At 39.3% G+C, this 288,358-nt stretch overlaps 3 protein-coding genes across 5 annotated transcripts; 1 reads left to right on the top strand and 2 right to left on the bottom strand.

Moving 5' to 3' along the window:
- Positions 1–29,855: 29,855 nt before the first annotated feature.
- On the bottom strand, positions 29,856–39,367 carry LOC135986864 (cytochrome c oxidase subunit 7A-related protein, mitochondrial). 2 transcript variants are annotated; one of them, XM_065631358.1, is made up of 3 exons: positions 39,175–39,367; positions 31,067–31,201; positions 29,856–30,192 (listed from the first exon to the last, which is right to left on the bottom strand). In XM_065631358.1, exons 1-3 carry the CDS (start codon positions 39,244–39,246, stop codon positions 30,049–30,051), a joined length of 351 nt encoding a protein of 116 aa, XP_065487430.1. In that variant the 5' UTR covers positions 39,247–39,367; the 3' UTR covers positions 29,856–30,048. The 2 variants fall into 2 exon arrangements, with proteins under 2 accessions (XP_065487430.1, XP_065487431.1); XM_065631359.1 differs by lacking the exon at positions 31,067–31,201 and having other exon boundaries at positions 39,175–39,343.
- Positions 39,368–58,812: 19,445 nt separating this feature from the next.
- KCNG3 (potassium voltage-gated channel modifier subfamily G member 3) lies at positions 58,813–69,000 on the bottom strand. 2 transcript variants are annotated; one of them, XM_065632559.1, is made up of 2 exons: positions 68,345–69,000; positions 58,813–59,458 (listed from the first exon to the last, which is right to left on the bottom strand). In XM_065632559.1, exons 1-2 carry the CDS (start codon positions 68,998–69,000, stop codon positions 58,813–58,815), a joined length of 1,302 nt encoding a protein of 433 aa, XP_065488631.1. The 2 variants fall into 2 exon arrangements, with proteins under 2 accessions (XP_065488631.1, XP_065488633.1); XM_065632561.1 differs by having other exon boundaries at positions 68,378–69,000.
- Positions 69,001–89,547: 20,547 nt separating this feature from the next.
- Positions 89,548–220,381, top strand: MTA3 (metastasis associated 1 family member 3). Its single transcript, XM_065630934.1, has 19 exons — positions 89,548–89,638; positions 91,857–91,924; positions 93,843–93,936; positions 113,254–113,380; positions 125,667–125,730; positions 126,914–127,031; positions 143,126–143,228; positions 152,438–152,537; positions 154,096–154,284; positions 159,697–159,771; positions 165,042–165,100; positions 167,037–167,161; positions 167,734–167,885; positions 168,398–168,620; positions 177,311–177,397; positions 183,067–183,213; positions 193,697–193,728; positions 201,365–201,519; positions 220,246–220,381. Exons 1-19 carry the CDS (start codon positions 89,611–89,613, stop codon positions 220,379–220,381), a joined length of 2,082 nt encoding a protein of 693 aa, XP_065487006.1. The 5' UTR covers positions 89,548–89,610.
- Positions 220,382–288,358: the final 67,977 nt, after the last annotated feature.

The following is a 288,358-nucleotide window of genomic DNA, read 5'->3' as shown; positions in this document are numbered from 1 at the left end:
AAGAAATACAAGGGGTACTCATCCAGTACCTGGATGCTACCTTCGATGGTATGACTGTAGATGACGAGTGACTTTTGTCTTTTACTGTAAGAGCTTTAAGCAGTACGTATCACTAATACCACAATACGTATGCTTAAGCTTTTTCTGTTACTCTTCCATTCTCTTCTTAGGTTGTGATCCTAAATATTTTTGATCTGACAGAGAGAGAAGTAATTGTTTGGTATTTAAATTAAGTGGAAAATATTCAAAATTAAGCCATATAAATCTTGAAAGATAGACCCTCATATAACAGGTTTCACTAAGGTACAAAGATTGCATAAAGCTACTTATGAAAGCCCATGGCTGATGGTATGGACCAACCACAGCTCCACTGTAGTACAGGCTAGCGCCATGGGACAGAAACACATGGGGCACAGCGAGGTTGCATTGTAAGGATTATTGGTATGAAATTATTAGTTGTAGTTACAATATGTGTTTTGTTTTCCAAGAAGAACAGTGAAGATGAAATCCTGGCTGCAGAGAATGCCAGAGCAAATTCCCGCAGACTCCATTCCATGGTGTTTCCACACTAAACTTTTTTTCTCGGTACTTCTCTCCGTGAATTTTCTCGTACCCCACTTTTCTGAAGGGTTGTGGTGATGGGCTAAAAATTTTGTTCACTAGCAGGGCTGTGCATTTCTTTCTGCATAACGTTACAAGTCTTAACGGGGTCCACAGCTCCAGGTTTGACCCTGAAGCTCCCCTGCACCCAGACCAGCTCTGACTGAAGCTGGCCAGCAGCCTCTGCCTAGGAAAAGCTTTCACATGCTTCCTACCACTTGCAGAGAGAGACTCAGACACTGAAGACAAATCTCTAGGGAAGCACCCTTGTTCATCAGGGTTCACACCCAAAAATCTCCTTGTCAGGATGCAGCGGGGACTGACAGCTCCCTGAGGCCAGTAGCACTGATGGGTCCCCAGGGTGGCAGGACAGGGCCCGGCAGCCAGAGCCTCTCCTGTGTTCCACTATCCCAGCCAGTAGCAGGGCAGCCGAGGGCACTGGGGCAGCCCTGGGCATTGGGCACCTCCCTGGGGATGGGCACAGGCCGAGGCTGAGCTGGGTCATGGGCCCATGGCTGGGCCCAGCTTGTGATGGCCCATGGCTGAGCAGGGCAGGGCTGTGAGGAGCTGGAGACCAGCCCTGCTGCAGCATCGCTGGGGCAGGGGCTGACATGGGGTCCTGGGCTGTGGGCAGGTGAGGGGAGAATTGTCAGAGGAGATGACAAAACCAAAATAAGGGCAGGACAGGAGGGACAAATTGGAGAACTGGGCAATCACCAATTGCATGAAGTTCAATGCAAGCAAGTGCTGGATTTTGCACCTGGACACGGCAATCCTGGCTGTACATACAGACTGGGGGATGAGATGCTGGAAAGCAGCTCTGCAGAGAGGGATCTGGAGGTTCTGGTCAACGGCAAGTTGAACATGAGCCAACAGTGTCCCTGGCAGCCAAGAGGGATGTGTGTCCTGGGTGCACCCAGCGCAGCATGGCCAGCCGGGCAGGGGGGGGATTGTCCCGCTCTGCTGTCCACTGGTGCGGCCTCACCTGGAGCACTGGGTGCAGCTCTGGGGACACAGGATTAAAAAAATTTTAAGCTACTGGAGAGTGTCCAGAAGAGGGCTACAAAGTTGGTGAAGGGCTTCGAAGGGAAGCCATATGAGCAATGGCTAAAGTCACTTGGTTTGTTCAGCCTCTAGAAGAAGAGACTAAGGGGAGAACTCATGGTGACTACAGCTTCCTCGCAAGGGGAGGAGGAAGGATAGGTGCCAAACTCTTCTTTTTAGTGACCAATGACAGAACTCAAGGGAATGGCAGGAAGATGTGCCAGGGAAGGTTTAGGTTGGACATGAGGAAAAGGTTCTTCCCCCAGAGGGTGCTGGACACTGGACCAGGGTCCCCAGGGAGGTGTCACGGCCCCAAGCCTGACAGTGTTCAAGAAGAGACTGGACAAGCCCTCAGACACATGGTGTGAACTGAGAGGTTGTCACATGCAGGGACAGGAGTCGGACTCGATGATCCTTGTGGGTCCCTTCCAACTCAGGACATTCTGTGATTTTATGACTCTTCACAGCCTCTGCTGACAGTGCTGCGGCTGCGCAATGGCTGTGCCAGGGGAGGAGGAGGATGGCAGGGGGGCAAGGGCTGCTGGCAGCTGTGGAGTCTGTACAGAGCAGGGACCACCGGGGAGAAGGGGCGGCCAGGCTGATTTTGTCTCATGCTGCTTGAGGTGTCTCTCCTGCAAACTTGTGATCAAGGTCACGAGTGAGGCAACTGTTCTTACACAGAGAGATTTCAAGTCATTTCAATGTAATCCTGAAGATATTTTGTATAAAATAGAGAACAATCAAAATTTTAGAGTAAGTACTCATCTTTCCATTGGCTTCAAAGGGCTATGAATCACACAGACTAATTTTTGTTAAAATGTTTCTGTCAATAAAGCAATATCCCTGAAATGGTCATACATTTACAGTTATTCTTTCAGAGGTGATTTTCCCACTTCTTCAGATAATTTTTCTGTGGCTGTGTTAGGTTTGCAATGGCTTAGGAAATCACTAATGATCCAAATGAACAGAAAGTGACATTTTATTCTGTCTTATAGTTGCTCATTGTAAAAACTCTTAAAGATAAAAAGTTTATTTCATTAAATATTTTATGGCAACAACAGTAGCTGAAGATTATGGTAAATTAATATTTAATCTTTAAAAAAAATTGTTAGACAAATCCTGCTAAAATTACAACAAATTCTTTCTTTTTCTTCATCCCAGGTGGCTTGATCAAGGCAACCCACTGAGCACTTTATTCTACATAAAGTAAAATTCAAAACACGGCTGTTTTTTGACTGTATTTATTCTGAAACAGCAACATGACAATCTAACCACCGAGTTGAAAGAGTGAAGTAGTGTGATATTGGTTTCGCTTTTACTAGAGAGGATCCCAGGACCCGACTGAGGAGATGAGAAAAATTAATCCTGGTAGCTGGTTAGAGACACCCTCAGGCAAATTTAAATTTACTGAGTAGTATGTGCTAGACAGAGACTGAGGAGACATCATTCAGCCTCAGTACTTGCAGGGGCTAAAGTAAGGCCTTATTCAGGGTGCATAATGGAGACTAGAGATTTCCAGACATCTGTGCAATACAATGCACCATTGGATAGAGAGACGGTTCAGGGTTTAAAGTGGCATTGCTATGTCTGCCTGTGCCTGAGTTTGTACACCTCACCCTCTCCCTAGCCCTTGCTGGCTCGAATGCTTTGCCCCACACTCCAGTGCACAGCCTAGCTATGCCTTTTGCAAAATACAGAAAGGAGAGGAAGAACTGCAGGTTTCTCTGCTTTTGTTTTGATATGACTTGGTACGGCATAGCTGCTTTTCCTCAAATGATTCTAAGCAATGTCCTCCTCCTGTTAGGAGCTGTGCTGCTCCCTGGGAAGATATAAAAACAATGAGATTCTTGTTGCTGTAGCTCGTGCAGCAGTATGGACTCTCATCTATTCCAACAGCATCTTCTGGGGGTGATGCATACTGTATATTATGTGGTATAGGCCTCTTGCGTAAATGATGTTCACTGGAATGAGGTATATACACCTGTCCTATGTCTTTTGACACATATATTTGTTGGTGTGTGCAAACTATGTCACTTGTCACTGTCATCTGCTTGCAGTCATCTGAATATATAAGCCATGTATATTATTAACATGGATCTAAAAATGTAATGCAAACACAATTAAACATGTCAATGTTTTCGCCTTGGCAGGAATTGCCCTTTTCTTCTGAAAGCTTCCAAGATGGGTCCTCTGCATGACTTTCACTGAGACAAGCACACAGCATACATTTAGACTTTGATAGATGCTTTGCTCAAAAGGTGGAGAAACAAAAAAAGCAAGAGATCAAAGCAGCACATAGAATCTTATAAGTTTTAATTAAGCATAAGCAGCTGCATCCTGTCTTCTCAGAGAAGTCCCATCATTTGAGCTATGTAACATTAATGCTCACTGAATTGTAAAGCTCAGGGGAACTCCAGGCACAATTTGCAAGAGACAAACATTTGTTTTTCAGAAACAGATTCATTATCGTTTGAAGTACTGGTTTAATCTAACCGGAGATCTTATGGGAATATCTTTGAAGAGCTCTGTCTCTGCAAATCAATTTAGTTTGTAAGAAAAGGAAACAAAATTACCAAAAAGGACCAGATTAGTATTGCAAAGAGAACATTGATGATATCTCTTCAAGGAGACAATGACATTTTACCTTTCAGAAAATCATCAGGAAAAAAATGTACCCTAAAAAGAATTTCAAAAAACGGATTATTTTCTACCTCATGGAGTGCTGAAAAACATGACAACGAAGATGATGCTGGCCACAGTCTCCCCAAGGGGGATTTGAACTTTTGTCTTTTCAACAAAACAATCTCAAAGTGGCTTAGAGCAGTACTAATAACAGCCAGATATTTCTCTAGAGACTCTGGGAACAAAAGCACAGCCTCAGTGTAGCTCTAGTAATTCAAGTGTGGCTTTGGAGTACATGCCCATACCCAGCCTCTGCTTGCACTTGCAAGAGATTTTTGATGGAGTCTGTGCCTCCAGATGTGTTATAAAGAGTTGGGTTTTTTACACAAAACTAATCACATAGGACTGAATAACTCAAATGTTTATCAGACTGCTTGGGTCTGATTGATTTCTGAATTGTACTTGATACCAGAAATAAACCTGATTAAGATGCCTTAACATAAAGGGCTTGTACCATTGAAAAACCTCACCAGGGCTGAAACTTTCTAGAAACACAAACTAGAGCCAGCTCACTGTCTTCAGTCAGTCTTCAAATATAGCTGTTCCTATAGTACTTCCATTTTTCATTTTCATTGTACACATTTAATCATTTTCAGTTTAGTCAAAGGAAATTGCAAGAGATTCATGTTTGTTAGCACCTGCCTACACAGCACCAACACTTCAGGAGAGCAATGTGGCCACACAGCAGCGCAGGATAACAAAGAAATGGATTTTGCCCGCTGAGTCTGTCAGTCATTACTTGTATTTGAAATGTTGTGTGATGTTATTATTGATCATTAATTCTTGTTAACATGTTTGGCTGAGAAAAGGAAGGTGTAGAGTACAGCACCTCAAAGAGGACACAGCCTGAGCTGTCTGGAACTGTTCAGTGTGTTTTTCAGAGGTTCATGTTAGATACATGCTGAATGGTTAGCACTCAGGCAAATCCCTGTTAGACTTCCCAGCTGGAAGTGGTTATTGGAGAGTATCAAACAAATTCAGATACTATGACCAGCAATTAAACTGTCTATAATATTCCTCAAAGCTGTAAGCCTGTGCCTGAAGATATTTCTCACACCACAGTATGACAGCTCTGAAGATCTTCCATTTCTTCATGAAACTGCCCTAATGATCCCTATAAAAAAAGAAAATACTTTTTCTTTAATGTAATGAAAATATTAGTGTGACTGGTGAACAAACCTTTAACCTAATATTATCCCCTTTTCGATGTCAATGTAGCTGACAAAGGTGTGAGCATGCCTACAGCTAATTGACAAACTAATTGTTGTCACTAGGCAGAATTGGATAAAGGCAAAATTACCTACCTGTATAGGCACAGAAAGGCAGAAAGAGCAGCTGAAACTGGGTGTAAAACCATGATGACAACTTCTTTGCAAACCGTCTTTGAATAAGAACTTAAAAATGTGGTGCATTTCCATAAATACGATTTTAAAATGGCAAACGAATATAAAAGATACTAGAATAAGAAAATCCTTGAAGAAAAAAATGGACTCTGAATATGGGGATTTTTAATGTTATAAAAAGATAAATGCTTGGAGAGGAGTTTGCACTTGTTTTGTTTTTTTTTTTTTTTTTTTAAACCATGATCACTCTATCTCGCTAATGCAATTATAAGGGTACCTAAGGAGGTCAAACATTTTCTGCAGAAGTCTTCATTTGGACTAATAGTTAGTTCTTTAACTAGAATAAAAGATGGAAAATTATCAAATATAATAGCTGATTTTCTCTACAGATCCCTAAGCAGAAAAGAAAATCTTCTTCTGAGAGAAAGGAAAAAAAAATCTATTTGAAATAAACCTAAAACTCAAGCTATGGGATGAGTGTGAGTCAGTTGCAGGCCTGGCTGCTCATTTGTTTCTAACTTCACATGAAATTAAGATGGTGATTTTTCTTTAGGTTTTGTTTGTTTTCTCACTTGAAAAAATGTAAAGATCTATTAAATCTCTTGATCCAATAATCAGACACAACAGCATGCCCTTTAACATGTGTGCTTTACTTTTTCATAACGAAACATTTTAACAGTTTTCTTTTATAAGGGAAGATTACTAAGCACAAATGATTGTCTCAGCCCTCAAAAGGAAAACTAGGCTTACTTAACTTGTCCTTGCAAACACAGGTGTGTTGCATCCCAAGTCATCTTCCAGATTGCTCTCAACAACATTGGCAATTCTCATACCCAAAACTGAACTGTGAAGTCTAGATTTTCACAGGATGTCTGCTGGGTAAAAAAAATCAGTCTCTAAACCAGCTTACACCTCTAGGCAAGTTCTTTTGTTTCCTAATGTTCAGGTTTCTGTCTAATGGTTATTTTCGCAATATTTCTGAATGTTCGCCTTTTATTCTTACAATGATGGAATTAGGGACCAGACAGAAACAAAGCTCATGTATGCTAAAGATTTTGATAAAACGAAGCATCTAGAAATTCTCATTCTTCAAAAGAGTGAAGGCTTGAAATGGGAAGAATAGAAAATGATACATAAGGTGTACGGAAAGCAACCAGTGGGACTGCAGCAGTGGTAAGCTTGTTCTTCTGATGACTGCTTCTCTTTTCACTTCCCTTGAAATAGGAGGATTTCACTGTGCTTTCAGAGGGTTTTTTCCTAATTTTTAGTGTAAGACTTTAAGGATTTTCTACCAGAGAGGAAAAAGAGTAGAAGGGCAAGTAGAGCAATACTGAGATGAATGAATTGCACCAGAAGGAGCCAGTTAGCAAGGTAATAAATGCCCAGTCAGCAGAGGGTGGAGAGTATCATCTGGGTCTTGCTCTCACTAGTTGCTTGGGGGTTGTTCTTGCTGCTGTTGCTCCTCTCCTTGCTCCTGCAGGAAATTTTCCCTGGTTTGATTCCCTGCTATGAGTCCTTCCTCAGCTCAGGAACAGCAGTGCTGGAGGAGCTCAGCTGTTCTCAGAGGTAAGTGAAGACCTTCTGAGTGGAGTTTGGTAGTTTCCATGAGGGAATGGTGGTAACCAGCTACACCTCAGAGGCTGGAAGCACAAGAGGAGGCCCTCAGGTGGACATGAGTGTAGTATGAGATCCCAGGACCTGGGTCTGCCAGTGCTCACCCAGAAAGGAGAGTTTAAAACTAAATGTAACTCTGTCAAGGTAGGGCAGGATATGTCTGTAGGATCAGATCTAAACAATTTTGAAAGCATCACAGTTGAAAATATGCTGTATGTTAGTCACTTGAAACTAGACTTGGAGAACTGAAAACTGAATTTTGTCTGGACACTGAGCATAGGGAGGGATTTTTGGATGAGCCAAAGTGAATTTTCGTATCTCTATGAATAAAGGTATTAAACTTGTATTAGCTTTAAGATATTCATACTGTGCAATATAGTGCTCCTGGAAAAAATGTTAATTGCTGACAGTTGTTCGGAGTGCACGAGTTAATTAAAATGACAGCTAATTGGGGTGCTTCTTGAATTTAGCATTTATTTTCGCTAGAAGAAAAAGGCTGTTGAGCTCATTCTGAAAGAAAGTATCGTAGTGTATTTTGATATTGCCTGTGTAAGTCCAAAAATCTTGTGAAAACTCTGGATGCTTAATTTTGATAGGGTAGGAGTCTGGTAATCTTGTGCTGTTGAAGTGTATGTTATTTTCTTTAGTAAAACACATGGTGATGGAGGCCTTCTGTTACTGCAATTGTCAGTCACTGCAATTAAGGTTAGTTTAATTGTTTCCAAGTAAACTTTGCAACCGTGGCCAGGGAGACTGCTGTGGTACAGCAGATTTCTCTCCAGCAGAAGAGAATTTAGTTTCTTTAACATCTCTTTATACCTCCTGGAAAGCAAGTGGGGAGGGAGGAATGAAAATACTTTTTGTCTAAAATCTTGAGGGACTCATATCGTCATATTTCCTTGACTTCACATGGGGTTCTCCCCTTCATAGTTTCTGGATTCAAATTACCTGTAACGGACTCTGCATAGTTGTTGATTATTTTGTTGCACTATTTTAAAGGCAAGAATAAAACTTGGTACTCTACTCACAAAATATTTTGAGGTATAATACCTCTGTGAGCTGGATTTCCTGGCTTAGAGGAGAAAGAGTAGACACTGCTAAAGAGTTCTCGGATCCTCTTCATGAAGTAACAGTTCCTGCAATGTGAGGTTTTTGGAGGGTTTGTTTGTCTGCTTGCTTGTTCTTTGTTGTTTTGTTGTGGTAGTGGGTTTTCATGTTTATTTATATTATTATTATGTTGGTTGGCTAGAACATGAAGACTTCCTTCAGTACTGACAACTTACAGAAAGACTTATCAAGACTTCTCTTTCCAAGCTGTAAGTAATTTGGTCTAGGTGTCTCACTGAATAATTACTCATCCCTTCTGGCATTTCATGAAGCTATTTAATCTCTTATTCCTTCAAACAGCAAAAGTTCCATAGTTGGCAGGTATCATTTTTAGCTTCTTTCATAGTGCAGAGATAACATTCACTTTGGGGCATGGTAATACCACCCTGCTCACTCATTAACTTCCCACTTATGTTCTCACACACTCCTTCGAAGTCATCATCTGGTTGTTTGTACTGAAGAAATTAATCTACTAAAAAAAGAAAGTGTTTAATACTTATTTCAGATATTTCTTTGAATCTTTCAGGCTGTAGCTGCATTTCATGCTGTGACCTCAGGTGTCAGCTATTTCTCTGGCAGTGATGTCCTAAGGCTGTAACAGAGACTAGTGTCCTGCACACTTATACCTGCATGTTGGGTGAGACAGCCCTTTTTCTGAAGAACATGGAATAAATGTTGTGTGGGATCTGCAGAGATCTGGAGGGAGGTGGCTCTTGCTTTCTCATGAGCTCCTTTTGGAAATATATGATGCAGCAGAAGCCACAAGCTTGCAGAATCTCCTTTATTGCCCTGCATGTACTGTTGTTTGTACTTGGCTTGATAAGCAAGACAGAAACACATAAGTCTGTGACCTTCTGTCTCTCCTTAGAAGTGGCCCTGAGGCAGAAGCATTTAGGTACAAGCAATTGCTATTCCTATGTGGCATTTTCTCATAGATGTAGAAATGGTGGCCTCTTTGCATTAGTCATAGCTTTTTCCATTTGGGTACAGAAGTAAGTTATTATTTATGGTGAGTTTCTAAGTGACAAATAATCCAAGTATTCTTCTTCGTGCCATTAATGAAGTTTAAAAGTAATTACCAGTGTTGTCTTGGTGTTTCATTGGCTTGGAGCCACACAAGTGAAATGACCAGTGTGTACTCTGCAGCTGTGAAAACAAGTTTTGGCTTCATAAGAATGACTAAGAGAAAGACAAGGAAGGGAGGGAGTTGTTGTTCTTGACTTTTTTTTTTCACTTTAAAGGGAGACTGTAGTGTGTGTGTGAATGTGCACCATTCAAATCAAATAATTTTGATAACTCATCACTAAAAACAAAGGAAAGGGGACAACACAATCTCTTTCCCTCCAACCTATTACATAGCACAGTGAAGTAGTTGAGTATTTACCTAGGAGAGGTTGAAGACCAAACCAGAGAGTGAGAACATGATGTGCCATTTGGTAGTGAGAGCACTCACCTAGGACAAGTTAGACCTCAGTCACGGCTACTGCTGTGTAGTCTGTGCAAGTGCATCAAGAAATCAGAAGCAAGCCACTGAGTACCCTCTGGCAGATACTTGAAGCATTTCTTTGGAACATGAGAGGATAAGGTGAGTTTGTAGGCAGGAAAGGTTTGATCCTGAACTGCTGTGAGTGTAGCCCTTCATCAATATGTGAGCACGCGCTCTTATTGAGAAGGACTTGATATGTTTATTTATATATATCTTTATAAGGACTTGATCAATATTTATAAATATCTCAAGGGTGGATGTCAAGAGGATGGGACCAGACTCCTTTCAGTGGTGCCCAATGATACGATGAGGGGCAATGGGTACAGACTGAAGCACAGGAGGTTCCATCTGAATATGAGGAGAAACTTCTTTACTTTGAGGGTGCCAGAGCCCTGGAACAGGCTGCCCAGAGAGGTTGTGGAGTCTCCTTCTCTGGAGACATTCAAGACCCTCCCGGACACATTCCTGTGTGATCTACTCTGGGTGAACCTGCTTTAGCAGGTGGGTTAGACTAGATGATTTCCAGAAGTCCCTTCCAACCCCAGCCACTCTGTGATTCTGTGATATTGTCTGTAGTGAAAAAAAACAAAGACTGGGTGGCAAGGCAGGAGAAAGATCTAAGGAAAAAGTAAGCTGGACAGAACTGAGTAAGGTGAAGACTGGAATTAGAGTCATAGAAAACTGTAGGTTGGACGGGACCTCTGGAGATCATGTGATCTAGCTTCATTCTCCAAGCAGGGCTCACTTCAATGTTCAGTAAGGTTGCTTCATCTAAGTGTCCCGTCTGGTATAATTGGACTCCCTCTAATCTGCTCTCTTTTACAAAACAAAACAAAATCTTAGAAAGTGTTGGAAAAAAGTATCTCCTGCGTTTACGTTACATCGGTCTAGTTCAATAAAGCATCATATGCGAGTTGTAAATACGACACTGAGGGAAGGTGTTTCAAGCAATGCTAAGGAGTAATAATGAACCGCAAAACTAATCTAAGATTTGAAGACACAAATGATACATGATGAACCAATAGAAGAAGGTTAAGAAAGGGAGCACAACTCAAAGAAAACATCAGAGCAGAAAAGCTGAGCTGCTTAATAATTTTGCAAAGTGAGTTAGCAACAGCTAACATGGAACAGGAGGCACAGAACAGCTTTGCAAATCTATGTTGTGGTTTTTTTTTTTTTAATTAAAGATCAGGAGATTATGGTGTTGGAAAGGGAAGGATTAGGACATCCAGAGATTGCTCCTGAAGTGGTTAATGCAAAGATAAAAACTATAAGGGGTTACATAGTTCAGAGTATAAGGACTGGAAAATTTTAGTATGAAAACTGGAAGAAGCATTTTAAGGCAGTTAAAATAATGGTATTTCACTGGAAGCGCAAACAAGTGTTCAATTTGAAGTCTATGAAGATGGAAGGAAAGAGTATTTAAAACTGTCAGCCTGAAGAAACCTCAAAGTGTTACAGTGCCTGTTCTCAGTGTTATTTAGCTTTCAGAAAGAAAAATTATACCTTCATAAAGGGGTTTTGGTGCCTTTGAGAATGGTACATGGACAAAGAGTGTTTTCCTGCTTGCTCTCATCGTCTTCTGGTAAGGGGAAATTAAATTATTGCAGCCTGAAAGGGCTCAGTTGATTTCCTCTTGCAGGTGGCTGGATGCCCTGGTCCAGGGCGTAGTTGGGCAAAGAACACAGCGGGGACCCATTCTCTGTTTTATTGAGTAACGTCCTAAGAAAACTGCAGATGATAGGGCTTTGCTGAACACTAGATCTGGATACAAAATTTGGATCTTAAACTGGGTAGGACGGTGAGAAAAATGCTTGGTGAGGCAAGGTGAAGCCACAATCACCTATTAACTGGAAGAATCACTGGGGTATCTGTGCAGCTCGTGCTGCATTTCATCAATGCATTTGGATTTTTGTACGCTCTTGCTGTTTATGTAACAAGGGTAATATGGAGAAGCCACAAGGCGAAGATGTGTCCGAAAACAATGTAGTTGCTGGGCATGAGAGGTGTGGCTGTGCCCATGCACCTCTGCTCGCACAGGGCTCTGGCACAGAAACACAAGTGGAGGCGCCAGGAGGGGAGTCCCAGCTGCTCACCAAGGGGGTGTGCAAGGTGTGTGCCCAAGCAGAAAGAAAAGTAGACTAAGAAGGAAGCCAGGCTGACCGCAGGTCTGGATTCTGTTGATCTCGGATATGAATGTGTTTCTTATGTTTTGGGGTAGAGTTTCTTTAAATTTCATAAATTAGAACTCATTTTGTTCGCATAGCTAAGAGGTTTGCTGTGCTGGGTGTCTTTCTCTGACTCTATTCAGATTCCAAAGTACATATCGTATTTCATATTGTAATATCTTTGGACTTTGTTCAGGTTTTTTTTGTTTTGGTGGGGTTTCTTTGGTCATTTCAATATTCTCTTGTTAGGAGAAGGTATATTTTCTTCCTTTGTCTTTAGTTTTTGTCTTAACCATCTAGTGCTCATGTTTCTTAAATGCAGCCTCAGATAGAAATTTGTCACGTTCCAGCTCAAAAAATAAGGATGAGTAAGTAATTAAAAACTGAAATTAGACTGAAAATGTTTGTACAATCCTCTCTGCAGATGTTCTTACATAGTGGTACCCAATAGTTTTATGAACAGGACTCAGCTTTACAAACAGATGTGAACATAAAAGTGCCTATTTTACTGATATCGAAGACTAGAAATACAGGAGTTGAGTTGTTTAGCTGAAGTTGTTTGTGTCAATAGTCAGCAACAACCCAGTGCTGTGAAGCTGGAATAACAACACTAAGGAAGAAAATTAATGAGCAGTAACGTAGTCAGATGAGGAAGGATTTAGAACACGCTAGTACCTGGCCTGATTACAGATGGGAAGAGGTCTGTTTAATTTGTAGATAAATTTAGAATAATGAGTCTTAGAGTGTAGACTACAGTGAAAGAGTAGCTGCTAATTGGAAAGTTGCTCCTGAATGCTGAATAGGAGGATGACTGGCGAGCTAATTTAGAAATAACCCTAGAAGATTTCTGATTAAGGCTCAATGGCAGAAAGGAAAGGACATGAGGATGAGACAGGCATTGAGGGTGAGCCAGAACCTTCTTCTTCACGTCTTGCAAACACAGGATTAGCTTGAATTGCACTGAGACCACCTCCTTGTCCTGGCCTTAGGAAATCCCCTGGTCCCAGTGGACAGCCACCCTCCATTTGCAGGGGAATTTATAATCCTGTAGATTATGTTGAGGGATTGACAGTGAATTCGAGCCTCTGAAAGAAAACTGCAAAACCAAAGATATCTCTACTCAGTGAATACTTTCACTGCCTCAAGAAGATAAAATGCAAGTGTTAAATGTCAGGAGTGGAGAGGAAGGCTTGGCATTGAGAAATGCTGTGGTTTGGACTGATAAGATTCTGAACATCTCTGTATGCAAGCAAATACCATCGGTACCATTTGGTGAAATTCTATTGGCAGGGAGGGATCTGGCAGCACTGTGGTGCAGTATTTCAGCTACTTGACCCATGCCAACAAGTGGGAGTTTGTATGAATTTACGAGCCTGGCTATAAACCAGTCTGCCAGCTACTGTCCCGCCTTGTCACTGGGACAGAGCCATGCCCAGGGGGTGGGATGGCGGGACTGAGACTCATCATGCACTCCATGATCTCTCAAGGCAAAACAGTTCCCACATGGGGTGAGTTGAGGTTACCTCCTCTGCCTACCCGATCTGAGACCAGGAGGTGCCCTTATTTGCCTCATGGTCCTGTTCAGAGTTCCGGGAGGAAGCCACAGTGCTCTCTTTTGAAGGCTGATTGACAGGAGGGGGAGTGACACAAGGCCTTTGCAGTCTCAATTCCCATTCCCTCCACATTCACTGAAAAAGAGAAATATTCAGTAGGATTCACAATCCTGCCATTAGATGGAATGAACTGGGAGTTGTGTATATTGTCTATAACTGGAATTAGAAGAAGGTCAGATTGCAGGCTCGCCTTCCGCTTCAGGGTGAGCATTGAAAACAGTCCGGGCTCAGTTTAGTAGCAGATGTTTTGCGTGTTAAAGAGAAGTGCTAATTGCATGGCTTCTGAACATCAGCATCCTCGCTGTCAGGAAATGGCCCTTGTCCTGCTTCTTTCATTACTTTTTGTTTAAAAAGTGATTCAGTGGTCTCTGTTGAGGTGCAAGCTAGCAACCCTATGGTGGGGGAAAGGACATCTGGTGGGCACCAAGGTTGAAAGTAATGCTGCACAAGTAGAGCTGTGTCACTCAGCATCTTGAAAGGAGAAATTTCGGATATCCTCTATGTCTGAATCTGTGACTCGAAGGAAAGAGGCCTCCTTGCTTCATCCCGTGCTGTGTGTGGCAGCCATACCAGTCAAGAGAGTCCTCTGAGAACAAGTTTTGAAGGGCAGGAAAGGCAATTTCTCAGTAAAAATAGTTCATCCCAAACCTGAACCCCTGTAAATTGATTCAGAAGTACTTTGCATAAGAGCAGAAACAGACTAATATGGAGGGTGAAGAACAAAACAAGATGAAGTAGAAGTTTCATCTAGGAGGAGGCACCTGGCTTGTAGGTGACTCAAGAAAACGTAGGGCACAACAATGCTGAAGGTCTTCCCTTACCCTAATTTCCTTGTGGAGCAGATGGTTGCAGTCCTCAACTGTGTTTCCAGGGACTGGAGGATTGTACTTTACAGTAATATTTTTACTGTTTTTAATACAATTCATGAACTTCCAAAATCTTCCTAGTGGACATGTGGGTCCCATGTGCAAATACCAGCCCAACAAAAAGCATTTCTGAGAATAAGGCGGAGGGACTACTGTGCTAGGGGAAATAGGGGAAAAACCACTTCACTGTGCTGGGTGCTCAGAGCCTGGTGGTTAAAGCTAAAACTTACAGCAACCTGCCTGCCTTCCCCCGGCAACTGCTCAAAGCCAGTTTCAGCACACAGCCCACTTCTATTGCTTAGACCTTCATTTTCATAGGATTTGTTTCTCCCTTGGGGGAAAAGCCCAGTGTGTACAGCTCTTCCTTTTTACCCTTTCCCCAGAAAAGGCTTTAACATTAACCTGAAAGCACTCTGAGAAGCTATAGGAAACTGGCCTTTTTTTTTTTTTTTTTTTTTTTTAAGGGCAATATGCAACAGGCTTTGTGGATTCTACTCGTATACAGAATTAGTGTAATGATTTTTAATGAGACGACATATTATGCTTAAAACACCAGCTGGTGAATGAGAGCAATAAAAGTATTAGAGGTTTTTATTTTCTGAGTATTGTGGGCTCATAGCTCACTAATAACCTTGGGACTTAGATTGCTAATAATAATGCTTCATGTTGCTAGGGAATGGTGATGCATGATACATGGTGAACGCTGTGTGGAGAGGATATGCCTAAGGCACGATGGCAACTTGCTGAATCTTTTTATTATTTTATGGAACACAAATACTGTTTGATGACCCACAAAATTGGATGTGGTTTACAGTGTTAGTTGATGTTGCTTGTCCTGATTAAGTGATTAGTTAAACAGCATTTTACTGCACACTCATGTTTTCAATATTGGTTGCTGGTGACTACTCTAGATGTAGCAGCATGCAGTGAGCAGGGTTCTCCAATGCTCTGGCTGTTGTCTGCCACTGAACTGCTGCATGCCTCAGTGAATTGTACCAGCTTGTACCTTTGTCTACAAAGAGGAGGCTCACCAGCAAGTATTTTAGGGCAAAGACCATTTCTTGCTCCCTTTTTATACTGTGCGATTCCCATATTTAGGTGGGGCAAATACTAATTTTCAGGTTTTTGTTTTTTCATCCAGATATTTAACTAACATTGTTATCAGAAATGCATATTTACACTGCGGTATAGAATTGCATATTGACTTCAATGCTTCATTTTAAAAAAAAAAAAAAAGTAGACCTTGCAGTGCCATTGTGCCTGGCAGAAGATGCAGCTGAATCACAGTACTCTGACAGATGGGGCAGGGATGCAGTACCTCTGACATTATGCAGTCAGAACACCCCAAAGAGGACAGTCATGCTTGCAAAACAACTTGGACACATTGTTTGGGTCCAATGGGCCATCATAAGCTACATCAGCTACCACTCTCACTCCTACAGAGCATTAGTGTCTTGATGCACTGTCACCTTTCCTAGTGTCTTGATGCACTGTCACCTTTCCTCTTTGCTTTGGCCAAAGGGCTCATTTGCAGCTCTGTCTTCTCTATCAAGGAACAAGGTTTATTGCGATGTAGCGAGTCAGTTACACAATACGTGATTTAATCTACTGTCCATCTATCAGTCCCCCACTGACAATGATTTAAACCTATTTGTTGATCTCCTTCAAATTACAGAAAATTAAATTCTTGGAAACATCTTAAAATTGATGCCTTGACAGAGTAGAAAGCTGAGAGATTTGTGCTCCCAGTGTCAGGAAAAGCGGCACAATTCAGCTGTTGCTTGTGATTTGTTGGGGCTAATTTGCCAGCTGCAATCTTGTCTGTCAGACTGTCAGTAGCTCCAGATTATCTGCATGTTGCCTATTACCTGATCAAAATATTAAAGAGGACTTAGGATAAGTGTTACCTTGAAGGGAAGGAAGCAAGTTTGAGAGAGAAAGCGGGACTAAAACAGAAGATCAGGTGTTAATAGCTCTGGTGCACACAGAGCAGCTTGTCTTTAGTTTCACTTACATCCTTCCATGCTGCCCCGTGAACATGGTGTGCCCTTTCAGCTTTGCCTGGAAATATCCTCTCCTAAGTGGTTAGTTAATACAGATTTGTTCAAATACATCACATGAATGAGGTTTTGACACAAGAAGAACCTCCAGGAAAAAAAAAAATGCTGGGCACAGTGGGACCACAAGGCAGATAGGCATCATCTGTACAACTGTGTATTGAAACACATCAGTTCTTAGAGTCTGAAGATGAAAGCCTTATTGTTCACATGTTTCTGCTCCTAACTTTGATGTTCTGCCTGTTCAAAACAGGTCCTGAGCCCTGCCCCTGTCCCCTCAAGTTTTTCAAACAAGATAAATTTCTGAGGTCAGTCTTGAGCAAAGTCATCATGTAATGCTGTCAAGTGCTGAATGCTTACTGTTTCCTTCATGAAGCTGAACTGCAGGTGTTTGATAATCTAAAAGAAGCCATGGTCCTCCCTGGGATGAAGGACCAAGTCAGCATTGGGTAGGGACATTGATAGGGCTCATCACAAAATATTGCAGATTTTCAGTAAAGTTCCTATCACAATAATGAAAATATTTGAATGGAAGAAAACCAAAGAGAATATTTCATTTTGCCAGCCTTTTGTGTTTCCCTTTCATAAGACTTTCATTTCTGTTTGGTCTTAATGCCTCATGTCCCTTTTAGGTGCTGAGAAATGTTCTTCTGAAGCCTTGTGTTCCTTTCAAAGTGGCAGTTTGTCTTGGCACAATCTTTCGTTGCACTAGTATTGGATTCAAAATATTTCAAAGATATGGAAGACTTAATAAAGTAATCATATTTTTGGAGAAGGACAGGTCATCAACAAGGAAGAGACAAGCATTTACAAGTAATGCTGCAACATTAACATTCCACAGCTAGGATAAGACACAGAGGTCAATGAATCAGAAATTATTTCTAAATCATCCTAGCTAGAAGCAGCAGTATAGTCACTTTAATTAATAACTGAGTCTTAAGCACCAGACAGAAAACACTGCTTTATGTTGTGTTGTTAAAGTTGAGTGTTCTGCATCATCAAAGTTCCACTAAATAGTAGAAATCAAATCATTTTAAAGTGTTCATCCACAGACCTCATCATCTCGAGGTCTATGGTCTCAGCATATGTTCATCTGAGAAACATTTCTAAACAAATACCCCTCTTAACCGAGACGTCTAAACACTTTTGTTGCTCATGCAGAACTCTTAATGGTCTGTAATGGAAGGTCTGCCTTCTGCCATCCACTCCTAGACCAATGTCTACATTGTAAATTTAATTATTTGTATTAGCCCTAATAGAACAGCAAGAAGTAAAACTATTTGGATTATGACTTTGCATAATAGCTTGGACATTCTAGGGAAACATTGCAGGGAAATTCGGTGTCGTAATTGATATAATTTCTGTTATTTGGATGTTGCTTTCAGTTTTGTCTTTATGAAGCAGAGTGTGGGTTTCAGCTCATACATGAGTCTAGTTTTATTAAAACCTGTAATAGTTTACTGTAAAACCTCACTCCGGTTTTTTTCTCCGTACTTTTTTCTTACAGTCTTCATTATGCTAAATTAGCCTTAAAAATTCTAGTGCGTGCACTCTAGTACTTTAGCCCTGTGAAGTATAAATGCACTTGTTAGAACATCATCAAGCCACTTACACTAGAGCCAGATGAATTTTATTCTGTTTTATTAAAAACCTTCTGTTCAGGGAGTCAGTTTCTGTGGAAGCTAAATGATGCTCAAACTTGGGTTAAATTCAGTGAATAGTTTCATCTGCACAAAGAGGAAAAAAACAGTAAGAAATAGTGTATGTGTTTCTGTGGAATGGTCTTATTCCAAAAGTTCTAGTGTTTCATGGGGTTTCTTTGCCATTTAAAGCTTCAGAAATAGTACGTACTTTCTTTTCTTTTAAAGTTAACAACATCTGAAGGTTAGATTACCTGAGATCAGAACATCTTGTTTCAAATTGAATGGACTGCTTTAAGATCAACTTGAAATAGAAATGCCCTAGAATTATTCTTAACCCTAGCTGGCCTCTAAGCTCAAACATCATTATCCTAAACTTACTTTGAATGGATGTAACAATTGCAGCACATAAGTGAGAACCAGGCCTCTTCTTTCTTTTTTTCCCCTCAAATTCCTCTTGTGCAAGCTATGAAATACATCTCAAGCTTTTTATTTCTGCATTGAAATAAATATCCTGCATAGTTACTTTCTAACAAAATGCTATTAATCAAGGATTAAGAGAGTAAATCACATTTGATTTGTAACCAAAATGATACAAATAGCTAGAAATAGAGGATCATTTTGCACCTGTCTTTTCTAAAAATTGAGCTATTGCAATTAATATTAGAACTTGTCTTAAATTCTACAAAACCAAAAATTTATAGTGACAAGATGATGCTCTATGGCTGTTCAGGTTGCCAGATCTGATGGTCTTGTCTGGCTCACAGAATGCAACTGCTCATCGCAAACACAGCTGTGAAGTTGCTTATAATTTTTGGTGCCACCACTATTTAAAAATGCTGCTGTATCATATAACAGACTTTGTATGAGATAAAGGTGGTTTCCGAGTAAACCTAAGAAATTAAATCTACTTTGGATTTATTCTAGTATGTCTGATCCTAAATAGTTCTTTGTTGCAAAAATTATAGAAAATATGCAATTATTTCTATAACAGATTCTGCAACTCTCATATACCACTCAGGTGAAACTCCAGCCAAAATTCACACAGACTGTAACATTTGGCTTCAGTGACACCGTTGGGTGCATTGTAATGAGTGCTATCAGTAAATCAAGAGAACTTTGATCAAAATCAAAAATTATAAATTGTCTTATATACAAAATATAATGCAAAGCTTCAAGGAGCCTTGTATCTACAGAAATATGTTATGAAATAACTGTGAAAAACTTTTAATCTTAATTGTACAAAACTAGTTCTTGCTCCTCCTGCATGCTTAAGCAATGGTAGATTTTTTTACACATTACTCTTGCACTCCTGATTTTCCCTGTTGGAGTAAAAAATAAAGTCTGAAAAATAAAACAAATTAAAACAAGGCTGTAGTGCCAGGATCAGACAGAGCATGTTCGTCCTTGTAGGTGGAGTCAAATCAGCACCCTAGGTTTATAAATTATTTGCTACTCAGTGCAGAGAAAAAAACAGAACACACAACAACAACAAAACTTGGTGATAGCTGTTAACAGTGTTTGGTAAATGGTAGACTCTGAGTCTACCATATGCAGTGCTTTTATTAAATGCTCTGGTCTCATCACAGAAAACAGGGGGTAGATCTAAAACCCAGCAATGTCACCCATCTTGCAGCCTCTAGGTCATATTGTCTCTGCAGATGGGACAATCAGAACTGTATTTGTTTCACCAGGCAGGTATGACAGTGCAGATCTCTATGGGATACCTTGGATGGCAAAATGACCATTTTAGTATAATTGCTCTATAGTTTGATCTATACGTTGTGTCCTGTAAACTTTTCAGTCCCAAAAGAGCATCAAATTGGGTCACATATACTGTCACAAATTCACAGTTAGCACTTCCATTGACATCAGCATGAGTCCTGTGTTTGGAGTTGCAGAGATGTGGCTTATTACAAACTGCTTCAGAAGAAAGAAATTGCTCTCTGCTATTTGATTCTTCTGATTGGGAGAGATGAAATGTGAAAGGAATCTCAAGAGGAGAAAAATCTGTAGGGATTTCCTGTCATAACCTGTAGAAATGCACAGAAATTCTCCCAGGTCTTTTGGTTTTCATTTGTTGTCTGTTTTGTTTTGTTTTTCCTAATGCCTCTTGCCCTAACCTTAAATGTTTGTGTAACAGACCATTGTGGCAGGAACATAAAGGACTTTCTTCTTTCACATGTGCCATTTCCACTTTTGCCTGGATTTCGCCAGCAGGAATTAAACTTGGAGAGGTTGCTATGCAAACCTGAATCAACATAAATTCTGCTGACAAAAAAGTGAAGAGTATAGAAATACAGCCTGAAAATGGGTTTATGCTTTGCCAGAAACAAGACTTACTCCGATTCAGATCTAGGACAGACAACTCATTCGATATATGGCAACCAGGCAGGGCTCTTCTACTTCTGGCCTGCCACTCTGCGTACTAGCAAAGCTGACTCTAAAAATGACACCATATAGGAGCCTTGCAAATTTTCACACAAAAACACATGACTAGAAAACCACTCATTTGAAATCTTTCACAAGCTGTGGGTGATCTATAGGCAAGCATCCAGTGGAGGCCGGCTTGGAGTTGGAGACCATCACGTCTCCAGCGTTCACAGCTCTAGGAAGGCAGTCATGCATTTCCCCACAGGGTAAAACTGAAACGATTATTTAATGAGGAAAAAGGGGTAATAGTACATTTTTGCCTAATGTATGTTAAAATCCAAATGTAGGCAGTGCGGTAACAGTTAAACTCTAAATTGTCTGGAGTGGGTTTCAACAGGTTAAATATGTTATTTTTTTAAACTTCTCCTTTGCCTTGTGAGGACAGGTTTTGCTGGGTCTTGCATAGTTTAATTTCTTCAAGCCAGTGGTGTAAACCAGGCGAAAATTTTTGTTACAGGTTCTGGATTTTGTTTGTTTGTTGCCACTCCTGGAAATATATTCTTCCTGAAATGAAGCTGAAAAACAGAATTAAACCTGCAGGCCTTATGTATGCATATGTGCATGTTAATTCTGAGAAATAAAGGTCATAATTGCTCATTCATGCACTGAGTTCGGCAATTTTCAGGCTCAGTTATTAGGAGCAGAACCGTTCATACAAGATAAGGTACTATATAGCTCTGTCCAGCAAACATGTAGTAGAAATACCTAATAAAAGCAATAGAAGTTAAAAGAGCAGTTCGGGCTTGATCTAGCATTTGAAGACTCTTATGCAGCCAGTTGAAATTTAGAGAGACAAAAAGATAAACACAGACCAGTTATCCTGATGAGATGTGTTGCAGCAACAAGAGCGATTCATACAGAGACGCACAGGCACAGAGTTCTTGTTAGCAGCGAGAGCAGAGCCAGGCAGGGCTGAGCCAGGCTGAGCTCACTTTTACTAACAGTTCTCAGTTTATAGGTTTACAGCTATAGGGCTGGACCAAGAGGTTAGACAGTTTTTTCAAAAAATGTTATTCTAAACACACCACACTCATCTTGTGACTGTTTTCTGTCACGTTCCCATGCATACCTTGTGGGCAGCGTTCGGACCCACCCATTCACACACCCAGGCCCAACATTCACATATCACACATATAGGGGCAGTTTTTCAACCCGAGATATCATTCTTGCTGGCCTGGGTTATCACTCCTTACATGCATGAAAAACATACTTCTGTATAATCTGTCCAAGGCCCTTTAGCTGGAACTGCGCATCCTGCTGTTCCCACAATGTGTGTATCAAATGATCTTTGGAGTTTGCAGTATGTAAAAACAAAAGGGCATATGCAGGTGTTCACACAACAGATTGATATATAGCTGGTGAAAGTTGCTGAATTTTGAAAATATGGAACCCAAAGCTTATAGCTGAAATAATGTATGCACATATCTTTTTATACATATGGAATAACCATCTGACACATGGTCACAAGTGGTGTTTCTCATGGACCTGCTGGCATTCAATGGTGCTCTTCACAGGTGATCTTCATGGAGTCCTGATGGTTTTGTTTCCAGAGACAGTATCACTTTCCATTTTCTCTTGCTGCTGGTACCCAAGTGGCAGCTTGGCCTCCTGCTGCTGCCCAGCCAGAGTATTCATGAAGACATTCCCTTCCTTAGGCCAGTCAGGCATGTGAGGTGCTACAGCTTCTGAGAAAACTGTGGAGTCCAGCTGTTTGTTTGTACCCACAAAGAAAGGCAATGGATGTCATGGAAACAAGCTGGTTACTCTATGGCCACCCAACCTCCCTTGTTCTCCTGGTGAGACCTCATCTGGAATATTGTGTCCAGTTCTGGGCCCCTCAGTTCCAGAAGGACAGGGAACTGCTGGAGAGAGTCCAGCGCAGGGCAGTGAAGATGATGAAGGGAGTGGAGCCTCTCCCGTATGAGGAAAGGCTGAGGGAGCTGGGGCTTTTTAGCTTGGAGAAGAGGAGACTGAGGGGTGTCCTCATCAATGTTTATAAATATGTAAAGGGTGAGTGTCACGAGGATGGAGCCAGGCTCTTCTCGGTGACAACCAATGGTAAGACAAGGGGTAATGGGTTCAAGCTGGAACACAAGAGGTTCCACTTAAATTTGAGAAGAAACTTCTTCTCAGTGAGGGTGACAGAGCCTGGAACAGGCTGCCCAGGGAGGTTGTGGAGTCTCCTTCTCTAGAGACATTCAAAACCCACCTGGACGCCTTCCTGTGTAACCTCATCTGGGTGTTCCTGCTCTGGCGGGGGGATTGGACTGGGTGATCTTTTGAGGTCCCTTCCAATCCCTGACATTCTGTGATTCTGTGAACAGGGGTGTCAAACTCATTTTCACCAGGGGCCACATCAGCCTTGCAGTTGCCTTCAAGGGGCCGAATGTAATTTTAGGACTGTATAAATGTAACTACTTCTACAATGAGTTGGACACCCCTGTTCTAGAAGCAAGAAAAATCATCCTGTGAATAGGTGCATGGTTGCTTCTTGCTTCCTGCTCCCAGAAAAAGCAGCAGGAAAAGCCCAGGCACTGACATCTGCTCCTGCCAAGGAGGGGCAGCAACACAGGGAGAAGGGATTACTCTAGTTAATATACTACTACTATTAACAGATTTGTCTGTTTTCACTCAGTCCGGTTTATCCCACACAATTTTAATAAACCCATGCAATACAAATTTCCTGGATTACAGACTCAAATCCCACATATTTAAATGGGACTTTATGAGGTTTTACTTTTAGTTGAGTTTGGGGGTTTTTTGAGCATTTTGGGTGGTTCTGAGGATCCTAAAGCTGCTTCATTGTTTAAATTATTAATTGTTTAAATAATTTAAATAATTGTTTAAATAATTGTGTAAATTATTGTATTTAAAGCAGGGAGGGGCATTTTGTTGCTTTTTGAGGGGATTTTGGGACTGAATTAACTTTATTAAAAGTACCTGAACTTCTGGGTCCCAGATCTGGTGCTGATTTGCGCCCACAAAAACCCCCTAACTCTAACCCTAACCCTAATGACCCTAACCCCAACCTCTAACCCCTAACCCTAACCCCACCCACTAACCCTAATCCCTAACCCTAAACCCTAACCCTGACTGTAACCCTAACCCTAACGACCCTAACCCTAATGACCCTAATCCTAACCCTAACCCCTAAACCCTAAACCTAACCGTAACCATAACCCTAACCCCTAAACCCTACACACTAACCCTAACCTTAACCCCTAACCCTAAACTTAAACCCAACCCCAGCCCCAACCCTAACCCCTAACCCCTAAATCTTAACCCTAATCCCTAACCCTAATCCTAATGACCCTAACCCTAACCCATCCTAACTCCAACCCCTAACCCTAACTCTAACCCTAACCTTAACCCTAAATCCTAACGCTAATGACCCTAACCCTAAACCCTAACCATAACCCTAAACTTAAACCCTAATCCCTAACGCCTAACCGTAACCCTAACCCTAACCCCAACCCCTAGCCTTAAACCCTAACTCTAACCTTAAACCCTAACCCTAACCATAAGCCTAACACTTACCCCTAACCCTAACCTTAAACCCTGAACCCTGATGCTAACCCTAAACCCTAACCCTAAACCCTGACTCTAACCCTTGACCCCTGACCCTGTCCTCTGAACCTGACCCTAAACCTAACCCTACCCTAACCCGTAACCCCTAATCCTAACCCTATCGTGACTAACCCTAGTGGCTCTAACCCTAACCATGACCCTAAAAGCCTAACCCTAACCCAGCAGCCCCATTGACCCCAAATGCTCCCATGGCTCTCCCCACCCACCCTACAGACCCTTGTGACCCTGTTTTGGGCAGTGGAGACATGGTCAGGAGGGAAGGGTGGTCAGAGGTGTGGGGTTCTGTGGGGCAGCAATGTGGATCTATGGGGCCGAATGCAGAAGCTATGGGGTGCTATGTATCTATGGGGCAGAGTGGAGGAGCTATAGGGTGCTGTGGGGCAGCATTGTGGGTCTATGGGGCAGAGTGCAGGAGCTATTGGATGCTGTGGAGCAGTGCTCTGGATCTATAGGGCAGACAGGAGGACATGTGAGGTGCTGTCCAGCAGTGCTGTGGGTCTATAGGGCAGGGTGCAGGAGCTATGGGGTGCTGTGGGGCAGCACAGCCGGCCCATGAGGCAGAGTGAAGGAACTATGGGGTTCTGGGGGACAGTGCTGTGGATCTATCGGGCAGAGGAGCTATGGGGTGCTGTGGGGTTTCACTGTGTCTATGGGGCAGAGTGAAGGATCTATGGGGTGCTGTGGGACAGCACTATAGGTCTATGGGGCAGAGTGGAGGAGCTATAGATCTGCTACAGTTGCTGTCAGCTGTCTCTGCTCTATGCCTCAGGTCAAAGTTTTGTAATGGATGCACATTACAACTAATGCTTAAATTTCTGATTTTGGGTGCTCAGTGATGAAATCAGAAAGGGCATCTAAGATGTTTGAGGTAGCACCACACCACAAGCAATTATTAGCCAGATTGATGCATGTGGCTGAATTGCAAGGAAGATATAAAAAGGATATAATACATATTTGAGATAACATGACTTGAAGTGTAAGACTGTTGCAAGGAAGAAGTATTTCCTGTATTTCTTTGAAATACAGTTGGGTGCTTGCAAGCAGCAAGTCTTTTGATGCCCCCACTTTTACACACCTGTATAAAAGCTTCTTCAAGTACCTGCCCCTGTAGTAAGGGGTTCACCCGTGTCCCTGGAGCAGATGTGAGTTGCTGAGTTGACAGGATCATATACTGCACAAAGGAGACTTTCAGGGTTTGTTCCAACTTGCAGAACAGTAATACGTTACAAACGAATACTTTCTGATATGAATATTTTAGAAGTTCTCTTGAAGCACTTAGAAACAATTTCATTTCTTTTGTGACACAGATTATTTTTAAAATGTTGTGGAAAAAAAAGTGAAGCAAACCAGAAAACTTTTCATGGTCTTCAACAGAAATGTGGGAGTGAGGGAGAAAAGTGACGGTGGTATGCAGCTGATGTGAAGTGAGGCTAAATACTTCTCCTCCCCTCCGACCCCCTTAGTTTTGCAGCACTGGATCCACTGGGAAGTCATGTAGAAAAATGCTTTAGGATGGGGTATCATCCCTCTTCGAAACCAAAGGACAATGAATGCCTTCTTGTAGGCCAGATACAGGATGCCTGCAGCGCACTGGGACGGGGGGAGTGGAAACTCTTGAATTTAACTTTCTTGTATTTTGGGATATACAAATAAATTGGTTCCTCCTGTCTAGGACCACACTCAAAAGCAGGCTGGGATCATAGAAGAAGCACCAGGAGATAAGATCTGGTGCCAGTGAGATGCCATACTGATACTTGATAGTGCAGACCCTATTTTCTGATCCATAGGCATGCTTGCACCCATTTCAGAGCAAATACGCTTCTGCTTCTTAGCAATCTGTGCATCACTTGCACTGTAGCTAACTGGAGCTGATTCAAATTAATAAAATAATCTTTAATAAGCTAAGATGCAATTAGTACTGAATACGTAAAATACTTAAAAGGTTGTTTTTCATGCCTATTGCTAAAATTAATGCTTAGATTACAGAAAAGTTCTTCCCAATTTCCATTTTAAAATACAGATCAAACCTTGGTTTCCTGTGAAACTTTTGACTGAGGTTAAGGGCTGGCGAGGGAAAAAAAGTTAGTATACTATATCATAAAACACAAGTAGCTTGTAACTCTTTTTTTTTTTTTTTTAGAACAGTTTAGCATGATTTCTACATGTAGCTTACCCAATACACGCGCTTCTTTCTAGTTGTGTAAAAGCATTTGGATTTCTCCAATTTTAAGATGTGGAGGTTAAGGGTTTGTGATAGGAGTGGAAAAAGCTGATCTGTGACTCTTCTGAAGCTTCTTGGAAGGCTTAAATTTGGAGGAAGGAGGGTAAAGAGAGAGCAAGTGCTATGTTTGTATGTGTGAGGAAAAAGCTCTTAAAACATTCTCTTCAGCTTTTTGATGTCTGCAAGATTAGACTCTCATTTTCCTAGTTTCTCTTGCTTTTATTCCTTACACTACCTTTTAATTTGACAAGTTTTACTTCAAGGCAAGATCAATCGATTAAGGTCTTAGTATTGAAATAATCCCTATTGACAATCTAAAATGTTAAGGCAAAAGCCTGTTGAGATGATATGGTCATACTGACATACTGTGGAGGAATCCTCTCCTTAACATTTATTTTTAAAGCAGCTGAAAGACATACACGCACACTACCAACATCTTTTCAAGCGCATCTACTCTCCTACTCCCACACAGAAAGCAGGGAGGGAGATCTTATTTTAAAACCACTACAAAGATGTAACTATTGAATTCAGATTGCCAGAGAGATCATTTAAGAAGGAAAATCACCGTCTCTCGACAATAAGATAATGCCATGGGGGATGGATGATGAGATAATTTTGTTCCCAAGTATTGTAAATCTCAGCCGCTTTCCCTTCCAAACCAGGCACCTTGGGGTATGAGAGCTTATTATAATTTATTTTCTACTGTGCATTCAAGCCAAAACACTAGAGTATGCAAGCTATCACTGAAAAATGCATCTTCTTTTCTCAGTTTTTGGTACTGGTAGGTGGCATAATTTCTAGGACAAAACTGAGAGGGTCTTTAAAAAAAAAAAGGCAGAACATAACACACATATAATGAAGTTGTAGTACTCAAGTCAGATTCTTACTTCTGGGAATGACAACTCAAAATATTGAGTAGCCTTTTCAACACTGCGATTCACTCCTGGTTCTCCTTACTTAAGACCATATTTAACATCAGGCCAGGGCCAGACTACTCCTTTTAAAGGTAAGGATGTCCTTGAAGGCTTAAAAATAAGAAGATTAGGTCTCTATATCACAAACAATAATTCAAAACACTGGAACTCTCTTCAATCCTCATAGAAGTCTAGCATCAGAAATATTTTAAAATAGATATTTAACAGAGCTTTTTTCCTGGGAAGAAAAAGCATTTACCATGGTGTAATTTCTTTATGATGCTCTCAAAGCTAATTGAGAAAAGGGGCAAGATTTTGCTGCCGCAGCCTAACCTGGTTACAGCTTGCAAGCTTTGCTGTTCTTCAGAGCACTTACTGTGAGAATATAGAAATGTGGTCTCCTCTTTTGCTCACGACTGGAGCCCTGCCCAATGGCTGCAGATGGGCAATGTCTTTTTGTTCTGTAACCTCCAACTGAACCAGGGATGTGAATCTGACAAGCCGAAGCAGCATTCTCATCCTGTTTCAACTAGGTCAGTTTTTCTGAGAAAGGCAAAGTGAAAACAGTCGTTCAAAATCCAAACACTGCAAAAGCAAAGGATTATCTAGTATCTGGGTTTTTTTGCAAAATTCGGTGGTGTTTTCCCTTTGGCATGGGTTTTCAACTGCTGACAAAGAGCTGGAAAAAGCTAGACCCAGGGCAATTGGAAGACAATTCTGATACTCGATGCTCCACCCATGACATCTACAGCAATACATGAACCCAATCTCCTATTTGAGTTCCCTTTAAGCAAGCTGGACCTGACTGATAGGTTTGTGGTTGTTCTTTCCCCAAGTACTCAGAAGAGTATTTCCACTGGTTAATGAGCTAAAGTTTAAAGTTTAGTTACTTTATCCACACCTGCCTTAGCAATAAGCAAAGTCGTTATACTCTATGTAAACTCTAAAATAGTTGTTCAAAAAACAGAAAAAAAACCCCTAAGAGCATAGAAATTCTCTGAGCAAAACGCATCCTCATGAAAATCTACCTGTCAACTTTGCGTGCAAAGTATCCTTTATTAGAAGATTCTTGTAGGCAGTGCTTAATATATGATATGCAGGGAAGACAGAAAGTAAGCAACCATGCTGCTTTCTCTTTCTCTCTTATTTCCTTTTTAAAAGCCTACGGCACAAAATTCTTAGTGCCACAGAAGCATGGGCTACTGAGGATAAAATATTTTATCAGTAGAGGCAACAGAGCTTTCAGTTCCTGGATAACTTAATAATTCTCTGCTATTCTTTGAGTCTTGCTGTCCTTACAATTTTATTTTGCAGCGACTTAATCTCTCCCATCCTGAAATACCAACATTGACTGAAACCCAAGATAACAGGACAAGCAGCTATTTTCTTTCCTATGGAACAGTAATAATGCTTTGACTTAACTTGACTGGAAAGAAATCAGAATGTTTTTAGTAAAAGATTGAAGAAATGGGAGTTTTAGGTTCCTTTATCAACTGTTTTCCTTATTCATGTGGAATATGATTTCTGCACGGTTCTGGGAGAGATGGGTCTTTACAAAGGGCAGTGAATTCATGCTTAGCCTGGGTGACTAAGAGTGAATACTTGATGTTCACAGAGGAGGATCTATCAAAATAGAAGATGGTTTTTGTGAAGACTTGAGTGAAACTTGCAGTTCAAGGCTATGATATTACAAAGGGAAGAGGGTGAATAAGCGTTTTTATTGGCTTCTCTCTCTTCCACACAAACAGCAAAGGAAATGTGTATGTGTGTACATAGATATGTGCATACACTGAAAATAACACACAGCTGCGCTATGACAGGGACCTCTGAGAGAGGGTTTTAAGAGGATAAACATCTCAAAAATATTACAGTAAGGTAGCAGAATCAATTGTCTGGTTTGAGATCCAGAAATTGAACCTGAACAGAAGTGTACCAATATGTTCTTTTCACTACCAAGCCAGCTGAAGTGGTCTGAAACTTTTGAGAGTTGCCTGATTTATTATTCATGTAGTTATCTTTATTGCACAATAAGATAGTTTGACAAATGAAAGTCCAAAAATTGCTGTAACTGCTGCTACAATACTGGTGCACTCTGCTGCATACAGTGATGCTACATTATGGAATAAATCCACTTTGAATACTCCAAGGAGATAAGCCCTTTGTCCTACCACCAGAAGTACAAATACTTAATAACATATCAGCATTTGGAAAAGTTCCACTGCCACCTGCTTATGTAAAATGAACTGTAAGACAGAAGAAGGTTCCTAGTATGTTATAATAATTACAGAATTTGCTTCTACTGTTTTGGAAACCAGCAGCATCCTTCCACTAAGGAATGTGGAGCATAGCCCACAAAGTATTTGTCCAGTCCTATCTGTAGCATTCTTTAAGTTGGGGGAGGGAAAAAAGGAAAAGCTTAATTTTCTCCGATTGCTCATACACTCCTGCAAGACAAAAAATGCAAAGCTACAACCATATGTTAGGATGAAGTCTTTAAGTCTGTTTATATTGATTTCTAGATCACATAAGTCAACCAATTTAAAAACATTTTCTCCAAGAAATTTGATCTGAATAATGAATGCTACATGATCGCGGAATTAAAGCAAGTGCAGAACGATACATGCAGGAGGTCCTCCAGAGAAGTGTCCTGAGTCCCATGAGTTGTGGTTCATTTACTTTTGGTTTCTTGGTTGTGAGGCCATGTACAGTGCTATTAGACAGTAGATAGTCCCGCCTATAGTTAGAGCCATAGTGGTCCGATAAAGCAGCTTATCTGGAACTCCTCTCTTCAGGTGTACTGGCAGTCCATCTGCTTTCTGTGAAAGGGTTTAAAAAGAAAAGAACACAAAAAAATTAACACCCACACCAAGGCCACAAGGAACAAGCTATCTCAGGTAAATGAAGAGACTTCCATGAAGGAAACCTCCTGACAAATAGGCTATCTACAATCAAGTGTATTACGTGTTTTTCATTTAGCAAGACAAATGCAAAAGCAAGTTAATTTTGTTAGTCAAGGTTGTTAAGTGCAGGCAGAAAGAACATATCTTGAAATATTTCTAAAGAGGACCTGGACGGGAAAAGTGTCACTAACAAAAGAATGTGAAAAGATATGTATAAAAAGTTATTCACCAAGTCAGACTGACACATTCCAAATGCAAGTGGCATGTAAGAGAGGAAAGGGTACATTTATATAAGGTACATTCTTGATGGTTTTTTTTTTTTAAAAATGCTTAATTTATTTGTTTTATGACAAGTCCTAGTACACTTAGAAATTGCATAGCTAACAAAATGTATTTGAAAACTTTACTGTGCTCTTTTTATGCTGCATTATAAACAGCTTCAGTAATATTCAAATTACTATACACAAACCAGAAATGATCTGCTTTAAGACAGAGGCTTGGATTCCCAGAAAGAAATTGCTTCCAATACTCAAATACTACAACAAGCATCTTCTGAAGCCAGCAAAAAGACAATGTTACTGGACTTTCCATTTCTGTACCTATCTCCTATACAAGGCATATATACCTGGTAGTATAGTACAAGTATACAGGTTATACTGTACTTAGCACTTTCTTAACAAGACTTTACAAAATTTTGGTATTGTAGAATGACAAAACTAGTTAACCACATTAAAATAAAGGAAAGATATGTCCCACTCTCACTTTAAGGTACGCTCAAAGTTGTCATTACCTGAAAAAGTTTCTGTAGGTCTGGCACCTTGTTTTTACCCAAGAAAGAATCAGTTGCTGGTAAATCTGAAGCAAGCTTAGTTGTTGTCCCAAAAATCAGAGCTGGGGATTCAGTGGAAACTATTGGTTTGAGTCCCTGCATAAATAAAGATTAAAATATCAAGGTATATAACACTTGCAAATGTACCAATTGTCACATTAGGCAGGCACACTGCCGGTCATTACAAGGACACATTACGAAGATTATTTATCTGGTATGAAGACCTGTGACAATGAGGTAAAGAGACATTGTTGGCTCACTCATTTCTCAGCTACAACTTCAGGTCAGGGCTTGGCAAGAAGAATAGAAGCCTTGATTTTTTTTCATGACATAAATCTGTATCGTCAATTTTTTCTGTGCTGGTACTTGGTCCAAATTGTTGCTTGTTTTTCACACATAGCCTATCGAGGGCTCTATCCAAGTAATAGGTTTAGAAGCAGGGGATCCCTGATGCTTGGGTCAAGCAGAGTGAGGAGACTACACTGAACTCTTCCTCCTGAATGATTTATAGCTACTGCTTGCACAACTGGGCATTAAATAATTTGGATGTATAGTTTGAAGAGGGGAAAAAAAAAAGGGTTCGGACCACTTGTTTCATACAAAAGTAGTAAGTGGTGCTCAAGGACACTCCAGCAGCCCTGACATGGTGGATATTTTATGCAGCTGTGATTGCACCCTATAATTCACATGCTGCTGCAACTTTTTACCCCTCAATGTACTCCCCATGAGCAGCATAATTTCATTTCCTTTCACTTCAGGTGGTTGTACTCTACATTTGCCATAATTAAAAAAGTACATAATCCAGTTCTATGGATAAGATTAAGTGCACAAAGTCACAGCCATCATGAAGTGGTATCCTTGCTTTTATTATTATAGTTAGATTTAACAGTTATGCCTGGGCACAAGGCAGTGATGTTTTACATTATGGCTCCTGAAACAGCTGTATTTTTTTCTAACTTGCCACGGAAATTAAAAGTGCTGTAAAAGTAGGTTAACGCAAAAGGTTTTCATTACAAACAGAAGCAGTAATTCTCTCTATGGGTCAAGGCTGCACCGAAATTCTAGTTTCTGTTCAAGGGACTAGTTGATGCATTTTGTATTTAGAAGAACTGCCTGAACAACATTTGGAGCTGGAAGCAGACTGGCACTCTTCTTCTCTTATGCTTGCCATAGACCAGACATGTTTTTTCCACATGTAAATTCTCTCAATTCTCTGACACAATAGACACCTTCAGCAGAAAGGCTGGATTTCTCTGCATCCCAAAATAGCCTACAAGGCTCCATCCTGAAGACATAGGCCCAGCTTCCCACTTCTCTAGTGCCTGAATGAATTAGGAATCCTTTCATGACCTTCTTGGTTATGTTTTGAAAGACAGCAGTCAAAACTGGATTCTCTGACACATTCCATAACTAGTGCCTTCCTACTGAACAGGCTTGCGCAGAAGAAAAGTACTGAATTATTTAAGACTAAGCAGTTCTGGTCACACCAGTAAGAAGGAAGCATCTAAGAAAATAATATTAGCCAGGGGAAGTCCCTGGCTATATATTCAAAGCTAAGTACCAGCTATGTCAAAATACTTGAAGAAAGCCATTTTGGATGTGTATTTTTGTCTACAAGAACTTTCAGTACTTTATTAGATTCGTCTTAATAGGTTGGCAACTTGACAGACAGAACTATAGAACAGATGTTTATACCAAATGTGCAGATCACTTTTCCTCCAAAACTTTTCTTGCATTCTTGATTGTTAGCATTGCAGTAACATGCATCTTTCATCTTCCTTTAAGTTTCCATGTCTGAATCTCACTTTTGCCTTCCTGAGGGCCAACTTTTTCGGAAGCAGTCTTTGAGATCACTTCAACAGTTACTAGATCATGTCAATTCCTACTTGTTGTGATCAGGGCTACTTTATTTCATGAGCTATCTGTAGTGTATAAAAACTGTAAATACTGAGAACTGGAGTAAGTTGCAAACTACTTCAAACAGTTCCATGATAAAGATACTTCTTTCATCAGTCCTAAATTCACAGATAGGGAGCTTAAAAATGTGATTAGCAACCCCCACCATTTCTTCTAAGTGCTAAAACTCCTGCCTCTACAGGATACCATGTAGATGCGAGACACACTCTATGAATTACTGTGAGAACAGTGAAATCAGTTGTGTTAACAACTGTAAGTTATTGCATACTTTTTCAGGCTTTAGAAATACATTCCTGTTCAGATAGTTATAAGATCCTCTTCTGCTGGAGCAATAGGAGATTCAAACCTGTCTCAGGTCACTAACTTCATCATGAAATCAAATGAAACCATTTCAGAAAGCTCACATAATCATCAGTGTACTCTCGTAAATTACTTCCAAAGCAGCATAGCACCAGTTTAGAATATCAAATAGCAAATTAAATAAAAATAATTGATATGGTTCATTGGCATCAGGAAAGATTACAATAAAACACATGCTGCAGAACACAGATGGTTGAGTTTGCCTAACACTGACATTGCATTACTCAGGGTCCCTCGCCCCAACATAAAATCCCACTCGAATTTTATCCAAGAATTTTGAATCTTGTGGTCAGCTCCAACCAAGCTCAGCTAAACTATAAGTGTGTGGCTGTTCCAAGTAGGTGCTTGTTGTGTTTATTGAGAGAAAGTGGCAAGTGCTTTATCTCACAGCCAGCTTCTTGCTAAGCTTAGTGTGCCTGAAGAGAAATCCTCAGTACTCCACATAAGAATTTCAATACAGATCATTTTAAAGCAAGTCCTTAAGACACCTTAAACGACCCTGAATTGTCACTTGTATTTAACATGACTAAAACTGCAGGTTTACTTAATCACATCAGTGCCCCACTACGCTCAAGATGGTACTGAGGAATGAATGGCTCTACACATTTGACCTATGCTTCATAGGAAAATGTTTCACATCGATAATTCCTCTTCTGATATCAAGGTGTTAAACTTTTATTCCTAATCACATTAACAGGAATTTGTTCCAATTCTTGAACAAAGTACAACAGATCTACTGGTACAGAAGAGTCAACATCAGCTGACTACATCAGCATGCTTACAGCAATGACTTCGTCAAATGAAGTCCTCCATGAAAGGTCAGGACAGGTAGCTAATCCAAAACAACACAATTCTCTGCCTAATCCCTCTGTAAACTTTGTTTGCTTTCCTGTCAAAGGTCTGAAGGTCTTTGAAGGCAATCTATCTGTTGCTTGGCCAACATACTCAAAGGTAAAACAATTTTATGCCTTGCTAGGATGAATTCCCAAGCTAGATTGATGTTTTACTGACAGCACAAAACAGCTGAAGATTTGGAGCACAATTTAATGGAGATAGCACCACACTTAAGTTTTTATATGTTAGGGGAATTGCTCAAACAGATCAGAGAATGAGAAAGTAGGAAAACTGAGGTAAGGACCAAAATGAAAAGGGGAAACAGGAAAGTTAAGCTGAGAATTATTATTTCAGAACATGCGTCAAAGTAACTTTCATGAACTTGCTGAACCTAGACACTTCTAACCTAAATACCAGAACCTTCATAGAAGAACACACCTCATTGTGTGAGGTTAAATATATTTGTTATTTCTAACACAAGAATGCTTTCAGCTAGGATTACTAGAGGCTTTGTTTGTACTGGGATGACACATATAAGTAAAAGTGATTTTGTATATATTTTAAGTATCATCTACAGCATAAAAGGTTAACCATTATAGTTTCTCAATGAACTCCAAGAAATTTGTAACAGCTAAAATCAAAAGATCTGTGGAGGTTTTAATTAGGTACAAGCAAAATAAGTTGTATCAAGTGAAGATATGGTAGTATGGCTTGAATTCCTCCTAGGATCATGGTCAGCCTTCAAAGAACTAGGGAAAAGTTCATATAGTCATCCTTACCTGACAGCATTTTAAATTGGTTCCACTATTTGTACTTTAAACGTAAGCCAACTATTTGAATTAATAGTTTTTATTGCATTTGTAATGGTTATGGCAGCCATTATCCTCCTAAATACAAGCAGTAATTTTTAATCTGACTTCTCACCTGTATGAACTGAGAAGGTTCCCATTTATTCAAACAGGCTGAATTGTTCATACTACTTTACGTAACTTTGTTAAATGAAAAATTAAGTCGTCTAAGAATGCTAAGACTGAGATGGAAAGAACAACACAGATTTCAAACTAAGCAATTTTTTTTGTTAGTATAAGCTGTTAGTTATGCTACTGTCAGCAAAATAATTTCTGAAATACGTTTTGACCGATATTTTGCAAGCCCACAATAAGCTTAAATCTGCAACACTCCATTGGGAAGCATCAGAATGCAACAGTACAGAATAGAGTGAATTATGACACTGCATATTTTATCATGCAAAATTTGAACACCAGGATGTCATCATTTTGCCAGAAACATCAAGATAAATAGAAGCATAAAAAGCAAACCATTTTACATGCTGAGCTATGTTTTTATTAAATATATCAATGAAATCAATAGGAAAAAAATTTCTTTGAACTTAACACCTACTTACATGATAGTCCTTTCATATTTTAATCTCTAGTTATTTTTCCTTTTGTATTTTAATCTCTATTGCAAACAGTTTTACCAGACTGATGCATCTGAATGTGTCATCTGGGAGTAGAGTCAAACTACTACTACTACTACTACTACAAAAAAAAATCTACCAAAAAGCTGGCTTAAGAATATTCTAAAAGGGGACTGAATGTACCTTTTAAAAATGCAGCTGTTTTATTGCACAGCATGTTTGCATGCCACAGTTGAGGACTAAGCTGTGTGAATGGTCAGCCAGATATGAAAGATAGCGTTTCTTTCATCAATATGAAAAAAAATTTATAAACCAAGACAATATTCATAAGATTGCTGTGAAATGCTCCTGCTTGAATACAATCTCATCTTCTCAATTACATTCTCTCAAAAGTTAGGTTTTAACATTTCGGTGATGACACTGAAATGAAATAAAATGCCCAATGATGACCTAGCGAGAAATCACTACAATGTTCTAGAATAAAAGTATTTCTGTTCCTTGGACATTCTCTTTCCTGCCTTGCAGAGGACAGAGGTGAGATCTATTTTTTTTTTACCTATCTGCAATGACACCTCTATGTGAACCCAGTTTTTCGTAGAACCTTTACAAACCGATTTTGATATATGACACTACAGCATTTTAATCTACATGATGTCTAGAATTCATAATGTATCATGTCTATCTGTATATAATGCAATGATATTCATACACACCTAACATCCATTAACAGAGAATTCTGTAATCCCCTCTTATCTTGCTTCTGCCTTTTTAATCCCTAAAATATAAAGATGTACTTAAAACAGGGTGATTGTTATAACGTAATGGACCCTGCTGAACAGAAAGATAGCAGTATTCCACAACCTGGGCTCCAGCAGCCCAGAGTGTTGTCTTTAGGACAACTTTACTCCAGGCGGTTATCAGAGCTTTCTGTATTCCTGTGTTAGGGCTTTTCTCTTAGGATCCTAAAAAGGATGCATCTTTTGCATAAAAATAGTCACAATGACCTAGAGACTAACACATAATGTTCTAAGTTATACTTTTCCAGAAAGGAGGCACTTCACTGCTCGGGCTTGAAGCCCTCCCTGCTCCATCCCCGCAATGGTAACCCCAGCCTTTGTTTTCCTCTACACAAATGAAGTGTCAATTAATTTTTATTCTTTTAATATAACTTTGTGTAGAAGAGGTAAGAAGTGCCCCAAACACTGCAATAGTGGCAAGAGTGTTTTCTAGCACAGGTGCCTGTTGGACATAATCTTAATGAACAGACATACTTTTAGACTAGAACATATCATTTATTCCACTGTCTTCCCTGTGCCCTGCACCCCCACTCCTCAGTAGCCACCCAGGAAGCATTGCAAAGAGTGATGGGGAATGAGGAGGACAAAAATCTTGGGATAGAAATTGCCATATCAGAAAGTCACTGGTACCTCAGTGTTTACTCAAGAATCAAAGGTTAAGTGAGGATGGAAGGGCCCTCAAGCGCTCTTCAGTCCAAACTGACGTGAAACCAGGTTGCTATGGGTTTTGTCCGGTCCAGCCTTGAAAGTGTCCAAGGATGAAGTCTGTGCAGTCTCCCTGGACACCCGCTCTGCTGCCTGACTGTCCTCACCATGAAAATGTCTTTCCTTAGATCTAGTTTGAACTTCTCTTGTTGCAGCTTATGCCTGCTGTCTTTTGCCCTCCCACCATTCACTGTTGTGCAGAGCCTGCCTCCATTATCTTGATAACCTCCATGTAGGTGCTGGCTAGTCTTAGGTCCTCCCTACGCCTTCTCTTCTCCAGGCAGAACAAGCCCCATTTCCTCATCCTCTCCTCACAGGGCAAGTGCTTTGCCCTCCCAACCCCCCCGACCATCCTGGTGACCTCTGCTGAACTTGCTCCAGTTGATCGAGAAAATTGCCATACTGGGGGGCCCACAACTGGCTGCAGTACCTGGATGTGATATGTGATATAATGAGCAACTTTTATTTCATTTCTGTGTGCATACATTTCTACTTTTTTTTTTTCTTAAAGACCTCACATCATATGAGGTATGTTTGCTCTCTGGAGGCAGCTCTTTGGAAGGCTGACTTTTTTAAAAAAAAAAAAAAAATCACTCTTCCAATCCTTAATCTCCATGTTGTGTTTTTTGTTGTTGTTTTGTTTGGGTTTTAATTACTAAACTGTCAAAACTTAAGTTTTTCAAAGTTTACTCAAACGTGAACATGGTACACCACTCATGCTGCATTCGTCCTGTGACAGAATCACTTTACAAATCTTCCTAGTGTTACATAGGAATCTGCACTAATGTACATAAAAGAAAACAAGTTCTGTGATTCTTTTTTTTTTCCAATACTATGCAAGTCTTCAACGTCTTGAAATACCCAATGTAATCAGGATCCATCATCCGCTCCCAAAGAATTAACCTTGTATTTTAAAGGTTGTATGTATGTATTCCATAAAGTATGGAAGTATAAGCCTGTCTAATGAAGCCTTTAACCTGTATACAATTGGCAAATAAATCAGCATCATACAGAGGAAAGGCTGTTTTTCATTTTGCTTTAGAGACTCACAGGAGGTCCTGAGTTGGAAGGGACCCACAAGGCTCATCAAGTCCAACTCCTGTCCCTGCATGTGACAACCACACAGTTCACACCTGCATGTGACGACCCCACAGTTGTCCGGTCTCTTCTTAAACACTATCAGGCTTGGGGCCATGACACCTCCCTGGGGAGCCTGGTCCAGTGTCCAGCACGCTCTGGGTGAAGAACCTTTTCCTCATGTTCAACCTAAACCTCCCCTGGCACATCTTCCTGCCATTCCCTCAGGTTCTGTCATTGGTCCCTAAAAAGAAGGGTTTGGCACCTGCCCCTCATCCTGCCCTTGTGAGGAAGCCATAGGCCATGATAAAGTCTCCCCTCAGTCTCCTCCAAAGAGACTTCTGTGGATGTGTGTCCTCTCTAATAAGGTTCTTAATGCTTTCAGTAATTAGTCCTTCGGCATGCACAAGCAAGACAGGAGGACTTGCTGCAGCGCTGCAATTTTAAAACACCACCAGCCCCCGTTCTAGCTCAGGGACGGTCCTTCATGATGAAAGCGCGTTCATTCCTGCTGGAGCACCCACTGTGTTTCAAAACTGAACCAAGAGCCGCCCCGCAGCACAAAGCGCCTCGCCCAAGGTCACACGGCGGGCCCGGCTCGCCGAGCGCAGCGCGGGTGTGCGCGGGGTGAGCGGGAAGATCCCTCCCCCGCGGAATCGTCGCCGCCGGGTCCCGAACCGCCGCCGGGGAGCCCTGAGCCGCCAGCGGGGCCGTGGCCAGAGCAGCAGCCAAGCGCCCTCCGCCCGGGAACGCGCATCCGCCCGGCGACTGCAGCTCCCCGCGGCCCCTCCGCCACCGCGCGGGGCTCGGCCCCAGCCCCGGCCCCGCCGCCTCGCCCGGCGGCCGGAGCCGCTCGACGCGAAGGGAGCGGCGGGCCCGGCTCGGTTCAGCGGACTCTGAGGAGAGGACGGCGAAGGTCACGGCCGCGTGGGCGCCCAGCGCGGTGGCGGCGCCGTTACCTGCGGGTTGTAGGCGGCGGAGGCCGCGGCCCCGACCAGCCGCTGCGTGACGCCGTTGAACTTGTAGTACATGGCGGGGGCCCCGGCGCGCCCGCTCCCCACGGCCCACCGGTTGCGACGCCCCTCGCGGAAGGACCCCCAGCCGGATTTTTTTTTTTTTTTTTTTTTTCCGACGGCTGAACGTGCAAGGGCCCGCCGGCTCGCGGAGACCCCCACGAACGCCTGCGGGCGGTGAACGAGGGAAGCCCTTAAAGGAGCGGCGCAAAAAAAAAAAAATCCGGCGAAACACGCGAGTCGTTACTAAAGCGGTGGGACTGCCTCTCTCCCTCGAATGCCTGCCGCTCTCACAGTGAGGCCAGCGGCAATTTTCAGTCAGGCAGTAGGCTGGGCCCCTAACAGGCTGGGCCCCTAACAGGCTGAGCTATAGTGCGCGTGCGCACCACTGCCCCCCGAAGGACAAGCGCAGCGGCATGCGCGCTGGCGGCGGGTGCTCTGGAGGGGTGGAGTTGCCGTCAGCCAATCAACGCAAAGCGGGGACGAGACCCCGCCCCGCAAGGGGCGTGGCCAGGGGGGCAGTGGGAGGTGCCGCTCCTGCCGGGTTTTAGGCCCGGGGTCCGAGGGGGTGGTTTGGCTAGAGCCGGGATCCTGTGTGGGGTGCTCTGGCTCGCCTTGCCCGTCTCCTCCTGAGGGCTGGCGGCTGCGGCCCCCTTAGGCCGCCGCTGGGGTGGTGACGGGCGTCCGGCCTGGGCGGCTGCAGCCGCTGGGCCCCGGGGGCTGGGAACTTGTGGCAGCACTGGCGGCTTGTTCTGGTGTGCTTGTGTTTTGGAGCACAGGTCTGACGAGGAGCGGCTGAGGGAACTGGGGCTGTTTAGCCTGGAGAACAGGAGCTGAGGGGAGACCTTATCGCTGTCTACAGCTGCCTGAAAGGAGGTTGTAGTGTGGGGGGTGTTGGGCTCTTCTCCCAAGTAGCAGTGATAGGACAAAAGGAAATGGCCTCAATTTGCACCAGGGGAGGTTCAGATTGGATATTAGGAAAAAATTATTCACAGAAAGGGTTGTCAGGCACTGGAACAGGCTGCCCAGGGAAGTGGTGGAGTCACCATCCCTGGAGGTGTTTAAAAGGCGTTCAGACGAGGTTCTTAGGGACACGGTTTAGTGCTAGAGTTAGGTTATGGTTGGACTCGATGATGCCGAGCGTCTCTTCCAACTGAAATGATTCTGTGTTTCTATGATAGACATTAAGGCGGGACAGCAGCGGTTTTGTGTTCCAGAACTTAATCTTTGTGTCTCTGCTTTATCAAATGATTTCCTTCTGTCCCACCATCTTGTGGAAACATCTGAAATCTACAATTTGTCTCATGAGAAGTCTGGCAGCCTGAAGGCTGAAGGTACAATGTGGCAGGGTTTTGCTGTGCTTACAGCTTGGCCTGTGGGCAGTGACTGCTAATTTGGCTTCTGTGCGCACCTTGGGTCACAGGTGGTTGCAAACTGAGAGTTTCTTGTTGGTAATCCAGAGCATCCTGCTGTTGTCAGGGTCCGACAGTGCGAATGCATAATTTGAGTTCACCCTGTGAAATGCCTGCTGTTCGTTAAGGTTAAACATAAGGATTGTGTGTTGGTACTGCTTAATCATTAATCATCCGCACCAGTTAGGAGTCCCACATACAGTTTTGCAGATATGCTTGCTATAAAAATGTCTGTGGTCATGCAGTAAGTGAAAACTATTAAAATATACTTTGCTTATAAACTGGGGGAAGATCTAATCATAGGGGATGTTTCAGAAAGTAAAACACCCATATGAAAATATATATGATATGGTTTCTTTACCCACACATGTAATGCCTTCTACTTAGTTTTTAGAATTTGAGTTTGGTGGCAGCAAAATGGAGCCTTGAGTCTCCTTGGGTTTATTCCCTTCTGAACAGACATGTCCTACACAGGATAACCACTGCTTGGTAACGAGGAAAGCCCCTGCAAGCCCTGTGCATCCATTTACTCGTGAGAGCAGGGCTATGAACCAGAAGTGTAGGTCCTTGCTGCACCAGTTCTCTTCTGTGCTTGTTGCCCTGCAGGCAGGTTTTCTTCTTGGTGAGACTTCAGTTCCACAAGCGCCGTCTCTGCTGTCCTCTCATCAAGAGAAGCAGCTGGATGCTTCATACGTGATACCCTGAGTTGATGTTCTGACTCTGTGTTAGGAACATTAAGTGGTGAGGTTATGTTATTTGCTTAGTAAGTAGGAAATGTATGGAAATATTTTGTAAATGTTACAGGAAGAATTGTGAAATCCCTGTAGCTTTCAAGACTAGGCAGCATTAATGAACTGGAACATGTGCTGTGTAATTTATGGTAGAAAAGAATTTGCTGATCAGGTTTCTATTTAGTTCTGAGAAAGCTAAACTGGAAGTTATGTTTTATTACAAATCTGCCTGTAATGGAGCAGAAGACCCTGAAGATGGGATGTACATATTCTTTTAGAGTGGAATGCTGTGAATCATGACTAGGTTTGTGTGAAGGGAGTCCTGACCTATTGAAATCTGTGGGATCTGGCTGGTATTATAACTACTCTGGAACCTTCCCTGTGCATATCTATATGCAGATGTGCTATAGCTCCTCTTGTCCAGGTACTTCAGCATTTTCCAGAAGAAATAGGTATGCCTGGCAAGCTCATCTACTAAGATATTTTGTATCTTGCTCTTATGGCTTTTTTTCCCAATATTAATACATGCTACAATCCCAGAGGAGCACTGTTTTTGTGACAGGTCATGCATGGAGGTAACACCATTGTATAACAATCAAGTTTTTGAAAAGTCATTCAATATTGGCTGAAAGCCACAGAAATGAAAGGTTCGCGCCCTGGAGCTCTGAGGTGGCTGTGAAAAATGTACAAATTTAGCCCCTTTTTCAGTTAATCAATTTAAGTCATGATGCTTAAAGATAAGCGGTGAAACTTTGCTGCTGCAAGCCATTGGAACAAAACCTAGGTGCTGTCTCTCTCCTGTTTTAGCTCACAAAATCGAAGATGGAGTATTGTTTACCTTTTGAGAGAGATGCACAGGAGGATGACATTAATAAAATTGCAGTTACAAATGAAGCTTTTGCTGTTTTTCTTGTAACACAGGAGCCTGGGGACATTCCGTGAAAAGGGAAGTAAAATCAGAATAGCATAAGGCCTTTCCTTTAAAGGAAGAAACTTGTTTGTGCCTTAGGCTTTTGGTCCATCTTTTGCTTTAGTCTCTAGACTTTTGCCAAGACTGCTTTGCTTATCGGTCTTTCTGACATAATGGGTAGTTCAACTGTACAATTTACTGCCATAGGAAGCAACTGCAGCAAAATGAGGCCGCTCACCCTAGCAGGGTTCAAAGAAAGACTGGGAATTTTATGGGCCACAAAACTATGTGCAGTTAATGCAAACAAAGTGTCCCAGAAGGAAAAGACTTCCTGCACTGGACTTTAAGCTGATCTCTGACTTTTAGAGACGAGATGAATAATTCATGGGGACTGGCAGTTCTACATCTGGTCTGTTAGGGATTTATATCTTCATCTGCAGTGTGGTATTGGCAGCAGCTAAAGGCAATACTATCCTATAGGCTACACTGTAGTTTATTCATTTTTTTCCAGATTTTTAAGGTAACTGAGATCATACATGCAAGCTTGTTTATGATGGCTTGTTACTGGATTAGCACTAGGGTTATGCTTCAAGATGAATAGATTCCTGGAAGTGAATGAAAAAAACAGAATACCTTGAGCTTATTCTGCTTTTTTTTTTTTTTTGGTCATTGTTGTGAATTTTGTGTATTTATTTTCTTTTTGAGGATAAAATAAATAAAAAAACAAGACCTTATTCTGTTGCTTAATGAACAAAACCTTCATATGCTGATCATTATTTCAGCACAGATGTCTGTAACTCAAACTCCGTGAATCTGCCCATGCAGCTCTGTTTTTGAATTGCTGAGAACAACTGTGTGGGTGGATTTAGAACATGGAAATTGCTGTATGCACTTATGTTTTGTTTATGCAGTACTCATTTTTAAGAGTACTAGACTGGATTTGCTTAATATTTGCTTTGTGTGTCTCTGTGTGTGTATACATAATATATACAAACCCCCTAACTAGAAGATGATCACTAAGCATGAGCTCTATTAATGCAAGAGACTGTGATGCTGTAAACATGTTGCATTTGAATCATGTTATCAACTGAAAGAAATAAAGTCAGTCTGTGCACAGAATAATGTGGTAGTTACTTCTAAAACCTGTGCCTGAATTTATTGGTGCTTTGTTGCCCCTGTGTACTGATACAGCACAGGTGACTCTTGGAAATAGACTGCTATTGTCCACTAAGAGATTTCTCTTTGATAGACTTAACAATACTGAAAATTAATAGTTTTTCATTATAAAACTATTCATACAGTTACAATATTAATATAAATTTAAACAAAGTTTTTACTATATATCTTTCTCATAACAAAATTGTTGCCTTTTTTTCTGAGGGAGATGGAATTGAAGAGGCAGCCATTTATATCTTCTTTATGAATTTAGAAATAATGCCACATTTCACTTCTGTTGCATGGGCACTTTGTCTTGACATAAGGCTTTTACATGTGAAATACTTGATAGCAATAGTTACTTAATAGCAATAGCAATTTTGGCAATAAGGGTGTTGTGTTGACTGAGTATGATGGGCACCAGGAATCTTTTTGAAGGTGTTGATTTTTATTTGGGGCTATCTACCTCTTGTATAGTTTTCTTTCCAGGTTCTCAGGCAGAACTTGTCTGAGAAAGTAAATTAAGGAATAGAAAACCCGACAATCTAATTACTATAAAGCCTAATGATTGCATAATACTTCTGGGACAATAAGTTTTGCTTCTTATAGACAGTTTCTCTGCAGTTACATGTTACCTGTATAAAAGCAGAATGGAAACTGTGAAAGCAACAGTTTATTCTAGGTTAGCAGTTAAGTATACTTTTATCCTCCAATCTCCAGATGTAGAAAGCATTATAAGAGCCTACAGTAAATATTATTTTCACTGTGTTTCAGCTTTATTGTCTTTGCTTTTTTTCCTGCTTTTATTTTTCACAATTGCAGAAGTGAAGGTAAATTTTTCATCTAATTGAGACATCAATGTTGGCTGTCAATAAAATAATTACATAAAAGCCCTGTATATTCTACTTCTGAGAAAGTAATCTTGAAATCCCCAGGCGCTATCTCTATGGCTTCTAAACTTCCCACTTTTGAAATACCGTACTGGAAGGCTGGATACTTTGCCTCTTACTGTCGACTTTGGCAGGGTCAACCACAGCTCGAAGTCTATCTGTGTGCTTTCTGCTGTGACATATTTTTTTTCCTCACAATGGCAGTACCTTATTCCTCCTGAACTTTTCCTTTAAGCATTATACAGCTAGTGAAATAGATTTCCAAATAAAGTGAGCATTATCTTTGGACATCTAGAGGTAAAATGTGTCTGCGAGGTGGTCTGTTTCACACTGCTACCAGTCTTCCTTCACCTCCTCCTTCTCCCTCTCTAGGCTGTAAGTGTAACATTTATTTCATTTATTTTTCTCAGATCTATCGTAGCTACTGGGAGGATGATGCATTGTCCTTCTATTTCATTTCTTCTTGGCAGCCTTTTCATATGCAAATCCATGGTCTGGAGTCCAGAGGCAACCACATTCGCAGTCCAGTGTTGTAACAAACTTCCCTGAATAAGGCAAGATTTATAGACAGAAAACCCCCTCCCTTGCACATGTGTTAGAGGAAATGTTATGTACATTTGTATAGTGTGAAGCAGAGAGTATTGTGATGGGGTGAGGCAAGATCCCCTGCCCGGTTTCTCACTATTAACAGCTAAAATACAGTTGTCTTGGAAATGCATGGGGCAATTTATGCAGGTGGCTTGACTTGAATATCTAATTCTTTTGCTTACTTTGTCCAACGCCCACTTGTTAGTCATTCATACTTAATTTTAGTTATTTTCAGTTACATTTCAGAACTTAGGCTTAATTTACCCTTTCCCAACAGTGACACTGCCCCGCATTTACTCTAACTGCTCCTTGGCAAAGGCAATAATCAATGAACATGCAGGATTGCCAACACCAGCTGTTCAAAAATCATGAGCTTGGCTTTAATAATTGGTCAGTTTATTCATGTTTCAGCACTTGATCATGTTTTACCACTTCTCTCTCATGCTTCAGGGATATAAGGAACGTGAATAGATGAAAACCTTGTTTCACATGATGAGTTTTTGTAACGACTATCATAGGTAATAAATTTCAAAAGTTGTCAACTTCTGGGTCGTGATTTCCTGAAGAAGATATAAAGTATTGAGGGTGGAGCTCTAACAAAAATAGTGCAGAGTGACCTACAGCTGCATGCTGAGGTGATCCTCTGTGACAGAGTGCATTGAATCCACGCTGTTCAGGACGAAGAAACAAGAATAACAGCAATTCTTCCACCAGGATCACTGTTTGCTAACAATTCTGAAGGTGGTGCCATCAAGTAGCAGTACTTTACATCTAGGCATCCTTGTGACACGACTAGACATGTCTTGTAAAATCTTTTGTTTCGGTTTTTAGCTAAGGATATGTCTAGGAAGCAGAGCCAGAGTCATCTCCTGGTTTGCTCCTGGACACAGTCTTCCATGGGTAGGAAACTACTGCAACCTTTGAGTCTCTAGACGGAGCGTGTCGGAAACCAGGACCGTGCAGTGCACCATGGCTGCTCAGCCAAGGCGTAACCTAGGAAAAGCCTGGACCTGCTGCAACTCCAGTGACATGTCTGCAGTTCTGTGGATCCACAAAGGTTCAAAACAACAGATCTCCAGTATGTCACAGAGGAGAAACTAAAGTACAAAGAGCAAAAAGAATTTTCCTCTAGATGTACTCAACTAAGAAGCTTTTAATCAGAAATATGCTTTTGAAGTGAACCTCCAAGTTCTACCTGTGCTTTAGTTGGTATCACTGAGCAGGCTTGGAGCTCACAGGTGTGATATCTTTTTGGATGAAGCTGGACTTCCTGGTCAACTGTAAGATGCGCTTAAAAAACAAACCTAATATGCTCCAGTTGCTAACGAGTGTTCAGACAATAGGACCAGACTAGAACTAGTCTGAAGTATCCCTCCCTGAAATGTGTATGGTGTGGATGTACAGTCCTCGGTGTCAGCTGTTTCATTCTGCATATCGCTCCTCTTGTCTCTGCTGCTTCCCACAGTAGGCACAACCTGGTAATTTGTGGAAGACTGGATGTGAGGATGGATTTTCTAGATCCTAATGCCTGCCTAGAATCGCATTCACAGCTACTGCCTCTAAGCCCCTCTTCCAGGTACTGCCATGGGAAAAAGCCATTCAGAGCTAACTGAACTATCTCCATACTCAGGCAGAAGGTCCAGCTTTGCCCAGATTTTGTCATCAGGCTGTACTCTAAGGGGTTTCTATTTGACTGATTTTTTAAAAAAAATTTTTTTTTTTTAGAGATACACTTAAATATAGTAATACTAATGTCAATGGTCTGGTTACTAGAAAATCATTTAGCACATCAGAGGTAACATAATAAAAATGGATTGCTGCTGTGAAAACAGTGTCTCCTGCATTGAAAATAATGCATAGTTTTTACTATATTTATTTTTGAGGATCATGTTCAGCCAGCAGCAGGAACCATTACCCTGTGGTACCTTTACAACTGACAGTTTCCTAATTATCTTTCCTGCAGCATCCTATAGGCTCACTGGCATTCTATAAGCATGTAACTATTATGGTTTAGTCTCTTCGTATGGTAGGGTGTCACAATCCATTCGGTGATGGACTTGTGATGGTTTGTTTACCTTGATCCTGAAGTGCAAAATTAAGGCAATCAAAATGCCAAGGCATCAGCACGTGATAGAGAAAGTGGAGGAAAAAAAAAGGAAAGGGGGGAAAAAGGGTTGGCTACCACCACGAGTTCCAAAGGTGTCCCTATGGTCTCAGGTCCCGTACAGCATCCTGCCAGTCCTCCATTGTGATCCTTTGATGGGGAGATCTCAGTAATGTCCAGTTGGGAATTGTCTTTTATGCCTCTTCACCCTGCCTTGCTCCCATGGATTGAGGTCAATCACCACCTTTGTTTTGCAATCCAGGCTTAACTGCGCAGGCCCGAAGAGTCCCCACTTCGCTTGTGAGAACCCGTCTGTGCCTGTGTCACTTCGGTTCAGGGGTCTCATGCTGGTTCGTTGGGTGACCTCAAGACCTTTGGCAAGCTTCTACGCATGCTCTTCTTCGTTGGCCTTGGTAGCAGGGAGGAGGTGGGAGCAAGTTTGGCTGAGTCAGCAGGTGAAATCCATCTTCTGGACAGCAGCTATTGTCCCCAGGTCGGAGAGACCTGTACAACACAATTCTTTTCCTCAGGCCTCTCTCCAAGTCATTGTGCAATTCTCTCTGTCAGGGCATCTGTTCTCCAAGTCCCTGATGGCAATGTTCAGGCAAATACTGCTCTTCAGACCGACTCTTACATAGGGTAGCTTAGATCTGTTTCAGAAAGTCTTGCAGGTTTTTTGATGCATTTCCCTTTTGTCTTGCCACATTATAAATGACAGGGTTTTTTTTTTTTTCTTTTTTAAAATACTCTGTCAGCTCTTGTATACCAGTCTGTGCTTTCCTACTGCCATCAGAATAGGGACACTGTAAAACTGGGAGTACAAGCAGATTAAAGAACTTACCTACTTCCTTATCACAGCATTTCCCTGCACAGGAGAAAGAAGTTCAGAAGATTTGGTGACAGTGTGGGAAGATACTGATGAAGCCCAGAGGGAGGGGGAGAGGGAAGCTCAGTAGCGGCTCTACAGAAAAAAAGGACTGAGGTGTGCTGGATGTGAGTAGAGTAACAGCAGGGAAAGCTGATGGGAACTGCTTCTGCGCCAAGTCAGTCCACACATGGAAGGGGGGGATAGATGGAGAAGTAGGGAGCCCTCCAAGGCAGTGCTGCCTGCAACATCTGCCTCTGCGCTGGGCAGGAGCCTGACAGAGCCCAGGGTTAGATCAGGGCTCTTCATGCTGCGCTTTGCGTCTCTGTTTATAGAGGTGACCTGTGTGAGTGCAGGGATGTGTACGTGGATGGAAGCAGAGTGATTCTGTTGCTGACTACACTTAACATCTGAGCAAAAATCGTTGTTGAAAACATGTCTTTTGACAGTATTCTACCTCCTAAACATTTTTCGCAGTAAATTTTGCTGAACTGGATCTGGCTCCCTTGTCAGGTTCTCTGATGCCAATTTTAACTGAGAGTTTCATTTGGCTCAATATAGAGGAGCCTGGGCTTTTTAATGGGAAAATCTGAGTTCTGTTTTCCGAGGGAGTATCAGAGTTTGCAGTACCATTGGTGGTGCAAGCATGTTCATTTAAGAGTGCTATATCCGATTCTGCAGCCTGAGGGGTCTGAAAAAGGGTGGTGAGGAGGTGTAGAAATTGAGATTTGGCACCAAGATTTTACTTGCTTTTTACTTTGCATACTCTTGATTGTTTCCTCTCCCCAATATAGTTCTCTTTTTAGATTCTGCAGTGTGGCGCTGATGTGATTATGGCTTCCTGAACGATTTTCCTCTAGACTACAGTATTGGTTGTTCACTGTTCAAAGGCAGAATGGAAACTTGCTTCTATGCATCCTCAGAATTGCTGGAGGCATGGCTTTGACCCCATTAAATTGCTTGTCCTAGATCCAGTCGCCACCAAACAGATGGTATTAGATTAATATAATTTGAACCCACAAACTCAAGCTTCTTAGCAGCAGCTAAACACTTGCGTTATAGTGTAGAGATTACACTAAAATAATGGGAACCAAATTACTCCAAGTTCTTTCTTTGCTTTGACTAGGTTATTGAATTATATCATCATGTTTATAGTGCTTCAGGGAGAAATGAATTAGGAGTGAGATCTACACGCTTGCTTTACAGGAAAGTTTTATGGGTAGAGACAAGGGAAGCATTCTCCAAATGCTATTAAAAAGATTTTACCTAAGATCCCATATATTTTCAGTGTAATCTAAGAGCTTACTTTGATTCACACATAAACCAATTTGAACTTTGGAATAATACCTATGTGTGTTCCCTTTTGTTCCTTTTTGGGTGATTGCAGTCTTAAAGCTTAAAAAACTTTCTTAAAGCTAGTTAAAAAAATCATAAAATATGATTTGCACATTTGATAGATGAGGAGGAAATAAAAGACCTAGTAGAGAATGTATGGATTCTTTATGACTACTGGTAAATAACTGCAGGTTTCTACAATGGACTTACCCAATTTTCCCTCTGAACTGTGACATTCAAGCTGAACATCTTTTGATTCAGGAGACCTGTATCTCTCCTCTGAAAAGTGAAAATGCCTAATCAAGTACTGTAGTGAAATTCTTCTTGCTCTAGTCTCCAAGACAATGTGTGGTGATTTAGCTGAACTTTTGTTTCATGCTCTTTTTAAAAGCAAAGCAGTACATATTGTTTGTAGTATGTCCTGCTTTAAAGCAGTAGGAGCAAATGGATAAAGACGTTGCTTGAGAGCCCAAGTTCTGGAGCTGGAGGCAGCAACATTTGCTGCATGTGTTGTCATTAGCCTGAGAACACCAGGAGTTGGCTGACATGGTGCTGACCCCAACTTTAGCCTCTGTAAGCAGCAAAAGGTTGTGCTTAGTGTAGCAGCCATCATGATTAAAGGCGAGCTGAGGGACCTTCTATGCCAAGCTGGTACAATCCCATGGAAATTTCAAGTGGTCATCTCTGAAAGGAAAGGATGTAACTTTTGGGGAGGTTTTAAGTCAAAGCCCTCTGTTTGCTTTTGTGCGTATTTGGTGTTGTAGCCTGGAGAATCCAGTCCCTGGGTCCCCTTGGTGTGGATGCCTTGTGCTTTTTGGTCATCATTAGCGCTCAACAGAAAAGGAAGTGACTACTGAATAGCATGAGGTGGTGCCAGATTGTCTTTTATTCTCCTGACCTGAGAGACTGCATCTGTAAGCAGACACATTCCGAAAACATTTAGAGGGAAGTAGTAAATCACAGATGTTGGCAATACAAGTTGTTATCACAATGTGTAACCCAAACAAGTGGGTGAAAGTTTTTAGCAAAGTGGGCAGGTATCAGTTGGGATCGGTGGACTGGGGAACTGCTTTTTAGCACAGTTCCTTGAGGGGCAGGATGCTCAATTCGTATAAGCATGTGCCTATAAAAATGACAGTAGGACAGAAAAGAATGGGCAGAATGGGATGGCAGACAGTGGACTGCTACTGCAGTTTCAGAAATACTTGGTGCCAGTGCAGAAACCTGCCAGTGTGGCTAGCAGCAGAAAGAAAATGGGGCAGCTAGGAAAATGGTACAAACTGAGGAGGAAAGGAGTTGGATGACCCAAGTCTGGCAAAGAAAGACAGCAGAGTATGGCAGGACAGCAGCAGTGATAGAGAAGAGGGCTGAAAAGCACAGCAAAGTCCTGTTGTGTCCAGTGTCAGAGTCATCTGCATTGCATGTTCTTAGCTTTTGATGAGTCACTTAGCAAGGACTTCATTACTAGCTCAGAGCCTTTTGCATTGTTGGATTTACTGTTTTTAACCTCCCCCTATGCCTCTACCTCATTTCCTTTTTTCATTAATTAGTCTTCCACCTGCTTTCTGGAGTGTTCTTTCAGTTCGCATGACAGTCCTGGACTCTGAGTAGGGATAAATCCCCAAAGCAGGGAACATAAAAGTAGTAACTCCCCTTATGGATCTTAAACTGGGATCTTTAATACTAGAGTGAAAGCCTACCAGTTTCTGAGGCTGTTGGTTGCTTCTAGCATGACTCTTATTACATGCTGGTGGAAGTGGACCAGCCAGTGGAAATGTACTGTCCAAGCTGGTCCAGTTTGCTTTACAGTTTCTTGGTAGAAACAGCAATTTAGAGTAATCAACCGATAAGTGAAGAAGTACAAGTCTGTATCTCCAACATCCCATTGGTGATTCAGCTATTAGGTCCACTCATGTTGGCAGGAGTAGGTGGCCAAAGGTAGATGGGTGATCTCTACTGCAGAGTTGTGAGTGGATTTGAATGGTGCCAGAGTAAGGCTGTAGATGAAGGGTGGGATGTGGATGATTTAGGCTATTTTGTATTGCTTTGTAAAAGCTTAGCTTTTCATGACTGTTTCTTCCCAAAATATATGACATTTATTGTGGGGGAAGAGAGAACTTCTTATCCTACACCGAGACAGAGAAATGTATTGATATTTGTTCTTAGTTATCTAATCTGGAGTTGAACGGCATTTCAAATGTGAATGGGACAGTCTATATGAAGAGAAGGTAAAGGTAATAGCAGCCTCAGTTCCTTGAGTGAGGATCAGGTGAAAGGAGAAAGGTCTAAGAAAACAAGATAGAGATGCTGAAGATGGAGTCTGCTATAAAGAGGGAAGCAGATGAGCTTCATGGTTGCTGGTCCTGTGTTGAGGGTAACATGGCATTTACATCCAAGACTTGGTCTTCCATGAGCCAGATGACAAACAGATTTTCTAAAACAAAGCAAAATTCATCTTAGCTGGCTTTTATTCACTTCTGGTTGCCTGACTCCCTTGAAGAAGATTTCTGGAGACCAAACAGCTGCTGTGATCTATAGGCTTAGTTTGTATCAAATGACCCAACAGGTACAGCCTAAAGACACTGCACCCAAAGGCGGGGGTACTCAAGGAATCCATATAAATTTGAGGGCTATAAGCAAGAATCTCTGACAGGAATCCACACTTCTAGATTTGTCTTTATTTATTTTTTAATTTAAATAATTTTGTTACTGATGCTTTTCAGTGGGCCTCTGCATGACTATACTTAGTGTATACATTGCTGGGATTGTTTTTCTCTTTTATTCTTATATGGCATCTATGTAATAGCATCCTTATATAGCGTCAAGAATTCAAGATGCTATTCTAATAAATGGGTCCAATTTTACTCATTCATAGCATCCCATCAAGTTCAAATATTAAACCCTAACAACAAACGTCATGGTTAGAGGCTATGCTGTCTTGGTGCAGCCAGTACAGCCGACAAGGCCTTTAGCAATGTAGGAAGGCTGTCTTCTAAGTGCTGCATTCTCTGGAAGCCTCTCTAAATTGAAAAGAAAAAAAATATGTATTTGAACACTTAGTACTTAAAAGTACCTCAGACTCAATAGATAAGCTACACTCATGCTACAGAGAAATGTCATGTTGTTTGATTGTACTGTTGTCTGCATACAGCTTTTGATTTGTGTATCAGTCTTGGATCATATGGTTTTGGGGAGGAGCACTGTAATTTTGATTCGTGGCTGTGGAGCACTTAGTACAACAGAAGCCTGGTCCTCACTGTGGTTCCTAGTTGCTACTTCAATACTGGTAGAAGAGCAGTGAAAACGGGGTACAAGGGAAATAATTCCAGCTTTGAACTTCTAGGTTACCTAGATTTTAATGAACCTCTTTACTGTTTTCTTTTTTAAATTCTTGTGACAAAAAAAGAAGTATAAAATGTTCCTGAAGACAGCAAGAATCGACCTTATTTTGGGGGAATTCTATGTATTTACAGTTGCCATTTCAGATAGCTAGGAAGTGCAAGCGGTGAGCATATCTGTAAAATAATAAGTGTTAAAACATTAAAAACCTTTCTGTTTCCAAAATATTTCAGAAGTTCTTTTAGAAAAACACTTATAAAATGTACTTATATGACTATGTGGACACCTGCTTCATTTCTTCACTGACTGATTTTATGTAAAGCTTTTAGAAATAGCAAAATATGAGAAGTAGAAATGTCCATGACTTCTAAATGATGAGTCAGTTCACTTTTATAATAATGCTTTGGGCTGGTGCCAGAATAGTTCATAATTCAGCGATCTCTTAAAATATTCAAACTTTTTCTTAAAAAAAAACATTAATTGTGATTATTTTTGGAAGTACTTCTGAAATGGCTGCATTTAAAGAATCACCAGAGTGTCTCGCATCCATTCATAATAATACAAGCATTGCACTGGTGAAATTTCTGGTTGTTTTGAAATTCCAGAATGAACACCATGGTGATGTGTTGGGTTTTGGTTTTAATATAAATACATTTCAGTGAACTTGAAGTCGAATTCAATCCATTTTCCCAGATTTATTCTTATAATCCCTGAGGAAAAATCTATATGTTACACGTTGCTTTTTCATTTTGTTTTGACAGTTCTGTTGTCCATAATTAAAACAGATATTAAGCTGCTGAAGAATAACCCTGTGTAGGTTTAACTTTTTTTTTTCCCCTCAGATTAATTTCTGGATCAAATATTCAAATTTCTTATTGAGTAAAACTCTCATGTTCTAAATATCAGACTTCTCAGCAGCCAAAAATTGCTAAAGGAAAAAAAATTTTGCTGAGGTACAATACCAATATGAATAGCCACAGAATTCATTTGTTAAAAAGAACACATTTTATAAACATTTGTGTTTTTACCAGTAGTCCATGAAATATAGCAACAAGACCAGCAAATTTTATTATGTGATTTTATGCATCTAATTCTGCATTCACATCAAAACCCAACATTTATTACCTTTTCAAATTATAGTATACATTTTTCTTTACAGAAAAGCAAACAATATATAAAATTAATGTTCTATAAAATTATAAACCTTTGCGCTTGTAAAGAATAAAGGAGTCTAAAATGTGTAGTTGCAAACATTCACATGGTATTAATTCAACCAAATATTTACATTATTCTTCTTCTGTGGCTCTTAAAATCTCTTGTCAAGCAGGTTGGCAGTCTTGGTTGCTCACTGTGCGGCCTTCTTGATGCTCAACCTCTCCTGTCGTCTGCAAAAGATACTCCCTGCTTTGTGTTGCACTTCACAGGCCACACATCGTATTAGTTTTTCACTATGGAACCAGCAATTCTTGATTCTTCCATATGGGCTGGGGCAGCTCTTCAGCCAGTGTAAACTGCTACAGCTCTAGCAAAGCTGGAAGACCTTTCTCACTAAGTCTATTTATTTTAAACAGGGATCTGTTTTATGTAGCAAATTTAGCTAGCATCACACATACCTGTATGCTTGCTTTTACAAACAACTAACAGAAAACGAGAATCAATTTCCTTTTTTACAATTATAGTGAAAAAATTTTTATAAAGCAATATAATTTTTTTTTTGCTATGCAGAGCTTATTTAACCTTCCAGCAAATGCCTCCTCAGAAGCTCATTTGAAAGGATAATTCTAAAATTTTCAAGGTAATTCAAATGATCAAACTTTAATCAGTAGTTTTATCCTGAACCTCTTAGGTGGGAGAAAATTGAGAGCCCAGCAGCCCTTGTTCGTTGTGCGGATTCCCAGGAAACTGGCTGGTTTGGCTGCTGAGTTCAGCTGGCTGCTGTGTGCGTACGGCCACGGCCTGGCAGACATTCAGATCTGGTAAGATTTTTATAGTTGTTACCCAGAGGGGAAGAGGCAAGTGGTTTGAACCCATAAGGACTTCCGTTTTATTTTGGAAATGAGAGGGTTGAACACTACAAAAACTGAAGACTGATTCCTTTACGGGTAAAAATTGGCTTATACAGTAGGAAAATCCAGTACCTTTTCCTTTAAATACATGGGTAGCAAGATGTGAATCTTACATCTACAGGATTGTTATCTTCCTCAAATTTGCTGCTATGTACACCAGGATAAGCCATTGTACAGTAAGAATGAACATCACATATTTAAATGGCTGATCTCTTGTGCTGATAAAACTGTTTAAAATCATCAGTCAATCCAATTAATCATTTTGTGTGTGTTTGTGTGTGTGTATTCATCAAGACAATATCGTTTCCCAGTCTTGCATCAAGGGAAATGATAATCCTCCATTCTTTATGATTTTGGGGATGGTGCTTCATGTAGAACTGTAGAAGGAAAATGCACCCTAGACAGCTTTCCATTCCAGTGATTTAATTAATGATCAAATGCTTTTAAGTGGCACACAGTACCTGGAAGGACTGCAGCCAATATATGGTTCCCAATAGGTCAGTCCTAAGGATTGAACCTACCATGTAATGTATGATTAACCTTTGTTGCCATCAAAACATACAACGGCAGTTCCAAACTCCTTGGCATTGGTTTTAGTTTTAGATGAACAGAAAAGCTGGATCACAATTATATAAGCTGTCTTCATTTATCCCCAGTTTTATTATATTTATATTTCACCTAATTTATTCCAACTGTGAGTATTTCAAATACTGGAAGAGGTACTGCTGATGAAATACTTTGCTGTATAGGGTTCAAACTGGCACTGATTAGGGATGAGCCAGCCTGTCTTCACTTGGCTTTGAAATGCTGTATTTCGAAATAGAGCACTGCACCCCATGTCTTCATAAAACATGGTCTCAAGTAAACTTCTAGTAAAACAGTTGCATCTGTTTAAAAGTATGCTTATTTTTGACTACACATATAACTCAGTTTTTTTTAAAGCTTCACTAAAAAAAACCACTGGTCCATTGCAAATAAGATGACATCTGTTATTAGAAGTCAGGAACCCTATTTACTTAATATAAAATTATGTTTTAAGGCTACTGTTGAGATCACGCTACTTCAACTTGGTTTCTAAGAAAACTAAAGTCTACATGCTGACAACCATACAACAATAAAAAAGACAACAAATAAACAAACAAAAACCAAACAACAAACAAACAAAACCACCAAGAAACCAAACAAACAAAAACCCCAAAACAAAACAAAAAAACAACCAACGAACTAAGCCCCAAAACCAAACAACAAAAACCAAAACAACAAACCACCCCAGTATCTCTCCCTAGTGGGCTTATATAGAGAGCAGTTTCAAAATAATATTTTATTGTAACTCAAATTGAAAAATACATTGGTTATTCTGTTCACATTTTGCCATATAAAAAGTGAACATAAACTGTTAATAAAAAAAAAGTACAACTTAAGATCATCTCCACAGACTTATTCCTTTATACAATTATTTTCATTACATAATTTTTTTACACTGGGAAAGGATTCTTTAGCTGGAAAACGCTTTATAAAGGAACAAACATTTTGTTTGTATACCACATATACCCTAAATCTTTGAAAACTTCCTGACCGTAGTTGCTTATACAAAATGATTCATGGTACAAATTGCTATTCATAAGTTATTATGTGCCTTCATTTCTATTTTTTCCTTTGTATGGGCATCTAAAAATTAGATTTATAGGTAGTGCTGAAATGCTTTTTATTTTGTCTTGAAATCAAGACTGAAACATACTCTAAAGTATATTCACATTCTGTATGGATTTCAAACTATTGTCATTGTGATGACGGTTTGGGCGTCTTGAGGGAAGAGGGTTGTATCTTGGAGCATTGGTTTGGTTAAATGCAGAACATGGACAAAAGACAAAGTAAGTTTCCCAAGCGTTAAAAACAGCATAAGAAAATCTGTAGGGCTAGTTCTTATGTGTTGGTTGGGGCGGGGCGTTGTTTGGTTGTGGTTTTTTACCTATTTTTAATAGGAAAAAAAAAAGGGGGTGTTTTTCTCCTAAAAAACGATTTTGATTCTGTCAACATGAACTTTTCATTAGAATATGAAAATGTCATTTTCTTCAACAGCAGTGTTTGGATTTAAGTCTGAAATTTCAGTTTAGTCAAGGAGGAAATTTTTTGTGAGAAGAAAAAAAAATTTTGTCTGACTATAATATATAATATATGCAGGATATATATAGGTACACATGCAGGAATACAGAGCCAGCATCTCCACTGGTGTGAAGTCACAACTTAGCTAACTAACATCAGCTGTGAATCTCACCTTTGACAGAAATTTTTGCTTATCTCATTTTCACCTCTCTGTGGAATGCTGGAGCCAGTTTCTGAGTGACATGATTCTGATATAAAAGGAATAAATACAGTAGTACAGGGAACTACAGAGGAGCTAACCTGAACACCAGGATGTATCAGTGGCAAGAAACAGAGGTACAGCTGTAACGTCACTTAATGATGTAGTCTTGAAAAACTACTGAAGGTAAAGTCAAGCTTGTCTACAAGAAGGCTACTTAAATTCTTTTAGGTCTTCAGAAAAAAACTGCATTTGCAATGTAATTCTTTAAGGCTATGACCACTTAAAATGATAATGAATTTTTCAGGTCTCAGGGTAGAGACTTCAATGTACTGGTTACTGACCAATGTGGTACTTTCATTTGAGTGAGCAACTCCAGAGGTGTGTTTTCTAGGTGGTACTCATTTCACTTCTAAAGCTTTTAACAAATACGTTTATAAAATATGCTTCTACAGCACAGTAATAATAAATGCAGTATTTTCAGGCAAGCATACCAAATTCAACTATGCTGATGACTCTGAACCTTCCTGTTAAAAAGAAAGCTCCCTGTTCATGTTTATTGGTAGCCTGATTTGCAAAGCTGCACCTTAATGTGTTTTAGTATCTAACCGCACATTTCTACGTAGCAGCCTTTCAGAATTATACTGAATGATGCTATTAAGCAGTACTACACAAGAAATGTAGTGAACAATATTTCAGAACCCTACTTGATTCATTTTAATTTTCTAGTTACATTGGAGAATATACCATTTTGCCAAGTACAACTCACACTTCTATATTTTACTTTCTTTGGTATGCTCTGGGCTTTTTACAGTTGTTTTTAAAACTTCTATTAAAGTATAGTGTATCCTTCTGTAAGGATTGCAGAATTTAAAGGTGATGAAGAGTCTCATCTGACAGGGAACAGCTACTCCTGTTTCCCAGTGCTTTCTGTAGACTATTTCAAGTGATGGAGTATTATAATTTATGATATTCGTGTTTAATTAAATGAGGGGGAAAAATACCTGTGCTTATGAGTATGTAACTTCAGGTGGATGGACTTGAACTGACTGTATGTAAAATTTGGATAGTTCCCCCACTAGACTACCAGAAAATGTATTTATCAATGCCTGATTTTTTTATGCTGATCTTTATAAAGTACACCACTTGCATCTACTAACGATTTGGTTCCAGAAAAGAAATTAATTGTGGCTAAGGGAGTCCTTGCTACAACATTCAGAGGTGTACTGCTTTGAATCATCAAAATCAGAGCAACGCCACCGACTTCACTGGTTTTCCTGAAGATTTGTGTGCTTCATCAAAGATCAGAATCAGGCCGCAAGACTTTTTGTCCTACAGACCTATATTCCTCATCTTTCCTGAGTTACAGAACCAGCTCTAGTGTGTTGAGAAGCTCAAAAGTAGCAGTGATTCTCCTTCAGTATCTAATTTGGTTATCTGAGTTAAAAGTGGAGACAGTTCAGGCAAGGAGTTATCAATGCCTCTGTGGAGCACTTAGATTTTGAAATCTCTGAAAAACTTCTGCTACACATTGCTTAGAATGGTATAGGATGTCATTATGGGAATGACAGCTCTCAGCGTTAAGCCCACTTTTTGTTCTGCTTTTGTATGGAAAGGGAATCCAAAGACCAAACTAGTCTGATTGAGGACTTCTGAATCCTCTTTTGTTAATTTTGTCTCTCAAATTTGAAACATCATTCCCTCTCCCTGCAAGGTGCCTAAGGCAGATGGCCATCCTTCCTGTCTGAATGGTGATGGGCTTTCTCCAGGCTGGCAAGAGTGTTGTTCCATAGGACCATCCAGTCAAGGAGGACACGTGAAGGGACCTTCCACCATTCTCGTCTAAGACAAAGCTTAGCAAGTAACTACAACAGAATGCAATTTTGGTCAATTTAAGAATTCAGCAGAAAGGCTTCTACTGTACCTAGCGGATCGAAACTTGAGCTCATGGTAACATTGCACAAAGCTGTGATAAATGAAAGTGATCGGCAAGGCTAATAAAACGATGCCACTAACCACACAAATTCCTCCAAGAATCCTTCCTGGTACAGTGATGGGACACATGTCACCATAACCAACCGTGGTCATCGAGATGATCACCCACCAACAAGCAGCAGGAATGCTGGCATAATCCTTATTCTTTGTTCCCAAGTCCAGCCCATTTTCAAGAAGCTGGGAAAGTGCACTGAAAATTGCCATAGCAACACAGATAAAGACAAGTAGCATCACCATCTCTCTGTAACAACGCTTCAGAGTCAGACCAAGTGTTTGAAGGCCAATGAAATGACGAGCCAGTTTAATCACCCAAAAAATCCTCATCATTCTTAAGACCCTCAAGGTGACTCCAGCCCTCTGAAGCTGTGAATTTTCCCCTGTGAAAACTGTCATTAGAACAGAGATGTAGTAAGGAGTAATTGCCAGTAAATCAATGATGTTGAGAGGTCTTCTGACAAACTCACACTTGTTTTTGGAGACGATGAACCTCACAATGCATTCTGCAGTGAACCAGCCTATGCAGATAGCTTCAATTATCCTGTCAAAAGAAACAAAGTACAGCATTCATGTTCCGTGCAAAAGTTTTAGTGGATGTGTGGTTTGTTCACAGATATTACCAAATTGACACTGAGACCTTCACAAGTGACAAACAGAAAGACACGCTATTCTTACCCTGCGCATGTGGCACCAGATTTCAGCAATCAACCTGAGGATCTAGTGAGGAGTTTGAACTGATCATTGCCAAGAACTCACTCACTGATCATTTTCTTTGAATTATAGATTAATACTGGTCCTAACACTGGGAAAACGTGCCTACAAAAACTGGAACCGTACAGGAAAGGGTATGCTGCCTGTGCCAATGGGTAATGTTACCTAGAACGCTTTTTTTTTAAGTTGGTTGGATTTGGGGAGATTTTGTTCATTTTTTGGTTTCTTTTAAATCTATGAGGCCTGATCCACTTGGGAACACCAAGGACTGTGGATCAGTGAACTGGCCAGTTAGGAACAGCAAGGGATTGAACCAGACTGCTAAACTAAAATGGCAGTGAAGATCGAGTAGGCAGAAATCAGCTTTTGCATTGGATAATTCATGCAAATTGGCTCTTCAGGAACCAAACTAAACCAGTCTGCCTGATTTGCATCCCAAACAGGGGCTTACTTAGAACTATTTTCAGAACTTTATAGGTATTGCCACTAAATACAGATGGTATTTTATTTTTCATCATTGGGTACACAAAGTAAAAAGCTTCTGCCCTTCCATTTACCACTACGCTCTGCATTACTGATTTTTTTTTCTTTTGTTTTAAATGTAACTCCACCTACACTGTGTTGCAGCAAAAATGTCAAGATACCCAAAGCAATAGGCAAGATCATCTTGCCAAATACAAGTATGGCCTTAAGAAAAGAAATCCTGGAAGGTGATTTCAGTATGTTGTAAGTATTTTCAAGTCCCAGTGCAGAGAATGAGACTTGAGAATATCTCAACTTGAAACCAGTGGAAGGTAGAAACAGAAGATGAAAATGTTCCTCTAAGATTATTTAATAACTAAAGTGCATGTAGTCTGAAATCTCCCATCTGAAAATAACCCTTTTCTTAAGAATTCAGGCTGTGCTTGCTTGCTTAATAGAGGATGGGAACGGGAGCTAATCTTTTCCTCTTTCCTTTGTTTATCCTTTTTCACCAACAGTTTGAGCAAAGAAAAAGCCAGTTGCCGATGCCTTCCCAATACCAACAGGTCTGAAACCCAACTGATGTGAGACTGGGGATTTGAAAATACTACATACAACCAGACCTTTTTTGCTACTGCAGGAATCCTGACAAGGTAATGTCTGTAGAAACGTAATGATTTGCAAGTAATAATCCCACCGTCATTTCAAACCTAAGATTTTGTTTCCCTAGCACATCTGCATAATTTTTTTACCAGTTACAAAATCTATTGTTATTATTAAGACAACTGCCTGTTAGAAAGACAATTTTCTTCTGTAACTTCTGTAATTATACTAATCGCTATAAGCTAACTTTCATAAAAGTTTCATACACTGAAGTTTTACTTATCTGATATTAATTTAATTTTATTTGTTCATTCACTTTAGTTTTACACTAAAAAATGGAGGAAACAGTAACAGTCAGTTGATGTAAGGTCATAAGGTACACTGTGACTCCAGCCACAGCAAATTTAAATGAACATAAATTAATTACTTAACGAAAGAGTTATTCACACAAAGACAGACCTTGTTTTTCCTTGTTTCATGAATAACAATGAAAATTCTGTAAGCAAGTGGCCTTTCTTCATAAAAGGTTTATAAAACACTTGTTCCTGTTAGCACCTTTTGATGGAAAGACCGATGGATTTCAAAAATAGCTTGCTGTTAAGTATTATGTGTTGTCTTAAAAATCAAGCTTTTTTTGGAAAATACTAGTGCTTCTTTTAATAATGACAGTGAGTACCAACTACCTCAGAAGTGGATTTAATTTATTTTAAAAAATTCTCAGATCATGATGTCTTCCAAACAGAAGTCATGTACAGGATATACAAAAGTTATTGTATGAATGTGGATTATGTTTCTTTATGTTGAAAACATAAAGAAAAAATGTTAATGGGTAATTTTTTACACATTATGAGGAAATATCTAAGACTTTCCCTAGTAAAATCAGGCGAACAGCAAGACCAAGGTAATGGACACACTGATAAAGTCTGAATGTACTTATATGTTGGCTAGTTGAGATCTCATGTAATGATTAAAAGAGAAATTGTATCCAAATAGAAAGTTGCAGCCAGGAATATTCAACAATTTCAACAAACTCAATTTCATTACATTTTGTGAGATTTCTCTATTAGCGTTGCCTGTATCCTATAACATTGAACATTTAAATGAAAAAGCAATTCGCAGTTATACAATTTAAAGCTTTTTCACTCTGCATTTCTTCCTGATGCCCTGATAATGTCGGAAATGTGATTCCTTGATTTTGTCACAAATAAGGCAGGTCACCTCTGGGTCGAGCTTTAAGGAGGTTTGGTCCTGATCATTGTGGTTCAGTAGAAGACTTCTTTATGAATCAATGCTGATTCAGTGGTCCAGTATAACTTTGGGGAATAGTTGTGCAAGTGAAAACCCATGAAATGTGATCGATCCATTGTTTTAGTCTGGCAGTTCCTAGCACAAGAGCTACTGTAAATCAGTCATACTTCAATGGGAAGGCCTGAAGAAGACTTGTAGTGTAGAACAGACTTGAAGTTAAGGAACATCACTGATGCAAAAATGACCAAGCAAGATCAAGACAGTGGGAGATGCATTACTGCCACTGCATTACATATTGCACTTCCATTTCTCCATTTGTTACATCTATCCTTTCTAATCAATTACGTGCTTCCTGGCTAGGGAGAAGATAATGAATAAGGGTGTCCCTTTTTTTAAATTTTTCCTTACTTCTAAGCCACCGGTGAAACATTTTTCATTTTTTCTCTCTTGCCACTCCTTTTTGCCTGTGTAGATGGATTTTGGCAGACCTGGCAAATCACGTAAAAGTGCTTCAGTGAGAAGAACTAGAAATCTCTGGCCTGTTTGGAAATCTGGAGTACTACATACTATGTTTCCACTTTCCCTCTCCTTGTAGTGACTTATCTTTATAGCTAACCTTGTTAATGGATAAATAGCATCTAATAAGGAAAGCAAATTTAACAGCTAGTCCTCAAGAGAACTCAGAACCGAGTATGAAGCTAAAGCCAAATAAAATGCATGCACTCAGAAGACTAAAATTACTGTATCTTCTGTAATCAATTCTTCAAATATTTGCTGCGTATTCACAGGACGGACTGCCTTTTATTGCCTATTCCTGGAATAATGCTGTATTAAAACCTATAACTATATAATTAAGTCATAAGCTTTATATGGTAAAATGCAGTACCTATCTTATAAACTTCCATCACAGTTTTTGGTGTTGTTTTCTTCCCCCACCCCATCACTTCAGCTTTAAATTGTCTGGTATTGAAAAAGGAGAGGGGAAATTAAAAACAAACTCATGAAGTGTTTACTTAAGATTCCCCACAAAATCTATAACTAATCAGTGAAAACACTAAGTCCTAATTTTTATTCAGTTACAGGTTATTTCTGCTCAAAGTTAGTGTATATTGTCCCAGACCTAAGCACATGAAAGAGGGTTTTTCTCCTAAAATTTTAAGCCTCTTGGTACTTAACAGTCTGTCAAGATTGCTCTAATGAGTCTTTTGTCCATAAATGGAAGATCAAGCCTTTGTGAGCCTCATTTCTACTGTAATCTCACCACTATTCATTTTCTGTTCCATCTGATAACTTCCTTTCAGAATAAGCTATATTATATGTAATGAGTTAAACTGCTTCAGAAATTTTTTCATTCACTAACAAGACTAGTTTTTTATTACTAAAAAAAATAATATTCTGAATATCTTAGAGTATTTCAACTTAGCATTATTCTTTGGCCCAGTATGCCAATTTGGATACTTTCAATATCCCCTGGTGAGCTGGCTGAAATCTAGCCAAAATATTTGTTAGTGACACTATTATCTATTAAGCTTGTAAATAAAACATGCACATCAACAGGACACATGAGGAAAACAGATGATATGATTAAAGACAGTATGTGACAGGATTAAAGTCTGTCAGCACTGATTTGTTAAATTGTTGCTAAAGCCTATTTCCATGTAAAGCACATTAAACCTGAAAAATGTCCAGCCAGTAGCCAGAATGATCAAATTCCTGCTCAGGAGGACTCCTAGTCATTTCAGCAAATGTCTTCTTTTTTTTTTTTTTTAATCCTTTTGAAATCAACAGGGTTTCTGTCTCGCTATAAACTGCAGAGTAAGGGCCACGAAACAGCTCGTTTCCCTGCATTAAAAACCTTGCTGGCTTTTTTCCGTTCTGTCGCTGCTTGGATAGCAATAATGTGTTTCGATGTGTTAAACTCCAGTTTCCTATGTGGGAGGCTGTAATGACCCAGCAGTCTCCAGGGAAGGGGCAAATGCCTTTCACAGCTCTCTGGGGACACCTGGATATGAACATCTTAAGCCCTGGTGTCCTCAGCGTCTTTGCCATATACTTGGAACACGAGTGGCACCCAGCGCTGGTGAGCTCGCTAAGGTTCTCCCGTGGCCAGGCAGCGATACACGTCCGTTCTTTGTCTCATCTCTATTTCTCAAAAAGCTCGTAAATTCATTAGAAGAATCCACATCCATGTTTTTAACTTAGGTCTGTAGTTCCATTCTTTACCCTCAGCCTACTATTTTACTGTTTTAACTTAGCAAAGATGTGGTGTTCAGGTTAGATCTTACCCAGGAAAAAAGTTCTTTTTTTTTTTTTTGAACAGATGTTGGATGTGAGCATTCAGGTGTTCTGAAATCTCACCACCATAAAGGAATAATGATTTTCGTGGGCCTAAAATTGAAATGCAACTTCTTAAGCTGATGTTTTGCAGAGATGAAAAAAAGCCCACTGGCAACAGCTGAGAGATGCTGAAATTCCTGTGTTTATTTGCTTTTGCTAAAGAACACAGCAATCATATGGGCTTGATAACCGAGTGATTCTTCCAATACAAATTTAATCATGATTAGTAAGTGCAAAAGGGGCAACAGTCCCTCCCCAAGCTACTCGTATTTAGCATTAGAAAAATAGTTTAATGGGAGGTAGATAGAACTGTGCTGGCAGTAAGTCAGGCATCTTCAAATGACTTCCTATGACAAGCTTGAGAAGCTCTGCCCAAAAGATAATGCTTTTGATCAGTTTGTGGACCGGTCCCTGATCAGAGACTCGCCGTATGCAACTGTTGGCAGTGTTCAGAGGAGAGCAAAGATGACTTGAAATTGCCAGAAGCAGCAGAAGGGCATACAGGTGTCCCTGCTGTCTGCTCCTAAACTGTGCAAATCTGATGCAAATCTTTAGCTCTGAAGAGTGAAACATGCCGAGGCAGGGAAGAGAGCAAAGATCTTAAAATGTAAAAAATTTAATAACTCATCCTTCTTCCTAAGAATGGACCTGGAGAAGGCAATCCCTCTGCAAATCAGGGAATTATATTGTCAATGTCTGTGAGGTTTGCGAAATTCGGAGGTCAGATTCCCCATCCCTCTCTCCTTAAAAAGGCTTACTCATGGAGTTCTCCGTTGCCCTCTAAAGGGTGTTACTCCAACAGCCGTAGGCTGTTCACCCTTAGAGAGTGTGGTCAGCATGAAAAGTCATAACAATGTAATGGTTTCTGAGAAAGGTTTGGTGGACTCAATTCCTCTTCTGCTGAAGAGGTGTTCATACAAGAAAAATAAACACAGCTGGTATTAGCTGGCAGCCACAGTAACCCTCACTGCAAACCTCATTAAAGAGGCTGATTTTTGAACGTCACAGCGTTAGTGACCCACTCCCTCACATCTAGAGATGATATTCAGGTCAGCTGGAGACACAGGGCTAGAGCTGTTTTCACTACAGCTGCCCAGAACGGACTTGGGGACAGTGACCACAGTTCAGCCACAGAACTTATCCATGTGGCACCTTTCTGAGCTGTAACATAACATTGAGGGAAGGACAGGGGTTTTTATTAAAAAGCATGTGAGAGACTAAAAATATCAAAGTTGCTGAATTTCATGAGGTAGTTCTTGCCTCTTCTAAGTAGTGGCTTATGCTGATCTGGATAGTCGGTTACATCCAAAATCTACAGCCTAAGGACTTCTAGATAAGCCCATTCCATTTTCATTTCTAAAGCTTTTCAAAATATGATTTTAGAACAATGTAGAGTCTTCATACTAGTAATTACAGTGCCATGTGAATCAAAACTCACTTGCATACAGCATTAATGTCACAATTTCTCTTGACCAAAAAAAAAAATCTTTTATTATCATGCTTGATAGAATTTCTTTATTTCGGTGAGGACTCTTGGTTAAACAAAAGACAGGATTTGGCTTCAAACTGTATCAGAAACTAGTGGCCAGATTTATTAAAAGCCTTCTCACCTAAGATGGACAGTATTGCCAGAATACACAATCCCAGAGACTCCTGTGTGATTTCTGTGGTCAGACTTCCAAACAAGCCACTTAGCTACTTAGGTTTTGAAAACCTAACTCATTTTAAATGCAATAACTACAAACAAAAGAAACTATAAACAAATAAAAGGAAAAAAAGTCAGATGACAACTGGGCATGTTAGGCCAAATCTTATGGCATGTGTAAGTAGTTGTAACTAAACTGGATCACTCAGTTAAAGGCAACAGTAGCTCACCCCTTTTTTTCCAGGCTTTTTAGTCATGATGCAGCACACTCAATAAAGAAAGGAGTGGTTCCCGTAAGAGAACTAGGCCACCTTGGCAGGTGACCAGCTGTGGACAGAAAAGAACACATCGGTATCTATTTTCCCTGTGCAGTGAGAGCACATGAAATCAGCTAGCATGTATTGGTGTTTAGGTGTGGCAGATTTTTGCAAGAAGATGGTTAGAAACTCTTTGGTCACAACTTTTACAGTTATTTCTCTTTTTTTGTTGCAACTCCATGGAGTACTATAACCAGTACTGAAGAAACTCACCCTACTGTTGATAGTGGTCCTTCTAGTTTGAAAAGCAGCCTTCGCTGCCTTGTGAAGCGTTTGGCCACACTGTGCCTTACAAGTATTTATGACCTTATCCTTCAAACACTAGCTATATAATATGCAATTGTTCAGAAGAGTAAAATTATGCGTGTATATAATACACACATGTTCTCGAAGACAGAGAAAGAAAAATTACACATCATACGCCTTGTTCCTCTGCAAGTTAAACTCTTTCAGGAAGAGAAAAATTGTTGTTGACTCCCACACCATGCAGATGTGAACAAAGATACAGCCAATGTGGCTAATGCTGTGTTACTGTTGCATCTATTTTTCCCATGTCTATTGAGGATATCTAAGCAATTTGCTGCCTTACAAAAAGCTCACCCAGAGCATCCATCCTTTGAAATAATCTTGCAAAGCTTAAGTAAGTCTTTTTAACTGGAAGAACCTCTAAGGACAACTTTTCACATATCTGAATCTAAGCAGGAATCAACAGCTTCTCAATCTATATCTGCTTTCTTTTTGTTCATACAATTAATTCTTTGACTCAGCCAGAATGAGAAATACAGAAATACAATTCCATTAAGCTAATGGAAACTATGAAAATACTTTCCAAGGAATTAATTTGGCTACTAAGAGATAATATATCACATTCCGATTAACTCTATGGTAAAAGAGAGTGATTTCATAATGACATGGTTGTGATTTCACTGTAAGGCCCCTTTAGCAGAGCAGAAGCTGAAAACTTTTTATTGAATATCATGTCTGTTTTAAAAGAAGGGAGAAGCTAGGAAATACAAGCAGCATTTACTTCTGTCTTTATATGTCAGCCTTATTTATGGGAGAAATCCTACCAGAGTGGTCTTGATTCTGTTCTCTAGGGAACAGGAGAGAGAGAGAAAGAGAGTGAGCCAGCGCAATGATAGTGAAGTCAGCAGAGTTGCATCAATGTAACCCAAAGCTGAGGTCACAAAGAAGATGAAAAAGGGGTTGTTCTTAGTAATAAGTCTTGCGATTGACCCTTATACCCCAGATCCTGGTTTCTGCAACTGTTTTGCAATTTTTAGTGCACTTACACACATTTTATCTAAAGGAAATGTAAACATCTTTTACATTCATACAATGGGGCGCTTATACGATGCATTTGAAAAAGCATAATACACAGTCTGATCATCTCCTCTCTTCCCCACATAGAGAATCTGAGATGGAAAGAGGAACGAAGAGAAGGCTGCTCCCACATACAGGATTTTACAAGATGAGAACTGTAACAGGCACTGGATCTGCTCCAGTAGAAGGACCTGTACGAATACATGCAGAGTACGTACAGGACTGTGTTCTTCCCAAAGGAAAAGAGAAGGGAATTGTATTCTTTTCCTTTAGGGTTTTAATTCCCCTTTTCCCACAATCGCAAGGCTTAATGTGATTTTCCGAGTGCTTGAACTTCTCTATGTGGGTAAGGAGTCCCGTGGCTCCTAAAAGGGGAGAAATAAGAGCTCCAAGATCCTGCAGAGGAGGAGGCACCCTCACACAGAAGAGGAGCCGTATTCCGATGGCACCTGCCCCGCCGCCAGCCTGCCCGACCCCCCAGCCTGCCCCCGGCTGCTCCCCGCGCCCCCAGCCCTGCCCGCCGCTCCGCGCCCGTCCCCGGCGCTCGGAGCCAGCAGGCGCCCGGCAGAGCCCGGTGGAAGCCGGAGCTGCAGAGCAGCGCCCGCTCCCCCGAGACACCCCCGTATCCCTCCCAGCTCCCCAGTTCAGGGCCAGGGGTTTAAGGCGTGCAGGCGATCTCCGCCGGCGGCGTCTACAGCTATGGACCGTCAGGACAAGGGGCAGGACAGACTGGACGGGACACACGGGGACCGGACAGCGGGAAAATAAAGGATCCTCCTACCCTGAGGGCTCCCTCACTGACTCTGCTGTGTACCTGCTCTGCTCCTCCATGCTGCGGTTCTCCGGCGCCCGCCACTCGGGCAGGGTGCTGGCGCACAGCACCACCATGGACACGATGACGAAGAGGATGGAGACGGTGGCCAGGACCTGTGCGGCCACGGAAGACGTGGGCTCCTCGAAAGTCCTCCTCATCCTCTCCAGCCACTTCCCGCCCTCGGCTCCCGGCGGCCGCCGGCCCTTGCCCTCGGGGCCGCTGGCCGCCTCCCCGGGCGGCTCCTCTGCCGAGTAGTAGGTGCACGTCTCGGACATGCGGTCGTCGAGGCGGCGCTGGCAGCAGTAGTCGAGGTGGGAGCCCTCCAGCCCCCAGTAGATCATCTCGTTGTAGAAGGAGAGCTCGCACATGTGCGGCACGAAGCGCAGGTGGCCGTGCCGCACGTACAGCATGATGAAGCCGAAAGCCTCCGAGTGCCGGTCGAAGAAGTATTCGTTCCGCTCCCGGTCGTAGTCGTCGCACACCTCCAGCACGTCCTGCTCCGAGAGGCAGCCGTGCAGGCGGCTCACCCGCCGCAGCGGGAAATCCTTCAGCACCTCCCGGGAAAAGGAGTACCGGGTGCCCCCGACGTTCAACACCACCGAGGGGCCGCGGCCAAAGTTCATGGCTTGGGCGGGACGGAGGAGGGGAAGGGTGGGCAGGGCGGCGAGACGAGGGGCAGCGCGGGCGGGCGAAGGCTGCCCCGGCCCCGGCCCCGGCTCCGGCTCCGCTCGCACCGCTGGCGGCTCCCGCTTGGCGACGGGGCGGGCGGAGAGGCGCAGCTGCGGGCGCCCCAGCGGCCGCGCAGCAGACGGGGCGCGGCAGAGGCTGCGCGCCCCCCCGGCAAAGCCGCTCGCAGGTGCGGCCGCGGCCTCAGCGCCGGAGAACGGGCGGCTCCGCGGGGCCCCGCCGGGGCGGGGGCACGGCCGCGGGCATGGCGGGGCTGGGGAGCTCCGCGCCCGGCGCCGCTCCCCTCCGCCGGTGCCGGCTGGCAGGCGAGCGGGAGGCGGTGCGGCGGGGCGGGGACATGCCTCTGCTCCCGCCCGCGCACATGGCGGGGCGCGGCGCAGCGCGGGGGGCTGCTGCGGAGCGCCCGCCCAGGGCCCGGCCCCGGCCCTCCGGGGACCCCTCCGGGCAGAGGGCTTCGGCTGCAGCGGGGCAGAGCCCCTCCTCGCCCGCCCCGCCAGGCGGCACTTGGGCGAAGTTGTTCACCAAACCCAAGTAACACTTTGGGGGCGTTCCCCTGCCGCCACAAATAAAAAACAAAGGTGAAAGTGAAGCGTTTGAGCTCGACACCACTCGCTTCTTGTTCAAGACAGCCGGCTGCCAGCGCCTGTCGCTCCCGTCCCATTTGTTTAACACGGCCCTTCGTGCCGGGGCGGCGGGCGGCGGGCAGCTCCCGGGCCCCGGCACGGCTGCGCGGCGGGGGGCAGCCGCCGGCCGCAGCGGCCGGGCTTTCCTGCAAAACGCGGGTTTCTTTTCAAATCGCTCCCCCCCCATGTACATCTGGCGAGGGCGACACTTCTCTTTTTCCTCCTCACGTAGTGTATGGGCAGCAGGAAGAGTCAGGTACCTTAGGTTGAGCCTTCTTCCCTCCTGCTGCCCACCTCAGTGTCACGTCTGCGCTCCTGCAGCTCCCTACGTTCATGTGTCCTACACCATCAAACCACTCGTGAGCTGGTACGACCCTGTCTGCTCTCTAAAGTTTTGATTTCATTTGGTTGCATTATGTACAAGGGGTTCCTCATTTCCACTACTGACTTTGTTTAATTCATTTTTTTACCCGAATATGACAGTTGTCCAGGCTGGGGTATTTTTCTAGGCTTGTTAACATCTGGAGAATCGTGGGGTAAAATCAGCCAAGATACAGCTCTCTCCTTCAGTGAGGTGCTTCCAGTCACAAATGTGCCTCCAGTAGTCAGGAAAAAGGGCAGGTGAGTATATCCTTTCAAAACCAATGCCAAAGATTTGTCACTCAAGTGCTGTGTCTGTAAAAGGACATCCAGGTTAAGGCAGTGTTTTACCATCCCCGTTATTTGTCGCTCTAGATATATGTATTTGTCTTTATGGGTTGGGTTTGGGTTTTTTGTTGTTCTTGTTGCTGCCACGTTACTTTTTCAGCTGAGATCTGTAAGGCACGTTTCAGTGTATCAAAATAAATGGATAGTCATCTAATCGTGTAGTAAAAATTGTTGGTTTAAAGGAGAATGCGATCAAGCGCTACTATTTTTAACCCTATTTGTCATCTTATAAAAAATACTTCGAGAGAGATTCGAATAAATGTCCACGTTACGACGGAGAGAGTCCTGCAAGCTCTGCTGTGGCTGTTATCCCCTGTATCCACTAGAGGTCACGGTTAGTCATGGTTCTCTGTTGATTTACGGAGATGACGAGAAACCCACCCAAACTCCAATTACAAAATGTAGTAAAGCATAGACGGCAGCGTATTGTTCCACAGTAAGGTCATTTTTGATCTCTGTTCAGTCATGCTGGTGTCTGTTTTCACACGGCTGGAAAGGTTTTTCCTCCAGCAGCTGCATTCAGTTAATGTCTCTTGGCTGCCTGTTAATTTTATAAGCAACATGCACTGTTTTAAACCTCTTCACCTTTCTTTGATGTGTATGCTTCTGTATTTCATTCTTTCAGGAACAATTACTAGAAGACCTGTTTAAAAAAAAAAAAAAAAAGTAGCAACACCTGACTGGAACTCTAACAGTGATTATGAGTTATCCAGGTGCTTCTGGCTTTGCAATTTGACATGCTTCCTGCTCCATACATTTTAACCTCCTTCATTCATGTCAGGGTGCTTACAGGAGAAGAGAGTGCAGATAACGTGGCCTGAAGACATGCATTTACTAGCTGTATAGAAATATGGGTTGGAGTTGTATGTTCTGGAAATCACTTCAAGATGAACAAAGATTTAAGTGTTGTGTTGTGAAGCTGGCGGAACAGGCAAAGTGCTGGGCTGACAACACTTTTAAAGTGCATCACTTGATGAAGCATTGCAGCTTGATTTGATGCCTGTTTCTATTTCTGGTTTTCAGCTTCTTTTAAATGTAGAATACAATGATTTCCTCCTTCAAAATAACATTGTCAGCCATTCTATGTAAGCAAGGCTAATCTGACAACGGTGATGATTTCTTTTCCTCTGTAGTCTGGCATGTTCAAGTTTAGTTTTTTTAGTTGTAATTACTGACATTCAATTGAGGAGATTTGTTCTGGTGAGCTGGTGTCAATAGCTGTAAACAATGCATTCTCACACCAGGAGCAGCAATTTACCGGGAACAAAACCTCAGATTTCAGACAGGATTTGTAATTTTCCAGTAGATGTTCTGATTTTTGGCACTTTGAGATTGGCCACCCCATTGCAGTCATGAAACACCTGGTTCGTAGTACATTTGTGGTAATTCAGGTTGTTTCTTGGGTATTACTCAGAATTTACAAGTGTCAGTTCAGTGGTTGTTGTGGTATATGTGTCTCATTTTCCAGGAAACTTCAGTGAGTGTAACCTTCTTTTGTTGCTGTTGAATTTTGAGACTGAAATTAAGAAATTCGAAAAGTAGGATGGAGAGCCTGAAAAAGAAAAAACAAGACTTTGTGTGGCTGTAAGCAAAACACTTGGTAATATATTAATAAAAAGACCTTTCTAAAGGCTACTGCGGAAATAAAGTGTGTTTGAAAGTTCCAGCTGTCCTGATTTGAAAGATGGTACCTAATTAGTAAAAAATAAGTGAGCCAATAAATCCATTTAACTAGGTCAACATAGAAATTAGTAAAGAATATTCAACCTCTTGTTAAATGGTAAATAATAAGGCATAAACTAAATCTTTAGAAGGACTGAGCTGGTAATAAAAATATTATAAAAACCTCTTTCAAGTAGTTAGTTGAGTTCAGGTGGTTGGAGGGTTGGTTTGGTTTTCTTTTGGGTTTTTATGATCTGGAGATAAATGCTGGAAAGTCAAATCAAAGCAATTACTTTTTTCCTGGTGTTATTAGTTGTTATCATTTGCTGCCCAGGAGGAACTTCACAATTAATAGTCATTATGTAAAAATAGCTTTCTTTGTATCAACATTTATTTTCATGGCTTGTACTGTGCTATTGCATCCTAGGGGTATTTAATGAACTTGAAATATTTTCTAGAGTTTCCAAATCTTTCTGGCCCCGTGCTGAGACCATTGCTCCCTGTTTTGAGTGCAGCTCTATGTTTACTTTTAGAAAAGAGATTCTTTAGTTGCTTTTTGTACGTGAACAAAGTGGTACAGTTTGATGACAGGCGTTTTTCATAACTTGGAATGAGTTTCTGTTCCTACTGAGGTAGCTACTGAGTGCTGTCGACTTCAGTGTAGGTAAAATTGGCTTTTGGTGGGGTGTCTTCTGTCAGGAATCTTGGTTATTTTTATGACCACAACACGTAGCTGTGGAGCAGGTTGCCTTGATGGTAGACTTGTACATGCAGAACAAAAAGATCTTCCTGCCCAGGGAGTATACTGTATGTAACATGTAAAATTTTGGAGGGAAAACCCCAATGTTGTTTGGTATTAAACATACTGCATTTAGCAATATCGATCTTAATTATTTGAGAAGCCAACACATAAAGAATAGAACAAATGCTTGAAAAGGTTCTGCATGCGCAGATGGACTATGGTTTGCATTGATCCTTAATTTAGATCTTGGGGGGGAAAAATGATTTCCAATAGATGTTTTTTCTTCAATCAAACTTCTCTGCACCAAAGCCCCTCTATTGCATCGTGATTTGTGGGCTGCATAGAAAACCTTCCAGAAGATGAACCACATATAATTACCAAACAAACAGTCTAGTGACAGATGCAGTCTGGATTGTCAGTGGCACCTGACATAAGAGTACAAGCTCCCTTGTCACTAAAGCACTTATAAAAATCTGAATAATTTTGAATATGAATGTTTCTAAAAGTGGATGAATGACATTTAGTAGGGAACTGGGTATTCACATATATATACATGTGCACAGAATACAATCTGTAGTTGACATTTATGATAAGACTAACTTATTTCATGAAGTGTGCTAACAATTTGGGAAATTTGGCAGTGAACAATTAAGATCTGACACTGGAGACCCAATGTATTTGTAGGTCAGGCTGCAAGCTGCTTTTAAATGTGAGAGAAAACTGCATTCTCTGTTGTCTTTCACCTCCGTGTTGAGAAAAGCCCAGCAAAACTTCTTGTACCTGATGCAGGGTTAACTAGTTATTACAGGTTATTAAATTTCAGTGATCATTGAATCAAATGAAGCCCTTTTGGACAGAGATTGTTATGAGCTGGGGTAAACCAGTTTTTTACATCTGAACTCCAGGCAGGCAGATACAAAGCTCGGAGAGAAGGACATTGCTTGCCTGCGGAAGGTGATTAGAAGAGTTGCTAATGGGGAATTCAAAGGCACAAACCTATTGTCACAGGAGAGAACACCACAGGAATGTGTTTTCATACCAGTGAGATCCTTTTCTAAGTGCCTACCAAGGGGATGAGAAACTGCAGAGAAGAGAGAGGGAAATACTGAGATTTGAAGACGATGTGTGTGGGTGAATCCAAAGTATGCTCTCAAAACAGGAAGAAAACCAGGCCAGATAAATGCATATAAACATTATTTTGTCATGATTGTTTTTTCATTAGCTAACAGAAAGAGTTGCTGTTCTGCTTTTTTGAAGGTATGTGTTTTTCCCCTTGCATCCGCAGCAAAGCTGAGAGTTCACTTGCCTAAGCCTACATGAGTTAGTGGCACTTGAGATGTCCTCCACTTTCCTTGTTGTCCACCTGCTGCTCCAATAGTGCCCAAACTTTCTGTGTCCTGTCCACCAGCCCCCGTGGATGTCCTGGATGCCATACAGGCAACACTTCATACCTGTGTTTAGGTAACTGAATTGAGCCCTAGACATTGATAAAGAACAAGATTGTGGAAACTTAGAAGGTGCATTGGCTGGGACTTGGAGCAGACACATGCCTGAGTGTCCAGTGAGTCACCTGTGGTCTTTGGGAAGGAAAATCAGACAGCTGGGACTCTGAAATCCCACTGCTGGGGACTTCTGCAGAGATATCAAAGGCAGCACACGGAGCCCTGTCTGCTCATTTAGAGGAGATGATAAGCCTGGAGGTCTAATTGGGTGAGACTTGACCACATAATGAGGTAGTGTCCCATGGGTAGTGGTTTTACTGGTTTTGTGGGGGAAAAATATTCTAAAGAGAAGGTTCTGGAAATACTGGTTCATTTATTTTATTCCTTAGTGAGAAACAGTGTACTTTTCCCATTTTATGTATCTAAGCTCTCAGGAGAAGGAGAGTTAGAAACTGTCTTGCTATTACACTGCTCTAAGCTTCACACTTCAAAGGAAATACAGTTAAAGCATTTTTGAAAACCTTTTCACTTGTTTGCTGATGAATAGGGGAAATATTACCCTCTCAAATGCTGAGTTGTTAACAACTGACTACTCCATTGTACCAAACTACAACAATTGATGCAGAATCAGGTCTTGTATAACACTTGAGCATGAACAGTTCAGTCACTTTGACCCCTTACATACAGATTTTTATTTTAAAAAAGAACTATTTCTCTTGGACTTCTGGAAGAACTTGTAGGATTAGTCTAAGAAACTCTTCCTGTTGACTATACTGGTTTATGAAAATGATGGAGCTTGCTAACATAGATGAATTTTAAAATAGTTATGCAAATGCTAAAGATGATGCTCAGGTTCTTAAAATACTAAATCTGAAATCAAATGCTCATGCAGTTAAAATTAATAAACCAGTAGTGTCTTGTGTTCTGATCCTTAGTGAAAATAAGATCAGCCCTCTCTGTAAAAAAATCTGCTTTTTCTGAGCCTCTCGCAGCACCAGAGAGTGCGGTGTGCTCATACCTGGTTCTGCAGCTCAACGAGGTGTTAAAAACTTTGCATTATCGGAGCTTCAGGAACAACTGGAGCATAGCTCCATTACCGTTACAGGGAAGCCAATAAAGCCGCTCCAGCCTGGGTTCATCATGTAGGATGTTAAATGGCAGCTTGCCTTTCGTGGCTCTGCAGAAATAAGCTAAAGATCCCTCAGTATTTCCTGTAACTTATCTGCAATATATTGGAGAGGACTCTGGCTTCTGGCAAAAAGGTTCCATGTGAGCAGTTCCATACAGGTCTCCCCAGGTGCCTACATAATCACTGTCAACATCTGAGCAAATTACGTAGATGTTCCCTGAGTTCATTGCTGTACCACTGGCACCAGTCGGTATTTGCTTCCAGGAGCAGTAACTTCTCACCCCTTACATCAAACTGTTCCTTCGGAAATCACGCAAGAGACCAGGTTATGTCCTGGAATTGGAAGTGAAAGCGATTATACCATTATCTCCATTACACAGCTGGAAATGTCTCTTGGAGACAGAGCGAGTCTGTCTTTCTCTGCCTTCATTTTATGAAGGTATAATATTCCTCATGATGGTATTTTTCAACTATGATTTCAAGATGTAATCACTGATGCTCTGGACCAGGTACAAATACTCGCAACAAAATCCACCAGAATGATCCAGCAGATTGATCACCTCTTAGCAAATATCTGAGAATCTGGTTCTTGAGATTAAAGAACTGCATGAGAAAACATTTTTCTTTCTTTCACACTATAAAAATATACATTTTCACACTATGAAAATATACATTTGTGTACTGTGCTGTATTGTTCCCTAGTAGAACTTACTCTAGCTTCATTTTGTGCAATTGCCGACTTCATTTTTTTAACACTTTTTGGGGTTTTTGTGTGTTGGGGTTTTTTTTGTGTTTCAACATGCTTTTGTTTCTCTGCTGACAACTGCAGATCCTACCTACATGCAGACCTGCCCCCACATTTTAAGTCAGATGTCACTAAAGTTGCAGTTCCTGCGTCATTTTATTGGAAAGCTGCAATATGTTCAGTAATTGTTCGTCTCCCGCTAATTACAGGAGGGGAAGGTGGACTCCCCACACTCCTCTTGGGGAGGGAGGAGTGGGATTCAGAGGAGGAGCTGCTTGCCAGTGGTATTCCTCTGTAATATGTGTCAAATCCATCATGAAATTGCAGTTGAAAAAGATTTATTCCTTTGCCGTCGTGGGGTGTATTACAAAGTGCTGCCAGTGGGACTTTGCAGCGCTTGGGAACAGTTGTGTCATGCTGAAATGCAAAGGGCAAGAGGGCCACCCACATTGCTGTGGTGGCCACCACTTCTCTGACCCAGCTGCTGGGGCACCTGCAGGAGGTAAAGCTCATCAACGGAGGCTGGCAATTTAGACATGCCCTCGTTTCCCTGCTTCTCGTTGTGATGAACCGTGGAACTGAACTGCGGAACTGAACTGCTGAGGCTGGAGTGACTTTGGCACAACTTTGCCATCAAGTTCGGACTGACTTGAGCCCAGATATAGCAGAAAAACAAAATGTCACAATCTTGGTGACAAACCGGATCTTTCCCAGAAATTCTGTCTTAGAAACAAGTTATTAACGCTGTCTGCAGAGCTATGCAAATTTATTGTGATAAAGATCTTTGCTAAATTTTCAGTATGACTGGGTTTTTGCATGTTCAGCTCCCCATGCAGGTTTATAGATGCACCTGTCAATTGTAAGAGACAGAATAAAATAGATGGCTCATTTCAGATTCTAAATCACGTTTTCCTTTGATCCACGGGAGTTTGTTTGTATTTTTGTTTGTGGGATTGGTGTGGGGTTTTTTTTGTTTGTTTGGTGGTTTGGGTTTTTTTGGTGTTTGTTTTTTGTTTGTTTTTGTGGGTTTTTTGTTTTGTTTTGGTTTTTTTTTACTATCGCATAAACAAGGCAGGAGACATCAGTAATCTTGAAATGGTAGTAATAAGAAATTTATATGTGTCATTTTAGAGAACCTTAACATCATTTAATGAGACACACCGCATTGTGTCGCACCTCAATTAATATGATATTACCCTGTTTCTCAAAGGTGGGCAAATTCTAGTAAAACCACAGAAGTTTACTTCAGAAGGCACCTACCCTTATGTCAAGGTTTGATTGTGGGGTGACAATAAACCATGGCAGATGTATTGTTAACCCCTTATCCCCCGTTTGCCCCTCCCTCTCTCCCCTTCCCTCTCAGGACAGGTGATTGGGAGGGGAAGAAGGACAGAGAGAAGAGAGCTGGAAAAATTAAAAATGTTTTACTAATGCTAGTGACAAAAATAGAGAAAATAATACAAAATATAGAAAACCAATCTTGAAAGTCCTGGCAACTGCTCCAGCAGATGTAGGGCCGGCACCCGAAGTCCTGGACTGGACTCTGCAGCCAACGGGAACTGGATTCAGTCTGTCACTGGGCCTCAGTTCGCAGGGACGACTCGCAACGTCCTCTCCCAATGTCGGCCATAAGGAAAAGGGACGAGATCCTCATGATCCCCCACTTTTATATGAAGTATCACGTGAATGGGATGGAATACTTAGTTGGTCAGTTTCTGGTCACCTGTTTCAGTTCACTGCTCTCGCGAGATGTGCACCCATCCTTATCAACGACCTTGCATTCCATTGCTATGTCTACCAAAACATGTATCTAGCTTTCAGAAAAGTGAAGTTAGCAAGAAGACTTTAGCTGACAGGAAAATTCACTAAAAACTTGCTTTCAACAAAACCAGGACACCTGAGCAGAAAGTCCCTGTCCATAGTCTGCAGCATTCTGGTATGCCACAGAGGCTGCAGGAGTGTCTTTCTGTTTGGGGCCTTTGCAGTCATTGGGGTTTTTTTGGTTTGTTTTGTTTTTTGTTTTTTTAAAATTTTGTGTTCTAGTCTTATGCTGAAGACTGCAAAACATGACCTTAAGATCATGTTGCTTCCTTAATTTTCTGAAGGGTATTGTTATCAGATCATCAACACATTTTTTCCTTAGCAGGTTTAAATGTGACTCTCTTTTTTTCTCTCTTTTTTAGAAATTTCATCTGTTAAAACATTTGTGCTGGCAAACAGGCTTCAAACTGGGAACAGACATTTCATGTTTGCAGTGCCTTGTTTATTTGATTTCTTTCCTCTTGTAGTTATAGCTTTAATTCTGAGATCTGTCTTTAATGCACCAATTTATATGCCTGATTTTCTGTGTCTTCTACCTAACACTTCTTGTAATTCAAATGTTAAAAATTATTTCTTCTTTATTCTTCAAAAGAGAAGAAAAATGGGGAAAAGGAGTACTAAAAAGCCTCAAAAATTAACCAAAAAGCCCCACAAACCTCCAAACTCCAAGTACTGATGAAAACATAGATTGAAATCCTGTGCTTCTGTTTTTGAGGAGCTGTATTGGGAGCCCTACTTTTGAGTGTCCTACTCAAGAAGTCATATGTTCATCCTCTATTCTTAGCCTCAAGCATCTTGTGCCTCTTTCTAAAAAGAGGATGCTGAGGAGGTCCCCACTCAGCTTATAGAGTATTTTGGAGGGCTATGGTCACCTATCTGAAGAGGCAGACAGTTGCCATGGCCTGGGTCCCAGCAGAAATTAGGGATGTGCCAGAGCCTGGTGCTCTCTCTTATTATTTCCAGAGTTTATTTTGAAAATATTTCTTACACTCTCCTCATCTCTCAAGTTCAATGTTTCAGTGACTTCACAGAACATGAAAAATATTCCCCCTTTGCAAAATACATAAGCAGTTTGTCTAGTCATACAGCTGATTTTTACAGTCTCTTAGATTTCTGCTACCCTTGGTATCAATGGAGTTATTCTGAATTTATGGTGATGTGAGTGAGAGTTAATTATGGCCCTGTATTTCTGAGTCTCTGTAGGCAAATAAAATAATCTATTTTTGTCGATAATGATGGTCCGTCTAGTATTCCAATATTCCCTGTATTTAAGGACTTTAGACAATAAATTTCATTGAAAGGAATCTGCGTTGCACAGATTGTGACCATTTAGGTCAACTGGCTTGAGAGACTGATATCGTAAGAGAAAAATTATTTCTTATAGACAAATCACTTGGTATAACTGTTTACAGGCAGTAGATTCTTTGCCTGTTTTGTTGACATAAAAGGAATCGTCCCTGTCTCTTACAACCAGAGAAATAATTCCGTAGTAAAAAAGAAAATAACTTGTAGGTTCCTTAAACCACACAGAGCAAATTTCAGCCTAGCATGAACATTTACTGCCAAGTTATAAAACTTGGGACAGAGGCTGGTAATGGAAATAGTGATGGAGAAAATTTTACAGTTATGAATGGTGACATGATGGATTCTCTGTGCCTTGAAGTTTTGCACTTGGAGAGGACTGCAAGACTGGTGTGTCTGAAATACCTTTTGCTGTTCAGAACAGCAGACTCCAACAAAAAGTGAATACTTCAATTTTAATACACAATTCCAGAAAGATTATGAAGAGCTGTAGTTACTTTTGTCCTCTCTGGTGGGGAAATAATTTTGATGAAAGTGTGATGGGGTTTTCCAGTGTTTGTAGGAAAGAGCTCATCCCCAAATAATGAAGTTTTTGAACTGTACACTGCATTCAGAAATATACTTGAATTTGTTAAGAACTAATACAGCAGAAGATATTGTTTTCGGTCCTTGTGATGCTTCCATTGTAGAAATCTGTAGGTGAATAAGAAAGCTGCTCAGCAGCACAGTTTGTCCCATAAAAAAGAGGCTTAAACTACAAGTTGATATTTTCATTTTTACATGAGGAAAACTGTAAAAGGCCTTTAAAAATGACTGTTCACCTTTAAGTCACGATTGCTATTAAGCAGTCTACATCTTCAAGTTTTAAAAGTATAACTAACATAAACTTAACATGCTTTATAGATGGTATTAAGCTTGCTAAAGAGCTAAGGTAAAACATCAGATGAAGTTGTGTAAGCTCCATGATGTCCAAATTCCACCCTATAGAAGGCAACACCACGCTCCTACCCAAGCACCTTCTCCTGCTGTTTCTCCCATCACAACAGATCACCATGTTATACTCAATGGTTCATTATTCTCTTTTCTAAGCAGGAAATGTTGATAACCAAATACACAATGACTCATGTTGAGAAGAAAATATTCATCAATTGTAAATAACATTCCTCATCCCAAAATGTTGGGCAGCTACCAAAGAGGAACCAAATCAAAATATGAAATCTTAAAATATTCATTAAAAAGTGTCATATTCTGAAAGGCTTGACAGTCACTATGGCTAGGATACTTTTATTGCAATTTCCCCTTCCCTGGCACAGGGTACTATTTTCAGCTGTTTTAATGAGAAGTCTGTAGGGAACTGATGTTATGAATAATTATTACAAGAACTTACACAGTATTCTCTGGCATTGCAAAGGTGGAGGGCCTTCTACCTGTACTGCACATCACGTGTCTTCCAGTTGATGTTCATGAAAGCAGGTAGCATTCAGCACCTGAGAATCACCAAACAGCGATGGGTTTGGATGTTGACCACTGCTTATTCACAGACCCAGCCAGTCCTCAAAGGGATATGAGTCTTCACTTGGGAAGAAGATGAGAACTTCTGGAAGAGTAGATCTGAGAAATATGCATCAGCAGGCTTCTTCTGCCTCAGAGTAAATGTGATTTAGCAGCATAAGCTGTGTTTATTTTCTCTCTGATGTCTTCTGGGCACAGTAACATACACAGATGTTTGTACTTTGATCTGGCTGCTGATTGTTATTCTGGTGAAATTCAGGAACTGGCTTCAGTGAAAAGAGTCCTGAAAAACTTGCTGCCTAGTTTGGGGGTTTTTTGGTTGTGTGTTGGGATTTGGTTTTGTTTTGTAGAATTTTTTCTTTTGGGCGGGGTGGGTCTTTTATTCCTTCCTATTGCTGTTGACACACATTAGTTAAACTTTTACAGATCACTAAAGGGAAGTTAGCTGTAACATTATGAAAGGGGTTATTCCGGTATAGCTTATTCTTGTATTTAGAAGAATAGGAAAACAAGCACATTGTATGCGTGTGAGCCCAAGCCTCATTCCTTCTTTCTGTGGACCATTAAATATTTTCTGAGTTGTATGGCAGAGCCACTGAATCAAGGAATCTGGTTTATTTCAAAGAGCATATTGTAAAAGATGCTTCTTTGGTCATATTATTCCTGCAGAGCAAGAATTTGTGTTCTTCCCTAGCAGTTCTCCTCATTGCCAATTCCCTAGTTCAGAGTAGTGGCTTGAATAGCTTTGAGGAAGACAGGGGAATGGAAACGTTCCATTTTGGCTCTGTGTGTTTGTTTGTCTTGGCTATATGCTGTACTCTTGCCTACCATTGGAGCTTCATGAGGAGAAGAGGGTTGGTGCACCCTGCATTTTTTTTCATATTGAAATATAAATGATAAGAATAACTTGTTTGTAAGCACATAAAATATTCCTTGGTATTCTAGACAATATTGTAGAATGTTACAATTCAGATACTTGCGGACTGCTAATCTCAGGTATCCAGATTTTACGGTTTTTTATCCCTAGTTGTAACCAAGACCTAAACCACAAAAGGGTCTAGTTGCAAAGGTTAAAGAATAGCTAGAGGCTCTTCTGATATATGAGCCTGAAGAGCGTAGAGTCAAAAATCTTCACTTTGAAAGGGAGAAGAGTGAAACTTGGCAGACTGAGCGTGGACATATAGACCTATCAGACAGTAAAACTGGCATCTGTCTTCCCTATAAAGTAGAGAGACTGAACAGCAATAGTGGAGAGGTTTTTACTGAATATGTATGTAATATGGAGGTAATACGTTGAGGTTTTTCATTTGTGCCTATTTGGTACAAGTAGCCAAATTTGGCACAAATTTGCCTGGTTTTGTGTCTATTTTGGCACTCTGTTAGTGCCATTATTAAGGAACTCGCTGGATGTGTCAGTTTGCATGACATCCAAAGTTAGGCTCCTTGCTATAGTTCTGTTTAGGAACCATGTAAAATCTCTTGTTCCCTTGCACGCAGGGGTAGTACTCAGGGTATTCTGAGTGCACAAGTGTTCTCTGTCAGTCTGTTGTGTGCTATGGGGAAAGGAGGTTTTCAAATTTTTAATTTCTTTGTGCCAGGCACAAGGCATAGCTTATTTTAATTAAAGAAATAATTTAAAAAATCCAAACAACAACAAAAACACATGCTAGCTTTGCAACCAGGGAGCTCTCATTCTTAGAATATTTCTTGTGTCATCCTCTATTGCTTGGTGTGGTGACTCTACCTATCTGCAGTAATCTGGCTACCTAAAGTACGTTACTTGTTCTTTCCCCTCATCCTGAGAAAATACTTCATACACTTCACTGACTTTAGTGATTGTCTCTAGGTAAAAGACTTGCTTAAAAGTGACTGCCAACACTTTCCAAAATAACAGTATTACTACCATTCTGTGGAGTGCTGCTCTTCTTGCTCACTGGCACCCAGGATAATTTTGGGAGCAAGTCGTCTGTTATTCAGGCAAACTGACCTCCTCAGTGCTACCGCCTGGTGTTAGAAATAAAGGTCACTTGAATGCAAAGTTAAATTCTCTGTGTGTAAGCAGGCATGGTTCCCCAGATTTAAGAGAAGAGTGTGTGTGTGTTTATGATACCACTGATAAATGTATCCCTGAAATTCACCCATCCATTGCAGAAATTAAGTTCCTCCTACTCACGCAACAACGAGCAATTGTTGCTGCACTGACATGGAGACTTGCTACCTGCATAAAGAAATTGTTCTCATTTTCAAAGGTACAAGTGAATGCAGTACTTGAGAATTTCAAGTCAAATGTGTAATGGAAGAACAAGGCAGTGTTTAGAGGCAGGCTAAGGCACTGAGGGTACATATGATCAATGAGTTGCGCTTTGGTGTTGCTTGCCTGTAATCATTCAATCCCCAGAAAAACTGAACTGAACAGATGCCGAGTCCTCGACTTAAATTAATTCTGCTCAGATGAATGTACTGTACTCTACTTAAATATGTGTCATTAAGCACCTTTGGCAGCTTTTTAGCAGGTGTTTAGCACGGAAAATAGATCAGTTGAGAGAAAGAGAAAGCTAAAGAGTAAATCCAATCTGGTGTGTTCAATGTCTGTCTGCTATTACTGTGTTCAAGCCCCAAACAGCTTCATTTAGGAGCGCTGCAGATCTATGCAACGTTCCAGCACGCTTCCAGCTACTCTGATTTGCAACCTCGCTTACGTCAAAGATAACAAAGGTATCTAATGATCTCATTTGAGTCCTACCAGAGTCAACCACAAAATGCATGTTGACTTCAACAGAAGCAAGATGTGAACCTCCGTCTTCTCTAAAACTGGCAAACAGAATGGAGTACAACACCAAATCCTAGAGCCGTGGGCTCTTTCTCCATTAGGATGGGAACTACAAAATAAATTGGTAGCTATAAAAAAAGCTCTAGATGGGAAAATATTATCTTTTTAAAAAATCCAATAGAAAACAAGATCTTTACTCTGTTACTGAGATTATTACAAAAAACTGTGAGAGTTACGTCTGTGGGGTGGAAGAAATGCATTTCTTGCATATCCGGTCTTTAGCAGTAGATTAATAATAAATCCTGCTTTACCATCCCTCCCTCCCTCCCTTTCTCCATCCAACCTGTATTCTTATTTCCATTTGCAACAGAAAAGTTTTCATTAAAGCAAATTCAGTCAGAACAAGGAGACAGGTATATACAGATCTGATTTATTTTGCACAAAAAAAGGTCCTTAATTAAATTGTATAATTTATGGGAAATGAAAATATGTGTGGTGTCAACACAGTGCCATATGGTAGGCTATAGCATCTATCTATACAATAGTATTATTGAAAAACCATTACCAAATATCTCTTTTTCACTACCCACTCGAATAATAACTTGTTTCCAGCCATAAGCACTATTTTTCTCTTCATGTTGATTTAGTAGCATTCTTACAACTTTAAGATTTGGATTGAACATCTAAATCTGCAGACTACTGATAATTTAGCAATTAACTTTAAGCTATTACTTAAATCAAATTTTATGAAAATAGTGACATATTTAACTAAGAGTCTCTTGAGAGATCTGACTCAGATTCAATAAAAAGCCAACATTATTTCTGATGCCAAGAGAAAACGATTTTCTCTTGTGAGAGGGTTGGGATATTTTTTCTGATTTATAAAGAAGTTGATATGGAAGCATCTATTACAGATTGCACCTAGCTTCTGCTTCAGTAGAGCCAGATAAATTTTTTTATTGCTTATGATAATGAATAATAATTAATAATTGAATTTCATATATTAAATTTAAAAAACCTTATGCAATGTCTGATACAAAATGGAAGTTATCTAAGGCTTCTATAAATATAAAAATTAGTATTGACATGGAAAAATGTTTTTCTTTGGTGACTAATTAAGTGATAGCAACATGAATTCTGTTGCTGCTACAAATTCATTAATGAGGTTTTGCAAGCTGTGGTGTGTCTTTGCATTAGTCAAAAAAAAAAGTGCCTGTACTTTTAGCTGCCTGTACGCCAATCCGATCAATGTGCAGCTGTATTAGTTGGCATGTTTGTCCACGCTAGATGAAAGTGACTTTGTACAGACTATATATTATTTTTGAACCTCAGGACAAGCCCGTCAACTACTGAAGTTCTCTGTGGTGGTGAATTACTCTCAGTGTAAGTAGGAGTTTTGGCTGATAAGAAATTATCATTTGTAAAGTCTTTTGTGTTGTGTTTGGGTTTTTGTTGGTTGGTTGGTTGGTTTTTTTAACTCTTTGCATGGGTTATAGGTGTGCAGCCTGTTTATTTGTTGTAGCAAAGTTTTACTAGCAAGGGAGCCATGTTGCCTTGATGTGAACTCAGAAACTTGAACTGCTTAACGTTTCCTTGTGCTTCCAGATCACTCATGCCAAAAAGAAACTCTAGGCTGTATACCTGTAGGAGTAGTTACATTTACACAGTCCTAAAATTACCACTGGCCCTTCGAAGGCAACCACGAGGCTGATGTGGCCTCCCATGAAAATGAGTTTGATAGCCTTGCTCTAGGCTCAGCCACTCTGAGTTAGGCAGGTCCTGTAAATATGGCCCAAGGACGGGAAAGTCTAAATGCCTTTTCCCTTGTGTTGCATCAGCACGAGGGTGAGTCTCCGTGAAAGCTCTACAAGGAGCTGAGAACCTTTTATTATGGTTCAAGCAACTCTCTGCTCCAATGCTTTTGTTCATTTCAATATGATGTTTCTACCTGTAAGATCCCAAAGTATTCCGTTCTTAAAGACACTTCTATCAATATATTTTACTTTAGACCTCTGAACTGTTGGTTTAATACTTAAGTAATTTAGGAAGAAGATGTCTTTTTAGTACTGGTGTCTTTTGGGAGCAACTTTGTGAGGTTTTATTGTTGTTGTTAGATTCAGGCTTTTATTATCTACAGAAGATGCTGGGCTGGAAGTTTTGAAATTAAGTTCTCTGGACACAAAACAGGATGCTGCGTGACAGCTGCAAGGGAGGTTTATTCTGCCACTTTCTGGGGTAATAGGTTGTCAGAGCTTTTTGAAACTTTCATCTTGGCTCTGCAATAGTGGGAAAAAGGCATTGGTGGTGAGGAGTTGTTATGTCTGCAAGAATCCTTGAGGATTTGTCCTAAAACCTCTGAACTAATGTGAACAGCCAGAGTTCTGCAACATGACAGTTGGTCTCTGAAAAGATAGAGAATTAAAAATGAAAATTCAGGAATAAAATTCTCTGATAGCACATTGTCATTCCCTTTGTTCAACTGATTCCACACATGAGAAATAAGCCTTAAATTGCCTACAAAGAAAAAGTGAAATTTTTGTATTATCACTACTGAAAAAACCCTGTATTTTATCATTGCATTTTTAAAAAAATACAGTAAGAAAATTGTATAGCTCAAGTCAGCTTAATGGGTATTTAATATACACACTTCAGATGCATCTGATGATGCTGAAGTGGAAAAGACAATAAAGAGGGTGCAGCCTGGGCAAGTCAATAGGCACTGTATTGTTAATAGCATGGAAGCTCCCCAGGCAGCCCTGCTCTCAGTGTCTCATCTCCATCGCCTTCAGTACTGCTGATGTAGGTCACGTGGGGGCAGAGGGCGAGCCTGGACCTGAACTGCTCTGTGCTTTACAATTATCCTTTACACTCTGTTCTTTCCTTCTTGGCTGTTTTTTGGAGGAGTATGATGAGAAATGGTGGACTCTTTGGGATGGCACAACAAAAAAAAGTTGTGAAATTATGTTCTCAGGTAATCTGTGTCTCTAACAGGAATAATCTATTTTGCAACTTCAAGTTGGTAAAGAAATGTGGTTTATTTCAAACAACACAAGGAATCTCAGTCTGTAGCTGAATACAGTTCATTTACCAGGTTAAGACAAAGCTCTTCTCTGTTTTTTTTTTTATTATTATTATTTTTTTTCCTCCCTCAACAATGCTGTGGTTGAAACTAGAGTTTTCCATTATATTTAATCTAGAAAATTGAAGATGTTTACATAACTTTAATTTTTTCCATTCTGTGCACTGAGATGGCACAGAAAATCAACTGTATCCAAGCTTTTGTATACATTACACAAAAGTAAACTGTACTGCCAGTCCTGCAAGTTGGTACTCAACTGAGTTGGGTAGTTGTGCCCACTACCTCCTTCAGCTTGCTGCAGCAGTGACTTAAAATTATGCAAATACACAGAATCACAGAATCACAGAATGTTAGGGATTGGAAGGGACCTCGAAAGATCATCTAGTCCAATCCCCCTGCCAGGGCAGGAACACCTAGGTGAGATTACACAGGAAGGCGTCCAGGCGGGTTTTGAATATCTCCAGAGAAGGAGACTCCACAACCTCCCTGGGCAGCCTGTTCCAGTGTTCCATCACCCTGACTGAGAAGAAGTTTCTTCTCAAACTTAAGTGGAACCTCTTGTGTTCCAGCTTGAATACATTACCCCTTGTCTTACTGTTGGTTGTCACCGAGAAGAGCCTGGCTCCATCCTCGTGACGCCCACCCTTTATATATTTATAAACATTGATGAGGTCACCCCTCAGTCTCCTCTTCTCCAAGCTAAAGAGACCCAGCTCCCTCAGCCTTTCCCCATAAGGGAGATGCTCCACTCCCTTCATCATCTTTGTGGCCCTGCGCTGGACTCTCTCCAGCAGTTCCCTGTCCTTCTGGAACTGAGGGGCCCCGAACTGGACACAATATTCCAGATGAGGTCTCACCAGGGCAGAGTAGAGGGGAATACAGCAGCATGACACCGTACAGTATCAGGTTGTGCTGTCTGTGGCTATACGAACTGTGTTAGTGTGAATAGTAAGGGCCAGTGATTCAGTACTAAGGTATATAAATGTCATTCTTTATTTATCTGCTTTGTGATGTGTGCCTTAGATGGGCAACTATAAATTAAGTTGGGGTTTCTTTTACTATATTCAGGATGTCAACCCGAACGGGCAGGCTGGGACCACAGGCTTTCCCAGGCTGCTCTCTCACGTTTTTGAGAGGTTAATTCTGTATCATTGGGAGCTGCCTTCCTTTTTCCACAGGCCATGCCTTCAGACAATGGAAGCAAGAGTCTGTTTCTACTGAAATTCATTCCTTGCTGGATGAGGGTACCTTGTAAGCTTCAAAGTGTGGGAAATTCCTCTAATGTGGAAGTGCAGACTTAAGCCTTGGAGGCATTTCATTTCATTGATAATGACTGTGACAAGCCAACTGTTTGAATTAACTGTTCTCTTACCTTGAAAGTTTAACCTGCTTCACTTACCAAACACTAAACCACAAGAGTAAAAATAACACTCCATTTAACTTGGAGCTATTTGTATTTTAGGTCTCTGCTAAGGCAGTGGTATTGTGCCTCTAGAAATAACCAGCTGGATAGAGCTGCTACTTCCCAAGGAGTATCTGCAGACTTTCTTTTCAGTTCCCACAGATGTTCTTGTTGGGATGCAAAATAGAAGAAGATTTCTGATTTTTCCTTTTGATGCACAAATGTGGTGCTGTTTATTGAAGAAGGCTAAATCGCTGAGTATCATATGCCAGCTTCACATATTTCAGGAATGTGGTACTCAGTTGCCTGCTTGACACAAAGTAGTCATTCAGGAAATTAAAAGTGCCCTACAAGTGGAAGAAATTTAACCTAATAGTCCCAGATTCACTTAAAAGGGGAAAGGGAAGAGAGCATACTGTCATTTGAAACACCAGGGAAGCTCATCCTCCTTCTAATCAACATGTTTCCCTGCAGCTCAGGATGAAGTCAAATGTTAGCTCGGTGATGCTTAAGCTGCAAGCACAAAAATCCAGGACACGAAACAAATAATGTATCATCACCTTCCTTGCAAGAAAATGATAAAGAGCATTTCTCTCCCAAGGAAGTATTCCACGCCAGGATCCATTTGTTTGTAAAGTGTCCAGATTGTTTGCTATGGTGTGAACTTTGTATAAACACGGGGAAATGGCTTCGTGTTACATCAATATTGATGGTTCTTGAAGCGCCCTTCTCATCAGGTGATTTGTAAGCATCCCCTTCAACGCTTCCTGACTCCGAGATGAGCTGCTAGATTTATCTCTACCCCGCCGTGGATGCTTTCTGCTGCCTGTTGCGAGCAAGCTGGCTTCTCCGGGGAGCTCCGGTACCCGGGGTGCCCCGGGGCCGGGCTGCTTCCCCCCGGCCGCGTCCTGCGAACAAAGGAGCCGCCAAATCGATCATCAACAGGTGCTGCGCACACGTGTGAGAAACTTTCTCTGTGTTATTACCAGGAGTTACCTAGGCGGGGAGATGCCTCGGCTGCAGCGGACAAAGCGGCGCCTGGGGGGAGGCAACCATTAGAAAGAAAAAAAACAAAAAATCCAGCGGGGCCCGGAGAGGAGATGGGAAGAAGGGGGTGACTGCCGCTCCCGGCAGCGCGGCGCCCCCGAGTTTTGGGACAAAGCAGCGGGAGCCCGCAAAACGTGTCGGCGTTGGCGGCCGGCCCTGGCTCTGAGGTAAGGCACGGCGCTCTTGCCCCCGCCGGGAGCGGGGCCGGGGGGGGCCGCGCACCCCAACCCCCGCCGGGACCGCCCGCCCGCGGCCCCGGCCGCAGTCCGTGCTGGAGCCGCCCCACCTGCGGCCGGGCCTCCGACCCGCCCCGGGGCCGGTGCGCGGGGGGGAGGGGGCAAGCGGCGGGGGGCGGTTGTTTAACCCTTTCCCCGCCGGGCGGCTCCGGAAGCGGCCGAGGCGGCGGCGGCCCCGTGAGGCGCGGTGCCGTGTCCTGTGCCCGGGCGGGGAGGGGTGGCGCAGGGTGGGGGCGAGCGCGGGGCGGGGGGGCCGCGGGAGCCGCTCCCTCCTTGCCCGGCCCGGCGGAGACGGCGGGAGGAGGAGGAGGGTGCAGAGCGCAGACATGGCGGCCAACATGTACCGAGTGGGAGGTATGTGGGGACGGGGCAGCGCTCGCCTGGTGTCGGGGGACCCTGCGCCCGGCAGCGGGGACGGGGCCCGGCCGGGGCCGCCGCCGAGCAGCGGGCTGCGCGCGCCGTGCCGGGACCTGTGCGCACCGCGCCGGGGTGAAGAGAGGCGCACCGGCCCCCGCGCCTGCCGCGGCCCGCGCCATGGCCCCGAGCGGGGCGGCCAGGCCCGGGCAGGCGGCAGAAGGCGGCAGCCGGCCCCGGTAAAGGGGCCGCCGGGCCCTCCGCGGAGCGGAGAGGGAGGACGAGGACGCAGGTTCCTTCCCCGCCAGCCCTGTGTGCCGGGTGGGAGGCCGGCCCCCACCGCCGAGGAGGAGAAGGGCAGCGCCGCCCTCCGCGGGGACGGGGGGAGCGGCGCCGCCGGCTTCCTGCCCCCTCACGGCGGCGCGGGCTGGGCATGGCCTCTCTTCGCGCGTCGGCGAAGGGGCCGCCCGGCGGACCCCCGGCCCCGCCAGCCGCCCAGCCGGCGCAGCGGGCTGCTCCGCTTGCGAGGCGAACGAGGGGCGATCTACCGGGGCCGTGCGTCCCCGGCCCGGGGGCCTGCCTCGGCCCGGCCCCGCCGGCGCCGCGGCCTGGTGGGCCCGGGCGGCGTGGTGCGGGCAGCCGGCGCCCGCCCCGAGGGGCGCCCGGCGGCGCTTCCCTCCGAGCCGCTCCCCGACCCCCGCGCCTTTCCTTGGTCGGCGGAGTGTCTCCGCGTCTTCCTTCATCTCCCGGGGATAAATTATAAATCCGGCTGTGTAACCGGGGGATTTCTGCCAGCTTTCCTGCTGACCGACGTGACCCCAGAGGAGTGCGCGGATACGTGACTGCTTGGCACAGGGAGGCACTCGGGCGGTAAAAAGCACGGCGAGGGTTCCTCTCCAAACCCCTCAGCCTGTCGAAATAGACACCGATAAGTTCGCACTGCCCTCCCTCACGGCATGGGCACGGCTGTGCACCTAGTGCTGTGGCTCAGGTGCACCGCTCAAAGTTGGGTTTTCCGTACTTGGTGCTCAAAAATAGCTTGTGTCCTCCTTCTCTTTCCTCGGCAGCCTGAGGTGAGAGGTAAGATGCGAGGGAATGAGGGGTGATAGTATTAGTTACAATCTGTTTCTGGTTTGGGATATATCCACACATCGTCCATCTGCATACTCCTTCATTAGGTGGTGTAGGTTGTGATCCCGTCAGCCTGTACTCGTGAAACTAAACCTTCTCTGAGCAGCACTGTTGAAATCTGGGTAGGGTTTGCTTCTTCGGTCATCACTTCTCTTTTTTTGTTGTTGTAATTTTAATAAGTAATTTTGAACAATGTTTAAAGATCATATTCTTTCTGTAGAGCCCAGCGAGCTCCCTGTTTCTCTTATTTCACTCTAGCCTAGTGTCAAAGCACTGCAGAAGAGTTTTGTACCTCATTATGGTCCCCCCACCCAATTTTTTTAAATAAAGTTCGTGTGGCACAGAGTCATATACCAAACACAAAGTGTGGTTTTCATTCGGTGGACACTTCTTCATTTGACAAAAACAAGTTTTGAGAAAACTTGAGGAAATGTGCCGCATGTCAATTTTTTGTATGTTACATGGGAGTAGCTTTCAGGATGTGAGTAAACTTCCATATGCTCTATGAAAATATTTTTATATTCGTCATGCTACAAGAGATTTTGTCCTGGAAGAACCTCACTAACCTCATGATTGTTACTGCTTAATATAGTCTGCATGTTGCTGGACAGAGAGAGACAACAACAAAAGCAAGTGTCATAAAATGTACATTACTCATTTGGACAACCATACTATCCCAGCACCTGGTAATAAATGTGAGGTAGCATATTTTGCAGAAATACTTATCTCCATAAGAATTGAGCGCTTTAGTGAGTTTCGATATTAAATCTTCCCTCATCAATTGTGAGAAACTACAGCTTTTATATCAAGATTTATGAAGTGTGTGGATTGCTGAATTACAATGTAAGCTCCAACACAAGGTGTTCATTTCAGCATGATTGTTAAAGCTTGTGTAGTGCGGTTATAACCAGAATTTAGGAACAAATTATGTTAAATCTCAGTATTGAAAGAATTCACTGTTTGAACATTTACTAAACAATATCGGCTTTTTATCAACTTCTAGGTTTAGAAGAAAATTTTTGCACTAATAATGATATGCTTTTATGTAGTATTTGATATTTCAATATCTTTCCTTTTTTCATTGCAGATTATGTTTATTTTGAAAATTCTTCCAGCAATCCATATCTCATTAGGAGAATTGAAGAACTTAACAAGGTACACAAGTATCTAAGATTCTTGATTAACCTTTGACAACAGTCAGTGCACTTTTCAAAAACTGAGAATGATTTTAATCCCATGAGACTTCTATTTGGGTAGAATTTTCTGGTGTTTTTATTTTGGATTTTGTTTTGTTTTGTTTTCGAGATTAGCTCTGTATTTTTTGTATGTTTCAGTTACTGAAATCTTGCTATGTGATTGATATCCTGTAATTTTGCCTTGTTATCTAAGGAAACAGCCAGTTGACGATTCCTGGTAAACAGGAGTACTCTGCTGTAAAAAAAAAAAATCCAATCCAGTCCTATGAATCCTTGAGGAAATGAATGAATTTAGTGCTGTATATGGTGATGGCACAGTTGAATCCATGTGGAATGATGTGATCATGCAATGTGTCTGCTTCTGGATGTACGTGTAAAGAGCTAGTAGGTGTCACTGAGACTTTGTAGTGATCAAATAACAGCATACGGGGCTTCTGTGGCTGGTTATTGCTTTGCTTATTGGCAGCTGTGAATGAAGGATGGGCTTTTGCATAGAAACAGAGACAGCATTCTCTGTCTTTATTCTTGAGTGTGTTTTTGTAAAGAATGGAGACTTTTTAGTGTGTCATTTTGGGGAAAGCACAATTGTTTTCTTTTGTTCTTGTACTACCAAGAGTGGTGTGGGATTGTGTTGTGTTTTTTTTTTTTTTCTTTAGTGTGACATATTTTTATTACTCCATCAAGTAGTATTAAAACTTACTGATACATTATGTCAAAAGTTAATGATCAAAATGCCTATCGTGATGTAAATAGTGATAAAGGTGTTGTATGGTGTGTGTGTTTGGTGTTTTTTTTTTTTTTCCTGTGGCTAGGAAGTAAATTAAAAAATTGGTGACCTGCAAACAGTTTTCTTCTTATTAACGGAACATAACACAACTCCATAGCAGACATCAACCACATTACCTGTTAGTGCTGTTCAACACAACATCCACCGAGCTTCTGCATGGCAAATCATTTTGGACTTTTATTGGAGAAGAATATTTTTTATTTACTGTAATTGAAGTGATTCCAATCATGTTCTGAATGTAACGTTTATTATTTTTAAACTGCATTGCTATAATTTAATCTTGCTTGTGGATGTTAGAGCAATGAAGTATTGACTTTTTTTTTTTTTTTTTCCCAAAGAGAGTTTCAGGGATATAGTCCAGATATTGTAATTGTGAATTATGTGCTTTCATGTGTTAAAGGCGTTCAGCAAAAATGGAGATGTTATGCAAACGTAATGAAATGCTTTGGTTATCATTTTACTGCAGATAAGATGCTTTCTTTTTTGGTAAGAAACTTAATTAAAACATGATACTTGTCAGTGCCATGTCTTGAATTTTAAATAGGTAACTCGAAGTAATTAACTAATTTTGTACTTTATGTAACAAGAGGGGACAGTTCTTCAAATATTAGTGGATTCTTTATGTTATCAAGCTGAAGAGTGTCATCCCTGTAATGAGTCATGAAAACAACTCTGAACTAAAGAGCTCTTTTATGAGCTGCAGAGAGATTTCAAATCATGTTATATTAAATATAATTCTGAAAAAAAATGCCATACATTTCTTTGCAACCCAGCTTTAGACAGAAATCTTCACAAGTTTCTAATATTTGTTAAGGATTCTTATGTTAACATGATACTGGTATTACATTTCTAACCAGCTGAATAATATATAAATTCTTAGGACTATATAATAAATTATTTTATTGGATCAGAAATTGATATTGGCCTGTGTCAGGAAGTTTTGACTTATTTGAGTAATTCTCTTGATTTCAGCCTGACTGATCATGTGAGAACTACTAATGTAAGGGAAAATTGGAAACAGAAGGCATTTAATTTGTATTGCTCAGCTGAGAAAGGATACATTCTGACTTGATTCATCTTTCTTTTGTAGACTGCCAATGGAAACGTGGAAGCAAAAGTGGTGTGTTTTTACAGGCGAAGAGACATTTCCAACAGCCTTATAATGCTTGCAGATAAGCATGCTAGTAAGTAGATTGTATAGGGTGTTTTTTCTTGCTATCACAGCCTGTTCAGTTTCTGCAGCTGCTTAAAATCGCATTTCTTTGGCATGAGGGATATTTATTTATACTAGGTATTAATTAATATCCAGTTAGATGCTTAACATTATCTGATACTGGCCATGCTCCTAGTAGTTGCTTCCAGGACTTAAGTTAAGCTGTGTTAAAGTGATTGAAATCTCCATTCGGAGGAAAAAAAAAAAAAAACGAAGGACTTTTTAAAGCTATGTTTCTTTTTTATATCAAAAGTAAACCTTCAGTGTAAGTCAATTTAAGCTTAACAGCTTTTGTGAAGATTTGATTTGACTTCTTTTGAGTTAGGCACAAACACGTATTGCTTATTGTAAAGAGTGAAATGTGTAATTGGAGACTGCAAATCATGGGAGATTGTAAAATAGCTGTTATGTCAATTTATGATAATTGTAGATATTAATCAGTAAAATATTGTAAGTATCATCTCATTAGTTTTTCAGAAGAGCAACAAGTGGTAATAGGGAAAAAGTCCCATTTTCGTCACGAACGTAACTTTTTCTGGTAGCTGCCATTCCGTCTACAACTGAAATACCTTTTTGTTTCATAACTTGATAATTAAAAGGGTAATTCTGAAGATAAAATCAGAACCTAAAAAACTGAGGTGTTTGAGAAAATAGTTATTTGCAGAACACTTCACTCATGTTGGTAAATAACTGAAGTGTTAAAAAGTCAACGTCTGGTAAATTTCTTGCCCTATACTATTAAATAACATTTTGATTATAAATGATACTTGAGTTTTCAAAATTAATGTGAATAACTGATGTATGGATTATAAGCCTCAGTTCTGTAATTTATCAGGATGAATTTCTTTAAAGACATTACCCAATGCCATATTTTGTGTGCAGGTATATGATGGAGTAATGTAAAATTCTGGTAATTTAACTCATGCAAGTACTGTTAGTGAAGAGAAATAACTACCTTTTGGCTTTTTATTCTTTCATTGGTCCTAGAGAAGTGGAGATGCTTTGAGTATGTAGTGTGAAGTACTAGCTTGGATTTTAAAGAAAAAAGATAAATCTTGCTTATGTTCTAAGGGGATGATTTATTTAAATGTTTTTCTAACATAAGGTACACTTTATGATTATTGGTGATCTAATTTATGGTAGTCTGCCCCCACAATTATTATAGTCTTTTGAGTTCTTCCCTATGAAATGTATAGAAACAAACTTCTTGTGAGCTTCACTAAGCTTTCCAGAACTTTTTTTTGGTTTGTTTTTCTTTTCTAATGGAGGGGGCAGAGAATGATGAAAAGGATAACAGCCTGCTGGAAATAGAGTTGTTTGAGGTTTTTTTGTGTTGGTTTGGGTTTTTTTTGTTCTTTTGTTTTTTTTTTTTAATTTGATTTTTAAAACAAGAATACTTGTAATTTTTTTGGGGGGGTTGGCTTATTTTTCAGAAAAGGGTGAGTTAGTTTTGTGGGCATCATTTGACATGGAAAAGTGAATAAGATTTTTCTGTTTCTTTTGTGAGTTTTCGATTGCCATTTGGTCAGCACTTTGGTATAAAGGACTTGTTGACGGTCTGTTGCTCTTCCACTATAGCATGCTAGGGGTTTGTTGGTGTCAGTAGAAGTACTGTGGAATCTTCCACCACATTTTTTCTATTTGGATTCTCCTGCTGTTTTCTAGCAAGCAAATAGAAGTGTAATTTCTAGCTGATTCAGCAAGCATCTTTAGGATGCCTCTGTCTCACAGGTCATAAGTCTTCTAACTCGTTCTTCTTATGAATTAGGTTTCTCTGTGGATGTTTTCTTTGTACATAATATTTTCTTTCTGACCAATCTGTAGAATCTGTACAGCTGAGTTATTTTACGAGACATATTATAGTTATAGGGGACAGCACGTAGTGAAGGATTGCTTGCCTGGATCTTCATATGGCTCATACAGCAGATGTAGTTAAATGTCAAATCAATTTAAATGTTTTGATTCTGGAATACCACAGTGTTCTGTTTAAAAATATGATGTATGTAAACAAAATATTTGTATATTTATGAATTGAATGTTTGGGGAATGTTTTATATAGCTAAAGATGTTGATGCTTCAACACTTCTACCTAGTTTATAATAAAATAAATGCTAAAAGAAGTGAGTTTCTTATGGAATGGAAATTCTAGTTCAGTCACTGTTTACTCCAGCATACATGTCTAGAGAAGTCTTTTAAGTATAAGATCTGCTTGAACTTTTCTAACAATGTTTTGTATTGCTAGCAATTATTTTTTTAATTTCTGATAGAGAAAACTGTCCTGGGTAATGCACTTTTGAAGATTTTGGCTGCTGGGGATTAGGATGTTTTGGGTAACACTTCAGTTTCTGAAGGTTGCATTTTGTGACATAGTTATGGTCCCATTAATAAGAGAAGAAAATAGCTTTGTAAGAAAATACTTTGCAACTTTAAGAACAAATTTTCAATAACTTGAAAAAGTTTCAAAACAGTTTTAAAGAATAATGGAATTAAGTACATCTGTGACATTATCACTGGCAAAGAGTCAATATACTTTTTTTGAGGGGGAGTGTTGTTTTGTTTGTGTGTTGTGTTGTTTTTTTGAGATGCCTTCAGAAAAGTTTCAAGATATAAAATGGGGAGAAAAAAAATCAAGTTTTCCTTAGGCCGTTTTAAAATACTCAGGTACAGAGTAGTTCCTTTGATTTCAAAGCATCTGACAGTAATCTGTGAAGAAGCAACATTTCCTCCATTTTTTTCCCTGGTGTTTCTGGTGGAAGTTAATTAACAAGCATTTTTATTTATCTACAAGCACCATGTGTGGTGTGAGTCTAGATCTGGGAGTAGTTCTATTAGTTAACTGAAGCCACTGAAATCCAGGGGTTTTGAATGTTTTATGGGCCCTTGACGACATTATTTTTTTTCTCCCCTTAATCTCTGTGAGTATAAACCAGAGTGTGTAAGGCCAACTTGAAAGTCAAAGCAAAATACTGGCCAAGATAGCTGCTTGATAGTGTGCAGCCTCCAGTACTGAGTAGGGGATTTTTCTTGGACTGTAACACCCACCAACTCTTAGGTTGTAGCTATTACCATAGGTCACTGCAAGAGGATCTTTCTTTTCTTTGTGCTGCAAAATAAGGCTTATTTTAAGGGGGAAAGGAGGAAAAGGGTGGAATAAAAGACAACAGGCAGTATGAAAGCTATTGCAACAGATGACTGAAGTACACAAGGAAATGAACTTGGAGAAATGGGACAAAACCACACAGCTTGTTAAAATGGGTGAAGCAAACATAAAGGGGTGGCGCAGAGATGTTCTCTAACCAAATGGTGTGACTGAAAGAGAAACTGCCATCTGTAGCTGTATCTATAGAATTTAGAGGATCCTTTACCTAAAGTGGAGTTGATGTTAATATTTTAAGACAAGGTTTTAATAGCAGGAGAGGGGGGACTGTACTAGTTCTGCACCAGCACTGGGTTTGGGTTACAGTGAAGGGCTCAACTTCTGTATTTCCTTCTTTCGTAGTAGTTTTATGCACTATTACTTTCTTGAAGCTGAGTAAGGCAGCCTGAGTGCGTGATACCATTTTTTACAGTTTTAAAATCTTTATCTGGTTGTGTGCTCTCATGTAATAATATGTCTGAAAGTCATTCTCTTATTGCAACTCCTCAAACAGCTTTTGCCTAGTCAACCAGCAGGGGAGGAGATAAAAAAAAATCCTGTTGTCAGAGGCCTCTATCTTCTAATTTATTAAGAGAACTTGCTTTTGACTTAGGCATGCTGAGCACCTGACCAAATGCTCAGAATTTTTCTGGGCCTATAATAAAGCACATGTACTACGTATTGTTTTCTCATTAACAAAATTGATGCCCTTGTGAATGAGACAGGAGTCAACGTAAAAAAAAAACAAACAAAAAAACCCAAAAAAACCCAAACCAACAAAACTAAGGCATGTTGTTTCAGTGACTGAGAGATCAAAGGTAAAACTGAGTTCTTCTACATTATAGAAGCTGTAGTCAAAATCTTCTTTTTTCAATCTCAGTTGCTCTTTGTAGGGATCATGGGCTTCTCATAGTCACACTTTTTTAGGACTTCTCTTAGCCTTCAGCTCTTGAACACTCATGTTTCATGTCACAGTGCTTTGCAAAATCGTGTCTCTGCTACAGATTTTTTGTACTCAGTAGATTTATACGAACAAAGGAAGAGTCTCACTAGTGATCTAGCGATTCCTGTTGAACAGTTGGGAGTCCATGCTCTGTTCTGACCTTGGTATGGCACTGATGGATTGTGATCAGAAACCAAGAATTCTCTCTGTTGCTTTATCTGTAAAGTGATGCTCTTATTAAAAGTTCTTGTCAAAGTTGGTAAAGGCTATTTAATATATCAATACATATTTATTTACAGGTCCTACTAAATATCTCAAAGCACCTTACAAATAAAAACGAAGAGTTTATTTTGTATATTAATATCAAGAGTGTTTGAACAGTCCTGGAAATGGTTTGATCTTACACAGCAGTTTTGCTGCTCTTGAGCTCTTTTATGTAGAGATGCTTTGTATTTGTGGGGAAAAAAACAAACAAAACAAAAAAACACCAAACAAAAACCAACCAAAAAAACTCCAAACCACCACCAACAACAAAAAAACCCCACCACAAACCAAGAGAATTATTTTGCATATTGTCAGCCTACATTAACATTATAATACTCGCCAGATGCATCCAAGAGAATGAAGCTGTGCATCTTCCATCTGATTTTTGGGAAGTGTTTTGTTCCAGTAGAGCAGCAGGTAGTGTAGAAGATAGCAAGAAAATGATATTAACTGGAGAAATACTGTTTAATATATTTAATAGTAATGCAGATTACTCATTCCCAGAGGTAGACAAAAATGAAATGTGACTTCTTATCATATATCATCAGATTTTTTTAATATTTGGTTGCCATTGCATAGTGGCATTCTTAATACTCAATTCCAGGAAAACCACACGAGAGTTTTTCCTTTCATCTTCAACAATTGAAGAAATACAACTTAGTTCTATTTTTCAGTATTTTTCTCAAGTGTACATAGAACTAAAACAAGAACAAGGCAATTCAGATATTCAGTGTATAAGAAAAAAATTATGTCTGTGTAGAGATTAAATAGAGAACTCTAGAGTAAACCACCTAAATGTTTTGTGTTCAGTTTTCTTTTCTCTTATTCACATATTTAACTGAGGATAATTCAAAACGTTTAGAATTACTGGGTTATTTTTGTCCAATCAGATGGTAACACAACCAAAAACTTGGTGTTGTGTTTGTTGTGGTTCTTTCTCATCATAGTAGTTCTTGTACATCAAACTAAAAGGCTGTTATTCAGAAAGGATATAATGTTTATTTAATCAGTCTTTTCTGAAAACTCACTTTAAGATGAGAGACTTTTTCTGTTACTTTTTATGCCAAGACATTATATGATTTAAGTATCTTTGGACTGGAGATTTTATTTGAAACCTTAAATCGGCTTTTTTTTTAGTTGCATTAGTTCCCTTGAGTGCCTCTTGACTCCACAGCCTGTGTTTAGTTAGTAGCACCTTTGGTCAAATGAGAGGTGTTAATTCCTCCCTTGTATATGATCTGTTTTCTCCACCTTCTTAATTTTAAAGGTTGAAATATATATTTTTTTTTTAACATGGTGAATGCTTATATTGTTATATCCTACATGTAACTTCCAGGGAATGAATTAAGACAGTTTGTTCGCTTTACTGGTAGTGCTAGGAGAGATTGACATCCATTCCTACAGGAAAGGATGTTCAGAGGCACATAGAGTTCTTAGTTCCTCTTTCAAGGGAATTGAAGTTAAAAGAGCTGCCTGTTAGCAGGTGATCCTTTGAATGAGAACATCATTGTAGAATTGCATTCGTCTTGATACAAATAAAAGAGAAACAAAAGCTTTTGGGTCTGTCTTATGGTCATGTGTGCGCAAAAAAGAAAGAAGTCGTTGGAGCTCAAGAGTTCAATTTGTTTGCTCCCCTTGCAGTAGTGTGTAAGTGGCTCTTCTATGGAATTTAGTGGCTTTCTGAAGGTTTTCTGTTAGATTGCCATTCGTTTTTTAATTGTACTAGGTGAGGCAGCCTCTTTCCTGCTTGCTGTTAAGAAAACTGATCTGTTGATACCACCCTGTGACAAAGGATACCATTTTGCTGGATGTTAAACAGGAGGGAAAGGAGCTAAGGAGTGGGAAGGCAGAGCTGGGAATCAAAGACAGGAGAATCTCATGGAGCATTTATAACGAAGAAGGCGGCTGGGTTGCTAGGTATGCCAGAGGGGTGAGTGAGCAGACTGGTGTAACTGGTTCGGTGAGATGCTATGTTCTTAATCTCAAGGCTTCTGTAAATATAAACTAGTGTTTGTCTGCAGCTCAGCGTCACTGGCCCTGTCATCTGTGTCCGCTTGCCCTCCGCACCGTCCCACTGTGTGCCCAAGAATTAGGAGAAAAATTATTTTTGTCCTCTTATTTGCCCTCTTTTCTTTGAGGAAAAGACAAGTCTTTCAGAAGTCCGTGTCTGTGAGCAAGCCATCAGAATACTCCTGGGTTTGCTTTGAAGATGGGGTGGTGAACAGAGACAAAACCACATGTAGTAAGCCAGGAATGTTTAGGAGAATGAGTTTGCTTGAGACAGGAATTTTACACGTTAGACTTATTTACAGTCAACTAATAGAGACATATAAACTAAGCAGTAGTAGATTCAAATATGTTATGTTGCTTCTGGGGATCCTGAAGTCTCTGATGTGGGTGAGACGTACCTTAGGAAGACCATTTAAGGATGATACAGATAACAAATTCTTTAGGCAGTGGCAGAGTAGTTTTTATGCTAAGGTATTTTTATATTAGTGTAACTATCACTTTCATTGAAAATGAGCTGTAGGAGTAGGGGATTTTTGTGAGGAAGATGTGACCTTTTTGATCTCCTGAGACAAGGGAACATGAAGTTTTCCTTCATTTGCCCAAGAGAATACTTTCAGTTGTACTTTATTTGTAGAGGGGGAAAAAATTCATAACTTCCTGAAATAGAGCAAGCCTTGTCCAAAATTACATCCTTTTCACCAAGGAGAAACTTGTCTCAAGGCTGTCAATTATCCTTTCCAAGGGCACTTAGAGTAGTCTCATAAATTGTGTTTTGTTCATTTGATTTTTGTGCAAGAACTGCAAACTTGTGAATTTTTTTCCCCTTCAACAGTAGAAGCAATAAAGAAGCAGTAATGAGGAGCTTCTTGCTTCTGACAATATCAGAGTCGTCTTTTAGTGAATGACATTTTAGAATTAGTAGTTAACTGTAGTGTGTATTGTCTCATTAACAAGTTTACTGTCAGCTCTAACTATCTTGTGGAGTTATTAACTGCTGTGGCCGTTCAGACTCTTTCTTTGGTGCAGAATGTCGTGTTAGATTGTGAATGTTAATGATCTTCTCTTAATGGAGTGAATGAATTTCCAACTGAGTTCATAATTTTTCAGTGCTTAGCTCTGATAGAAAACTTGCATAAATGTATCTTTTTCACCCGTGTATATGTGATCTGTGTTTGGGTATGTAGGGTTCTGCACATATAAAAATATTGTCCACTCTACGCAGTTAGTTTGTATAGCTGCGTGAACTAGTACTTCATCTTTTGACCTCTTAAGAATGAATTTATAATTCTGGGCCTTCATACCTAGACCTCTTTTTTTAAAGTTCAAAAATCTTATTTTCTGAACACAGAATTTAAAAGGCTCGAACACATTGCTGCCCATCTCTGTGAATGTAAAAACAAACAACCAAAAATCTGGATTAACACTGTGAGTTTGCTGTAGAGTGCAATGCTGCAAAATATCTGTTTGTATTTGTGCTTAAAGCTGTTTAATAGATACCTTAAATTCAGATTTTGTTTTTATTACTCAAATTACTGAAATTATTTATTTAGCATGTTTCCTCGGTAGAGAAAGTGGGGTACATAAGAAGGTGGCACTTTTTTGAGCTCTACTCACAAAATAAATTCTTCACATTTGAGTTGTTGAAAGGAGACAGCATTTACGGAAACCTGCCCAGGCGTTGTGTGTTCTCTGTTTCCCTGTGTTCCTTAGGATTCATTTCCCCATGGTCAAGATTAAACGTGTGCATTGGTATTGCCATACTTCTTCTGGGCTTCTTTTGATTTGTGGAAAGCACATAAGTGTTGTCTCTTAGCTGTTAACTTTTTTTTGCCTCTTTAATGTTTGTTAATTGTGTGGGCCAATGAACCTACACTGTTTTCCTGATGAGCTGCAAAATACTAGAGACGTTTAAATTGATATTATTGATCATAATTTTTTGTCTCATGAAGACAAATAGGATGTTTCACACCTCCAAGATTTCTATAAGCTCAATCCTATTTTTTTTTTTCTTGGCTCGTAAATTTAAGTGACTCTTCCCACTTTCTCCCCAGTGTACCCACACTGCACCAAAGCACCTGAGGCATAAATTTTAGTGTACAAAAACATTGCTAGATTATCTCTATCTGTAAAGCTCCAATAAAAGATGCATTTTACATCTTCAAAGAATTCTCTGATAGTCTAATTGAATTAGTGGTTTGTATCATTTACAAATCTGAATGATGTAAATTCACTGTTAGTATAGAATGACTTTTTTTCCCATCGTGCAGCGGCAGTTAAATGTGTGAATTTGGGATCAGGCCTGATGGTTTAAAAGCTTACCGGCGATAATTCTTGAATGTCTGTATCATGCAGTGGAATGAAGTCTGCAATAGTTGTCCTCAGTAACCCTCATGCGTGCCTGCAACTTCACACATGATGACAGAGATGGATCTTACTCACTTTGGCTCGAAAGTGCTGTGATCATAATGCTTCCTACCCAAGCTGATTCATGCACTGCTGAGGATATATATGGCGTGAGGCATTATGGAAAAAGTAGAAGTAGCAGATAAGATTAATATGTATAGTACTTCTGTGGTTTGTCTGTAAACTCTTTCTCTGTTAAATATACCCTGCATAAATAACAGGATATGGGTTCTAAGTTACCATATATATTGAGTTTGACATGCCATGAACTACATGGAGTATCAGAGTGGGTGGCTGGAATGGCTCTGCTGTTTGGAGATGTGATTTGTCTGTTTGAACAATACTTTGTTTTTCCCCTCAGCTACTGTTTGAAACCCTATCTGAGCAAGGGAAGATTTGTAGTGTGAACCTGGTTTTTATTCTGACTTTGATGTGCCACATAAGTGCTTCTGCAAGGATCCTTGCAGAGAAGTGTTTCATGCTAACGCAGAATACATCACTCCTATGAGCAAAACAAGTCTGAGTAGTAAAAAATGCAATTTTTTTTTTTCAGTGAAAGCCTGTTCTACAATACCTAATTCCTAAAAGGCTTTGAGGAGCCTAAGTAGTTCGTTTTGACTGTTACCCACTGTCTGAATCCAGAACTTGTTTGCAGGTTTATCACAATACGTAAGATGACTTCCCTGTGCAGATTGCGTAGTTGCTGGGCTATGCATAGAGCACTATATATGCACACATCCAGAGGTTATGTAAGTACGTGTGTGTTTTCTGCTTGTACTACAGGTTAAGCATGTATCAAGAAACAGCAAAGCTAAATTAGTAATTTTCCCATTTTTGATATGCTGAGTGACAGACTTAGATTTTCATTTGTCTGTTCTTGTTTCTGTGAGAGATTGTGACAGTGATATGCAATGCTGAAGAGACTTATGTTTCAGTTTCCTGTATCGAAAGTGCAGCTTTGTTTTGGCTTAAGCCAGTGCAGAAATTGTCAGTGTTGGCAGGGTCAGTGACCTGTAACCTAGTCCTACAGGGTACTGTGGCCCTTTGCTATGTGACAGTTCCTTTAGGCCAGACCCTTTGAGTGATGCTGCTGTCAGGAGTGAAGTTCTGATGCTGTTATTCTTGATAGGTCCTCAAGGGGCCAAGGACTCAGTTGCCAAGTATCATACAAGAAAAAGGGCTTTGATATACAGGCAGCTTTTATGTTTATATTTGCCTTCAAAGGGTGACTAGCCTGATATACTTTCATAATGCTCTTCCCTCTTTTTTTGTTTTTAATTTTTTTCTTGATAAGAGATCAGAATAGTGAACATTCAACATGTATGAAGTGAATAAACAATGATTTTTGGTATTTTATTTGACACCGTAGCAAATGTGTTATTTGAATGTGTTGTCTACAAAGCACTGAGAGTAGAAGAAAAGCTTCTTTGGTTTACTTGACCTTTATTTCCATTTAGTCAAAAAAAAATGACAAAGATGGCATATGTATTAAAGATTTGACTAGTTAATACAATAAGATTTTTATTCTTATGCTGGTTGGTTTGTTTGTTTTTCCCACTGGCATAGGAATTGATAAACAAAACAGTGTTAATAATTTTAAATTGATACATATATTCATATCTCTTTATACTTTTCTCAGTTCGTATGTATAGTTCCACTTAATTAGAATCTTAAGATCCTTTTACATGCATCAAGAAAATAATATATCCTGGAAGATAAATCTCTAGTATAGCTGAGGATGGAAAATAGGAATTTTTAAGTCTTACATGGACTATCAGAGTGAATGAACTCCTCTTCCTGCTTGTCTCGTCAGGTCTATGAACAGAAAAGCTTCTTAAGGTGCTGGCATTGAGCAGACATTATCTTGGATAACATTCTTCTCATTTTACAATCCTGCATATAGAGCTTTAATGTAGTTTGGTTAAATTTACTCAAGAACAGGATATACAAATATTTTTCTTTTTTTCCTAGTACTTCTTTCCTCCCTGGGGAAAAAAAAATCAAACAAAATTCAGCCCTTCTGGAAGGAGATACTGTACAAGATAAAGAAGTTGTATTTTATAAGCAGAATCATATGCCATTCTGAGTAGGGGTAGGAAAGTGCTTGTACAATCTGTGCCTTTTTGTCTCTGCCAACAAACTTTGAAATGCTGTTTACCTGCTATGGAGGATGTGAATTGTATGTTAGAAAAGCAGTTCAGATCTCTGAAGCTATGTGTTTATCATTGTCACACAGTGAAAGAAAATCATAGAATCATAGAATTGTTTTGGTCATAAAAGACCTTTAATATCATGAAGTCCAACCGCTAACCTAACACTGTCAAGTCCACCATTAAATCATGTCCCTAAGCACCACATCTACGTGACTTAAACTCCTCGAGGGATGGCGACTCCACCACTTCTCTGGGCAGCCTGTTCCAATGCCTGACAACCCTTTCACCCTTACCTCTAATGCCAGTGTAGGTCTTAAATGTGGATTCAGAGTTCTTACAGAAAACTAAAGAGATTTTGTGTGTGTGTGTTCTTAGTTCTCTACATGCCCCCCCTTTTGTTAATATTTACATTGCCTTTTCTTAAAGATAGGCCACTATATAACTTGTTAGCTAGATCAGGCATACTTGCTGCCTCTTCTAAAGGAAAGACCATGATGTTTTAACAAGATATTATGAGCAGGAGCTCTGTATGGAAACAGTGAATATCCAAGTGATGGGAAATGTTAATGGCACCAGTCTCATGCAAATGGGAGAGGCAAATCTCCCTTTTCTCAAACGCAGGTCTTGAAATTATTCATGCAGGCATTGTTGCAGGTAGCCTTTGTATTTCTTGAGTCAGATGATAGATTTTAAAAAATGATTTATCGGGCAGTATCAGACTTGCAGTGTGCGCTTCTGCTCTGTGGGTTGGTCAACCAGCCTGGATTTCAGGGTAGAACTAGAACTTTCCACTTTCCCACCACAGCTCTAAACATATTTATGCTTTGGAAAAATTATTAATTGGCTTCTGATTCAGCTGATGAGCTTGATACCAGTAATTGGACATTGAAAATATTCATCATATTTTAAATAGCTGTGTCGGTGGCACAATTTTGAGTCTGCTGCTTGCGGCTACTAACGAGCTGCTTAAAGAAACACTGCGCCAGGACTGTTGCCCCATGCGTGCTGCAACAGGTTGCCACAGTTTGTACAGGTGTACACGTGACTAAACACATTTTGAGCCCTCCAACAGGATATTTTCTTATTTGGAAGAGTTTGCATTTGAATAGGTGAGACAGAAAGTGAATAAAAGGGAGAGAGGGGAAAAATATAGTTTAGATTTATAGTACAGAATTGCCTGCTCCTTCACCATTGCCTTCATGTTACTGTTTTCATGCTTCTGTGGGACTCTTCTGTAGTGTTGTTGCAAACTAGTTTGCAGTTCTGAATCACAGGGTTAAAAACTAGTGTGCTTACTCTTGTGTTTATTCATGCCACATTTAATTTATTAGGATTTATTTATTAATGTAGCACATCATTACTCATACTACTTATGGAGGTAATCCTTCCCTGCCTTCCACCCACAAACCTCCTTGCTCTCAAAAATCTCCATAACCAGTTACCCAGAAAACCCATCCATCAAGTTTTGGAAGGTGGAGTTTTCCGGTGATGCAAACTGTGACAGTTTTCATTAAATATTTTTGCTATAGGCCTATGATAAACATGAGAGAGTTACCTGGTTGCCTATTAACTTACTGTCTCAAAAAAACCCTTTTGTATGATTTTAGAAATAATTTTTATTATTGGAAAGAAGGTGTGGCATATTAGCTCTTAACGGTTGTGCAGAGTAATTATTTCTTTGTTTTATGACCTCCTTTAGAAAAATAATGATGAGGTAGTGTAGGAGGATCACCTGGATAATTGTGTAAGAAAACTGCGTAACCTCTTGGAGACCACGTGTATATCTGTGCTGTCCAATAGAAATTAAAAGTACACCTGTTCTCTGCAAGCACAACTGATCAGTCTTTTTTTTTTCTACCTGCAGAATTGCTCAGATTCACACTTTAGATAGTAATGTGCTATCTATCATAAATGACTTGTAATCCATGCAAACAGTGCTTTAGATTTCTAATCCTATCTGACAGTAATGGCAGATATCAAATTGATGTTAGATGTTTTAACAGCCATCTCAACATTGTACCAACAGACGGGGTATAAGTAAAGCTAATTAATTCAGCTTTGGTAAACACTTTCTCAGTCAAATTGACAGTATAACCACGCATGGTCTAGCTCACAAAGTTGATTAAACTGCTTTACTACAGCACTAGGGTGTTTAAATATCACAACTAAGTACAACATGCGTGGCAAGAAGCCTCATGCAGATCAGCAAATCGGCCAACTGCTCACCTAAGAGAGCGCTTCATTCACGGTCCGAATAAAGTTGTTCAGATGGTAGAACTTAATGTTTATCTTTTGTACTCATTTTGGCAGTAAATAGATTTACTCTCTCTCCCCCAAAATCTATGTTTATAATTCTTACTGCTGTACCACCTCGCTGCCAAATGCGCTTGATGTTTTTGCCACAGCAAGCTAAGCTTAAGAGAGACTTACACGCAGCCATCTTTCCTTTGATGTGTGTGGTAAACTTGCTGCTCTTCAGCATTCTCAGCTTTTTATCTCTAGGTTTTAAAATATGTTGGTGATTCCTATGATGTGTATGGTTTTTGGGCAGAATGTAAAAGAAAAAGTCCTGCAGCAAAGGAAGAAAGTTCAGAAACTCTTCTGAAAGTAAGTCTTAGAGATGTTCTTCGAACTGAAATTTACACTGATCTAATATAACTTTAAAGGTGTTTTAACAAACTTAGTGAAACTGCTGTAACTTCACAAATCGTGATAGTGATTTAAATCTCTCCATCTAAGCTTGCATAAACCAGATGCAGCTAGGCCGAGATATGGTTTTAAAATTAGAAGCAATGAAGTTTAAGAGATAGGAGGTTAATGCACCTCAGTTTTTGGTTACACTGCTGATTTAATTTAGCATTGGTCCGTGCTGCTGTTCGAGGAACTGGTCTTGTTTTTTCTCATGTCTTCCCAGTTTAGGTCTCTTACTCCTGCTTTTTTCTTTTGTGCCATCACTAGCATTTTTGGTGGGCACACCAGGCCAAGGAATTGGAATCGATCTGTGTTAGGGGACAACTAGGTGTATAAAAAAACTAATTGCATGGTCTGAGTCAGAGCGTGGTGATTAAGGGTTCATACTGAGTGCAGAGTCCCACAGGGATCTATATGGGGACTTGCCTTTATCAGTGACAGGAGCAGGAAATGTGGTGCAACCTTATCACGTTTGCAGGTGCCACCATGCTGGGGGAATGACCAGGTGATATGCTTAAGGGAAGGGCTGGTAGTTGAGGATTCCTAGAAAGCAGGAGGAATTTGAATATTGAGAACCTGAGGACGCTCTGCAGGGACAAATTCCAAGTCTTGCACCTGGGAAAGAAGAGCCTCTGGCAGGGGTACAGGCTGAGGACAGAGGGGTTGGGGGAGCAGCTCTGCAGGAAAGGCCCTGGGGCTGCTGGCGCACAGCACCTCCCTGGCAACCAAGTTGGCCAACAGCATCCTGGACTGTATCACCAGGCACGTAGCCAGTAGGTTGAGGCGAGTGACTATCTGCCCTGATTGTTCAGCACTGCTTGTATCACATCTAAGTACTGCACCCAGTTTTAGGCCCCTGATACAGAAAAGTTGCTGATAACTTGGAGGAAGTTCAGCAGAGGCCACCATGATGGGCACTTGCCCTGCTAGGAGAGGCTGCGGGAATTGAGCCTGTTCAGCTTGGAGAAGTGGACTCTGCGTGCTTGTGGGGAAGTTGGAGAGATGATGGAGTCAGACTCTTTGCAGTGACTAAATTGAAGCAGGAGTGATTCAGATTAGATATAAGATTTCACCATGGTTGGGTTGCTGGAGAGGTTATGTGGTGTCTGTTCTCAGATGTGTTCAAGATCCAGCTGAATAAAATGTTAAGTAACCCAGGCTGACCTCACAGCTGAGCCTACTTTGAGGAGGAATTTGTACTAGAGACTCCTGAGGCCCCCTCCAGCCTGAATTACTCTCTGTTTCCATGATTCTGTGATCCAGCGAACATCTAGCCGAAAATAACACTGTCAGCAGTTTGGTGGCAATAGAGGGACAGCTTTCTTTTTCCTTCAAAGATTTATTCCTCTTCCCTGAAGGTAGCCTTCAGTATTTTAACTAATCTCTCTTTCTGTTGCAGTAGACAAGGGCAGCACATATAAAGGGTGAGTGTCACGAGGATGGAGCCAGGCTCTTCTCGGTGACTACCAATGGTAGGACAAGGGGCAGTAGGTGCAAACTGGAACACAAGAGGTTCCACTTAAATATGAGAAGAAACTTCTTCTCAGTCAGGGTGATGGAACACTGGAACAGGCCGCCCAGGGAGGTTGTGGAGTCTCCTTCTCTGGAGACATTCAAAACCCGCCTGGACGCCTTCCCGTGTAACCTCATCTGGGTGTTCCTGCTCCGGTGCGGGGATTGGACTGGATGATCTTTTGAGGTCCCTTCCAATCCCTGACATTCTGTGATTCTGTGATGGTGAGTTATTTTGACTTAGTTAAGGAAGAGTAATATGTTAGAAAAATTTAACTTGTTTACCAGCTGATGGTTAACTATAAAGTGGTTTGAGTTGCATTTAAGCCTTTAAGTGTCTTTCAGGATTTTTATTTTTAGTTATTTTAAAACCATTTTATATTAAATGGGTGCATTGTGTTTCTAAAGGCTTGCCCTCAGTTTAGTTTGATTTTACTTGTAAAAACAAACAGTTCTTCCGAGTGGTGAGTTTGAGTCATCACATTGTTTAACTATAAACAAAGACACTGTACACAGAGTTTTGGTGGCACGGACAATTGCATCTTCTTCTCACAGTCACTAACACACCTTTCTCTAACAGTGAATCCCACAAATTAAATGGAAGAGGGGGAAAAAGAGAGTTCAGCACGTTTTTAAGGTGGTGGTGCATATGTAAAATGAGTGAGGGTTACTGTTTATTCCCAGTATTGTTTGCTTGATTGAGTCAGTTAAGTCTTACTTACGTCAGAGGGAAAAAGGGAGAGGGTTGGCCTGCAGCACTGCCACTGAAAGTAGCACCAGATCACTCTGGTTTTCAGGATCAAAGTAAGCATTTACAGTTGCTGGTTAGAAAGCCCATGTATAATAAATAGACTTACAGCTTTAAAAGCTCACTGAAGATGCCTGCTTTTGCTCTCCAGGATTTTTGTTTTAAATAATGAAATACTTCTTGTAAACCAGGAAAAATACTACCAAACAGCATTATCTTAAACCTCACCCAAGGCCTAAAGGGGACTGTGTCATTTTCAAAAACTGATTGTATTCATCTTTGTAGTCATAATTAAGACTTTCAAAATATTTTTAAGCTGAACAATTTGAAATTGCATTTTGTTTTCTCCTTAATCTTGGAACAGTGAGGCCGATGTGTGTCATCACCATATTGCTCCATTAAAATGTTTGCTCACTCTGAGCCATTGCTTTGTTTCTTTTCCTGAGTGCTGAACATGTCCTTAGCTTAGTGCTTTTTTGTGATTTCGTGTAGATACCTTCCATTTCACTCCTTTTGACAGGAATATTCTCTCCTTGGAAAGTTAAATTTCCCATGTGCTGCAAATCTGAGTCAAGAAGGTGAAGAGACCACTGAAAGTACTGAAAGTTCTTCACCACTTTTCTTCTCATAGGTGTTAAGGCCTGATCTGTGCAAAAACCTGGTTTGAAAGCAGCTATCTAAAGGTTTGTTCAGATGCAGAATTTGTTGTATTGCCATAAAGCAAATCATTTTTGTATTTGCCATCAAGCAAACTTAGTTTTCTCACTTCTTTATGCTATCCAGTGTTTCCTTCCATGCTACAGGTTTGTGTAACTACCGGGGAAAACTGTTACTTAATACTAATCCTACTGTTAGCATTTTTTTATATATATATATATATATATATATATATATATATATATATATATAATAAAATTACCCTGATGATAAATTACATTGTGTTAAGAGTGGAACTCTTCTGTGTCTGGCCATGGTTTGTTCTACTTACTGAACCTGTCAGATCACTGTGAGTAAAACATACATGTTTTATTTCTAAAACTACAGAAAAAGTTACATTGTTTCATGTTTAGGTTTGGAGTGTTTCCAGAGATGTGTGTAGGAGACACTTAATTTCAGCTTCAGACTCTTAGATGAACAGTTTCTCAGTTTACGTAAGATTAACACAATATATATATGATTAAAGTTGTGGGGTTTTTGTAGAATTAATTTGAATTCTTAGTCTGGAGGAGCTTTTAAGATACTTGAGCATAGGTGTCTAAAGCCATTTTAAACTCTGGAATATAATCTCTGGCTACCTGCAGCCACTTTAAAATGGCACACGTTTTCCTGTGTTTTGTGCCATATCTGCAGTCAGATGTTTTGGATATGTGAATCTGAAATGGCCCCAGACACCTGTGTTTGGATGCTTAAATTTTTTTTCTAATGGACTGCTTTTTGTCAGCTGTTTTCAGATGGTTATAACACAATCTTGCTTTGATATTTTTTCAGGAAGGAGAGAGGAAATAAATAGGCAACTGAGAACTTTGGACCTGTAGAATACTGCAAGCAGTAACTTTAAAAAAAAAAAAAAACAAAACACCAAAACAACACACAAACCCAAAACAATAAAGCAACCACTGGCATGTCTTGGTATTTTAGGAAGAAATATGAATGCTTGAACATTGAAATACAATTATAGCTTGTAAGGGTAATTTACTGTAATGGATAATAGCTATTAATTGCTTTAAACATAAGCCCTTTTAACATTAATTTCTATTTTTTAATTTCTTTAATTACTTAAAACTGCTTTGCCTTTGCACAGATTTTTTTTTAAGCTTTATTTATCGTTAGTATGATAGATGCCAGAATAATTCTGAACTGAGTTGTGGTCTGACTTGAACCTGTACATGTGTCAGGTGAGGCTGGGGCAGGTGTCTTGTTTACATTTTTGTTTTTCTTATTGTGTCTCCCCACAAAACATGTTAAAACAGGGAAGGTGACTGGAGAGTCTACAGCAAGCTAGACTTAAAGTGTATGGAATTGGGTTCGAAGAAGTTCGTTATATCAGAGTGTATTGCTTTATCACTTTTGTGGAAAGAACTATTAGAAGTGGAATCAGCTGCACACAGGCATGATTTAAAAAAAGAAAGAAAATGAAGCATTGTATTTGGAGAGAACTGTGGTTGCCATGAGGATACAGGCAGGCTTCGTTTTGAGAAAGTGTCTGTAGGTTGTTTGTAAAAATCGTTATGGTTGCAGGAGTGGATGACATGATCTCTTGTAGATAGCTATGTGAAATTCCACCTAGTGCTGAGGTTTCATTTTTTAATTTCTGAGACATATTTTGTAAAGTACGCTTGGTTTTGCAGCCAATGGATAATGTAGCAGTTAGAAAATTGCCAAATGTAGGAGGAGTTTTAGTGTCTGTATTTTTTCATACAGTGTTCACGGAGACTTTTTGTCTTTTCTGGGAAGCTTGGGGAGGTGTAGATTCAAGTTCTGCATGTCCCAAGAATCCACTAGGAAGGTAGATTTCAGCCATGGAGATCCCAGGGTAGTCATTATGCAGAGCCTGTCATCTTGCGGCATGTTAGGAACTGCTGTGAACTTTGCTCTTTAACTCTGTATGTGACACTTTCTAGTATCTGCTTTTATTTCTTCCTTTATGTTCTCAGTTTACAGTTGGTTTAAATCTTTAAAAGGGAATGATTTCCTTTGTTTTATTGTACACGAGGTAATACGAGAGAATTTCAGATTAGAGTAGCTATAAAAGAGAGTTTTCAATAGAAAAGATCCTTCAGAAAGAACTGTATAATTTACAACTTGCTGTTATAGGTGCTATCTTCTGGATTAAATAGTGCCGTCTTGCTTAAAATAAAAATAAATTCAAATATTATTTAAATATGTAAGTAAACTGTGGTGTCAGTATCTAATAAGGTCAACATAATGGAAGGCTTTTTCAGTGTTCTTAGACTCCGATTTGGCAGTCTTAAATTGCAATTGTTTCAGTACATTTTTGTTCATAGAGAGTATGCTTTTCCCTGGGACTTCGGTAAAAGTTTTAGTAATACCAATATCAGCAACAGAAATTGTAGGGCAGAACTGACCAGGAAGCAAGAGGCACCTCCAGAGGGGGAAAAAAAAATAGATGAAAGAAGATGAAAAAGAGGAATGAGTAATGTTCTCAGGATTGTTCTTAGAGCTGTGTGAAAGACATCGGTGCATAGTACAGTAGGAGAGGAACATAATCTTTTAGCGAGTTTCAGTAGAATGTATACAATTCAAAATACTTAATATTCTGTCAAGTTGTGTGAACTGTAGTCTTGTTAAACTCATCTTTTTGAAATACAAAGGGAGGTTGCTAAGGAGTGGGGGGGATGTCAAGTGAAATGGCTGCAACGATGTTATGCAACAGAGTTAATTTCAACCTACGCTCTGCTTCTCTGCAGAAGAAGTTGAAGAAGAGTCTGAAACTACGATTGAGGTTGATTTGACGGATAAACAGAAACATCAGTTGAAGCACAGAGAGCTCTTCCTTTCTCGCCAGTATGAGTCCCTTCCAGCAACGCATATCAGGTAAGAAGTAGTAAATATCATTTATATGTGTATTCTGTTGGGGTGGGTTGCCTGCCAGTAGCCCACCTGCTTGAACACTTCAGCCTTTATCTTGCAAAAAGAGGTGATTGATCACAGCTGAGTTGTGCCAGGTTGTCCCACGAACTGCTGTGGAACTGCCTTAAGTTTTTCCTCTGTTACTTCATGTCTGAGCCTTGGAAGAGACAAGAGTCTGAGAGCTCTGGCTTGCCAATTAGAGCATCAGTTGATAGCGTGGTATAAAGTCAGTCTGTCCCTACTTTGGAAGAGTTGTTTTATTAATTCTTCTTCTGCTGGCCAGAGGAACTTTGACTGTTTTGTCTGCACAGGGAAACCACAGATGGGTTTGGAAAGGAGACAGTGACTCAGTGGTCAGATCTGCAATTTAGGGCTGCACGCATTTAAAAATAAAATTACTCCAACTTTAGTAAATTTGAAGAAGTCATGATTGACTTTGAGTGTTGCAAAAGCATTTTTAAGTATTGTTTGAAATTGCCTTAATGCTAATGTAGGAAGAGGCTTGCTAAACCTTAAAAAGGGTTTGTTGATTTCTTTCTGTAAATGATGCAAGCGCTCATGTCATTTATTTAAGCAAATTCTTTTTGGGTGGGGGGGTGGATGATGTACCTAGAAATGGAAAAGAGAGCACAGTGCCAGGAGGGAGTGTAGTAAGTGTAAAACAAGGGCTCTTACATTGCATTCTGAAGGAATTTTGTTTTCTCATTACAGCCTGCTCCTCTCAGTCATTTCAGACCACAAATGACTCGAAGCTACCAAAACAAAGTGTATATGCTCCAATAGGAGAAACACTTTGTGTATATTTCTCTCTCATTGGCAAATGTGTGGCTTCTCTTTCTCACTTCCAACATAAAAACTGGAAGTTGGAAATTTTTGTATTAATTTCCTGTGCTTGATTCAGCTACTTGTTCTCTGACTTTGAGAAAGTAATTTAACTGTCAAACCTCTGCTTCTCCAAGTATAGCATAGAGATAATAATCCTGAGCAGTTTCTTTTACTTACTTTGACATTTAGATATCGAAATAAGGTGTTCTTTTCGTAGAGGGAAGATTACGTGGAAGTATTGTAAATGTCTTCTCACCTCACAACTCAGGGAGCAAATACAATAGAGGTTCTCCAGTGCGCACTTCACAAAGAAGCCAGAAAAACATGTGAATTCGTAGTTCCTGCAGCGCTGTACAGCAGACAAATGCAGAGTGATGACTTGCATCTTCTTTTCAGAACAGAGGAATGCTGTAGGGCTGTGCTATCACGTGTTACTAGGGCCTCTACCAGACGAATTCTGGAACAAACTGTATGTAGTCTAGTGACATTTTAACAATCATAACTATTTTAACAAGACGGAAAATACACTGCAAAGTATTATTTATTTAGCCTTTTATTCTAACTTATTATTGTTCCGATTCTGTGATTCTCAGTAGTTTTCATAACTGTTATTAATTAGCTTGTCCTGTAAAAGGGGATAGAAATTTTGCGAAGGTGTTACTCCTCCAACTTTCTCCCATCAGTACTACAGAATATCCAAGGATGTAGATTCCATAGCCTCTCTGAGTGTTTGTTTCAGTGTTTGACCACCATAATGGTGAATTTTTTTTTCCTGTCATCTAACTGGGATTTCCCTCGTTGAAGCTTACTGTTCACTGCCTCCTGACCTATTGCTGTGCTTCTCTGAAAGAAGCTCAGCTCCGTCTTATTTATACATGTTTTCATTAAGTAATGGAAGACAGCAGTAGGATATCTCCCTGTAGTTGTCACACCTTAAGAGTGAACAAATCCAATTTAGTATCATATGCAGATTTGCTGAGTGTGTATTCAGTTGACTTGTTCATGTTGTTAATAAAGATGTTGGCTGAAGTATCAGCACATGGGGGATGCCCTCAGTAACCAACTGGGACTTTGCACCACTCGCTACAACCTTTCCAGCCTGGTGGTCCAGCTATTTTTTTTTTCCAGCCTTATTATCTACTCACCTCATCCATATGTTACCAGTCTGGTTAAAGGACACTATGGGACACTCTTCAGACTTAGGTAAAGTTAGGGTAGATAACATTCATGGCTGTCACTGGTCTACCAAGCCATTCATGTTCATATAGAAAGCCAGCAGATAGGCACGCATGTGCCAATGTATGAGCAGCTTCATTCTGTGGACCTTTGCTCTTTACCACCTGCAGCTTTAGTCCCTAGATAGGAGCACTTGGATTTACAGGAGAAAACAAATGGTGCAGTGGAATAGAGTGGAAAATGGAGTTAAATTCTCTCAAGAGTGAGAATACAAAAGCAAAGTCCCTTTGGAAGGAAGAGGAGAAAGCTAAAAGTGATTTTAAGAGAAGAGGCTGAACCATCTATAGTTGGTTTTGGCAGCTACAGATCTTTTACTGGCATCTTCAGACAAGAAAAGAAACTGAGTTTCCTTGCCTTTGTGCTTGTAAGTTAAGGGAATAAAATAATTTTACCATTTGTGGTATGTTTTTATTTAATTTTTAATAATTTACTGCCTTTGTCTTATTTTCTTAACTTTACTCCTTTTGTGTTTTTTAAACATAAAATTACAACCCCCTTCCTGCCTGAAAAACCCTATGACTGAGATTACTTTTATTCTAATTTACAGCTACAAATACTGTAATGTCTCATGTATACACCTGGTGCCACTATTTTATGGTTGAGAGGCCTTGAAGTTGTTGTAGCAGGTTAGATTTGTTTGATGTGCAAGTCTAATTCTGAAGCTCTTTGATCTGTATTGTTGAGTTTCAAATAATTCTGATGTAATTTGTTGGCTTTTGAATTACTGAAATACAGTTTCATTCCTTATTCTCATACTTTTTATTTTGCTATATACATTACATGTAACTCTCTTGAGCTAGAATTTGTTTTGTTATAAATATTGGGTGTGTTTGTTCTTTTTTTTTAGACTGCATTCTGTTTCCCCTTTATATTAGGTGTCGCTATGCCATTTTAGTAGCTTCAGGAAGTGGTTTAAGTTTTGGCACCAAAAAACCTGCTAGATTTAGCGAAAAATTAGAAGCGAGTAGTGTAGTAGTAATTAAGCACGTCAGCAGTGCCTTGTGGGTGCAGTGTTCCTGCAGTGGGATGTGTTTGGGAAGGTGAAATTGCCCAGCTCCGTGGAGCATCATTCTGCAGAGCTGGCTTGTGGTACAGTGCAAGCCAAGCTACTAGTCTGGGTCTCCAAGACTTTCGTTACCTTGGTGCCTACTTGTCAAGTTACAAGTGAAACAGTTCCCTCCTCTGTCTGCTCAGATGTGTAAGGGTAGTAGCACCCCTCCAGTGGATTATCTCCTTCCTTCCTAATCCCTGGATGGCGCAGACACGGTTTTGCCAGGCACTGTAACAGCTGCGCTGCCAGCCAGATGCCTTGAACGCTCTCCTGCGTTAACGTCCCGCGGTAAATGCACCCGGAATTCATGCACGTGGCTCTTGTAAGCAATGCCAGTCCCCAAGAGGGGCTGAGTTGAAGCACCGTGTATTTTAATTGGGTTTTCAGAGATTTGGGCGTTACCAAATAGAACATTTTGGAAAGGCATGAGAACGCACGGGGCAAAAAAAAAAAAAAAAAAAAAGTTGAAAGCTGTCTTAAAGGTGAATTTGTTTTGCCAGTGTTGTAAAATTCACCAAAAAACTTGGCACATGGTAAAATGGGTCCCTTGCATAAAAATCTACAGGTGGTTGTCTTGTTGGAGCGATGCTCTGGGTTCTCTGACTTGGGTTTGAAATTTATTTTTCATTCTTAAGCTCTCAAGAGTTCATAGGTGATAAACATATTTAGATTGCTGTAGAAGATTACATTAGCTTCTAAGATAATTTGTAATTACTTTTAAATTTAATACTTCATATGAGTTGTGGAGAAGAATTTATTTATCCATCAGGGTTCATCTTGCCATTTCATTATCTTTGCTTAGTTCTTGTTTGCTAATAACAGTGTTTCAGTCTTGGGGTTGTGGTTTTTGTGTTGGATTACTATTATTTTTTTAAGTGTCTGGAAAGCATACATAAGCCAAGCATTCTCTGATGTTGTAATAAAAGCAGGTATGAATCTTTCGGGCTGCTCTGTACTGCAATAAAACCACTCCTTAAAAGAAAAAAAAGCTGAAACTCACTTATGCAGAGTAAAAAGAGGCTTGTATACAGACTATTTAAATTCAAAACAACTTGAGAACGGAGAAGAGTTTCAAAGAGTGGTGAACAATTGTGAAGGTAAAGAGAATTTCAAATATATATATTTGGTTGCTGTTATGTTGGCGATTTAGTTGGTTGATACCGTTGTGTGAGTTTCTGTTAAGTTTAAAGTACTACTTTGTCAAAATTCTTTCTTAGTTACAGCAGGGTGACAAATATTTATCTTGAGTAAATAAAGTGAAATTTGCTAAATTACTTCTCTTCGACAGTCTTTTTGGTGAGTTAGAGTTTAAATACAAGTTTTTAAGGATCCATTCCTACACAGAAAGGACTTCATGAGCCTTTTAAAGATTAGGATTGCATACGATCAGTTTATTAAAAGCTGATTAATGTGATTGAGGAGAAGGTAAATATTTTTGCCAAATGCCTGCACTTGTGTGGCATTAAAGAGCTCTCAAGTAGTCTGAACATGAGAAGAGTGATTTAATTTTTGATAAAAAACTTGGAGTGTCTGCATATTTTTACATGTAAGCATACAAAAATTTGTACTTAAACTTCTAAAGTATCGAAGCTGTAAGAATCTTTGTTTCCCTCAGTTCTGAAATTGTTCCTTGTATTAGTTTAAAACATTTTTTACTATCTTCCCTCCCCCCGCCCCCATCTTCTGACATCATTCTGATCACTAATGCAGTCCAGAACACTATTTTTTTTTAGTGTTTGGTTGTTTGGGGGTTTTTGTGTTTGTTTGGTTTTGTATGGTTTTTTGTTTTGCTTTGTTTGTTGGTGTGTGTTTGGCTTTTAAATTATCCCCTAGCTCCTGGGCAAACTGAAGTAACTTTGGTTGGTACCACTTTGTAGACATATTGGAAAAAGTAGCATAAGTATGTGTGGTTTATAAAAAATTTGTAGAGCTTACAAACTGCCCGTAAGAGTGTGATGTTTTTAAGATGCATAATAAATGGCTCAGTTTTATCATACAGCTTTCTTTATGCTGTGCTTGCTCCTCCATGATCTCATTGAGACTCACTAATATTGCTACTTCAAATAACTAAGGCATAGAGAGAGATTATTTTTAGATTATTTTTTATTTTTTATTTTATTTCTAATTTTATTTTTCCTGAATGTGGGATGCCTTCATTTAAAACACATTAAATGATCTGGCAGGTCATTTTCTAGAAGAAATGTTGTGACTTTTTAAGGCATGGAACCTTAGGATTTAGTGGTATTACCTCAGGATTTTGAGTTTTGTCATTCTTGGCAAACTAGAAGTTTCTGGCATATGGGGGTGTGTGTGTATGTATATGAGATAGAAATTAGCTAAAATTTGTAAAAGCTTACTGTGAGCCTTATAAACCTGATTTGTTTTCTGGCATAAATCAGGCTGGATAAGGAGTGCATCTACTTTGCATAGACATGTGCTTACTGATGATTTGGATCATTAAGAGAGGAATGCTTCCTTTCTGGATTGAGTTTATATAGAGCAAAAGGACTTTCAAAGCATGTTGTCGTCTTTTTTTTTTTTTTTTTTCTCCCAGTAGAATTCAGAGAATTCTGACAGGAATTAAGACGAAAATTCAGTCTAGGCCAGAATCTTGTTTTCAGGTTTGGTCAATAGCCAGTACTAGTAACTGTATAAGAAAAACTGTATTTATCAGTAGAAGCACAGAGTGATGTACATTACTTTTGAGTTGGGCAGCCTTGTAATGTCACACTGAAAAATCGTTCCTAACCAGCCTCCTGTGTTTTTTGTTTGATACACATGCATTGTTGCTGCTGTGCTAAAAGGTAACAATCTTTTTTTTTTTTTTTTACTTTTTAGCATGAATTAATCCCCAGAGGAAAAATATCCATGACTTGAATTTCTTGACAATAGTTTATAGCAAATATATATACAGTTATGCTTATTTTGAGATATCAAAACATGTAGTTTTACTGTGCCCAGACCAAGAAAAGATTTAACTCTCTCCATGGCACTCAGTGGAGTTTTCTTTCTACTCAGTTTTCTTGCAGACTCTCTTCAGCTACAGAACACAAGATTTAGTCAGTAATATAGACTGGAACAGTATTAGTGCAGATCCATTTTTAAGTGATAATGTGTTAAAGCTTGGTTCAGATGTGTGTATGTTCATTGATCCATACATTTACCTCTTAACATTTTCTACCACGATTAAGGTAAGATCTTCTGATAGAGTTGTTGAATGCTTTGGCTCTTCAGCTAAACATGGTAGTCCAAACATAAACTCTGTAAATTGTTACTGAACTGTCATTTGTAAGTTTGTTTCTTATTGAGAATGCTTTGTCCTGTTTAGATAGAGAACAGTGGTGAGAACTGTATAAAAGCTGGAACCTTAATATGCAAAAAAATTTGAATGTTATCTACAACCTGCTTTTAAATCCATGTCAGTTGTGCATGATTGCTCCAAGAGACTGCCTTTAAATCTTACCAATTTGGAGCTCTCAAAATCAGCATTCCAGCTCTAATTAAGATTAAAACTCTAAATTTTTCAACTGAAAGCCACATGCAGCATAAAAAACCTGGGCCATCCATATGATCTGTGCATATGTTACGTGCCAGGCATGTACTTGTTCATTTAGATGCACGTAAATCAATTTGTTGTGCATTCTGTTTTTAATTTTATTTGATCAAGAGTGTGTTAATGAGGTAATGCCAATTTTATTGATCTATCTTTTGGCCACAGATACACAATCTCGTACTGTTTAGGAGGTTGGTATCGTTTTGTCGGAGGCACAGATCCCAGTAGTATTCACCTATCAAGTGTTTTTTGTTTGTTGTGCGTGTTTTTTTTTTTTCTTCTTCTCCCTGGTGTTTGAGATGGCTCTGTAAATGAGCAGAGGCAATCTCAAGCCAGTTAAGTATGAATCAATACAATGCACATCTTTCTTCTGTCAATTATAGGTATCGATTGAATATTTTAAAAGTCGGACTCCAGTTAGGGGTTTGCTGCAGAGTTAAATCTCTATGATGATGCTTTTATTTTCTTGTTTTTAGTGTTGCACAATAGTTTGCTTCCAAGTTGTAAATATCTTTGCAATCTGGAGAACTTGGAAGTTGCTCTAAAGGCTTTTATATGTGTCAGTCAGCATCATTCTGGGCCCCTTAAACTGTGCTTAAAAGTAAAATGCAGAAGTACTCTTAGTACTGGCTTCCCATAACTGGGGAATCAATTTCACATAATTAGCAGAAGCTCTTTGGGCTCCGCAGTGTGGGGTTCGGTGATCATCATTGCAATTTAGGCTGCTTGTAAGGGATCAAGACTTGGCTCAAAGTGGTTGTTTGATTGGAAATCTTCAAAACACTTTCCCCTTTAAAACCAGGAAAAACCTTTTTTATTTAAGGCAGCTCTCTCTTCCTCTACTTAATATCTGCACCTTTGTCCTCCCCTTCCCCACCCCCCCTTTCCCTTTATGCCAAAACCGGAAAGATTAGTTTTGAGTTCTGCACCCGCATAAAACCTTTCTAACCCTCTTTATTATGCACCGTCTTTTTAGTTTAATCTCTGGTTGTCCTTGAGTAACAGCATCTACTAAAATCAAATCAGATTTTCCTCACAAGCGTAATATTTCCTAATATTCTCTCCTGTTACTTTATTCTCAGGCTGTCTAGCTAGTGACTCACACTAGCTAGAGTTCCAGCTCTCTACTGAGAGACCAACATTTCTTGATGAAGATCAGCAAGAGACAATTGATATATCTGTACAGAATTACCCAATATCATTCTGTAATATTCAGGAGGGCAATGAATAATTGTTAATAACAGAATTTCAAAGTATGTGGAGCCATGCCTGCATGTATTATTTTCTTTCTTCAACCTGTATCTGAATGACCAATGCATATCAAGTTTCGTTGACTTGGTGGGAACCCAGAGCAGTTCGTTCTGAGTTCTGCTTCCACTACATCAACCTCACGCAGGTTGCATCCACTTTACAATAGGAGACGTACATGGCACAGTACCAGACCCATGAGGTTGCCTTTTCCACTCCTGTGGTTCCTCCTGGTTAACAGATTTGCATTTTGAGGGCTGTCTTACTCATCTGGCGAAAACGTGAAGAAATAGCCTTAATAGCAGAATAGCAATTGTAGAGCTGGTTTAAAAGTAGGGGCTGTGCCAAAACAAACAAGGACTTTAAAAGATCAAAGCAGTTACTGTTAATTTCGAATCATCTTGGTAGTTCTAAAAGATCAGTGTTCGAATCAGTGTTTTGAATTTTGGTAAAGATTTGAAACTATATTTTTGATTAAGAGAAAATTTATCAAAGGACAATTACCCAGACAGTGCAAATATTTTTCCCCCCCCTGCCACCCTAGATATGCATTAAGTATATTTTCTGGAGAATTTGATGTTTTGCTCTAGCATGTTTAACCAGGCTATATTGTAATCTCTTAATAGCATTGTCTTGTGTAGTAGTCTTGGTACCGCTTTTTTCGCACAGCTTAAATTCTTGAGCTGGTTACCATTATCTTGTGACTTCATTGGAATAAGTTAGTAAGAGAAGTCTTCTTGTACTTATCTGTTCTAAATATTGATTATTGTCATGGTCTTATCTGAGTTGTATCCACACATGTTTTTCATTCCTCCACTGGGTCTCGCTCAAAGGTGACGCTTTTTCCTCTTCAGTTTTCAAGGCCTGTTAGGTTGTATGTCTGCTTACTCTCTGTCAGGACTCTCGTACTGACATCTCCTATAGAGTGTTAATTTTCATTAGCTCCTTATTGAATTGTCCAAGACATTCTAATCTGTGAGTGTGTCACAAAGCTGCTATTTATTTTCAAGTTTTCTTTTTAGTTTCCTTTCCTTTGTTCCACAGTAAAAAGAAAAAAGCAAAAAGTGTTTTTTCAAAAGTACTATTTTAGAGTATTTTTGTGGAAAGTGTTTGAGTCTCATTTCTGCGTTGTAACAACAGGACTTCACTGAAGTATGGAAGTAGATTGTAGGGGTGGAGAAATAGGTTGTTAGGTGTCCCTTAGCTGAGGGGTGTAAACTATCAGGAATTGTCAACCTGCTGGTGGAGTCACCTGAAAGACAAAAAAAAATTTACAAGCAGACAAGAGCTTTTAATGAATGGGAACGAAGAAGGATGTGAAAACAGCTTTCACATGGTTAATGCTTTAAAGAAGGAAAAAAGGTATGAGTTGTAGCTCTGGTTCCTGGGACAGGGGAAGCAATTGAGTCCTGAGTGGTTTATATGACAGAGTCTGGTAGTACCATGAGTGTATATATAGGCAAGCTTTGTTGTCTCCTTTTACTGCAATACCTCTAAATTACTTTTTACTGCTGGCTGATGTAGTGCTATAACAAGTTTTGTTGGTATTGTTGTCACCTCAACGGAAGAACTTTTTATTTGTGACGGGTTTAAATACAAAGTACATTTAGGAGCAGAAAGGATTTTGAAGGGATAATTTTGTCTCATCAGAATTAAATGGTAAGTGAAGACATTATAACTAACATTTTTTTTGTTTGCGGTTATTTGTACATTGCTGAGATATCTGCAGTGTATTAGGCAAAATTTATCTGTATGTATCTAATTCTATAGGAAGTAAAAATAATTTTTCTGAATATTTTTAATTTGAAAAAAAGATCAAAGCCAGATATGTAATCTTAACATTGTTGAGCCCTTCTGATGCTATTTACTAGTAATTCACCCTGTTGATGTCAGTTAAGAATGCTGCTTGGTGGAGGAATGTAGCTTAAATCAGACTTGTGTAAGAGGAAGGTTTCATATCTGAATAATTTTTTTTTTCCCCCACTTTATGAAAGCCGGGTCATTATTTTTAATTTTTAGCTTGGTTTGCTTATTTTTTGTGACGTATTTCAGATAGGAAGCTCCACCAATAGAACAATGGAAATATGGCATTGTACTTTATGAGTCTAAATAATACTCAAAACTTTCAGAAATCCTAGTGTTTTTGCAAAGAGAACATAACTTTATTTTGATGTGTAACTGATCTTACAAGCTGGTGCATATTCTTTCACTTGTCTCTGTAGGTAGCTAGCTCACCCTTTTTCTCCTCTGAGTTAGATTAGTCAGATTTTTTCTTGTTACATTCATTCTTTGTTTGATATAGCTCCGTCTGTCCCAATTATCTGAAATTGTTTAAAAACATTAATGAACGAAGTTCCAGAACACTGTGAGGGGGAGAAAATTATGTTCAAATCTGTAGAAGACCTGGGTTTTCAGATACATTCCTCAGAACTCCAGGTCTTATCATAATGTGGTTTAAACCACATCAACTTTCTCTCCAGGACATTTCGAATATTAGTTTGGAAGAAAGGGTGAAAAGTGCAATGGTGGTTGGAGAATATTTAGGGACATATCACTGAAAACTGTGTTTACTTAAGTTATTTCCTAGGCATCCATGACTGAGAGATGCCAGAGAATATAACCCAGTAGACCATTTACAATAGGCTGAGAGGATTTTCCTCTGTTGGGGAAAAAAGAGGAGCTGTCTAAATGGTAGGATTTTATGTGTTTGGTAAAGATTCTAAATAATTTGTAGTAAGTATTTCAGGTTTCTAGATTATAGAAACTGGTAACCATAATACAGATAACTTTTTCTAATTTTGACTGTATGTAATTTACCTGTTGTCAAATGCCCTTTTTTTTTCCCCCCCTCATTTTAGCATGGTATCTACTACTCTATGCCTAGTATTGTCTTTTTTTGAGACTGTAGTCCATGCATATGAGATATATAAGCTTCAGAAAACTTTCAAAGACATGGTTGGGTGTAGAGAAGGTTTCCTAGTTCTCTGCTGCAGGAGTCTTTTGCCCGCTGTTTTTATTGTGCTCAACTTTCTCACCCTCATCTTCCCACTATTTCTCTTTGTTGGTGTGGTTCTCCTGAAAATCCATAGTTTAAGAGAAATTCAGGAGGTTATATACTGCAGATTTAGTGAGTAGTTTAATCCCATTTCCTATGATGTGCAGTGGTAATGAATAAGACATGAGCTGAGTACCTTTGCTTAATGATGAGCCGTTAACAATCGGCATCTAATCCTGTGTGTTAACAGTCAACATTCATTGAAATGAAGGATGCTTTTTTCAGTAACATCTTTGTGTTATCTTAAAATCAAGGAGGTCTTATCTTATCTGTATTTGTGTGCTGGTGTGTTCCTGAGAAGAAGGGTGTTTTGGACAGGGATCCTGTAGCCATAAGGCCACTGGAACCTCCTGGTAGCTGCTGACTAAATTGATATAACCTGAATAAAACTTAGGTGCATGAAATACAAGGTAATGTATTTAAGGGGCAATAAATAAGTATTATTATAAAACGGTAGTTCAATTGAAAAGGATAGCTTCAAAATGCCAGCTGCTAGCAAGATGATTCAGCACACTTAACATTTTTCATCTACATCTATGTGTGTTTCTTTAAAATACCATGTGTTAAAAATAGTTCTGCAGATTATTTGCAGAAAAGTCAGAGGCAGAGGAATTTGAGGCCAAAGGAGTGTTGGGGGAGAAGGGGATGGGAGAGAGGGGAGAGAAAGGCTTGGGGCAGAGGGGTCAAACTCGTATGGCATTATCTATGTGTGTTGTATGTGGGCAGATCTTTACCGCTGCTGGAGAATGGGATGCTTTCTGCTGACCGTGGCCATTGTAGCTTGGCCATAGAAGAAATGAATACAATTCCATGATTAATGATTATAAATAATTTCATTCAAAAAGAAAAAGTACTTCTACAGGCCATTGGTAAAACCTTACACTGTTTGTAGTTTGGATTATTTGTTTTCAAATTAGGCACTGAACTTACTGGAAGCGAGTCACTTGGAGGTGATGTTTCATTCACTCAGGCCTTTTTATTAATTGTATGTGTATTTATCGTTTGCCGTAGTATCTCTTGTTCCTTCACTGCTTCACCGTTTCTGAAACTGTTTCCCAGTTTTGCAGAATTCTTATGTATTTGAGTGCTTGGGTCAGTACAGGCATTCATTTTGTGCTTTAATATTAGTGTTGGTACCTTAAAATATGGCAAAGTACATTTCACTAGATTTTTGATGTAAAAGTTTAAAGTATGTCTAGATTGTTTTCTTGCAAATAACTTTTTGATTTAAAAAAAATTAGAACTTTATATGAAGTAACAGTTCTCCCTTATGTTTGTGTAGGGGAAAATGCAGTGTCGCACTTCTGAATGAGACAGAATCTGTGCTGTCGTATCTGGAGAAAGAGGTAATATGTGACTTCTACTTGGCTAAATAGCAAGATGAGTTTATGTTTTCTTACAACTTTATTTTTAATAAATGGGCAAACAGTGCTTTGAAAATATTTTCTTACATGTTAAGTTAAAAAAACTATTTTTACAAACACGGATTTTAAAAGTGTTATTGGATAAAAACTTAACTGGTGCTCTTAAATAATGGTTTTGTTATGAATATGGTTGTATTTAGAAAATAATTAATTTGAAGTAATTCATATGATATCTTAGAAAAATATACAGGCTTTTTTCTGTAGCAGATATTTAAGAGGGAATTCATGTGGCTGCTTTTTTTTTCCCTTTATTGTTCTCCTTTTTTTAATTTTTTTTCCTAGAGGTGTTGTAGAAAAAAAGAATGTTCTGTTATCAGTGGACAGGGAGAGGAAGAGAGACTCCTGTAGAGGGCAACTTAGCGTAGGAGTTTAATTTAAGGGCTCTGAATTCCTGTATTGAAAGTGTCTCCTGACCTTCAATTTCCTGTAGAAGGAACTGAGGGTGCTTAGCCCTACCAGAGGGGAAGAACATTCCTCAATAATTTGGAATATAATTGCATTGCAATATACCTTTCAAAATAAATGTATTTTTCTTTGGAATGTCTTAATATAACATCAGGCAGACAGAGTGTTTTAGTTGAAATTAGCATATCTTTATTTTTTCAATTTCTACACCCAAACCACTGATAATCGATAAAAATGTTTCTGAAAACAGGACTTGCTCTGTACTTCAGGTGACTGTACCAGACAACGGCAGCAATATTTTTGTGTAAGCCCTTTTCAGACACCGATAGTGTTTTATAATTTTTGAGACTAATTTATAATGCAGTATCAGTATGGTAGAGATATTTAGGAGAGGAAATGTATTCAGTTCAGAAAGCAGTTAACATCAATGCTTTTCAAATCCATTATACTTTTGCGTGTGAATCTTTTTGCTATTGCTCTGTTCTGAAATAACTCCTAGTAATGAGAGAAGCTTCAGTTAGCCATTTAAAATTACTCATGAAACATCTGCATTATTTAAGAATTAATGTACCAAACCTATGCCTTGTAAAAGTGTGCAAGGGGGGCGTTACTTTAATTATTTCCAAATGGAAGATGATACAGACTTACGAACCCAATTTTAAAAATCATTATGCTGTTGCAAATGTGTGTTCTTTTTTAGGATACTTTTTTTTATTCATTGGTGTATGATCCGTCACTGAAAACGCTTTTAGCAGACAAGGGAGAAATCAGAGTGGGCCCTAGATATCAAGCAGATGTGCCAGACATGCTTGTGGAAGGTAAATATATGATCTTTGATTAGTCAAAAAAAAATCCTCATCTTGCATTATTATTTATGGCTGACTTTCTGAACTAAGCTAATCAGCATAGAGACAGAGAAAGTAAAATAGTAGGTCTTAGGAAATTGATAGCAGTAGATATTATGAAGAAAAAAAGAATACGTGAGTAGCTGTTAAAAGACATTGTTTCAAGTTTGTGCATAACACAATTTAGGCATTCAGTGTTTTTGTTTGTCCTCAACATCTTTCCATGAAGGTTAAACCTATTTTGTAGAATAATAACACTGTAACAAAATAATTGAAAAATGTCTTCTTTCTCTTTTCCCTTTTAAAACAGGCTCTGTGTAGAGGATGTGTGTCTTTGTGTCTTATTTTAAAATATCGGCTTCTGTCAAAGCACCTTTATCTATTTTGTAGCAGGACTGAAACAAGTATTTCAAGCCTTTGCATATCTTTAAAATCACTGGTATTTTAAAACTGTAATATTTATAATCTAGCACAACTACCTGTGCCTTAGTCTTTTGTTACATAGAAACTTTATTATTTTAAACAAAATTTCAAGTACAGTATTTATTTAGTGTTTGGATGTTATTTAAGAGGCATGAGCAGCTGTGTCTTATGTTTGCAATTATATTTACTTAGTAAATTTTAAAATGAGCTGGTTTTTCAGTGAAATGTGCACTCTACATTGAGTGGTAACAAAAGTTGCCTGAATCATATCTAGACATACTATTTTCAAGAATCTTGGTGTTTATTCCTTATGAAGAAAAGATTATGTGACAGGAATGTCACTTGCACTAAGTCAAAGGAGTTCTGAATGCCACAAAGTGTATATTTGTAACATTAAATGATGTGTTTTCCCTTCATCATGGTCTCTTTTTTTTTTCTATATTTTTTCTTTCATACAAAACAAGTAGTATTTCTACAAAGCTTATTTAATAAACCGCATAAAACAAGAATGATTAGATTTCTGGAAGTGGCAGATTATTTTGCAGTGGATGACATTTAGTAGCTCACCTGCATTATTATTCTGACTTTTCTTAACCAGAAATAAACTATAGGAAGTCTTCTCCAGATTTGTTTATAAGGTGTACATGCTTGTTTCAGAGCAAGTTTATGACTAGAATATGATACACTGCCAGCCTTGCTGTCATGGGGAAACAAATAACGATGTAAACGTTCGTATGCTCAAGAGGAAAGCTTCCCAGAGGATTAAGAGAAAATGACTGTCTCAATGTGTGTATCAAGTAGCCAGGAAGTATTGATGTGCTTCCAAAGGAGCTGGTTGAATTGTTGGGTTTTCTGGGCGAGCTGGGGTTTTCTGCCAGGCAGAAAGTCTTTTCCAACCAAATTCTGCTACTTAAATTACCTAAGAGAGAGCCTAATTATGGAATAGTGAATACTAGATATAAAGTAAACGTGTTTTCCCATGGAAATTTTACTTATTTAATTTTTGTTCTACCATTAAATTCCATATTTATTAAAAATTAAATTACTAAGTTCTTCTGCAGTTTAACTTTCTGAGTTAAATCCCTGAGCGGATGATCTTTCCCTTACATCCTGAACACAGGATTTTATTGTGTGTTTACTGTCTTGTTTTTCTCACTCCCCAGTAGTCCCCAAAGTGCAGCGAGTGATGCAGTATTCTTGCTGTCTTTAATAGGCAGTAATAGTCCATCAGTTATTAAGGTTCAGAAATACCAAGTTGCCCACAAATCAGAGATCTGGTGGTATACAGAGAACTTCTTCAGCAATTTAGTTGGATTAATCTGCGCTTATTTCCAGAGGCTGGTGGAAAAAAATAATTTGGTTTTAGGAGGATTAAAATATCTGAATTATTGTGGTTTCAACTGATTTTTATCTAAATGTTTCCGTAGCCTTTTGACCTTCAAGAAAAATAAAAAGGTGATTAAGTTGTTCCTGTGTCTTTATATAAGCTGATGGCCTCAAAGTTAATCCATTTGCTGTCAAGCCTTTCCATTCATTAAAAGAAATCTAAACAGTGTTTAAAATTAATAAACTAAAATGGGTATATTTGGAAAATATGAGATTGCGTGGAGATTTCTGCATCTCGGAATAAATTTTTCAGCCTATATTCTTAAAAGTGGCTAATGATCTGTGTGTCCAAATTACTGTGCCATAATGCATGACTATGCCTTAAGCCTAGAGCAATCACCTTAAATTAAAAGAAAGAATTTAGACAACTTCGAGTCAGTTAGGCATCATTTGAGGAAAGCTAGGTTTTGTGTCATCTGATAATAGTATTGTATAATTAAATAGAAAGCATTGCAAACTATTCACATGTGAAATTTTTGACACCAATTTTAATGTGAAGGAAGTGTACCTCTTTGAAAGTTGTTGGTAGGCATATTTTATGTTTACAGAAAATCCCCAAACTATTTTTTTTAAAAAAGGTTTAAAAAAAATGGAATATTCACACACTATCAGGTACTTTATTTTAAAAGTTACTGGCGTATAAATCCAATTCAAGTGACTGAAAACATGCCAGTTCGGATTAGATTTCAGAAGACCGGTCACAAAATGACTGAAAAACGAAAAAGTTCTTTGAACTGTGAAAACCCTTCCACATTTTCTATAAACATTAAATTATTTTGATGTAAACACACTGACATGTTCTAGTAGATGAAAAATTCAAAATGCTTGCATTTTCTATATAGTGTGATAAATTATGTTCTATCTGAATGGACTATTGTGTGGTTTGGGTTTTTTTTAGTGTTTGGAGAGCTGCGTGCATTTTTTGGTGGGAATAGGCGTGTGTTTGTGTTTTGGGATTTTGTTTTTGCACTGATTTATCCATTTTTCCTTGAATAAAATATACTCCAAAATCTGGTGCTTAGTTCAAACTTTGAGTAATACAGCATGCTTTCTTCACCCCACCTTGCCCCATGGGTAAATTGGATAACTTTATATTCCTCTTCAATTTTTGAAATTAAAAGAATGTTTTCTTTTTAAAAGACTAAAAGTTTTATTAAAATCAAGAGACTCGATGATCCTGAGGGTCTCTTCCGTCCGAAATGATTCTATGATGCTTCTATTGTAGATCAACTTTTTTCCACTTTGAGATATAGTGAATCATAAATTCTTTACACAGAGTAAACAAATATAGACAAAGTTTATATCTGGTTGAAAATGCCTAAGCTTTGTTTATCTAGGCTGGTTTTGTTTGTAGTGGTTTAACTAAATCGCTTGGATTATGCAGTTAGTGAAGACAGTAACTTCGGAAAAAGACCAGACTAGATTTCTTTCGGCAGCCTCTTATGACTTTTGTTTTGAGCATCTTTGGCAGTAAAACTCTGATCCAGGTTGTCAGATTCAAATGATACTATGGTTGTGTTAAACCCTTTCTTCTCCCTCCAGTGCCAAGTGCTCCTGTTTTTCTAGACTGTAGTTCAAAGATTTTGAGAATCTTTTTAGTTGCTCTTATTACACTGGAGAACAGGAGATTATATTCTACAATATTGCCTTATCTTCTGTCTAGTATGATGCCAAAGAAGGTAGTTTTATCCTGCTTTTAACAACGTGTTCTCCAGTGCCTTATTCTGTGAGCACAGCAGTTTATTTTCCAAGTTTGTTTCCAGTGTGGGGTAACATTCTGCTCCTCTATACAAAGCAAGAATAAAAAGGTTTATCTTGGAGAACCAAACCATGTATTTGGACAAAGAGTGTCTGGTTTCAGGTGTCCTTACTCTGCAGTCCAGGAGCAAGGTACCTGCTTCTCTGCATGTGGGGGCCAGAAGCTGTCGTCTTCTTCATCCATGTACTGTATTTGATCAGCAATTTATAAAACATGTGACTAGTAAGTTTAAAAAAAAAAAAAAAAGAAAACAAAGCAAAAACAAACAACAAAAACCCCCAATACACTTTTGCTTTGGGCAAGTCATTGTCATCATTGTTATTTGGTTAAAAGGCATACTTTTATAAATTGTTCTGAAGAAGATCAGATTGCTATCACGTTTAACTAATAGATTTCATTTGGTCCTGTTTTGTGTACAGGGGAGTGTAAGTATGAGGAAGGTCAGGGAAATTGCTCTGAAGCAAATCAGTTTAGATACTTGGTAGACTTTTATGGAACGTTGATCCTTCTTTATCTCACGACTTGATCTATTTAAAACCAAATGTTTTTAAATTCTGGAATTTCAACCAGTATTTCTCAGCAGTGGAACAACGGATGCAGTGACAAGTTGTGTTACATGGTTGGCTGGAAAGCAGAGAATGAGGGAGAGAAAAGTACCAGTGTGGTGTTAGGAATGTAGTTCATGAAGTAGAATAATGCTTAAGAATGGGAGTAACTGGGATTTTTTTTTTTTCTCTACAGGATTTCTTGTAATGCATTAAAAAAAATTGTTTCCCTCAGAGGCCTGCACTAGCCTTTCTGCCTCATGCCTAGTACTGGACATATAATTGTATTTGTCACACAGTAAAATGCATGACAGCTAAGCTAAACAAATACAGTCAAAGTGTTGTTATAGATAGGGCAGCCAAGTGTCCAAAATAACCTCACTGGCCAAATCAGTCATTTCTTAAGTAATGGCTTACTTTTATTTATTCATAGGATTGTGAATCAGGTGGAAAGACTGGGACAAAGCTAACAAAGGTCAATAATTGTTCCCGTCTGTTAAAGCTTCTGAAGCAAAGGGTATTTTCTAAATAAACCTAATAAAGAACTTCATCATTACTGTGTTCTGGTTGTGATATGTGAGTCTAGTGAAACTACTGGGAGTAATTCTTTGACTGAAAAAAACCCCACAACCAAACAAAAAATACTAAATTGTATTTTCAAGAAAATGAATAAAATTTGGAATAACACTCTCCTGTGATAGTAAAGGAAATTAGAGAATAAGTATAATTTGTTTAAATCCATTTTCTGATGTTAGAGTTGCTTTGTCAAGCAATAATGTATGTACATTTTGTGTACCAGGATTTGGCAGAAGAGTGGGCAATGTAAAACGTTTCCATGTTGAAATCGGCATTTTCAAGAAAACTTAGCCCACCAGTGTAAGAATGATCATGTGAATCAGACCATCAGCTGTTTATCCATGTAGGTCTCATGTGGTTTCCTGTTTTTCTTAAAACTTATTTAAAGCCTATTAGGAATCCAGCTTCCTTATCTCTAATCTCTTTGCAGAACTTCAGTAAGTATGTATTCTTAATAAAAGGTGTGCTGGCCTATCTCCAGTGTATCTTTGTTGCAATTTCTGCTAATTTGGTTAATATAGCTGTGAGCCTTGACAGTGCTTAGTTGTCCACATTCTCCCTTTAGCCCATATACCCTCATTCACAGCCTAGGTAACACGAATGGATTTGCATTTGCATGTCAGTAGTAATAGCTATTGTATCCTTGGCTTCCTTGAGAAGATGCTTGACCAAACTCCAATAACTCGTTAATCTTAATTTTGTACAGTTGTTCTGTACCCTGTCCTACAGATGCTTCATTATGAGGTAGATCTTTAAGTGTCTCATGAATCATGTGAACCTCTTGAGTTTTGTCCAGTGATCACAAACACAGAGAATTAATTAGATTTCTCTGCTAAAGTTAACTTGAATTTCTCTTATTCATTCCCTTTTCAAACAGGTCATCTTGTCAAGGTCTTAGACCCTTAGGTAGTTCAGAGACCTTTTGACTCTCTCGATTATCTGAGAAAACTTCAGTCATTTGAATACCTTCTGAAATTTGGACAATGTTGTAGCAAATAGCATGAAAGAAGAGTGATAAGACTGAAAAAATACGTCTGGTAGTGTTTCTCAGTCACAAGGACAGATTTCTTCCTCTGTGGCTTGAGATTTGACTTGAATTTCATTCTAGCTGAAAGGAGAACCGTAGCTTATGAAGGCACTCCAATTTCTTTGTTTCATAAATGCATGAAATTTATTGAGGGACAAAGGGGCTGGGGGGAACAACTCTGTGGGAAATGCCCTGGGGCACATCCAGATCTAGGTCCTCCAATATGGGAGAGATACTAATAAACTGAAGTAAGTTCAGTGGAGGCCATCACGCTTTTGGGGCTAGAGCACTTGCCCTGCAAGGACGAGCTGAGGGAATTGAGTTTGTTCAAGCTGGAGAAGAGGTGGCTTCGAGTGGGGGACCAACAGCAGCCTCCCAGTGACTGGGGGGAGGTTGTTGAGAAGGCAGAATGGTTCTTGACAGTGGTGTATAGTGGGAAGATGAAATGAAAAAGATGTAGCTAGAAATGAGACGTTCAGAATGGCCATGAGCAGAATTTTTTTTCCTTTGGGGATGATCAGGTAGTGGAGCAGTACTCAGAGAGGTTGTGTCATCTCTGTCCTTAGAGGTTTTTGAGACCAAAGTGATAAAGCCAGAGTCTGACCTCACAGCTGAGCCCTGCTTTGAGAAGGAGGTTGGGCTGGAAACCTCCTGAGATCCCTCCCAACTTGAACTGATCCTGCTGTGATGCTCCAGCTTAACAACCTGCTGACAAAATTTAGTCCACAGTCATCTGCCTTTTATCTTGGGGAAGTGCTGCTTTATCAGGAGAGATGTAGTTGGGACTGGAAGTTTACCTCTTATTAAACAAGCATGTGAGTGACAGTCATTTAATCAAAACGCCTATGCTTCAAAGGTGAGCTTAGGCCACATCTTTTACTGTGCTTATATACAATCATTTTGCATTAAGAGAAGCTGCAAGAGAAACCTCAAACTGCTACTTAGTCACCTTCCCTCCAGTGATGATGCTGGGTAGTAGACAAGTTCTTTGCATGTATTCAGTTTTTGCTATTAGCATGCTCAGTTTGAGATGACTTTTCCATAAAGGCTTGAGACAATATGTTGAGCTTTTAGCAAATCTCAGTCTAAAAATAAAAGGAACACCTGAAGATTAGGAAGCGCAAACACTAATGTTAAGCTAACAGCATTAGTACCTACCAAAAAGTCTTGAGTATAATTAGATTATAGTACTTCAGTAGAAGAAAAGGTATATAATGTAGGCATAGTATGATTCAGTTAACAGAGCAACTACTAACCTTTAAAAATGTTGTTTCTCTGTTGTAGAAAACATGGGGTAATTTCTGAGATTTGGCACAAAACCACCAGCTAGAAAGTAGATTGTAGAGGGGTTTAACTCCGAAGTTTCTCTACCTGTCTTTAATGCAAATGGTCGAAGGGTGTCCTTGGGCACACAAGGATTCCCAGTGTGTATTATACCTGGGCACCATCACAGCGGCAGCTGATTGCAACTCTCAGTGTGCACCTGAACAGTGGGAAGTGCCTGGTAAGAATGTTTTACTGTGAATTAATTGCCTGTGAGTAGCAGCAGCTTCTGTCAGCTCATCGGTTCTGCTCATTGTGCTCGCTCTAAGGATGCTGAGTGCAGAGCAAGAACTGGCTGCTGTTACAAAGTATCACACAGAATCACAGAATGTTAGAGATTGGAAGGAACCTCGAAAGCTCATCCAGTCCAGTCCCCCCGCCGGAGCAGGAACACCCAGATGAGGTTACACAGGAAGGCATCCAGGTGGGTTTTGAATGTCTCCAGAGAAGGAGACTCCACAACCTCCCTGGGCAGCCTGTTCCAGGCTCTGTCACCCTCACTGAGAAGAAGTTTCTTCTCATATTTAAGTGGAACCTCTTGTGTTCCAGTTTGCACCCATTGCCCCTTGTCCTATCATTGGTTGTCACCGAGAAGAGCCTGGCTCCATCCTCGTGGCACTCACCTTTTATATATTTATAAACATTAATGAAGTCACCCCTCAGTCTCCTCCAAGCTAAAGAGACCCAGACTGGTAGTCCTGATTGAGTACTGCCACCAGCAATGGCAAACTGTTTGCAAATTGCTGTTTTAATTAGCCTGGAGGACTGATCTTAATTAGAGTCACTGTTAAGGTGATACCTGTGTACTGCTGCATGGAATTTTTCTCATGCTAATGGTCCCATCCCAGCTGCAGTCCTGTTCCTAGCCCAGTGCTGCTCATTTCTTCTTTCTTGGTTTAAAAGGAGACTGCTGTGTTCTGCTCCATAAAGAATTCCCCAAGAATCTCACAATTAGGTACTCTCTGGCCATTTAAAGCAGTACAAAGAGTTTGGAGTTGGCAGGGAAGAGAACTACCCTCTAACTAAGACATAGAGAGGAAGAGGAATTAGTGTCTCTGAAATGGAGGAAGAAGTAGCCTGTAGTAAAGACATTCTGTTCAAAGCTTTTTTTTTTTTTTTAGTACATAAAATTATAAATTATATTCAAAGTATCTGTATAAAAGCCCAGAGTCCCTCTTGCACATCTGAAAATAACCAGAAAGCACTTAGAAGCAGCACTTGCTGTGCAGTTGGTTCCATTTCTTGAAGGCAAGACATTTTAGAATTAATGGAGTTCAAGTAGCTGAGTGCTTAATAGGAAGAAGGGGAGCAGTTGGGGAAATTTAAGCTGTAAATTTTCAGTGACGTTCAGAGAACTCATATCCAAGACTTCCAAACTTTTTCTCTGTTTTGAAAAAGAACTAAATGATTCCTTTAGAAGTATTTCCTAATGTCTTCTCTGTTGTTTTGCTTCTTGCTGCAACTCAGCTGTAAAAACACATCATTTTTAGCAGATCAGACACATCAGATAGAAACTATTAAACTCAAGAGTTCAAGCCTATTTATGAATATTGGAATTCCAGAATTTTAAGTTTAAAAATTAGTACAACTAAAGACATAAATAAGAAACTCATCTACTCACTGGTTGGATTTTTAACACTGGGAAACTACTTAGTGTATTGTATTTTCTGGTTCTTTAATTGCTTCCCATATACACTAAAGTTTTGTTTTCATTTAATAAATGAAAAATACGTTTTAGAATAGTGGAACCCAGCTGTGATCTCACAGGGAGGGATCTGTTCTGTTGTTTCATAGTATATAATACTCCTATTTATTGGAAGAACCACTGAAAATCACCCTCACTTGCCAGAGATGCCGTTTGAGTGGCAGTTATTGGGGTTGTTCTGCTTGGGGATTGTTGGTCTTTTTTTTCCCCCTGTCTTTGCCTCAAATCATAACAGCAGGTCTGTATTTCTCAAGTTTGCTTTATACTGGAAGAGAAGTCAGCTGGAGTTTTGGTCTCCATAACAAGAGTTCTGTGATTTCTTGTCTTTAGCTTCTTGAGGAGACTGAGGCATCTGTTCTCATTCTTTTCTTATGTTTGTTATGAACCTCCTATTTTTCAACAACTTTAAGGAAAAGGTTAAAGTAGCCGCCTTCTCTTTTGCCTTCTGGTTGCAGAGCAACACAAATGGTTTGTGCTGTGTTGTCAGTGTGGAAGGTTGTGTATAATTGTTGTCAGAAAAAATTTCTTTACTAATAATAGCTGTGGAGCCTTGGCTGAGGTTGTTCAAATACTAAATGAGTTCTGTCTGGTAGTCAGTCTTAGCAAAGATACAGTTATTTATTGTGTACTGTGTATGTGCTTATTATCCCAAATAATGTATCGCATTGAGTGCTCAAATTGCCTTTCAAGCAGTGACATCTTAGGGTTTAATTGGCTTTGCTTTTTTTTTTTCTACCTCAGTAACTTTGCCTAAATGGACTTATTGTAAGTTCACGTTTTTGTTTCCTTTGCTGTTTTACTGTAAGTCTGATTTGCTTTTAAGTTTATTCTGTAGAAGGTGAAAAATACCAGATGAAGATGAAATGTGTTTTTTACACTTGAATAAGTCAAATATATTTAATCCTAAAGAAAATGTTATTCTCTAAATTATACATTTCATTTAAATTTATGCAAATGAACAGCCTATTTATCTTCAGAATGCTATAGTCAAGGGGAATTTGCACATTCGTAACATTAAGTTTATGTGAAAAAAATTGCAGGACTAGACATTTCATTTGAATTTAGTGGGCTTTTTTTGAAGAATGCAATGCCTTTGCATTATGGTATCTCTCTTTCCAAAAGAAGTATTTTAAATATTGTTAATATTCATATGCATTATGGTATTGTTATTTTTTTAATACACAGGATCATTTTCACTATGCTTTCCTGAAAACTTAATTTACCTCATATGTTGTTATTTCAGGAATTCAGAAAACCTGCTGCAATCTTTCTGTATTCAGATTGGAATAGGTCCTAGACCACTCCAGAGTGTCTACCGACCAAAAGAATGATGTAAAATGGGGACAAGGGGCAGGGAATCCTGGTGCAAGTCAGCTTGTACAGGTTTATTCACAGATATGAAAAGGAGTACAAGAAACTAATTCTAAAATAAAAGTGGATTTCAGGTATCTTTTCATCAGTTGAATATTTGTTCTTGCCTTTGAACTGAAGGTGACCTTGTAGTTTTATGCAATATATTAATTTAGGTCATTGCCTTTAGAATTACTATAAAAAACTGAAATGAAAGGGCTGACTTTTTATTCGATTTCTGTAACAGCGGGGTTTCTACCTAAATGTGATTTAACGTAAAGACTATAAAGTGAGGAATGGTCTGTTCTTAGGAAATGATGTCTCCATGTTCTGTGATCCGTGCAAGCTCCTTTCTTCATACTGTTCTGCAGGGTTTTGAGAAAGAGGCAACCTAATTTCTTCCTTTCTTCCACCACTGGACATTCCCGCAACCCAGCCGTTCTTGATGCAGCATTGAGGAGAAGTTGGTCGTTACTGTGTGGTTACAGTTGAGTTTATTCTGAGGCCAACTGTAATTCTTTCTGTTTATTTCTAGGAATTTAGAACATGGTTAATTAAAGCTCTTTTGAGTGGTTCGTGAGGTCTTGTCTTTTGATCATCAGTGGTTGATTTATCAGCACTGCAAGACTGATGAGCACTGAGAGAGCTCTAAGGTCGTTGGAGCTGGAGGCAGTTTTAATTCCAAAGGGATTTTTTAAGTGAAGAATAACTGAATTTTTTTTTATAGACTAGAGCTCTAGAGGATAGGAAGGTGATGGGACTATGCATATTTTATTACTTTAGAAAACGCTCAGTAGCAGTTTAAATTGCTGTAGAAAAGTAATGGGATTGTATCACCTGATATCTTTCATTTGTAGTCTCTACATGGAGTCTGTGTAGTCTGCTTTTCTTTTCTAGTCTTCACACATGCATTATGTTCATAAATTGAGTTTTACCATAAGATTTGTGTAAATATACAACTAGTTATCTGAATGACTAATTGAAATCTTAAATATACATGTCGGGCAAGCTGAGAGTGGGGAGATCGGATTGTTCTGCAGTTGAATGGTAAACAGATAATTTTCCTTTTGCTTACAATTCTAAAATAATCTAAGCTTTCTCATGTTGCTTTAATCAGAGCAGTTATTTGCACGTAATTCAGTTTTATTGTTTTGCAGAGTTGAGTGTAAGTTTTTGAACTTTTTTTCTGGGTAATTTTTGATTATCAGTACTGACAAATCATAAAAAATCAAAAATGAGTAATAAGCATTCAACGTCTGCAGAGCTTTTATAGTGAGAAGGGTTGGAATTTCTGTTAAGACCAACAGTCAGCTGACTGTTTACAGCGAATTCAGTTTATGCAGTTGAACTTAGTAAGTGTCACTAGATGAAGTTTGTACAGCCATCTGAAAGATGTTTTTCCTCCTGTACTTCATGTAAAACTACTTTTCCTAGTGGCAATTACTTCGACATTTTGTAACCAGCTTTCTCAGTTAAGCTGTACATCCCCCCCACCCACCAGTTTTTTGCCAAAAGCTGTCTGGTGTTTTCTCATAATTAACCTCTGTGTATGAATGTATAATTCATATTATACAGAGTGAATATGCTGACTGTTTTGGAAAGGAACTAATGAGCTTTTTGTTGAAGGAGAAAACTCAGATTTTACTTCAGACAGACTCAGTGTCTGGAACTTTGTTCATACCTAAACAGTATGAGAAAATCCAATGTGATGTTATTTTTCTCATCTGTAACTTTGAGAAAAAGTTTCCAGACAAGCAGTCTAAATAGCAGTATGAGAAGTTGGTCCATGAATTGAAACCTCATTTTCAGTGATTAGTTGCTTATTTTTACAATGCTGTATAGCACATGAAACTATGTTCAAAAAGACATTTAGGATTATCTGCAGTTAGTATACTGCCAAAGAGTTCTGGCAAAAATCTGGTAAACGCTCTGTCTTCTAAATCTGACCCCGTGTTTCAATAACAGAGTTGTCATTCTGTTGGATGCTGGATTGGATTAAGGGAGGATAAAAACTGATATGTATCTCTCTTCCACATCTGTGCGATGTAGCTAAGATATATTGCTGGTTTACAGGTATAAAACTGAAACACAAAGATGAAGACACTGAATTTACTTCTTAGATACATGCTAAGCATTAAGGATATGAGCATCTACAAAGGGCCTTCATGTTTATGTGCTTAGGTATCTAGTGGTCTGGGTAATTAATGCATGAGTCAAAACTCCTGGCTGATTTCAAGTGATTGTATCAAGGCCTGAATTAATTTCCACAGTAGGAGGAACTCTGCAACACAAACTGTTGGTCTGGTGTCCAGCTGCTGTCCATGGATGTGTCTGCCTTCTTACTATGACCAAAAAATTGCAACTACTGATTTTCTGTCCGATGTGATTAAGGATCCAGCAGCTGGTACCTCTGTTTTGCATATTGTGAAAGATGGGTTCACTCAGAAAGCCGAGCACTGCAGGAGTTCAGTTTATATGTTTGGATTGAAGTGACTGCTAAATTACTTCTTTAAAAGGAGAATCAAAAGATTATATTGAAAAATAGTGAAAATTATGTAAAATACAAAACCAAGAAATTTTACCTGACAAGTAGAGTCACTAAAAACTGTCCTCCTGGCTATTTTTCAATCAACTGCCTCATCAGCTGTTTCTCATTAAAAGCAGAATTTGCATTATTTCCCTGAAAACAATTTTAAAAAAATCTAAGTTCTATAAATTTCATATTTCAGTTTCTTAAAAGGATACACTATTGCAGCATTGTTAGATATGTGTGAAATTAAAAGAATTGCACTCTAGGAAAACGATGCAATTTATTTTCTTTTAGTTGGATATAAGAATCATGCTAAATGTAATGTACTAATTACCCTGGGGGTGTTTATCTGCAGGAAGTAAAGTCTAAAAGACTAAGTAGATCTTTAATTTCTTGTAGTTCATCTTAATTGCATTCTGTTAAAAGTTGCATTTGGTTTACTTTTGTTTTGTAAAATTATCTTACAGCTGTTTTCTGGGGGATAGATCATGCTTTCCTTTGTTTAAAATGACTGAGATCTAGAACTTTTATAAGAAAAAACCCAAACATTTTCCTTTTAGTAAAAAGCGAACCATGAGAAGTGAGGCATTGAATGATTGATGAGGAGAAAACCAGGCATATTTCTGGCCATGTACTAATGTTTTCCAGTAAAATTAATATTCAGGATTAGATTGACTACAATAAAATTATAAGCAGTGCTCAAAATGAATTGGATACATTGGTATGTCATAGCAGCCATTCAAAAAATAGCTTAGCACCTCTGAGAAGCTGTAATTGGTATGTTGGTGGTGGTGAGGGAAGGTAACACGTAAATAACAGAACCTGAGAACCTTCTCAGATGCAACAGTGAAAATGTGCAAAGGAAAACTCCCTGATTCGTTTGGGTGCTGGAGTCTGCAGTATAAGGAATAAATCCTGTGGTAACTTTGATACCTGTTCAGTTTGAATGTGTTGTAGTTACGTGTCAAATTCAACAATATAAAATACAAGTGTAGAGCTGATAACAGAAATTCCATTGTAGTTTCAAAAGAGTCTGCCATGTTAGAAGTCCTATGGTATAAGGTACAGGCATAATTAACTAAGAATATACAGCTGAAGGAAAACAGAGGGGTTTTTAGAGTTACTATTTTGAAAGAAGACCTTTCATCTTACGTGATCCTCCTGTACTGATTCTTTCAGCACATTCGAAGGAAGTAAACCAAATTTTTATTCCTGAAATCAATTTTTCAAAGATTCCTACAGCCGTTGACTGCCTCTATGGTTTGATCTGTTTAGGTTACTTTTCTGCCGTTTAAGTGGAAAATCAGGAATGAGCCATTTTTTTGTAAGTGCAGTTTGGCAGATATCACCTATCTTCTGAAAACCTCTCTGTCCACCATTGTTGCAGTAATATATAATATTGCAAATATTATATGTGTTTAGATTATTTTGGTGTGGATATTCCATTGCCTATGTTCTGTTTATGTCTACTGCCATTATAAAATATTGTTTGGCAATATTTCAGATTTTTCTTTATCAGAGTTAAACCAACATTTTGTAGTAGCAATTCTTCAATTACCTCTAATTGAAGTAAGGCATGTAGTATTGCAATTTTTTTTCTCTTCTTGTGAACTCGATTCAGGAGAGTGACGTGTTTTGGTTGGATACTTGTGCTGTGTTTGTTTGATGTCTCTTTGTGAGAAGTATGCCCTGCCTGAGTATTGTTATTATCGTCAGGACGTGATGTCCTGAAACAGTTAACTAACATGACAGATACTTAAAAACCACATATTAACAGATTGAAATGAAGTGCTCAGAGATTATTTATAAAATGTGGAACATCACCCACAATGTGTCTGTCGCAGATGGAAAAGATGAATGTATTGACAAGTGTAGTCCATTGAATAAGTTTGTAGACCTAAAATCCTATCGAGATTGCCAGAAATTAAGTTTGTCTCCAGTACTAGATGTGAATTAGCTAAAACAGAAGCAGAAGTCCTGTTAGGCAGGCAATTCTTTATTGCCTGCATATCAGGAGAAAGTAACTTAATTTGTTTTCCTGAGAATGTGACTATGAAATTTGCTCCTGAAACATCAGCCAGCCAGCATGGTGCAGTTCTAATATGTGCATTTGGTAGGGATAAATATATACCACGTGTTCATTTCCTTCCAGAATGAATGTGAGGGAGAAATATGCCATATATGATCAGATTTCAGAAGAGCCAGTGTGTGGTTTGCGGGCTATTTCCAGACTCTTAAGCGTACAGGTTATTTCATGTCCTGATGATACCATGCATGTTTAGACTGGCTGTTTTCCTTAAGCCGGAAGAAATAGTGCAGACTAAAGTCGTCTTCAGAGAGGTACCTACACCGCCCAGATTTTCCAAGGAAATGCAATAGCTGTATTTGAGAACAGGTTTTTATTCTTGTAGTAGCTCATAAAAGAGACAAGTACTGGCAGCCAGCTAAACATTGGAGTTTTTCACATGTTCACCTAAGGAGGAACATGCTTGTATTCTAGAATACCAAGTAAAGACAATGTTTTTGACTTTGCTCTTGCCAACAGTTGTGGCCACAAATGTGGTGGCCACATCCCACAGGTAAATTTTCTCATCCTAGTAGAATATGTGATGCCTACTTAATCAGACTCTGCAATGATTGGTGTAGTAGTCAAGCCAAGACTTAGGCTTCCATATGAACATGAATCATTGCAGCGTCTTCACACTTGACTGTTCTTCCAAGCAGTACAAATACCATACTCTTTTAGTAATGAATAGATGGCAAATTAAATTTCAGAAACTGTCACCGTTGTTTCAGCCACGTGCATGTATGCAAATTGCTCTGTTCAGACAAATGGAGTTGGGAAATGATGATGGAGTACGTAGTCACTTTCTCGTGCTGTAGCCTTATATATTATTTTATAAAAGGATATAACTAGTCAACAAACACAGCAGTTTTAATAGTACATTTGTGTTAACATTACAGATAATGTAGTGGCTGAGAGCAATAAGTGAAAAAATAATTAAATGTAGTAGACAGCATTTTTTCCATAATGATTTTTATTTTGGAGCCATAGAATACAAATGAAATAGAATTTAATTACTAAAACTGGTTAAGTGTAAAGTTAATTTTAATATGGCTTAAGTGAAACAGTAACTTTAACACAGTTGAGAAGCACTTTAAAGAAACCACTGGTTGCTTAAATTATGTTTTAAAGTTTATAATCACATTTTATTAACGTTCTTTGATACTATGCTTCCTTAAATTGAAATTCTCATATTAAGGGAAGATACTTATTTTACTGATGCTGCATTATAGAATTTGAATGGATAATTGCCGATTGTTAAATACTGTGTGTGTGTGTGTTTAAAAATGTACAATGTCTCTTTTAAACATGGTACAAGAAATACACAGAGAAAAACATTGTAAGTAATAAGTGTTTTGTCCCATCTACCTTTTGACAGGAGAATTAGATGACAGAGAACAGGCAAAGCTGGAAGTTAAAGTATGGGATCCAGATAGCCCCCTTACTGACCGTCAGATTGACCAGTTTTTAGTTGTAGCACGGTAAGATTAAAATCCTCTAATAAAAAAAATTTCATTTCCTACTGACTATTTATTCCCCTATATCATGTTACTCAACTTGTTTGCCATTTTGTGAGCCCTTGTCTTTCCCACAGTTAGCTAAAAGAAAATCAGACCATAACATTCTGCGTATTTATTGAAGCTACCAATACAGAAGAGAGGAAAAGAGAGTGAGTTTTGGAATAATGCTACACTCTCTGTATTTCAGGTTACAGTAGAATTTGATACTTCAAATGTAGACATCAGTCTGTTTTCCCCTCAGAGTAAATAAAACATTATTTCAGTGCTAATATTTCAGTCTTATACTATAGTTCTTGGAATTTCATAGTGTAAAATAAAAATGAAGAGTAGAAATAAAGAAAATGTTAACAAAGAATGGATGCAAAACTTGCACAATTTGCATATAAACTGAATAATGTGCAATGCAGTTATTTTGGGTGAATGTTGAAATAAAAGTTTTGAAGTGGTATATTTCAGTAGCGAAAAAAATCTGGCCAGTTCAATTTTATAAATTGACATGATAAAGCACATTTATGAAAGGAACATCAAAGCTCTTGGAATTCATAAAAACATTTAAAAATAATTTCTCAATTAAAAAAAAAAAGACACTTTCTATACTCTGTAGACTTATCACTGAATAACAACTCTACACTCGTAAGATACAGCATGTTTTGCCTGTCCGCTAATTCATACTTATAAATATAGTACAAAGGTGCTGTTCTAATGATGGCAAAGAACTTCTAATCACAGCTAATGTAGGAATTTCATCCTGAAGCACTTAATCTCCTGTATTCTCTGTAACCTGGTTGCAGAGCTTAGTCTCAAATCTTCTTGGGCAAATAATCCTTTTACGTTCTTTCCAGTTTTTGTTCTTTATTCTTTCTCTCTTTTGAACAAAGCATTTCAGGAAGGAAATAGAGAGAAGTTGCTTTATATTTTCTAGCTTTTGTGTGTGGTGAAATGGGTTGCTATCTATTGTTTTACAGTTCAGATGCTGATCCACCTGGGTTTCTTCTTTCTCCCCCACTTTGTACTGCTGTATCCTTTCTATACAGTAGTAAAAAAATGAGTGTCCCTGTTGAACTTACAAGCGAGCCAGGGGGTTATAGGTGTGAACACTTGTCTGTTCAGAAGATCACAATACCTGGTAGATGCTCCGTAGAACAGAACCCATAAAATGGAGCAACTTCTATCACCAGCAGTATAATACCTGGACATGTGTGTGCAGACCGTTATGGGGTGCCCTAAAAATACCATCTGCATGAAGATTATGTGCATTTTTGGAGAGTTCATTCATTGCCTTTGCATCCCTCCACTCCCCATTTTGCAGCCACTCTGAGAAGCTGAGGTAGTACACTGTGAAGCTGAAAGTGTCCCCAGAGGGGTGTACCAGTAAGCAGTCTGCTGGGAAGTGACAGAGAATAAATGACATTTTTAGGGAAAAGCACTCTTCTCTCTACTTATTTAAGTCATCTGGTGCAATGCTGTGCCCTGGCTAAGACTGTGTTTGTTCAGAAGTTGATAAATGTCCGTAAATAAGGTTTCTGTTATGCTGGGAATGGATCTTGGTCATCGCTGCCTAGTTACAGCTGTCCAAGATCTTGTGGTAGGCAATCTGTAATCAGATGTTACTCGGATGCCACTTTATTGATGTTCTTCCACAAAACTCTGTTCATCTTTGTATGCTGCTTTTAAACTGACAAACTATTTCCAGGCTCCTCTACACTTGTACTCACAGGCTGTAAGGTCAAATTCTGTTGCACTAAGTGCTTCTGAGACAGATTTTCACCAATTCCTGGAGGAACAGTTCTCCGATGATGATTGGGGCAGCTTTAAATTCAGTATGCTGTGTGCTTGTAGGTAAATACTTGCATTATACTGGACCATTAAAAGCTGTCTGAGTTCCCATGGAGTTGGTGTTATGATCCAGTAAACTGTGCTCACACACTCAGGAGATCTCTCTCTGCTGCGGCCTAACTGCAGTTCCCTGGGCGTTGACTGTGCCTACTGGCTTTGCAGTGAGAATGGCATTTCTCTGCTTCCTGGAAGTTACGTTTAGTTACGCCAGTTTGAAATTCTGGCAATAAGAACTTTTTCCTAAATGCTTTCCTGTACGTGATTTTGATTAAGTGCGTGTATGCTATCTGTATATGAAACTTTAAAAGCATTTTCATATGACTGTTTTTACATGCTGCATCGAAGGCATTGAGTCTTTCTTCTCAGTTTCTGCAGTCTGCTCTGGCTGAAGGAAAAGTTGCTTTTGTCCTTATAGGCTTTAGCTTTTTCAGTCACACAAGCATGCTTTGTTGGTTCTTTAGAATGTGTTCAAATGCTCTCATTTTCTCCTTGTGTTGCCCATTTTCAAGAATATTTATATATGGCCTCAGGCACGTAGCTTTCCCAGTCTTAGAAGGTTTGTTTACTGTTTCAGGAATGAGATGCCTTTTTTCTAGGTTTATATGCTGGGTCAGTCTGGGCCTGTCACTAAGCCCTAGTGTGCAATAATTTGCTGGTTATGATGGTGGGAGAATATGCCTGTCCTGTCCAGAAACTGGAGGTAGCAGTGCCAGAAAAATCAGTGTAAGAGTACTTGAGTGGAAAGATCCTTAACCTGGAGCTCCCTAAGTAGTCTTGTTTGACTCTGTGGGTTTACAAATCTTGAAAGTACTTTATTGCTACTATGGAAGCATAATTTGTGCAAGGGCTCTTGCTTAACCTACCAAAAGCATCTCTTAGGAGGGGCTTGAGGCATCAGACTAATGTATTCTGGTTTTGAGTTGTTTTTTGGGTAACATGCTGTCATTTATACTCTGGCAATGAGAATTCCAACACCGTTTTCTACTCCGTTCAAATAAGATACGGCTTCATCAACTGATTTTTGTTCTGTCATACATATTAGCAGCAGTTGTTCTGTGTCTACTGGCTTCCAAGAACAGGGCTCTGAGAAGCTGCACCAGCAGTTCAGATCTGTCCACATTGGCAAATAGTACAGTACAGGAGAAGTAGACTTGTAGAGTTGAAATGTTTGGTGCTGAAGACCTACCATCCACACTCTGCACATTTTGAGCAGTTTTATTTTTAGGCTAACTCTAATCTGATCCTGTGGACTAAATAACTGTGAGTATGTAGAACGTAACAGAAATCCAGTTTGTGTGCTACAGTCATCAGTGTTTGTCATTCCTAATATACCAGGAATACTTCATTCTCTTGTGAGATCTCATGTTCTTGTTCTAACTCTGGTCCAAGTTGCATAGTATTAGGAAATAGAAACTTTCCTATTGTGTGTATAATGTAATAGTCCTGCCTATTTTTTTTGGTTTTAAATGTGTCAAGGAGCCAAAAATGGTCCTGACCAGACTCAAATGTGGTAGGACTTCTGCACTCCAGTCTGGACAGATGCTAAGAGCCGTAGATGTGACCCATTTTTTTTTCATTTTCTTTCTGTCTACTAATTTGGTCTAGAATTAATTACGTGCTAAGTTTTTAGTACATTCTAGTTCCGTTTATGTACTTTATGATGCAGTGAAATAGTTAAGAACTTAGTTAATTTATTCTGCTTCATCTAACTAGACTATCAACATAGTCTTCTGGAAGGGCTATATCTCTAAATCAAACTATTTTCCAGATATTTGTGGTCCCAGATTATTTCCAACTAAAACAGAGTTTTGAAGACTAATTAAAATAGCCTTTAAGAATTGCATCTCTACCTTAAAATTTTGTTCCGTGATTTCTTTGAAATTAAAATGGCATTGCAATACCTCTGGCTATCATAGCATATTTCTCTTAATTTGAATGCCTGCTCAGAGAAGAATGGAAAGTTATATGTTAGTCATTTTGAATTAGAGCTTGATCCTTGCTTTGTTATTTCCACTTTTCTGTTTTCTCCAGGATGGTGATTATATTAATTTTCTGTTGTTTACTATTGATTTGGTTAGAAGTGCTCAAGGTATATGGAGGTGTATTTGTTACATGAATTTACCTTACAGTGAGGAAGGGAACACAATGCAGCTTCAACTAGCAGTGTATCTTTCATCATATTGAAGAAAAGAATACACTCGACAACTGAGAACAATGTGTAAAAACATCGTAAAATGTACTCAATAATCTGTTCTTGCAAGATAATTCGGTGTAGTCAGTGGCAATAGACAAGATTCTCAAAGCTCATCAATAAAAATAAATACATGAAAGTCACTAGTTCAAAAGCTTCGATATTAGTGTGCCTCTGGATTCTCTTTAGGTGGTGAGAAGTAAGAGGAGTTGGAGTTCATTAGAGGTAATGAAATTTAATGACAGAATTTCAACGTAAAATTATGCGGTAAAGATGGTGAAAAATCTTGATGCCAATGCTGCACTAGCAAAACTAGCTGTTCACTAACAAGGTGAATTGCAGCATCTAATGGTAAGCAGATGGTTTGGAAATAAAAAGGAAAAATACTTTCACATGAAGTTTACTAGGAGTGTGAAAAATGCTGCATTTCTGCGTATCTGTCATGATTGGCAAATACACATTTATTCCTTTGTACATTTTGTGTTACTGTATTTCTTCTTGACCAAATTAATTTGGAAACAACTAATTCAGACTTCGAGCTGAATTTTTTTTTTTTTTGATTGCTTAATGAATTCTGTTGCATTATATAGAAAAAAGTTCTGCCGCAGCGTTTTCATGGACCTTCTTTTTAGGGGCTGTAATTCTCCTCTGTGACTGTGAAATTGCAGGATGGGAGTACAGATGATCACTTAAATCATACCCTGTGAATTAAACTACTTGTATGTATCAGATTCTTTTTTTGTTGCATAATAAAGATTTTATGTATGTTCCATTTCTGTTCATTTAGTAATGAAATTGAAGGTTACTTGTGGTGTGTAGGGGACATAACATGTAATGCCACCCCTCACCCCTAACTTGGAGAGTCTTTCAGAGAAAGAATAGCTGCAGGTGACTTCTCATGCTTGTCATGTCATCTCCCTTTGCACTCTAAATATCTGAAGTGATAATAATGAAGCATAGCACCGTACAGACAGTTGCTTAGAAATGCAAGGAAAATTTGTCTTGTGGAACTCACTTTGCCATGAATATGTTCTTCATGTCAGACTTTTACGTTATCCAGTAGTAAAAATCTCAGGGGGATTTCTCAAGCTTTAATTAATATTATGCTGGTGACATGTGTCTCCACTGAAGTAGTATTTTTTTTTTCTTCTTTCCAGGATTTTAAGTATCATGAGACTCTCTTAAGGAGCAATCAGATATTAATTGACTGTTTGTAAAATGCAGTTATTGATAGCAGTTTAAGAGGTCATCTTTTAGGACAGGTTCCAACTCACAGTGAAGAGGAACATTGGCGTAATAATAAGGAAAACAAAAAGCCTTCCTAATATGTAGGATACCACCGAAGATCCATTCAGTTGTTTTCCTCACAAATGTTAACTCTGAGGTGAGACATAGGTCTCATTCATTAGTTTGCAATATGCAGGAAAAATTGTGAGTTTGCAGATTCCTGTATGCACAGAGGTGCTTCACTTTCAACAGATTTATCCAGAGTGTTACCCACTACTCATCTGGTATCACTGAAACAGAGGAACAAGGTATACAAGTGAACGATTTTTAAAATAAACATCCTTGGGTTAAAAATGATATCTATCTTAGCTGGATAAAATTTTGAGAATACAAGGTAGAAGAAAACAGTTACTGGCCTGAATCCAGAAACTTCTGGATGTGATTTGGTGCTGGCCCATTGTTGCTACTGGGGAGACGAGTGACTGTTTTTATCCTGATGTGTAATTGCAGTGGTTCCAGATTTTCTTTGGTAAATAATGGCCCTTTTCAGAACTAGATACTGATGAGCAATTAAATCTTTAGAAATGTGTTATGACAGTCTCTTGTGTTTATTGCTTCATGATTTCATTGGCTACCAATACTAAGCTTATGCAAAAAAAATGAATAATTACTTCCTTTAATGTCTTAGACTTGAGTTATAAGAAATGTGGAACAACGTATTTTCTGTGTTCAATGCCAAATCTGACATTTTGCCTGAATGTAGGGCACACTGGCACAACAAAATGATGATGAGCTACTCCACCCCTACAGAGTTCATTCTCAGGTTTTTTGGGGCACAGATATTGCTGAGTTTTGCTGAATTAGTGGATTTATTCCATCATCTTAGATCCTGGCAGCGGATTATCGTGATTTGTTTTATGTTTGTACGGCTGTCAGCTGCAATCTCTAAGTCCTTGAGAGAACGTTCTTGGTTCTGGTCTTTGAGATAATTGAAACAAGGAAAACCTAATTAGGTAATTTGGTCTAGCCCTTAAAGCTCTTATACCTGCTTGCTGATACAGCCGGTGCAGGGTGGTCTCTCTGCCTATATCACCAATGGTTTATCATTCTTGTCCATCTCTCTGCCACCTGTGTAATTCACTGTCCACCTGCCTTGTGGCCGTGACGTATCTGAGGAGGCATGAGGAGTGTTGGTTTCTGTTTGAAATCTCAATAATTACTCATTGAATAACTAATTTGTGACTAGCTGGCTACATGAGTTTACTGCTGTTATTACGGAATTAAATATAGATTCAATTAAAAATTTACAGTTATTCTTTGGATTCTACCAACTTAATGGAACATTTATGTTAAAGAGTCTGCTTAAAAGAAAAAAATAGTAGTTAGGCTCTGACTGTTCAGCCTGCAGTGGTTTAGTACTGAGTTTTATTTTGGTAGCAGGTGGATGAAGACAATAGTGTGTCTTCTGGGAATACATCTTGGTTAGTTTGATTTTTCATTTTAACATTTTAAAAATAATTATTTAGTATTATTAGAAAAAAAATCATACCAAAAAAAGACAAAGGAAATGTTTGACCTTTTAATTAATGTGTTCCTTGTACCTTTATTCGAATTGGATGAACACAAAAGTTAAGGTATTTTAATGATTTCTAAAATAAATATTGAATTTGGATTTGGACTGCACAGCTTGATTATCCAGAGCACTGCATATCACTGTTAAGTTTTGAGACTAGTTACTATTCAACAGCCAAATGCTCTAGCATTCCTACACTTACTTGGATTGTCTGAAAAATTCCCTGTTTTTCACAAGTTTCCAGGGAAAGGTGAAATGTAAGTTATGTTGATTTCAAGATATAGCCACTGACAGGCACACTCCTGTCCCCCCATTTTGTGGTGGTTCTTATTTCTTGTGCACTCATGTACCCCATGCTCCAACACATTCCTCTCCTACTCAGTACAGCGCTGGAAGCCATGTCAACTAGTGCATCAATTCTTACCTCTTTGCCACTTACTCCAAATAAATCTAGTTTTATATTGTGTCTTAATTTTAACTTCACATATTGTGAATATAATTCACATATGGTTGGGCTCTGAAGTCAGCCTAAAAAGTTTGAAGGCAGCTTAATGTGTCAGAGTGCTGTAATTTCCATAGCATACTCTGATTTTATTGGAGAAGCATGGCCAAAAGAAAATAGTGTTAATTATGCAAAAGGAAGATAAGAAGCTAGTAGGTAGCAGCAGAAGGGATATGCAGTCACGCCACATGCTGCTTTCCTGGTTTGAACAGTAGTGACAGAAGGATTCCAGGAAAGACACTCTAGCTACAGCCCTTACCAATGCCAACATGTTTAAAGGGCTTGACTGACTATCAGGAAATGTGTTCACAATAGAGCCCTTTTCTTGGGAGTGATTTGTGGACTGGTACTGTTTTATGTACTGCCAGACTTTAAAAAAGAAAATAGAACATGTATTTCTGTGTTATTCTCACATCTTTGTTGTCCCTGCAAAGAGGGAGTAAAGGTTGTGGAACAACATTTGAATATACCTTATTTGTTCTGATCTGGAAATTTAAGCAGTTAATATCTGGAGTGTGTGATCACTGCTGTTGAGTCTTAACTGTGTCTTACAAGTTTTTGGCAGAGAGTACTGAAACGTGCATTCAGTATTAAATGTTTTGAGAGTCAAGATAAAATTGCAATAGCAGATGTTATTACCAGTTTCTCCATGACCAATGATATACCTTAGTGACTTAAAATCTTGGTGCACATCATGTTATTGTTGAATATTGGGTTTAGAGTACACAGTAACGTGGCACATTCAGTGTGTTGATCTCTGTCAATGGCATTCCTCATTTGTGTAATTCTACACTTAGAACTTGTATGGAATGCTGAATAAGGCTCCAGTCTTTTAGTCCAGAGGCTTACACTGTATTAAAAATATTAGATGAGTAATTGGATCTTTGAATTTAGAAGGACTTATGTTGTAACTGCAACAAATAATTTTTTCTGATATCATAGTGACGTGATGCGCCTCAAGAGTCATGATGCAACTCAGGGTGCAGCAGCAGCTTCTGTCCTAATAATTAATAATCTTTCTCATGTGTCACTGACTCTTTTCTTATTTCCTCTATGATAGGCAGAGCCTAGTCGAATTCTCTTAGGCATCTTTCCCTTCACCATGTGTGCTATATCGTAGGTGTGCTTCCAAGAAAAGTTTGTGGTTTAGAACAGTCACTGTCACGCTAATTCTTCATCTCTATTTCTTATCTTTTGTTGCTCCGTTGATTCTAATAAATGCCTTGTACAATACATCAATAAAGGTGCAAGAAAAAGGTAAAAGTTTGGAAAAAAATGTGTCCAGTTCAATAATGCCGTGTTTTTCATTATTACATAAAACCTGTGACAAAAATATAGTTCTAGAGGTACCTAATAGTAAACAAATATGCTCTCTTTGTCTTATTAATGGAAGTAGTGGACCTACATTACTGAAGTGACTAAAATGTTATTTATTTCCTCATGGGAACACAGTGAACCCCCTTTCTAATTGTATTTTTAGCTTTTCAGTTTTAAAAATAATAGTCACAGTTGCAAAGCCCAAACTGGGTAAAGTCTTTGGCTTCAGAATTAATATAAAATTGATGCATCAGAATTCTCTTGAATATCTTTTGTTTCCATGCTGTTTTTCTTATATGTAGGTGGTTACTTCTGGGGGCAGAAGGTCGGAATTTTTACTGCAGTGCTTGGTGATTTGTCCTTATCAAATTGTCCTTTATTAGCAAAGATCTGAAATCTTAAGAGTAACAGTATGTGATTTGTATTTTTAAAACAATGCTTTTATAGATATGATGTACAGTATGGTACTAAAGAAGAGGTTTAATCTTTCTGTGCATTTACTGTCTGCTGTTTCTCTTTCGTAGTGCGGTTGGCACGTTTGCTCGAGCACTGGACTGCAGTAGTTCCGTCAGGCAACCGAGCTTACACATGAGTGCAGCTGCTGCTTCCCGAGACATCACACTGGTAGGTGGCTTCTTAGAAACCCGACAGCTTTTTTTACATCTGTGAATTCAGCAATACCTATTACTCCAGATTCCCTGTCCTCTGGATATCTGTTTTCCTTTAGATACCTGTGTGCAAGGTGCCTGTGTGTATTGTGGATAATCCTGTGTATTTTCTGAGTGTTGATGTTGCCTTTGTGCAATAGATAAATTTACAAAGGCATCAGCAGGAGTTGCTTATTATTTTAAGTATTTGTATACAGAATCGTGAAGATGATAGTTAATGCTAAAGTAGATCTGCTACTCATCAGATACTTGAGGACACTCGATGGAGCTAACAGATCAGTTTAGAATAGTTAGGGTACTGCCTTATATCTCTAGAGCTCCTGCAATTTAGTTACACAAAATTTTGTGAGAATGGACAATATCAGCAAGTTAAATAAGAGGTTAGAAAAGTTATGCATCATGGGTCCGTAAGGGGGTACTAAGGAGTCTAGGGAGAGGTGTACTGCCTAACATTCCTAATTCCCAAGATCTGTAGATGCTAGTGAACGAAATGGGAATTTACCTCAGACCGTGGTTAGACTTGCATATTTTCTCTAAGTAACATCCCTGGGTGCTGCTGTCAGAGACAGAATACTTGGCCAGATGGATGACTGGTCTGATTCAGTAGGACAGTTCTTATATTCCAGATAAAACATATTTAGTAGTACTATGAGAAATATTTAACTTCTTAAATTTTGTGATGTACTCAAAGGCTATTAAACAGGAAACTGATTTAGTCTGCACTTCAATAGTGCAGTAAAGGCAGTGGGAAAATGTAATGTTTTCAGTAATACTCAAAATGAGTTTTCAGTTTCACACTTCCTGATATGACCTTACCAACACAATTCTGCTCACATTAGACGTTTGGTTTTGTTTTTTTCCCAACAAAACAGTTACTTAGTTTAAGATTTTTCATTTTCTGAAGATTTCATTGGATTAAGAATTTCTAATAAGTCCCACACATTGTGCATCCTTCTTACTGTGTTCAGTGATTAATAGAGTAGAATCATCCTTATAGCAGTTTCTTCTTGTTTGAAAGTATATGTGCAGTGCTGCTAATAAAGGGGTACATTTAGTGTTTGAGTTCCATATAAATGTTTCTCCATTGCAAATGGTCCAGTAAGTTCCATTACGCTTAATGAAAGGCATGTCTTATAATGAGGCACCAGAGGAGCCAACCACCATGGTTTAATTATTGTGTCTGTCTGTTCTCATATTCCTATCCCCTCAGCTTTTTAAAACCCTTCTCTCTTGCTCTTTGGCAAGGTACTTCCTTCTAAGTTAAGAAAAGACATATTTGTCATTATAGTAGTTATTCTTCCAGATATTCCCATGTTAATTGGGAGCATATTTGGAGCAGCAGTTACAGTACCAGTTCCACAGCAGAAAGCCTATGATATCAGGTTAGATTCTAAATTTAGCATTAGTTCAGGCTTCTTGCATGGCTTATAGAAAATAAGACATTGAATTTGCAGTAACCAAAGTGGACTGCTGTCTTATTTAGACAAATTGTATTCTCTCCTTCTCTTTGCTAGTTTCATGCAATGGATACGCTGCATAAACACAACTATGATTTGAGCAGTGCCATCAGTGTTCTAGTGCCACTTGGAGGGCCTGTCTTGTGCAGAGATGAAATGGAAGAGTGGTCAGCATCAGAAGCCAGTTTATTTGAAGAGGCATTGGAAAAGTATGGCAAGGACTTCAATGACATTCGACAAGACTTTGTAAGTATGAAAGTGGTAACATTTTTCTGTTACTGTTTTTTTGCATGGGTGAGCGTAACTGCTTTCTGTAGGTTTGGAAGATTGGCTAGTGGAGAAATCTTTGTAGCTGATAATATGTAATAAACATACCTAGACATTTTATCTGGATGAAAGTCAATATGCTTTCTTGTTCAGCGCCATTCTTTGGAAAGATGTTGACAGGAGATAATTTGTTTAATGGTTTAATGCCAGGTAGGGTGTCTCATGCTGATGTGTTTTGATAAGGATTTTTACAAGGATTTTACAAGCATCTGAAAGTGTTTCAGTAGCTTTTCAGAAGTTTTCCACAATTTCCAGTGAAATTCATTAGCAGCTACGTGGCTGACTCCCTTGAGTGTTTTTGAAAAAGCTGGGGTTTCCTTCTATGGTTAGCAGAGGGAAATTTATATTCAGATAGCTTTTAAAGTGCACTACAGGGAGTCATTTTGAGATATTAGGTATTTCGGCACTTCTGAAAAGTAAAGGAAGTGTTTTCCAATATGTTCTAACTACACTGGTTTTGGTACTGAAATATCAGACTATAGGGCAGCAGAGCTTTAATTTGTTGAATTCTAATGTAGAGTAATTAAAAGAAATAGATTCTAACACTGATTGCTGGAACTGGTAGTAGTTTGACTGCAATTTTTTTTCTGTGTTTCTTGAAGAGCCTCTTTCTTTCAAGGAAAAATATTTCCTCTGTTGTACTAAGTTCAAACTGGGCTTTGTGAAAAGGTTTGGATGTGAGTCAGAGGAATGCCATTATTTAATACTGAAGTCGATGGAAACATTTTCACAAGAACTCATTCTGCTTGACTCAGAGCTCAGCTTTTTTTTCTTTACAGATGTTACTAATAATCTCTGTCAGGGAAATATGTCGTTGTATGGTAAATGTAGAAGTCCCCCTGAGACGGAGTGCGGGACAGTGGGAGGAGGCTCGGCACTGTGCTAAGCTATCTTGTCTTCACGTTGACAGTTCCGAAATGGAATAGATAATTGAATGAACTTGGGAAGGGAAGGCTATTGTTTTTCTGAAGGACTGACGTTTTAACAGGTGTATGAGATCTGTGTGCTATTTTTGAGATTCCCAAGGGAAAAAATGTTCACTGCATTCATCACATAAGGTTAAAAATTGCATCATGGATGAAATAGATCTGTTTAAGTTCAAGAAAATATGATTACAAAAGAATATTTTATAGAGTTTAAGAACTGAAATCTTACTGTAATCTACAATTCCTTATTATTTCTCATACAGATAAATGGTCCTTAGCTGTAATTGTACAATAGTTCAGGAGCTATGTCTTCTAACTAAATGTTTCCTGATACATAGTGTTTGGCTTTTCAAAATGCCCAGAGCATATATTACAGATTTTATTGGCTGTTTACAAGTGGAGTCCTAACAGTTAGTGAGCAAGTATGCCTAAGCCTTGTCTCTAAGATTTATGTAGTATTTTTATTTTCTGTATAATTTCTGTGTTATGCTACATGTAATTCTGTTGATATTCATACATCAGAGTGATACAGTGGAGTAATGTGTTGCAGGAATTGCTTGTGTGTTTGTAATGCTCAAATCCTAGACGCTTGAGTGAGTCTACCAAGAGCTGTTTAAAATGTTCAAATTTTATCTCAGGTAGACTCCTGACACCCTTCCTTTTTCACTGAATCTTCCTTCCCAAAATACAGATATTTTCCCTTGCCTTCCACCCAAAGTGAAAGACGCACACGTCTAGAGGTAGGGTTGTGTAGCCTGCTGAGGGCACGTTAATGATGAGTCAGGGTGCAGCAGAAATGGATGTGGGCCACTAATTAATTATAGTCTCAGTTAGAACAGGGATATTGTCTAAGCTTGGTCACTTTCTTTTTACCTTTGGAAGAGTGGCATGTAGTTTTTAAAACCTTGTGAGAACAACATCTATTTTACATATGAATTTAGATGGTGACTTAGTGCGCACAGTCTTGATCTAATTCTATGTAATTTGAAATATTTCAGTTATATTAAGCATTGTGTAATCTTGGGATATCTTAATTTCTCCAGAGTGAAATTTGTGTTCTCACTTGCTATTTAGCATTCTAAAAGTACAGGGATTTGAAAACAAATATTTGGTGTTAAGTAGTCATCTAAAATAGTCCTTCAAGATTTAGGTCATGGATATATGAAAAATTTCTGCAGGGTGAGGTAGGTATAAATACATAGCATTGAAGAAATGATTTTCCATGAGAATACATTTATTTATTATCAGCCCTCTCTTCAGTGGCTAGTCATCGAAAAGTCAGTACTCTTACATGCGTTGTAAGAGCACGGACAAAGAAGCTAATGCACTGGTAGTCTATGTGCTGACTTGTTCGGGTGTCCATGTAGGATCTAACTACTCCTACATTTACACAGTCCTAAAATTACATTTGGCCCTTTGAAGGCAACCACGAGGCTGATGTGGCCCCTGGTGAAACTGAGTTGGACACCTCTGATCTAATGATAAAATTAAACTCTACGATGCACGAGACTAAACCGGAGCCTAAGCAGTCACGCAGTGGTGCCACTGTACAGGCAGGGCTGTCACGCTGCATGGTACAAAGTGGTTGGTGGCCCTGGCCTGAAACAGAAGAATTGTGTAGTACCTGCTTGAGTCTTAAGCCAGAGGAGTTGCCTTTCTGAATCAGCCTGGATTTGCAAGGCACGGCAGCTGCTATTGCAGCCCTTACCTGATCGTTCTCTAAAGGGCAGGTTCATGTACTTTCCCAGCAATTAGAAAGAAGTAGCACTGTTTGACATTCAGCGTGCAGCTCAATCATTAAGCTATAAACATTAAATATTAGTGAGCGAGACAATTATTATAAATTAAATGGTGTAAAGGAGTTTACCTTTCCTTTTAATAGACAGAAGCAGCTCATTTGTTTTCAGATTACCAGTGTAGCCTTTAAATAATGGTTTTCATCAGCTGTTGACTCATCAACTGTTATAGGAGCTCATTTGTTGAGATTCTGCTGTCTTTAAGAACCTATGTGAATCCTAATCAACCTAAAATTTTAACTTAATTGAATTTACTTGATATACTTGAATTACTTCACATCCCAGGGTGGTAGAATGGGAAAAGACTGAATATTTTTTGTTCTCCAAATATAGCTATTTTTCCTAATTGTATGAGACAGCTGTTACGCTTGTTAATTCTTAGTTTTTCGTTATCAACAGTTTTCACAAATTTATAACTGTTAAATTTTACATATGGCAGGAAAGGCCTTGGGAATCAGACTCGAACTGTTCATGGAAAACAGGAGCAACTGTTTTCCAACTTCAGAAAATTGTGGAGACATGCCTTAAAATTACCACATTCATTTTAATGTACTTGATAATCCCCAGGTTTTCATGCCGGTCTGATTTGAGTGGTCCATTTTTTATCCTGCAGAAGCTAAAGAAACTGAAAATTCCTTCTCTTGTTTTTTGTACTGCTCATACCTCTCTGCTAATTTTCTGCCACAAAAATGTCATGCAGCTGCTCATTTATACTTCTTTCAATTAGTGTTTAATAAAATTTTGTCATGAGAGTACATTATTCTGTGGCGGTTCACAACTTCTCTGGCAGTTGAGAGCAGTCTGTGGAAAATTCACATGCCCCTACAGTGTTTCGTCCTTTTAGTAAACAGAATACAGGATGGTCATGCTCAGTCTATCAAACAGGTTTTCTGAGTTGCAAATCCAAGTGTAGAAGGATTATGGTTATCCAGTCCAAGCACCTTAATCACCCTTCTTGAATTGTGGGTGCCTACTGAGTATATGAACATATGGGTGTCACAATCATAGTTAAAACAGATTAAAGTATTTTCTAGATAAATGTCAAATATAATCTGTAGCTTGAATGTGTTAATAAGTGTTCAGGAAGGAAAATTAATGTGGAGAAGCTAAAATATACTAGTTGACAATGACAGGTAGTTGGGGTGACAGTGTTTCACCTGGATGCCAGGAAGAAAATGGACCTAGAGACCTCACACCAAACACATGTTCCCATCACTGGCCTTTTCTTGGGCAGATTTCTCTTAAGGCATAGCTTACCTGAGAAAGTAAAAAGATTTTGGGAAACCAAATGTGTTGCTATCTATTGCAACATCAGTTTATGCCTTTATTACACTGCTGCATGTTAAAAGCGAATGAACAAAACTGCTGTTGTTTTCACCCGGGATTTACACACTGTAGTAGACGGCCTCAAAAAGAATTCACAGCTGGGTGTAGACCTGAATCCCAGCTCCTGAAAGGCTGAGGTGAGAGCAAGACCCAGTTCCTCTGAGTATCTGCAAGAAAACAGCTCGAAAAACGGTCTGTGAGCTCCTGCTTGTTGGCAGAGGCAGCTTGGTACAGTTTGTTCCTCTAGTGCTTTCAGGAACCTATTATTTTGGCTTAGGCCATGGAGAAAGCCCCAAAGTGGAGTGAATAAGGTTGGAAAGATAACGTTACCACTTCTGTATTTTCTTAGACTTATTAAAAATCATCCTCGTTTCTGCCGAGTAGAGAATATTAGCTTTAATGCATGCCTCTAGAAAAAAACATGAACAAAATAGTAGCATTTTTCCAGGTTATGAAGAAAAATTGCATGAATTCTGTAAGAGAATTACTAACTTCAATGACAGAAAGAATTTATGGAGTTAAATAGAGGATTCGATAGTAATTAAAAATGACCGCTGTATGCTGAATTTTCTCCCCTAAACTTAGGCTAATACGGTTTCACTTTACCAGTGAACATGTGCACCCAAAATAATGATGATTATAATCATCATCATCACTTGCCCTGAGTTTGCACCGAGGTTTTTGTGAAATATTGCCAGTGTCATTCTTGTTACTCAAGATAGCATTTATCTTAAGCATCCTTTTGTTTCTTGTTTAATGGTCAAGAGTATGCAGAGATTTATGCAAAACCAGTGGTATTGAATGAGCAGCTGGGTTGTTATAGAACTTGAAAAACTGTGAACCGAGTACAGTAACCATTGTATTTTTTTAAGATTAAAACTATCATGAGACTGGAACACAGTCTTGTCAAGATGATTTATTTTAGTCCTGATGTTGTTCTCCATCTGATCCGCTTAGTAATAGATATTACCCTCTGTGTTTCCTGACGGAAATCTGGATTCTGTTTTGATCATTTTGTTTAACCATATGGCTTAAACAGAACAAATTACATTTGTATTTGGATGTGTAATATTGTTGTAATACTGCATCTTTGTTAACTGTAAGGAAAGATTGTCTATTATTAATAGTAATATGTATTTGCATATGGATTGTAATGTAGGGACTTAATATATTCACGTTTTAGAATTCATGTATCAACTATACTTGATTTTAACATGCGTTTAATAAAATGTGGGCATTGAAGTTTCTTGGAACCACTTTAATTTATAACAAATGTTTTTCAGCTCCCTTGGAAGTCACTGACTAGCATCATTGAGTATTATTACATGTGGAAAACCACTGACAGATATGTACAACAGGTAATTTAATGGCTATTTCAGCATGAACCAGTCTGCCATGTTCTTAAAAAATCTGAACTTGTTAAAGCATAATAATCCCTGTTCTTAAAAAGGAATGTCGTGGGAGGCCTATGATAATATTTTAGGCTGTAGACCAGTGGTTTTGTGCTGTTCACAGGGTGCCTTGTCAAATCCTTTGATGCCTACTGTACATTGCATAGCTGTGAAGGACTTTTTAAGCCATTTGTATTATATGCTGGTTTGTAGCAATGGGATTCCTGGGTCGGACTGCTGCACAGGATAAGAAGGAAAAGAGCTGCAGAGCAAATGCTTTCGGCATTTAGGCATTGCTTCAGCATGGGGCTGAAGGAAAAGGAAAAATAGATTGTGTTAGAGTGGCTGCTAATGTTATGAATCTTTTATGGACACTCCATGATAGAACATTACCTTGGCATTACCAGGATTTAAAAACAAAATTGAGAACATTCTGCACACAGTCGATGGATTCATCTTTCCGATTAAATGTTCAGTGGTTTGAGTTGCTCTGGAGCAGAAATGTGATAAGATTATATTGGGTACAATGAGACATTTTAAGCAGGTTTAGGCAAAATTTCAATGTTAGTGTTTTTTATATATTGCACTCTTTATATATTTACTTCCTGACTTAGAAATATAGAATACTGTAAAATACTCCATTTTAATTTATGATTTAGCATTTAAGTTTGTAAATCCTGTAGTTGCTACATAATCAGTGGTGAAGTTATGTACAGCATGCTGAAAATAAATTTTTTGCAGTAACGATTACAGCTGTGTTGTTAGATACATCGTTGGAATTGTTCCAGATTTTGTTGTTGTGTGTCAGAAGGATAATTGGTTCAGCTTGATCTTGTTTATTTGGAATCCTTGCTACATTGTCTTGTTAGGGTATGAAAAGTGAAGGGAAAAGTCTTTTACCACATAGTAGAGCCTTGGACTATCACTAGGACGTTTTACTTCTGTGGATAATGCAAATAGAAAACAACACGCTGTGTATTCAAGCATGCTCTTCTGGGTTTGTTTCCATTTATTTTGCTTTCAACACTTCTTTTGCACTGTTATTTTTTAGCCTAGAAAGGTATTGCGAGCAGAGATGTGCTGTACTGTTTTTAAGGATTGAGCAATGGATTATCTTGAAGACGAGATAAAAAGATCTTATTGATACTGAAAGCCATGTAGTAAGGATAAATTGAAGTGTAAATTGACTTCTGTCAACACTCTTAGGTTGCTCAGAGACTGATCTTGTTTCCTGTGAATTTTTTCTGAAAAACTTGCTCTGGAGTGGTTGGTAAAAGACTGAAACTCCCTTCCTTCTTTAGGGCTTCATTGTGATTCCATTGCTACAATGATCAAGGTGTATTGAGTTAGTGTATGCTTTTGCAGGATTAGGTTTTTAGCCTCACATGCAAGAAAAACGCATAGGTTTTATGGTTATCTGCAACTTGAATACTCTTATAAATGCCTGTGTTTTACCTGTATTAATAACTAAGTAGACTTAGAACATCCTAACTCAGAACATGGCAATACACCACAGGATTTAATGCTTTAGACGTGTTCTTTCAGAGCCAAGCACAGTCATCAATAACAAAACCAGTGTAGACCAGATACCTCATTTCTATCCTGGTTAACGTTTCTGTAATCCTTCCTAACAAGAGATAAGAGCTTCATCCTGCCCTTGTTTAGTCTGTTCTGGAAAGGTAAAAAATAATATATTTCAAAACACCCTACATCTGTAGGGTTTTTTACCCCACCAGAACAAGCTGAGATAATTGAATGCATTTCAGGGAGAAAGTATGTTCAGTAAGAAAGCGGCAATTTCAGAGTCATTCTTCTCTAAATATCATGCTTGAGGGGCTGGACAGCTTGGGGGAATGGGAAGACAAAAAGGTCGATGTACATACTTGAATCTTACGCATAAAATACAGTCTCTGAATTCTACATTGGTGTGATTTAATATGAAAATTTGCTCTTTAATTACCTCTATTTCTTTGTGTGAATTGGCTGCGTTGTGTCAGGCATAAGAAAGGTTTCCTTACCGTAATTGCTACTAAATGTTATTCTTGCTTGGTAGCCGAAGGTGGTGATTTGATTTAATGGCAGTGGAGATGCTACTGCTACCTTCCCTTCAGAGCATGCTCCTTTCCAGCCAAGGTGAAAGCAAATAGATACATTAAAGTTCTCAGCCTGTGCTGAACCTGTCTAGCAAAACTAATTCAGTCCTGATTACCAGTCAGGTAATCATTCTTGGCCATATGGCATTTGTCATGACAACTACATTATATAGTGTTTGAGGAAGGCTGGGCAGCTCGTTCCACTGAGTGAAATGTATTCTCATTATTTGTGGTGTTCTCTTTAGAAATTTGATTCAATACGAAAAGACTTTTATTGAGACTTCGCAACAGAAAAAGGGAGAATATGCGTAAGGATAACTACATGACTGTGCTGCAACAATATATGACATTTCTGTCTCATTTATTTATTTCCACTGTTGAAAACAGCACTAACATAGGCAAATGGTAATTGCTTGGGATATTTGTCAGTTGGTGTTCATAACAAACGTGCCTATAGAGAAATAATATTCAGTTTCAAGGGTAGTTGATTAAAAGTAGTAGAGCCCAGGTGAAAAGCTGAGTTAGTGTAGCTGAACCTCCCCTACAATGCAGTTTGGAAGACTTGTTTGAAATGGTTGCTGTTTAAGATCAGATGTAATTGTTTGTTGCTTTGGGTTTGTTTGGTTGGGGTTTTTTTTGTGAGTTTCTTTTGTTTGGTTGGTTTTGCGTTTGTGTTTGGTTTTCAGGAAAAGCATCAGCGCTCTCTGACGCTTTGTATCTTGTCTAAACGTATTCAATTGCAACTTGCAGCCTTTAGAGTTTACCAGTTTTCAGCCTCCAAATTTCGACAGGCAGAGGTTTCATCTCAGAAATTGCAACTGTTTGTTGATAGTTTTGTTTCTGCATCCTTTCTTCTCTCTCAGTACTTAGAGGTTGATAGGTTGGTGTGAATTCAAGCTGTGACATTTTCTGTTGCTTTTAGAGAGCAACATTAACCATCGTTTTAGTGCATAAAAATACAGCTTATACTGAAATGCCGTTGTCTGATTATTTTATAGAAGGCAGTATATGATTCACTTTAGTAAATAAAGGAAGAAAGCGACTGCTAAAATTGCATTTCTTACAACCCCATGCCAGTATTAAAAGTACGCTAAAATTTAATTAATGTGTTTAGTCACTTCTCACTGACACTGCCATCAGGGCTTAATACAGCTTCCTGCAATGCCTTTACATTATGACAGTGCTCCGAGGTTCCTTTCCTCATTTCCTTCCCTTTATTGCATTTTTCTCTTTTGCTCTCATCTTGCTAAGTGTGCAGTGAGATTTATTTGTTCTTTTTGTAGAATGGGACTGGTTCGTTATGAACCTCTGCGGAATGCATGTTGCCTGCTAACCTGCAGTCTCTCATTGCATTTTCAGTTTGAAAACAAATTCTGTATTGTTGGGTTTCATATGAAAAGGAAAAAGAAACAGTTGTGGAAAGCCTGTGGCCCGAAGCTGTTAAGTGGGAGGAGTTCACTGTTGTGAGCTCTTCTGCTTGGGCTGCGGAATGTTCTCAGATTAAGAACTATTAGTTCGTGAGACTTGGGGCATGCTGCTGCTGTTCTGTCTCCTTGTTCTTGTAAAGACTGACTTAAGCAGGCAGAGCATAACTGCGTTGGCAATTTTGCTATGGGCCTGTTGAATGTAATGCAGTGCCACCAAGCATGGTGCTGAGGAAAGACGTGTCTGAACAGCAAAAACCTGTAATAACCAAAAAAAACACCCCAAACCTATCTTGGAAGTAAGTTGAAAAGGGCTCTCTTGTTGCATGGGAATTAACTTGTGGTGGCGTGGACTTCTTAGGAGTTTATTTGTCATAGATTCCTCTTCAAATATGCTTTTTTTGTATATATAAATGAGAGTTATGGTGATGGATGGTACAGAGGCAATTTTCTGAAAAGACCAGCGGTTTACATGAGGAGACTTTGCTCAGGCTGCTCGACCAGTAAAGCTGATGAACCCTGTAACTCACCCCGTGGCTCAGGGGAGAGAGTCCTGGAGTAGTCTCTTTTGATGATACTTTTCTCAAGGTGGTAAATATCTTCCTGGATTGTGAGCCTCCCAAAGATTGGATATCAGAAAAGAGGGGTATAGCAGAGAAGAGAATTGGCTGCTGTAGGAGAAATGGAGGACTGAAACACCTGATAAAGGGGGAATCTTGAGAGACAGGCATGTAGTGTTGATTTATTATTGCTGGATATCAGTGTCACCCGTGGTTTTTTCCCTCGTGTGTAAAAAAAAAAAAAAAAAAAAAAAAAAAAAAAAAAAAAAGTGTATATATATATATAAAAAATTACTGAATTTCAACTCCTTTTCTTCCCCCCGCTTTTTTTTTCCTTGAACAGAACTAATGCCTTGAGTACAGGAAGAGCAAATAAATAATCTTTTTCCTTCATCTTTTATGTACAGACAAATGTTTCAGATAAACAGACTTCTGATCTCTGTATTTCTTGTGCCATCGCCAAAAAAATGTCATCTTAGTTACTTCTGTAACATATAGCAATAACTAAAACTCCCTAACATTTTAGACATTTGTAATACTACCTTGAGTGCAGCATGTTTTGAGTTTGTTCTGAGTATGAAGAAGGTAATAATGTAATAAATCCACAGACTATCTTGATAGTAGTGTTGCGGTCCTGCTGCTGCTGTGTTCCTGAGCTACGGTTGTAATGGCACTTAATGTTTAGTTATTTCTGTCAGTTGACTTTACTGTTCAGCGTCCTTATAGTGCTTATGAAATACCAGCCTCAAGTGGAACAGAGCACACAAGAAGTATTGAGTTACAGGACTGATAAGAAACTCATCGTGTGCGATTTCACGCATTTATTTTCTTCTTATTCTGCAGTTAGAGTTAGCCACAATGTCCTATGTGTTTATGTAGATGTAGTTTATGTGAATTGTAATTGTTGTTTTTACAGTTTTGTTGTCACGTGTGTGGCCTGCGAGTTTTACTGGGCAGGACAGTATACTATAATCTCAAACTAATAATAAAAACAGAGAACTCGTTTTTCATGGTTTTCATCTTGTAGATTTCTACGCTTGTTTTGGAAGTTCATGTGGAATCACAAAACAGAAATAATTTAAAGTTGAGCTGTGTGCAGTTTTGTGAAACCTTGCACTTGAAAATAATAAAATATTTTAATGTGTTAATTTTTCAACTAGAAACGTCTGAAAGCAGCTGAAGCAGAAAGTAAATTGAAACAAGTGTACATCCCTACCTAGTGAGTATAACAATAGTTTTTTTTTTTCAATAATGTACAAGAAAACAAGATATAATCTGTCTCTTTCATATTCATAATTTCCTCAAGATTATGGAAGAGAAAGGATGACAGGTGACATTCTTTTACGTTTTCTGTGGGTATATTCAATTTACATACATGTGAATTTCCCATTTTATGAGTGTTTGTATAACAGAAGACTAGAATACCAAATGAAATACTTTGCAAATCCACTGTTGTCTTTTCGATGACTTGTATAAACTGCATACAATAGAGCTTCATTTCCATATTTCATACAGCCTTTTCTCCTAGCCAGATTTAATAATACCAACAGCAGACTGTTAAATTCAGTCTTCTAATCTAATCTCCAAAGAAATGTGAGTTTTAAAACCCAAGGCTCTAATAAATGGCACCTTTTGAAAAATGCTGAACACTCTTAAGAGTGTTTCCTAACCCTCTCAGGGAAGTGGCTGCTTTAGGAAAACTCGAAGATGCTCCGACTTTACATAATGCTTTTTCAATTTAATTTCCTTGGATAGTGTGGACAGTTCAGAATGTCTGCCATTATGTTCACAGTAGAGACTAGTTCTATTGGATAACAAAACCTGTTTCGAAATGTAGGATTTTTTGCCTTTTTTGATCTCTCTTAATCTCTGTCTTTTGCTTTCATGTCAAGACAAAATCCATAGTCAACAGTAAGAGGGTAGGACTTCTCAAATCTTTGATAACTGTGCCATCTGGGACACTCATAGGCAAATGGATTGCTAATGCTGCATTTCAAGACTGATTTTATTGTATTTGAAATCTGAGTAGATTTGATTCTCAGAGCTGAATACCTTTTTGAACTTGAAAAAAACAAGATTCTCTCCTCAATACCAAAAAATCCCTTTCAATTAATGGTTTCTCTGGAAGGTAACTAAGCAACAGATCATAACATGAGAGACTTAATAGTCTCTCGATCCCTCCTCCGGTACCTTGTGCCCAAGGTATTTTATAAAGAGTATTGGGAAATTGTAAAAGTGTGTCTCACTAGAAGAAGATAGGAGATGGACTTGCTGGCATTTGGAGTACAGACTTGATACAGCGAAGGTTTCTTCAAGTTAGTCGTTTTATCTAATCTTGAATATACTTTATGCTATGTAAAGTGCCAAATAATCATCTTAGGAATCAATGTATCCAGCCTTGCACTGTCTTGTGAGTATAGCTTGTCGAAGGAGTAGTTAACACCCACAAAGTTGGAGCTTTGGAAATACTATACTTAACCTAGTGAGGAGTGAATTAACTGACCTTAAAGTCACTGAAGTATTAGTAGGTAAATTAATCATCATCATAATATAACAACAACAACAAAAAAAATCCAAGAACAGTTCTTCAGCCTTCTCAGAGTGTGAAAGGAGTTTAAGACTCAGCCCAGGCAGAACAGACTGATGCATGGGTGAGCTTTGCCAGGCTTGTGGGACACTGGCATTGACTGCATTTGGTGGGGAAGGGATGTTTGCGCTTCTGCTCGAGACACAAGGCATCGGGTCCTCTTCTAGGGTGGGCAGCCTTGCAGTGTGACAGTCAGGGTTGCTACTCTTGTCATGCTACACCCAAAGCCCAGCCTCACCTTGTAAAGCTTCATCCGTTGACTGGAGTCTCCTTCTTAAATTCTGTCAGGCTTATGTTAAGGCTTCACCCCAAGACTTGGTCTTGTACTAGCTTGCCAAGTGAGACCATTTTACAAAGATCTGTAAACTTGCGTATCAAAGCAGCTCTTTACATAGCAAATCTCTTACGGTGCTGAAAGTACTAGACGAGCATTAAAAAATTGTCTTGTTGTCTAGAACAGTTTTTACAGATGTGGTCACCACACATCAGAATGCCAAAATTAGGTGGTTTGTTTTCATGTTGACTAACGAGTTAGTAAAATCTTTACATCTTTTTATTTTTTTTAAAGCAATAAACCAAATCCCAATCAAATATCCAGTAACAATGGGAAACCTGCTGCAGTCAATGGAGCAATGGGAGCCTCTTACCAAGCGCAGGCCTCTCTAATAGGTCGAGCTTGTGAAAGTTGCTATAGTAAGTAATTTTTTAAAATATAGTGTTTTAAAATACTAATATTATTTTTTTAATATTAATATGACCTTTTTTAAAAAACAAATGTATGTACTTCTGTTTGCATGCCTAAAATAGAGGATGATTTTCAATTAATTGTGTGGAAGAAATAACTTTTAAGTTAGAGCTGGCTTCAACATACTGATTGAATGTCGCTATTCAAATCCACTTTCATTGGGAGGGGGGAGGTGTTTGTTTGTTTTGCTTTGGTTTTTTTCTGTTTGTTTGGAGGGTTTTTTTGTTGGTGTTTTTCTGTTTTTTATTTTATTCCCGTGGAAGAAAATCTCATCTTGGCAATACAAAGTCACTCATTTGAAATGAAGTAGGGAAGTATTTTGAAATTTCCATTTGAACTGGACTTTTGGGGTGCTTTTTTTCAAAAAATAAGCTAAACATCCAAGTCCTTATTTTTGATATGTGAAATACATTCAATATCCATATAGCGCTCTTAGGGAATGGCAACTATTACAGCATTTGGAATTATTATATTGAATGTACCATGCACCACTTCAGCTGTGTTTTTCTTTCCTCCTTAGCTCCACAGTCTCACCAGTGGTATTCTTGGGGTCCTCCTAATATGCAATGCAGATTGTGTGCATCTTGCTGGATTTATTGGAAGAAATACGGTGGCCTGAAAATGCCCACGCAGACAGATGAAGATAAACTCTCTTCCAGCCAACCTACAGAGGTACAATTGTGTAGATAAGACTTCCTAAACCAAAGTGTGGTGCTTTCACAAGACTGCTGTGATTTTAATATTTTAATGGAATGGTTTTTTTATGTATGTGTTCAACTTTAGCGTTGCAAAACTTAATTTATTAACCTTTTTCCTGTCTTAAGTAGAACTGCACAGTGTGCAAGTCCTGCTGTGTCTTTATATGACCAAGTCGTAGGTAAACAAACATCCACTGCATGCATTTTTGGTGAACAAATGTTATCTTGTCGATGAAATGGTGTGTTATCTATAAAACATTAATATGGCTATACTATATCTTGTGTAGAATCACATTATATATCCAGTCACAATAAAGGTCTCTACTGTGTTATACAGCTTCTTACATAAGCCCCAGGGTTTTGCGTAGTGCTTATACATATTATTTGTGTAACATTGTGAATTTAACCAAATCCTCTTCTTTTCAATGCTGTAATTCGGATGTAAGTGTTATGATTTTGTTTGTTTGTTTTGTTTTATTTTTGTAGGAATCCCATGTTAGAACTCACATGTCCCGACAGGCCACGCAGGGAACTCCAGTTCGTAACACTGGAAGTCCAAAGTCAGCAGTGAAAACACGTCAAGCTTTCTTTCTTCACACAACGTATTGGACAAAACTGGCCCGTCAGGTCTGCAAAAATACCCTCCGGCTGCGGCAGGCAGCAAGACGTCCCTTTGTCCCTATTAACTTTGCTGCCATTAAGGCAGAATGTAAGATGTTTTTTTAATTCTTAGTTCTGTGTGTTGTGCTTTCCACCCATTTTTGTCTTTTAATTTTATTTTCTTTTTCAATAAACATTTCTTGTCTATATGCTTTTGCTTTTCATTTTTTTTCATTTGTTCAGCATATCACCAACACATTGGATAAAGTCTGGCTGACTTGAACAGATTTCAGGCTGGGGGAACATTTCAGTGAATTACAAGGGGAGAACTAGTAACTCATTCACTTAGAAAATTGTCATTAAAAAAAACTCAGGGGGCAGGGAGGCAAAATCCATGCTGTGACAAAAACCATGCTTCCTACTAGGCATTGTGAAAGAAGTTTGCTTTTATATTGTTCATTTATGCTTTCGCTGAACAGAAAGTACAGATCTGTACACGTTTAACTTTTTCTCGGTGGCATTGGTCAAGGAATAAGGAGCCAGGGATACATAAGAATTTAAATCTGGCCTGTAATACAGCCCATTATTACTGTGGTGATAGCCGTGTTTATTATTTCATCATAGTTGCATCATTCTTTGTTTGTTTGTTTGTTTTCTGTCTCTTCCAGTTTTAAATTTTAGTTTTAAATAAAATTCTATATTATGCGTTCTCTTTTTGTAGCCAAAATATAAAGAATGGATGAATTCACTAGTAGTATGACAAAAGGCTATGAGTTGTTGTAGATAGCAACGGTAAGACTGCATCTGTAGGTGTGTAAGTTCCGCTGCAGTCACCGAATATTCCAGCAGGTTTTGCATCTGCACGGAGCGCGTTGTGTTACCACTGGCGCTGTTTTGTTGTTTCCCGGTCTCCCATAGAGGCCGTTCTCAGAGCAGATGCTTGGTATTCCAAAAGGAGCCATGCTGGCTCATCGCGCCGTCAATTGTATTAGAATTGAAGACACCTTTTTAGAATATTAGATGTTGGGTTTATAACTATGTTTAACTAGATTAACGCTAAATGTTTTCCCAGCATATTTAACTGGGATGCTGATGATGGCAGTGTTAATTGTAAGAAATTTACTCCCCAGAGGCTTAAAATCTGGTTTTGAGTAATTATTTTCCCCTTATGTACTTTAATACCAGCCATTCTTCATATGCACGCTGTTCATCTACTTCTGCAGTCATCCAGAATTTGGTGAATATTTCTTTTTGTTGTCCTTGTTGTACTTATTTAGTTGTCTTGTTGGCCATTTTCTTTCTTCTTCTAAAGATAAGCAAGGCAGGAGCAACTTTCAGATTTAAGGAAACCATATGTCCATGAATAAAATGGATTGTACTTTCATAGAAGAAATGTGTTTAAGGCTGGACTAGGATTATATTTTTAATCCGTAATACAAAGTAACAGTTATTTTCTGAGAGGAAAGCATTGTACTTTTTATGTAATTGGCACTGATTTCTGCTGAATCATAGAGGAAAATTAATTTTAAAAGTTCACTTGAATCTTTTTATTCATATCCCTATTTCTTCTCACTCACCGCAGTAACTCAGTTTGAAAGAAGATGAAGCTTTTGTTTAAGGAAAAAAAAAATAGAAGAAAAAAAGTTTCATCAAACCGTTACTCTTCATACTAGACCAAGCATTATATACACAGTTGAACATTAAAACAAAGGAGTGAAATGCCGAGCTTTTCAGCTGGAAATAGTCATTCTTGTATCAGACTGGCAGTGCTGTGAGCACTTCGTCTTTGCTCCTTTGAATGAAAAAATGCCACATCAGGTTAACATCAAGAGCAGAAAGATACCTTTTTTTTCCCCGTCTTTCATTATTCTTTTTACATAAAGCAAAATCTATACCTTGCAATTTTGTCTTTTTGAATGCTGATGCTTTCTGATTACCTAACGTAGACTGGGGAGAGAGGGGGAGATTCACAGTTGTCAGTGCTTTTTGAACGCATTTGAATTATTTTATAATAGTGGAAACCAGATGATAACCTCATTTAAGAAATCTAACTCATGTTTCCCTGTGTGTACACACACACACACATCTGCACACACATAGGCACATGTTCTGTTTCTGGCAGTGTCTCTCTGTGGAATCACACAGTGCTCTTGCCTGCATCGTCATTGTCATATTCTTATTCTAGTAGCGCCTAATAAGTAAGTACATAAAGAAATTGTTTTTTGTTTTTGTTCATGTACTTATATCTGATGACCTGTGTTCAGTGCGCTCTGTAGATTTTGTTGTAACTAAACAGAGATTCTCTTCCTCAATGACTTGAATCCTTTTCTAAGGATAGCCTGATGCAAGTAAATTTTGCTTTTTAAAAAATTTTTAGAAGAGAGATTTAATTAATTTTGTATGTTGAATACCACTGAACAATTACAAGATTGAATGAAAGGTCTGTGGTTGGTGTTACAAAAGTTACAGTCGTGCTTAGATAATAATCTGGCCAAAGTAGCAGGTTACCCATTATGTGATGTGGCATGAGGTGGTTAGGACACCCATGAGCTGATTTGGAATTTGTTTTCCATGTTGGTGTGCTGAAACCTGAGTTTAATGACTGCTTAGGTGTTTTGTCAGACTCGCCTGACGCTTCGTGTGTGCCAAATCAGTGCTTGAAAAGGTAACTGCATTTCACAACTGTGTCGCAGTAGGCACTGTACCAACGCTCAGAAACCATAAAATCTAAAGACAGAAGGATAGTAGAGCACTTAACCCAGCAGCATACCAGGTTTTACGCCTTCTTAGTCTTAGGCAATTTGTTGAAGTGCCAGGTTGTAAATGAAACTAATTCCCAGTTCTGAGACAGAAAGTTTGAACAAGCCAGTCAGAGCTTGCTCATAAAATAAATTGATTTTTGCATTCCACTCGAACTCATCTGCAGATACTAATTTTGTCTTGGAGGGGCATGGAAGCATCTGAGGATACTGATCTCCAGCCCAACCATCTTTTAGGTGAAACCAGATTTCAGAAAGAGCATTTTTTTATTATTGTAATTCCACCCACATCATCTGCCTCGGCCCATTACGTGGGCTGACAGAAAAGTCCTATTCTATCTTGTTCATTCCTTCAGCTAGTGCCGAGAATTACATTTGTCTCATCAGTGAACTATATGGGATGACCCCTCCTCGGACGCCAGCAGGAGGTACTGGAGATGATGCGTTTGCATCCCAGTTCACTCTGGGGATGGTCTCCAGAAGGTCAAGAAGGCATGGCATCTCCTGCTAAGAGCACAACCCGGCATGGGCATCTCAAACTTTGTTCTGCCTCAAGATAATAGGTGTGCTGGAATTGTTGACAATAAACATAACTGATGGATTTTCAGGAATAATGAGAATTGGCTGACCGGTTTCAGTAAGAGGAAATTCCCATGCTCTAAATGAGGCAATATGCATTCTTTTTAGTTTGAATATATTAGACGTGGGTTTTAGAAACTTCAGCAAAACTATCCTGTCTAAGGAAGGGCTCTTAATTAGGGGAAACCAAAGTGGGTGGTGGTCTCCATACGGTCACTGGCAGGATTTGATCTGTCTCTGGTTTATACAAGTGTGTTGATATGAGCTCTGTGCATCTGTGAACCTCATCACTTCAGCACAGGAAGATTTTGAGGGATTTTTTTTTTCCTCCTGTTCGGATATAGTTTTACCACTATAACTATATGCATTAATTATAATAATTTAAATTTGGGTAACTGAACTCTGTCTATGTAGACAGGATTGTCAGAATGTTTTCAGTGGATGGTAATATACCTGTATTTTATATATATATATATATATATATATATATATATAGTTATCTTGAAATGGGTATACTGTTCATGATCAAAACATACCTTTGAATCTGCAGATTTAACAAGAAGTTTGGTACACAGTACTTGCTTTGTTACATTCTGGTTTGAATAAAACAAAGACAAGTGAAAATTCAGTAGACTGCCAAGATCTTGTTACTGATTTGCCTTCGTAAGCATGCAGCCTATGTTTTACTGACATAAAACTATATGTTCATCTGAAGTGAGTAACATTCACAAGTATTGAGTCACAAATAACTTCTTTCTTCTTGATTTTGATAGCTTTTCAAGGTCTTTTGGATGCATGGAGGATGAAAATACTTTCTCTGCTGTTGTCTTTTAATATAATTTGTGCTAAATTCTAGTGGCCAGTAAAATAATTACAAGAACACACTAGATTTTTTTTCAGAGTTTCTAAGAACAGAATTCAGAGAATTACAGAGCACAGTAGATCCATTAGATAATCTGAATTTTTGATAGAGATAGGATGGAATATCGAAGAGAAATAACTCCCCAGTGAGAGTTTTCACACTTTATAGAGACCTACAAACCTAGTTTTTAAAAAAGATACAATTAAAAATAACTTTCAAATCTAAAAGAACAAACCTTGTTCTCTATCATCTTCTCCATAGCATTCCTGATTTTGTTGACTTGTGTAATATCCACAGCAGTCATCACTTTACTAGGTAAGAACTTGGTTCGTTTAAAACCTCATTAAAAAATCTCTTTCATGCTGGGGTTTGTAATGTTCCCTGTAGTTTTTCTGATTGTACTGTTTACTTGTTAGGGTTATGGTGCCCCAGGTTACATGCACATGAAGATACGGCTTTCCCATCATTTTAGAGAGGGTCACGTGATGGTTTGTCTTTTCATCCCATCATCATCATTTCTAGTAGTCTGATTCTAATTTCTTTTTAAGTGACTGCTCTTGAGTATTGTTTAGATACTTTTAGAAAGCTGTTGACACTCCATAAATTCTTTTCTTTGTGGTGGTGGTTGAGCACTCATCATTGTATCTATATGTTACAGTCATTTTACCCCTTAAGAATTAATATACATTTGTTGTTTGATCCTGCTGATATCCTTCGCAATCATTTTTACCTTTGATTACTCTCAGTAATTTCTTATCAGGAAACTTTTAACTCCCTGATCACCTCTTTTCCTGATCTTTCATATGTTGCCCAGCACAGATCCTTTGGCGATTATAAAGACAATTGATTTTAATTGGGTGATAATCCCTGGACAAAAACTTCTCTTTCAACCTGTAACAGCTGGACAGCGATGGTCTTTGGCGACACAGTTTGTTAGAAACTAATTGAAATGCCCAGCTGGTTGCCAGATCAGCTGCACGTGTACATGTCACAATTCCTTCAGAGGACCCTGGCAGGCCTGTGACACTTGCAATCACTGGGTTACTGGAGGTGTAGGTCGGAAGGGACCTCTGGAGGTCTCCAATTCCACCCCCTGCACAAAGCTCAGGTGCTCAGACCTTTTGTCCAAACAAGATCTGTCTGTCTCCAAAGATGGAGACTCCACAGCTTCTCTGGGCACCTGTTCCAGTGTTTGGTCAGCTTCACAGTAAGTAATCTTTTCCTTACATCTAAGCAGAATTTCCCATCTCCCAGCTTGTGCCTGTTGCCGCAGACAGCAACAGCATGACTACCTACCAGGGAGGTGTCACGGCCCCAACCTGACAGTGCTCAAGAAGAGACTGGACAACACCCTCAGGCACATGGTGTGAACTGAGGGGTTGTCAAATGCAGGGACAGGAGTTGGACTCGATGATCCTTGTGGGTCCCTTGTAACTCAGGCCATCCTCTGATTCTGTCCTCATGTACCTCCGAGAAGTGTCTGTCTCGGTCTCCTCTCTGCTTTGCCATGAGGCAGTTACAGGTGGCAGCCATGTCTCCCCCTGGCTTTCTCATCTCAAGGCTGACCAGGCCCATTTCCCTCAGCCCCCGCGTGTGTGTCCTGTGCTCCACCCCGCAACCAGCCGGGTGACTCTCCAGGGGCTGGGCTTGCTGCAGTATGTCCCTGTCTCTCTTGTGGTGGGGATCCCAGAACCCAGCGCAGGGTCCGTACGCGGTTTTGGGAGTGCGGAGGGGAAGGGCCTCGGGCCAGGATGGCCACGGTGGAGTCGTCTGTCTTGCTGCGAGGACACACGGTGGCATAATGTGAACACATTAAACATGTTTTCCCTTGACAAGGTCGTTTTTAGCTCCCTTGATGTTTGCATATTTAACTGTTCGCCTCTATTAATAGTTCACCCCTTTTGCCAGTCTGCAGACCTGCTTACCGAAGAGTGTTATCACGTTTGCTGTGTTTTTGTTCTCTTGAACCGAGAGCAGTTTAAGAGTTAGTTAAACACCAGTAATGTACGTGCTCAGCAGTTTCTGTTTGGATGGATTCCACCTGCTCCTGGTAACTTGTTTTTATTCATTAACCAGTTGGTTTTGAAATATTTCCTATGGACACTTCGGTGTGACACAGTTCTCACACTTTACTCGTAAAAGGATTTGGGAAGTGAGCTTTTCACACTTCACTCATAAAAGGATTTGGGAAGTGAACTTCATCTGCAGTGAGCACTGATGCAGAGAATTCATTCAGCTTCTCTGCCATGCCTTTATCTTTCTTGAGTGTTTTCCTCATACCTTTATCATCTCCTATTGCTGCAGGCACTAACACACTTCCTCCTTTTGAAATGTTTGAAAAAATACACTATCAAATATAATACTCCAATTATTGGCTTTTAGTATTTTTTTTCCTCATAGCTATTTCTCCACTGTTTCACTGATCTCACTGAGAATTTTAGCGTTCGCCTGTAAGCCCATATTTGATTTTAGGACTTGGTTTTAGTTTTGCTTTTGCCAAATTTGTACCTAAATTTTATTCTATGTTTTTACACTTGAGAGTGATGCACGGTCTAACTTTTGTGTTTTTCTGTATGTAGTGCATAAAGATCATAACCTTTATGATACTTTTTATAGGTGTACTATATTGTGGATTAAAGTTTGCTGCTGTTAAACATATTTAACTATTTTAATAGATAGGTGTGCTTTGGAATACCCACCTAGTACCTTTGGTGAATATGCTTTGCCTCAGGCATGGGAACTGTGCTCTCTTTGCACTCTGTATTCTCAGTCAGTATATTAATATCTTGGCACGATTCAATGTCTTTTTTTACGGTGAAGACATAGATGGAAAATTTTCTTCATAATTACTTCTTAGGCGATGCTTTGCTGTTCCCAGAGTAACTATAAAATACTCACTGTATAGTCTGTGCTTATTTTACTAAGGGAGACAGTGGAGACACATCGTTCTACTCTGTCACTTAAAATATTTCAAGCATTGTGGAATATTAAAAATATTCCAGGCACCAGGTTCAGTGCATTTTTTTCGATGAGAACAGTATATTTTGTTATTAAGATAAAATAATAAAGTACTTCATGTATACCGCATCAGGTCTTTGGAACCTTTGGGCTGCCCAGATACCAGCTGGCATTTCCAGAATTTCAAGTAGATTTCTTAATATATTGAAGTTGTGCATTGTCTGATCCATTGAAACATCTGTGAGCGTACTGAAATACTTCAGTCATTGCTGATTTTGTGACCTACATGATTTTTGCACAGAGCTAGATAAAATAAAGAGATTGTATTGTAAATAGTTCCATATAGTGTCTTACCTTCTTCGTATGGCTATGTGCTCCATCTGGTGTGCTGGAATGAAGCAAGCGGGAACATTTTGGTAAAACATAAGGTGGAGACAAAGTAGAATTACAATTATTATACTCTGTTTGTAATACCTAACTCCTGTAAAGCTTGTTAGAAGATGCAGTTCTGCATGTGCATATGTGAAACCTATACAAAGAAAGGTGTACATGTAGGTATGTACATGTGGGAAGTAATTCCATGTGAGAGAACTCTAGATCTACACAGTCAACTTATGAACATAGTTTTCTATAAAAGGGAAAACCTGTGTTCTAGGGATACTGGAAGCCCTATATGGGGATTACTTATGTGCCTTGGAAGACAGATAAGCAAATTGTTCTGAGTAGTTTAAAAAAAAAGATGGTACAGTTCCAGTAGTCTGGAAACTATTTACTGAAACCTGGTGTCTTGCGAATTTTTGCCTTAGGTCGACTGACTGCGCTATCCAGCGTGAACCTCTTCATAGGAACACTTCTATGTTTAGGGCATTCAGACAGATTCTCTGCTTGTATATTCACAGTGCCTTTAAAGGTGTGAGTTTGCAGTTGTAGCATCAATTTTAAGGTGGTTACTGACCTGCTTATTTTCATTTACTTTGCAGGAAGTAACAATCTTTGAGACCTTTGAGCTGTGTCATACTTGATTACAATTGACAACTTTGTTTGAAAGTTTATAGTAAAGGGTTGTTTGGTTTGGTTGTTGGTGGTTTTTTGTTTGTTTTTGGTTTTTTTTAAGCTTCATGTTCCCATGGTAGCCCACATGTTCTGTGTTACTTATTAAGAAATATATGGATCACCATATCATGAGAGCAAGACATGACAAATCAGTAGTCCCAACTTTAAATCCTTTTTACCTCCATTACCCTGTTTCAAGCCAGACAAGCTTGTAGAAAGCAATGAAGAATTCAGCATGGATTATTTTTAACAGTTGGAGCAGCTTTTATTTTAGTATTCATGTTTTCATCTATGTTTCATTTGCCTAGCTGTCTCCAGAAAGCCTTTTTAAGCAAAAATTGCAATAAAATTTGTGTTACAATTTATGTTAACTTTAAAAAAACAAACCAACATAACATCACTTGCATGAGGACATGGCCTGTCTTTAAATAGCCATCATTATTAGCACTGATGAAAAAAAGAACATGTGCTAAAAGGAAAAAAAAAGACATTTGTGGCAAAAATGCAAGTCAGAAACTGGTTGGTGCATCCTAATTATATTTGACATGGTAAATATTTAAACTGAGTTTTATTCTTTAAAATTCTCAGATGCAGATCGACACTGTGAACTTGCTGGAAATCCTCTGAAGATAAAAAGCACCAGAAAACCACTGTCGTGTATCATTGGCTATTTAGGTGCGTATCCAGAGAATAACAAACCAAATGAATGTTCACCGTGTACTGATACTAAAAAATCCTATAGGCATAGAATGAGAGACTTACGCTTTTAGTAACAAGAAAACTAAACTTAATAAAAATTCTGGTCTGCTATCAGTTGCGAAACTGTGTGATTGGACTTGCAGGATGTAGGCAGAAGGCCTTCTGATACTGGTTTAAAACGGCAGGGTGAAAACTGATGTAATTTAGAATGTGAAAAGTAGACTGGTAGTCTAAACAAAAAAAAGGCACTCAAAGGAGAGATTCTCGCTATGCTCAGTGCTGCTCTACTGTGCCCCTTGAATCTACTTTTGAATCTACTTGTAATACTTGTACGTACTTAAAAGGAGGAGACCTCAGCCACACTAAGACACTGATCTTTTAATTCGATGGCAGAATTTTAAAAGATCTGATGAAATCTGTACTGAAATCACAGCCAAGATGATGATGAGCTCACCTAAGATAAGGGAGAGAGGAGAAATTTTAGTAATTGTGATTCCTTATTAAAAAAATGAAAATTGTCCTCTTTGCAAGGAACCACCACTGACCATTAAATATTTACAGTCGTGAGAGCTGAGATACCTCAGAGGCTTTTTATTAATCCTTGATTATAGAAGTGAAGCCATTGATCAGAGAAGCAGTGAATAATTCTGTACTCTATTAATCATCAGAAGCGAAGCTGAGGTTAGAAGTCAGTCTAGATGTTTTGCTCAAAAATTCAATCAACATGAGGGGTTTTTATACTAGAACGAAGTAAACAATAATAGTCTATTGACTTACTGAAATAGAATTCAGCTATTAATGAGCTGTACTGTTCTTCCAGAACATCAATTTTAACAAAATCCAAACTTAGAAAACTGGGTAATGAAGAATTAGAGCCACTCTCACTGAATTTTGATTCCTTCTGCCCTGGAGTTTAAGAAAAAAGCCATTGATAATTTCCTACAGGCATCCCAGCTGTGTTTGTTGCGTATGTTGTCATTCCGGTGAAGGAGGAAAGGATTGCTTTGATTGAGTTGGTGGAGCTGTGGTTGCAAGGGGACAATCTGGCAGGAGGCAGATGGTTCATCTGACTGACCTCGTCTGTGCAGTCAAAAGAAGAAATCGCAGCGGGTGTAATCTTGGAAGATACTGCATGTTTTTAGTGCCATGTTATTTAGCCAGTGAGGGGTCCTCTTGATACCTCTGGGAGCGTAAGTCTGTAGGTTTGTTGGAAATGAATGGATGAACAGTGTCAGATAGTGTTATGTCTGCTTAGGCGAAGGTTTTGTAGAAGATTACGGTGCTAAAATAGACCAGGTATATGTAGAGTCTTCTTAGCGTTTGACAGCATGGGAAGTGAAGTTATCTTACTGAGGTTGAAGGTAAATAATACGTGTTGCAGGGATATGAACTGTAGCCAGTGTAGTTACAGACATGCATCCGAATTAGCTGTGTAACGATGACTAGAAGATGTTTTTTTGTTGGCTATCTGGCTTGGTGGGATTTTCAGTTTAGTTTGGGATGGGGATTTTTTTGTTTGTTTGGGATGTTTGTTTGCATGTTCCAGTGAATAAGTATTGCTTGCATTATTTTTTTCTTACAAAATTTAGTATTAACTGTCATTCTGTAGCTTATACAGGAGGCATTTGGTTTTTTGAAATTTCTTCCATGCAGTTCCCACAGATATTTACTGTAATACAGTTAACTGTGCCTCCCAGGGCGCTGCTGTTCTCAGCCCTTTTGGTAAGGCAGAGAGGATTTCAGTGCCCTGCACATCCTGGGTCATCGCGTCCCTTTATCCCTGTTCTGCCTTTTGGCCGTCAGTTCCACAGGTGAGGTAGGTTCAGCATTAAAAGTAGTCCCTGTCCTCCGGGGATCTGGGGCTGATCCCCTGTGGTCTCTTCAGTCATCGCTGTGATTATTGAGCAAACCACCTAAGGTGAACCCCTGGCTAATTAAATGCCCTATAGCAGGGGTGTCAAACTCATTTTCACCGGGGCCACATCAGACTCTTGGTTGCCTTCAAAGGGCCGAATGTAATTTTAGGACTGTGTAAATGTAACTACTCCTACATTTATACAGTTCTAAAATTACACTTGGCCCTTTGAAGGCAACTGTGAGGCTGATGTGGCCCTCGGTGAAAATGAGTTTGACACCCCTGCCCTGTATTATTACCTCCTAGTTATGAGGAAACCAGGCCAATGTTTCCAGCTGAGATGCATGTTGAGGAGACGAGGGCAGCTGCTTAAGCATCTCTGGAATCCAGGATGCTTATTTAAGTGACTAAGTAGGAGACTTCAACTTTTTTTTGCTTTGGATTACTTTTTTTTTTTTTAACCTAGTGACATTAATTGAAATGGAAGGAATTTTTAGAGTTGTTATTGCTATTTACCTGTTTGAGGCTGCAACCTGGTCTTATAAAAAGGGGTTCCTAATACATAGTTCAAGTTTCTTACTCCTATTTGATTTTTATTTCAGAAATGATCATACAGTCTGAATCTGACTGAATTTGTTGTTTGGCTGAAAAAGGGGTACTTTGGATTATCTGGATGTTATAGATAGTTCTCTGAATTAGCAGAAAGTGCTGGTGGCTAGAGGATTTTCAGTGAAGTACTGGGCAATAGCACAGTGGTAAAAGCAGGAATTAAAAGATCCCTAATTACTATTATTCCATAATACAGTCATATGATGGGATAATATAGTTCAGGAAGGACTCAACCCATTGAGAAGTGGTCCTAGCTGTTTAAGTTCCTTTCTGGAACTTAAAAAGGAAGCTTGGTCTTGCTACCTTCCTTTACCACAGAAAGAGAAACGACAGCCTTCAAGGTAAACTAATGGAGGATTAGTGGCCTCCAGGCAGAAGAAAAGTTGAAGGAAGGAAATGCTTCTTTCTTCAACTCTTCACTCATCCTGAAAATATAAAATTACATCTCCTGTATGCTGTAGATGGCAGGGTTTTATGTGTTCTCAAATGTTGATCCAGCTGCTGGGATTATTGTGGATGCTGCTGGAGCTCTTTGGCAAATAAGATAATATTTTATTGGTATTAGACCTGAAAATTAATAATTTCTTTCCGAAAATTGGAGCAGATTGCCAAATGAGCCTTTTGGAATCCAAAATCCAATCATCTTAGCAAATGGCACAAACCTTTCTATTTCATCTTAAAGTTTTGCTTTAGCAGTCTGATGACATTAAGTATGCTTCTGTTCCCATTTTAGTAAAGAAGCAAAATAGACATTTGTTCTCCATAGCATGAAAAAAAGGGCCATGCCATTAAATCCGTTGGGAGCTTAGTTTTCCTAAACTCTTTTATTTGAAAAAGCAGATGAGTACTGTGGTGAATGGCACCAAAAAGCTCTCATCTGAAATGGTGAGAAGATTGGCGACATCAAACTAACCTTGACATGCGCACGCAAATCTACAGGACTGCCCTCAAGCAATTTACCTGCACCCCGTTTCTGTGTTATTCTAACGCCTGCCCTGTGCGTTGTCCTACTCCACTCTTTCTAATCTAACCCTCCTGAAGCATCGTGGATGAGGGTGTTCATGCTTTGAGACTGTGGTTGCAAGCTCTGACCAAAGCAGTGGTTAATAATGGAGCAAAGTCTTTTCAAATATGAAAATCATTGGCATTGTCTCCTCCTGGTGTGCAGTTCCCAGTACAGCCTGGCCGGGTCATTGTGGCCGTCCTGCTCCTTTCCAACTATGTGGATACTTATGAAAGTGTTTGGCTGGTACCACCTTTCTATCTCTGCCTTTTAAAGGCTGTCGTGACTGTTATCACGGCACCCCCAGCCCTTCTTGCAGCCACGGCTGGTCCCCAGTTGGGGTGGGTGGGTTTGGCACCTTCAGGCTGCATATGAAGGCTTGCAGGGGGGCGAGAGCCTGAGGCCGGCGAGCGCTTGCATGTCAGAGTCCCTTGGTGTTTCTGAAAGAGGAAAAGTTCTGCTGTTGCAGGCGGCTTTGTGCAATGGTTTCTCTTTCTCCTGTGCGATAGTTGTGAATAGCAGAGGGTGAAGGGCCTCCTCCTTGGGTACCTGGCCTCATCTAAAATGATTTTGCATATACCCAGCATCTGTGCTTTATTTTATAAACAGAAAAGCAGAAAGAAGCACTCTTTGGGAGGTGCAAACCCAGGCTACAAATGAGAAAGAACTTCATTTTTGTCTACTGATCGTACTCTGGAGGGGACTGAGTGGAGACCTCATGGCAGCTATGGCTTCCTCACAAGAGGAGGAGGAGGGACAGGCGCTGATCTTTTCTCTCTGGAGAAAACAACAACAGAACCCAAGGGAATGGCAGGAAGACGTGCCAGGGGAGGTTTAGGTTGGACATGAGGAAAAGGTTCTTCACCCAGAGGGTGCTGGACACTGGAACAGGCTCCCCAGGGAGGTGTCACGGCCCCAAGCCTGACAGTGTTCAAGAAGAGACTGGACAAGCCCTCAGACACATGGTGTGAACTGAGGGGTTGTCACATGCAGGGACAGGAGTTGGACTCGATGATCCTTGTGGGTCTCTTCCAACTCAGGGCATTCTATGATTCTACTCCCCTTGGACAGCTGACTCTCCAAATCCATCTCCCAGCCTCTCTGCCCTCGTGGTCTCAGTCCAGAGGCCTCTTCTGCTCTGTGGGGCAATCAGGTGTCTGGCCGAAATTGGGCTGCAAGCGCCTCACAGCCCGTGCGATGCCAGGACGCGGTGTCCCGCAGCTGTGCTGGAGGGACGGGCACCTTCCTTCAGGCGGGCTGGCTTCCCTCACAAATTCAGGTCTGTCTGAGGACATACACAGTGGTGACATTTTGACCCCAAATATGTGATAGGAGTAAGTTAATTGTTTCAGCAAGTTCCTGGTGAAGGGCAAGCAGACTCTGCTGAGGCTTCCTTTTGCTGGTTTTATCTGCGAAATTTCCGTGCAACGATATCAACTTTTGGCCAACATGGCAGCTACCGCCCTGAAGTGTGCTGGCCAGAAGCATTTCACTGCCTCTTACCGTTTTTGCTCCTCCAAAATAACCCTGCTTCGTGAACCGGATTAGATACTTGGGTTATTTGAAAATCCCCCATTATGATTCTGCATGGGAGTCTGGCAGTACCTGGAGAACTGAACTTAATAATTTTAAGGAACACTCTTAATGATTTTTCTGTTCCTGCTGACGTTTCGAGGTAGTTTCGGCTTCGGAGCCCTTCTGTGGCCAGCTCCCTGGTGACTTGTGTTTGGGAAGATCCTTCAGAGCTTGTTATTGTGGCAAAAAATTGAATAGCTTGAGGTATTGAGGTGATTTCACTGTTGTAAAATGCTTTTATTTTCTTGCTCAAAATCTACAGGTGTGTACCTCCAGTACAAACCTCCAAAGGGCAGGAAAATGTAAACATAGACCTTTTTCAGATTGATTTGTATTATCTCTTCAGTCTCTGAAATCCTTGGACATCTACACTATAGTATTAAAGCTGGGCAATCTAAAGTGAAATAGAGGTTTTTCTTGGAGGAACTGTAGGTATGAAGACATGCACGAATTGTTATTCAAGCTCCTGTCAACACTCTCATGCTGAAGAAACTTTCAGTGGAAATACAAGTGTAAATTTAATATGTTGAATAGGCTATTTTTTTTATTTATTTATTTAAAATAAAGTATTTACAGTCTCTTTCTCTCTTTTGTCTCAAACAGAGATTCATCCTGCAGTGAAACCAAATGTAATCAGGTCAACACCAAGCCTTCAAAGTCCAAGTGCAAAACGACTGCTTGCACCCCCCAATCACTCTTCACTAAGTATTTTGGGAAAAAGAAACTACAGCCATCATAATGGTCTTGATGGTATGTGAAGGAATATAAAAGGAATATTCTTTAAGTCTCTGAATTACAAAACTTTCTGTGGACCTGAGATGACATTAAATGAGGGGGTACAGGCGGACAGAAATGTAAGATATGGAAAGCATATTTATGGCATTGATCCTTAATGCAATGAATGGTGATGTTTATTCATTGAACATGGAAATAGTAAAGCAACCTCTTACAAAAACTACTTTTACCAGTTTTCTTACTAATTCTGGTATAAAAGAACAAGAAAAAAACAAATTGGGTGAAGGCAGAGATGCAACAAATGCCTTATTTTGATTTATTGCATTGCATTTTTATTTTAAGAAATACTTTGCAGAGATATGCAAGGCCTTTTGAATCACTCTGTGTGAAGTTACTTGATACATAGATAAATTGCTAAATACTGGACCTGCTAGTTTACAGCCACTCTCTTCGCTAGCATGTGAATTCTAAACACGGCTTAGTCCATATTCTCAACACTGTGATTGGTAATAGAGGGAAAATAGCTTTTGATATCTTGGATCCCAAGACCGATGTCACAGAGTCAGTTGAAACAATGAGCAGTCCCGGCACTAAAGACTGATGGAAGGTGGGAGCTCCTTAGAAAAGTGGCTGTCCCTGCATTTATACCATTGCAGAGGAGGTGGGAAAAGGGGTGTCACAGAAGTACAGGGGAGGCTCTTCCTGTACATGTGCAGCACCAGAGGTGATGTTTAAACCTGATGTATGCAGCCACTTCATTACAGTATGGTACAGATGGAGAGCAGATATGAAGCTGTGCAAAAATTTAAAAAAAAAAAAAAAGGATGGAAATTTGTGGGTAAGGCTAACTTTTCTCAAATACTCTTTCTTTTTTATTTTGAAAAGTGACTCTGTATTACCGATTTTTTAAAAAAAATATGTTTTAAATTATTACCAAAAAGAAAGATTTTCAACTGGAGCTGTGAACAGTTTTACCTCGTGTCCAAATAAGAGGAGAATCCAACAGGATCTCATTTGTTTGCACATAAAAGAAATACCTGTGTTCCTGAGCTCTCCTTTTGTGAGATGTAACTTCTGTAAACCATTAGCTTATTTGTTCTGTATTGGAATAAGGTTGTTGAGATTAGAAATCTGAAAGAAGTGAGGCTCTGAAATAGACTGTTTAGGACATGATCTGCATGAAGGAGGTGGCTGTTTTCATACTTCACAGAATAGGTTGAGGTAGAAATGAGAAGGACTCCCTTTTAGACAAGCTAATAGAAATAGTATTCCAAATACAGGAAGGAAAACTCGATCCATTATCCATCGTCTTCTCATAATGGTTGTGTTTCTCTGTCATTGCCAATGCTATTTGTATCTTCCAGTGAAAAGATCTGCTGTACAGTTAATAATGCCTAAATAGAAATCACTACATAGTTTGACAAAAAGTGGACATTTAGTATCCAGAGAAGAGAGGATGGCTTGGTCCTCTGCTCAGTGTGCAAACAGCCACCGCAATGTAGGCAGATGATGAGCTGTTTGGTGGACCAAGATGGCAACCATGTGACGCTTTACTTAGGTAAAAAGATGATGCCGTTGATCAGCACAGCCATAAATGCTGAATTTCCACGGCAGCTTTCAAGCGTGAAGTTCTGCAGGGATGGTCTGGTTGTTAATGGGTGGGAATGTGAACGAGGGCTGCTGCCCCCCCAGTGCTGGCCACTAGACTGGACTCCCCACAGGAGCTTTGAGTGATGAGTGACTTTCACCTGGAAATAACGATGATGTTACATTTCTACTGCAGAGAAGGCTGTAGCGATAAGTTCAAGGGAAATATTGTTATTATAGTGTCCCTATAAGGAGGCATGCTTGGAAGTCTTTACATTTTTTCTTCTACTTAGTATGTATATTCCAAGTGAAGAGTTTATAAAACCAGTCATTACCCACGCTGATTAGTTTGTATCAAAGAGTCAGCTAACTGTGTTAAGGCAATTTGCACAAAATAACATCTAATTTGAAAAATTAGCATTGAGAACTGAAAGTCATTGCTTTAGGAGATAACAATTTCTGCTTGTCTATATTCTGTGAAAGCATAACCGTCTGGAAAGCATATATCCTAAAGAACTGAAATCTGTATTTTGTTAGTGTAAAAATAGCTATTTTAGTATTTAAGTGTGTCTGTTTCAGTTCTTATGCTAGCTCCTGTCTTTAATTAAAAGCCTGCAAAGTGTAAATAAAATGCAACGAAAAAGCAACAAATCAGTAGTAATGATACTCAACAGCACAGATCCTCTGTTCCTTTTGACTTAAAAACTATTTCCTTTAATATTTACCATTTAGCCCCTTCTCTGATCATTGGTAAATATCAAATACATTTTGGGGCTGTAATTTATCCAGCTTCTTTGCAGTATGCAGCAAAAACTCCGTGACCAGATCAACTTGGGAAATGGTGGTTTCTGTGTAATTGCACTGACCACAGTGTGCTAGTTGCTCAATGAAAGGTTTTGCCAACCTCTAGAGCTTTTTTGTTACTATAAATGTAATAAAAGGCTCTTTTGGTTCCTAAATATTACTGATCGTTGCAGGGCTTATTGCATTTTGTCAATTAACGGTATCCAGAAAGCCAGCTATGTAGATGATCTATTCCATCTTTCAGTCAATGCTTTGATGAAATGAACAAACAAAAAGGAGCACAGTGGGCTTATATTAAGTCTTGTCTCTTGCTGTTTTCTGAATGTTCTTTACATAGAAAAGTCTGCATGTTCAGGTTTGTTTTTTTCCAACAGTACTACAAATTTGTCGTAAACAAGTCATATAAGTGTGTTAATTTAATAATTTACAGCATTCAAGTAAATGTCACTGAGACTTGTATAAATATATGTTTAGACTGGCATATTTAAAGTCAGTCTTACTGCCTTGGTGAGTTGAGTGCCATATTTTGACAGAATTTGTTATTAACAAAATAATAATTATTGTCTCAGAAATAAAGCAGTGTAATAAGGAAATGGCACTTCTTTATGCCTGTACAGGGGAGTGGGGGAAGATTTTGAGAAACATCATTAATATTTGGTTTAATGCTTTTGAGAGCATAAACAAGAACATTATTATTTCTTAGGGAGTTGTTATGTTGGTTTGAGTCTTGATTTTGGCCAATGCAGCGCAAGTTTCCCTTTCATTTTTGCACGGATGAACAGTCTGTCATTTCTGAGTTCTGTTGCTCTTTATGGTGGATGATGAGGGAGCTCATTTATCTCTTCAAAAATGGTGGGGTTTGTGCCCTGATATCTTGCTATTAACTGAGCCGTTTGTCAGTCACTGGTGGCTGAGAGATGCAGTTGTTTGCATGAACCCATGGGTAAGGCAGAGACATAAATAAAATTGCACTGCTTATGCATTGTTTATTGCAACTGGACAGAGAGAAGATATTGTAGTTGTTTGTATCATTTATTGCAGGAGGAAGACATTTTCTGAATGGTCTTAGAAAAGTGGTTCACATTTTTATTTTCAAACAACAGTAACTCTTGGATTCTGTAGGAGGAATGAAAAATGCCAGAAAGTTTGGGTTTTTTTCCAGTCTGGAAAAAAATTGCAGTGCTTTGGGGAGTTTTTGTGGAATATGCATGCTGGTGCTTTTAGATATTCTGAGATGCAGAATTTCCATCGCTGCTGAAAATAAAGTCGACGCAAGATATTTAACTGGTTCTCAGCAGTGAAGACAGTCTCTTTCAAATTGGAAAACTCTTGTCTTCAGAAAATGACGGCACTGCAGAATGTTACATGTATCCAGATTATAACTGGAGTTGACGATGGGAAGATTTAGGTGTGACTATAAAGTGCTTTGTAGATTTTTTTTAACCTGATCTTTTAATTACAGTGTCTGAAATTATTCTGAGCAATTACATTCACCCATAAGCTGCTTAACTGTGAGCAACAGTACATCTAAGTAGTCAAGTTTCGCGTCAGGCTATTGTTTTGGCAGGGTGAGTAATGATAATTTTCCGTATAATATTTGGAAAGATCAAGTAAAGGTATTTTACATGAGAATAATCTCTTGTCAACTGGCAGGCATTTCCTTACTTTTACATGCATCATAACTAGAGTATCCACAGGATGCCCAAGATATTAATGTCACTAATGAGCTGCGGAAATCAGTCTGTGCCCGTTGATACCATTTCCATGACTTGTGGGCAGAAATAAGAGAACTGGTTGTTCACAGCTGGAGACTTCAGTCAACAGCCCTGACCCTCCTCCTCTCTTCCCCTGCCCAGACCTTTACTGCTGTATCTCAGGCCGAGGTGTTCTGACGCCTTCAAGAGGATTCTTTCAGCAGTCAGATTTCTGTATGTGGCTGTATCTAAGAAGGAGACAGCTATTTTGGGGTCCGTTTTCCTAGGAACCTGCACATCTCTGGCACATCAAGATGAGAAAGCTGACATAAGCAATTGGCAAAGGGAGAAAGACCTCAAAGAATGTACCTTCTCTCATAGATGCTATTTTGGTCAACCCTTCTCTCTCTGGTTATGACTAATACATTGGATATTGAGGAGATAAACAAGGAAGAAAGCCTTGTATTTCGCTCCTGTTTTCCCATGGGGAATTTGAAACTCCCCTTGGACAAACACATGAAAATAAATGCAGCCTAACTGACAAGCAGGGAAGACTGGAGCCTTTCCTGCCCCAAATTTTCTTGAAACAGAGAAAACAATTCTAATATGTGCTTCATCATCATTAACTTCATGTAACCCTATGTGAAAGTTCATGTGAGTGAAGAAGTTTTCACTCTAGGATGGAATATCTCAGCAGAGGGAGTTGTGTTTTTTCTCAAAGATGTCTGATCGTTGTTGTCACACTATTTTTCAGTAGAGATGGAAATGTTCTACTGTGGTGGCAGGCTAGCAGCATGAAACACATGCCAGAAAACTTTAAAAACTAAACCTTAAATTTTCTCTTACATGTTAATAAACTGTAAACCTACCTAAATTGTTATAAACCTTGTTTTACATACCAGTGATTTCCAACCAAAAGAGGAGAGATGAGGCGTGATAAACAAGCTGTGGGAATCCGCTTTTACTGTTTGTTCCATGCTGAAACACGAAGTATGGTTAATATTGAATTGTGCATACCCACTCTTTCCAGACGTGAGAAATAAAAGTTATCTATTGTTCCACAGTTTTTCCTCTGAAATTTACTTTGGGCATGCACATCCTTGGTGTAGCCAGCAAATGTTTTGAAATATTTTGCTACAGATCTCTTACTGAAATGTGTGCACTGATGTCGATGGAAATGTGAGCATGGAAAGCAGATCTCTTTGGAAAAACTGATGTTGTGTTACTGTTATCTACTGGAGAAGCGAAGGACTATGAGAAGGGTGTTTATGACTCTTAGTTTTATCCCAATATATATTACTCAGAGTGTTTATTCATGTCGTTATATGAAAAGCTTTATAGTAAGAGCTTTGTCGTGCCTTTCTATATAAAGTTGATAGCACCATTGCTGACCCTCAAGGGTTGAACCTAACAACTTTTTTACCTTTGATTTTTGCAACTTGCACAAGAGTAGCCAGTTTCTTTTCTCTTTAGAAGAAAACTAAAATGCTCTAAAGCTTGCATTTCTGTGGTCAGTATATCCGTTTGTTTTTGCAAGGCTACAAATGATGATACTGGAGATGATGAACTGATGACAACTTCCAGAGCGCCCAGATTATGTACCTGGAAAATTACACAGTCCTTAATTACCCCAAGGGGTACCGCTGACATTGTCAGTCATTTATAGAAATAAGCTACTGCATCTCATGTTTGCATGTCTCAAACAATTTTCTTTTTCTGTTTAAATTTTTAAGTCATAAACCAATGTTCTTCCTTCAGTTAGTTACAATGAGTTGATGATTTCCTCCTCCACAGTTCGGTCTTCATTCCTCCACCCCCAGTAATGCAAGTGACATTGTGACTTAACATGATAAATAGTCAGCAAGGAGGAAAGTATTTAAGTCTGTGTTGTTTTTGTCCAAAAAATAGAAGAGAAATATTTTTGCCCAGTATTTCTTAAAGTTGAGAAAATTATTTATTATCTTGCAATGATCAATGTGTGGTCATCGTTTGCTGACATTGAATTCACATTATAGTTATCTTCCAAGTATTTGAAGTTCTTTGATTACAAATAAAATAACAACTTTCCATGCTGTCTGAAGTCTTCTGAAAATGCAGAGTATTTTTTCAGTGGATAAAGGTAAGCAGTGTGACTTTTGTGTGATGGATGTGGTTACGTGATGACCTGGGAGGAGCAAAACCATTTCTACAAACACGTTTCCTTGAATTTCCTCTGAGAAGGAACTGTTCCTAAACATGAGCATAGCATATCACTGTGTTGTGGTTTTTTAAAATATAGAAAATGGTTGCTTTTCTTTGCAAAAGTCAAAAATAAAATATCCATTCAACTGTAGTTCTCAGACCTAGTCCATCTTCTGAAATGCGAGTTATTTCCAAGGGTGGAAGTACCCTAGAAACTGAATAGGGTTTTTTTATTTTTTTTGTTTTCTTTCAAAAACGTATCTTTGGACTTAAAAGGCTGCTTTGCATACATTTGTTTCAGAAAAAAACCCCACAAAACTAGATTTGCAATCATACTTTGATGCACCACTTTCAGTGTGCCAGACATCACTTCCACTTTGTTGTACTAAGGAAACAAATGCTTATGAAAATATTATAGCATTTTATCTTTGTATTCACCAGTGTAACACGTGCTTCTGATAAGTCTGATAACAGCAGAGTTTGAATGGGCGAGATATGTGGGATAGCGTATGGAGGAAAGGGCACTTCATGCTGCATGGCCCCATTTTTGCTGCTGAATCAGTGTCTCTTTTTTTAGATACAGGTAATGTGTAGACATGAAATTGCAGCAACACTGGCTTTTCTAATTAGCAGAATAAATCAGCTCTTAAAAAAGCAAACAATAAGAACAACACTGTAATTAAGTTAGCATTTAAAACACAATACCAGAGCCTAATTCCTGAAATCACTACTTTCCCTTGGTAATATTTTGAAGAATTAAAGTTGCAGAAAGAGAATCCTGTCTGTTGGGTAATAGGATTAGCAGCATACTACCTCATGAATTACGTGTTCTGGATTCAGGATCTGGAGTCGATACCCGAAGTGCTTCTGTGTGTGATTACTGTCAAGTAGGTTGATTATTTTTTGGAAGCCGTGATTGCAGAGTAATTGTTCTTAATTTTGGTATGTAGTGCAATAGGGGAGGCACCTTCAGAAACTGCTTAGGCAGTGTAACTGGAAAGATGTTGTGGCTGGGAAAAATGCTTCATGCTAATTTTGTACTGTTTTGCGCTTTTTGCTTTTCTTGTCTGTATGTTGTTTCTCCAGTGTTTCAAATTTCTGTCTTGGGAGATTAAGGGTCTTCCTCAAATTAAGTCAAACTGAGTATGATTGTAAGATAGATATGTATTTTTATATATATATGTATATAATTTTTTTAATGATACTTTTGAAGTAACATCTAATGTCACTTGTTCTAGTGCTACAAACTGTATATATATATTCATAACCCAAGTGGAAAAGAAATAATTATAGTCTTCCTTTCCCAGCTTATTTCATAAGGTGGTCCATCCTGAGTGAAAAGGTTCTTCGTAGTCTTATGCACCTTGATAAGCTGAGAGTGTTACTAGCATTAAACACCTCTGCTATTGACTGTCTGACTTTATTTTCCATGTGTCCAAATGACATTATCTTGAAGCATATTTATTCTGGAAGGTTTAGGAAACAGCACCTTTCACCCACTGGTATTGCTGGTGGCTCCATTAATAAAAAAGAGAAAGACGAATATCAGATAACTAGGTTTCCAATCAGCAGGCTAATTAAATAATAGTACATATAAACACAACGCATGAACACCTGGAAAAGGACTGGAGTGTTATTAAGGATGTGCTTTCTGTCCTGACTTGAAGAACCCTGAAGGTAAAAAAAATTAATACGTTGCCGGGGAATAGTATGTAAACTTGAAATAATTCTGTAGTTGGCACCATGCTTTAGCAGTGGACTTTTTCTGATTTAACCTTAAATGGTTTTACAGTGGGAATTTTTATAGTCTTCTAGTGCCTGTAAACAGGGAGAAACACTTGATTAGTCAGTATGGCTGATAAAGCAACTTTTATTGTGACAAAATTTCTTTTTACAACCTGCTTATTTCTTTTTGAGTTCAAAGAAACATGTTGTAGAAAGACCATGCAAGCATCGTAGGCTGCCATTGGTCTATCAATTTCTTCACAATAATGAACTTGTAGACATCTTGTCAGTACCGAAGTTGCATTTACTTAGATTTACTTGCATCTCATCATCAAGACCCCTTGTTAGTGATGTTGTCTGACCAATTCTGTCTAAAGTGGAGTAATCTGCGTCACTGGTGCTTCATCGGCCGTAAGGGGAGAATCATTCTGTATTGTGGAGTTTCCTTTCCACTGAAGAAGTGCAGCTACAGGTTATTGCCTTGCACAAAATCATTTGCCTGTAGGAACTCATTTATAAACCAAGTGTCTACTGGTGCCAGTTTCACTGAAATTTGAGCCTGATTATTTAAATCCGCTAAGTCATTCTAAAACTTGGCAGATAAAACTGAAAATTCAAAGTTTTGTCTCCTGTTCTGTTGAACACCGAGACGTTAGTGGTTTTTAACTAAGCTCTGTTGCCCTCAAGCTGCCATTGGAGGTTGCATGGGTGTGCAGACCTTTTGTAAAACACACCCTTTTGAATGCCGTGTGGCTGTCTTTGTAATTGGAAACACGGCCTTTCTTCCTTAGTTGCCTTAATTAAAAGCAAAGTTTTCCACAGAATTGGCTGATGTGTGTTCATGCATAAACATTGGTCAGAATCCTGCCAATTCAGTGTGTAATTATTTTCTGGAAGAAATCAGTGCCTCCTCAGTTCTAAAACCTGAGTATTTGGGTATCAGAGTGTGTAAAAGTTTAAATTGAGTAACAATGACACTTTAATTAGCAGCCTCTGCTAGATCCTAGAATCTTTTGGCTATGTCTACTTATTAAACTGTTCTTTCTTTAGCTTTTCATTTATGGATATACTTGGCTCTTTCTAAAAGATGTTTGACAACTTAGATGGTATTTCAGGATCTACAGCAACAAAAGCTAAGAAAAAGATATGCAAAAAACAGAGAATGTTTTTATTGTATGATATAACGCGGGGATATTACTCTACAAATATAACATCTTTCTTCACTTCTTTGCTTGGCTTTATTAATAGATTATCAATATGGTGATATTGTAGACTTTACAGCTGTTGGCATTGCATTAAGAATGTCTGTAAAGTGTTCTTCAAAAAGAGGTTGTTTAACAACCTCCAGGTACATTCGATAGTTTCTCAGTTCCCTTTACGGAGATACTATCTTTTTCATTTGTCTGTGGAATTGAGAGGGTGACTTTGGGGCAATCGTGGCTGAGCAACGTGGTGGTTCTACCTCCATGAATGCAGTCTCTGTGTTTTCTCAGAACAGTCTGGTCCTGAGACGTTATTTCACTGGAATGTGGAAAAAATAAACATACTTGTAATAACAAAAATAACTTCACTGTGAAGATAAAAATTAAACAGATTATAGAGTTCTTTGCTCTGCTGTGATCTTCTCTTACTTTGTAACAGTGCCAAATATACTCAGGTATCAGGAAACAGTAGACTGTCACAGTATTTAATTTTTATACTACCAGTTTAAAACTTGCCTGGAGGACTGGTGACCAAAATGTATTTTTATGTAATTTTTGTGTGGAAAAAGGAGAAGAAAAGGCAGCTGGGAGAAGAGCTCACAACTAAAATAACAGTGGCTTTTGGTAGGTTTTCACATTATAGAACATTTATCAATTGGAAATTATTGATACCTGTATTGATATATTTTTTAATTAGATTTGATTAAGGATGAAGACTTCTATAAATGTTATTTAAATACAACTGTTAGTGAAGTTGACTGACACCTGATTTATCATATAGGAGAGAATAATTAAGATTTCAGGATGTTATGCTTCTCAATATACTTTATCATTTTCAAACTGAGAATCAATCTCAAAATTTTTAGAAAAAAGGTTGTCTCATTTTATAAAGCTTTTTCAAATGGGAATAGTAATGGAATTATGCTGATACTATTTGTATTTTTTTCTGCAGAGCTAATCCTCCATGTTAAATGATGCCGTATGTTAAAAGCAAAATGAAAAAAAAACATTTCTTGAAACATGAATTATGAATTAGTTCCATTTTTATATTTTCTTGCAGAAGAGGATAATTAAGCAAAGAGAACAAGTGCAGTTAACAGCATAGTATAGTGTGCCGTATATTTTCAGGACTAGTGATGATTCTCATGCTCATTTCATGAGAAATCTTTCCCATCTCCGCATTTCTGATATATTCGTTGTGGTACCTGAACAGCAGCATCTTAACCTTCAGGCTGAGCATCAGAAAATAGGGCTTTTATGGATAAATGCAATACTCTGATACATTGTGGTTCTTTTGTTTTCCAGAATCATCCAGCCATACAACAAGAACAATAATGGTAAGTACAGAAGAGATTATAGGTCTTGATCTATCTATAGATACGATTTTTGCTTTGAAAACAAAGCTTAAGAAGTACAAGTGCTGTTGGTTTGAATAGGTGAAAAATCCAATTCTGTGTGTTATATGTTTAAGTGATTTTTGATTATTTCAAATCAGTGCTGATAAAATCTCTAGCATTGTATGTGTATCACATGTGCCAGACCACATTTAAAGTTCAAAACAATAGCTGAGTCATTTCTTGCAATGCATTACTGTGAGGCTGGTTTGTGACTTTACCTTGAAAGTTCGGGTTCCAGAAACAGAGAAATGCTTAAAAGGACAGATACAGCTTCAAAAATGAGATTAAAAAGTTGTATGTATAAAAATGTCATGGACTTAATGTTCATCTTCGGTTTTTATAGCATGAGGAATTTTATTAGTCTCTTTCTGTTTCAAACTCCTAATAAAAGTTAGACAAGGACTGAACAAAAATTCACATAGATAAAACGTTTCTCTGACTGGGAATGATTCGTGCCTATCCTGTAGGTATTTGGAGGAAGGGCTATTCACTTTTGGAAGAAGACCAATTCTTGAGGCAAGTTTTGAAATTTTAGAATAGAACCCAACAAAACGTGATGTGAGCTTGTTATTTTTCATTCCTACAGTTTTCAGGCTGTCCCTTCAAGTTTATTATCTCTTCCATATGTAGAGCATTTGTGTAAATTCCCACACAGGTAATTGATTCCGCAGGGACAAAGAGGAAATTTAGTTCATTGCCTTTAACATCAATTGTCATTAATAGTCCAGTGCAAATGAATGATAAAGAAGGACTACAGATCACAAAATTTCAAAATAGTAGAGATATGTCTGGCAAAAGTGATGTTTCCTACTGGATGTGATATAATCCTCCTTCGTCGTGAATTTGGTTTACATAGACCTATTTCAAAATAAGATGCTTAGAGTTATTTGACTGTATTCCTCTGCTATAAAATTTTGGAAAGGATTGAAAATTTTTTCAGTGTTTCTTTCCAATTCTGCATGGGTGTCAGGAAAAGAGCTCAAGGTTAATGGTGAAGCTGGTGAAAACTTCACTCTTCATTTCCCTTTATATTTTTTCCTATTAATTTTACTCTGAAGATAATATATTTTTTTAGTCTCTCTTTTCCATTAATATATCAGAACAGCTCTAAAAACTGACCCGAAGAAGTGGGGATTTTGCCTCTATAAATTTCTCCTCACACCAAAACACGGCCAAACTTTAAAGAAAGGTCTTAAATCACTTGAGTTCTCGACGTTCCTGTGTTGTGAACCTCTGCAGACCTCTCTGCTGACAACTCAGGCTGCTCAGATTGATGTTCTCAGTCAAAGGAATGTGCAGTAATTGTCCATTGCACTTAAATAAAGTACAATTAAAAATAAGTTTTCTGTTCAGACAGTGTGAAAAGGTTATAGCAATATTCACTGCAATTAAACATAACTGAATGTGCCATGGAAAATTTCTTACCCAATGAGTAGGCAGAATATGTCAGTCAAGCCAGAAAATATACTATTCAGTGCATTAGAAACAGTGTGAGATAATCTATTCAATACAGACATAGTAAAGCAATACTGCTGAGATCAGTTTTCGAATGACTACTGCAAAAAATAATTACTCTGAAATAAAGTCCCCTTTATCTGGCTGATTGTGGTTAATATTATAACAGGTAAAAAGTTAAAGCATCTTCAGTCAATCAGGATGTGAGAGATAGCACTAAATCTATATACTGCCTCAGATGCTGTAGTGTAAAAAAGCTTTCGTCTTACCAAGGCAAAGTATTTGAAGTTGCATTTGTAGGTGGTGAAATAACATAAGGCATTAAATGTGATCCTGTCTCCAAAGATTCAGATTTATGTTAAAATCAAAGCCAATGAAGAATAGAGTATACTTTCCTAAGGAAAAATATGGTGCAGTTTATTTGAGAACATTACAAGAGTTCTTCTTTGGTATTTAAATACAATGATGCTTCCCTATTTTTTGTTTCAGATCTCTGTTCATAAAACCAAAAAACCAGGGTCTCTGTGAGGGGAGGGCAAAGGAGAGGATCCTCTGTGTGTTAACCACAAAATACATTTCCTCTTATTCTGTGGATAGATGCCTAGATTAGTCTTTCATTACCAATTTACTCATTTACAGAAATAAATATTTGCTTCAAAATGCTACTTTTAAAGACGTGGTTTATACAGACATTGTATAGCTTTTGTGTAACTTCCATGAAACACAGAGGCTATGAACATTGTATTTTAGCCACGATGCTTTGGAAAGTCAACTATCGGGTTTTTGCTTGTTGGTTTGGGTTTTTGTTTTGTTTTGGTTTTGCTTTTTTGTGTGTGTGTGGGTTTTTTTTCTTGCACAGAAAAGTCAATGGCTTGGATTTTCAGTATTACATGTATTCTGTGTGTTTTGTGAAAGGTTCAGGAGGTTAAAAAATAATACTTGTGTTGTCTATTTGGTTTATTTCTTGTCTATGGTCTATTGTTTGAATTTTTTTTTCTAATAGCCTCCAGGTTTCTTAAATGAAATTCTATACCCAAAATGAATGTGTGCCTGCATGCAAGTATCCACATTTGTGACTCCATGCTGTGTGAAGACTCTGTTTTGTAATTTTTGCATTCATTTCAAATCTCTATGAATAAGTAAACTAAACCAGTCCCAAGCCTTGATGCTTATTAGAGATATAATGCTAATGCCTTTGCAAATAAGAACACTTCAGGTATGGCAGAACAGAATCAATACTCAATTTAACTTACCTAGTTTTACACTTGTTTTACACTATTTCCTGTATAATTCGGTGAAGGCAAAATATATTGAAACAATTAATATGGATTATTACCAATCATCTGCATATGTTTGATTTCTTCTAGTGATTTCTACCCCCTTCCCCCCCCACCTCCATGTAGTAGCTTGCTTTGCTTGGCTTGATTTATTTTTTTTTTAAGACGCAACAGAAAATTTAAAAATGCTAATTTAGGGCAGTGGAAACTTTTTCCTTTTTGAAAGGATGGGGGAAACATAAGAGATCATAAATTCAAGTCCACTTAGGAATTTACGATAATCCAGTTAAACATTCTTTCAGCCACAGTATTCATCATGAGCTTTTACACTTGCAATGCCTTTTGGTGTTATGTATTTATTTCAAAGCTGGATGTCTTTTCAGAATCTTCAGTGGCTGCCAGTGAATAAATATTTGGCCACTTATATGCCAGTAAAAGTTGAGAAACTTATAGACAGGAACCTCAACTGTGATTTGAGATCCGAGTCCCACTTCTGAATTTGAACAAGATTGCTCTCTTGAATTTACAACATGCATCTTAATATCCTTGTGCTGGAAGTTCCTCTGGGAGTTGGGGAGGATAGGAGATTTACCCTCCATAATAATGATGCCCTTTAAGCTGTTTGTGGGATATCTTTGTAGGTGTCTTTGGAGTAGTACCCAAACTTTGCTGGGTTGGTAGCTACCACTGCAGGACATATCACATGCCTAGTGATGCTACACAGCCAATTCCTCTGTTTCCCAAACACAGCACAGCCTTAAGCCTGGTGCACCTTGTGTCGAAAGACCTGGATTTACTTACAGTTAAGCAACTGATTGAATTAATAACCCTGTGCTGCTGCTTCCAGAAGATTTGACAGAGAGAAACACATTCTTATGTAGCTTCTTCATGAAAGGGACTATTGCATTGACTGGACATTGGAGATGTCTCAGTTGTCCACTGGGAAAGGAGTGTGTGTGCAGGTGGGAAATCCATGCCCCTTCCAGGTAAGTTTTGATGAGCAGCACTTGCAAACAGCTCTCAAAAATTGAGCTGCGTACCTGTGAGGGCGAAAACCACAGACTCCACACAATCCAATGTGAATCCAGCTGAAGTAGTTTATTGCTTGTTACAAGTCTCCTTTAGTACCTAATTGCTTTGTTCACGCGCTTACAGGCTGCATGTGATTGGATAACAGCTGCTGTCCACGCGCTACCGATTAACAAGGGGTTGGATCCTTACAGATAGCACGAGCTCTAGCATTCAGCAAAACCTCCCTACAGAATTGCTGACTTGCTGACTCTTGATTTCTTCACCGGACACACTTTCTCTTGTTCTCGCTCAAGGCTGCTCGAAGTCACGTAGTACACACAGGCTGTTTTGCTCTCTGCTCTCCTCCTAGTTTCACAGGCCTATTCAGTTCAGTTCCATATAATGTCCCTTAGCTTTGAGAAAATCCCTCAAATCTCCCACATGTACAAGCCTGTGAGAGCAGTACCTGAGAATGGTGTCCCAAGATAAATGTTTTACCAGGGGACAGGTGAAGCTGTGAAGGCATTATGACAAATGGTCTTCCCATAAACTCCTCCTTGTTGAAGACCTTGAAAAGATTGCCTTTGGTCTCAGAGGTCTCTGAGGGTTTGTTCAGGCTGTGGCATAGAGACCTCCTGCTCGGCAGGTGAAACTCTTCCCAGAGCTAACTCTGTGCTGGCTTAAATATTTGTGTTCTTTGTTGGGTGTAACATTGCCTGAACCAGAGCTCCCTTAGCCTGGCGAGGTGTTTCTTTCAGGTTCACTCAAATATAGGTTTTCTCATGATGTCTTTTGGGCATGGAACAATTTTGTCCTAGAGATACGAGAGATCTCAGCGAATGTACCCAGATTGAGATGAGGAAAAACTTGGGAGAAGGGAGTCGCTCAGCGCAGAGGAGGATTTGTCCAACACAGAGTTAGCAAGCCCTGGGTAGAGCTCCTGTCGCTCAGGTGCTGTTCTGTGATCTCCCACTGGTGTGTGGACCCTTAATTCCAGTGGTTTCATTGCAGAATCTCAACACAACGTATTAGTGATGCACACAGTCAAAATCAAAATGCCAGCTGCTAATGGCACACGGCAGTGTTGTGATGGAATTATTGGAGCTTTCTGCATGAAGGTTTTTTGAATGCATAGGGCTTCAGTGGTAGTACAGGTAGTATTGCTGAGGCTTTCGTAACCTTTCTAGCATAACTATGTGCTAGAGGGGGAAATTTAAAATAATAATAATGATTAAACCAAAAAAATTAAGTAGTACTATGTCCGAATGTTCATTTTGCTCTTGGTGTTGATATTAGTATGACAGTGTCATTGAATGCTCATATTTTTGAGAGGAACTAATGAGCTGATTTTCTGCTCAAGAACTTCCATTGTTTTGATTAACTAGAAATTAAAGATAATGCAGTCCCTAGCACAGAATGGAGAACAATGATCTTATTTTCTCTTGTTCTTAAGTGAAATGTAATTAATATTTTCAAATAGCTTGAAAGGACAGGGGGAGAAGGGAGATAAAAGAGAAAATTCTAAGCGATGTGATGCAGCAGAAATGAGATTATATTGTAACCGTTGCACTGTTTTCTCTAACGTTATCTCTTGCCTTGAATAAGAGGTAGGGTCTAATAAAAGTAGACAAAGCAGAGTTCAGAACTAGTAACAACATCTGTCTCTGCCAGGGGAAGAAGGTATTATGAAAAAAAATGCATACTTTTTCTATTAGGCTTAACTGTTCATCAGAGTTTATGCCATAGGAAATACACTTTTTGTACCTTATATGTTTCCTGTACATTTTTTGCTTATACATGGTGCAATGAATAAAGGAAACATACAGTGGTGTATTAGAAAGCAACCTGGGAACATATATAAACCATTGTATTTGATAATTTAAACCCAATTCTGACTGGAGAAGCATAGCAAAAAATTGCTGTTCAAGCGCTTGAATGTTCCTCTGTAACATATGGCAATTGTCAGGTAAAAATAATTAGTGTAAAAGTAAGGCAGTGTTTTCCTTGCATGAATTCTTACTTTTTGAGCACTATCTACTTTGTACACTGAGATCGTCAGTAAAATACCTTTATGAATTTCTAATTTCATCCAAACTGTGTATTTTATCCTGAATTTATTCTAAATAACAACTGAATTACTTCTAGTAGCATATCCTTTAGTTGCTCCTCCCCACCAAAGCCAATACAAAAAATATGTGAAAACCAGACTGCATTCTAGACAGAAAATGAAATAATGGGAAAAAAAAGGCAAATATTTAGGGAGACTAAAAAGATGGATTTACAGCCCTATATGTAACAACAACTAAATTCACTGTAAACCTTGTTTGTCTCTAAGACACAGGAAAATTATTTAGCTCTAAGAAAGAGTTATATGTGATTCGCTCAGATTCGATGTCTTGTTGCTCCTGTTGTTTGGTTTTGTTACATCAGATCTAAGGAATCATACAGGAGATTGTTCAGTTATTTGCACTAAAAAAGTGAACACTGGAATTTTTTGTCAAATGCATTAAATTTGTCCTACTGGAGGGAGAAAATGATGTGGATTGGTGTGTGTTGAAAGTTGTGGCCTAATGTGAATGTAATACATTGAATACAAGTGTAAGAATTATGCAGAAGAAATTAGGCCCTTGTTTTGTTTTGGTTTTTTTGGCTGCTAGGTTTTTATTACATGGTTTAAGAGATCAATTTTGCATTCTGTTCTACTAATCTTTGTGGATGTTACCAGCCCCTTCCTTACTCGGTGACTGTGGAACTGGTCCCCTAATTAGATGGTACTCCTGTGAACACGCAGCATTGTGCACATTTTAGGAATACTACAAAAATGCTGTCACTAATGTGGCAAACTGGTATTATTTCACCAATAAAATAGTACTTCTTCCTAAGAAAACATGAAGTTGAATCCATGTCAAAGAAAGTAAGCAAGCTTTCATCTCTGCATAGTACCTTCTAACATGTCTGTTTTAATTAAATAGGGTTATTAGTTACTCCTGCGGGTAATCAGTTATGTGGGAAACAAGATCCAAATTTCCAAGATTAATATATTTGTCGTGGGATGTTCTTCTGAAATGTTACCTATAGACGATGTAGAAAACATTATTTTCACTCCTTTTCATGTATCAGAAGGTGGATTCTCTCGTTAGATTTGAGTACTTGATCTCGTTCCAGGTGAAGGCTTAGTGGAAAATTAATGCATTGGTTTATGTTTAATGCTATCTGTATTAAAATGACTGCAGACATATTGCAGTCAGCTCTAATATATAATGACTGGTGAGTAAACCTAAGAACCATGGCACCAGCAAGGTGATAGAAACCTTTGTTATCCTGCTTCCATTTAGGTTAACAGCAGGACCAAACCACTTGTCTTATTCAGTGACTTTTATTTAAAAAGTTAAGACAGGCAGAGTAAGGACATATGAATTGAGAACTATGGATTTTAAAAAAATAGATTAATGCCCTACTTAGATGAAGAAACAAGTTTCCTGTCTCATTGGTTGAGATGCTGAGTTTTTGCTCAGAAAATGTGAATTCTCTCCTAAAATCAACAGGTTTCTTTTGTGGATCTGCTTAGTTCATGGCATTGATTCATGCCTCAATTTCTCTTTGTATAAAATGGCATTAGCAACAGTTAATTAAGTTTTTAAAGAGCTTTAAGGCCTCTGGATAAAACACGTCAATGCACACAGGGTGTTATCTGACCTCCAAGTACTGGTTGAGGAAGACTAGCTGTTTTTTGAGAAGGATGCTGTGTTGTAGGCTGCCCCTTACAGCAGAATTAGTTAACAGAATTTTGCTTATTCTCAGGCAAATATCTTTCCCTTTTATTATGATTTCAGCATGCTGCTCCCCATGTTCACATGACTAATGGTAAGGCCTTGCAGGCCAGCGCAAGTGCCATTAAGACAAGCACCATTCCAGTGATCAAGAGACAGAGGCAAAATTGGCTTGATGCTTCAGATGATGGTTTCTTTATAGCTACAGAAGAGACCAGGTAAGAGAAATTAAATTTAATCAGGGAACAAGGCTTTGCTGCATACATGTCATTGATCCACTATTTGAATAACAGGTTTTGACATTGTTGTTCGAGGTTGTATTACAGTAAAGAGCAACGTTACATCAAAACATATGTCCAACTTCGCATCTCTTGCATACTAATCAGTATTTCACTAATTGGACTTATTCAGGCAGAGCTACTTCTCTCTGGCAAAGATTAGAACTTTTAATTTTTACTAACTGTAGTCCATATACAATGAAGTTTAAGGCACCTCTGATCATTCACCAAAAGATAAATGCATCCACATTGTATGTTATACTCTAAAATTTTTAGAGTTAGAAGATATATAGCACACAACAGAGAAATTTACAGCAGATAGCTTCTTTTCCAGGCTAGAAATTGATTTCCTTTAAAAGCAATTAAGATGATCATATTTTCAGTCTTTCATTTACAGATTAATTGGTAAAACTTAATGAGCTTTTGCTTTTCCCAGTAGAGCTCGATGTCACAGAAAAGTCACTTGTTTTCTGGAGGCTCCTCTGTTCTTTTCTTCCCCTGTTAAGATCTGGCCATTCGCTGATTGAATTCAAACTAAGACAAGAAATTACAGTATAATTTTGTAAGCTGTGGTTGCTGGGCCTGTTATTTAAAAAACATTAAAATCTTGCTTAAGCAAGGGGATTATTACAGCAAGTAACATCAGACTGCTCAACACTTCTGTGATTATTTCACAAGCCTAGAAAAGCTGGTAGTTGAACAAAAACATAAATAATAAAATGAGGGAAGAGAAAGAACATAGGTAAATTTAGAGCTAACAGAGGAAAATGTGCATATTTAGTCCCGTTTATGGTAGATTCAGCTAGGGAAGACAGAATACTAGTATGTGACAATTTGGTGGTTATTTCAAGATCAATTAAATACAGCACTTCATTTTCCTTTTGTATGAGGAATGCGACAATTCAGAGAGTGGTAGAAGGATGATGAGCTCTTAGGCTTCTGTTATCTATCCCAGATTGGTAGCATTCACTATTTTGAGAGATGTTTGATGCAAAGAGCTTAGTAGTATCAGACTAATCCCTAGTGACTATGCCCTCAAAGTGAGACTGGTAACCTTTCAAAGTTTTATAGAGAAGTGCCTGTCAGAGGATGAGATTAGTCCTACACTGACAGTGCTTGTCTCTCCCCACTGATCTCAGAGGTAGCCCAGACAACTGGCCTAGACTAGATGTTTAAATTCCAGGTGATTGAACTATGGTGACATGAATCCTGCCTTTGCAAAACACTCATCTGTGATAGCCCTGCCTGTTCCCATCCTGGGACCTCCCTCCCCACTCCCGTGGCTGTGAACACCATACCCAGGCCAGGCGGCAAGGCTGAACTTGCCCTTTGTCCTGTTCCACACCTCCGGTGGTGGTAAACGAGGGGCTTAGTCCTCAGGTAACATTTGAAGTCTTTTGGTATGGGGAACATAGGGCAGTTAGTCCTCATTGATACTCCTTCAAACAGGGAGGGGCCTGAAGATGTTGTGCCTGAAGATGTCACACTGGCCGGCGCTGAAGAAGCGCAGCAGGGAATGCTCAAGGACTGGTGTGGGTTGAGCCCCCCCAGTACCTGTTCCCAGTCTGACCAGAGCTAACCCTGTAGGTTGAGTGCTGGTACATATCCATGCACCTTCCTTCCGTGCTAGCAACACAGCAGGAGTAATAGCTCCTCACTCACATTAATCTTCAAAACTGTAACCAGTGCGAGACAGCAGCTTTTTATCCATTGGAACTCTGTTTCACATGAGATCTGTTCCTTCTCTCACAGAGCTTCAGACCTTTTCCTTTTTTTTTTTTTTTTTTTTTCCCCTGCCCCTGTCATCATGCCATCCGCATTAATTCCTTCCCTACCTCAGGTGGTTTTCTCCTTTCCAACTTTTTCTTTTGATCCTCTCCACCTTTTCTCCAAGGTTATTTAAAAGAGATCACAGAATCACAGAATGTCAGGGATTGGAAGGGACCTCGAAAGATCATCCAGTCCAATCCCCCCGCCACAGCAGGAACACCCAGATGAGGTTACACAGGAAGGCGTCCAGGCGGGTTTTGAATGTCTCCAGAGAAGGAGACTCCACAACCTCCCTGGGCAGCCTGTTCCAGGCTCTGTCACCCTCACTGAGAAGAAGTTTCTTCTCAAATTTAAGTGGAACCTCTTGTGTTCCAGTTTGAACCAATTGCCCCTTGTCTTACCATTGGTTGTCACCAAGAAGAGCCTGGCTCCATCCTCCTGACACTCACCCTTGACATATTTACAAACATGAATGAGGTCACCCCTCAGTCTCCTCTTCTCCAAGCTAAAGAGACCCAGCTCCCTCAGCCTTTCCTCATAAGGGAGATGCTCCACTCCCTTCATCATCTTTGTTGCCCTGCGCTGGACTCTCTCCAGCAGTTCCCTGTCCTTCTGGAACTGAGGGGCCCCAAACTGGACACAATATTCCTGATGCGGTCTCACCAGGGCAGAATAGAGGGGAAGGAGCTCATTTTCCTCTCAGCTCTTACTTGCCTCAAGCCTTTACAGCTTGAAGTGGAAAGCACTGCCTGGTTCTGCTGCTAGGAATTCACTAACACCCAAGAAGACAATTAAATGCTCTTCTCTTTAGTGCCTGACAGCCAGCCTGTCCTGTGATAGTTCATGAAGCTGACCACAGCCATGACACAGTTGAATGCAATATAATTGCAATGGGAGGAGATGTTTGTGAAAAAGCAGCAAACAATTTATCCACTCCTGCAACAGAAAGAAAAAAAAATCGCTTGCCAGTTTGCAGCCTTTTAGGTGTTTAAATACGTTCTGAACACAGCTCAGAAATAATCATCCCGTATGAGTCAAGAAAACAGCTCATTCTTTAGGGCACTTCGTTTGTGCTGCATCAGGATCTAGTCTGTTTTATCATGTGTATTTGTTCATTAAAAATACATGTAAGACCGACACATATAATCATAGAATGGTTTGGGTTGGCAGAGACCTCCAAAGATCATCTCTTCCGTCCCCTCTGCCATGAGCAGGAACGTCTTCAACTAGATCAGGTTGCTCAGAGCCCCATCCGGCCTGGCCTTGAATGTCTCCAGGGGTGGGGCATCGACCACCTCTCTGGGCAACCCCATTTGATGTTTCACCACCGTTATCGTAAATAATTTCTTCCTTATAGCTAGTCTAAATCTCCTCTCCTTTAGTTTAAAACCATTACCCCTTGTCAACCCCTTCACAACAAGCCCTGCTAAAAAGTCTCTCCCCATCTTTCTTATAGGCCCCTTTTAAGTGCTGAAAGGTGCAATAAGGTCTCCCCAGAGCCTTCTCTTCTCCAGGCTGAACAACCCCAACTCTCCCAGCCTGTCCTCACAGCAGAGCTGTTCCAGCCCTCTGATCATTTCTGTGGCCTCCTCTGGCCCCTCTCCAACAGGTCCGTGTCTTTCCTGTGCTGAGGGCTCCAGAGCAGGACACAGAACTCCACGTGGGTTCTCACCAGAGCAGAGCAGAGGGGCAGAGTCACCTCCCTTGACCTGCTGGCCACGCTCCTTTTGATGCAGCCCAAGGTACAACTGGCCTTCTGGGCTGCAAGCGCACATTGCCAGCTCATGTCCAACCTTTCATCCACCAGTACCCCCAAGCCCTTCTCTGCAGGCCTGCTCTCAATCCCTTCATCCCCCGGCCTGTATGGGTACCCGTGCTTGCCCCAGCACATACTGATTACAGCAAAAGTAAGAATATTTTTTAGCATGATTACAGCCTGCAAAAAGGAAATCATTTTTTAGTATAATGTTTTGTTTACAGCAGTCCATAATAATTTTCATTTTTCCATCCTAACACATTTTTGTTTGTGCAGTGAATTAAGGTTTAAGATGCATATTTCCATAAAATATCCAGTAGGGAGTCTAGAGGGTAAATTTTCTCAGCTAAAAAAAATATACTACAGTATTTGGTTGAGAACAAAAATGTAATATTGCTGCTAAACTAAATAAGGTGCCAGTGTATTTCATGCTAACCAAGCCAAAGATGCATAACACAAGCATTCCGAATTTTATTATCTATCAATAGATTAGATGATTATATGTATTAATGCCTATAGCTCCATTTTAGAAGGTATTTTAAAATAAATTACCATCCTTCCCCCTCTGAATTTAAGCACCAGTCATATTTCTTTAAAGTTAAATATTGTATATCTAATTGCTCACAGATTCCAGATATTTCTAGTGATGAATGAGTAGGGAGCTAAATATTCAGAGCAGGGAAAATAATTGTAGAAGAAACAAAAGGACTGGAGTTTACTTCTGAAGTTCAACATGCTTTAGGTGCTGATCTACTCTTCAGGGTAGAACAGGAATGTACTTCAATCCATCGCAATGTGCATCCTCATACATTTCAGCTTCTTTTTTTTTTTTTTTTTTAAGCTGTAGCTTTTTAAAAGCAGTTTCCTCGGCATAATTCCCATTTGCATTGCCCTCTCTCCAGGCCCAGCAGCCTCTGCACAGCTGGGCTGCACGTTGTCGGGATGCTGAGCCACAGTTGTTATGGCCCTTGGCCAGTTTGGGGAAGGGACAGAGTGAGTTTGCATCTGCCTACATACTAGTGCTGTGAATGAATCACTCATATGAATTTCTTGATTGATCTACACCTATATGGAGAGATCTCCCCTTCTTGAATACCTACCAGCACGCTCAGTCAATTTTGCCATTGAATACAGAGGTCCCCAGTATCGCTCTTTCGTCTGTGGTGACAGGCCGCACTCTCCATGCAAGAAACCTTCCTCATGCTTGTGTGAGTCCAGCTCACTTGGGATTTCCACACCTCTGTTCAGTCACAGGCTCAAAGCAGGGATTAATCGAGGCAGGAAACCAGGTGACAGTTCAAGAACACTTACCTTCACATTACATCATAATTTTAGGTTGACCTTTGCTGGATTTAAATTTTTTGTATTTTCCTTTACTCTTACCCTTTTTGAATGAAAAAGGAATTCTCATTCCCTACTGTGAAATAACTTGCTCAAGATTTTGTTCCAAAGTGCAAATCTGTTTATGCAATTCATTGAAAAAAATCACTCTTTAAAGAACCTTACGTTTATCACTACTCACCAAGGGAGACTCCTTGCTTCTTTTTAATTTACTTAGATATTAACTGCTAGAATTCTCTTAGCACTAGGTACGTGCTTTAGGATCAACAAAAAGTCTCATAACTAGAAAAGAACTTTATTCAGAATGTTGTACTAAATCACTTTTGCTATAAGGAAGCTTTTTGAGTTTTATTCCCCTTTCATTGACTAGCCGTAATGTGGATTCTTTTGTAGGCCCTGTTAGAGGTTAATGCAGAAAATTTCTATATTGTGTGAAATTAAATCCTTTATACTGAATCACCATTCTGGGAGTTAAAAAATAATTGAAAAAATGGGATTGTTCATATTATGGTCTCCAGAAGTCTCATAAACATGTAATATATCAGCTTAATATCTGTTGAGTTATATAAGACACAATCATAATCTATGAATAAATTTATTAATATTGCTGTTGGATGTCAAGGGAAATGTATCTGTTGATTAAAACTTTTACCAGTTCTAGGTATGCAGTGTGCATACAGTTCCTATACACGCACTCTGTCCATAAGAGAACACAAGTGCATGCTAATGATCATGCTTGTATAGGGACAGCTAAAACACTGTGTGGAAAATGAAATTTTTTTTTCAGCGTTTGCATTATAAGGAATGTGTGGAAATGTTTGGCTGAATGGGTTATAGCAGCAGATTCCATATGCTTTCCCTTCATGGGCCAGAAAGCATATTTGCATATAGAACTGCAGTTGAATGACTCGATGCTTGTTTCCTTTCAGTGCTGAAGCAGTTAGAAACCTTCTCACGGTAAGTGCAACTCCATTGGGAATGAGTTAACTGCAACTGCTAAAATTAGAACATGATCTTTAGCTGTTACCAGCAGACATTGCTTCCTTTTTGCCAATAAAATGATTTGAGAGGCATCCCTGTGGCAGCATTGTATAGGCAATTTTCGTATTCTTCACTTTATGTTCTCTCTCCAAAAGAAAAAGCATCCCTTGATTTGTTAAGGGTATCACAATTGCTGTGATAATTGCCTGATAGCACTCATTTTATTTCTGCATGTCTCGTGGCACACACAGAAAGCTCAAAAACAAACTTGCATGTTGAGAAAGAAGAGCATGTGAGGCTGACAACCATCTTTGGCAAAATACTGGGTCTTACCTTGCTGTCAGTGGTCTGGTTCTCTTGCAGAAGTGGGGGAGAGCAATGCTGGTGCTCGCAGCCCTGCCAGCTCCTGTATACGCCATTAGCACTCTCTGCAGTGTAGCTCTCTCCATGTAAACCCTAACCTGTACTTCTAAAAGCAAACTGAAAACTCAGGTGAACCAAACCCTTCTAAGTATCACCAGTCTTGAGAGTTGTGAATGACCTGCCCTTGACCCTCCTCCCTCCCACATGTGTTTTATATGATGATTAGACAAGGTCGGGCACAGTGTTTGAGTTACCACTTGTAGCATGTTTACTGGGAGAAAAGGGAGAAGTGGAGGAGAAATTTAGAGCACATAGCTGCAGGTCTAGATCAAAGTCAGAGTTGCAGCACTAACTGCTCTGCTCCTTCTTCCTATGCACACATACAGTTCACGTGACAGAAATGTTCATAAGTATGTTTTAGGTATGTTTATTCTTTTTTTTTCAGTTGTCTGCAACTGTGCAAAAAAATTGTGCACCAAAAAAAGTATTTTTAATATACACTCAGGGGTGACCTCTGCTTTTCATAAAGATGAGGCGATTTGATTTGAATCGGGATCCTGCTTTTGAATTTCACCATACTTGGATCCAGAGCACAGTGCATTTTCATTTCTTACTTGCATGGCATTGTGGCCATTAAACCCCGACCATGTAACCGGCTGTATGGAGACACCTGGCTGCACCCTGGGAGCACCAGCTGCAAGCCTGAGAATGTGATGCACTAGCTTCTACCCTCTAACCAAAAAATCAGCTTCCAAGGATGTGATTTTCTGGTTCCTTTACTTCTGCTGTATTATATAGTTGTCATACATCTTGAAAAGCAGTGATTACAGAATATATCACTTAGAATTATGTTGAATCCTCATTGATAGGATTGCAAATATCTTATTGATTGGCTGCAGCTGAGTATAGGTGAGCTGACAACCATTTCAATCACTGTGACAATAGTGTATGTGGGGAATTTGGGGAGGAACTGTCCTTGCTGCAATTCATGAGCGGTCCAGCTTGGCTGGCTACTGCTCGAAGATGTTACATGGTAATGAGAGCGAAAATCCATAGTCTAATAGTTCCTGTGAGCTATCATTTTGACCTTATTTAGTGTAGACTGTTCATGAATGCTACGCATTGTTCACACTTCTTCCTTGACCTGCAGCTGGGGTGCTGTGATACAGAGTCGCAACCAGCGATACAGAAACTAGATCATAATCTCTTGCCATTTGTTTCTTATTGAGCAGCTTTCGTGGACCTACAGATATTTTCTTTCTCCTGACTACTACATGAGTTTTTCCTCTGGCTCCTTTTACAGTACCTACTAAGTCAAACTAACACTACTGTGATAATGCACAAGTTTGTTTCTAAAAGCAGGATCATTCCATGAAGCTAAAATCAACTCATTTGAAGAATGTAATTTTTTTTTAACTTATAAAAGGAATAATATATATAAACATGGAAAATATGCACGTAACAAAACCCAAGGCTCAGTATAAGTTGTGCCATTAGTTATAGCTGGTAGATTTGAAGAGCGCATGGTATTAGGAGTTTTGCTTTATAAGTCTTCGGAACAAATGAAATACAACCATTCTGGTTTGGAGTGATGTATTAATCTTCTCACAGTTTAAGATGAGGTTTCAGTGACATTGCAGTAAGCTGCTCACCCTGTTTAAAGCTACATGGGAAGGGAAAGCTGTTGCAGTGGTTGGAGTGCTTACCTAGGGCTTGGGAAAATGTGATTCAGTTCCCTGCTCCCTCACAGACTTCCCGTGAGACCTCAAGCAGGTCTTTTGAGTCCGTATCTCCAAGCATTTCGATGCCAAATTCCTCGTATCAAAATTAACAAGGTGCCTAGATACTTTCTTTTCCGAAGATTTGAAGGCAGTTGTCTATGCACCCTCTGTTAATCGCCTGAAGAATCAGACAAAGAGCACTTTCTTCTTTTACAGGTCTGTTGTACATGGAGCAATTCAGAAGCCTTATAGGGGATCTGCTTTTAGAGAAAGATGATTTTATTACCTTTATTGGTAATAAAATCTCATGGAAATGCCACCCATAGTAGTCTAGAAGCTACTGACTGAAACTGAGTGATGTGTTAGTTTCAGGGTTGTCTCCACTGATTAGCAGGTGAAAATTAATTGGTGCACAGCTTCAGTGATGACCGCAGGGAGACTGAGGCTAAAAACAGATGGTTGGAAATGACCTACTTACTGCTGCCTGAAAAGTCACACTGTTGGATCTTGTAAAATGATCTTGTCTGATCCTACCCCGTTGTGAGCAGAAATTCAAATATGCTGCCTCTCTATGGGGGCTTAGAAACTGAAGTATATTTTTGCAATTGCATCTTAGTAGGAGCTTGAATGTGGTTAATTCACTGAACTCGGCTAAAGAGACACATTTAGAGGTGTTACTCAACCACTTGCAGTCTTCTCTGCTCCCTTTGATGAAAGTCATTTCACATTCAGACAGTAGCTGCACAAGTAGCCAGAGCATTTTACATTTCGGAGGGAAATATAATTTCTGAAATGAGACTTTTTGCAAAAATTTATTGTCTTAGGAAACTTGGAGGGAGGGGAGGGAAGAACTTAAATGAAACCCTGGGATAATAGTAAGTGCATTAAGGATTGTCTTAAATGCAGATGTTGGTGGAGAAGCTCCTGTATAAGTACTTAACTTTTCCATAAATCTCGTTCCCTTTGTTAGACGTTCCAGACCCAATTCAGCAAAGCTCTTAAGTGCATGCCCAACTCCCACTGAATGCAGTCTGTCAGCTAAAGTACATCATGTAGTCAGTAAAACGCCTTAGATGTCAGATGTTAAATTGAAATCTCATACAATTCTTTTAACCTGTTTTCTTACGGTTCTTGACAAATTTTGAATTTCCTGCGGTATGGTTGGCCATTTCAGAAGGTTTTCCTTCAGAAGCTGTCTTTTGTGTTTGTGCAGAGGATTTGATGTAGCTGAACCCAATCCTCTTTACAGGATGTTTTAACTGAAAGTCTTAGGGCTTAGTTTTTTGTTAGCTTCCTGCTCAGTTTTTTCCTAAATCCACATCCCCGGTGGGAATGTGTCATCTTGTAAGATTTGGTTGTCTTTTATTGTGGGAGTTAAAACCAATTTGGTTTTGAACAAGAAGAAATTTTTCTATAAAGAAATATCTTTGTATGGGAAGCCAATTTCTCTTTTGAAGCCTTTGGAAACAGGCAAAATAACAATAAAAATGCTAAATTGTCAGACCGGCAGACCCTTCTGTGTATTTAAGTATCGAAGAAAAGATAAAGACAAGATTAATTATACAATTGTTACCTATAGCAAGGCTAGAGTAACACTGGTTTAGGACTAAAATTACGCTGGTCTCAACATTCCTATGCCTAAAGCACAGAGCTGTTGATGATTGTAATCCTCAAACACCGCACAATGTCAGTCTTCAGATATCTTTTTCCCATTTTACAATTTTTGTGCCATGTGAGCAATAGTAATTTTAGTATAAACTGGGCACAGGGATAAGAATTATTTCATCTGAAGGCACAGAAATACACAGCAATAATGTGCATGTAGATATAGAAACTAGGGAAATCCTGTGGTGAACAAACTGTTGCTAAAGTTAAACAGCAAAGAAGATGATAAAACTGTACAGTGGTGAACACATTCAAAAATATGTCAGTGATCCTCACAGTCTTAAAATTCACACAGAACTGCCTACTAACTTTCATTTATAAGTTGTCCTGTATTGGATTCTTCATTTAAATTACAGATAGAGGACTAATTCTGAGTTACATTTTGGTGAATGTATTTAACAATTTATTCTTATTGTATTCCTCTCTTGTTTCTGGTTTGGTTTGGTTTTGGTTTTTGTTGTTGCATTTTGGTGGGGGATTTTTTGTTGGTGGAGGGCAGTTTTGTTTGTTTTGGGGGGGGGTTGTTTTTTTTGTTTTGGTTTGGTTTTTGTTGTTGTTCTTTTTGCTTGGTTGGTTTGGTTTTGGGGGTTTTTTTATGTGTGTGTGGGGGGGGTTGTTTTTGCTTTTTTTTTTTTTTTTTTAAACTCATTAGGGTCTTTTAAATGCATGACCCTCTGGCATTAATGTAAATAAGGATGTGGAAAAACAAATGTTAGTTCGTCTCTTTTTGTGAATAAGCTTGCATAAGTAACTACCTAGGCATTTAAATGTAAAATGCCAAAGAGAACATAATGACTGAGACTGTGAAAGCCAATCACAGAGATAACAGTTCTTGTCAAACATCTAAGGAGACTGGCTGGCTGTTTTCCTTACTTGTATTATGGATAGGGGCTCAAACATTTACCTGACAAAATACAATGAAAGCATCGTTAGTGGAAAAAGCACAGATCCACACGTTAAAATTCCTACATTGCCTCTGTTGTTGATGACACCAGACAAGTAATTTAACCTCTGAGTAGCTCCACCTTTTTGTCTGTAAAATTGAATGATATTGATGTATACCTATTCTTAAGGATGCTGTACAGTTTTTAATTAAGCAGTCCAGCAAGCACTATGAGATACTGATATGAAAAGCGCTGACCGTAGGAGGATAAGCATCAGAAATGAACTCTAATAGACCTTTGGTAACATGAATATTAAAAAAAAATAAATCCAATCTTTGAAACGAAGCTGGCCTTAGAAATTAGCGTGAAATCTTTCTGTGGCAAAGCTTTCTCTGTTGATGCCACAGTACAGATTTCTAATCCATATTCTGCATCAGAGCTTCTGTGTGCAGAGTAAGTGCTGATTATGCGAGAGATCGATGGTGTGAAGCAGAGCCCCAGGGGAATGTTTTGTGAGGGAACTTTTGTTCTCCAACTGTTTCTGGTAAGACTGATTAATTTTGATTTTCAGCTGTTGCTTAATAGCAAGTAGCCAGAATGCCAACAAGCTCCTCCAAATATACTCTATGTGTGCATCTATTATTCCAGGAAAAGTATATGCGTAATTGATAAAGAGGAAAAATGTCGTCAATTTTTGAGCCTCAGGTAATATTATATGCAGTAATACAGCATCCAGGCCGAAAATCTCAGGTGAAACCTACTCTGAAGTAATCAAACAAGATAAGGAAAGAAAGAGAGAGAGAGAGAAAGATGAACTAATGAAAAGCCATACAAAAAAGATTTTATCCTAATAAATAAAATGCTAAAGTAGTTAAGATGGGGTGTTTGAAGTGTGTCAGAGTTGGAAAGAGCAACAGAAGTAAATTATCTTCCTCCCTCACAGCCCCCTGAGCATATAACGGAAAGTTTTCTGTTATCTTGGACTTAAATAACCATATTTAGTTAGCGTGATATTTTTGAAAGTTTTCAGCACAGTATTTAATGTTGCTGGGGAAATGCCACTTAATACTTACAACCCAAGGCCAGAAACAGGACTTGTATATTCTGAACATTTTTGTCATCTTAAAGACTGGGATAATGCTTGAATTTTGAGTTAATATGGAAGATGTGTGGGGAGTAGGTGCAAGCAACGTTGTGTTCCACTCTTAGACAGCTCTGATGCACCTTTTCTCCAATTTCTTGCCTGTCTTAGGAAAAAAAATTAATGCCGCCATGTGGGTAATATTTTCATCTAATAACACGTGATGTTTAATCAGTATAGAGAGTGGCCATCCTTCTGCAGGATAGCTAGATGCTAATAAAAATTCCTACTGGTAGAAGATAAAGTTATGTAGTGTAGGAGTTCACCCACACCCTGCTGATACATTTAGGAAGAATAAAGGATTTGCTTTGAGATCTCCTGGAGTTTGTGAGCTGTAGAAAGCTTTCTGGCTCCTGGGATTCCCAGGGTGCCTATGTATTGACATATCTGCAGTGATCTTGTGTGTGTGTTCATGGGGCGGAGAGGTTAAGCAACTCTTTCTTTGACAGCAAGCTTAATGCCTTGCAACCTCTCAAGTCGATGGTGACTAGGGAGAGGCTAATGAATTTCAGATAAGGTGAAGAGCAGCTGTCCTATAGCTCAGGTTATGCGTCTGTTGAAGCTTGAGCCACTGTGGGTTTTTTCTAAGGAGTATGAATAATTTACTTTTTACCCATTCCACTGAGCTACCTTTGCTGGGACTTACTGGTTGTAATCCACTGTACAAAGCTGGACGCTGTGGTGAAGCGCCATGAATCCAAAGACAGGCCTTTCTCCTTTCTTTGAGGGGAAAACTGCCTGAGGAACGTGGCTCTGAGCATGCCTCTGCTGTAGTCACTGCTCCGTGGTGTGTAACGTGAAATACCATCCCTGCCGAGTTAACAAAGCTCCACCAGAGATGCAGGGCAAATCCTGAGCTACTTAATCCATGTTGAGCTCTGTGGTGTCCGTGATTGCTACCAGCTCGATCAAGGTTGTGGTTTTTTTCCTTTAAACTGTGCCTACCACAAATCAGTCTGGTGGGGTCTCCTTGCTGCTGGCTTCTGCGAGAAGTCAGCGTTGCACTGAAACTGGAGTGTAATCATTTTTGTCCTGGCCATCTGCAGTAGGTGACTTTAGTCTCTTGGTGGTACGTACCAAGCTCACAGATGAACTGGGAGGATAATTTCATTGCTGATTGTTAAGATTTAGATTTAGTCATCAAATGATGACTGCTGTAAGACAGCATTTCTTTAATTCCTTCTCTCCAAGCATCCTAAACCACTTTAAAATATTAATGAAATACGCCATTTTCAGGGACAATGAAAGCATGGAAAAACCTGTTGAATGAGATGACTTTTCCAAAAGCCATGCCAGTTGTTTGCAGTAAAACTGGATATAAATCATTTCAATAATGGTTTAGGTTCCTGTTGTTCTAGGCACTCTAAAAATGCACACAAAGACATGGTTTCTGCTCCGAGGAGATTTTGAGTAGATTTTAAATCAGCAGCAGGTAGAAAGACACAGGTAGCTTATGCCATGCGACAAGTCAGGTGTGACACAGTTATAGAAGTCTGTGCTTTAAACACTTGACCTGGATTTTTCCTCCCGGTAAAGAAAACACTCAAAACCCCATTATTTATTTCTTTTTATATATATACACACACACATATACACATAGTAGCTATAAGCTGTTGTTCTGAAACACAAAACATCAGAGAAACCCTCAAGGTGGTGCAATGCTTGAAAATACTATATTAAGCTGCTTAGGAAGATCTGACACTGTAATTTGTAAGTGGTGTATCTGTAAATTATTGTTCACAGAGAACAGTTTTTCTCCATAAATATTTATACCAAATTGGAAGATAAACACCAGCAAAGGAAGACATTTCCTTGCTAGGAGGAGAAAAATAAGACAAGCTCTTAAAACATTTAAATGATGCTGGCATGTCTACAGCAGCACCTCTTTAATCTTATAAAGGTTGTACCACTCTCTCTGCCATCTGTATGAGTTTTATAATGCAACTAAGTGGCTCATCGCAACTGCTTTCTCATAGTCCAATGCTTATTAAAACACTTCCAATTTGTTTTATAAATGAAAATTTCACGAAGGATCTTAATTTTAAAAAGCCTATGAATGTCAACCCACTTCTGCCTTCCAAATATATTTCTCCTAGTTTCCGTCATTTGGAAATTAGATTAAAACTTTAATGGAATATGGGTAAGCTTTTGCTCAAAGTCCTGAGGAAAAAAAAAACCTGTCTAAACCAGCAAGCCACATAGACAGTTAAATAAAATACTTCTCATTTCCACACAGGTAGAAATGTAGGAAGTGCTGTGAGTCATTCAGTCTCTCTGTAACCTGTCAGGTTTCTAAGAATCTGTGCCTACAGCTTCATTTCAGTTAAATTCTCTTTGAGCAGACTCAGCATTGCACACATTTCTGCCTTCCACTTTGTTTAAAAGCCTGTTCAAATTAATAGAAAGCCTATCAGCCTCCTAAGATAGTTCCCCACCTTGTAATTTAATCCACCGAATAGTTACAGTGTACCTCTGGATACAACAAGCCCTCAGAGAAATGAATGATAATTAGGTCTAATAACCCCCAAGGAATTATAGTTATTTTTTAAATAGTTGTTTTTCCTAACTGGCCTTGAGTTCGCACTGAAAATTTACATTGCACAAAACTTATATTGCCCTGAAGCAGCAGCAACTTCACTAATCTTTTGTCTAGAAGACTTTTTTCAGTTTAGTTTTTCTCTCTGAACATCTTGATGATTAGACTGGCTGCAAATTTCGCAGACTGCAAAATCCTGCCTTGCTGTAGTTAATGTGTAAAACTCCACCTCCTCCCAGGGTTCCCCATATTTGGTACACCTGACACATTTAAGTTGCTGTTTACAGTTGCCAAGTCCTACCAGAATACTTCACCCCAGTCTAGAGACTGGGTGGAATTTCAGCTACAATTGTCCAGGGGATCAGTTCTCTTATGGCTGCTGCCGACCTGTGCATATTCTTTGTGCTACCAACAATAACTGGGTAATAATATTTCCACAGTACTAGGTCTTTGTATATAAGAATGCTCAAATGGCATCAGTCTAAGAAAGACTCAGGCAAAAAAATCAAACTAATTTTGGTAGACCATGAAACGTATTATAATACTATGCCCTTCAGCTTAAAACTCTGCAGCTGGGTTTCTGTTAGGTCCTTAATATATTTTTAGTGGAAACAGCATCAAAAGCACTTCTGGACCTCGATATTTAAGAAGGGTTATGGGAATCTCAAAAGTGTGTGTGTTGGGGGCAATTCCCCTTCATAGGAAAATTTTGTTTCTTTCAAAATAAGGTTTGTCATTGCTAAAATGTCAGTGGGCCTTTCATGCAGTTAATTTTTCTCACAGTAAAAAACTTCTGCCATAACTTGAATTTATTTAGTATTACTTCTGAAGTACTGTTGGTATAGCTGAATAGACCAAAGTTACTCTAGTCATCACAACTCTGAGTCTAATGCAGAGGAGATGAGACAGATGCATAACAATTTATATATAGAAGCAGTAACAGGCACATATACGTGATATAAAGAGAGCTAAAGCAAGTAATGCCTTTAATTCCTATTAGAAAAGGCTTGAAAAACACATTATTGACTAACATCAATGGAAGGTCACCTTTATTTTATTCATGTTTAAAAATTGCTGCTGTTTCAATGTATGGCATAATTAGAACAGGGTAGTTTTGAGTCAGCTTTTACAAATGACAAATTTTGATAGCAGCTATCCCATTCCTGAGAGCTGGACATAGCAGAGTATATAGGATTGTGTTTAACTTCACCAGATGATTAGTTACATGGAATTCACTTAGATCCTGAGAAGGGGTTGGTTCATTGAGATGATTTGCCTGATTAAATTTAAGCGTGGCATAAATACCCTATACAGCGTAACTATTATTTCTACCCAGTAGGTTCTAGTCTGTGTATGAAACCTGCAAAGAGAAGCTAGACTTTAATAGTGTGTGGTACTTGTGCACGTTTCCATATTTCCCTGAATAGGTGCCAGGGGTCTTACATAGCTTTATCTGCAGTTACTAGTTGAAGTTTCATGCAGACAGAAAGAATTTGTCTTATTCCTACATTAGCAGCAGTGCATCACATTTGACAAAAAAATGAGCACGGTGGGCTTTATATACCAATCACCTATTAATAGTTTGATTCATTCTCATACCTTTGGTCTCAGGAGGGCTAGAAGTACGATACAAAGGCTTTAAAATACTTTTTAATTCACATTTCAAATGAAGTCTGTAATGCATCATACTTCAAGCACTAGTTCAAAAGTCAAAGGAAAAATCAGGGGAAAATTGCAATTACTCTTTCATAGCAACTGCAAAGGATGTTATCAATGCTACAGTTATTAAAGCCATTTATTGCCATCACCGAATAAAAGCTTTATGTAATTAAAACATATGGCTGGTATTAACTGAAAAAGGGACAGGAAATTGAACATTAAAGGTGACTCTGCTCTTAATTCACTGTATTGTTGGGGGAGGGAGGAGAGTGTGTTGAAGTGCTTGCAGTGAAAGGGCCACCGACAGCCTTATCTTTGAATTTCCTGCCTTTCATCAGCTTCTATTACAACCTGCATGTTAAAGTGTTAAAAAAGACTCTGAAGCATTACAGAACCTGATCAGTGCCTCTCAAAAAGCTCGTCTGTATTTAGATGCTAAATTCTGTAGTGTAAAGAATCAGTTCCCTCCACCCTTTGTATTTTTTGCCATAAAAAGAACAGTTTTGGCTTTTAGTGAAATGGTTGTTTTAAATATTACGTTCATGAAGTCAGTGGAAATTTCCATTCTTGCAATTTTATTTCTGAAAGGCTACGTCCCAGAGAACTAATTTCTAGAAGCATTTTCAGAATCCTGTTTAAATAGAAGTGCTGGTTTGTCTTTTTAGAGTGCATACCAGATTAGTTCTTCTGACAGTCTATATTGAGCTGCTTTTGTTTATATTACCTGAAGAGTACACTCTTTTTGTGGTTTGCTTTATGTAATGTTGATGATGACTCCTTTTTTGTTCTGCCTTTTTTCATTCTAGTTTTGAACCAGTATTTGGTGAGAATAACTACATCTTTTGACTTTACCGTCCTTACACAATAATCACAAATTGTAATCACGAATACTTTCTTGTCCTTACATATAGCGTTAGCTGCAAATTGCTTTCCTGAGTAGGAGCTTCTTGGCAGTTTATGAAGTTGCCTTATTAAAAATTCAGAAGGGCAGACTATTACCTAACATTTTTTAAACCACGGTATTCTCTAATGATTAATGACCACGTGTTCTGTAAATAAATATAGAGTTTTGCAAACAATTGTATCAAAAGGGATCCAGTTTTCTAAGATTTTGCTGGAATGATCCCCATTATTAAATCAGTGTGGGTAATCGCTATTGTCTATTCATATGAATTTACAAAACCTATCTGCCTCATTATTTTAGAAATACATGTTTCTACCAATCTCAGGTTACATTTCTATGATCTTACTATACTGGAAGATATGCAATATCTTGCCAATCAGTTGAATATCTTCTTAGGCCTAATTTAAGATGACCATGTAAAGTAAGTACTCAAACAGTAAGTTTATGTCTCTGTGGGATTGTGTGAAAAGCCTAAACTTAACTTTCCGGCAATTCCTTTTCTTCTGTTCTGCTTATTACTGAATGATGCTAAATCCTAATTTGGTATTCCAGGCCCTGAGATGCTCATGACATCCTTCTTTCAAGCATCTAAAATGACTACTTGTCTGAACCTTTTAAATATATTAACCAAAATAGATGTATTTTTCAGGGTCCCTTTAGCCGCTAAAAGCACAGTATATTCTCCTGATTTTGGCTTTTTGTTTTCTCTTTGATTGCGTTATCTTTTGTGGTCCAGTTACTTGACTGAAAGCTTATATTCGTGTAACTAAACCAGTAACTAAATATGAGTTTGAAATTTCATATGCAAATTATTATTTTAGTATTTCATAGATTTTATTTTAAGCTGATCCTGTATTTTCAGTGTCATGTGCCAACATTTTTTAGTTTCAGTGTTAACAACCCATTAAATGAAAGGGACAAATAACTTCTTGAGTTACCATCTCAAAGCCTTGACGCAGGTAGACATGTCTTCATGCTGTAGTTTGCAGTCAGGTCACATTTTCAACTTGAAAAGTTTGAATTAGCCTGTTCTTATTTAGTGTTTGAGGCCCCACTTTCCTTAAATTCATTTCCATAAGCTCAAAATCTCTGTAATTTATAAAACTACATGAATGAAAGCTAGGCTTCTGGACTTGAGTGAATTCGGAAAATAGGTAATTTTCCAGTAACGTCTGATGTTCAGGACTCTGCCAATGAAGGTGGTTCTTGACATACTCTGTGTGTGTCATTTCTGTGTTTTCTGATGCTCTACCCTGCATACACTTGGTGTGGTTATTGATTTATAATAGTAGAGAGACAGAGCAGTTGGTCAAAACAAAGCTTTTTGTTTCAGAATTAACTATGCTTGGATATATAAGATTACAATATAAACAACATGGTTGCCTGTAGTCGATATGTTTGATTTATCATCTGAAAGTCTAAAATTACGGTGAATTTACAGCACCTGGAAGGCACTAGTACAGAAAGCCCAGAGATTTGGATCATGCGTTATCTGCAGAATTGATATAGTGCAAATAACAATTTTTCCCAGCCCATCACTTTTACAGAGATAACATGTTCACTTGAGTGCCAATGAGATTCTTTCTTCTGTGGTCCTTCATGCCTGTACTGAGAAATTCCCATGGAGGTATTCCCCATTTGAACATTCTGGCCCAAGACTTCATGTAATTAAATCTTGTTGTCCAAATATTGTCTAACACCAACTCACTTTTCACTGAGCAATTGTCAGTTACTAGTTGGAGACAACTGTGAATCATCATTTGATGGACAGGGCTCACTCTTGTTGACTGTAAGTCTCGTTTCCATGAACTAGCCTTCCTGCTCTGGTAAGAGTATTTGTTATGTTTGTTATTGGCTCTTGAACAGTCTTCCGTTAAAGACTGAGATTTATCTCTTCTGTTGTTTCTCTCTTTCTTCCCCTCCTTTCCTCTTTCTCTCCATACAGAAAAATCCGTAAGAAGTTCACCAGATCACAGCTGAAAAAAGCTTCCAGAACACCTTGTTCTCCGATCATTGCCAAGACAAAGTTTCTCATGAGCAATAGGCAGGCACAAACAAACCCAGGAACCATCATGCACTGAAGATACGACAGCATCAGCACCATAATCATGTCAGAATCATGTTTAATCGTGAATGCAGATACAACAGGACCTTCCACATCTTCGAGACAGAAACAATGTACGGACAGATTGTGGCTGGGTTCTGTGTTCTGGGCAGGATCCAACAGCAGCCCTTGTCTTCCCTCCTCTCTGCAGGGGCTACTTCTGGTTCACTGTGCAGGTCTATCCCAGATTGTCCTGCTGTTCCCTCCGTTCCCAGTCATCAGCGTTGGCTGGTCAGGGAGGGACTGTTTGCACTGACCACACTGAAGGAGTATGGCTGCAGAGTCCACCCACCACATTTGTCTATGCCTTCTAGTGGCTTGGTACAAAAATATGCAGCTTGCAAATCTCTTGCAGTGTCCTTAAAGTGGGATTTAGCCTTGAGGGGCTTGCATTTTCAAAAACAACTGCAGTCTTGGGGTGTTCATATTTCTCAGTATTGGCTTGAGTCACTTTGGATTTGATTTTCTGAACTGCTGAGCATCCAGACTCTGAAATGAAGACAGGAGTTGTTTAGCAGTTCTGAAACTTAGACTGAATTAAGAAGTGCCCATGATTAGTGTCCAGTTTTCAAAATGCTGGCCATATTAGCTTTGGTTAAAATCCTGGAAAGTATGTGTGACAGTGAGCATCCAGCTGGACTAGTTGCATGTGTAGGAACTGGTCCCATTGTCTATATATTTGCAAGCATCCACCTATTTATTTGGATATTTTTTGCATTTCTTGAAGCCTATTCTAATAGTGAAAACCAGCAGAACACCATTCCCAGGAAAACATGAAGAAATAGAGTATTTTCAATTAGAAATGTCTCTCCACAAAGTAACTTCTACATTTTGATACGTCTGGATAAAAAGATGTCTTGCAGAATGCTTTGAAGTTCATAATTGTAAGGCTATAGGTGGATACTTACCATGGAGAGATGATGTGCCTTTTGAAACTACTTGTAGGAAACTTGTCAGTCCCTATGAAGGTGGGAATGGCAACAGAGGCAGGTCTTTTTTCTACTCAGGTACTTACAGGTGAACAATCTCTGCCCTGGTTTGAAATCAAAGGCAACCAATGTGTAGCACTGCTGTGTAAACCTCGTTGGGATATGTGGATTCTGTGAGGCAAGTTGTGTGTCCTTCAATAGGCTGTGTTTCCATATGGCTTTTTAAGAGGTAGTCAGACACTGAATGCATCACAGTAAGCTGAGATGAGCTGCAAGACTTCTTTTTTCTATCTCTTTACTAGGTAGCTCTAACAGTAGAGTATAGGTGTGAGGTTTTCATCCAGCTGTGGATGTGCACTCAGCTCTGTGGGTGAAAAGACAGATGTAAGTGGTGTCTCATACCTCTGGGTGATTCCCAGAAAATCATTTTCCCCCAGTGCGCTATATGGCTTCAGCCTGAAAGAGCATCTGTAATCTCAGCCTATAACTAGCCATACTCTCCTTGTAGGATTTTGAGCTCTCGGGATAGTGATGCAGATGCTTCTTCAAAAAAGAAAGCACATTGACCTCCTGAAGGGACTTGCTGATGATCATCTGGAGTGATGGATTCAGGTCTTGTCCACTGTCTTTCACCAGCAAAACAAGGATGAATATGAAGGAGATATTATGACATGAAGTGCTCCTAGTAGTATCCTGAGCACCCTGGTGAACGTTGCTGATTTGGACTCAATTAGAGAAGACCTGGGATTCATCTGCTTACAGTTCTTTCTAGTAGCCGCTGCAGTGTGCAGCCCTAGGAGTCTTTCGTAGCCACAGGATCTGTTTTTCCCTCACAGCAGGAGGGCTTTTCATCAGATAACTGAGCAGAGACAACCTATTCTTATTAGTAAGAATTGCCTTTATTAACTGCGACATATGGAAACACCTTCTGTATAATAGCTTCCTCGCCCATTAAAATAAAGAAAACATGATTATTCAGCAATGTGGTTGACTGAAAGTATGAAAAACATGAACAGAAAGAGCTTTGTCTCCCTCAGGCATCAGTGAAATCACACATAGCAGACTCATTTTTGAAGTGTCATTAGCTGTAAGGTGGCGGATTTTTTTATCCTGCCTTATTATGCTTGTACTCGAATTGTTTCTTTTCTTGTCAGTGTGCGACAGTGTCTAGCCAGTATTTTGTAAAAATCTCTGTGTGTTTCTGCTTTTGAGAAAAGTATTAGTGTCCATAATTGTCTGATGTGAAGTCATTTTTTTTTTCTTCTTTCCCTCTGAAGAGAGGGAGATGGGTAATGCGACTCAGTTACGCTGTCAGCTGCCCGATACCGTTCTCTTTTGCACCAAATAGCCAAGGTAAGGAAGAATCCTCCTTTGCAGCTTCAAGCTGAGGTGCTTCATCTGGAGGCACTGGAAATAATGCTGTGCCCCTGCCTGGCAATCATTTCACAGGTTGCAGTGGCCGGACCCTTGGGGTGGGTAAGACACAGAGGAGACTGCTGGAATAACTTCTGCTCTGTCTTTAAACTGTTTTGCATGCAGCTGCACAGAGACTTTCCCTCCCCTGAAATGCACAGTGTACAGAGAAACTGCACGCCATGTATCGCACGTTTGTCTTTACCTGCTCTCTCCATCTTACCTTTCCTGCAAGATGTTCTCCAGAGGTGGATACAGGATTTACCTGCGAATTTCAACCGAAAGCATTGACAGAAGATTAGCTGAAGACACGTTCCTGCTGGGTTTGGGCATAAAAATTTAAATTTTTGTAGAAATTGTGACACTCCTTACCACAATATGATGCAGCTCCGTGCTTTCTGTTGAGTTAAACATTTTTCCACTGGCTGTGAGCAAAGATGGCACACTCCTGTGTAAACTGTAACAGTATATCCACAGCAAATCAGAGCTCAGTACTGTTTTTATCAAGCTTCCTAAGATAGTTATTTTAAAACTAGCTAACATGTATCAACCATCAGCAATGACACTGAGTATAAACATAAACCTCAGAAGCAAGGACAAGAAGTCTGGTACTTACCATGGATGTGAGCAAGAGAATCTAGGCAGCATCAGCACTGCATTTGCAATATGATCTGTTTTCCAGTTAGCTAAAGAAGAAATTATCTGAAAATCTGCCTCTCCTCTTAACAAATGTGGGGCTAGAAAACCACGCAAAATGCATAATGTTTTTGTATCCAGCAGTCTCATATAAAAAGCAGGAACATTGTTTTAATGTTTAAATGTCTGCGTTGCCAATTTCAACTACATAGCTATTCTGCTCTCTTGAAATATTTTGTATATTGTTTTCAGATCATTTTTAAAGGCCACTATTTAGTGATGGAAGCTTTAGTTCTGTAGGATGGAACAATGAGGCTTTGAAATACTTGAGACTGCTTGAAATGTGTTGGTGACATGAAAACAAAATCTTTTAAAACAGTGTTGTGATTAAGGGCAAATATAGCCTTCATTTCTGTAGTCCAAACCTTGCAGCTTGTTATGAAAAACTGAGTATTGAAACAGAAATGGAGGGCAAATAATCAGTAGAAACAGTGAAATGGAATCTGCACTTACAGAATGTACACTTTTTATTAATCTAAATTAAGATTTTTTTTAACAAATATAATTTCAACACAGCTACTTTCCTAAATATGAAGTCTTAAATAAAATGGAATGGCTGCATTGTAGTTTCTGATATAGTCACAGCACAACGTGCCACAGCCTTGCGCAGAGAACAATTATAGTCCTTCAGATATGTCGCAAAGTACGACATAGTGGACACAGTGTCTTTATGTATGTGTACTGCTATGCTAATGGAAGTGTTAGAATCCTTTGTAAATTTCAGCAAAATAATATTCATTTTTATTTTCTCTTGAAGGTCCTTTATATAAACCTGTGTCTTCATAAGCCAGAGTGGGTGTCAAGAGATCTGAGTTTATATAACTGCACAGTGGAATTTTTTGGAGTAAGTCAGGACTTTTTTTATTCAAATGTTGCATGTTGAGGGAGGAAAACTAATTTTGGAATACATGGGTTTTGGATAAGAGTTTTAGGTTGTACTATATAGTGATCAGCAAATTTGCAGAATGTGCTCCTGACATAAATAATTAAGATTTAACGGTATTGAATTACGGTATTGATTAAATAAAAAAGAGAAGCATTAAAGAGAAGTGGTTTTAAAATTCTGTTGTTTAGACTAAAAGTTAGTTTCTCAAGGGAATGGTAAAACTGGGAAGCTCAATGTTGAGTGTTTAAGGATGTGGAGCACCTTAGAATGAAACAGTACTATTTGATTTGCATTAAAGTGTCTTTGTGTACAAACTTTGTGACTCTTGGCCATTTTTGCAGGAAATGAAATTTCTGCATTGACACTGTCATCCAGTTTTACATTAGACTGTTGAATAATCAAGACACTGAAAATTGATGAGCTGTTTAAACAGCACTAGAGTTAAAGACACAAGTAGAGGAAAGGGGGATGAGGAAAGAAGACTGAAAAGTCAGGAAGACAGAGATGAGGTATTCGTCACTGCATTGGAACACTAGAAAACTTCGTAGGATTGAACTGAATCCAGGCAAAAGGACTCATAGTCCACAAAAAAATACTGGAAGTTACAGTGCATTGCAGTCTCCAGTGCACTGGCCCATCTGAACTTTGCAGGCCAGCATTAGTGTCAAAAACTTTGCCTGTTGTTCATTTGGTAGCACGTGGAACTGGTGGCTTCTATGTGGATACGGAACGTAATCTGAATTGTCTTCCTTACTAACATTTGAATTAATTTTCCCAAATAAATTGAACGTTTTTTTGCAGAGAAGGACAATCATACAAAGGGCTTCTGAACAGAAGTAATGGCTGCTACTTCACAGGTTTGTTCAAGGCAACTCTTTCCATCTCCTAATTTGCCCATCTCTCCTGGAGAAGGCAGGATTTCTGTGGATCCATGCTGCTTGGTCCACAGACTAATTTTTCTTTCAAGTGTGTACATTAGAATGGATTATCTTTTTCTTTCCCCCCCCCCGCCCTAAAGAGGCCTGTGCAGATCCCAATTAGCAAAACTCAAGTTTTTCTGTCCTGTTTGGATTTTTTTGGCAAGATGCATCACATTTACTAGTCCTTTAGGGTGAGGAGCATTGGTATCAAGGAGGGGATAATCTCTATAAGCATTCCTTTGTTGGGGGAACTGAGGAAGTGGTCAGCTCATTATCCAGACTTACAAGGAACCTCAGTCAAAAAGGAGGAGGTTCAAGGTACTCAGCACTTGCAAAGTAGGACTGTAATGCCTTTCCCTTATCTGTTTGAACTATGTACTTGAGGGACCACTTTACTCTCTCGAGTTGACTACAAAGGTATTGCTCACACATACAAAGCCTCAGCAGTGAAAGGACATAAACGTAGTGTTTTTCTTTCCCTTATGCTAGCAATCAGAAAAACAACAACAACAAAACAACAGAACAACAACAACAACAAACACAAAAAAACCCCAAGACTGTGCTGTGTACTTGAAAGCAGAAGCGATTGGAGAGAACATTTTACTATGTTTTGTTTTGATCCTTGGTATATGCAGAACTTTCATAATGCACTGTAAATGCAGAATATATTTTCTGTGAGACTGGTTTGATTGTTTTAGACAATAGAAAACTAGCAGGCAAGTGACTTCTACCATTTCAATTTCATGTAAAAGCCCTACATGAGCTTTAGGACCCTGTTACATTAACAGCCACTTGTTCACTTGTTACCACTGTGGCAAAACCAAAGCTTCTTCAAATATGCATTATCTGTGTATACATTAAATGTGTGTTCCTTTATTGAAATTAAAACTCTTTATTACTCATTAAAATTATGATAAAACCTAGGCTTCAGGCCAAAGTATTGTCTCTCACCAATAATTGTTGAGATACGTACTCAATGTCTGCTTTGCATAGCTGGGATGTTCCTTAAGCGCTAGAATTGGCACAAGTATTATGTGATGAGGACATTTGTTTTCAAGTGGCTCAATAGAGTCTTGTAAGGAACAAAATCTCCTTCAGGATGTAAATCTTAGTCTGTACTGCTTTGGGCAATAGAAGGGGAGGAGAAGGATTAGAGCCAGATTTCGATGCTGGGGGACTATGACTCCCTAATTTGTTTGTAAGGTCTTTTCCCCCTGCTTGCTAGCTGTGTTATTACTTTAGAGATTTGCTCCTCAGTTATCTGAATCAATAGCTTCATTAATGTGGAGGAAGCAGTTCATATCACTTTTGGGCTACAAGTGGCTCTTTCTCTACTATCTTCTGCGTAGGCACATAAAAGAGCATTCTGTACAATAATAGCAAAAAAAAGAACGTCACAAGGATTTCTGTGAAGCTGTGATGTAAGTGAAGAGTGTACGACCTTAAACTAGAATGGCAGCAGAACAGGGCACTGAACATGATTTTCTTTTGTTACATGGGTACAACTGTCCATGACTGAAGGATCATCCTTTCAAGCAGTGCTTTCTGTTCCAGTTCTCTGGAGATTGCACTTGCTTTTGCTGTATTCGTCAAACTCCGTCATTTGTGCCATTCACTCTGCCCAGTAGTCACATACTGGAAAAAGGAACTACTCATACCTTAATTTTTCTATAAGGTAAATTATTGGGGCAGATGCAATCAAAATTTAGAGACTATAATAATATGAATAAGATGAACGACTCTGTTTTTGTTTTATTCCCTTCATTGAGATGGGCACTTAAAATCTGTATCATTTATTTCTCAAAATCTTAATTTTTCTGCAGTCAACAACAACAAAAAGTAAAACAGAGCAAACCAGAACAATAACAACAAAACCAAAACCAAACCAAACAAACCCCAGCCAAACCCACAGAAACACAATAGGCTATTTCCCAAAAAAAGTTGCCAGAGTTGGGAGCACTGCTCCATGCAGAGAAATGAACTGATTTGGCAGGAGATCAGTCTAGAATTCCAATAGAATTTTAATCTCTTTTTCAGACAGTGAATCTAAGAAGAGTTACACTGAATGCCTTTGATCCTTAGAATACACATTTAATCCATAATCCATAAGGCAGTTGTGCTGCACGGTCTGCTTGCAGGAGCCTGGCTCTGTCCTAGCAGTTTCTTAATCCTGCCCAATTGTTTATTTTCCCTGTTAGTAACAGTAAGTGCAGTATTGATGGGCCTTTTCAAGCGAACTAGACTCCATCCTGCAATTTGTATATGCACAGTTAAGGCATGGTTAAATATCTTCCCCTTTTTATGGTCTCTGCTTGCTCTCCTGCTTCATGTACATGTTCAGAAGAAAGGAGGGCCCGATGCTGCTCCCCTTCCCCAGGTGTGTGGGTTTGGCTCAGTTGCTGCTGAATGCCTGGGAGAAGGAAAGGCTGGATCACTGCTGACTGTCCCTCTGTGCAGATTGCGTATGGGACACTACAAACCACTCCGATGCTTCTTATTCTAAAATGGTAAGTATGGGGACAGCCTGTCTGGCTGGCGCTGCTGTCACCCCTGGCATAATAGTGTCATCTTATTGTCACTGCTGCCATTTGGACTGTAATAAATGGTTCAGAGTGACTGAGCCCTCTGGAGAAGCTCCTGTTCCACTACTGCGTTACTGGAACACACTGCCAGCCCTCTCATTTAACTGCATATTTGGATCCTAATGGCATAATTGGATCCACTCCCCTTCTAAGTTGCTTCGCCAGTGCTCAGGCACCTTAATCCTGCCATGTTAGTTTACTTTGCTTCCTTGACCCTTGAATTTTAACTCACTTTTCAGAATGATGTAAAGGAAGATTATAATTAACATGCTATAACCATCTATAAGTTTTTGCTCCCTCCCCCCTTCATTTTCCAGCTTAAGGCTGTTTTTATTCCATTACTTTCATCTTCCTTTCCATTGGTCTTTACTAATAAGGATTCATATCACATGCTCAGATCTTACTTGAAATATGACACAGTCATCAAAATCACAAATTTGTACCTATTAGGGTGACTGCAGTGAACATCTGACATGGGCTTATAGCTCAATAAGCCTAGATGGCATATTGGCCAAATCATTAGAATTCAAGCCCAGATTAATATTTTAAACCTGCCCAGTTTCTCGGATATTTGGAGCCACTGGTTTTGTACTGTCGCTTCCAAAGGCTGGGGCTTGCTGCAGACTTGCAATCTCAACATGTTTGGCTTTTAAAGCCTTCCTTAAGGCTTAGAGGAGTTCTGCTGTAGCATTTGGCTTGGCTGTACCTATTACACATGCCTTGCCAGCCTATAATTAAACCTGCTACTTGAATGCTGAGTAGTTTTCTTCTGTTTACTGCTTGTGTGGATTAAATTTGAAAGATTTCAGTAGAAGGATATAAATTAAATGGCTGCCTAGCTCTGGGTTTTCTCCATCTTTCCTTGGTGCACTAATAAGAATCAATTGCAGTTGCTTATTATTTTTAAATAGCAGTTAATTTGAGAAAATCTGATTCACTAGCTCTTTTCATTTTGCTGATTTGATTTCAGCCTTCTGCCCATCTGGCCAACCTACATATACTGTTCTAAAACCAGTGTGTAAACTCATTGGTGCACATCACCAAAGTCACAGACACAGCCTGACAACCCAGCAAACTGCTGTCTGCAACAGTGTGCTTTGACCCTCTGTCTTCTTATGGGTAAAATCCTCAATGAAAGGGGGCTTTACTCTGCAATTCATTCTCTCTTGTGCCTGGGAGAGAATCAAACAGACTAGCCAAAACCATCTCATTTAACCATTCAGTTCAAACCAGGTGACAGTATATAAGACTGTGGAGTTGCATAGGCAGAGAAATTATTTCCTGAGCAGGTCAGTTTATCCTGTCTGGGGATGTTCTGGAAGAATCCCATGCTGACCCTAAGAACGGCAGAATTAATCTCTGTAAAGTTGCGTGACACTTCTAGAAATGCCCTTCTGGTCAAACTCCTGCATCTGTGCAAATCCTCTTGAAGGCAACAAAGAATCCTGAAGTAGGATTGTAGGCTAAGCTCTAGGCTCTTTAGGTTAGGGCTAATATCCTCCTGTAATTATTAAAAAATGCTTTTTTAGGTTTAAAGCTTTGTGGCAATGTCTGTGATGTTTTAAAAAAATATATTCAAGAGCTGGTAGTAGATATAGGGTCTTCTTAGCGATGAACACAGGAGAAGTCGGCACTAGTTCTTATGGAAGAGGTGTGCTGTTATCTGATGTAAGGAAGAAAAAGATGTATTATTCTTCTCTGAATCAAGGAGTGGGTGAGAGTTACTAGCTCCTAATGGTCTCCCCACATTTAAATCCATTGTGATTTCTGTTCACAGCTTTTTAAATGCTTTTCACTTCACTGCAAAAAATAGATAGGATAATACACTGAAAGGTACAAGATGGCTGTATGTGATGAAATATTGCTTTTTTCGTTACACAGAGAAGTTGAAATGTTATTTGTAAAGGATAAAGGTGAACTTTGCTCGTGATTTTATGAACTTCTTTATTGCACAGTTCTTTTTGTGCAAACAGCACTTGACACTCTCTTGCCTTTTGTTATTTCCAGCAGATTGGAGTCATTTGCTTTTTAATGCTGAACTGTGACAGAGCAGCAGGTGTTGGATAAAAAGAATCAAGACCACTGTTGGGTTTTGTGCAAATATTTAGGGGTATTTGTGAAGTACTGTAAAATTCAATTAGATTTGCTTCCTACTTCCTTTTCCCTAGACCATTGATTTGCAATTCTGAAATAATTTGCCATCGTTTTTCCAAAACTGGAGCTGGTAGCTGGACTGGGCTGAGGCTGTGGGGTTGGCGTTCACTTTGTAAACAGCCATGCTGGCTGAAGATGTCACCCTGGCACAGCTCATTCATACTAGTTGTCCGCTGGGAAGTTCTGCCCACTCTCAGCAGAGAGAGTAGCATGGACCCTGCTGTTTTCTGCTTCAAAGTTAGCCGGAAAGATAGGCTTAACAGTGTGGTGTTTTCTGAAATGAAAGAGGATGCGTGTGAATCTGCTAACAAGGAGGGAGAGGAGTAGAGGAGAACCTCTGATGGCCATGGGAGAAAAATACGTCAGTAGCATGTTCAGCTGCACAGCTAGATCTGGAAGAGGACATCTGTCCACAGCCCAAGTTAGCCTCTGGGTTTACCTAAGGAATTATTAACCTTGCAGAAATAAATACCTTTCCATGAACAGATACTAAGGTAGAAAAATAGAAAAGATCTCAAATTAATAGTGTAATGTTATCAGCCAGATTCAAGCATTTATATATTTCTCGGTAATTAGACGTCTGCATGTATCTTTTCCTGTGACCAGTCCAGCTCCTCACCAATTTTGTGTTCTCATCCGTGTCTGATTATGACCAATTGTGTTCAATCACTGCCAATTCAGGAGGGTCTATCAGTCTTCAGCCAGGGCTGGACACTTATTAAACAGTGTCAGACTCTGAATTGCTTAGTCCTTTCTGTGCTGCTTTGAAAGGAGCCTGATTTGCTCAGAAATTAGACTGCAGCTAAAATAAAGGTCAGTGACATACTTGGTACAGTTTGTCTGTTTGAAATGTCAAGTAATATGATAACTTTTCCATAAACTAATAGGTTAATCCAATATGATCGCTGAGAGAGAAATAATTCTATTCTCAAATGTTTCCACAAGCCAGTACTGTCATGAACACAGATCTTGAATTTCTGATGGCTGGTGAAAGGTATTTCCATGTTATTTGTAGCTTGTACTTATATTCCTGTAACTCATTCATCTCTCAATAATGCACGATGCTATAAGTGACTACAAAACTTTCATAAATATGCAACTAAAAATCAGTAGTGATTATGAACAAAACCAGTGAAATACAATTTTAGGAAAATGTGTGATGATCAGCAGTCAGGAAGACAGTTGGGTAAATAGGCAGTTTTTCCTGATTTCTTGTTATAAGTACTGCAAAGGAAGAACACGTATTTTGCTCATCTCATGAAAAGTTTATCGAAGTTGCCACTCATTTTTTAACTTTAGCACCATCTAGCGTGCATGATAAAAATTATTTTAAAAATAAGTAGAAGGCCGGTTCATTATGGCATTTAGCAGTGGAAGTGCTGACACGTTTTCAATGTCAAAAGGAAATAAGCACATCAGAGCTTCAAGTGACATACATTCTTGTGAGCCCCCTCTCTCTTTTTATTTGTGCCTTATAGAATCACACAGAATCACAGAATGTTAGGGATTGGAAGGGACCTCAAAAGATCAGCTAGTCCAATCCCCGCGCTGGAGCAGGAACACCCAGATGAGGTTACACAGGAAGGTGTCCAGGCGGGTTTTGAATGTCTCCAGAGAAGGAGACTTCATCACCCTGACTGAGAAGAAGTTTCTTCTCAAATTTAAGTGGAACCTCTTGTGTTCCAGCTTGAATACATTACCCCTTGTCTTACCATTGGTTGTCACCAAGAAGAGCCTGGCTCCATCCTCGTGACACTCACCCTTTATATATTTATAAACATTAATGAGGTCACCCCTCAGTCTCCTCTTCTCCAAGCTAGAGCCCCAGCTCCCTCAGCCTTTCCTCATAAGGGAGATGCTCCACTCCCTTCATCATCTTCGTGGCCCTGCGCTGGACTCTCTCCAGCAGTTCCCTGTCCTTCTGGAACTGAGGGGCCCAGAACTGGACACAATATTCCAGATGAGGTCTCACCAGGGCAGAGTAGAGGGGAAGGAGAACCTCTCTCGATCTACTAACCGCCCCCCTTCTAATCCACCCCAGGATGCCATTACGTATACACTTGCTTGCATTTAAAAGAAATACAAGAAATGAAATGCAGAAAAACTAAATGTATCTATTTACAAGCAGGTTAAAAATACAAAAATAAAAAATCAACAGCTGTTTTTTTTCCCAAATGCAAATACGTATTTGTATATTCATGCGACTATAAATGTGGAGTCCTGCACATTGCTGGAAGTTGATGCTGTCTGCTCCACCAAATCCGTAGCTTTCAGCTAAATGTATCTTGGCAGATGTTCTCTAGATCTTGCCCAGACTTGGAACACAGTCAGAGATGAATTTCTTTCCTGTGTGCCTGTATCAGACTGGAGTGCATATGAGGAGTTCAGCCTGGTGTTACTTTTCCTATTGGCATTGCGCTGTGCAGCTTGCGCTCCATGGCACGCATCAGGAGAGGCACAGCCATTATCACCGTTGCTAATGAACTTCATACTGCTGTTTGCAATACATTTTGTTTGCACCTGTGTTGCAAAGTCCCTTGTGCAGTAACTTCTGCCCTCTTTCTAGTCACCTCGCACTCCTCAGTATAACAAGATTTAGAGCTGCTGCTGGGTAGCATTCCTCATTTTCATACATTCCATCACCAGTTATGATTCTTCCTTTTACTACAAGATTTCCTGTGATGAGGGAAAGACCTCCTGCTCCCATGTGTACTTCTGGCTTCTAAGTAGTTTTAAAATAAGAGGAGATCAAACTCTACCATTTGATTTTTTTTTTTTTTTTTTAAAAAAAAGCTTATGGTTTGTTCAAGTGAATGATAGGAAGTGGAAGGCAAAAGAAGAGGACATTACTAAGATTTTTTAAGCTTTGGGCTTGAGATCCTGTTGATTTTTTTTCCTGCCATTATTTAATGAAACAGAGGCTGCCTATGCAGACAAGACAGTATTATTTTAAGCCCTGAAATGAAAGTCAAAGCTGGAGAAACTAAGCCCAAGATATTAACTTCTTAAAGGACCAAGGAATGAAAAAAGCTTATTTGGGGCATTTCTTAGTTCAAGCAAGGCAAGAGGGTTCTGGGAATGGACATCCCTGGTCTCAACAGGCCCATGTGCTCTGGCCAACTTAAGAGTTCCTTGTCCTGATACTGTGTTCCTGCGTGACCTACGTCTAATCTGAATTCAGATCAATAGCTGCAAATTTTAATGCTTAATAGCTGTATTTGAATAGAGCTTTTGAACTTGACCTATCATTCGCTGACTCACTACCCAGACGTCTGGTCTCCAGTGCCACACAAACTGCGAACTCTTCACATCAAATGAATTTTCAGAATATCTTGTCCAGATAATGAGTGATAAAAGCTACATTACAGTGAGTGACCCTGTCGCCCACAGGGCTTTGAAAACTGTTGATCACATTGCATGTGTAAGAGTTGTACGCCGTATGATCTAGGGGACAGATTTAGTAAACACTTGTTTCAGGTGGATCCTCTGGTGGGAATTACCTTCTCCATCCACAATACTTTTCTCTTTCTTTGGACTACGCTAAGACTGTGCAAGGTGAGGTCAGCTCTTTAGGCAGAAGAAGTTATCCCTTTCTAGCCATTTGATACAGTCTAACAGTGAGATACCAAATGGAAAAATGCACTGGACTAGAAAGAAAGGGATGGCTGAGTGTAAATTCAGGTGAGATGACAGAAAAATTGAGAATGCCAAACATTAATGAAAATATATTTTTTTCAAAATGTTAAAGTTAGATCCCCTACTCTTATTAGTGTTGTGTTTACTGTCTGGTAGTTCTGTGACATTTTTTTCAGTTCAGATTGTAATATCAATACTGTTGAATGATTCATTATAGACTAATTCAGTTTTTCTTTTGGAAAGGAAAATCTTGCTGCAAACCAGATGTTGTGTCTGATATGAACTTTCATCAGTAAACTGATTACAGAAACATACACAAATGCATACTTTATCAGAGGCTCGAAAGCGTACGGGAACTGTTTATTCTTCGTTAGCTGGAAATGTGTTGAAGAGAGCAACAGTGATTTACAAGGACTGCAAAATTATCACTCTTCAACCTTACTCCCCCCACCACACACACATAACAAAAGACTTGCAGCCTCCTACATCACTAAGGTTTGATTTCAATTCCAGTCTTACCAAAGGTCAGGCAGAGTTGTGGCTTTGTAGTATGCAGCATAGAAAATGCCACCAACCTAAGGGTTAAGCGTGTTGCTTCTAGCACTACTGGAATTGTTTTGCTTACCTGAAGCACACAGAGCGAAGAGAATTTGGTGGTGCAGTCTCTTGGAAAGCTCCGCTTCAGTGGTTCTCCATTTCTTTGTGTAATTTCTAAAAACTTCAGCACTTAATTCCTAGGTGTTTTAATACTTCTTGCACAGTCAGCTATTAAAGGCATCTGCATGGAAAAGAACGGTTTCCCATTAGTGTTTTACTGGCAATGCAGGATTTCAGTATCTCACAGAGGATTTGGCTTTAGCATTTGCAATACAGTTTGAGAGCTTTGCTGTTCTGCTTTTTCTTCCTGGAATAAGCAAAGTTGTATTTTTTAATGAAATTGTTAAAAGGAGTTTCTATTTTGCAAGCAGAGATAGTGTTCTTTTCTTTCAAGGGTATGATTTTAAAAGCACTTAGATTTGGTTTATCTCCTTTCTTTTTCAACAGTAGTTTTGTAATACTTGAAGACTGTTACATCTCCTGCAAACACTCATTGGTCTCCACCCCTTCCAAGAGTTTCTTTAAAAGACAAAATCTAACAGATGGGTGAAGCAGCTTGGGCCATCGTGTCATGTGGGATGAGAAGGAGACATATGACATCCCAGCATGAATTGTGGTCTGAAGCCAGGCAGAGTTAACACCGCAGAGCTCACAGTCTATATAGCCACTTTCAGTGCTGGGGCAGGGGTCTGTGCTTCAGTGCTTGTGACGAGTCACATACCAGATATTAAAATGGAAACAAATTCATAAGGGCAGTAAATGAAGAAGAGAGTTGCTGGTCTGATGCCAGCAGATGGGGAAATCTGAACACCAGGACTCCACGCTTCCTACCAGCATAACTGAAATGGCTTTGAGAGGGGTATCCTCAGAGGCACAGCACAAGTCTGTCAAAATTTTGTCATTTTTCTGTCATTTCATTCAGTGGAAAAAAGTAGCAACTAGTCCTATACCCTGACCTAGTTATCTGTCTGTGTGCCACTGGTATACCACCTGTGAAGGTGAGGAACAGGCTGAGCTCACTGTATTCCCGTCTTACCAGATGTTCGTTACATGTTGATATCTCATGAAAGAAGACAGACTGCTTGACTGAACAAAAGGATTATCTGCATTTCTAGTTTTCATATACATATATGTATGTATATGAATATATATATATATATTTGTAAAGTCCAGGGACAAAAAAATCTTCAACTGTTGTGGTTTTTTTTTTGGACCATAAGTGAATACTTCTTTGTGCCGGAGTCAGACAGCCATACACCTGCATGTTTACATTTCCTCACTCTAGAATTAACTCCTGAGAGCAGCTCCCAAGAACACTTAAAATCTTGTTGATCTTATAAACATGAAACAGCCAGCCTTGGGAAAATTAGTTAGTTTAACAGGCAGACTTTATATAATGACTCTAAGCAGGAAAATTAAGACCAAATGAGAAGCAAACTAACATCTAACTGTGGTTATATTGAAGAGAATCCTTTATGGAGTATTCCAACTGTTATTTTTCATATAGATCTATTGCATATTGTGCTTTCTGGAGTAAATGGATTAGATTGTGTTAATCCCTTCCCTGTTTGTGTCTGGTCGTTAACATGACCGATTTTTTTTTTTAGTCTATATGTGTTATTCCTTCAGGAAAATAGAAATAGACAACAAAACCTGTTCAAATATATGTGGTGTTCGTTGTTCTGTTTAGAGGCTCAGTACAGCCAGCAGATCTGTAACCCAACAGTGGAATTATGCTTTACAGTACCTTCCCTGCCTGCAAGCCTAGCGCGGGATTTCAGACTGATAGAGTCTCATCTAGAAATACTCAGTGCGTGATTTAAGATTCTTCTTCATTAGTGGGCACAAGTGTAGCCTGAGATGGCCTAAGTAGTTCCTTTTAGAGAGTGTATTTGCTGCTCTGAGTAGTTGCTGATGAGCCATCACAATTTAAAACCCAGCATGTGAAAGTAATCTGACTTTAGTACTCATTTTTCTAAATAATTTGGACTAATAGCTGTGATTCAGTATCTGCTGTATGACCAGTTTGGTTGTTCTTGCAGCAGGAAGCGATGCACCTGTGACTGTTTTGCTCAAAAGTTACATTATTTCAATTGGCAGCAGAGTAACTGGAAATTGTCCTTACGCAAGGTCTTGTTTTCCTCATGTCATCATTTTTTCCTGTTAATTCAATGCAACCCCTAAAACACTGTGCTACCTGCGTTAAGGATGGTTTCTGGGGTCGATGTGCAAAACAGGAGATTGTGGAAAGAATCACCTGCCGGAGAAGGATGCGTAAGGGCAGCCCAGAGAGGCATCTGCTTTGATCTCCTTGTATTTGGAGTCTGAACGGTCATTTAAAGTACACGTAAGAGTCTCCCCCAGGCTGTCCCCAGCCAACGCAGCTCATGTGAAGGGTGTAGGCCCTGTTCAAGGCAAAGCTCCCAGTGATTACAGTGGGGATCAGGTCCTGTGCTTCCTTGTATCCATAAGGAAGTTGTCAATGACAAGATAGAGTAAAGGGACTCACTCTGAGCTGTCACCTGGGAATGGGGCTTCTCTAAAACCCACCATAATGTATCCGTATTCAAGGTGTTTTACTAAGAATACTTCCCCTTGCACGACTCCTGTTAGAAACCAAAAAAATACTTAAGGAAAGGCAGGACTAAATGGCTACCAGTTTTTAATAGATAATGCCCAAGTCAAATTTTAAATGATCAAAACCTAGATCCTTTGTCAGGGACTAGGTAAAATCAATCTGAATTTTGCTGCTTAAAACAGCTCCTGCCTCTGTAGATTTTTCAGGACAGAGATTTTTCAGACTCCGTTTTGTACCATCACACTTGTCTATCATGTCAGATCCACAGCTAACTCTCAGCAGTTGTAAATCAATACATCTCTTTAATTTCAATGTTAATATGTTTCCTATTCACTACCTGAAGATCACACCAAGAATTTACTGACTTTCTCATCTGGGTTGTATTCTGTATTTCTAGTTAGATACCTGTAGTGACACTAGTTTTCCTTCTGCTTTTAACTTTTGGTCTAGGTTTATTTACTAGATTAAAGCTGTATTTTAATGCATTCATCCTATTCTAGCACATTACTGTGAAGTAGCTTACTCAATCAGAAAGCACAGTAATATTTTTTAATGATAAAAGGAGAAAACATGAAATCTCCATCATAAAATGTCCTGTTTTCAGAATTATTGCCTGTAAGTAATTGGTACATTTCTGGGCCATCCTATACTCCAAGCTCTATTTTGATTTTTTTTTTCGTCCAGCATTTCCAGACTGTAGCAGACAGTGATGAAAGACTGGTGCTTGATGCTGTGTAGCTTTGTGTCTTATGTTCCCTTGCACAGGTGTAGCTAAAAATCTGGAACACGTCCTAATATTTCCATAAGAGCAAACAATTGCAAGATGTTAATTCAAGCCCTCTGGTTTATTGCTTCCTGTAGAGAACATTCGGAGCCAGGTGTCTTTTCTCTGGGATCCCATGGCCCTACTAAAGTTTTTTAAAAATCCAGAGATTATGGTTCAAATACATATTTCCATCTATTCGAAGCATACTCAAATTTGTATTTTCTTGTGTTTTGCATTACAAAAGCAGTATCTCAGTAAGTGTTTGCATATGCAACTCCTACTGTAAGTGTGTTACTAGGGGTGAATGTTCGCTTTGTGCTCTTAGCTTTTAGCGGTTGTGCATGTAGGCCTCCTTATGAAAAGACAGCTCTTCTGAAGAGGCACAACTCATTTTTCACCTCATCCAGAAATGAGCTTGTCTTAAACTGCTTCATTCTGTTCAGGGCTTTCAGAGGTGGAGATGCCACCTGGAAAGGGCTTTATCTTCCCTTCCCAAGTGCTTACTCAAGATACACTCTCACCACTAAGAAATGGCAAGTGTTACATAAAATAACTACCATAGCTGCAGGTAGTGATCTCTGCTCCCTTCAAAACTGGATTATAGATGCTCTTACAGCCACTTAGCAACCTTCTGATAGATGGTAGGAGAGGTTTTTGGGAAAGATGGGTAAAACATCTTCCTGGGGTCTCTTTTGTCATGAATAATTGTTATACTGTACAGCCACGGTGAAAAAGGGAGCATTAGGATCTCTCTGTATCCCTTTAATTGTTTTGTCTTTAGGACAAAATCCTTCCCAGAAGCATAACAGAGGAGAAGTCTTACTTGCTGACTGTAAACTTGAAACTTCTGAACAAGGCAGGTGGCCACTGGCAGTATCTGAGTCACGATGCAGCGCTCGCTGTGCAGGGTGATGTGCAGTGTCATGGGGTGACTGTTATGCTCATGGAAGAGGAAACAAGGGAAATGAGTTTTCAGTGAACAGGAAAGGGACTGAACCTCCAGCTCCTTGAAAGTAATTCTCTTTAGTAATCCATTTCAATTTAAAATGAAGTAAGTTGATTTACTGTTGTCAAAATCATGCTTCGTGAAATGATATATCTCCTTGGATGAGCAGAAAGAAACCAGGCGTTTGCAATGCCAGTCATCTTGAAGAACGCACATTAATAATGTCTTCATCACAGCATAGACTGCATGGCAAAAACATACTCAAGGACTGAAAAATAGTTGGAAATGAGAGTAAATTGTAATGCGATCTCATGATAGTTTGTGGATAATTTGCAATGGATGGAATATAACCTTGTTCTCAATAGGCTCTTCCTAAGTTTCAAAATTATGGTTTCGATGAGGTTAAAATATTAATGATATTTTTGCCTCCATGAAACCAGTGACTTTGTTGGACAAGGTGGGGAATAGAGGTGAATAGTTGGTTATGTCTTGCATGAAAATATAGCTTTTGGCACTTTGTCTATATTCATAGGAGAGGGATACCAGCTGCTTGTAATGGCTTCTCTTCTGATCTAAGTGTGCTTATTAATGACTTAATTTTTATCTCTTTCTGACAGCATGAGGGTTAGTAGAAATGCCTGTTGCAGTTGATTCTGTTTTATCTCTTTTTGATGTTTGGATATGGCACAGGAGAGTGATAAGGGAATTAATAAATACAGATTAACACAGATTGACTGTGGTTGGAGTTTCTAATCAGAGAGTAGATGGGGTGCTCTGGTGTAATTCCAAGGGACAGATTGGATCATCTCCTCCTTGCCCTAGAGGGGACAGTTCATCAGGATTCCTTGTGTTAAGGAAGAGAGGGCAATATCTCTACTGAAGATATCAAGTGTTACATCTGCTCAGACCGTGTCAGTAACCTAATATCTGAACAAGGCAGAAATATCAATTAGGACAAACAAGCAGAAGTTGAACTGAAATTAAGTTGTAATATCCTAATCAGTAAAATAGCTATGTTTTGCATTAACACTTTATATTAGCATTTTATATTATCATTTATCACAGGAGGGCTGAGGTTGGAAGGGAATTCTGGAGGCCATCTTGACCAAATGTCTGCTCAAGCAGGGCTACCTACAGCCAGTTGCCAAGGACCACGTCCAGACAGCTTTTGAATATGTCTAAGGAGGGAGACTCTACAACCTCTCTGGGCAACCTGTGCCAGTGCTTGGTCACCCTCACTGTAAAAAGTGTTTCCTGATGTTCGTAGGGAACCTCCTCTGTTTCAGTTTGTGCCTGTTGCTTATTGTCCTGTAACTGGACATTTACTGAAATAAGCCCGGCTCCATCATCTGTGCATCCTGCCCTCCTCTCCCCCCCCACCAGTATTTGTATATACATTGATAAGAACTCCCCTGAGTATTCTCTAGGCTGAACAGTCTCAGTGCAGCTGGTTATTCTGCTTCACCCTAAAGGAAGATTATTAGCTATTAGACAGTTTCTAGATGCTCAGTCAGTAGCTGTGATCAAGAAGAGTGAAAAATCTTTTTCCAGGTCTTGACTTGAGTGTTGTTGATATGGCAAATTTGAATTGACAGGGCAGGTGGGGCAAGCACTTGTGACATTTCTTAGCAAATGGAAAGGAGTCACCTGAAATGACTTTTGTGTGTAATGACAAAAATTCTCAGGGATTTTACCAAGGCAAAGAGAGACTGAGAACAGATCCTGCTGTTTCCCCTGCTCTGTTAAGAAGAGCATGGTGGAGACATGCTGTGGAGGGACAAGTGTGATGTGGTAATCACCAAAGATTGGTTATAGAATATAATATTTTAGTTCTTGAGTATATGGGAAATTTAAATAAATTTCTCATTTTTTTACAGAGGTCGTCTTATTTTTCAGGACCAGTGGGGTTGGAGTAGTGATGTGTTTTGTGTATTTAACCTGCGTGGCTTGTTAGGTCCAAATAATCAGTTCCTGGTAGCTGGGGTCTCTATGCTTCCTTGGACCTTCACAGGTCTAGCAAAGAGAGGGGCTGCACTCCTACCCATCCTGGTATATTTTCCAGAGAGCAGCTCTTCTGCCTCAGCCGTCAGACGGAAGTCCAGGCAGGACATCTCATGCTGCCCGTTTGTGGCGGATGGAGCAGCTGCTCATCCCGTGGCCCGTCTGCCGCTGACACATCTGTGCAGTCAGAGAGAGCTGGCTCTGGGAAAGAGCTGCTGTGCCTTCCAGCTAGAGCTGGCTTTGGCAGCCGCTCAAGAGTTCTGCATGAATTTTGACTGTGCCTTTACACCAAAATATTCTGTATTCCAGTGGAATTGTGCTGATGTCATGTAAGGGAGAACAGCATCTGCTTCCCACTTGCTTTCAAATGGGTTTTAAAATGAAGATGTCAGGTAGCGTATATTGCAAACTATTCCATGCTGGTATAACAATCCTGATGTGTGAGTACTGTTGCATACAATGAATTAAAGTGAAAGATTTTTCATGATCTTTCAGTATTTTCCAGAAACTAACTTTTAGGTCATATGGGTCCCAAACTAATTAAGAAATTGTGTTGTAAAAGACATTGGACAAATTGATTTCTGTTTTTTTTCAGTGTATTCTTATTCTACTGTTGTTTAAAACTTGAGGATATAAATGACATAAAATTGTTGGGGAGTAGTTAATTCATTATATGATACATCAAATGAAATGTCAAAAGATATATTTTTCAGTGACACCTGAGTAGCCAAAAAACACATTAGGGTAAATATGCAAAGTTGGATAACTTTATGTAAGACTTCATGCTACATTTGTCACTGCCGTTGAATTTACTGCAATTCATTTGTATTGATAGTTTTTAATTAAATTTGGAGTTTAGTTCATTTTTTAAGAGAATACTACAACAGAAGTCCAAGAGGAAAGCAACAAAAATGCACATAGGCTGTGCACAAGCCACACTGGGGAAAAAAATAAACCTATTTCTTTGTCAGCATTTGAGATAGTAGAGAAAGGAATTAATTAAGAGGTACTCTGGAAATCATCTTTAGTAAGAGGCTGTCCTTTGTTCATAGATGTGTAAGGGGAAAACAGTGTAACTTCAAGGGTGTGACACACAGTGATTGACAACCTGCTTGCCATCTCCTTCTCCACTTCCTACATTTTGCATGGGAAAATTGGAGAGAAGGGGTAGGGATCTGGCTCACTTCTCAGCTGTTTTCCTAGCAATGTGAAACCAATCCCATTTATTTCTTGATTTCAGAAGATTTCTGTATCATGAATGTGAAAGAATGGGCTTCCAAAACAAAACAAAACTGTAGGAAAAAAAAAAGAAAAAAAGGAAAAAAAGAATAAAAATATTAATTTAGGGGTTGTCTGTAACTCAGGAAAGTGGTAAAATTCTTGTTTTGAAATTCAAAGAAAAAAATGCCTGTAATATGAATAATTTGCACCCAGCACTAAGATTCTGTTGGTAAAAGTATAACTTCACATATTTTTATGTTACTTAAAATTGTTTTCCAGGACATGATATTAGCCAGGAGTTTACAAGCTTGAGCTCAAGCATGTCCTTAGAAATATAGTTGTCACAATTTGCAAGATCTCATCATCTCCTGTTGCTAATCCTCCTCAAAAATAAAAGCAGATAAAAAGCTAATGAGATAAAAATACTAAATTTGACAATCCCATCAAATTTTCTACTTTTCTGAGTTTTCAATCTAGAGATTTTATGTGGTCTTAAACTTGGTCCCAGGAAATAGCACAAGCCTGAAGTAGAAGGAAGGACTTAACTTCATATGGTTTGATTCTGATATTTGAACAACTTGCCCCCATCTTTAGATATACAATGCATATCTTTTAAGTTGGTTGATCAAGACTATAAGGTCCTTGGGGCAAAGGCTTTTGTAAAAATTCCTTTTTTAGTATTCTGTAAGGACCTATGGTAGTATTAAATACATAAGAAGAACAAATCCACACATTACGTTGCAGAATTTTTATTACGTAATGATCACTCTGCATGGATATCTTTGTCTTAGTGTCATGAACTCTTTATTTCCTTTATTATTGGCTACATTTAAATGGTTAGGCATTTTTAACAAGAAGTATCTGAAAATCAATACTCAAGAAATACTTTGGAGATAAAGTATTTGAGGCCAAACTGATGATGTTTATTATTGGTAAGTACCAAGAAATGTTTCTGTTTCAATGATTTGGAACAGTCTTCTACCTGAAACATAGAAGCATGAACGTATGCTGCTGCTCTAAGGCAAAGGCAACTTATTTTCTGTGCTGGAGATCTTTTCTCCCCACATGACATGTTAGTATTGTGTCCAAATCAATTATTCCATATAGTGACAGTAAAGATGTAGTAACGGTTCTGTCACAGCAGGAATATTTCCCGCTTTGAAAATGAATGTCTTGTCCTTGCCATATTTGTTGAAAATGTGAGGGAGACCATTTATTATTGAATAACTCAACATTATCCCTTCACTAAATTATGGGAGCCTTATTTAAAGACAGCTTTCATTCAGAAGAGTTTGTTTGGCAAGCAAAGAGTGGCTTGTCCTAGCAAACTGCTGAGTTATACATGCAGGCTATGCTCTCAACATTTTGCCTGTTTTTTTTTTTTTCTTTTAAGTTTCTATATATCTGTCTTCTGTCTTATTGCAAGAAAATTAGAATTTTAAAGATACGAAACAGGAAAATAAAAGCTTTTCTTTTAATATTCATTGCAGCAGCAAACAAAAATTCAAATCCTCAAGCAGTTCATTATATTTTTGTCTGAGGTGCCTTCCAACCTGAATTATCACATATATTTTAATTTTGAAGTATTTAAAGTCACTTTTAATTATAAGTAGAATAAAGTATCAAGTAACCCCTTCCACTCAAAGCTTATTTTATTTTGGGAAATAGTTACACCTGCCTTACTGCTGAAATGGAGGTGATTTTCAAAAGTATATGCTGTATTTGCAGGCTCTGATGCAAATAGGCTCCTGTATCCTGAAACAAACTTAACCGGGTGATAGTTGCAGTTACAGGTACGTAATCTAAAGGCATTGACCATGGAAAAATTGAAAGCGTTCTGTTGCTGTAAGAAATACAGGCTCAGTGAGAGCCGTGCGTAGCTTGACTCTCCATCTGATGAGGCATCTAGGAGCACTCAGAGCCGATGACCGGGATGCACATATTTTGGGGCACGATAGTATAATACATCAAAATGGAAAGGGAAGGCAGCAGGAAACGTGACATCTCACCACCCTGTGAGCCCACGGCTCCCAGCTGGGAGCAGCTCTGATGGCAGGGAGCCCTGAAATGGCTGCCTAGGAATGGCCACCCTGAAATGGCCGCCTAGGAATGGTCACCCTGAAATGGCCGCCTAGGAATGGCCACCCTGAAATGGCCACCCTCCAGGAGAGTTGGTGTGGGGGCCGGTGGCTGAGCACGCCTGAGGTGGGTCACTGGTGATGGCCACTCTGGGTCTTGGCAGCCACCGTTTCTAACTCTGCACTCAGGGAGAAGCATCATGCATCAGTGCTGTGGTGACATCTCCAGAGCCAGTGACAGACGTTTTCTGGGTGTGCTAGAGGTATACATGGTTTATAATGGGTTTTTCAGTAACACTGGTAACCCTTCCTGCTCTGGCCCCCTGATTTAGGAGAAAGCTTTTAAAAATCTAACGCATTTTCAGTCACTTTAAGAGTTTCAACCTGGCTGTTCCTGCACCAAGATAATCCCCATAGACACCATGGGCTGCGAAAGGAAATGGGCAGCACTTCATGCCTTATGTCCTGGCCCATAATGAATCACTCTCCAAAGTCCATTACAGCTAGTCAAGAAGGGGCTGTTACTTCAGGAAAATGTTCTGTAATGCAGACAATTTCATTCCCCTGCCTGGATTGGAAACAGTGGCCTTTCCAGTGCATCGCACCGTAAGAGCTGGGCTCTTTACCTCATTAGAGACCCACTCTGTAGCGTCTTACATAGCTGACTTCTTTTGCATGAAGAACAACTAATGAAATTCTTGTAAGAAAAAAATTGTCGGAATTGACTTATACTTCTAAATTACCCTCCAGACTCAGTAAAAATCATTGCTTTTTTTCAAAAAGCATTCAACTCTCTAAAACCTGAGGGAATGCATGAGGCGTATTCTCAAGCCTCTCTGCTCTCTCCATTCCCTTAGAAAAGTTTGTTAAATTTTTCATATAATCCGTGAACTCTGAGCACTTTGGCATCAAAAATTTACTCACTGTAGTAATCAAGACGTGAGAACTGACGTTCTGCTGATAATTTTCTTCCTGCGTAGTAGTTTTGTAGTTTTGGGTCAACTATAGAAAATACATTAATAGTTAAGAGAAAAGAGGTGGATACATACATGGTAAAAGAAGCAATGAAAAGCATTTTTTCTAGTCACCTTTTTTTTTCCTCCACTAAGCCTCTGCAAAATGCATAATTATGGAATATGCTATTTTCTGTGGCTGACTTATGACAAAGCTTTGAATTAATAATTTGGTAATCTATTATAAGAACCATTTTAGAACTAGTTAAGAACAATGTTGTTGAAACACATTTCAAATTCAGAAGAAACAGTAATAATCATGGTAGACGGCAAGCAGAGGCATAACTGGCTTTTAATACAAAACTGGAGTTTATGCACCCATTTTGTTTGCTCAGTGTTTGTCTGTCAGAAGTTCTTGTAACCCAGATGCATGCAATTAATCTCACAGAAATCAATGAAATTGTATGTGGTAGTGTGAGGAAATAAATGAGATCCTTTTCAAGTAGGTAACCATTCCGTTTAATAAAGCTCCCTGCTTATGTTTGTCTTGCTTCTACATTTCAAAGGCTTCTGAATAATATTTACTTCAACAGTCACTCTGTCCACACAGTGTCAGAGGAAACTGTGATATGGTTTCATTCTCTGCCACTACTGCTGGGGCGATATACTGCTCTGAAATCCAGCCTTCCCGACAGAAACAGAAATACTGTGGCATCCTAAATGCAAAGTTAAATAGGTAAATATTTTACCTAACCAATGCAGCTGTTTGTGTTTACACCTGTTCACATCTTTTAGTCAATATTGCTGTTTTGTAGAAAAAGTGGTTTTTTGACAAAACAAATATTTTCACATCTTGCTTGGGCCTGTTATTTTCCTTCAAAAATACAAGTGGTTGAATATGACCATATGATCATAAGACACATCATTCAAAAATTCTGCTACAGTGCATCATGGGAATCATGGTTGTCTTTTCCTGGATTACAAAACTGGGCTCTCAAGCTCAATTAAATTGTTCCTGACTGTGCTCTCACCACAGACTTCTATGATATACCTGCCTTCCCTCAATGTTCTCTCATGATGCAGAAGATTATGTCGTACCACTGAAAATGTAGTGCAGCCTAGAAGGCAAATCTGTGAGGGAAACTAGTAATATGAAATACTAGAACTACAACTCTTCTGCATCTCCCAGTTTCTTTTCTTCTGAATTAATTTTTGCTGTTAGGTTCCCTTTTTGGAGGGTGGGAGGTGGTGAGGGGTGGTGAGGAGCAGAAATAATTGCTTATAAAAAAGCTGATAGCTCCTTTTCATTATTTTTCATGTTTGTTAACATTTTTCTGGGAAAAGTCCTTTTTTTGTTTTTTTTTTTTTTTTTTTTCCTACCAGCTCATTTAGTCAGGTACTTAGTATTTGTGATTAATAATGAAGCTGTGTGACATGCTATATTATGGATGTGCATTACTGTTTTAGTTCTTTGAGTCAACAAATGAACCTTTAAAAGTGCCTTACACTTGAAACAAAAAATGTAATCTCCTTATGTGTCTCAGCCATGGATTCAGAATTCATTTCTGTGAATATTCCTTTGAACAAAATGTCAAACATATGGATGTTTTAAAAAGGAAACAAAAACGGGTGGTAAAAACATTAAATCACATTTCTAATTAGAAGCCAATCGAATGTCTTTAGTGATGTTAATGCTACTTACACAGTTGCACTGGCAACCCTTGGAAAATATTTATTTTTAAAATGGTGACTAATCTGTGATTTTCAGGGAACTAGCTTGAAAGTTGTATTTAATGCTGGTAAAAAGGGTACGACTCTGTCTAAATTGGGGTTGTGAACATGAACTCCAGGTTCAGATGTACGTGCTGGACTTTTGCCTCGGTGCTTTCTTCCATGTGGGAAGGAAATTTGGTCATGAGAGGTGGAAAGGAGCTGTGGTTCAGGCCATTGAGCTGAATGTTCCATGGAAAATATTTGGGTTTTGCTGGATAAGATGTGTAAATTAGATAACATGGCAGCTGCATAGCTGTAATAAGCACAGAAGGTGAATACCTAGTAAAATGATATGACAAGTATTTCTCAGGGAATCTATGGTCTGATTTATATTCCTAGAAGTAATTTTTTTAATACCTCCAAAAAGCTACAAATTACTAATACATAGAAAATCTGCATGTGGGTCATTTGCAAGACAGGAAAATTGTTAAGAAGTGCTTCAGTCGGTGTAGCATCTCGCTGGTGTTGGATGAGGAAGGCCAGCACAGTCAGCTGAAAGGCAATCTGCTGAACCGAAATCTGTAAATACTGGTTTCTTATCCCAGCAGGATTCCCAGCTCTGAATTAGTAGTCTCTTTAGGTTGTGCTGGTTTTATCCTGGCTAGTCTTTGGGGAAAGGTCTTTTTCTTACTCTCTGGTATCATGTGTGCTGTAGAGAATTAGAAATGTGTGAACTGTATACTGTAAGTATCTCATCTGGATCTACCCACATTCCCCGATAAAGCAAATGTCACAATGGCACTTGAAAGAGAAAGCTGGAAATATGTGCCAGTGGAAAAGAAAAAAATCCCCAAACCTAAAGCCAAGCAGTAAAGACTGTCTGTAGAATAGCAATAGCATGCTTTAGTAATATATGCAATAGCCATCATTTCCAGATTAAAGAGGAAAAGTTATTTGTTGGGTGTCAGGATGATCAATGGATTGTTTTTACATTACATCAGCACAGCTTTTTTCAGTATGTTGCAGCATTGAATCAACATGTTACAGTTCCCAAATGCAACCCTAAAGGGAAAAAGAGTTGTTAGACCAGAAGCAAGAACCAATATTTTTCTTATCTATGGCACTTTCAATTATCGCAATGAATAGGTGCCCTGAAAATATATTCTCCAAAAGCTGGCTTCTACTGTGTACTTTGAGAGGGATGTTGAAAAGCTCTGCTGATGCCTGTTCCAGGTCTGGATTTGTCTCTTTTCTTGGTATGTGCAAATTGCCTCAGGGTTGCTCAGGGTTCTCTTATTGGAAGGATGTAAGCGGTAAAGTCAACAGCAGTAGAGATCATGTCAGAGGATCATAGAAAAGCAGTTTGGAAAGGACCTTACATATTGGAAAGGACCTCTGGAGGGCATCTGGAGGAGTTTGCCTTAGTTGGTGAGGACTGGGTTAGGGACCAGTTAAGCAATCTGGACATCCATAAATCCATGGGTCCAGATGGGATGCACCCGCGGGTGCTGAGGGAGCTGGCTGAAGTCATTGCTGGACCACTCTCCGTCATCTTTGCCAAGTCTTGGGAAACGGGAGAGGTACCTGAGGACTGGAGGAAAGCAAATGTCACTCCAGTCTTCAAAAAGGGCAAGAAGGAGGACCCGGGCAACTATAGACCAGTCAACCTCACACCATCCCTGGGAAAGTGATGGAACACCTTATCCTTGGTGCCATCTTAAGACATATCAAGGATAAGAGGGTCATCAGGGGCAGTCAACATGGCTTCACCAAGGGGAAGCTGTGCTTGACCAACCTCATAGCCTTTTATGAAGACATAACAAGGTGGATGGAGGATGGCAGAGCAGTGGATGTGGTCTACCTTGACTTCAGTAAAGCACTTGACACCGTCTCCCACAGCATCCTCACGGCTAAACTGAATAAGTGTGGACTGGACGATCGGGTAGTGAGGTGGACTGCAAACTGGCTGAAGGAAAGAAGCCAGAGAGTCGTGGTCAATGGGGTGGAGTCTGGTTGGAGGCCTTTATCTAGTGGAGTCCCTCAAGGGTCAGTTCTGGGACCAGTATTATTCAACATATTCATCAACGACTTGGATGAGGAAATTGAGTGTACTATCAGCAAGTTTGCTGATGACACCAAACTGGGAGGAGTGGCTGACACGCCAGAAGGCTGTGCTGCCATCCAGCGAGATCTGGACAGGCTAGAGAGTTGGGCGGGGAAAAATTTAATGAAATATAACAAGGGAAAATGTAGAGTCTTGCATCTGGGCAGGAACAACTCCAGGTTCCAGTATAGGCTGGGGAATGACCTATTAGAGAGCAGTGTAGGGGAAAGGGACCTGGGGGTCCTGGTGGACAGCAGGATGACCATGAGCCAGCACTGGGCCCTTGCGGCCAAGAAGGCCAATGGCATCCTGGCTTGTATTAGAAGGGAGGTGGTTAGTAGGTCGAGAGAGGTTCTCCTTCCCCTCTACTCTGCCCTGGTGAGACCTCATCTGGAATATTGTGTCCAGTTCTGGGCCCCTCAGTTCCAGAAGGACAGGGAACTGCTGGAGAGAGTCCAGCACAGGTCCACGAAGATGATGAAGGGAGTGGAGCATCTCCCTTATGAGGAAAGGCTGAGGGAGCTGGGCCTCTTTAGCTTGGTGAAGAGGAGACTGAGGGGTGACCTCATCAATGTTTATAAATATATAAAGGGTGAGTGTCAGGAGGATGGAGCCAGGCTCTTCTCGGTGACAACCAACAGTAAGACAAGGGGTAATGTATTCAAGCTGGAACACAAGAGGTTCCACTTAAATTTGAGAAGAAACTTCTTCTCAGTCAGGGTGATGGAACACTGGAACAGGCTGCCCAGGGAGGTTGTGGAGTCTCCTTCTCTGGAGATATTCAAAACCCGCCTGGACGCCTTCCTGTGTAACCTCACCTAGGTGTTCCTGCTCTGGCAGAGGGATTGGACTGGATGATCTTTTGAGGTCCCTTCCAATCCCTAACATTCTGTGATTCTGTGATTCTGTGATCTGGTCCAATGCCCACTCAAAGCATGACCAAATTAGAAAAGATTTCTCGAGGCATTGTCCAGTGAGGTTCACATAGGAACTTGCTTTTGGAACAGGTGGATCATCTGCTATTTGATGGTTTGCACAGGCACTCTGAGTAGAATCTGGATGTTTAAGGTGTATCTAGACAAGAGGAGCTGAGCTCTGTCCCGAGCATGTTGTGGGAACATCTTTGTTCAGATTTTCTGGTTTGCTTCTATGAATGGTTCTGCCATGAGGAGGAGGGACTGTCAGAGGGAAAATCAAGAGGAAAAGGGCCCAGGTTGGCTGTTGCTGTACCTTCATGGCCATGCTTTGATCCACAGTTGAGTATAATGAGTTATAGCTGACAAGAAAATGCAAACAAGAACTGAGTGTATTGAGCCTTGGCATGTGCCATGGATCAACATGTTATACAAGCGCATTATTTGAAACTGCTGGGAAGACAGACTGTGATATCGTTTCTCTGTGCACTGATTTGATTGGCAGCCTGTGCCAAACCCTGGCTATAAAACCCTCTAGTAATTAAGGTCAAGGGAAATATTGCTATTCAGACATCCAACACTGCATAGAAGGAGAGCCCAAGGTGAAACTGTTACTTGTTGGTGCTGAGCCACTGAGCAGAGCCTGATGCTGGATCTGGTGGCAGTGGGTGTTGTGCTTCACAGAATCACAGAATGGTTGTGGTTGGAAGGGATCTCTGGAGATCATCCAGTCCAACCCACCTGCTAAAGCAGGTTCACCAGAGCAGATCGCACAGGAAGGTATCCAGGCGGGGTTTGAATGTCTCCAGAGAAGGAGACTCCACAACCTCTCTGGGCAGCCTGTTCCAGTGCTCTGTCACCCTCAAAGTAAAGAAGTTTCTCCTCATGTTTAGATGGAATTTCCTGTGTTTCAGTCTGTGCCCGTTGCCCCCATCCTATCGTTTGGCACCACTGTAAAGAGTTTGGTCTCATCCTCTTGACACCCACCCTTGAGATATTTATAAGCATTGCTGAGATCTCCTCTAAGCCTTCTTTAGGCTGAACAGACTCAGCTCTCTTAGTCTCTCCTCATAAGAAAGGTGCTCTAGGCCCCTCATCATCTTTGTAGCTCTCCCACTGGACTCCTTCCTCCAGGCAAGGCTGAGCTATGACACTCAGGTGGTCTTGGTTTGCGTGTGTGAGTGTAAAGCTTTTCCAGCCAAAGCTTATTCTTTATTTCGTCCATTTATTAAGTTGAGCTTAGCAGTGTCACATTGCCTGGTGTTCCTTTTTTCTGTGACACTGGTAGACATCTGAATCTCAGAATGACAAGTCCAGATGTCGCTGGCTCGCATGCACTCAGGCTCAGGAGATGGGAAGTGCTATTTGGCCGTAAATCTAGTGTCTCAGATGCTGAGACTGTTTCTCTGGGGAGGGTTGCCTTTGCTGCAACTGATGGTTCCGTACTCCCTCTGTATTCTGTGGATCAGGAGCTGCCAGTGCAGCTTTTTGGCTGCTGTAACACATGGCCACGCTGACGCAGGGTGCTCACAGATGAGCAGATGTGGATTAGCTGAAAACTACTTTTGCATGCAACAAAAGCACACATCTGCACCCCCTGGTTGAAGAAGCAGACTGCTTGCAAAGATGTAATTTTAACAGCAGCTGAACTTGCATACCAGAAATCTTTCTTCTTTTCTCAGTTAAGTAAAAAGCTTATAATTAATTTAAAACTCTGAGGATTGTGTTGCAGATAAAAGTCTTTATTCTTTCTGGTTCTTGAGTCTTGCATTCATAGCATTAGGTCAAAAGAACGCGAAGCAAGTGTAAGACATTTCCAAAACAGATTGCTAACTAGACAGAAATATTTTCCATTATTGTTTTAGATTAATAAATGTTGCAAAAAAACTTCTATGCAATTTTCCTAATTTCTTGACCAGGACCGGTGAATGTATCTGGTTCATCCCTTTGCAGGAAAAAAATGCAGAAATTGTAGGCATATCCTTAAGAAGCACCTCTCATTGACTCTTGTGACATTCTGATTCAGGGTAGTAATCTGCAGACACAGAAAAACTACTTCATGCCAAATATGTTGAGTGAGTTTTGATTTTGCACAGTTACATGGAACTACAGAGAAGAGACATTGTTAGCACATGAAGAACAATAACCCATTCAGTGAGGAAAACATATTTGGACAGGTGTTTGGTGGAGACCTCTCACAGCATACAAGAATTGCGATAAACCCCACCAGTGGTTACCAAACTTTTTGAAACAATGCCCACTGCATCTTACTCTGTACCAGCCAACAACCAAAAATATAGGGATGGCATACTGGAGGAGTTCTTAAGAGTTTAAAGTACTTCTTGAAATTTATATCAGAAGTTTCTGTACCATCAGTTGTAGTTTGGTTAACTTCATGCTGCTGTGTAGCATACAAGATAACAGCAAATGAAAACAGTGCTTGTCTGCTACCAAAAATATCATGAGATTAAATTAAATATTGCGGTGCTATTGCTGTAGGCCAAAAGGAAGGGGCTAATTCCACACACCAGTGAAGGGCTTGAGGAACTCAGCTGTGGCTCTGAAGATGTGCAGGGTATGAAATGACCCATAAAAACCCAATGTGCTTTAATCAGGATTTTTAAACAGCTTCTCCCTTTAAAGCATTGGGCCTGATTCTAATCTCATGATATCAGCATAAGGTAGATTTCATTCATTTGGAAGAAGATCAGATCAGCCTTTTGTAGCAATATGGCATAGCCTTTCCTTCTGGAATTTTTAAATTAAAATTGAGGCTGGATGGTAATTCTGAATGTATCCATAATAAGCCTCTCGTAAGAATTACTGGTGATCTGCTACCTCTCTCCATCTAGCAGCCTGTCAAAGAACTAATTTTACAATAACCCCTTAAAGTAGTGATGCTTATTAAAAAGGAAAGAAAAAAAAGCAGAATTAAATTATTTTTCCATGACTGTTGGAAGAACATGTAGAAGTATGAAGTTCTTCTTGCCATCCCTAGCCATTAAGTTCACTTATTTAGATTTGGAATAAGCAGGTGAAAACTGTATTTCTCCTGCTGCTGGCATTTGTTTTGGTAATGCTTTCAGCCACACAGCTATTGCCTGCTCTGTGATAGCTTAGAAATTTGAAATTAACTTTGAACCTTGGCGAGCTTCATAACTGATATAGTGTGACACTGCTCCTTTGGCTTTGCAATGTCGACTATCACTAAAGGAGGAGATGACACAAGATTTTTAATGTTTTTGAAGGCAAGAAGGCTTCGGCCTTACGAAAAATCTAACCACTGCGATCTTTAAATGAAGCATATGAGAGTTCTGATTTAACACCAGGTTGATACTGAGTTAATATCAGGTCAATCAACACTAAGAGAACAGAACTGCTGCTTTAGGAAAACACTGTGAAACCATAGCTGAATCAGATAGTGGTACCAATAAAAATATACTCCAAGGTTATTTTCTTCATGATTCAAAGAAGGTAACTTACAGCATGATATATGCTTCCTAGGGGAACCTGCTCTTGCTATTTAGCTGTTTCCTAGAGATTAAGTAATAATGTAACCAACGGATTTACACCTGACTTCTCACTATCTGCTATTCAGTACATTGTTCGTGCATTGTTCATTCTGCACTGGATACAAAGAGAAGCAAATTTGGATTTGGCTTAATTCTAGATTGTGATGATCAAGTTATGGAATATTGGTAACCAAGGCAGGATTTACACTCTGAGGAGCCTGTTTCTGATCTTAGTATTTGAGTGTCAGTCTGGAGTGGTACCATGACTTCAAACTCCTGTTCCTCTTCTTTCTGCCTGTATTCCATTTGTTCACTTCTGCTCTCACTTTATTATTCCATCTTCCGCTTCACACCTCAGTGCCTCTTTTGATACGTGTCCTGTGCTTGGACCGGCCTTTCATTTTGTATGTCAGACATGTAAAGTGCATTACTGAACGTGGTTCTCAAAACCTATTTCTCATTCCTTGGTTTTCATCTCATACTTCAATTTCATAAATGATATTCTGACTTCATTGAAGATAATTGAAAAACTCCCATTGGCTTCCTGAGAGACAGGTTTAATTTTCTGTGTCTGGATTTGTCAAAGAAAGATTGAAAAGTATTTGGGGCAGAGACAACTGGATAGATTTCCAGTTTCTATGGTGGTACACTGGCCAGATTTTTAATTTGTTAAAGTGCTTAGCTCTTCTAAAAAGATTTTTCCACTCCCGTTAAATGAAAGCTGAATCCCTCTGAGATTGGGACTTCAGAGGAAATAACATTTACACTCTTATTCACCCTACCTACTATTGGAGATTTAGCTGAGGTCTCCGTATCAAGAACTGAATAATGCTAGATTTTCTCTGTAATCTGTAGGTGGAGAGAAGCAGCCTAAGGAGACAGGTCTACTTCTCTACCGTGTGTATCACCCTCTGGATGTGCTGCTGTCTCTCTAGTGACTGCAGTGGTGTTTGTGCTGACTAGACTCCAAATCTGGGCAACTCAGATTTCATCTGAAACCCTAATGTCCCAGAAGATCAGACAAAACATTAGCTGAATCCATACAAAATTAATTGAAGCCAATTCAAAACACTGAGGCCACTTGACTTGCCCAAAGTTTACCTGCTGGAAAAAGACTGTAAATGTTAGCCAAGGATTCCCTCATGCTCCTCTTTCTTGAAATTCTGAGCCATGATACCTTACTGTATCCAAACATACATGTATCCATGATGCCGTATTGTACCCAAAACCAAAAAATCATAAAATCATAGAATAGTTTGGGTTGGAAGGGACATTCAAAGGTCATCTAGTCTAACACTTCTGCAATGAGCAGGGACATCTTCAACTGGATCAGGTTGCACCCTTTTAATTTAGTAAATAAATATAAGGAGTAACAGAGGGTCACAAACACAATTCTGAAGTAGTTCTACTGTTATAACATTAATGCTTTGAGAGACTGCAGTCTTTGTTCTACATTTCTTGCTGAACTCATTTATTTTGCATCTATTTATGAACCCTGGACTTTAAAAGCAATACACACATGTTCAGACACATTGTTTAGGTATGTAAAACCAATTGAAGCATGGAATAAGGTGACTACAATACCAGCAGTTTTTGTAATGCTTTCCACAGTGCCAATCAGAACAAACAGAAAAATAGAAAAGAAGCAGCCAATATATACAACAATGAACAAATAACAATTCCTCTTAGGACTTCATAGCTATTTGGACTGTTTTCCATTCAGCCAACTGCTTCAGCTAAAGATAATGCAAAAAATTCTGAAGAAAATGCCTAAAAAGCAGAAAAGAAATCAAGAACAATTTGCCATATGATGGCTGATTGAATCTTACTGGTCAGGTACATCATATTGACAAGATTTGTCATAACAAAAAGCTTTCATGGCAATGACATGGAGGTTCAGCAACACAGCAGTAATCCAGACTGTAACTGCTGTTTTTATAGCACAAAGTATTGATATTATATTCAACTGGTGGTGCAGATGAACCACTTTAAATAACCAATCTAATGTGATGATAGCAAGAAATACAATACTCCCAGTCCTGTTCACTGTCAACATGAATAGATTAAAACTGCAGGGAAGTTGTTTGAAAATCCAATATTCTGTTCAGGTGGTACTGCATATGAAATGGCAGACTAATCATCAGTAAGAAATCAGCAACAATTATGCTGAATAGATATATGGTGCTTGGTCTCCAGCTATTCCTATAAAAGCTCAAAAAATGCTCAAAGAAATTCTATTGCCAAGCACAGGGCCAAGAATTATCAAAAATGTATAACGTCCACTTGTCATTTTAATAATTGCTGCAGTTCTGGAGCTTTGCCTGGCTTCATCATCATCGTTGTTGTTGTTGTTGTTGCTGCTCAAATCCTACTACCCACAGCCAGTTGTTAAACTGAGCTGTTTTATAGCCAAGAGTCTGTGAAGTGAGCTGCAGAGGAAGTACAGTGAAGTTTCAAGATATGGTATATCTATATGCAGATCATGAGTCATAGTATGATGGACTCTTTCAAACTGTTTAGAGAGGTGACCAGTGAAATATTTGCTCAGATAAAGCATTGCCACCACATGCAAAACCTGGCTGTACTGTTTGTAGGTCTGCAGCAAAACCATGTGTACACTAAAACCATTAATTTTGTTCTTGGTTTTGTTGCATCTCATTCAGTGAGAACTAGTCCAACACCAACAAATGCTTTCCTTTATTCATGATACTAAATCTGTAGATCAGTGTTCATTAGTCAACAAGTGCAGTGTAATTGTCAGAGTCACATTTGTCAAAGTGTTTAGGCATTCAGCTTCCTTTTGAGGTACATTGATGTCCATTAGTGTTTGTATGTGTCTGTTCAGTAGTTTCTTTTTATGAGTGCCATCAACAGCTGTATCAGAAGGAAGGAACTCCGTAGATAAGCAGCCAGGTAAGAGAGAAAGATTCCTTGCGTTTCCTCATCACATGTACCAGATTGTTCCCTGAAACAAAACATTAAATGTTGTAACATGTTTTAAAATTTTAAATTGTCACTAATTAAACCTCTTATTTTCCTTTTTGTCCATTAAAATATTAGATTCCCAGGGAATCTTTCTAAGCTGTTCACTTTATTCTTTTTTTCTATTGGGTAGCAGAGACCATTTGCCTGGATACGGTCTTATCTCCAAACAGTTCAACTTAATTGTGAACTGGGGCAAGGACTTAAGATTTACAGGAAGCCTAGACATAGCTGAAGCTATCTAGTAGACATTGGTTTCACAGGCATACCTGTACCTTGTAAAATCATGCCTTCTTTTGCATTAATTTCAGGTATGTGGTCTTCTGGAATATCCCCTTTTTCTTGAGTTATCAGAGGAAATAAATAAGAAAAGGGTTCTTTCTTTTCAAAGCATTTATCACAGTACTTCTTACTAATTTCATCTGTGATGTGAAGAATTATGTTTTTTTTATTATATAATATCACAACTGTCTGAAAAACAGAGCAAATTCTTAAATAGAAACAAATAATTTTGAAACAGAAAAGAATTTGAGATGTTGATTTTTGTCATATAATGTGAATTAAGGCCTCTGTTTTGAAGAAGAGAGTAAGAAAATGATGGCTTGACCTTTACAAAACCTTTCCACGGTTCTCTAGGATGTTCAGAACACCCAAAGCTGGTTAGTTTGGTAGCTTAACAGCTGTGAAAAAACAGGGACAGAGGTTCTTAGGCATCTTTGTCGTGGGGGGTACCCCAGGATTTACTGTCCCTGCTGCCCATCTGGGAGTCCAGGGGGCCTGTATTGGCAAATACCTACAAAGCTGCACATGAGACGAGCAAGCAACATGCAGGCTGTCGACCAGATGTCAACAGCACTACACCCATGTCAATTTGCTCTTCATCTCCAGATCACCCTTCGTGTGGGAAAGCAGCATTTAGAAGATAACAATTTGCCAGCCCTTTCTTCTTAGAGCTACATTTTTATTTGTGCTCTGGTCCATTTCATTTTGCACCTTTCACTAGTCATCCTATTAAGGATCGTGACACAGTTTTGTGAGAATCCTTCATTGGAACCTTTCTAAATTACAGTATTTTTCCAGTGTCTTGCCAGTGATGCTTTGAAGGTGGGAATTTGCTCTCCGTTATCTTTGTTATACAATGGTATGCATGCAGGGTCCATGCTATGCCCCTAAGGTAGCTGGAGCTCTGTGCTTCTCTATGGATTTAATTCCTGAGACACTTTTGAGATTCAGCAAAAGGAAATTGCTCAGTAAATTTGAAGTATAGTAGTACATTTGACATAACAACAACAGAAAGATTAAACTGAATGGTTTCTTAGCATAACCCATGCCTAAAATGTACAGCAGCATTTGTCTTTCATGGCACATTTCAGAACTGTTACAGAAGTTATTTGCTAATAGAAAAGTTTGCTTCATCCTGCAAAGGTTTATCAAGTTTAACAGGATGGTTTCATCTGCAGCGGTTCTGACTTTCTTTGAACTGTTGTTGTCTCATTATATTTTAGATATATAGGGCTATGTTAATTCACCCTGATGTTCTGGAGACTCTGCCTGCAGAACTGCCAGTGGAGGTGCTGGGGAGACTTTGCCTCATGAGCCTGTTTGGCCTCTAAATTAGCAAGATGAATTTAAGCTCCAATTTGATTGATGTAGTTATTAATACTATGAGAATTACTGTAACTCTTTTTTTGAGTTAAAGGAGCTGGAGAATGGGGGCAGAAGCCATAGGGAGAAGTAAAAATAATACTCATGTCTAGCGCTTTCATGGCATGGCTGATTTCTTGCCACATTTTCTATTGAATACTTTATTTGGGGCAACACAGAAATTGAGCAACGCTGTTCCTAGTCCTGTGAGCTTTATGATTTGATACACTCTTTTAATGGCAAGATTGCTTTTTTTCATTCAACCACACCAACATAAGCCCATGAAAACTTAACTCCAAGCCACCTTGATGGCTGTGAACACAAATAAAATTGTCTCTGTTTTGTTTTAGTTTTGCATTTTAATTGCTTCTCCACTTTGAATTAGTTTGTTTAGATGATGAATTGGAAAGATAAAGGCATCTTTTTTTATTTTTTTGGACAGTTTATATTTTGGAAAAAAAAATATGGATAGCTTGAAATCTTCACAGATTTCACTTCTAGAAACCTCTTGCACTGTTCTTATCACCTGCAACTGCTGGACCATGCAACGTGACAGATGTCTGACATGTCTAGTTGGTCAGCTGGGCTGTGTCTGGTACGTGCCTCCTCCTGTGCTCATGCTCAGAGTAAAGCTGGATTAGGCTTCAATTGCTTGTGTTTTGTGAAGAGAGGACAGAGAGGAGTTTCTGTTTTCCTTGGAGCTTTAGGGAGTGAGGTTGTTTGGTTGGTTTTGTTTATTTGTTTGGGTTTTGTTTGTTTGTTTTGGTTGTTGTTGGTGGTGTTCTTATTTACATCCCGAGTTCTTTAGTCTTGTGACATAGTTTCCTCTGTGTTGTTTGTGCCCACCTGATGTCCTGCTTCAGAGCTCTCTGTCTGCAAGAGACCACAAGAGAAGAGGTCATTGCAGGAAGATCCGTCTCAGCTGAGTGTCTCCAGAGAAGGAGAGAAATTCAGGAATGTGACTGAATGTAGAGAGGCAATAGCTGCTTCCCCTGCGTGGGGCCTGCCGGAAGAGGTTGGGCCCTTGCTGCAGTCTGACATCTCTGCCCACCTGCTGCCAAAATGCACTCAGTACTTGTACCTCAGATATTGTAAGAGCATAGGACACACAACTGCGTTCAACTGCATTTCAACCGCGAATGCCTCAGCGCGAAAGGTGGCTTTTTGTTCATATGTGTGTTTTCGGACTGTGAGTTGGAGCCCATGCTTTCCAAATGCACTTGCAGGTCCTGTCTGGCTTTGCTGCACCCCAAGCCCTTCCTGCCCATGCAGACACCCTGAGTACTTCACTGTTTTTACTGGGCTTTTGCTTGAGAAAGGAAACAGGATTATTGGACTGTGGCTTAGCTGTACATAACCACTGTTTAGTTCTTGTTCCATTATTGCAACTGTTTACACTAATTGAATTTTTAATAAAAGCCCAAGCAATTCACACAGCAGGTTTGCTTTGAGGCTAGTCACAGTCTGGGGTCATCATGACTTTCACAGGCAATTTTGCATCTTTTTTATTTGTTCCCTGCTGTTTTGTTTTGCTTTGTTTTCTATAGGTGCCCAAGAGACAAATAATTGTGTGTTTTCTTCTTCATTTACTTTGTTTGTGGAGGGTTTATACACACTTCTGATCATTCCAGTGCTTCCTCAGTGAGTCCCTCCTCAGATCATTGTGGTCAAAGTAGTATAATGTGCTTTTCTAACTGCTGGCTTGCTGATTGCTGGTTGTAGTCTATTTTCTGTTTTCTGCTATTCATTCCACCCGTAATTCCATTGATTTTTCTAACTCCCCTTTCTAAATTAGACTTTGGCTAATGCAGACTTCTCAAGCCTCTTTTCTTCTGCCCTGTGAGACTCTGAGCACTAATCAGTGTAAGAGACTTGACAGGTTCTTATTTCTTTTAAGTGCTCCTTCCTAACAGAGTATCACACAAAAGCTATTAGACAAAATGCCATATTCTTATTTTTCTTTTTGTTTTTTCTTTTTGCTTTTCTTTTTGTTTTTGCCTTTTTCTTTTTCTTTTTCTTTTTCTTTTTCTTTTTCTTTTTCTTTTTCTTTATTTAAAAAAAAATTATTTTCCAGAGGGAGAAACAAGAGTGCAGCATGGGCAAGTATCTGGAATTCCCAGAACTCAAAGGGGTTGCTGGGGCAGAAGACCTTTGCCAGCATTTAGCTCCCTATGTTTGCACCCTCCTAAGCCCTGTGCACATCTCAGGGCTGTGGCTCATGCACTCCCACCATTGTTTATCTGCACAGAAATTCCCAGAGGATCTCTGGAAGTTCACCTTGACTTTTACAAGGCCTTCAGCTGGTCTATATGTGTCTATGAGTTTCCTGGCCCTGTATTATCACAGCAAACTACAGGGTGCCCCTGAGTTTGCGTTCTCATTATTTATTAGATGGTTACTTTTTGTTACCCCTACCTCAGTTTGAGAAAGCTCAGTGTTGCTACTTCAGTTTCCCTAAATATTTATATATTTAGCTGTGCTGTGTTGTCTCTCCAGATACCAGCAGACTCCAAATCATGTGCTTCAGCGTTTGAGCTGCCAAATACTGATAGATGGTAGGCAGGAAGACATTAAAGCACAGCCTTGTAACAGTCCTTCTGATACTGCAGTATATAACCACTTACTGAAAACCATTATCTTCCTGTAATAGTATCTTCATGTATCAGTGAAAAGAAAAAAAAAAAGGCAAATAACCACTGATGAATCTTCGTAAGTACCATATACTGAAGGTTTGGTCTGCACAGAGTTCTTCTTCTGGCACAGAATTTTTTGCTGGGTATGAATTTTTAAAAATCTTCTCTTCCAACTCAGTTATTCCTGGTGAAGCATTCTTTGAATGAAATTGCACTGGTATAATTTAATTTGCTTCTCATATTGTAATTAGTCCACAATAGTGCTGTGATTGCATGAATAGTAACGGATGTAAATAAAGCAATTTTTCTATGCACAGGCAAGCCCTAAAAGATGTATTTCCCCTAACAGTTAATATCATTGAGGATCCCAATACTGTTTGGAGAACATTAAAGGAAGCTAGATTAACTATTTTATCTTAAAAACAGTCCTACTGTCTTTCCTTGTGTGCCATGAAAAAGGCTAGCTGATGTTAATAAAATCCTTGTATCTCAGCTTATGAAATTACTTTTTTTTGAGTGTAAGTCCTGAATATATGAAAAACTTTTAGCCCTCCAAACCCAAATTCCAGTTAATTCCACTTTAAAGGAGCTGAGCTTCTTCAGTACTATAAAATAAAAAAGAATATTATAGAGGTAGAAAGGAGTGAAATAATCTGAATTTTACAAATATACTTCAAACTCCCGGTTTTCTGATTTTAAAAAATAGGGATTTTAATCATGTCTTTATTTAGTGGGCTGTATGCAGACAGAAGAGCTCATTAGAAATACGTTCTCTGCACATCAAAGTTATGCCTGAACTACCTTTTCCACATTTAGGGAAAATTTAAAAGCTGTGATTGCCTGAATTGTGTAATACTTTGACAACAGCAGGTTTTTATAGACTTCATTTATTCTTTTTTTAAAGAATAATTGAGACCTTTGGCTCTTAGCTCTTTTTGAACAAGCTTGTTTGCATTCCTATCTCTTCTCCCAGGATTTATGCTTCTCCTAACATCATATTCTTGCTCAGAAGAACCGTCTTTCCAAGGGACACTGACATGCATGTTTGGATGTCCAATACAATACTAGACATTTGAATATCAGTATTACATATAACCATCCTCATAGCAAATCTGTGCAGAGATTTGAAGTAAAAGAAATGAATTCTAACATACTGCGGAGTAAGCAACTAGGTAAGTCTGGTGGAAGGTCCTCATAGTTTCGTGCAGATTCTTCCAAATGTTTCTTTATGATGATTTATAATGATGTGGGGCCTGTATTTTCTTTGCTTCTCATGTATGATTGATAGCAGTATGGTTTCAGCTACTGCTTGTGGCGGCATGTAAATCTGTAGGTTTTACAATCCCAGCTGCAGTTTTGCTTTCCATTTCTGTTGAATCAAGCACTTCAAGGGGCCCATGGTTCTGAAAAACAGCATGTAGCCAAAAAAGAGCTATAGCGTAACATGGTCTTTTTTTGTTTAATTACTTTGTTTTTTCTTTTGCAAATTGGACTTTCAGTCGTGTGTCTAATCTGTGCCTTCATGTTGCACCTTGTGAGCCGATAACCCTGCACACTTTCCCCTCCCACACACCTTTGCACTCCAGTTCCTCCACTGCTCCATCTGGCATTAGTCCCTGTAATTAAAATTTATAAATATCCAACACAAATGAAAAGGGAAAAATATATTTCAGTGGAGCTGGACTATTGAACGTATAATGGTGTCATGAACTTTCAGCCTCTGACATTGAAATTCTTGTGCCATATGGGAAAAGCAGCATAGCAACATAACTGCTACTCCTAATTATATAATATAAATGTCAAGCTTGTTAAAAATTCAAGGATTACACACTGCCAGTAGAAACTCTCTCTTCTGTAGACTGAAGCTTTTTGGCAACTGGGTCTGAAGTAAGAAGCACTTACCCTGTTGTGATCTCATCAGCCTATTTCTTAAACAGCACGGAGATGGACAGAAAAAGGCATTTTTGTAATGTTTGCCAAGGGGTGAGATAATTTCTTGATTTCACCTCTGAAAAAATTCTAAGATAAAACAAAAATTCAAGTATACACAAATTTTCAAATTAAGATTAGAAAAGTTAACAAATATTGACTGTTTAATCATTAGCAATGTTATAAAGTACATTCATACAGATGGGCGTAACCCACTGACCTTTTGGTTGCAGCAATGTAAAAAAAAAAGACTTAGAAATTATTAGCTGAGCATTTAGCAAATGATTATAAATTATTTCTGAAAAGATCTAGTAGGTGTTATTTTTATAATTTTACTATCATTCCTACTGGAAGTAATAAGAAATACTATGCCTGTAGTAAAAGGCTGTTAGTATTCAAGGATCTTACAAGCTTAAAAGCACAAAAAACCAGTGTGTTAGAAAGGAAATAGTCTTATCTCTGTTGCACAGCAGAGAACTGAAAGTTATGCCAATGTTATAAGGCAAATCTCTGGCAAAGCTGATCACCTGTTAAGTGGACTCTCAGAGACCTTCAGAACTCCTTGTAGAATCATACATGAAAAGCCAGGTAGGTGTTTGCATTGATTCATACTGATTCTGAATGGCTTTTAAGTTATTCACAATCAACTTAATAGCTGCCAAAGTGACTGTTTGAGAAATAGTGACAAATGATTTGGATGTGTTAAGAAACATGGTTTTTTAATGAAACTGCAGTTCAAAGGCTATTTCATATAGTTATGCACAATAACATTACCTGCAAAAACACTTTACAGAAAAAAGTTACTTAAATAACATCTTTTCTTTATATATAAATGGTTAAGGCAATTCCTACAGGACCTTTTTATTTATTACCTAATATGACTTGATTTAAAGCCAGAAAGCATAGAAGTCAAATTTCTGATTTGACTATGTGACAGAGAACACACATATGATGTATTTAGAATTGGCAAAGGCTCATCTTGGTGAAGAGTGCTGTAAATTACTTTTGATTAAAAAATCAGCAGAGGAAGTGAAAAGTCATTACTACTGGTACAAGAACAATAAAACATTAATGCTCTGTGTAAAGAATGATGGGTGGTTGAGAAGTTGATTTGTAAAAGTCACCAGTACCACAGGGCATGGGTTTATTAAGAGTAGAAAAGAGGCAGAGCTTATACTTTAATCAACAGAAATGGAAAATACACAGCTCAATATTTGTAGGGTTCTTTCAATGGAATTTTACTTTGAGGGTAATTTCCTCTGCAAAAACCCCTAAATACTTTGGCCACTTGAAAACCAATCTCCTCCAACCCTAATTTGTGTGAGGAGCTGAAGACAGATAATAATGGGTGGAGAGAGAGATGGGGAAAGTTGACACTTCATCTTCTTTCTGATAATTAAAATATACAAGGAAATGCTTGGAAAATCTGTGCTTTTTCTTCTTCCCCTTCTTTCCCTATGTGAGTTGTCATTTTCACATCCTTTCATGCATTAAATGTAGTACCTTACGCAAATAAATAAATTGCCAACTCCAGAGTGGGATGAGCCATGAGTCATGCAAACAGACAGGAGAATTAGGGCTCTAGGTTTGGAAGCTGTTAGTGGCTGGGATCAGTGGCCTCATCTAATTCTGCGCAGGCACCGTGTAAATTGTGCTACCTTACTGGGGTTCCTGAGCACTCCTGTGTTATGCGAACTGATAATAGATTTCTCACCATCCCTGGAGGTGGAGGCGTTCAGACAAGGTTCTTAGGGACATGGTTTAGTGCTAGAGTTAGGTTATGGTTGGACTCGATGATCCTGAGGGTCTCTGTCACCTGAAATGATTGTACGATTCTCTGCTCAGGAGAGAAGTAAAAGGCTCAACAACTTCAGTGAGAAACATTGGCTAAAAGTGATCAGTTGACCAGACCCTAATGATCTCAGAAACAGGCATCATATGTTCGACACTAATAGTGTCTGGCAGCCTAGCTGAAAATTCAAGATGCATCCTAGCTGAAAGTCCGAAGATCTCACAGGCATGAAATATCTTCTGCTTTGAGAGATGAGTCACATAGATAAGAAGTCACAGAGATGCTGGTGACTACGTGTATTTCTGTGTACTGTTTCCACTGTTGGTCTAGAATAGGAAACTTTCTTGATAGAAGTCCATGTCCAAAATTATACTCTTGGAAGCTGCCAAACTGACAGTCTTCATACTACTGGCAGAGGTAACATACGTTTCTTATTCTATCTAGCCAGTATGCCTATATTTAACTCTGATCTAGAAGCACTGAAACACAGTGCAAGGAAGATATTTTATCCTCTTGCTCATTTGTGGTTTACTGCAAGATGCTGAGCTTTTCTGTGAGCTGGTGGGAGTCTTTAACTCCCACTAGTTTTGCTGAAAATTTGGCATAAATATTTCACAAGAATGCCTGCCATTTTATGGAGACAAACTCTGAGTCCTTCTTCTCTTCTCTGAGGTTTTATAAAACATTTCACTCCATGATGATCAAAGGCATTGATATAACCATTGAACAGAGGCTTCCAGGTATCTAATTGTTTAGTTAACTTCCCTCACAGTAAGTTTATTTCTGGGCCTTTGTGTGATTGGATTTAATATAAAAGTAGGGTTAAATCTAAAAATCTAAAATATAAAATCTAAAAAAGATTTTCAGTCTTCACTTAGCCTTGGAAAAGCCTCACACTCAGAAGCCCGTTCCCCCTTTGGCGTGAGAGCAAGTGTAATTTCTAAGCACGCATATGACTCTCTCTGCCTGTCACATGTATGGTAACTATATATGAGTACTTCATACTTCAATACTGTATACAGTTCTTGTTTGTGGAGTTTTATGAGTTTATATTGAGGAGTATTCATTATTGTAATTTATCTTCCAGGAGTCTTGATATTCAATATACATCAAATTTTTACAGCTTGTGGGTTATAGGTGCCTCTTTCTAAAAAGCTAAGTATTTAAAAAGTGTAAATGTGTAGTAAATGTCTCGACTTGAAGAATAATGTAATAATCGTGTTTATTAGACAGCAAACCAAAGAAAATGAGACTTGAGGAGAAGAGGTGCAGTGTTTGCCTAGATTAGGCATGATCTTCTGTGCTCTAGACAGTAGAAATACAAGGAACAAATTAGTGGTAGCAAGGAACAAATTAGCAGTATTAGCTTTCCAGAAATTAGCTTTCTCTGTGTGTAGTAAATGAAACTTTGGTACCATGGAGAAAACAACTACCACATTAGTATAGTTTTCAAACCCTTTAAACAGTAGGGAAAATGTATAAGGAGTTAATCTGGTCAATACTGTGTTCTTGTGTAATAAAAATATTGATACACAACACTTTTTTTTTGTTGCTTACAACAGTAGCTGTAAGATAGAAGTAGTTGCATTGCTGCTGTAAACATGCTGTCCGAGCATCCAGGAGATAAAAAGCTTGTAGGAAAGGTGATGTCTTTCCTTGGACCTGTACACCAGGTGGACAGGCAACAAAAATACATGAGGATCCAGACTGTTCCAGTTATACACTGGTATATCGCCAGATTAAATAAAACAATGTGAACTGCATATGGGATTAATAATTTCTTCTTTACCGCCTTGCTCACCAGACTTTCAGTTGCAATACCATGGGTACTCACATAGCTTGCTTGATGGTTCCTCATTCTTCAGCTCTCACCATTGGGTCCAGCCACAATTTTTACTGGGATTTTAGTTCCAATTTACAGTATTAATAACACTCAACTGACAGATTTTAAATGTTTTTCTCATGGAAGGAGCTAAATCAAACTGTTTTTTGTCTAGTTTTAACTTTTTTTTTCCTAAGAAATCCTACATCTCTAAAGCCTCACTCCTCCTTTGCTGCAGTGTCACTTGTGCCTTTGTATCCCACCCATAGCAATCAGAGAACTAAATTCTTATGCCTCTCTTATTGGTGTAGGAGGGATAGGTAAGAAAGAAAAGAGATAGTACTGTACATTGTCTGTTCCTTTGTACAAATTATGTTGCCTTGGTGTTACCAACAGCTGCAAGTTGCTGTTTCCTTACAGGACCAGTAGTTACCATCATTGCAAAAAGAGATGACGAAGGGTATGTCTGTACTGTCATATAACACAGCTTCCTGACCCGGTTCCTGGTTTCCTGATTATACACACTTGAGGATATGTTAGTTCACTCCCCAGCTCTCTTCTGAATGGAACTAATCTGTCTGCATTTGTAATTCAGCACACAGGAATATAACAGCAGACTGAAATGGGTGGTACTGAAGATGCTCATCTCTCTCATATTTGTGTGCTACCAGTGTTCTGAAGGATGTCATGGGCTGCTGTCCTCCTGTGACCAGCTCGCTGGCATTCCTGCTGACATGAAAGCTTGCCTCTCTCTCATCTTGCACGGGGTTGTGTTATGGTGTGCTCTGCCTCTGATGTGCCATGGCAAGCAATGGCATGCCAGCATGGCCTCCACCGTTGCACCCTATACCATGATGTTCTAGGGTCACAGGCATGTGACATGGGCCCCAGGCAAGAAGTGTGCCTGGCACACCTTGTAGTTTATGAATGTGACTAGTCCTATATAGAGGGAGAGGAATGTGGACAGAAGGAAATGAGAGAAGGGTCCTGCGTTTAGTCTGAGGACAGTAAATCACTGCCTTGAGTGGAAGACTTTGAAGAGGAAGCAGAATTTGTCTGTGCTGCTCTAATAAAAGATATGCTCTCTATAAACTTCAGTTCTCATTGAAAGGAAGGACATCTTTTATGGGAAACTGTAAAACTCTTGTGTATTGTAGATAGGTCTGGAGATTTATTTTTTAAGTCCTATTCTCAGGGCGCCTGGGATTTTCTGAAATCTGGCTGTTTAAACAGTCAGTCTTTTGCAAGTTTGGGAATCTTATATGTGGTGGACTCTTATCTCCTCTCAGCTGTTTTTTCTCACTTAAGAGGGAACTCTCTGCCTACTCAGGGAATGCAGAGTCTCTTTACAGGACAGTATAGGAAATCCACTGCACCATGTTTCATGGTGAGTTAAAGTTCATTGGTAGTGATTCTTGCTGAAGGAACAGCTACTGTGTGCTTGGAATCCAGAACAGTAACTTCCAACACCTACAAAATACACCCCACACGCTGAGGCAATTTATATTCTATGATGCTGATTGGGGAAGGAGTGTGGTGGTAAAATTATTAATATTGAAGATTGAGCGGTCTGGCTAAGATGCGGCTTTTACTTAAAGAACATTCCTTTCAGATAAAAGCTAGGAGTTTGTGAGTGTTTCCAACTGCCTTCTTCTGAGCTAAGCAAATACTGGGTGTGCCGCTCCTATAGGCTCCTCCAAGAGACATCTCTCCATGTTGTCATGTTATTTGCTGTTTAATTCCTTAGAAACATGGCAGTTAGCAAGCGACTTAAGTGCACCCCTCCCAAGGATGGGTTGGGTCTCTGCAAACACTTGGCAGAGAACCGGGGAGCAGAGGGAAAGTTGCTGTCCCAGTGTTCATAGTTAATAAAGCTTCTGGCTGACCTCTCCTAAATTGTACCTGCATTATGATGCACTTGTAGTCCCCAGATTCTCCAACATGAGTTAATTGTCACGTTCTGAGATGGCAAAATTTGAGTCAGATAGTTTGACTAAGGTATAAGGTGGGGACTATACGCACACACACCTTTATGCAGGCATGCTCTAATGAGTGCTGCAAACATAAAGTGCTTTCAGGAAGAACCATTTTCAGAAATTATGTGGCCAGATATCCAGAACATTAATTTCTTTTCAGACATCAGCTGGAAGAAAAATGCTGAAAGGATCTCAGGAAGGAACCTGGAGCCCAGACAGGGATTCTTTCAGGAGCATGCTATTTTTCAAGGAGACACTTGGACACCATAGAAGTCCTGGCATACCCACTATTCCCTGGACTTTAGCAATAATGAATGTCTTGCTATGAAAGCCAAAGAAATCAGTGGGACAATAGTACAAAATGTGAGCCCATTTGTCTGTGTGATTAATGGAATGAGCAACTTCCAGAATACAAATGGAGTTAAGGACACCTTTCCAGAGCCTGTGGAATATGCATTTACATGGAGGTGCAAAAAGGCTAAGAATTCATATAGCTACTGCTGTTACCTGGGATATATCAATAGAAAGTGCCAGGTGGTTAAGCAGGAGATCCGATCCATGCACCTTTTACATAAACACAACTAAAAGCCAAAGTATCCACGAAGTCCAGCTATGTCAAATTCTTTGTAGAAGTATGGGAGGGAAAAATATTAGTGGTAAACTAGGTGATAAAATTTTCTGTACTGAGTCACTCAGTTTCCAGTTAACTGATTTAATCACACAGAGTTAAACAAAAAGCAACTTGCCTGGTCACCCATGAGGAGGCAGATGAGTAATTTTGCAAATGGTTCATGTCTCAAATGATACTTATAAATTAATTGTACTCTGAAGCCAGAGACCCTGCCCCACAAACCTGATTATCTGCCATGACTGTTCAACAGCAGCTGACTCTAAAAACTGTTCCCACTTACAAATATGAGAAAATTCTTGATCTGTTTTAATCTGAAATACTTTCCGCAAAGTCCTCCATGGGGATGAAGTACATAGCTTTTTTTGGCCCTCTTCAAAAACGGTTTTCTTTTGTTATGATAATAGAGACCACCACCAAGATGAAATTAGTGAACCGTGTCCAATGACTGTTGATAGACCTTGTATCCAAAGTTAACTTTCCATATGCAGCACACATACTCTGGGGGCAAAGCACACCCATCCCACTCTCCTCCAGGCTGAACCACAAGTTCTCTTGCTTTACCGTTCCTTGCTGAACACAAAACGCATTATCAATACCAAAGTCCTTTATCACTCAAATCTGTGACCCTGAGGCACAGGTGGAATGCTGGATTTATTAGCCTGTTGCTCTGGCACATGGTATTGAACAACTGTTTCTATGGCTTTAAGGAGACTCTTTAGTCTTAGACTATTTTAAAATGGCAGATATATTTAACTGAATTTTGGTATCATGTTGTCATCTCAGTTGCTGAAACTTCCCTAGAACTCTGTGGAGGAAATGCGTTCTCTATGACGCTGTTAATTTGGGTACATACTGAATGTGGCTTCCAAAATAGCACTGTCACTTACCTGCTAGGATGCCACTAGGGCATCCCACGCTAGTGTCTAGGGCTTGGAAACTTACAGCTCTCTTAATCACTTAGCTGCACTTTTCAAGTTACTGGAAAGGGAACATCTATTCATAGTTATGGCACTATGATATTCTTCTATATTTACCATTAATAATTGCTCTCTTCAGCATTATGCCTTTTTGGCCATGTAGGAACCAGTGAAAAGGCCTCTTCTGAGAGCAACCGTCATAGGAATGTAATTATTTTCAGTGAGGATTTTTTGGCCCTCCTTCTTCATCACCGTTACCCTTTTTATTCTCTTCTTCACACATTGTCTTCAGTCTGTGCTTGCTTTTTTTTATTTCTGTTCAACCTTGAGTATCGTGAACTATTCCCACTGAAAATGTTTCTGGTTACCTTTCACAAGTGAGTGACGAGCAGGAACACAGGACTGTTGGTTGTACTTCATTGTCTTCAGTAGTCCCCTGAAAGGCAAGACCTGTCTCACACTGACCTCAGTGATCTCTTCTCCCTGAGACTGAAGAGCGTTTGCATGACTTGAAGAAGAAGGTCTGTTGAGAGAGAAGGCAGAGTTATTGTATTTAAATGGTGGGAGGAGGTTTGCCTTTAGCCTGAATAGAGTAATAGAGTTGTTTTCAATTTCTTGCCTGGTTACAAATTTCCTGTTTTCTTCCTTCCAGGGACTGCAGTCTTTTCCTGCCTGAAAAGAAAAGCAAATTTATGAAAGCCAGAGTAAAGCTGGAAAGCCTAACTCATCAGTGACAGCAAAAATGCTTTAAGACCTGGACAGCAGTGCTGGATATCTGTTGTTTCTGTCATAGTGCATCATGACAGTACAGGAATTTTGGTACATTCTTGATGGATGCCTAGTCATTATTATGCTGTCTTTTATCAGTAGAGTGTGATAACAAAAATATGCCATTATGAATTGTTTTTGAATGAGAGACAAAAAAAATGTCCCTCTAGAAATCCTGCAGAAGGCCCATGTCTTTTTGCTGTCTTTTAAGATTTGGTTTGAAAACTTCTGGCCCTCTACACAGTAATTACTTCTGTTGAGGAAGTACACACATTCTGCTACTCACACTAATTACTGATAAGAAAAACACTGGAGAGCTCAATGATGAAACATGTTTCAGGCACTTGTCTTTCTTTTACCAAGCCAAGTTCTGTAAAGCTGGCAGCAGTTACAAAGAGTGACTTCTGTAATCATCCCCCCTCACTGCAACTGAAAAATTCCTCCTCTTCTTTCCATCAAAAATAACAAGGCAGCGGCTCGTGTCTTGTCAAAATGGGCCTCACGTGCTGTGTGTACTGACTGTCCAGCAGGTAGTTAGGCAAGAGACCACGCAGATGAGTAAAAAAAGGGAAAATTGCCTTATTTCCTCAACTTTGCTACTCACTATGAAGACTGAGGGAACAGATGCTGTTATAAATACAAGGAAAGGGAAGGAGCAACAGCTTGGCTGGATTATGGTCTTGGACCCTGGACACCCAGTTTGTCATCTTAATTCTGATAGCCAGGACTGCCAGCTCTCCTTCGGTCATATGATACTTGGCAGTGAGACAGTGAGGGAGGAATAAATCCCAGCATATTTCCTGCTTCCTAGATGGCTCTAGCTCTTCAGATAATGCTGTAAAGTTAGTAAATGAGGTGGGTTAATCCTTAAAGTAGATGGGTAAAAATGGAAATATTAAATACTTTATTATTTTTACAAAATACGATTTTAAAATCAGTTTTGTGATTAGGATTTTTTTAATTTCTGGAAGTAGCAATGTTGTCTGTTAAGGGATAAACTTTTGCAACTGGTTCCACCTGAGATAATAGACATTGCACGAGATACAACAAAACATTTGTAAATGTGTCCTTTGTTTAGGAAATGTATTCTGATACAACTTCCTGCTATTGAAACCAGCATCGATTTCCCTAACTATACCTAGTTTTACTTTAGATTTACGTTAAGAAAGCGTTGAGCCAAATAGTGAGGCCAAAATTGGAAAATTTACATCTTGCTGTATGTCAGACAAGATGCCTAAAAATATTTTAAAATGTAGGCATTGTTAGTATTTGCAGAGCAGTGGCCAAGTGTGAAGAGTCTTGTCTGGAATTTATATGGTTTTGGAATTCCTTTAAAAAGAAGGGTAAATTTCCCTCTGAGGGATGAAACAGTAATTTATGTCCTCTTGAGCTGCAATGACAGAAGTAGAAAACTTCTGCTCAGTTTGATTCAGCATTAACACTGGTTGTCCTTTGGCTACTTTGAGGTCATTTTCATTTAAGATTCTTGACTTTTGCTTGGTAATGCTGGGTAGAAACAGCTCTCTTCTTGCCTATTATAGCATCCTTGGTAGCTGTATCTGGGGGTGAATAGGGTCAGGTCTTTCTAATTTGTATTCTCCATTTGGAGAATGACAAAAAGAATAAGTACCTGATATAGAGACGGTGCTTTACTTATCTCGGTCATGCTTAAACCCAACATTAATCTGTAGAATTTGCCTGTGTCTATTTACTTATTTTTTCCCCCTCCAAAACTGATACAGACAAGTTTTTAAAATATGAAAATACAATTTTGGGTTTTTAAAAAAGCATAAGATATTATGGAAATCTTTGGAAGGTGCTTTGCTTTGATAAGTCAGATAGATGAACTTTATATGAAGACTCATAAAAAGTATTTCTTCGATCTTAGTGGTGAAAGTATTCAGATGTCACATACTAATAAAAAAACCCTAGACTTTGACTTTTTTGCAGGGTAGTTGTTGTCGGGTGGTGTAACTATGTATTGCCTACCTCCCTCCTGAGATGTGGTACTCAATACTGGAAGCAAGACTTGACCTGCAGCCTTGTGAGTCCCCCATAGACTGGGAGGTCTTCCTTCAGGAGTTTGTGCATCTCAATACAGTCTGTTCTTTCCTTTCTAAGGCCCTGCTCATAATTCATTTTCATCTTGTCACCCACAGCAACCTCCAAATGTTTTTCAGGAGAACATTCGCATAGCAAGTTGTTGCCCATATTTTTATGCAGTTGATTTTTTTGTGCTTATGTGTGTTACAGTTCTCCCCACAGTATTTCACTCTATTTTTATTAAAACTTTCTACAGAAATAATATCAAGAAAGTTTTGAATTCTAAGCCTGTCCTCTAGGATACTCCTCTAGGATACTGCAATTCTACCTGGTTTGGGATTGTATGTGTTTTAAATTTGTATGATGTCTATTGCATCATCCAGATTACTGTGACTAGACAGCATTGGATGCAAGACCATTTTGCTAATAAGCAGCTAACAATTCTCTGCAGTGTTTTAGTCAACTAGTTTTAAGTATCACTTGGAGTTCAGCTGGAGTATTTTCACCTTTCTTGATTTGCTTCTCATCTATGTGAGCCAGTGTCTAGGGCCTTAATGGGGTCAAGCTATAATAGGTATGATTTCTCCTTTATTTGCCTTGTTTCTAGGAGGAAATTAGATTGGCTCGACCCAGTGTTAGTTGTTTTCCCATTCAAGCAATTGTAGACTTATACACTAAATGTATTTTTGTAGAAATTTTACTGGTTTGGTACACTGTTCTATGCTGGGTAATGGGAGACTACAAAGACATAAAAAGATTCTTTAAGAAAAACAGAGATTTCCATATACTATACATAGCATCAGCAAGACCCAGAGGTCAAACAAACTGGACCGTTCCTGGTCAAACTAGGGGGAAGTCAAAGTTATGTATTTAAATATAAAACACCTGGATAATTTTCTTTGCTTCTATTGAAATATTCTTTAGAATAGTTAATGAGAACTAACAAGAATTGGAAAGAAGATACTTTCAGAAAGCTCAATGGAGGTTTTTCAAAATCACATAATATCTGCAAGTTGCAAATTTAAATTGTGGTGAAACAATCCCATATTTATTTAAGTGGATTCAGTAGCCAAGATTGGACTATAGAAGTGTTTTGACATAGTGTGATGTGAGAGGGGGAGAGCCCTAGATGCATATGTTCTCTGTTTTTTATGTTTATATGGCTTATTAATTCTAGGAAATAATAATATAAAGTTGAACAAATGTGCAGAAAAAAAGTGGGACAGCCAGTCATCCTTGGAGAAGACAGTAACGTAAAATGATATGGTAGTGCAACTGCAGAACCTTACCACAGAAAAAATTAAGTATCATAGGTTTTCAAAAAGACTTCCTATTATATCCATTTCTGTCAGGTCTCAAAACAAGTAGTGTTTTTTCTGAATTCCAGCAGAAATGAACTGCTTAAAGAAATCAAAGTTTTTATTAAAAGCTGAAAAAAGTACTCTAGCCCTTGTCATTGTTGAGGAAAAGGAAATGTAATCTTGCTTCAGAGTAAGGCCTGAGACCTAAGGAGAAAAAAATGAAACTGTTAAGAAATTGGAATAAAAATCAAGATGGCACTTGACCTACTAGTCTTTGAGTGTATAGGGAGTTATAATACTGAAATGCACTGCTAAACCTAAGCATATTCTGTTAGGTTAGCAGTGCAAAGAAAGACCAGACCACAGAGAGCCATATAGCAAATAGATGATATGTAGAGAACGATTAAAGAGAAGGTAATGTGGTATTGATCACTAAAATGGTTATCCAATAAATCTAACTCAATCTCTTTTAAAGTAGAGGCATAAATATTAAAGGGGATAAAAATCTATTTGTGTGTGAGGGTAACAGACCAAGAAGCAATGAGCAGCGTGAGCTGATGATGGAGGAAAAAACATGTAAGATAAACTTGATTAATATTTTGGAGATTGAATTACAGATGGCTGCAATGGATCAGATGTAATTTGTATGGCTGTCAGATCCTGCTCCTGTTTATAAAGATGAAAATCCCAGCTGACTCTGTTGACATCCATTAAGCTTTTGCTGGTTGAACTCAGAAAACAGGGAACACATCTCTAGCACTCACTGAAACATTTTCATTGCAAATATTCATTCGAACATGGCTATGTGTATTAGCACAGTCAGGTAAATGTCTACATCATAGAAAGATTATAAATGTATAGATATGTGGTTCTGGGGAAGTAGGAAACGAGCTCTGGATAACAATAATTCAAGCTTGTTTTGGCTTGAAAACAAGATGGTCTAAATGAGAAGATCCTAAAAGATAGCTTGTTTACTGAGAGGACATGGTGCACTTGAGGAGCTTGTGACACATGTTTTATGGTCTGGGATGTGGTGTGAGAGAGTCATGAAGAATGCAAACCATGGTGGGGTGATGCCAGAGGATTGCAAAGGCTGGAAGGAGACAAACCTGTAACCTCGTTACAATGCAGGGAGCGGTCCTTAGGAGAGCGCTTCCCCCAGAGTACTCCCTAATTTTGAAGGGTGCTGGCTGGAGTGCCCCAGAACAGCTGTGAGATGAGACTGGGAACAACTCTCAGTCTTGCTTCCAGCACTTGCCTGTTCAGCAACAGAGATGCATCCTGAATCACAGGGTAATCCTAGACAATTTACTGAATTAACTTGTGCCATGCTCACAGTTCCAAAATGTGAATAGTTTCATTCTTACAACAGGAATTAAGATCCCCTAGACAATATCTAAACTGCTGATAAAGTACACACTCAGATTATGAGGAATATTAAGGTATGAGGTAGTGACAGGTCAGTAATATTGTAGAAACTGATCTGATTAAAGTAGAAATATGGGTTAAAGAAAAGAGAAAATTACTTTGCCTAAAAGTTATTTTTTAATGCTAAGAAATATTAGGGTTATTTTGAAACTGGATTTCAATTTCCCTGTAGCAGATTCCAGTGGAATGTGTGACAGAGCCATCAGTGTACAAACACAGGTCTTGACGCAATGTTTTGGCTCACTGACTCCTGTGTTACTGCTGCCAGCCATGGCATGCAGTTCTCTCTATAAAATGGAAACACAAGTGCTGATAAGCTTCAAAGTTATGAAGTTAGTACAAAGGGATAGAATAATTTGAATTTAATAGCGTCTACAGCATAGGGATATTTTTAAGTATAGTCAGGGCGCAGTGTGCCAAACACTGAGGAAAAGACAGTAGGACAGGAGAGCACATATTATAATTGTTGCTGTGTTGCTGGAAGAAATTGTTTGATCACTGTGTGACTGCTCACCCTGAGAATATTGCTAATTTGATGTTTACACATCAAGAGGTAATATCTTGGTACAAAAGCAATTAAAGTAGTAGGAATCTTTTTCTTAGTCATCTCTGTTCTGCTCTAGGTGTCTTTTCTCAGTCGGGCACCTGAATTTTCACAGCATAGGGTGATTAGAGAAGGAAAGTTTTAACACAATAACTCTTTAATTCAGAGGACTATGCAGTCTTTGTTTCTCACTGCTGGATACTTCAGATAAGCACTGAGCATACAGACCTTCAGAAATGCCAGCTCTGAGAAAAAACAAACACATGCTGTGGGTGAGGGAAATGGAGAGCTAATGAGGCTTTTGTCAGATGCCTTCCTCTGCTTGCTATGTAGCTACCTTTCTCTGGCTTGCTATTTAGCCTGCAAGCCTCAGGGAAACAGATTGTCTCAATCTAAGTTTTTACAGTGCCTTGCTGGGGATGGGAGCTTTACATCATTGAGTATTTGCATTATTGATCACTCAAATATAGCGGCATTTGCCTTCTGTGCAGCTTTTCTTTTCCTTCCTCGTCTCCAGCAATAGCACAAACCTAAGCTTAAAGAGGGTTAGCTTTCTCCCAGAGGACAGGGAATCCTAAAGAAAAGCTCCTCTGAGCATGCAGCAATAGCAATGCCTATCCAAGCCCCACGAGACCATGCTATGTCTTATCCACATGCTTTGTAGCTGTATATGGTAGTGAATGCAGCAAAAAACCTACACAAAGCATGTTCATCCCTGGTGAAGAAATGCACGCTGTTTAACATCTTCATAAGCGATCTGGATGATGGGATCAAGTGTACCCTGATGAAGTTTGCTTATGACACCAAACTGGGTGGGGAAGTGGACACTTCAGAAGGGAGAGCCACCCTGCAGGAAGACCTGGGTAGTCTGGAAGAGTGGGCTGACAAGAAGTTATGAAGTTCAACAGGGACAAGTGCAAGGTCTTTCACCTGGGAAAACATAATCCAGGAGTGCAGCACAGGCTGGGACCTACCTGGCTGGGGAGCAGATCTATGGGGAATGTCCTGGGTGACAACAAGCTCAATGTGAGTGAACAGTGGGCTGCTGCAGCAAAGAAAGCCAACGGGGTGCTGGGCTGCATCAACAGCAGCATCACCAGCAGAGACAGAGTCATTATCCCACTCAGCGCTTGTCAGGCCACACCTGGAACACTGTGTTCAGTTTTGGTCCCCGCTATGCAAAAGGATGTGGACAGACTGGAGAGGGTCCAGAGAAGGGACATAGAGATGATCAAAGGGACTGGGAAGCTGCTGTGTGAGGAAAGGCTGAGAGAACTGGGTTTGTTCAGCCTTGAGAAAAGGAGGCTTAGGGGAGACCTTATCACCATGTTCCAGTATTTAAAGGGTGGCTACAAAGAAGATGGAGACTCCCTTTTTACAAGGAGTCACATGGAAAAGACAAGGGGCAATGGGTGCAAGTTCCTCCTGGGGCGATTCCAGTTGAACGTAAGAGAAAAATTTTTTCACTCTGAGATCAGCCATTGGAGTAATCTCCCCAGGGAAGTGCTGGATTCCTCAACGTTGGACATTTTTAAGATTCAGCTGGACAGGGTGCTGGGCCATCTTGTCTAGACCGTGCTTTTGCCAAGAAATGTTGGACCAGATGATCCTTCCAGCCTGGTATTCTGTGATTCTATGACTAATGAGCTCAACGGGAACCAATAAGGATGAGAAGGATATGACATTGTCCAGGCTGAAAGGCAGTGACATTAGCTGTGGGGGGCAGTGAGAATAAATATCCCCTCCTTGTTCAGGTCTGACAATGGAGTTGTTTCTGTGCCCAGTCCCTGCTTTCAGGACACTGGCTGATGAGCAGGTGTAGGAATTTGTGCATTTGTTCTTCTCTAGCTCAGCACATCTTTCATCACATTTGAAGGGCAGCCACATCAAAGGCTCTGCCGCCCACCACTGCGATCCTGGGACAAGAACCTTTAAACCTTGCCATCTCCCTTTTTCTCTAGAGAGTAAAATTTAAAATATATTTTAGCGCTAAAGTTAGGCAGAGTAGAATTGTTCAAGGAGTTCATGTGCAGCCTTGCGTGTATGTGGCTTCCTCTAGCTGATGTGGCTGCCGACAGTCTGGCTCATTGCTCTTCCTTGATACGTTTCTGCACCGCTATTATGTCTTTCATGAATGAGCTCTTAAATGTCCTTTAAAATGAACAACATGGTTTTGTCGTTGTTTGACCAGTCAGAGGATATAAGGAGATTATATGGTATATTGCAGAGAACATTTATTTCAGGCACTTATACTATAAGAAACTGTCTCTGTGAGCATAGCTCTGAATTATAACCCTTACAGGAGAAAAAGGACATCTGTTCAGGCCTCCCATGAAGTGACAGTAATATCCACTTAATAGAGAAAACTTCCAAACAGGAGACTATTAAGCTTTCCTGAAAAAATTAATGTTATACAGTTTTAATGCATGTCTGAAATAGATGTGAGAATTAAAGAGAATATAAGAACTAGGTATTCTGTGAAACTTTACTTGCATTGATATAAAATTCTCTCTTTCAGATGATTGCATGAAAGTAAACTGTATTTTTCAAGCTGACTTTAATGATCTATATCAACTGCACTATATTGCAGAAGGAGAGTTTGAAAGTATGACTTTAGCTGATGAGTAAAGGGATCAGCCATTGGCTTTGTGAGAGGAATACCTTCAGCTGGATCAAGCTATCACCATGAAGACCAGGGATGAGAAGAGTTACCTGGGGCCAAGTGATTTTAGGGCTTGTTCCCTATCAGCCCCATCTCATTATAAATTAACCTTGGTTTGCATCTGTGTGGGCTGGCTGTGATCTTTAAGGAGTCTGCAGTTTGGGATTGGCAGAGTGTGCTTAATTCTTGCCCCTAATGCATGCATGGTAAAATCAAGACTATACCTGGAGGGAAGGGAAACAGGTATAAAGGATCTGGCTGCTCCAGTTTTCTGTTTGCTTAGGCAGGTATTAGATGTTTTTTCTTCTTTGCTCTGGAGCAATGCTTATTAATTTAAGTTCTCCTTCTTGCTGCTATATCATGCCAGAACTTCAATTTGTTGTAGCAACTTCAATATACTGGTGAGTACTTGTTTTTAAAATATTTTAATGACTGTTGAGCACTTGTCTTCTCTTTGGAATCTCTTTGCAGATTAATTTCAATAGACTTGAAAATGTTCTACAAAATCTGGTTTTGTGCCTCTTTGGCTTGAGCCTGGTATAATTTTCATGTAGACTTTCTGTAGGCTACCTGATGTACTGTAAACTAGGTAATTTAAGGAACTAATTATTTCAGCTATGTAAGCATATGTAAATGCAGTACTGTTTTTTGCAAGAAAATTGATAGAAGACTTAAGGTTTTTTTTAAACATAGTGAATGGTTCTGAAATTGGTTCCTATAGAGGGAAAGGGAAGTTAGTTTACTTGGCCCTGAACAAAATATCCCTGTTTAGGTGGTTTACGTAGTATAATTACTATAGCTAATCATGTCCCTAGGCTCACTTCATAGGATCATGGAATGTCTTGCATTGGAAGGAACCCACAAGGTTCATGGAGTCCCACTCCTGTCCCTGCATATGACAACCCCACAGTTCACACCATGTGTCTGAGAGTGTTGTCCAGTCTCTTCTTGAACACTGTCAGGCTTGGGGCCGTGACACCTCCCTGGGGAGCCTGTTCCAGTGTCCAGCACCCTCTGGGTGAAGAACATTTTCCTCGTGTCCAACCTCAGCCTCCCCTGGCACATCTTCCTGACATTCCCTTGGGTTCTCTTGTTGGTCTCCAGGGAGAAGAGATCAGACCTGCTCCTCCTCCTCTCTTTATGAGGAAGGTGTAGACTGCGATGAGATCTCCCCTCAGTCTCCTCTTCTCCAGGCTGAACAAACTAAGTGACTTCGGCTGCTCCTCATATGGCTTCTTCTCCAAACTCTTCACCAATTTTGTGGTCCTCTTATGGACACTCTCTGGTAGCTTAATATCTTTTTTTGTACTGTGGCGCCCAGAACTGCACACTTATGTCCCTTGAAATAGTTGCCATGGAAATCCTCACAGCATGAACTTCTTCAGTGAGGACCTTATGGCAGATGACTTAAATTATGTCTGTAATTTCCCTAAACACATCAGGGACTAGAGTGAAAGGGGCTTTATGTGCCTTTGAACCACATGCACAAGAACTACTATGTGCTTGTTCTAGCATATATTTTGCTACTTTTTCAAATCAGATAAGAGAATGTCAGATTCTAATAGTGTGCATTTATGTGAGAAAGCAATACAATGAAATAAATCTCTTCTAGCTCCTAGTAACCTCAAATATTTTCAGATGAACCTCAAATATTTTCAGATGAACTTTTTTTTTTTTAAAAGACTTCTGTATGCTGAGCTTTTAGGAATATAAGTATGGGAGACATCCCTGACATTTGAATGCTTTCCATTGCTCTACTATAGAGCCTGTTCTGAGCAAATGTAATCTTTGCTAGGGCAGAGACAAATCTAAAAAATGGAAAATATGAATGGTCTTCCAGTTTCTTTTTTTTTTTTTTTTTCAGATGTTCTCATTAATCTCCAGTCTGTTTTTCTAGCCTTTCTGTAAGGACTAAGTCTGCTGTAATAAGCATGTTAAAGCACGGAATGTTTTCTTCTTTTACCTTGAATAAGGTACACTACTAGAGTGAATTTATAACCTACACATTAGAGATGTCATATTGGATTGTACCTTGTGTTAAGCAGCCTTCATGTGCTGGTGATGTTCCATCATTGTGTCAGGCTTTAGCTGCAATGCTTATGTAGCTAGAGAGACAAATTGTCCTGTTGCAGTGCTGCGAGATTGAGGTAATTCCATTAGCTACATATTTACGCAAATACAACTGAGTATAGCATTTGTCCCAACATAGACACATGAGGAAATTAATAAAATAGGTTCAATGCAAAATGTTAAGAAATAATTATGGCAAATAACAGTTTAATGACAAAATAAACAGGCTTTATAAAATAATCAGTAACACACGTTTTCAAAATATTTTCTACTCTTTTTGTGTGTCTTGTTTTTAATGAAGATGAATATTAGTATCTTTCAAAAAGAGTATTTTTATTAGTCCTGCAGGGCAGGGAACTTGAAGATGACTGTTCCTGGGGTCATACAAACTGTATTTATCTCTGTCCAGCTCGCACTGCACTGATGTTGGTGTCATGGAAACAGCATTTGTGACTAACTTGGTGCCAGCTGCAGCGAACGCTGGTCTCAAACATGAGTGCAGGTGGCACTAATGGTGGGTTAAAGCACACAGACGAGCAAGAACAGAAGTTTGCTTTGCCACTGAACAGCTCCCACCCTAATTCTCCTGAGCTTTCAGTCTGTCTCTCCATTCACTGTATTCCCCTTTAAAATTGCGTCTGCTCAGCTTCCCCTGCCAGACACTCTGGCACAGTTCCTCAGGCACTTAAATATCATTGCGGATTTGGGCTTCCGAGCCTACATCTTATTTCCCTCTGAGGGGGAGGAAGCTTTGCAAGTAGAGTTAATTTTGCTATAGAGGAAATAAATGCCATGAAACCTTTCTATTAGATTAAAACTGATAATAAGAAACACCCTTTGGCCCTCCATGAGGAATGCCTGTGAGCTGCACAGCCCCGCTGCCTGGGATGCTGTGAAAAGGCTGGGTTAGGTGGAGCATTTAGTGTGGTTTGCTTCCAGTGAAGCCCAGGATAGTTCTTCCCTCTTGTACAATCTGCTTTTTCCGTCCTCCAGCAATATGTATGGAGTGGATCCAATCCACAGAGAGCACAGATGTAGCAGCTCTGTAAAAGCTTCTGAAACATCCTGTGTCTGACATAAATAAAAATGGCCTTTAGTATCAATCTCTCTCTCTCCGACTGCCAATAATGTGCGAGTCGTGTTACAAAATGCCAAGCATGCACAGTATGCTTGGCACAAATTTCACCAGTATGGGCAAAATACAACTAATTAATGCATAAAAATATTCGGAAGGCATATATAGGTGTTTTTGTTTCTCTCTATGTATAAATGTGTGTATATATAATATAAATAAACTCTATGCAATGGTATTTTGTGGGATGCAGAACACAGCAAAGCAACATTTGCATTATTGTAGTATAGTAGCCTCATTCCATTAACATACTGGCATAAATTGGGACAGCTGCATCTAAAATGGCAAAGATGTAAGTCGTGGCAAATTGCTTGCAGTGAAGAATTGGGTGTATATTGCCAAGCTCATATCCAAAAAATGGAAGAAATAGCTTTAGACAACTGAACTTTGTCATCCATATTCTAAACGGAAGCCAGAGTTGGTTAATTTTCATTTTAAACTCTAAGTCTGATGGGATAAGGCAAACTGATTCCTGATTCCAGTGCTGGCATACAGTTTCCTACCTTGGTTTAAAAGTAAAGCTAACCTACTAGTTTTTGGTGGATTAAAAAAATGAAATTAATTCTTGTCATTCTGTGAAGCCATTCTCCTCCTGGAGAGAGTAAGAAGGTACTGTCTGAGGGGACCTGCACATTGAATGCTTATTTGCCACCCAGTAATAAAGCATATAGGGTTTGAATCATGTGGGTTGTTAGTCACCAATGTCAGTAACTAGTAACATTTTTCTTAGGTTGTCATAAACAAAGCTGATCTATCTGTGGTTTGACAATCTGCTGATGATTTTTTTTCCCAAATCAAAATGTGTTGTTTACCTTCATTTTGGAACGTATACCAAGATTCTGTAGACAGATCAGATCACAAACATTCAGGCAAATAATTGCCGCTGGAACAATGGCTTTGTAATGATATGTGCTTTCTGTCAGTACTTGCTTTTGTTTTATAGAGTAGTGTTTCCTACAGCTCCATTTGGGGAGTAGGAATTATCACTAACACCACTGTGGTGCTCCCTGCATGGCTCAGTTGATCTGAGTGCAAAACTGAGGAGCTGTACCAAGAGGGGTAGAAATGTCCCTAACAGCTGAGCCTGTGACTGGGATGTTCCTGCAGGACAGCAAAGATTTGACTTTGACTTCTTCCTTCTCCTGTACAGAGATAAGAGCTGTTCCTGGGGCTTCTCTTTCTTGTGAAACTGCTCTTTTCCTGGGACTATTGGGTAAAATGAGGCTATAGATCTCTGGCTGTGATTTGCAAGAAGAGAATGAGCTTTGCTCGGCTCTTGAAGAAAGTAAAGTACAGGGCCCTGTGGCTCCCCAGTGGAGGTAGCTCTGCAGCACGCTGAGAGCAGAGTAGCATTTAAATGAACCTCCAGGAATCTCCTTGTTGTTCAGTTATGGACAGTTGTGTGTTGCATGTGCAGTTCTCTGCTCAGCACAGCAGTTATTGTGGAGCCCTTTTGGAGGTGCCCAAATCTGCCTTCTGCATGGAGTCCAGAGGCTGCCCTGGGGTTTTGGGAGGAGGGGAGAGACAGCAGAAAGCTAGGTAAGGTGCATTGACTGTATTTCAGAATAAAACCCCAGTAGTGTTTGCAAATTGTCTGCTGAAGGTTTTGAGTTTCAGTTCTACACATTGGCACATGATTAGTTGTTTTACTCAATTGGATTGTCAAATTATTTTCAAACCATAAAGCATACAGGTTGAACTTCTGGGCAGCTTCTCATAGAGAAGAGTTTAAGTCTGCTATGAGCGAAGTACAAGCTTCATCGCCTTCTAAGCAAACTTGTTTCCTTCAAGGGGAAAAACTTTAAAACATCTTTGAATAATATTTTTTTCTATAATTGTACAGCACTGCAGAAGTCTTATTTTCTTATGACATAATAAAGATTCCTCACTGAAGCTCCAAATGTGCTTGTGCTTACTTTACTTTGTCATAGCCGTGACACCTTTCTCAGTGGTTTGTTAGATTAGATCATGTAGTGCTTTTCGAACCCAAATAGCTTTGCTTCAACTTCAGTGCAATTTATCTCCAAAATGAGGGACATGTTTTTTATTTAACTGTGTAATGACTATCTACATGCAACATGCAATTCAGCAACTCTAACAATACAAATCAGTTTCCAGGTTTTCCAGCAGGTGATTCTGATGCAACTTATAATGAATTACTGGACCAAAGATTTTGGAAATGTATTTAACCTAGAGCAACAGCAATTTAGAAAGAATTGTTCTGTGATTTGCAAACCCCAAACAGGAGAGCTGTCTGCAGAAAGAAACTTGAGGTGTGCATTGGCACTGATTTGCCTAATGACTTCATCATTTCAGGGCATGTTTTTGGAAAGGTGCTGGATACACACACACATGAAGTCAGACAGTTTGTATGTTACCCCAGCTTTCAAGCTTCAGTCAAAATTCCAGTAACATAAAAGGGAGAGTTTTTATGCACTTGCACACTTTCTGGACAATTGCTGAAAATATTGCTGACTGGATCCAGCATAAGGTCTTTCTGTACCAGGTAGCACTAGAACCTGTAGGTCAGGTATTTAATCTGATCTGCAGGGCAGATATTACCTTAGTCTTCTTTGTTATTACTTTAAAATTAACAGTTTTACTTTGGGTCCAACCAGTTATTATTCTGCATACTTTGATGTTGAAGGGTAGCTCTACAAGTTCCTGTGTATTTAATCAGAAACAGAGCAGGAGGTGGTGACCTTCATTAGCCTGAAATGTTCATTCAAGTGCACTCTTGATTATTAACTTAAAATAAAATACACTAAATAAAAAGAAATCCTGAAGCCCTGAAATGTCTGCATTATGAATGCAATCTGCTTTTGTAGGAGTTTGTTAAATAACTTAAGTAATTTTTCTTCCTTTGCTTATATGCAATGATGGTGAGAGGGTTGCTTTTTGTGCATCTGTTCTATAAAAGAAATGTGGCTGGAGAGATGAAATCAGAGTACAATGAATGTTTTTAAGAACAGAATGAAAGCATTTACTTGTATTCATGCAACAAGACACGATTGGTTTACAGGTGGGAGTAAATACTATGAGGGCTTGAGGAAGGAGTTTACTATAACACACTTGATTTTACCAGTTCACTAATCCACCTAGTTTATTTTCCTGCCTCTGGTAGCATTTGTTACTTCAAAGGAAAAAGCAAGATCTAAAAATAAAGCAATCATGGAAGAAGAGTTCCTCTCTTGACTTTTACAAGCTGTCAATTTATGCATTGCAAGATGAAAGGTAGTTAGCATTAAATCATTATCTTGCTCTAAGTGTTTTGTATTATCAAAAAAAAAGTCAATCTTGAACTCTGATCTGTGCTATGTTTACTACATGATCCGTGAGGGTCACTGTTTTCCTCTTGTAGTTCTCTCAGAACCAGAAACGTATGTGTTTTGCATAAAACTGATTCTTGTAGGTCTTATTATTTCAATGTTGAAGAAACAGCTGCTGAAGACTCAAGCTTTATTTACTGTAACAGGATTATTTTTTTTTTAATTATTATGATTACTTCAAGCAATACTAGTTGTTTTGAACTGGTGCTGATGTATAATGTAACCTTGCTAATCAAAATATTTTGTTATTGTCTCATATTTCAACACTTAATAAGGAGGAGTATAGTGACTATCAATTTATTTCCGTAATTCATGTAAGTCAGCATGGCTCAAAATAAGAACATAATTACCCTATCAGGTCAGACCTGTCTAGCTTAGTGGCAATAGGAGACGCTAATTACTTTTAATATTTTTGATCTATATGGCTAATTTACATCAACTAGAAGACTGACTGTAAGATGAAAATTAGTTGCTCAATTTGAAGTACTATAATTATATCACTCATTATACCATTTAAATGCTATAATAATAGAAATGAAAATATAAATGGCTAAAAAGTAGTGGCTTCTGTTTCTCTTCACAAAACTTACCAGTTTTCTCATTGGGATTAAACATTTTAAAGGCACTGAACAGCCACAGCCTCTCTTGATACTCTATTCAATAACTGGCAGGATTGGGCCTCATCACCTTTTCCCATTTGAAGTGAAGGGGAAAGCTCCTGCTGACTTCCAGGACAGGTGAGATTCAGGCTTGGAACAACTCCCTATAGATGCTTGTAGGTAGACTCAAACTCCTTTTCGCGTGTTTCTAAGCTTTCAAGTCAGCTCCAGTTTGTGATTCTGGACAATCCAAACTATTAAGGTAATAATTCAATTATGAAGCGTAGTGAAGGTATGGATTCTGGCTTATGTAGGCTTTATTGTAATACTGCTTAGAATATATATTTGTATGAAGGCTTTGCTTTTGAGTCTCGGAGAAGCAGTGAGCAACAGATGGACTGTCTATGCAGTGCCATATTGATGAGGTTAGGAAAATCCTGCCAGGATGTAAGTAGTTTATTAAGTATGAGATGACACAATAACTGTAATATTCAGATGGAAAATGAGTACCCACATCAGGCTGCAGGTGCACCTCGTGCAGAAAGAGCTGTAAAGAAAAAGGCATGTATACGGACACGACATGGTTTTGTGCTGGTGTGTTGTCATGGACATGCGTGAACAAGCACACTGTGAACAGGAGTGTGTTAGGGCAGTTTGCAGACAACATACCTAACTAAGTCTTTGCCCCTGACATCTTTCTTTATGAGGCAAGATTAGCATTGGAGTCCCCAGACTGTAATCCCAACAGCTCTGGTGCCAAAATATCTGCTGAGCTGACCACGTGTACAGAGAAACAGCACCTAACAGCTAAAAGGACTCCAGGGACCAAACTTCCATCTGGCCAACTTCTTCACAGGCAAAAGGATATGGATGCATCTAATTATAAAAGTACCATTGTTGGGACAGTTTACAATATGTATAATATGAAGGAAGAATAAAGCACCTGGAAAAGACTCACTGACTGATCATGAGCCCCCTGGAGCTATTTGAAGACCTGGAAAAAGAGAAGTTGCAGTCTTCTAAATCACAGTGGTTAAGCATGTTGGAAAGACTAAATGGCAAGTTCTCTCTGTGCTCTCATTTGTGCTCTGGCAACCAAATAATTGTTGCATTGGCGTGAACTACTGAAACAATTTTCAAAGGCGACACTGGAATGTGAAATTCTCTTCTCCCAGTACGTGGTGTCTGGGCCTTTTTATAAATCTTCTCATGCTGGTTTGATCCTGATTCTTAGGTATACTTATGGGACTGGACACATCTTAACTAATTTTTAAGAGACAGTATCTCCTCAAAAGAAGTTAACTGAGGACCTGCTTAGCCCTGGTTTCTGAGCATGGGCAGTGGCAGAACCACAGGTGACCAAGCTCTGGCTTAATGCTCATGATCTGGTTCTTGCTCCGATTTGAGACACCTGTTATAGCACAGGACTTTGGTAGAGTTCAGGTGTTCAAGCACAAGATGTCATAAAAACAGTTTGAGTGGAGCCTTTATTTGAAGTCCTTAGGTCTCTGAAGCTGGGAGGTACCTAATCCAGAGGTGCCTTAATTTTTATTCTGAAATTTCCATGGCTCATGGTGCCTCTGGATGGATGAAGACCTGTTGATTATTCTGGACATTGTTCTACATGTTGTGGTGTTTAATCCACTTACCATTCAGTGTGAAATACAGACAATTTCTGTGATAGGAAGTAAATCCGTAAGTAGCACTGCAGTGGTTACCCCAGACTGGTGGACTAAAAATATAACAATTTGGTACCCTAGATCACCCAACCATAGATGTTTACTCAAGGAGTAGGCAATTCTTCACATAGACACACCAATACTAGTGATAATCAGATAAATTACTCCCTTGTTCAAAGGGAGTGTTATAGCTCCCTTTCCTGTCTGATAACCCAAACCCATAATAGCCTTAAGGACTGGGCTCAATTTCCTCAAATTATGTCCCCTGTTATTAGGAGGATGTAGCAAAGTTCTGCTGTATGCTTAATTAGAAAAGCTAGTGAACTTACATTTAACCTATAGATTAAAGCCAAGCCATCTGAGGCTTTCTCATTGGAAGAATGAACACTTGAATAAAGCATGTATGACATCTCAGTTTAATGAGCTTTGTGGTTGAGAGATATATTAAAGAAATATTTTCTGAACTTAATTAGAATTACAAAAAAACCTGAGAAGTGGTAACTTTTTGCTTTCTCAAACATGTAGCACCTGTAAACATTTAAGCAACTTGTTTTTCTAATGTTAATAATGTGAAGGAAAATATGTTTAAAAACCAAACAACCCCAACCAACCAGCGTCCCCTCCCCCCCAAAAAAAAAAAAACAAACACCCAAAAAACCCACAAAACCCAAACAGACACCCCCCCAACAACAAAACCACCACCAACAAAACCACGAAACAAACAAAAACAAACAGAAAACCTAACCAAAACAAACAAAAAACCACCCCAAAAACCAAACCACCACACCCTAGAGAGTTCTTGGAATAAACACAGAAAAAGATAGTTTGACATTTCTTACTTCTGCAAGAAACCCCGTAGTTCAAAAAGAAGTGGCATTTGGTAGAAACTGATTTTGATAATTTTTCTGCTCCCTTGTTTCCCAACACGCTTCTTGGGCTACTTTGAATTGAGATTTCTGCTGCACGGAACATCCATGACCCGGATGCTCCTATGTTGGTCATGTCGCTGTGCTGTGTTCTTGATTGTGTGCTGCAGAGGCAGCATCCAGCAGGGTATGTGCGGCATGCTGCTGATAACTGTGACTGACACTGCGCTGTTGGTTTTCATAAACTGATAAACTTACCTGAAGTAAGTACAGTGGTGATCTAAGTAACGCTTGGTGTTGTTGCAGGTACTGCTTCCCCGTTTACTAATGCACGTTCCTCTCCTTCGCAAAGTGCTGAGATCCTTTAGCAGTGCAGCAGATTGTTTTGGTTTTTTAAAGGACATTTTAGCCAAAGATTTCAGAACATCTGTGAGCCCCTGCCAATTAAAGCTTCCCTGCTGTGGGCTGTGGTTATACCCGATTTATTACAAATGACAAAACTGAGACAAAGAAATGAAGATAGTTACAACAGTATCTGTCCCATCTCATTTTCTATACCTTGTGGTAGAGACTTGCATTTGAAAAGCCTTTAACTTATTCTAGATAGT

This window comes from Caloenas nicobarica, chromosome 3 (assembly GCF_036013445.1).
Source record: "Caloenas nicobarica isolate bCalNic1 chromosome 3, bCalNic1.hap1, whole genome shotgun sequence".
In the NCBI taxonomy this organism is placed as follows: domain Eukaryota; kingdom Metazoa; phylum Chordata; class Aves; order Columbiformes; family Columbidae; genus Caloenas; species Caloenas nicobarica.
The sequence above is the reverse complement of the archived record's forward strand: the minus strand, read 5'-3'. Positions and strand labels throughout refer to the sequence as shown.

What these genes read in the sequence shown, in the direction of transcription:
- LOC135986864 (XM_065631358.1), bottom strand. Translation starts at nt 39,246, where the DNA reads ATGTACTACAAGTTCAACGGCGTCACGCAGCGGCTGGTCGGGGCCGCG. An exon ending in CCGCCGCCTACAACCCGCAG is followed by an intron (nt 31,202 to 39,174) that starts GTAACGGCGCCG and finishes TTATTTATGCAG; the next exon opens with GGACTCAAACCAATAGTTTC. An exon ending in ACCTACAGAAACTTTTTCAG is followed by an intron (nt 30,193 to 31,066) that starts GTAATGACAACT and finishes ACCCTTTCACAG; the next exon opens with AAAGCAGATGGACTGCCAGT.
- KCNG3 (XM_065632559.1), bottom strand. Translation starts at nt 69,000, where the DNA reads ATGAACTTTGGCCGCGGCCCCTCGGTGGTGTTGAACGTCGGGGGCACC. An exon ending in TCAGTGAGGGAGCCCTCAGG is followed by an intron (nt 59,459 to 68,344) that starts GTAGGAGGATCC and finishes TTCTTTTGACAG; the next exon opens with GATAATTGAAGCTATCTGCA.
- MTA3 (XM_065630934.1), top strand. Translation starts at nt 89,611, where the DNA reads ATGGCGGCCAACATGTACCGAGTGGGAG. An exon ending in GCTTGCAGATAAGCATGCTA is followed by an intron (nt 93,937 to 113,253) that starts GTAAGTAGATTG and finishes GCTTCTCTGCAG; the next exon opens with AAGAAGTTGAAGAAGAGTCT. An exon ending in CTTCCAGCCAACCTACAGAG is followed by an intron (nt 167,886 to 168,397) that starts GTACAATTGTGT and finishes TTATTTTTGTAG; the next exon opens with GAATCCCATGTTAGAACTCA.